The 286338-nt window shown below is 50.4% G+C and overlaps 2 protein-coding genes across 3 annotated transcripts; one reads left to right on the top strand and one right to left on the bottom strand.

Moving 5' to 3' along the window:
• The first annotated feature begins 48052 nt into the window (after window positions 1-48052).
• STARD13 (StAR related lipid transfer domain containing 13) lies at window positions 48053-225372 on the top strand. 2 transcript variants are annotated; one of them, XM_037057643.1, is made up of 14 exons: window positions 48053-48491; window positions 178873-178944; window positions 181470-181551; window positions 192724-192787; window positions 202866-204271; window positions 205411-205584; window positions 206662-206821; window positions 216448-216646; window positions 217693-217903; window positions 218552-218666; window positions 219498-219719; window positions 220290-220507; window positions 222423-222599; window positions 223266-225372. In XM_037057643.1, exons 1-14 carry the CDS (start codon window positions 48368-48370, stop codon window positions 223381-223383), a joined length of 3342 nt encoding a protein of 1113 aa, XP_036913538.1. In that variant the 5' UTR covers window positions 48053-48367; the 3' UTR covers window positions 223384-225372. The 2 variants fall into 2 exon arrangements, with proteins under 2 accessions (XP_036913538.1, XP_036913537.1); XM_037057642.1 differs by lacking the exon at window positions 48053-48491 and adding an exon at window positions 91194-91486.
• Window positions 225373-251077: 25705 nt separating this feature from the next.
• On the bottom strand, window positions 251078-286035 carry KL (klotho). The gene is made up of 5 exons (XM_037057641.1): window positions 285192-286035; window positions 259237-259747; window positions 258188-258456; window positions 252116-253217; window positions 251078-251600 (listed from the first exon to the last, which is right to left on the bottom strand). The coding sequence occupies exons 1-5, from the start codon at window positions 286005-286007 to the stop codon at window positions 251263-251265; spliced, it is 3036 nt and encodes a 1011-aa protein (XP_036913536.1). The 5' UTR covers window positions 286008-286035; the 3' UTR covers window positions 251078-251262.
• Window positions 286036-286338: the final 303 nt, after the last annotated feature.

Below are 286338 nucleotides of genomic sequence, written 5' to 3'. Positions count from 1 at the left end.
TCTCCCTCTCTCCTTCCCCTCTAAAAATAAATAAATAAATAAAATCTTTAAAAAAAACATTAATTACACTTATTTTGCAAGCCAGTTAATTCTGCATTGTAATAAGTTCTGCATTGAATTGTTTGGGGGTTCTTTTGTGTACACATGTCTTATCTCTCTTTGGAGAGATCTCCAAGATCATCAAATCTTGGAGGCTTTTACTTACTAGAAGATTATCTTAGGGTGGGCCGAGCCCCTTGTAAAGCTAGATGGAAGGCTAAGCGACTGGAAGCATTGCCTGCTGGGCCTGTGGGCTTGTGAGTGGGCTGGGACACGCACATTTGAAGTGGGAAACCCCAAACTATGGTAACTAAAGAAGTCTCAAGGTTTAAGGGAAAAAATGTTTTATTTTGAGCCAATTCATCCATGCTTGCATTTTTCCGTTTCTCAAAGATTACTACATTGGCTTTACTACATTCAGAGCTTTTGTTTGTCATTATCTGGAAAATGGCACCTATCCCTTGTCAATTAATTGTCAATTTCTAAAAAAATTTAATGAAAATCTCTATCATTCATGTTTCATAATATTGCAAGGATGCTCCCATAGGAGTAGTGACATTTTCTAGAGGAACGAGCCAGGGGCTGGCACGTTGGGGAGCCCAACGGCCAGGTTGGAGCAGGACACTTAGCACAGGAGTGGACAGCAGCAATACGGGAGTCTGAGCAAGCAGGACGATAAGACCATGGTTCGGATTCATGGTCCAGAGACGAGGAGAGCGTCTGCAGGCCTTCAGGTGCGCCCGGCTGTCTCAGAGATCAGCATCGAGATCAGCTGCTGCTTGCACACAGTCTCCTGGCACCACATGCCTGGGAGCCAACGGACTGGGCAGCGTTGCCTAGCGAGACTGTGGTTGCACAAAAGATGGAAATTGTTAGGTCCTTGTGGCTTTTCTCAGTTCTGGAAAACTTCAAATATTTATCCAGATGCAATATTCCTTGGATCATTGTTTTAGAATGGATTTTATTAACCAAACTGAATCCAGGAACGTTCCATAATTAGTTTTGTGATTAAGAAAGTCGATTTTTACTTGACACATTCCTTTCTTCCTTCATTTATTCGTTTCTGGGAGTTGGTCCAAATCTTATATAAAATATGCACAGAAGAAGAGAAAACAAGTGGCCTCTTTATGTAAACTAATCAAGGAGGAAATGAAGCCACCCAAAGGCAGTCCACGCCATCCGTGGTCTGGGACAACCAGCAAAACTGCAGTCATGCTTCTCCTTTAAACGTTAACTGTAAAATATAAAATTCTTTTCATTAGTACCAGATGTCAAGAATGCTTATTAAAATGCCATGGTTTATTAAATAACATCATTTCAGACTCACTGAGCTAATAAATACTTTTTTTCCATTTAGATTTGTCTGGAATTCTGTGTTACTATTTCTATTCAAATATGTGAATATATATGTATGTATATGTGTTATATATATGTATATATGTATGTATATATATACACATATATACGTATATATATATATATATACACACGTATACATATACCGACATTTAAATTTAGAAATAGATGTATACATAATTAAATGAACGGAAATATTTCTAATTCTGAGAAAGTAGGTTTTCATTTGATTCTTATGTTTAAATTTAATGCTATTTTTCTATAGCACTGAAAATGAGCAGTACTTTCCATATCTCAGCTCTGAAAGAAATCAGGAAGATAAAAATAAAAAGTAGATTTTTAAATTACATTATATATTTCCTCTATCTTTTTAGCAGCTTTTTTCTTTGGCTATCATAGCATAACTATTTGTGAATAAATCTGTTACCTTCCGTTTCCTGCACACCTCCGCCAACTAAGAATTACTCAATATCACAGTGTTTTCTCAACCTGAGTCAGAGAAGAGATAGCTTTGACCACTAGGTAGGAACCATTACATAAAATTTTTGCAGCAATAAAAATTTCTGGAAATTTCTCTGTGAGGTCATGCTTGGAATAGTTTGAATTCAGATTCGAAGTCAATAATGAAAATCAGCATGATAATTAAAGAATGTTGTATTTGAATTTTATTTTTTCAGAAGCAGATACTTTGGTTGAACTTGGTTTCTTAGCCAGGCTTCTGGAAGAAACTCTGGAACTGCAAATTATAATGCTTTTAAATATTTCCTTTTCCATTGTTACATATTGTTTATACATGATGTATCAGGTAGCTAACACGAAAGGGATTAAAACACTTTTATTGAGATATAAACCCACCTACATCGAAGCTGGTCAGCCTTAAATTGTCCGGGCCAAAGCCGGTGTGTGGCACTCGTGCCCCTCACCCTGACCGGGCTCCACAGTGGTCTGGGGAGCAACCTCATCTGGGCATTGCTTCTGAGACCTTATCCTGTAATGTTGAAATCTCGGCCACCACTGAGTATAATTTACTGAGTTTAAAACCAGCAGGTGTGTTCTGAGCAAAGTCAACAGCAAATAGGAACAGGGCTTCCATGTTTGCCTAAGAGTTTATTTACTTGGGGATTCCATCTGCTGCCTTGGTTTGGAAGGGTCGCTCTGGGGCCCTGGGAACAGACGGGCCCCTTGTGCGCCGCGCAGCAGGTGTGGACGCAGCCTCCCGGGCTCACTTGCACAGCAGTTGTTAATGTGCTCATTGACACGTGTGATCGCCACATGCTCTGAGGGCCACGGCCTCTCTGTAAAAAACCATCAGGACGTCTCCGTGTTTTCCCCATGCTGTTCTGCTCACCTGACGTCAGATTCGTGTACGGGGCACGGCATGCACGTCTGGGCACCTTTGTCCCGAAAAGCAATTGCGTTTACATCCAGCTCTATCGTGAGACAAACTCCTAAGATGTTCTCATTATTAGGCTGTGTGAATTTATAATTACTGTGGCCTTGAGAGATATTAAACATCTAACACTTTCCGGGCATCTCACCAAATGCGGCAGGTGACTCTTGAATGTACTTCAAAGGAATTGACCGCAATTTCTCCATGGGACAATTCTGGAGGTTCTAGAGTCCCTCGGTCTCCCGCTGGGTGAGTTGCCCGCCCACAGCCCTCTGTGCAGCAGAGAGAAAGGGTCAAGCCCCAGCGTGGGCTAGAAATGTGCAGTTCTGTGTATTGATTACGCACTCGACACATCTTTGTCGAATGAAATATCCAGAGAAATAACCCGTTGGTTGTCTGGAGACATTTATTTCGTCAGACGCCACTGGCACCAGTGAGCCGCAGGGTCCCACACTCTGCTCCCTAGCGCCCCTTTCCCTCCCTGAGTTTCTGGAGGGGACGACAACCTCCTGATAGCTCTAGGGTGGGACAAAAACCCATCCTCAGGTGAGCAGCAGTTTCCTCGTCATCTGCCCAAGTCGCATCGTGGATCTTAGAAATACGATATTGTCTAACAGTTTCTGCCCCGTTGTTCTGATTTTCAAACAGAGGGCTCTGAAGCCGAAGTGATGGAAAGCTAAACATGTAAAGCTGCAAGGCCAGATGTGCATTTGGCCATTCTGTGTGTCTTTCTTTCTCAGTTGTGGAAGAACATACATATCATAAAGTTTCTCGTCTTGGCCATTCTGAGCGCACAGTTAAACGGCATGAGTACATTCTCATTGTCCCTCCCCATCACCCACTGCCCCTCCGGAACTCTCCATTTGGCAAAACTGACATTCTGTGCCCATGAGACAGTAGCTCCCCATTTCCTGCCCCCTGCCCCGGGCATGAAATTACTATGCAAAAACATTTCTGTATAGCCCTAAGAAAAATACATTCACCAACCCAGTTAAGTATGTTTTAGGACTGATGTATTCTAGAAAGTACAAGTTACATATTTGGTTTTTGCTGCATCATTTTCCCTGAAAAGCGAGTGCACCAGGAGCTCAGCCAGAGGAGGAGCGGGAGAAGCTAGAACGGGAGAGCAGACAGCAGGGACATTGCGGGGGAGCCAAAGCCCAGAAGGCTGGAGTTCCCCATGCGGCTCACAGATCGGGCGAGGCAGTGGCCGGACTGAGCACCGAGGAGGCCGCCGGGGGTAGGAGGGCAGGCGGCAGAGACCCGACATTAGACTGCCGTCTTCTTGTAACGATTAAATGGACGCGTGATACAACACCAGTTTGTACGGAAGTCAGGGAAAAACAAACTTAATGCAGCTTCCTCATAAATGGGTATTTTAATTGCTTTTCAATTTCAAATGGCTTGTGCATCCTAAAACCATTTAGTCCTAATACCTTGGTGGCACTCTGTTTTCATTTCTGGAGGCCATTGGACTCCAATTTCACAATGTAATTTTTTTCAAAGTTGTTGATATCACTCTTGGTGAAAGACGTGTAATTTTGAGACATTAAGAAAGTTATACTTTTGTTTTACAGGTACCCCCTCACAAACAAAGCGAGGAGAGAACAGGTAAAATCTCCTTGATTATATTTTACTATGTGTTTATAAAAGTTGTTTGAAGAGTCCCGCCTGGCCCCATAAGTTTAAGCAGCCCTGCGGCGTCTTGCAGAATCATCAATGGTGTCGGTGTCAAATCAGCACCCGTCCGGCGTCCCAAAGGCCGGATCAGATCTCCCGGTGCTCCCCTGTTCCTCGCGCAGCCGGGGGGGTGGGGCTGCCTCCCCATTCTGAATGGCTGGTTTCTCACAGAGAGAAATTCCTGTGCATAACAAATCAGCATCCTGAGGTATATGCTGCAGCTTAGGTAAGAGCTTCATCACAAAAGGTCACGTCTTTGCCGACACAACTGCCTGGAGGACGAGTCCACTTGACGGAAGGAAGGGTAGCAATTTTGGTCTGTGTAGCTTCTACACCTGGCAATGTTCTGACTAAGTCAGAATGTTTTACCTCTTCGCTTATGGAGTTTGTCATTTCAATGACTACATAGAATATGAGGTAACTCCTGAACCGCCACTTCCTGCTGAACTTCACATCGCTGTTGCTTTACTCGAGCTGTTCTTTATTTGAACAGTGATTATGGATACACCTTTCTGGATTGTTCCGTCTGCCCTCACTGTGTGTGGTCGTCAGACTGCTCACACGCAGGGGAAAACTTCTTCAACATCTCGGTGACTCCCCTGTGCCGATTCTTCATGTCTTGTAGATTCTGTGATTCTGGAATAGTTCAATGCAGAACTAGAGCACTTTTATCTGAGTTTATATCTTCAAAGCCTGTTTTTGAAATAATCTTACTAAATAATGCCTCTAATGCTACTGTTACCTGTATTGGCGACCGCTGTTATTTTCATTTCAAATACACCTTTTTCTTTAACCTGTTGGAGAATCAGTTTTAGTTATTATTTAGTCATCATTCGAGAACCCAAGATCTCAGCTTAGGTTCAAATTAGTATCAACATTCGACCTCCCCGGTTTTCTATCTCTTGGGGAGATTCGCCATGACACCTTGACATTGGAACACCAGGCAAAGTGCTGGCTGGAACTGTGTTCTGAAAATGCCTTTAGGGCACGTGTAGGGCCCACTGGCTGGACCACTGGATCCACTTAACGGAACCCGCTCCTGCCGCTCTGTGAAATGTGTGTAGCACCAACTGTGTCTGGTGCCCTCCGTGCCCACTTTGATATTTAAGTCTTTAATAACATGTAACCGACCGAGGGCTCACTGCCTGATGCCCATAAAATCAACACTATGGACCTGGCTTTCGAGAAAAGAAGAAAGCTTCTATGGCAAGGTCAACCTGCGAGGAGACAGGAGGCAGGGCTCGAATGCGTGTCCCCGCCCAGGCTCTGCAGTGAGAGTTAAGGGGATCGTCCTGGACATTGGCTCCTTTGCGTCTGAGAGGGTCCTGCGTTCAGGTCCTGGTCCTTTGCTTTCTTAGGGGGCAGCAGTTAAGGGTTCCCAACTGTTACTTGTAAGGGGTGTGTCCAAAGTTTAAACTTCAGTTCTGAGTCTTATTAGAAAGAGGCAGGACCAGTTCGAGCTGGTCTGGGGCAGCAAACCCTCACTTCGTGTTGTCCATTCCCCGGTCTCAGGCCCTACGGGCAGCAACCACTGTTGCTACTGCGGCTGAAGAACGGACAGAGGAAGTCTTCCCGCAGGAAGCGGGCGAGCGAGAATAAGAAGGTGCCAAACCAGAAGTAGACAAGCAGTGATCACAACCAGAAAAAACAAACAAACAAACAAACAAACAAAACCACGCACCATTAAAACAAAACATCTTAACAGCCCAGTTAAGATGGTGAGCACCAGAAACAGAGGTGAAGCAGTTCTTTATTTGGGGGATCATCTCAGTAGGATGGCACATTACTCTCCCAATGATATCGAGCAGAAGCAAAAAGGGTGAGCGCACATGTACAAGTCCCCCAGGTTGGCTTGGGTCATCTGCATCTGGCTTGGGTAATCTGACTCATCTTAATGGGCATTGCCCAGCCTGGAGCAGAGTGGTCTCTGGACCAAACTGAGTGCGCCGGCCAATACAAGGATGGGGACCATTCCTTTCTGGCGATCTGGCTAGGAGGGGTTCAGGTTGGCCCTGGGAGCATTGCTGGTGGAAGGTCGGCACCACCGGGAGAAATCCCCACCTCACACAGCAGGAGAACCGTGGGAGTGTGGGAGGAGGAGTCAGATGTAGTCAATCGAGATCGGTGTTTGGAAGCCCTGGCTGGTGTAGCTCAGTGGATTGAGCGCAGGCCTGCGAACCACACGATCGCGGTTTGATTCCCAGTCAGGGCACATGCCTGGGTTGCAGGCCAGTTCCCAGCAGGGGACTCATGAGAGGCAACCACACATTGATATTTCTCTCCTTCTTCCCCTCTAAAGATAAATAAAATAAAAGAGATTGGCATTTGGCGCCAACTGCGCCAACTTGGCCACAGTTCCTGAGTGTCTTCCTTCTGCAGCGTGATTTTTCATCTCTTTTGCAAAATTTTATTTGAACTTGAATACATAAATGATTGTGTATCTCGGATTTCATACCATTCTTCTTTCCTTTGCAAAACAGCTCTAATTGAAAAAGAGTATGATAGTTTAAGGGCCTGTTGCTCCCCTGACCTCCTGTTCTTTGTTTTTCCTCTTGCAATTCCGACGTAAACTCGGGAAGCCGATACTGCGTTTACGTCAGCAGATGAAGGGTCTACACGAATGAGCAGCAACTGGAGGGTTTTCAGCCAGTGTTTCCCTGGAGACTTGATAACTGGCATGTTATCTATTATTTTATCATAAGCATATCCAACTTGTTATAGTTAAAGAATATTTTCCATCATGTAGAAGCTACAATCAGGAGAGTAAACAAGAAACAACTATAGTTACCTCCTGTCCAGAAACGACCAGTGCTTCTCAGACACACTCCCATGGATGTACAGTTTATTCACGAGCATCCAGGTGTCACACCGTGGGGATCAGTGGACCAGAGACTGAATCTTCAGCTGCCTGTGAACTTGGCTAGTTTTCATCTCAACAGACAACACTGAGTAGGCGAGCAGGCCAGCAGACACTAGAGAGAGTTAAATCCATCTTCATGTAAATATTTATGGAAAGCACTCGGGGAGTAGGGAACATTGGAAAATTGGTGAAGGACATGTGGGAACAATCTTTCTGCACATGGGAATCCAAGGAGAATTTTTTAAGCTGAATTCAAATTTCCGTGCAAATGTTCAACACCCCACAGGGTTAGGTTTTTTAAATTATAGTGATCCTCTTATTTTTAAATCTCATCTTTCCAACTAGATTGTATTTAGGATTTAATTGTTTAGTAGTTACTCCTTCCTGCTGTTTGTGAAATGTAAAGTTGGCACCTCACCATTGCTTCTTGATCAGAGTGTCCAAGAGCTTCTCCCTGTACATTTTGGCAAAGGTGTGATCAGACTGAGGGCCACCCAGTACACACAGATGGGAGGTGTCACGTGCATAGGGGAAGGATGTGGCCTTGACCCAGGCTTGCTGTTGCTCTTGTACGGTGATGCCTGGTGATTCTTCCATGTGTGAGGACCCTGCCTGATCTGCAGTACCTTCTGTTCTCAGCCATGAGAGAGACAGGAGTGCGGAGCCCAGTGTAGGTCATCATTGTTGTTTCACTGGTAGATCAAGGGGAGTGTCGGTAAAGAACCTGCTTTTTCCTAAGCAGTTTAAACTGTCCATCTGGACCAATAGGCCTCAGCTAGTGGCTGAAAAAACACCTGCTATGGCCACAGCAGGACAGATTCTCTGAGTCTGTACGTATCACGCCGCAGTTTTTGTTATGTAAAAAGTCAAAATAGAAATGAACAATATATATTACAATATGGCTTCCCTAATGAAACAAAAACTTATTTTTGAAAAGTGAATATAAATGTTCATAAATATACGTATACCAAAAAAATAACCCAAGTAGACATGGTTGACCTAACCTGCCTTTAAATTTGGTTCCTCGCCATCTGTGTTCTCCATTTCTTCACACTTGCGAGCAGGAGCCAGAAGGAAGACTTCAGCTCGATTCCCTGTCACGACTGAGCTGGGCACTAACACTGTCCATAGCATACGAGGTACGCTTCCTCCAAGACTGTCTAAATCCCTCTTCCATTCAGAAAACAGCTTGTAAAGGAAGGGCACATCTGAAGACTGGTTTTTTTGTTGTTATTGTTTTGTTTTTTGCTCAGTCGTCTCACTAGGGGCACAGGGTCAGCTCCTCTCAAAGCAGTTTCAAGAGAGGCGTCATGGCCACGCCGTTTGTTCCTGTGAGTTCTGTAATTACTCTCCGCCTCCGCAGCTTCATTGTACTGTCGTGTTTTGTTAGGCCCAGTTTCAAGAATATGAAGCCTCTGTCATAAACAGAATTCACGACAGTTAGAGATAGAGCATATGGGGGGAATCGAAAGGATGGCCAAGGCCCTGATCAAGAACAAGAGAACATACTATGGGATGTTCGTGTTCTTCTCCTTCGCTGGAATTTAATCGTGGTGACAGATGCCTGAGCCCTAGAGATGCTTGGTGCCCCTCATCCATCCCATCCGAAGTCACCACGACTTTGGTTCATCAAGTGTTTGTCCAACATCTACTATGTACGCTCTTAGCAACCCAAAGACAAATGTGATCGATGTATTTCTCCTTCAAGAAACTCGCCTAGCTTAAATCCTTCCTCTTAAGATATTCACAATGTATCCAGAACCTTTCAGGAAATGTGAGAATATTTAGTGAAATGTTCAGTAGTGGAACCAGACTTTTAAACTGGGATCTCCTGCAGCTTCGTGAACAGAGACAATTATCCGTCCACGGCAGTGCGCCCCCATGAGGCCCAAGGCGAGCATTGATCTCAATTAGTGTGAATCTCTACCTCCAAATGCACGAGCTTAAGAGTTATGTAAACCCAGTCAAGACACATTCTTTCCCTCCACATTTGAGTTGTACTGATTTCCTGTGAATACTTAGTTATAGCCCTTGCCAGTGGCCAACTAAAAATCAGATGGGGAAACAAGGGTGGGTTTTAGCCACTGTTCCTCTCTCTGGCTGTTGGTGCTTCAGGACTTCTGCCCAATGCTTCTCAAAAGTCTACCCAAGAGCCCTGAATGGCAGGGAGCCAGGAAAATCACCAGACCAGCAACCAGGGCATTCGTTTTATGTCAAGAATGTACACGTCCCTTGCATCGCTGACCCCTCTGCTTCAGAGGCCAATCCCCGACTCTTAGCAGCCGTCTGGTCACCCATCTGAAACGCCACCTGCTCTGAAAAGGCTCCTTGGCCCACTCGAATCTGAAGAGGCTGCCTCCCTCCTTCCCTCCACCAGTGTCTAGCTCTACAACCTCTCCATCTCTCTCACTGCATTGTCAGGGTTTGTCATCGGTCCCTGCTTCTCCTTCCTTCCTTCCTTCCTTCCTTCCTTCCTTCCTTCCTTCCTGTGAGACTAAAAGCTTCCTGTCTGGTTATTATTTTAGTCCTTGCTCCCAGCAACTGCTGCTACATGAAGGTACTCAACTCTTGGGGACTAAATGAATCCCTGAATAACTGAATTATTTTAATATAATTATATGCCACCCAGAAGAGTATAGGCAGCAGAAAGACCATTGTGTTTGTCCAGTGGCTTTGTGACCCTCTTGACAAATTGCAGGGAACGCACTCTGAAGAAGCCGAGTTTGTGTATTAGAGGGAGAGAGGAGACAAGGACTTACCAGGGGCCCGGTGAGCGTCCTGCCACATTCGTTATGGACATTCATTTACTCAGTCCTCAGAACGACCCTGGAATATAGAAGGGATTGCCCTCGTTTTATAAATGTCAAAGGGTAAGGGTCAAGGAGATTAAATTGCCCCAAGAGTGTCGGAGTTTGACTTTGAACCTGGTTCTGTCTGATTTTCAAGACCATGTGCTTTTCACTAACAAATACTTCCCACGGGGAGGGTTGCTAGTGACCATTCCTCGTCCAACCATCAACCTCAACTCCCGTGTTTTATGTCTTCACTAACTGGTTGAGTAGGCATGGCGATTCATTACAGGGAACACAGGAAGTACAAGGCAGTGGCTTCCCTCTCAGAGTGCACGATTGGTGGGGAAGAGAACAGACAGAATACAGGGAGGGGTCAAAACACATAGATATTTCACATTTCTCCTGTTATTTGGAATATAACTCTGTCAGGGACACAACCAGGATTCTTAAAATCATGGAAACATTAATTTTGCAAACATTGCTAATGAACCTTCACTTAAAAGTCCCCTGATAAATAGCAATCTTTTGTAAAAGACCGAGTTCTCGAGACCAAAACCAAAGGAAAGCAAGAGATTCGGTCTTGTTGATGCTGCCGCTGCTTTTAGAGAGCCTTCTGGGGAGCTAGACCCCGGCGCACTCTACCTGCCCGCTCGTGGTCCTCTGGGGGGCGAGGCAGGCTCTTCCAGAGCGTGAGCCGCGTGGACGGGGACGTCACGTGACCAGAAAGGGGGACAGCGGAAAACGATGACAATATTAGGTAGCTCATTTATTGGCAACAGAGGAAGAACATTATCTTGTTAAAGATTTCCTCTTTGATATAATAAATAATTTCTTCAGCCAGAAACACTGAAGTACCAGTTTGTTTTGTTGTTCTTTACCATTTATTGAAAATAATGAACCTTAGCCAAAAACCATCCTTTTAGACAAATACCACATGATTTCCCTCATATGTAGAATCTCATGAACAAAATAAGTGAACAAACAAAACAGAACCAGACTCATAGACACAGAGGACAGACTGATGGTTGCCAGAGGGGAGGGGGCTGGGGGGGACCAGGTGAGAAAGCTAAAAGGGTCAAGTACAAACCGGTAGCAAAAAATAGTCACAGGGATGTAAAGTACAGCACAGGGAATACGGTCAGTAATGCTGCGATGACTACATGTAGTGGAAGTATCGCGGGAACAGTTGGAGAAGCATCAATACATGACTGTCTAGCCACTAAGCTGTGCACCTGAAACTCATACAAAACAATATTAAATGTTAACTGTAATTGAAAAATAAAATTTAAGTGAAAAAACTCATCCTTTTAGCTTTACATCTCATTTGTTCCATGATCTGAAAGGAAAAAGACGGGAATTTTCTACTTGGTTAACAACACAATTTTACCTTCTTCTCTGTCATCTAAAAAAGGATCTTCCCACTTCCGTGTATAGCACATGTTTTCTGAAGTAACGTCAACCTAATGTGGAAAATAAAGTATTTCATTTCGAGTTCCTACAATATACTCACATCTTGTGAATAGATTTGAGATTCATCAATGTTTATTTTTGTTTTTGAAAAAGTGATTTCTGTGAAAAGTGTATTAAAAAAATACCAGAGTTAAAATGCAGCTATAATTTTTGCTTTTGAAATTTTCTTTATAAGTATGTTATACTCAAATATGCAATCTTGAAGGTGTCATTCATACACCATTATTTCATAGAAACTTTAATATAATATAGTTTCATGGAAAATTAAATCAGGTTGGATGCAGCAGTACTACAGATGAATACCTTTTGGTTTATATTAGTCTTTAGAAATTAATTCAGTCTTTGCCCTATGTGATTTTTTTGCAGAAATTAATTATTGAATTTTGTTTAATTAAGTCTCACTGATTTATATTTATACTCTGTTAACACCCTCCGCTGAGGAAGGAGCAAAGATTCCAAAATTACATTAGAAGAGGGACACCGTATCCCTAAGCAAGTGATTTTCCTTCCTCCTTCTCCCCCGCTCTGAGCGTCAGCACCTTCCGACCAGAGCCTTCCAACACAGAGACCCAGCACTGCTCCCTTATCTTCCAGCACCTTCACCCCATTTTCACTGAGCACATGCCGCTCGTCCGCACCTCAAAGTCATGAAGACGAGAGTCCTCGGCTTCTCCACCTGGAAAAGTACTTCTTGCCAGTCAGGGGGCAGAGCAGCAGCCGAGCCCTCCGCTGGACACTCCCCGAGGCCCCCCAGGAGAGCTGACCAGGCGCAGGACACTCTGATGCTCTCCAGAACTTTCTATAGCGTCTCCTCTGACTCCCTCAAGGGCAGGCACCTTGACTTGCTACTCTTTGTTCCTGCCGTTCCTGCCTGGCTCCTGCCACAGAGCGGACCCCAGATACATTTTTGTGAAGGGAATGGGCGAACAAAATAGTTACTCACTTTGTGTTTGTACCAACCCTGCGAGGCAAACAGGATAGTTGTTATCTTGACTTTATGGAAGCCGAGGTTAGTAGGCATGAAATCATCTGTCAAAGTTTATGCATCTATTAACCGGTAGACAAAACAGAGACTGAAATTTTATGAAATACATTTTCTGGCACAGTAAGCATTCACGGTTTTTAATTAAAACATAATTGGCGTACATGGGTGTATTAGTTGAAGGTGTACACCACGGTGATTGGCCGTTTACAGACTGTACAATGTGACCACACACCATGTTCAGTGACCACCTGTCAGGTGCGAAGTTACCCCCCTGCTACTGACTGCTTACCCCCTCGCCTTTTCACCCACATGCTGGGTTTAGTGCAGATTCTTCTTCCAATCAAAGCGCACCCAGAAAGGATGATCCTGGTGGCAAAAGCACACACACGTTGCGATGAACTTAACCTTGTCAGGATCCACTGCTGAGGGATGGACTGCCCTCTGGAGCCCAGCAGAAGAAACAGCTGTGTCGACCCCTGGCCGCATCCCCATTGTTACCCATTTCCATGGGCGACTCTCTGTGAAGACCTCCGAGTCCTTAGATAAGCTCCAATGAGAACTGTACTCGCAAACCGCACGCAGTCTGCTCCCACGTGGCTGACAGAGTTTTGCAGATAATCGAAGGATGGAGGCATGCCCCCGTTGTTCTCGTGAAATGTGAAGAGAGCCTGGAGCGAAGCCAACCACTCAGGGGGGTCCCCTCAGTCTTACGAGACCCTCAAACTGCCCTTAGCCATTTACCAATGGCTCCATGCGTCACCCAGAGCAACGCACTGTGCAAAATTGAGCCAGAGTTTCAAAGCCCAATGAGGCTGTCGGCTGTCTCTGATTTAAAGAATAAAGAGAATGATCAAAATGACAAGTCTTCCTCAGACACTCGTAAAGATAGTCCTTCTTTAGTTCGAGCCATTTTCGTGTCCCGTTGTGCACCGACCATGGTGGCTCCTGGCCACGGGACCGAGTGCTCTGCGTGACTCCAGAAAACCACGCGCTCCGGCAGCTGGTGGCTTCACGTCACTCACCACTCTGGGAGGACAGCTGGAAAGAGACAGCGGCAACCATGTCGTTGGAAGGGTCTAGAATCAGGGGTGTCCAACCTGCGGCCTGCGGGCTGCGTGCGGCCCAACACAAAATTGAAAATTGACTTGAAGGTTTTTTTGCTCGTCAGTTTTCATTAGTGTTTGTGTATTTAATGGGTAGCCCGAGACAAACTCTTCTCCCAATGTGGCCCAGAGACACCAAAAAGTGGGACACCGCTGGCAAGGCAGGCAGACAGTTCAACCTTCTCTCCCTAGGGGTTCCCTTCTGTCGTGGGGGGGGGCACTTTTCCCACTCCACGGGGCAGGAAGTCAGTCATTCCAAGTGGGTAGCAGATGGTGAGGCTGTGACAAGTCCGTCTTTGTTCCCAGTGATTTGGGGGTAGGAGATAAAGCCTGGTGGCTTTGGACGTTTCAACCTTGGCCTTCTGGGGGGAAATGCCCTGGGCGTTCTAACTCCCTCGGGATGTTACTCAGAGCGGGCAGGATGCTGCTTTGCTCCCTGCGGGCCTTTTCAGGAGCGGGGTGTGCAGGCCGCGCCCTCCCCACCTGCCCGCCCGCTGCTCGTCTTCCACTTACGTGACCATCGCCACCTCCCACGACACCCAGAAAGGGGGGGTGGTGGCTCGTCTCAGAAGATTTTCACCCCATCACCTGTCACATATCAGAAGCGTGTTCCCAGGAGGAAGAGGCACACAAAGTCATTGATTTTTATCAAGCATGCATTAAGCACTTAGCGGAAGACAGCAATAAATTAGTAATCACCTCAGTGTTTCTGGAGTTCAACTGAAGGGGCACATCAGAGGGATTCGGGGGTGCTACATCAAAAACGCACTGCACGGCGAAGGGCACGAAGCAGGAAAGAGAGGGGGAAGAGGATGCAAAACAAGAAAAATGGTAGAAATTAAACTGTGAGGAGAATGTGTTGGAACAACCCAGGGCTCTGCTGGTTGGCATTAGTGCGCAGCACAAAGGAAAGCTGAAAATTGGAGCGTATTCCTTTCTTGGTAAGGTATTTGCACTTCCAGTTAAGACTGCTAAGCAGAGATGACTAAGTCTTATTCCCAGAAAGATGTTAGCGTGTCCTGACCGACTGCGCTCTGAAACAAGTCAAATTTCTTTTCGTCGGGCAGGTACTCTGCTCGCTGGCAGTGCCCATAGCCAAGGGCCAGACAGGACACCTGGGGTGGAGAAAGCTGTAACTTCACGTGCCAGGGCTTCCCTTGGCCAGCTGAGGAGAAAAGACGAAGAAATCCACCCGTTCCGCCCTCTGCTCTGTGGAACCTATAATTTGCAGTGCCCGTGGTCACCGTGCAAGAACACAGCGCTGGGATCTCTTTCCTCCCATTTTGTGACTGAAGGGTCACTTTCCTGATTCCTACACTCACAGACCAGCGTTCAAGAGCGCAGCTCAGTCACCACACGGTCTCAGTTTGCACTGCGGACGCCTCTGTCACATACCAGCCAGGTGACCCTCGGTGACTTCCTTCACATCCCTGTGCCATCGTATTGCTGTGCGACCGATCTCTAGAGGTTTTTCCTGGACAACTGTACCCATTCAGTGACAGCTCGCCTTCTCCCTCTGCCCCAGCCCCCGACATCTGCCGCTCTGCTTTCTGTGTGCATGGGTTCGACTACACGGACTTCAGATGGGCAGAATCATTCAGTGTTTGTCCTTCTCAGGTCTGGTGTATTTCACTTTACGTAATATCCTCAGGGTTCACCCATGCTGTGGCATGTGTCATAGTTTCCTTTGTTTTTAAGGCTGAATGTATGTATCACGCTTCGTTCATGTATTCATCTGTTGATCGATACTTGGGTTGAGGGATACTAGGTTCCATCAACTTGGATTCTACCTAGTACTCCTTTATTTTCAAGTAGCTGAAAATACCCTGGGAACAAAGTCGATTTCATGCTCTCTTTAAATGTAACAATTAAGCCCATTTTCTAGAGACAAATGATCTCACCATGACTTATGTCTCCTCATCTCTCTCCTCAATCATATTAGTCAGTCAACAATGTGAATACACCTAACAGTACTGAACTGTACACTTAGAAATAAGATGAAAATTACATGTTATGTATAATTTACCACAATTACAATTTTAAAAGCAGAAGTAAAAATAGTAATGCAGACTCTGTGAGAACAGGGGAAGATCGGGGGCATCAACTTTGTGGCGGCTTTAATGGTATCCTAACAGTAGATTTTCTCTGGTGACCTGGCTTTGCCAGGAGAATTGCCTCCTGCCACCAGGCAATGAAGGCAACGTCCCAGCCTCCAGACGCAAGCCCTCCCAAGAAGCGGCTGGCAGCAACAGGAGCGCTAATGGAGAAAATAACACGGCTCATTTAAGCTCAGAGATAAGGATTTTAAAGCCCCTCAGGGGAGTGTGTGTAGGCTGTATGCTTTCAGAAGCACCTGCTGCAACAAAAAGCATCATGTCCGTCTGAAATGACTCTTTTTAAAAATATTTTACTTATTTACTTTTAGAGAGAGGGGACAGGAAGGAGAAAGAATGGGAAAGAAACATCACTGTGCGGTTGCCTCTCATGTGTCCCCCACTGGGGACCTGGCCTGCAACCCAGGCATGTGCCCTGACTGGGAATCAAACCAGCAACCCTTTGCTTCACAGGCCCACGCTCAATCCACTGAGCTACACCAGCCAGGGCTGAAATGACTCTCTTAATGGCATGTTTCCCATCGTGGTCAAGTGTTTTCTAACCACTGTCGCACTGGAAAATGCTGTCATGGTAGAAAGAAGTGACCAAATAAAAGCAAGAGCGTCAGAAGCCCAGGCTTGTCTGTGTGTGTATCACGTTTGGGCTGGCGACATGTCCTGGCGGAGCCGGGAGGCCCTGCTCCCTGACATGAGTCACATCTAGGCACCGACGGCATGCAAAGACTCTTGGGCTTTCCCGTGCTGGGGGAATAATGACCATGAACATGGCCTGGGCATAGCAGGGTGTGGTAGCCCGTCTTACTTGTGGACCTGAAGGAGGTCTGCGTGATGGAGAACACCCCACTTCTGACCATCACACAAGGTGTGCAGATTCGGAGAGGACGTGTCAGTAGTAAGAAACCGTTCCATTAGGCGTGCCGTTGGAGGGTGATGAGAGTGGGCTAATGCTCCAGTGGGACCCCTCGTCCTAGGCTGCTGCCCCAAAGAGTAAGACACTGCATTCCCTTCACTCAGCCCAACTGCCGTGGTTTCCTCCCGGGGATGCACATGCCCAGTCCATCCTCACCAGTTGCCAGTTCGTGATTTGTGAGTTTACCTATTTGTCACCATTTGTGTGGGACCTGAAGTCAACACTGGGCGCTTTGTGGCCATTCATGGCTGGGCACAGGGCAGTGGTGGGGTCCCCAGTGAACAAGGTAGTTTCTGCTGTCCTCTTTCATTTCTCATACCGTAGACAAGTGACCCCTTCACGGTTCACCGAGCACCACATGCTCACAGGTTTGTGCTTCAGTTGGTGCCCCACTGCTGAAAGTGGCCCCAGACATGGTGTGGAAACGCTGTCCAGTGTCCATAAGTGCGAGAAGGCTGGGATGTGCCTGGGAGAGACAGTGCATGGGGTGACGGGGCTCGTTCAGGCATGAGGGACAGAGCTATTGGCAATGAACTTGGGTTATGAATCAACAACGTAGATTGAATGAGCTGTCTTTAAACAGAAAAACACACACAAAAAGGTTATGTACCGATTTTTTGACAGCCAGAGGATGGCAGGAACCTAAGCCTGTATTTCCCCGGGGAGCCGTGGGTCAGTGCTCACTAATTCAGTGCAAACAGCACCTCGGTGGGACGGAGCTCCTGCGAGGAATGAGCTCTGACTCTACAGGGTGGGGCAAAGCTAGGAGTCCGGTTGTAAGTGAAAAGCACAGAGTTGGTCCTTGTATTACTATTTATTCACTATTGTATTATTTTCCATACAAACCACTGTGAGCCTACTTTGTCCCACCCCATATTTCAAAAACTCTTTCTGAACAAGACTAATCCTGAGGAGGCGGTGGGATTGTGTGCACTGGCGGTGGGGGTGGTGGGGAGCTGTCAGAATTTCTCCAAAGCCCATGTAGCTGGAATAAGTGCCCGAAGTGATCCCGGCGCCCCATCCGCTCATCGGGACGAGCACCTGCTCCTCGCACTGCCGTCTGATGAGAGAGGAGCAGGCACGGAGTGTGCAGTTCCAACTCCGTGCTCACAGGGGCTGTTCTCCTCGCCCTGACCTCACTCCAGTGCTTAGAGTGACTTGCTCTTAGTCATGCCTTTAGGTGGCTTAGGGACATAGCTTAGATTCTCTCTCTGGATCATTGCCCACTTCATGCGTCCACCCATGCATGAACGTCAGGATGCTCGCATACTCATTCCTGTGTGAAGCCTGGCGCCCTTTCTGTTCCAGACCCTGTTTCTTCCATCCATCTTGGCCTCTCTCTCTCCCTCCCTCCCTCTCTCCCTCTCTATCCCCCTCATCTTCCCCCCCCTCTCTCCCTCTCTCTCTCTCAACCAAAGAGAATTTTACTTTCATCTTCCTTGTTTGTGGGAAAACATACCCCTTTTGGACTCCTGCCTTAAAAAAATAGACTTTCAAAGGAAATAATACAGCTAAGAAAGATTTATGTCCTCAGCTATGCAGTTCCTTTTCTGTCCTCCAAATCTGCTCCTTATCAAAATGTCCTTTGTGGGGCTGTAGTTCCTTTATCTGTATTCTAGGGGCCCCTGAGGCATCTTCCATGCCCCACCACCCACGGAAAATGGCTCTCGTTCTCATCTGCTTCAGCTCTGCCAAACCAACGTGGATCAGCCTCTTTCGTGTAGTGCTGCTCATCCCTGGCGTGAGCTATTAAACTAATTAAAGATGGAAGTTTGCTTATGACTCAAGAGGTCCAAAGAGAAACATGTAATAGAACATTCCTATTAATAGCACTGAAAGAAATAGAAGAATCCAAGAGAGAAAAAGGGTAAAAGTTATAAGCACAATTTACATTAAAAATTGAACCCCTGAGCTGGTCTGATTTCCTCATCCATGCAAAGAGTGGAGGTTCATAGTGTCTCGGTTCCCTTAATGATGTATTTTCCATGCTGATGAGGGCTAAACGTGTAGAGCAGAAAACAGCACTTGTGTCCTGTGCTTTGGTACCCAGGTGGACCGGAGATTTATCGAGGGACAGCGACGTTGAGCAAGGCGATGATTTGTGCAACAGTATGCTCTGCAGTGATGTCACGCTGAGGCACACACTTGGAGTTGTAACTAGGTCCTGCTCCTTATTAATGACACAATTAATCATGAAATACTTGCATCTGGCCGGTTGCAGTTCTTTTTCCTAAAATCGATGAAATCTATGAGTTAATGAAAAATTAATCCTCTTAAGTATGTGGTATCAGAATTATTTTTAATATGAACACAGATACCCATGATGAAAAATGATTTTTAGAGTAATGTGTTCTCTTGCTTAATTGTCATTTATCCTCTTGGTCTCTACCCCAATTACCCTTCAAACCATTATTTTGGAAAACCTATAATTCCACGCAACCATCCCTACGTCCAAACACAAACAAAATTTGGCATTATTGTGAAAGAACTGAAAGCGTTTCTCTTGAACTATTACAACGCAGGATGAAGCAAACTACCAAGTCCTTATTTAAGAGAATCCAATTACAATGATTTTTAAAGTTATTTCATTTAGTAGGTAGCAATTACGGTTTTGAGAGCTGGAATTTTTATGCAATTCTCCTACCCTAGTATTATCAGAGCAGAAGACCTATGACTGGCTTCTACGGAGTCTAGAAAAAGACGGCTGGTTTCAAACACTCTTCTCTGCCTTTTTCTGGTGTCACGGCTGTCCCAGTGACAGAGACCTTAAACGCCTGTGCAGAATGCTGTAGGAAGGGGTGCACAGCTTAGTCATAAGGATACCATCTGCCTCCTAACTACGTACAACTTACTATTCTGAAAACTCTGTAACATTTATTTATTTTATGAAAACGCGACCTTCTTTGTACTGTTGGGCCTTTTGATTGACCAAAAAATGTGTCATTTCACATTGCAGTTGAGTATTTTTATTTACAACTTAAAGAGGTCACAACTACTCACCAGCTTTTACAAAGGTGGGAAGGACAATAGATATAAAAGACGAAGGAATCATGATTTACAAATTCTTTTGCAAGACAAAGAGCCTGTACTTTTAAACGATTGTTGGTACACCAAGTGATGTACCAACATGTAAGACATGTCACAAGTGCTTGAAGTCTACACCTAGAGATTTGGATTCAGAGTCCCAATCATTGTCTAACCTTAGCCAGAAAATACTGTTTTAAGACTGACTGGTGCTTTATACAGGTTACAAATAACTACCAACTACTTTTTCAGAGATAAAGCCCCTGACCTTCAAGAAAGCTTTACATGAAATAATAATAATACTATTCCCTTTCTTCCTTAAATAAATTGATTTTTCAACTACACCTAAGAAAAAAACTCTGTGCGTGTGGGCATTGCTTGAGCTAAAAGGCAGAGGAAAACAGACAGTGTGTAGCCATTAAATTTCTAAGGAATTTAAGCTAAAGAGATGAAATATTTGGATAAGTTCTAAGTCTGTACAAAGAAACTAGATGTGCTATTTTCCAAAAAGTAAAAGGACCTACTATGTAATATACAGAAAGAAGTTAATGCCTTTTCACAAGAGTGTAACTCAAGCTTTGTAATAGCGTCACATGCCACAGAGGCATCTACATGCAATTTCTATCAAGATACCAATGGTGTATTTCCCAGAACTAGAACAACTATTCCAAAAACTTATATGGAGCCACAAAAGACCCCAAACAGCTACAGCAATCTTGGGAAAGAAAAGCAAAGTTGGAGGAAAACTGATATCCTGATCCCTGATATCAAACTATGTTACAAGGCCATGGTAATCAAACTATACTACAGCATGGTACTGGTATAAAAACAGACATATCAATCAAAGGAACAGAACAGAGAGCCTAGAAATGAACCCATGCCTTCATTTTTAATTAATACTTGACGAAGAAGTCAGGAATACTTGGCAAGAATATACAATGGAGTAGAGACAATCTATTCAATAAACGGTGTTGGAAAATTGGACAGATTCATGCAAAAAATGAAACTAAACCACCTTCTTACACTACACACAAGAATAAACTCGAAATGGACTCAAATCTTAAATGTAAGACTCAAAACCATAAAAATCCTAGAAGAAAACATAGTTAGTAAAATCTGGGACATTTCTGGTAGCAATATTTTTCCTGATATATTCCCTCAGGCAGGGGAAACAAAAGAAAAACAAATGAGACCACATCAAACTAAAATGTATTTGCCCAGCAGAGGAAACCATCAACAAACTGAAAAGACAACCTACTGAAGAGGAGAACACATTTGCCAATGATACATCTGATAAGGGGTTACTATTCAAAATTTTTAAAGAACTCATATAACTCAACACTAAAAAAAACAAACAATCCAATTAAAAATTGGGCAAAGGGCCCGAATAGAAACATCTCCAAGGAAGACATACAGATGGACATACCTATGAAAAGATGCTCAGCATCAGTAGTCATCAGAGAAATGCACATTACAACCACAAAGAGATACCACCCCACACCTGTCAGAATGGCCACCACCAACACATCCACAACTAGTGTTAGTGAGGATGTGGGAAAAGGGGAACCTTCATGCACTGTGGGTGGGAACGCAGCTTGGTGTAGCCACTGTGGACAGCGGTATGGAGATACCTCAAAAAATTAAAATGGAGCCGCCTTATGACCCAGTTATTCTGTTTCTGTGAACATATGCAAAGAAACCCCAAACACTAATTTGGAAAAATATGCACCCCTACGTTCACTGCAGCATTATTTTCAATAGCCAAGATTTGGAAGCAGCCCAAGTGCCCATCGGTACGTGAGTGGATAAAAAAGCTGTGGTACATTTACACAGTGGAGTGCTACTGGGGCATAAAAAAGAAGGAAATGTTACTATTTGTCCATCCAATATGGATGGACCTAGAGAGTATTGCGTTAAGTGAAATAATCCATTCAGGGAGACAAATACTACATGGTTTCACTTACATCTGGAATCTCACGAACAAAATAAACTAACAGAACAGGAACAGACTCACACATACAGAGAACAGGCTGACAGCTGTCAGAGGGGAGGGGCTGGGAGACTGGACCGCAGGACCAGCTGCCCTCACCACAGCCAGCAGGTGGATGGAGGGTCATGAAGGGAAACTATAGAGGGGCCCAAGGGCTACTTCTTCCCTTCGGAAAGGTGACTCATCCAAACCTTTTGGGGAATGTCAGACTGGCATCTTTGGTGCTCCTACATACTCCACAGTAAATGTTTTAGGCCTGAAATACGAGCATCTCTTTCCTCCTTAGTAAGCCAGGGACTCCACGGTCTCATGGATCATGAACAGCAGTGGCTCACTCTGTCTAGTGATGGGACTGCAGTGCATCCAAGGCTGGACACGATGGTTCACGGCCCATGAATCAGGGTTCAGGCTGAGTTTGATTCAGGAGAAGGGTTTCCAGCACAGTCACCTCAGGACTGAATTTGCAGAGACTGAAGAATTAAGGAGAAAGTCTGTTACTCATTTTACCAAGTCATCTTCTAAAATGAACCGAACACCAGCCCGGCGAGGGTGCCCTGGCTCATTCCTCATCTCTGCTAACCTTTCATATTTCATCCATCTTCCCATTATATTTCTAGCCCGATAATTGCCCATTATTTTAACTCTTATCTCATAATCTTATAAAACCAGTTAATAGCATTATAAATATAAATACAGTGACCGAGAATAGACTTAAGCTGCTTTTCCAATCATTTTCACTTATTTCATAGATGACCGAATGTTTCGGGACATGCTAGTAATCCATGATACCAGTACATACTTAACAGAACGCTCATTTGTGCTTTTGGTGCCGTGACTGTCAAGAGATTAGTCAATGTCTGTAAAGTCATTCTCACTGTGAATTTGAGGTCTGATGATCGACGATCGGGCAATGGCAGTATCAGGGGAAAATCCAGGAGCCGTTTTTCAGCCCATGACTAAGACACCCTCCTCACCTCACCAGGACTGGCTTTCTGGGAAGAGGAAGCAATGCTAATCACTGCACAGCCCGAGGACCTGGGAAGGCTCCCAGCTGCCTCGAGGCTGATCGTGAAACATTTTCGGGAATGCAGGGCCATCACCATTCGACCCCGGCTTTCACCTTCCGCCCTGCGGTCTGCTACCGTCTCTCCCCTGTGATTCTGCCAGTCCATGGTCACTTTGCTCCCCCTCTGCTGCCTGCTGGTTTTCAGCTCCGTCAGGAGGCCCTTCCAGGTTCTCTGCCTTTGCCAGGACCATGTCACCTAAAAAGCCCCCTCTAAGCAAGTGATGTCTCTGGCCCGAGCTGTTGGCCACTCGTGTCCCCACCGTGCCTGTGAAATGCACCGGTGGGCACGTGGTTACTGAGTTCTGAGCTACACCCACCAGAGAGCATAAACGAGCTGGCTAAGGAAATTCTCCGGTCTCCACGTGTCATCTTCTATCTTACTGATCGGCAATGAGTCCCACCCCTTTCAAGAGTTTCCCCCCAAAATGTCCCTGAAACCTCCCGGCTGTGATTACACGTGGAGTTCGAAAGTCCTGTGGGCGCCCCCAGACCAAGGAAGTGGGAGAAAGGGCACTTCCTGGTTGTATGTTCTTGAGCCTCGGTGCCCAATACAACTTCATTACGGGGAGGGAAACTCACCGTCATTGTCCCACGTGACAGCCACTAGCCACATGTGGCAATCGAGTAGTTGACATGTGGGTACTGTGATGGAGGAACTGAATTTTAAAAATTCTATTTTATTCAATTTAAATGTAATGTAGATACAGTCACTAGTGGCCACTGTATTACACAGTACAATTCTAGAATCCTCATAGGCCTGGGTACCAACTCATAGGACCCTTATTCCAGAGATGAGGTTTTTCATAGTAGAAGAAGAGAATTTTAGAAAATGGATAAGTGGTCATAAAAATTAAGGCACTACTAGGGTCAGATGATAGTAAGAATTATTTTCTTTCTTCAGTTGTCAGGATTTAATTATATACAATTCGGCCTCTATAATTTGCACAGGTTTTCATATTTCTTTTTAAAATGTCCCACGGCCTTCCCTCTGGGTGCCAGCTCTGTCGCTCTAGAATAATCACCCTCACTTTACATTTTGTGAACCATTTCCTTGCCCCTTTATGCCTGTGATGCGCACAGGAAACATGTGTGGAACGGGGTTGAGCCGGCGGTTGGGCTGGTCAATACAGTCCTAGATGAGAAAGATCGCCTTCACGTAATATGTGCAAACACAGACATCGTTGCTCCGTGAATTCAGGTATCGACCCCAGTGTTTATGATAAGGAAGGCAGCTCAGAGAGAATGCCAAACAGGCATTTGCTGGGCCATCCACCTTGGTCTCGCCTCCGCGGTTTCCTATCGCAGAAAACGGGAGGAGACAGGAGGCCGCACCCGGCGCGGTGGCTCCCGGAAAGCCCTAGGTTCGTCTTAGCCTCTGGCACAGAGAGAGTGTGCTGGCTGACAGAGTTACTCTGATAGTGGTTACGTTATGATTTTCTTAGGATTCTAATTTGTGTGGAACTTCAAGGATGACACAGCCCTTTCAGAACATAAGGTTCACTTGACCTTCTAAAGAGGAGGTGGGGTAGGCAGACAGATATTCAAGGCAGGTAGACAGTCCACTTTATTTAAAAAACAAATGAGGGCGAGAGACCATAAGCCACTTGTCCAAGCACCAAAAGGCAGAGCCCACAGCCAGCCCACTCCACCGTGCTGCCTTTGTGGTTGGCAGACACCTGGCTGCCTTTTCAGAAATGCTAATTAATTCAAGTATTCATTTTCAAGTGCTTCCTCCAGTCTGGGTTTTAGCAAATATTCCTGCTTCAATGGAATACCCTCTCTCTGGGCTTGCGTTTTAAATGTGTTTCTTCTGTTTTGGGGGTAAGCAAATGTTTCATCATCTCAGCAGTGCCTTGCGTAAGCATTGGCAAATCAGTTTAAAAAGAAAAAAAAAACTCTTATCCATATCCAAGAGCAAACACTTACGATTTACCTCTGAAAGGCCGGGCCAGCACCTGAAGCTGAAGCTCAACAAATGGGCCTTTGTCCCGACTGATCTCAACATCAGTTAGAAAAGCTTCTAGACTTCTGCCAAGAGCCTTTGCCATATTGTACCTTACACGTCGGAGACAAAGGGCTTTGGAATAATTCAACAAAGCGCGGTTTCTACATTTTGTTTACTCAGGACTCGATCCTGTGTTTTTCATGCCAGCAAAGTTTAAGTGGAAGTGAGTTGAAAGGTAGCCCACGTGAGACCCAGAGGACTGGGCTCCCCATCTGTACTCCTAAGAGGGTTCCTGCCAATGCAGATACAGTGACAGGCTTGGCTTGGCTGGCTCATTCGGCAGAACACGGCGGTGCGGCTAAAGACACGCAAACTCACATCAGACCAAAGGTGATGGTGCGGCCAGGCGAGCGTGTCACCCTTCTTGTCCCAGAGCAGTCTGAGTCCCTTCCCTCTGGGGGGTGATGTCCTGCCCACACTTCCAGCCCGTTTGGCATGCGCTCGCTGGGCATGAAGGGAAAGCAAAGAACGCACATGGCCGAGCACCGCCGGGCTGCAGAACAAACACGGGTGGCGATGCAAAGCCTATCACAGGGTGCCAAGGGGCCCCGTGTGCACGGGACCCTTCCGATGACCCCCTGGGAATCAAGCCAGTGATCTCTGGGGATGGATGTCTACGTACTCTGAGCCTGTGTACTTTGCTTCTCAGTCTTCCCTCCACCTGGAATGCAAAGGAGTTGAAGGGAAAATTCCCACAGAAGTACCAAGTTCATCCCGTGCTTGTGGACTTGAGGGCAGAGCTGGCCCACCCTGGAAAACTGTATCCCAGACCAGTACTGCGTAGGCCCCGAAAGCACACTGTCCTAGGATATTTACTGCAAAGATTGTTCAGAAGATAGTCGTCGTGTGGTTGGCTGAGTTCTTCCTGGGCTATCATGAAAACTGGGGATTTTTAGAATTCTGCCACGAGATCCCTCCCACATGGTAGGTAGGCAGGGCCCTGAAAGGCCGTGGGGAGTCCCACAGCGGGGCTCCCACCACTTACAGCCCCATTCAGAACAGAGCTGTCAAGTGAGCATGTGATGGGTAAACAGTGATCCCAGACTGACAGCGTGTGACCTCTGCTCCGCGCTGATTTTCTGAGCTGGCCTGGACATCCTCATCAGATCTCTCCATCTTCCATCGTTTGTAGAGTCCAGCTAGGAGTCGTTTGTAACTGACTCGGTCACATCCAGAATAGGCTTCCCAGATGCGTTGTGTTCAGGCCGGGGGGCACACCTGGCCTGGGGATCAGTCCTGCAGGCAGGTGCTCATCTTACTCAAGGGGTGCCGCTCTGCCGCAGCTATCTGTGGTTACGTTCCGCTTGCTTGACAAAGCCAATCCTTGAACCCGATTCAGCAATGAACTGCACCCATTCCCATCAGTCAGGACTTTGGTGAATGCAGTGAATGTTGGAAGACGGAACTGGTGACTCCTGACCTGGCTATTTTGAAACATTTGTAACGATGGCTTTGCTGTGCCACTTGCGAATGCTGTCGGCTCAGACTGTCGTGACCTACAGCAAGCCAAAACCACGCTGAAATGACTCGTTTCCCGTTTCCTAAAATACAGTCGTTTGTTTTCAAATAAAAAAAAAAGAGTGCCTTGTTTTCTGGATTTTCTTAACCACAATTAATGAAGTTTTCTTGTTGTGGTTTTACTGCCACCCAGATTGTGATGTTTTTTGGTTACCAGGAAGGGTAAATTTCTGTTTTTCTGTAACACACACAGAAGCACATGCAAACTTGAAGAGACTTGCTTAACAAAGTCACATGGGCTTCCGGAGCGCAGTTCCACCACACACCCTCTATACGCGGTACCGTGTGCTCCCTGCCCCAAGTAAAGTCTCCACCCATCACCCCCAGTGGTCTCCCCCACCCCCTCTCCCACCCACTGCCCTGCAGTTGCCACACCGTCATCTGTGTCTGTCTAGTCATCCCAGTAAATTCAATAACAAGGGAAAATGCAAAAAAAATTATTTGAGAGAGAGAGAGAGACCTGCTGAGTGATTAAGAGATTGCAAGTGCATTGTGACAAAATCAGTGGCACCTGGAGAAGAGATGCAGAAGCGGGGACCGGTCTAAGAAACCTGACAGTCCCCCTTCCTGCGTGTCCCCCCGGGAGGCGGAAGCGGGCCCAGCTTCCCAGGACGGCGGTGGGGACTCCGCCGCCGCTGGTCCCCGTCCGTCCGCCATCCCGCTGGAAGCGCTGGGAGGCTCTTTGGTTCTGGTTTGGGAGATGAGTGTAAGTCCAGCAACCCTTCCAGCTGTTGCGGACTCTCAAGTGCAGGGATGGTGTCGTAGGTCGCATTTGTTGGTAAGAGTCTGTAACACGTTTTCTCTGAGGGTTTCTCTTTTTCGGCCCCCAGCGCTTGTTCTTCTCTTTCAGATTTTATAGGTTCCATTCATGGCACAAAATAGTTGCTGCTGACATTGACCTCCAGACCCGTTTTTATCCTCATACCAAGAAAGCCTGGGTCACTCTTGTTTCCTTTTATTAAGTTGCTCTTTTCAAATAAGACAAGACAATAAGATCTTTAATAGTGTAACTTTAAAGAATCCTTTTGAATGATTTCCAGACTTGTGAAGCTATTGAAATCTAAGTTAAAAGACCTTCTTGCTTCCCAAGCATTCATGCCAATTATTTCACAGTTGAACAACATAAATGAAGATAAGTAGAATGAAATTAATATAGGGAGTTGATGTTAATTGCCATGGGCATGATGATGAGGCCATGTAATATAAACTTAATGGAAATAAAATTTTAGTTTTTATTTATATATCTATAGGTAATCAAATGTGAAACTACCATTTAAATGTCAGAGAAGAATTGAGTTCTCAAGTGAAGGGGGAGTTTGTAGTGTTCTCCATTTTATAAGGGGTAAAGAGCTGCAAACCCGCTTCATTAAAGTACAACAGGATACAAAGAGCTCAAGGTGGTCGCTGATGGAGGGAACTTGGGCCAGCCTGGCTCAGCTCCTTCACCTGAAAGCTCCCGCCTTCCTCCGCCATGGCTTCTCCTACTGTAACCCCCTGAGGTGAGGGGGAAGTGCCCCTTTGCGTCCCAGGACTGTTTAACCTTGGGGTTATTTTTTCTAATGTGCCAGCTACAGGTACCTTATACAGGGCACACGACCTTCGCAGATTCTCTCCCCTCTGAATAGCTGGTATACGACGCAAAAATGGAAGGGCCAGCGAGGTCCTGGAAACTCGGGGCACCAACGTCTCTGGCAGCCCGGCTGACACCACGCGAGGGGTCCCCTGGGCGGAGATGGATCTGAGGGTCGAACTCAGCGGCGGTGATGGATCCCCGCCTGCCAGCAGGAGGAATGCTGGGGTAGCGGCCAGGCTGCGGCGCAGAGAGCGCCACGTGGTTGATCTGGTCCTTCTGCTTCAGCAAGCCAAAGGGCAGGGTGTGCCTGCCAGCTCCTGTAAGAGAGGAAATATCACGATGAGGCTACAGAGATGTGACTTACCTGAGCTCGGGAGAGAGGGTGGGATTGAAATGAACGAACCCGGGGTGGGGGCGGGGGGAGGGGGTAGGAATCTCACGGGTAGGACGGGAGCCTCTGCCTGTTCTTACACGGCTTCCCCACTGGGGGTGCTCAGCCTGCGCCTCACCCCTGCAGGCAGCGAGCATCAGCCCCTGGGCTCACGAGTTCCTCCCGACCTGCCAGGCTTCCTCCCACGAGACTCAGCTGGGTGGATACACCTGCCCCTCATCTCTGCCAGCCCACCCTGGCAACACGCCTCTGCGCGCCGGTTCGGGCAGGCCACGCGGCAGACCGTGGCCTCCTTGCCAGTTGCTCTCAATTTTTGCCCATTTGCTCTAAACGGAGGTATTTGTGCTCCATTTTCCTTTAGTTCTTGGAACTTTAGCCTCAATGTTTGTTTTCAGTTTCTATTGTTCTGCAGCCCAGTAGATTTCCTTTGGGGCTTCTTGGGCCCTGGCTTCCACTTTCCGCTGGCTGAAATATATATATACACATACATACATACATATATACATATATATGTGTGTGTATGTATATGTATATATATGTATATTTGAGCCTTTTTCTCGCCTGTCACCTTGGTTGCACCTGCCCTTTGCTACAGTTCACTGTTTGAAGTCTTCCCGTGGTGGCATGGGCTCACTCATTGAGCACCCCTTCCTTCTGGGCAGCGGACCCTTTGGGTCAGGGGATGGTTAGAAAGAGGCTGTGCGGTTTTGTTTGAGAAGTGAGACACGGACCACGTGCCATTTCCATGGGCTGTGGCCGGATTCCTGTTTGTGCTGTGGTGCTCACCACAGCACAGTCTCTGAGATCAGGTCTGCTACCCGCAAGGCACAATAGCAGGACGCCCAAGGGGAAGTAAGTGGGGAGAAATATCAAGTGTCTTGCGAAGGAATCAAAACACAGATTGAAAGTTCGGTTTCCTGGATTTTTTTTTTCATTCTTATCATGGAAGCTCCAACTAGATACCATTGCCCAGCAGCCCAGCCCAGCCCAGCCCAACCCCGTGGGTTCTGAACCTGCGCAACATGCTCTCGGCTTCCATGTCCACTGCCACAAAGGGACTGATACATTGGGAGAAGTTTGCATGCGCCACGGGAATGATAAAAGGGCTGGGGGAGAGTGACCCATGAAGCAAATTAGAGGCAGAAATCTTGTGTAATGTGGTTAAGGGGGAGTGAGTAGAAGACGTGAGCCCGAAAATGACTGAAGTGTGTAATGCCAACGTGAAGATCTCTCCCACTTACGGAGGAAGCGCTACTGAAAAGCTAGACGTCATGGAGGGCCATTAAAGGCAGGTGCGTTGCAGGTGTGTTGAAGTCGCTCACCCATTCTAGTAGCAACACCAATATCTAATACTTACTTGTAATCAGGAAAGTAAAACTGTTATGCATATATGTGAACTGTTATCAATGGAATACCATTTCTCCATGATTTCAAATAGAAAGTGGCCTAAATTCTAGAAATGACATCTAGGCTGTCGCCATTCAGGAAGGGCCTCGCTGCGTTGGCTCTCGCACGTGCTGGGTATGTGGTGTTCTCTGATCCGGCCGCTTTGGCAGCCGTGTGGCAGGCGCTGCGGTGGGACACTGAGCAGAAGCAGAGTGCCCGTGACCCTGGGGGAGCACACGGTCGGCTGAAAGGACCAACAGTGACCGCATGACCACGGAGATAACCTGAGAGTCAGAGCTGGTGTGGATGGGAAGTCTGTGACAACGAACAGGCCTCTGGCAGCTGGCGGAGGAGGCTGAAGTGACACCCCAGCCTGAGTGGCAGTCCCTTCCGGGAGCGAGGGGGAAGAGGGGGGCTCCTGTGGGGACAAGGGGGAGGGGGCTCCGTGAAGACCCCCAGGTGCTTCGGGCACAGTTGGTAGAACCAGATCCATTTACCTAGGGGCGTACTTTGCTCAAAAGAAATAAAAACTGAAATGCAGGGAGAAGGACCCGCCGTTCCCCGAGAGCCCCCCAAAGTTTGGATAACGGCACAAGTTGGCATGGTGTTCCCCATGTCCAGGTGCCCACAAATTCCGACACCCTCCGTTCTGAGTCTGCACACCGCTGGCCCCTGGGCTGCAGAGTTCAGTGTGACCACGGCTGTCCCCTGTGGCCATACACATGTCCGTTCTCTCGCTCTGGGACGCCTGAGAGGATGAGCCCTGGGGGGGACCACGGTGGAGAGTTGTGGGTGGCATTTTGACATTGAGGTATGTGAAACCATTTTGAGAAATGTCTTCTCTTCCACAAAAATAATACAGACAGCATTTGACATTGAAAAGAGGTCTTTAATATCATGTAATCAGGGAAGTAGAATTTCTAAAATCCCATGAGTGTTCTCTCGTGAATGCTTTTCGGAAGAAGCGATGGATAAGCCATCTGTGTACATCTGTGACCACTCCTGGGCCACACCCTTACTGTGTATTCACGTAGGTCAGCTGTTCTGTTGTGGCTGCCTTTCTGAAGAAACGGTGTATAAATCACATGTGTACAGCCACTTCTGGGTCACACCCTGACTGAGTAATTCACATAAGTCAACTGTGAGGTGTTTAGTAGGCGTTCTGTGTGAGGGGGAAACTTAGAAAGTTCAAGAGTGAGTTTCACAAAGTTGGGGTTAACCAAAGTTCAGTAGGCTTCCTCAGTGCCCAGCTGCTCAGTGCATGCAGACTGTAAGGGTCTTGTAATATATAGTATTTGGCATCTCCCAAACATTTATTTTATCAGAGGGCAATTTTTCCCCTTGAAATACATGTTCCTCAAACCCTCATATTCTCAATGTACTCATATCGGTGATGTAAATTTAGAAAAAAGCCATCACCATTTTTGGTTCTACAGTCAAGTGCAACCTCATCGCCTTTGTGATTGTGTCCACAGTTCGGAGCTGAGCCTCTGAGACCGTCCGCTCTCCGACCCAGTCCAATTCCTTTCTCCATCTTTCCCGCCCTGTCCATGGGCTTTACGGTCTGGCCACACCGACCTTGCCCCTTACCCTCCCTGTCCCCAGCCAGCCCGTACCCTGCAGGGTCCATGGACATGAAGCTCTCTTCCTGGAGAGCCCTTGGCCCCCCTCTCCACCCCCCTCTGCCCCTGGCACCGCTTGGCTTGTCAAGGCTCCATTCCTTCTTCGAGATCTAGTCCGAATGTCTGCGCTGGAGCTGCGTTCTTCCCTCTCTCACTGCACTTGCATCGTTACATCCCCACTCATCTGTTTATCAGACCCGTCGCTGCCTGCTGCCTCCCCCTGGCTGGATTTCATGCTTTGAGACACAGACAGCGCTCAAGTTTATCTTCCTAAAAGATCATTTAGCACACGTGGCACATGTCTGTGCTGACTGGGTGAACTTGAATTTGTGTGTGACAAGGCTATTCTCCACATTTTAAGTAAAACGAGGAAGTCAAACTAGAAAGCAGCTCTCTGTTGAGGATAGTCTGTCTTGCATGCCCTTATTACTGCTCTCATCGTAAAGTATTAGTTATGTGTTTCCATCAGTCATGTGACAATGGTCTCCTGGAGCATGGGGACTTCGGTACATTCCTTTTTCCTTCTTAGCATAGACCCTGGAATGTAGTAAATGCCCTGTTAGTGGTGCTTACATTAAATGGCATTGAATCTACTTGCTACTACCCCTGCCGATGTAAAGACTGTCACAGCAAAGGGACGGAATGTGTGAACTCTGGGATCAAAATGCCTGGTTCCAATGCCTGCTCTTCTTTACCAGCCGTGGCATCTTGGGCAAGTCGCCGAACCATCTTGACCTTCACTTTGCCATCCAGAAACACAGGACGCTGGTGCTGTCCGCCCTCTAGAGGTGTTGTTAAATCTCTATGTATCTATTGCTACGCCTACACTACCTACCCAATTACTAAGAGTGTCTTCCTTGCACTTTTCCAGGGTACGTCATTGGCGTGCCTTCTTTGGAGAAATGTTTATTCAAGTCCTTTACCGGTTTTTGTATTCAGGTCGTTTGCCCTCATGATGAATTGTAGGAGTTCTCTGTGTGTTTTGGATATCAGCCCCTTATGAGATAGATAGTTTCCGAATGTTTTCCTCGTTCTGTAGGTCGCCTTCCCCTCTGCCAGTAGTGTGCTTTGGTACGGGAACTCATGTCCCTCTGACAGTGCCTTCAAATGGTGTCTGGTCCAGAGTTATATTTTTCATTTAATTGAGTTCTTAAGTGGTGTTTAATTAGTGACTTATCACTGTGCTTGCATTTATGATAAGACCACAATGTAAATTGGCTTTGCTTTAACATTGTTCGGGGCAGCTCCAGTGAGCTTGAGGAACTTCCTGTTGTGAACACTTTCTGGATGGAGCTCCGGTACGCGGCTTGGAGGAAGCTTCTGTGAGACACGTCCTGAACCCCCCTGTCCCTGTCCTTAGGGTCTGAGCTTTGATGCTTCTGTAGAAAGGCTTTGAAAATTCCTTGCTGTTCCAGGATAAGAAAGAGACGAGAAAATTAGTGGTGGGACAAGCAGACAAAGGTTTAAATCCCCGTGTTTGACTAGAGTAGCCCCATGGTGGAAGGCAGACGGGAAACAGAAAGTACTTCTGAGAGAATAAATTTCCAGAAAACGAGGATGTTTATAAAAATTCGGAATGTTCTTGTTCTCACTCCATTCCAAGGCCACTGATGAGATGGGAGTGAATGAGAAGAGCCAATGAGTATTTGTGGGGTTGGTTAAAAAAAGGGGTAGTAAGTTCTCTAGTGTGTCTGAACTGAGTTCCTTGTTCCTAGGCCAAGAAAGCTAGTAATAATAGCTCTATTAACAACTCTGATTCTTTTACTTTCTTACATTCCGGCTTTTCTGTGCTGTGACTTATTTTCGGTTGAAGAACTTTCTACCACAAATTATCTTGAAGCCACAAAGTCGCGTTGGTTGGGCACCACCGTGTTTCTGTGCCCTCGTTAGCACAGCTGGATGGAAATTTGATTTTTCTGGTTGGTTTGCATGTGAAAGGATTACATAAAACTTTTCTGAGTAATTAGCAAAGCATCCCAACAAAGGGTCACTTGATTTTTTTTTTAACAATAAAATGTCAGACAAGAGAAAGTCATTTAGAAGGCACAAGAGCCGGCCTTCCTAGGGTCATTTTTATTCTGAATTGTGAACAACTTCAAAAACATGAGTAAAGCACTTAGTATTTCTGGTATTGCAGTTCAATGACAGCATCTCTACTGAATTAACATAAATGAGCACTAATAATGGTCCATTCGTGCACATTCGTGGGTGTGTTTAAAGGGTGTGTGCGGTAGTTAATCAGGTCACACTTAGCCTTTCATTATTCCTGTACTTACTGTTTACTCAGCCCTGACTTTACGATGAACAAGCCATTTGGAACAGACTTTCTGAGCCTTTTCAGCTATATAAAGGTTATATATTCCCCCCTGACTGCATACAGTTCATACTCCAATCATTTCTTCCCTGTCTAATAGGACTTGTTCACTAACCTGTGTTTTCAAGTGTTCTGATTGTTTACACTAAAAGAAATGGACAGCACACGGTGCAATAGAGGGTTAAAGCAGAGAGTCTGTGGACCTTTGTGATCCTGCTGGGCGGTAATAATAAATCCAAGGTGTGGCGGGTGTTTCTAACACAAGACCTCTCTGCGCATTAGTTGTGTCAACACAAGGTTGTTGCCACCAAGCCAATGCCCATAGGAGTCCCCAGTCCGGGGCGCAGCGGTGAAAAGTCTGCAAACCTGGGAAATAAGCCTCCAGAGGTCACCCAAAGCCCACTCCCCTGAGACTAAGGGGCAGCTCACTGGTTTAGAGAAAGTGCCCGCCCTGATTGGTTCATTTTTATGCAAATCAGAATCCACATTTGCAGTTTTATTGGTCCAGACAGCACTGTGCTGATGGACCAGAATCGCACGTTGGGATTGGTCAGTAAAGCGCCAAATGAGAATATATCTGATCGGAAGGGGCAGGATTCAGCCTATTGGTCAAAGCGTGATTCCGGGGACTCCCTTGTAACTGGCTCTGAGGACCAAGCCGCAGTGCAGGAGGCTTGGCAGCCGCATTTCTGCCAGGAATGCACCGGGCGTGCGCCAACCCCTGTGCGCAACGGCTGCGTGGCGCTCACTATAAACTTGCGCCCAGTGAACCAAAAGAAGGCCTTTCTGGGTGGCGTATTCCTTCTCGAGGTCAACAGTTGGGATTTAAACAGAAATCAACTTTGTTGTTACCTTTTCCCAGTCTCAGTTCTGGAATAAAAGCAGTACGGTTGTGTATAAAAAGCTGGGTATCCAACTCATACCTAAAATCGCACAATTTTAGAAAAGAGGCCCCAGAGGGTGTCCGCTGTGTTTCTCCGAATTTACAAACGAGGCACCAAGTGACAGCAGAGAGTCGAAGGGACTAACTGCGCAGCTCAGTGACCGCAGCACCAGGGGCAGGCTCTGGAACTGGGCCGCGTCCTCACCGCTGCGCGCCGTCTGTCTCCAGTTCCTCCTCCTGATAAGCGCTGTGCCCATCGGTTCCGGCTCTTTAAATGAGAGCACACCATGTGCGACGTTGGCCTCACCCTAACCTTCCGAAGGAAAGAAGCTGTTTCCTTTACTCTGAAATGGGGAATAGTTGGCGTCTGCGTCCACAGTTTCCAGGGCGCGCTTTTCTAACAGATTTGCAGTGAGGACCGAGTGCTCAGCCAATAGTTAGTCAAAGCAGCTCAGGAAAGAAAAGACACTCGGCCTTCTCTGGAGTATGCTTTCAGAGGCCAGAGCATGAACCCTGACAAAACTTAGCTTCACAAAATCTGTCTTTGCTCAGATGGCAGAGACACTGACCTTGAAGAAGGAAGGAGCTTATGAAGAAAGAGACTCTTTCCCCTACTGAGGAAGAGCCACTTCGAGTTTTCCTTCCGCACATGTCATACCTCTTTAGAGAGGTATTGAACTGATCCTACGCTGAGACAGATTTTAGATGAAACTACTATTTCTTTGGATTTATCATCATTATAGTTAAAGGAAACATACCAAAACAAAGCAGAGCAACATTCAAAAAGTAATTTCGTTCTGCATATGAATGCCACCGGAAAAAAAAAAACCTGGGAAATTTGTTAAATTGCAACTAAACACTAAAATAAATCCTAGTTCACGACAACATATGCTACTAACAGGGTTTTGCTGTATATTAATTTGTTATTGCCCTTGTGAAACTAACTGTAGCGTGAAATGTGCTGTTCCTTACCCAAACCCAGCAAAGAATCGGACAGGTCTGGTGACACTGAACTTCAGCCAAAGTGATGTTAGCAGCTTTTTGCCAAATACTACTTTCTTGCCATCTTCCTGAAATGAACAATGCTATGCAATCCATCCATGGTTCCCTGCTCCCCAAACCCGGCTAAGAATGAGATGTAAATTCAGCAAAGGGGGCTCATAAATACCACCAGTGACTTCCTTTTCTAGGAGGGCCTACGTGGTAAATACAGTTACTTACAATCAGCAGAAAAGAGCCCACGGGGATTGACATTTACACCCACCAGGCCTGGCTCTAGATGCTTTTTAATAAGCACAACCTTATCTGACCCCCACAACAGCCCCGTGAGGCAGAGAATGTCATTGTCCCCACTGACCAGTAAAAACGCAGAGACGCCGGGAACCTAGAACTTGTTCTAGCGAGTGGCAGAGCTAGACTGCCAAGGACAGAGGTCGGGATCTTGGATGAAGACCGTGAACCGGACACTTACGCGCTTTACCCTGAGTTTGTAGTCATTTCCAGTAATCTGAGTTATCGTGATAATTTGTCTCTTGAATATAAAGTCAGAAGTCTCTGCAGAAATTAAAAGATTACGAATCCACTGGTATTTCTTCATTTTTTAAACAGATATTTACTGAGGGGTGACTGTGTGCCCAGCCCCAGGAGTCTCTGTTCCATGAATGATAAGTGACTCCCCAAACCAGAGAGATTATTCTTCCACTGCCTCCAAAATGAGCTTCACGTACAACATGTAATATGTGTCTGTGCGTATGAACACAGGCTCACACTCTTTAAGTAAAGAGAAAGTGAACATTCGGATACCTCTTTGTTTCCAAGCCTAACAAAAGTGGCAGTTAACATGAAAACTATGTCCCCAGTGAAAATGGCCTCAAGTTGGTATGTTTGCCCGGAGCTCTCGTACCTGTTTCCAGACCCTCACCTTTGCTCAAGACAGGTCAGTGTCCACTAGAAAAGTTTCTTGACTTTCACAAAAGACTTTTAGGAGTGGGCATTATATATATTGGGGGGGGTTAACTAATATGAAGTACACTGCAATGGGATAAACATGGCCACTTTTCAAGGTATTTGGACGGAGAAAATCTCAGTAGGAGAAATACGCATTTTCCCTGCAAAAGATCAAACTCAATTTGGTTGTGAGGCTTAAGAAGTAGGTAGAGTTTCACCTGTCTCCCCACAAAACCAAAACAGCAGAAGCGCCTGCCGCCTGCCTCAGCACTGGAGGGCCAAGAATCTGGAGCGGGGGGAAGCGGTGCTGAACTGGTGTGTCGGGCGCTGAACAGAAACAGACAAGAGCCCACTTCCAGACTCGCCAGATAACGTTCGGAAGAGATGAACACAAATACTGAGCAGGGTATCTTCTCACCTCTAGCCAAATTGTATTTGTTGTGTATCTGAAATTCAAATGGGACCATTCAAAATGCACCCTGCATTTTTATTGGTAAATCTAGAAGCTTTACTCACTTCCCGAGTCTGGAGGGCACCTGTGCCCCAGCACCTGGTGGCTCACGTGATCTGGGGTAGATGCCCCAGGAGGCAATGGGTAGGGGCCGATGGTGATGGGGTCTCTGACGAACCATACTGGGAGGGCTTCCCTGAGGGCCTTCCGGGTGGGGCACTGGGAAGTCCTGCCTGTCTGAGCCAGGGGGAGATATCCCAAATGGTGGGCTGGCTGCCCCTAACACGCCCCGGGGCACAGGGCTCCACTGGCAGCCTCCACGTTCACTCATCCTCACTCCGAGCATCCCCAGTCCTAACCCTTGACTGGGAGCCTTCTCCGCATGGGGGCTCCTGCACTTCACTGTACTCTCTCCAGCACCAAACACGGAGACCAGGACAGAGGAAAGGCCAAGTCAGTGTTTACCAAACTGGAGGTTTTCAAAGGTTTTGTTGATGTTGTCTTCCTGCCAATAATAGTCAGGAGGAAGTGGTCAAAATTATTTCCTCCAAACCTTCATTATTCCCCTTTATTTTCAGAAGGCTACCGGGAAACACAGCACACAGCACCATCCTACTATGTGCCCAGCACGGCTTGCGGTATTGACGCACAGCATGCTGGCAACACTGGCTGAGTGAGTGAATGAATGCCACTGAAATATTCAGGTCCAAAAGGGGCGGGCATAGCGTTCATCCACATTTTGTAGACATACAAATTCATCGAACACACTTTTCTGTTTTATTGGAGCTGGGCCAGGACAGGGGAGGGATCTAGTTAAACATTACTGGGCTGGGGACACACTGAGAGAGGTGTTGGTGCAAGGGTGCCTTCAGGAAGTGGGGACAGGGACTGCCCCCAGGGCTTACCCCCTGAGATAAGAAATGTTTCAAGTGGAGGAAGAGACGGGGGACACAGGCAGCCCCAAACAGCAGGGCCGGAAGGAGGAAGGGGAAGGAAACCACAAACCCTGCTATCAGGCATGGGAGGAGAGTTCTCATTGCCACGGGGCACTTGGCCCACTTTTTTCAAGTGCTCATATATCTGAAAGTGACATATTTAACTTGATACGTACTCAGCAGGGGCTACCCAGAGTGTGAGGGAGAACCAAATCCTTAAAGCACGTAAAGCAACAAAGCTTCTTAAATGTGGTTCAACCTGAAATACTTACCACATTCTACTAAACATATATGATACGGGCAGGAAAAAAAATATTGTGAGTTACTACTGAGATTTCCCCCAAATCATCTCCACCTGGTGTGCATTATACGACAAGGTAAAAGCATTTTGGATAAGTGCCTGGCTGCCCTTGTATCTCGGGGTACATTTCCCTCTGAGGTGAACGCAAAAACAGAACAGGTTAAAGTAAATTTAGTGATGCGGCTCAAGACTTAAGAAAATGCATGTTCAACCACAAAGAATGGTTTTTAGTATTGAAAGCAAGTTTTATTGTTGTTTTTACTGTTCAGTTTTTTTTAGTCCTTCCTTTTCTTTTGAGAGCCTCTCGCCTTTGGGGGGTGATAGTTGTAATTTTCCCCTCTGTTGCAGTGACCAGAACCCCGATTTCTTACTTGGGCTGCATTTAATAGAAGCCAGCTTGCCCGTGGCATTGATTAACTGTTTCAGGCAGAGAACTGTCTCCAGGTTTTCAAACACAGCTTGAAATTGTTACCCGTATGTATGATTTATTAGAAATAAATTAAAAGAAGATCCAGAAACAGTCAGAAACATTCTTTTTCTGTGTCTAACATACATTTTATAGAAGAAAAATTGCAACAATTAAGTCATTTGTCCTACGATAGCACGCGTGTCTGGCTGACGGAAACCCTGCCCGCCCCCTTTTCCTGATGGATTATCTGCGTGGTAACGGGAGGGCGATGAGTGATCGTGCGGCTTTCGCTGTCATTAGTCATTCGGTCACACAGTTATTGGATGTATTTGTAAAGCAAACTTGGACTGCCAGGTGCTGACACAGTATTCTTTCACAGGACATGGGCGACTCCTGTCCTGACCTCTAAAAATCCTTCCAAGAAGATGAACGTTTAGCTGGAATCCAAAAAGCCCGGCCTTCCTAATAGTTCATCTTTGAACCCACAGCAGCAAGCTCCTTTCACTGCGGGCTCATATAATATCTGGGCTATGGAGTGAAATCAGTGTCTAATGCTTATGAAAGGCACAGAGCTGTGCAAATGTGCTGTTTGTAAGGCATTAATCCAGAGACCCAATAAGATGCATGGTGAAGTTCATCTTGACAGGTGAACCAGCTCGTTGCTGAGTAAAACAGCCAGACAATGCCACCCTTGTTGTTGAATTGCAGGTGTTTCAAAGCTGGGTGAACTAAGGAAAAAACTCAGTGTCGTGTGGCAGAAATGGATGTTGGGAAGGAAGCAAAGCTGCGTGAGGTGGTTAGGCGGGTGCTTAGGAAATTTAAGTGAGAAAATAGAAATCAAAAATCAAAAGCAGGTGCCTGGTTAGGGTTTCGTGGCCTTACCAGGACTAATAAGAGAACTAAAGTTAGGAGTCCCAACATCAAAACAGTTATATCTAAGAAATCTTGCTTTGGAAGGATGAAATACAACTTTTGAAGAAAAGTTCTGTTCTAAGGAATTCCTTTTGACGTTTGGATTAATTATGCATCTAAGAACAAACTTACTTGTTATCAGCCTCAGAAATATTTATTTAACATTCCAGCATCCGTGGCAGAGGCCTGCTCTCTGTCCGTCTTTCTTAGGCTCACTGAAATACGATGTTAGGAATATTATTTGCAAAGATTTCTAAAAGTTGTAGCCAAGTGATATACATACATATAAATTATATGCACATTTGGTTACAGAATACCCTTAAGCTATTCTTATCTATAATACTGTACATGGGGGGCACATATGGCTAGCTATATGACCAACTAATAGCAATCAGAAAACACTTGCTTAAAAATAAAAAACTGGTGGGTGAAGTTGATGGTATCCTAATAATATCATAATGAAGATGTTATTTAAAAACATGAAGGTGGAAATGATAAAATAAAGCCAATAAAGAGAACATAGAAATAGAACAGAATAGAACAGAAAGGATTTGTGACCAGGGATAATTCAGGTCTGACGTGAAAATCACGATGTTCATGATTACGCTAAGTGTAGCAAGTAGAGAGAAGACTGAGCGAAATGTTTCCCTGGTGAGACACCTGTGCTGCGGTGAACTGATGTCTCCTAGGTGAGGGGACCAGAGGGCCTGACACATTTATTCAGGTGTTGAATGCTGAGGGATTGCCCTTGGCATCCNTAGAACAGAATAGAACAGAAAGGATTTGTGACCAGGGATAATTCAGGTCTGACGTGAAAATCACGATGTTCATGATTACGCTAAGTGTAGCAAGTAGAGAGAAGACTGAGCGAAATGTTTCCCTGGTGAGACACCTGTGCTGCGGTGAACTGATGTCTCCTAGGTGAGGGAACCAGAGGGCCTGACGCATTTATTCAGGTGTTGAATGCTGAGGGATTGCCCTTGGCATCCAGTGCGCACCTGACTCGCCTACAAAGACCATTGGATGAAACACGAGACACGCCGCTTGCTAGCAGATCTTGTGGGCTACCTCGGGCTGCCACGCCCTCAGATCAAGGTCGGAGGGGTGTGCGTCTCAAGCCCTAACTTGCATGGAGGGGTGTGCGCCCCCGGCTCTGACCGCACAGCTGAGCCCTGCCACGGAGAAACGGAGCGGGGAGACGCGGGCTGGGGTTGCTGGTGTGCACGCAGGGGGCTGCGGCTCCATGCTGCTTGGCGCCCTCAGAGCCACCCGCGGGCCCTGAGCACGGCCCTCCCAGCACCTGCGCTTCCCGATTCCTGCCACTCTCTGGATCTCTCTATCAGAATCCACGTGGGCTTTGGTCCACGCCACCCCCCGCCACCACGGACCCTCTGTCCCTTCCACTCCGTCTGTCTCACTCTCCGGGAGCTGGGGGCCGTCCTGCTGGAGGCTCAGTGAGCCTCAGGCCACTTGTCCTGGGATCACCTCACCCTGTGCAGCAGGTGACCGACTGTTTCTCACTCGAGAGCTTTGACCTCTGGTAGGTGCCTCTCTCCAGAGTAAGCTCCAGTGGGCTCTGCACCTGCCCCTCGACTCCGGCGTGTGGTGTCGAAGTCCCCTCGGTTCCTTCTAGTTTCTTGCAGCTTCTACCCTCCTGATCCTAGCCAGCCCTATCGTTTTTCTCCTCTTCCTTTCCCCTAACCTTTGCTCTATTCTGCTTTCGAACCACACACACACTTTGCCCACAAGAAAGTTGTACCCGAGATGGTACGTTACAGATGTTTGCTTTAGCATTGTATTCCTATTCAGAAAACCATGGGTTTAGCTTGCGTGTTAAATTCACAGCACACGCTTACCTATTGAAGATAACCTTGTTTATTTTTGTCATGTATTTAAGATGCCAATGACCCTGCTTCCATATTTTAATAGGAAAGCTTTTAGACTCCAGGCCTGGTTTGGGTGGAGAGAGGGAGTTAATTTATGACCAGATCAGTTTTCTCAAGGGCAAAATGCAGATTTGGGAGAGGAAAGAAACTAAGTACTGTTTTCAATATCCTAAAACAGTTAATGTCACTCACCCATAACTTCTTCTTATATCATCTCCTGTTGTTCTCGCCTGTCCTGTCCCTGTGACTCAGTATCTGTGTGTCTGCCTGCGCACTCCCCAGTCTCTGCCTCGTCGGTGGAGCAGGGCCGAATCTTCCAGCACTTGAGTCGTAACCCACAGCATGCCTGCTTCTCTGGCCCAGGGCACAGCCCCAGTTTTTGATTCTAATTCATTCAGGAAGTACAGTGGAGCCCTTCCTGGGTCCTGGGGGCTGCGCTCCACTGTGCGGAGACAGACATTGAAAACACGCTACCTCCCTCTGCAGTGGTTCTGGAGGCTAAGCTGCACCTCCCAGGCCAGGGGAGCGAGGCTCCGGGGCAGGGAGCGCGTGGAGCCGCGGGGTCTGCCTTCCACGTGGAGCAGCAGGCGCACATCCGCGTGAGGGGCAGAGGGAGACGTGTGCGTGGTCTCCGAGACGTGCCTAGGAAACGGGCGGGCTCAGAGGGGCGGCCAGTCCAAGGGAACTAGCCAGGGGCCAGGGGCAGGAGGAAAGGGGGTTGCTGTTCACACCCACAGTGTTTTGGGGGACGAAGAGGAAGTGTTAGACGCGCTCAGGATGCTCATACAACGCTGTGAATGTGCTCAATGCTGATGAGTTGAATACTTAGGAATAGTTCAAATGACAAATACTGTATCTTGTGTATTTTACCACAAAGAATTGTTCTGATTGTGCATGGGCCTTAAGGAAAGGGGCAAAGTGGGGCAGACAGCCACTGTGGAGAGCAGGCACCAGCTTCAGACGTGGGAGGGCTTTGGCCAGCAGCTGTTCCCCCATCAGCATTGTGAAGTTCTGGGGTTCCCTGGTGCACGTGGTGGCCTGGGGTGGTAGCAGAGAGGGGTAGCAGAGCGGGGGTGGGGTTTTGCAGAACAAGCACAGAATAACTCGGGACTCAAATACCCGTGTGCACGCATCCTGAGAAAGGGGTTGGAGACTGGCTGGTGGGCTCAGCCCGAGGCTTGGAAGGGCGTGAGGCCGAGGAGAGGGCCTGATGAAGTTGAGGAGAAGCAAAAGCAAAGATGGACAGGCCAAGGCCACAAGGTCGCTGTTCAGATAACGGTTTGGGAAGCCCAGCTGTGTGGGTGGCGGCTCAGCCCAGGGTCCGCCCACGGGAGGTGGAGGCACATGCCAGTTGCAGCTGTGAGCTGAAGGCTTTGCGCTCTACGGGGCCCGGGCAGCACCCTGCAGAGTTTAGTGCCCGCAAAGAGGTACGCGTGTGCTTCCTTCGCACAGACATGCGGCTTATTCGTTCATCGAGTGCGCTCCCCAAGAGCTGGGGCTGCTGAGAACCGTCCAGCCCTAACGCACCTGCCCACGCTCCTGGCATTTACAATCCAGTGAAGGGCCCACGGGGCAGCAAAGAAAAATAAGCAAACACCACACCTCCCAGGGGCTCGTGTTCTGGACAGACTCCCTGAGGCTTGAAAAGGGAACGGAGGGGAGGAGAGGCTGACAGAGGCAGCAGCCAGGCTGAGACTGAAAAGTTAAGAAAATCAAATGCAACCCCCCCCTTTTTTGAGATCGTCATGTGCTAAACATAGTTCCGGGCACAAGGAATGTGCACACAGACAAAACACAGGTTTCAGTCGCACAATTCGAACAGACTTCAATAAAATTAGCTAAATCTAAAGTGATCTTCCAGGGCTCCAAAAAATAGATTTGGATGTGTCATTTTTTTAAGTTTAATATCAGGGGTTTTATTTTAAGTGACACCTGCAAAATATTTCATTAAAATATAAATTATACCAAAAGGATATTACTAGTCATGGGCCAGTGGGGCACAGTTGAAGTAATAGAGACAGCATACCATCCTCTCACGTGGAAGGGAAAAAACGCTCACCCGAGGCGGGGAGACAGAAGGAAAACGCCTATCAAATGAGAAAAGTGCTTTCCATGGCACCAGAAACTCAGTAAGAGTAAGTCTTACACACAGTAAGACTGTATTGTCCTAAAGCACAAACAGGAAAAAACTTAAAACTTGGACAAAAATTGCCTACTTTTGTACCGCTTCCATTGACAAGTGACACCCTCGGCTTTGCACGAAGCCACTGAAGTCTGGGAGAAACAGCGGTGCATGTGGTGGGAATAAGCGCAGAAGCCAGGGCTCGGCCCCGGGACAGCTGCAGCAGGAGCAGCTACTGCACTTCCCGGAACACTGGCTTCCTTATCAAGAGCAGAAAAGCACGTGTGTGCTACTCACCCCGATCGAAGTGAAACTGAGGTTCGCTGGTTGGGGGGGTGGAGCGGGCAGACACACCTGCCCTGCAGAGGAGGTGGCTGTCGGCTTCCGTGAGCTCAGCCACTGCCCCAAAGAGTGATTCACAGTGCCCGTTTCACTGTCCCCAGAATGTGCTGAGCCTTAAACTACTCTCTACATATGGGCGGTTATAGCAGGATGGAGGAGTCTTCACCAGCCAATTTGCACGTACCCCTGCAACAACGCAAGGCGGCCCCGAGGGTTCAATCGGCTCAGCCTATCCGGAACAGACAGGCTGAGGGGCCACACGGTGTGTGCAAGGGGGTGTGAAGACCATTCCAATCACTAGACACTTCCTCAGTCCAGTGCCCCAGGAGTGTGACGAGAGCCACATACCTGAGGTTCCTATGCGGTAACGATGGTCTCAAAGCACGCATGAAAAGTAGAAAAAAGAATCACAGTATTTGTAAAGCCAGTGAGATGCTGTGTCTGGGCATTTTCTGGACCATGTCAGGGAAACACTGAGCACAGTCCAAAAGGCATGGAGCTCAAAAATATTTCAATTAATCAGTGCCAAGCCGAAAAAGCCATCCCAACTGTTAAGCAATAGAAGGTTGGCAGATTCAGAGCACGGCTCGATGGACACTCAGACACACCTGCTGTGACAGGCGCAGACTGGGGACTATGACCAGAGGACCCAGCAGGAAGAGTCGGATTCTCCAGAAAGCTTGCAGCAGTTTCTGTGCAGAAGTCAGTGATATGGGACGTTAGCTCACGGCCTCTGGACCTGAGGGAGCGCGGGGGAGTGGCTGCTGGGTCACGTCTATGACCCCTGGAGACTGCATGGCCCAGTGAACTCTTCACCCTCTGTCATGCAGCACAAGGAAATGGGTCACGGCAAGCAAGGCGGCTCCCTATGGTAAAGCCGAAAACAATGTGGTGAGTTAACCAGAGGCTTCTGGCAAAGGGTTGGGTCTGGCACAGTTAAGAACTGGATTCTTTCCTTAAGCAGAGAAAACAGAAGGCTCAGCAAGTGCACAGGAGACTTCACCTCTCTGTTCTTGGTGTAGAGGGTGAGTAGAAATCATACAAAGTTGGTAGAACTTCAGAGTCTTTAGCATTCGGAGGTGGAGGTGGGCAGGTGGGCAGTACTGCTCATTGCTTGCTGTGACCGGTGGTGAGTGCCTGAAACGAATACAATACTGTGTGCCAACTATAATGGAAAATGAAAAATGATTTTAAAAACATAAGCTGGATTCTATGAGGTGGCATCATGTGCTCTCCTGGGAGTCGAAAAGGGCCCCTTGGAGGGGCTCCCGGAAGTTTGGGGTCGGACAGTAAGGTGATGATAATGTCATTGATGGCAGCGCCCACGGAACCCTTCCTTTGGCCAAGTGGCTAGTTTTGCTAAGCCCACAATCCAACCCTGTGAGCAGGTGGTGCTGAGGGGCAAAGGCGTGGCCCGTGGAGCTGGACTCTGCCTCAGGCCACGTTCTTACCAAGAGCACCAGTGTGTCTGTGCCAAGCTGGGCCTTGAGTGGTGAGGGCTGAGCTCCCAGGAAGGAGTGTCATCCCCTAGAGCTGCTGAAGCAGGAGGGAAAAGTTGGGGGGCGGGGTGGAGAATTGATATATGAACCCCAGGGAATGAATGCCACCATGCAAGGAGGGGTCAGGAGCTCAGAAGGCAAACACTGAGACCCAGGGAGGAGAGGGAAGGGCGGGAGGACAGGCAGGGTCAGGAGGACGGGGACGGTCGGCCGCATCTCGTCACCCACACGCTCCAGAAAGGAAAACAGCTGGGACACCCATCAGATTTAGCAATCGGACAGTTATGGGGGGGGGTGTCTTGGCAGGACGCGTTTCCGTGCTGGGGTGGGGGAGCCCGGCGTGCACTATCGATAGGGATGTGGTAGGGGCAGCACATTTGCTCTGGTTGTCTTTGCCTCGGTTTGGGGGTCTCATCTCCTTGTGAAGGAGGGTGAGACTGCAGGGTAGAGCCTGCCAGAGGGAGGGGCTGAGGCTGCAGGAGAGAGCGGAAGTGACTGATGTAGCCAAGTCCTGGTGGGCCGTGAGAAGGACCGGTGCGCTGGCCTTGGTCAAGGACTGGCTCCTGGATGAGAAGAGAGGCACCTCTTCCACCTTGATCGCCGTCGGAGGGAAGGGAAGAAGGCAGCAGGAGTCAGGAGTCCTGATTTCCTTCCTCCTAAGTCAGCAGAGACCTCAGGGCCCCAGGTAAAGACTGACACAGGGAGGGGGCTGCCGGAGGGGCCCGATATAACTTTTGGCTTTGACGTGGGGCTTGTGGCAAATGGGAGTGGATGCTGCCTGAAGAACTGTCCCCAAGACTCCAAGCAGCCTCCCCCCGCCCCACCCCTGGTTGCCACCAGTGGCATCTCATGCCTGTAGCGGCTGCCTCCGCACAGCTGCAAGGTTCTCTCCAGCAGGGCGCACAGCCAGATGGGGCACAGGCTGCTCAGGCAGCACCTGTCCCCAGCAGATCACTGCAGGCTCTCGTCTGGCTTCTCTCGGACAGGCCCGAAGGCACGCACTCCCCCACCGCCAGAAGGAAGCCAGCTGGCAGGCCAGAGTTCTAAGTCACCTTCAAATTTCCTTCATTCAAGGCAAACCCCTGATCTGCGACACCTGAATATAAAATACGTGTTAAAATAGAAAGCAGGAAGGGTCCTGGATCCTTAGAGCTCACCTATCGGGGAAGAGCTCGAATGTTCCTACACTGTTTTAGTCCTGTGTCCATGATGTGACAGCAATTGCCTCCCTTTGGTGCAGTTAGAGATCTTTGTTGTTGTTGTTGTTAAGCTTCCCCGGGAATGCACGTGTGACACGTCTTGTTGCTGGACTGTGCAGCAGTTGCTTCAGGATGACAGATCTTGCCCCTCGCAGAGGGGTCTGTTGTCCCCGCACACACGCAGCGCAGAGGACGTCACCCGAAAGGGTGCTTGGCGTGGGTCCAGGAAGCAGTCAGGTTGCTTTATAACCGGCTGCCATCGTTTCTAGTCCCTTTACGACCCATGACTCATTGCCTCATAACTGACAATTTCAAAGGTTTAGCAGGGGGCCACCAAAAAGCTCACTTTTTTCTTTCTAGCTCACTCTAAGATGTGTTTCCCTAGTGAACATTTTATAAAATTTAAAAGAACAAATTAAAAATAACAAAGTAAAATGAAAATATAACTGAAAAGGGGAAACTTCGGGTAGCCAGCTGTTAGTTTTTTTCTCCGTAAGTCAGTAGTAACTCATATAGCAGAGGAAGGATTGGATAATTTCCTTGAACTTTCAAAGTTCACACAGAGCCCCTGGAATTGAAAAAGCCAGCAAACAAACGACGCGCAAAAATGAGAAAACAGCTAACTAAACTTTGGTTCTTACTTGGAAGTCTGGTTCAAAGACAGTTAAGAAGTAATGAGATTTAAGCAAATTTACTGTTTAACTAATTCAGAAATCCCCTTGAAATATCCTGGCATCCCACTTAAGATGTAAATTAATCACATCAATGCCATCATCCCTTTGTCTGAGGTTCCCCAAGGGAAATGCGGGGCACCCCTCGGACCAAGCTGGTGCTGGCTGCACCCGTGTCCCTCCCAGGCTTTGGCGCCCAGGAAAGGGACAGGCACTCCTTGGTGACTTCTTAAAGGGCCAGCATCTTTCCTCCCTCTTTCCGGAAAGAATCAGTTAATTTTAAATGATAAGCCTGCTTCCTGGTATTGGCTAAAATACTTGAAAATTCTTTTATCATATTTGACTTTCTTATAATACCAACTTTTCAACCTGCGGAGGGTGGGGCGGGGGGGGCGTGAATGCTTTACCAGACTATGTAAATTTACTTTCTGTGGGTTCCCCATGGTTTGACCTTAATATTCCTTTCTGCAGAATGACCACACAGCAGTCAGATGTCCAGTTTCTGAACTGTCTAGATTTGATTGTAGGTTGCAGCCAGATAAGTATTTAATTGATGAAACCAGGAAAAATTAACCAATAACACAGGAGCACCAGTACTAAACCCCAAAAGTAAAAGCAAAAAAAAGAAAGAAAGAAAAGAAAAGAAAACTCCCTCCAAACTGGGTAGCTGATTCCAAGGGACTTGACTTTAGGGAGAACACGACGCGTTATCAGGGACGTGGTTTAACATTTTTGTGCGTTTGTGACGGCGGAGGTTTCCAAGACTGAAAAATAGAAACTGGAGCAGCCCCTGATCTCTGAATGAAATCGGAAAGGGGTGGAAACTCCCCGACTGGGGCGGGCGTCCGACCAGGCTGTCAAGTTTAGGCGGGGGCGGGAGGGAGGGACAGACAGAGGGAGACAGACGGAGCGCGGGGCAGGACGGGGGCGAGACCTCCCTGGAGAGCCCAGCCGGGAGGGCAGGGAGCGGAGAGCGCCGCGGGGGCAGGGGCGCTGGGACAGGCGCGCAGGAGTGGACGGAGCGCGGAGCGTGGCCACGGGCGCAGGGTGGTGGCGCGCCTCGGCCGGGCGCTGACAGCGCCCCCATGTCGCGCGGGCGGCGGGTCCCGCGCCCCCAGCCAGAGTTCTGCGGCCCGCGACCGGAGTCGCGGGGAGCCTGAGCCGCGGGCCACGCGGGAGCGGCGGGGACCAGCCCGCGGGTAGTTATGAAGACGGATCTAAAATGACCAGCAAAGGGAAACCTCTCCCCGCGCCGCTCAGGCGGTCCATCAGTGAGCAGCTGCGGGACTCCACGGCCAGAGCCTGGGATCTACTGTGGAGAAACGTCCGGGAGGGACGGCTGGCAGGTCGGTGTCGCGAGAATCCGGGGCCGGGGCGGGGCGGGGGGTGGGGGTGGTCTGGGAGGAGGCCCCCCCAGCCTCCGCTTCGGGCTCCCGCACGGGGTTCAGAGCCTGAGGTCTGGCCGAGCGCCCCGTGCCCCCCGGGAGGCGGGTGAGCTCCCCCGGGCGCTGGAGCTGACAACCTGGCCAGCGTGGCTCCGGGCTGGCAGCGGGGGCAGAGGTGCGCAGGCAGGTCTGCCCCCCAGCCGCCAGCAGCCTCAGCCCATTGAATGAGAATGCAACCGGTACCCAGACCCAGTGGCCTCTCAGAGGGCCGCCCCCCACCCCACTTGGCCCCTTCCACGCGGAACACGCCCGCTGTGTGTGTGGGAGGGAGAGGGCTGGCAGCACAACCCCGTGCTGGGAGACCAGCATTTGGGGGCAGGATTTGGGGGAAGACAGGTGGACGCTGTCGCTTGGAGCAGCTGCCCACAACCGCTGTCTGGCTGCGGATCAGGCTCTCGGCCCTCTCTCGGAGGTTACAAAAGAGGGCCCCCCTTTGGGAGTCCTTGCCCAGGGATCAGAGGAAGACAAGAAGCGATTGTTGGGAGCCAAGGGGCCCTTGAAAACTCTTGCTTAGGCCCAACGGCCAGCTGGGGCCTGGTGAGCCCTCCAGCCTGGTGTTGGTGGCTTCAGCTCTTGTCCTACGCTGAGGAACCATCATCTCCTTGTAGGGCCACAGGGAGTGGTCTGAGTCTGGTGGTTCCACAGGGGCTTGAGGGCTGGTTAGTGGCCACAGTGCACTGAGGAAAGTGGGCCCACCCCACAGTGGGGAGAATGCCTGGGCAGTGTGGGGCTTAGGGCCCGGCCCCCAGGGCTGGCTGCAGGGAAGATGTTTCAGGAACTGGGTTCCTGAATGTGGTTGGAAGGGGCCTGAGCTGACCAGAGTGCAGTCTCTCCAACAGAGCTGGTTAGCAACCACAGGGGTAGAAGAGAGTTCTAGAGAAGAAGGTGTGAACCTCGGACACAGGGAAGAGGTGTGGGGGTGGGGGGGTCGGGGCGGGGGGTGAGAATGGACGTGCTACCTGGCCTGGGCTCCACCCACTCTCCCTCAGTGCAGAACTGCCGGGCAGTTGGCTGGGTGCTGCGCCCTCCCACCCAGCAGCCCTGCCTCCCCATCAGCGCGGCAGAACCTGGCAGGAGGGGCCTGGAACCTGCACCTCTTTGGGCGTTGGGTCCTTATCCACCTCACTGGTTAAATCAGAAGTAGGGACCCCAGTCTGTGCCAGCCCTTGATGCAGCCAGTGTGAAGAGTTCGCTCCATACTTTCCCTCCAACACAGAGGCCCCATTCAGTGAGCACCCAAGAAACAGACAGATTTTGGATTTGGGCCCAGACATAAGTTGCGGTGACTGGGGAGTTTCGACTGTTGATTTTGAAAGACTTGGAGGTGCATCGCAGCCCCTGGTGAGTGGCAGGCAGCAGTATTCCCTGTCACCCTGCAGGAAGGCAGCGTCTGCTCGAGGGGTGGGGTGAGAGAAACTTCTGTGGTCCAGGAAACTTCGGTTGCGTCACACCTTCAGAAACCTTGCTGCCAAAGTCTCCTTCCTCGATTCTGTTCTCTAAGTTTGTTAGGTTTGCTCCACAGGCGCATCTTCCAGGAGGGTTGCCCAGGCTGTGCTGGGCTGTTACAGAAGCCAAGGTCAAAGACGGGGGTGGCCCATCTTTATCCAGAAGAGACTTGGGAAGGAAGAGGGTGTGATTCCCCAGGGAAGCCACTATCCACACCAGTCGTAGACACCGCAGTTTGGTTAGGGTGGTGGAGAGAAACAGCTGTGATTCTGGAAATAAAGTATAGGTAGAGGTGTTGAGATCATGAGTTATGGAAACCGAGGTTGGAAGTGGCCTCAGAATGGTGAGGATGCGAGTTCTCCCAAGGAAATGGCAGTATGAGGTTTCGAGATGTTTAATCAGAATAGTAATATCTGCCCACCACTCCGCTAACAGCAGATGCCAGCCAGTCGCTCAGCTGGGACCGAGCCACCCTCTGCTCTGTGGCCCGCAGCGAGCCGGGACACTAGCCACACAACCCAGCCAGCTCCCTGAAGGAGCTTTTTAGATGTAAATGGATTTTCTTGGGTTTTCTTGCTAAGGTAGCTGAAATATGGAACTTTGGCCACGAGACATCGAAATACTTAAGTTATTAATGTTGGCATCAATTTGAGGGGAAAGTATTCTTCATTTGTGAAAGTGTTCTTTATATGGTTCGCTTCACACTATCAGGATGACCGACTGGGCGCACGGACCCCAGAGAGCTCTGCTCTGCAAAGCGAGGCANTAGATGTAAATGGATTTTCTTGGGTTTTCTTGCTAAGGTAGCTGAAATATGGAACTTTGGCCACGAGACATCGAAATACTTAAGTTATTAATGTTGGCATCAATTTGAGGGGAAAGTATTCTTCATTTGTGAAAGTGTTCTTTATATGGTTCGCTTCACACTATCAGGATGACCGACTGGGCGCACGGACCCCAGAGAGCTCTGCTCCGCAAAGAGAGGCAAGGGGGCTATTGCCTTTTTGTTTTTTCACTTCTTTCAGGTCAAAGTTTTGTGCTGGGACTTTTTTATTTTCCTAAAAGTGTCTTCTTGTTGTCCTTAGTCAATAGAACAGTGTCCAACGTGACTTACAGCAAACTTGTGTTTGTTTTCTGAAGGGTTCTGCAGGTATTGGCTTCTTCCTTTCGCTTTTTCCCACCCCAAGGAGGGGAATCCTTGTCTGACTCACTCTTCCTTCTCTTTCACAAAAGGCGATCTGGTCAAAGACACAGGGAGATGTTTAAACGTATTGTCCCCTGTGGATTTGTGTGCTTTGGGGCCCTACTTAGGAAGGGGGGATTATACACAATCGGGAAAAAGCATTTCTTAACACATATCGCACCGACACAAACCCCAAAACCAAAGGAAGGATAAGCTCTGTGTGAGGCTCAAATGTGTTCGTTTCACCACAAAATCAGAAAAGGGAGTTATTGGGCTAAAAAGATGAACCATGGGAGCTCTTGGGTTTTCATCGGACTGCAGCCTTTGTGCCCATGCACACTTCTTCATTCCCCGAGACTCGACCCTCCTAAGGGTCTGTGAGAGTTTTTCTCACCTGTCCTCTCAGTACTGATTATTGCAACAATGGTGGCAATGATTGTGTGTCCCCTAGGTGACAAAGTTAGTTAGTGTTCAGAGCAAGATACTAATTCAAGTTGTCAGAGGCCAAAGGCCATCTGGACTCCTTTCCTGTCCCACCACACTGCCCCTCCACGGGGCCTCAAATCCTTTCCTAGGGCTCTCTGCCCTGTGCTACTTTAAAACTGCAGAACAATCTAACTGCGTTCACTGCCCTTTCCTTTCTCCTGGAGTGGCAGAGCTAACCCCAGCACCTAAAGCAGCTTGTCCCCTCGCCATCCTTTGGACTGGACAGTGCGTGGGCTTGCAGAGATTTGAGTCAGACAGTCCTGCCTCTAGCTTGTCGGGGCCCCGGTGTGGCAGACCCTGCCCGTGGCCACCGATACCAGGAGCCCAGGGCTGCAAGTGCGAGATGCTGTCATCCTCCAGGACAGTGAGTGACAGGTTCCTCTGGCTTCCCTAATCAGCCACCACTGGGGGCCAGTCTCAGCTTTATGGCATCATTAAATTCTAGGCAGAAACACGCCCTTTACAAACTCTGATGTTCGTTAGCAGTCGGAACTATTTTCGAATGTTAAGGTCTGAGAAAAGCCAAGTGAGTTTTCTAAAGCTTTCTGCTCCTTTCCGTTAAAATCCTGCTCTGTTCTAATGGAAATGTAATCCACACATTTGACTCCTCTGTACTCGTATGACAGTGTTTAGGTAGCTTGTGGACTAATTGATGTCCAAGTCTTTTGATCTCTTTTATAGCCGCATTCTAACTAATTTCTCTGAGACACCGGAACTTATATCGCTGCCAAGAATAAACTAACGCAGTGATTTTCAACCTTTTTTTTCTTCTCATGGCACACATACACTAATTACTAAAGTTCTGAGGTGCACCAAAAAATGTTGTAGTTTTTGCCAATCTGACAAAAAAAAGTAGGTATAATTTAGATTGATTTACACTGTATAGCTCTTGTTGTGTAGGCTGACGTCATTTTTTATTTGGCAATCTGAAGGAAAAGGGGACCATGCCCCTGACGAAACAGTCAGGCATTGCATGTTTTAAAAATTTACTTTGGCATAAGGGTTGAAAATCACTGAACTAACTTAAAACACTGAAAAGTTTGAGTTTTGTTAGAAACGCTAATTCCACCAAGTGTCGGTGGGTTCTTCTCGGATTCAGACGGGTTCGCTCACTCTGAGTCTCAGTGCATCCCTGAGGTGAGGCGGACGGGGACTGGGGCTTGGATGCAGAGCGGCGTCCAGAGCAGAACAAGGGTGCGCACACTGTCTTCTTGAAGACACTGTCCGAGACACACTTCTCAGACACACTGTCTGAGTGTGTGCCCTGATTTCCAAAGTGCAGGGCGACGCTGGCTGGTCCTTCCCATGTCGTCCCAGCNGAAAAGTTTGAGTTTTGTTAGAAACGCTAATTCCACTAAGTGTCGGTGGGTTCTTCTCGGATTCAGATGGGTTCGCTCACTCTGAGTCTCAGTGCATCCCTGAGGTGAGGCGGACGGGGACTGGGGCTTGGATGCAGAGCGGCGTCCAGAGCAGAACAAGGGTGCGCACACTGTCTTCTTGAAATCTGAGTGCGTGCCCTGATTTCCAAAGTGCAGGGCGGCGCTGGCTGGTCCTTCCCATGTCGTCCCAGCGCTGCCCTTCTGTCTCACGGTCACTTCACAGAACAGCCAGCCCACCCTGTCGGGGTTGTTCTCCCCTTCACATTTCTTGGAGTCCATTTAGATGTGATTTATGTGAGCAGAAACCAAAAATGCAAGTCAAGCACACAGGCAGCCAGAGTCGGAGAAGGGGAGCACACCACGTAGAGCTCTCAGCCGTAGCTCCGCATGGAATCATCCGGCCCCGTGCGGAGGTCCTGGCTGTGTCCCAGGGGCTCTGATTCGGTTTGGATGGGGCCTGAGGTTCAGTCCTTTAAGTCCTGCGGGTGTTTCCATGGGAAGGGCACATGGAGAGCCACTGACTCACGGTCGCTACCATATGATAATGCGCTGAGGTCTGTGTCGAGTGCAAGGTCATATTCGATGTCCCTGCAAAAAGTTTTTGTGTGGGTGAGGTTGGAGTGCACTAGTCATTTTACAGGAACAGAGGCCAATGCGTTTGGAGAATAATGGGGAGAGGTGGTATGAGCGGGTGGTGGGAGACGTGAGGAGTATACCCTTGGCCAGGTTTTAAGATTGGGTCGGGCCCATTGCAGGGGCAGCAAGTTCGGGTTCAGTTCTCCTGGTAAACAAGCAGGGGATTTGAAGCAGAGGGCTGGCGAGACCTGAGTAGGTTGCTAGTGGAGTGGTCTAGGGGACGGAGAAACGGTGGCGTGGACTCGGGTGGTAGTGATGGGACAGGGAGGAAGGGACAGAGTGGACACCTGTCTTGGGTGCAGAGACGATGGTGCTCACAGCTTGGTTGCTGGGCGTGAGGGAGAGGTGTCAGGGACCCCTGGTTTGCAGCACTGTGGCTGCCATGGGGACTGCTGGCAGGTGTGCGTGTTGCAATCGCAAATGAAATTTTGTTTTGTTTTGTTTTTTTGCGTATGACAGCTGAGGAGTGAGGTGTTCTCCTTTGGCCAAATGTATGGCATAGGTGCCTACCAGACATCTAAAACTGAAAGTCGGAGAGTTGTATTTTTCTTTGTGTAAGTTCTGGAGAAAAGTCCAAACCAGAGATGTAAGTCTGGGGTTAAGGGACCAGATGGGGTTACTTAGGAAAAGACTACAGAGAAGAGGAAGGCCTCAGGGACCAAGTCCAAGGGCATCCTTTATTTATAGCACAGTAGGTGGGAGTGAACTTTATCTACAAGATGTTTACAGTTGTGAGCCCGAGAAACAGACTTTATTCTCGTATTATTGTGTATTATTGTGTTACTTTCCATACAAACAACTGTAAACCGCTTCTCCCTACCCTGTACTGTGTACACAGTAAACTTCTGGGGAATTGGAAAAATAGCGACACTGTTCCTAAATTCAGCAGGAAGCAGAATGACGGTAGTGCTCTGTCGAATAATCTTTTGTGGCAGATTTAGTATTTATTTGGTCCTAGAGCTGTGGTGAGTAGAAAGTCTCACTAATAAAATGTCATTTTAATTTAGAAATTATATTACAGAGTAACAGTAAAAGTTCTTCAACAACATTTAAAGAAAAGACTTCTCAAGGTCACCCTCACACCTACAAAAAGTTAAAATATAGGTAATTCAGTAAAATGGCCTTAGCAGGAATACTTCTACGGTGACTATCACTCGTTGGCCCCACGTATAATGGGGTTCAAGTTTTATGCAGGGAAGTTGACTCATCCAGGGTCAGGAAATCTGGGACTAGACCAATCAGACAAATCCCAGCTTGTAAGAAAGGTTCTGTATGCTGAAATTTCCAGTATTGTGTCTGTTAATCGGTTATGGTTTATCCATAATAAAGTGGACTGAAGGGGAAATTTCTCAGAGAAAAAATAGATAGCATCTTAAATGGTTGTGTTTGTAAGGAGTGCAGCTTAAACTTTGCCTGAGCCGTGGGTTGGCCACGCCTAGGCAATAACACAATTTCCTCCTGGAACTAGGAGTAAAGAACGGTTGATGTTCATTTATTGCTGGTGGTTGGTTACCCTGGATAGAGACTCGAGCCCCATTAGTTGGCGAGAATTCCTGGAAAAGATATTTGATGCAATGCTTGCCAGTCATCGATTTGGCCATTCAGACACGGAGCACACGTGTGCCCAATCCACATGGACTCCTCTTTTGTGTCTTTATATCTTATGCTGAACAAAACAACTTAGGAAGAAGAACTTGCTTAGAGACCTTAGAGCTCTCTGGGGTTTCATCCAACAGTGTACTCCCATTCTTCCCCTTTGCAAGTCGAGTGACATTGCAAAAGAAAAACAAAAGTGTTTTGAAAGTGTTACAACATTCCTGGGCTTCTTTTCAGAGCCCTTGAATGTTTAGTTCTAAAACAGTCCAGTTAAAGGACAAACATTTTTGTCGTGTTTGTAGTTAGTCAATAAGTATCTATTGAGCCATGAAGTAGCATCGTTGTCAAACCCTGTTGGGACTGTGATGCAGGACATTAATTCAGGGCTGTGGTTTTATCCTGGCCCGGCACCCACATTTTATTATGCTGCTCAAATCGCGTAACTCATCCCTCGAACCAGAAACGGAGCCAGCTTCCAGAAATTGCAAAAGGCCACTCTAGACTGTGCCATGACTACATAATACTGTACTTGCCCATCCGCCGTCGAGCCATCTTACATTCTCAGACAGAATATGGCCATAGTAATGTTTTTATCTCAGAAAACACTTCAGAACACTGGTTCCACGGCTTGGTGTAGAGGAGGATGTTTGATGGATAGACCACCATGGGGTTCTGTGTGTAGTGAATACTTCGTTCTCCTGCCCAGATAGGAAATGAAATGAACTAGAGATAATGCTTCGGCAACCTCCCCAAAACTAACACACTTGCCAGCCCTGACATCAAATTGGAACGTTGTACCCTGTGCGCCTCATTCTCTCTCCAACTGGATGGGGTGGCAACATTACCGGTGCCTTGAAGGAGCATTAACAGTGCTTCCTGGTGAAATTCAATGTTTACCGTTAGAAGAGCATCCTAAAAGTACAAGTATTTGGCTGGATGTGTGGGGAGGGTAACAGTGTGAGTGATATCACTGTTCCAGCGCACAGAGATGTGGGGCTGCCAGATGACGTCACAGAGGTGGCAGGGTAGCGGGCCTCTCTCTGGCCTGGCCTGGGGCTCTGTGTGTCACAGAACTGTTTCCAGAACAATGATGGACGGCCCTTTTCCTGGCCATGGACTGCCAGTCTCATAAATACATTATGCATTTACTTTCCCTCCCCTCCCCCAAAAGGCCTCTTAACAATAGACACAGAAGAGGAGCCATTGTGAGCGTGGAAATGAACCCCACAGAGCTTTTACATATTTCAGTGATAGCTTTCCTGTATTCTTTCTGGAAAGGAAAAAAGACAAAGCTTACGCTAAGGGTTTGATTTCTAGCCCTTAAATCTAAGTCAAAGCCAGAATAACCAAAGAAACAGTGATTTTTCCAGCTCGTTTCATGTGGCGGCACACACAAACTAATTACTAAAGCTGGGTAGCACGCCCCCAAGTGTCTTTTTGGCCCGTCTGTCAAGAAGGAGTAGGCAGCGTTTTGATTCGTCCACCCCCGGTGGCGGTTGTGTTGGCTGTCGTCACCTTTTTTTGAACAGTCTAAGGGGAAAGAGGCCAGTGCCCCGACCCAGCGGTCAGCTATTGCCTGTGGTAAAGACTTGTGCAGCGCAGCGGTGAGCTGACCCACGCGGTTGGAAATCGCAGCTGTCCGGTAGCACCCTGACGGTGGAAAAGGGACGGAAGCTGTTCGAGATTGTGTCACATGTACATGATTCCAACGGTGCCGTGGTGATTCACGCCTGTGGAACTGGCATCCACTCAGTCCTAGGGTTGATGTAACCATGTGCCGCGCGGCTGCCTGCCAGGAGGGAGCATAGATCAAGCAGTGCGGTAGCTGCCCGTCGTGGAAGCTTCAGCCACACGGAGCTGGGTGCGATGGGAGGTGCTGGGCGGGCCTCACGACCCAGTGGTCAGAGCAGCTGCTGCAGCCCTGGTTGCCCGGTGTGAATCCCGCCCCCACTGCTGAGGCAGTGGGTCCTTGAGCGAGAGCATCCATCCTGTCCTTTCTTTTCCCTCATCTCTAAAAAGAAGGGTAAGCATAGGACTTATAGAGTTGTGATGAGAATTAAGTCAGTTAATATTTTTAAGGCATTTGGCCGAGTGTGTGGCTCCTAATAAACGCTGGAGAAGAGTTTATTTAACAACAACAACAACAAAAAGAAACAGTGGAGAATAAAGCAGAAAAGGCGTATTTTCTGGTAAAGTGATGCTTTTAGCTCCAGCTTTACATCACCACCCTTCAAACTGGGACTCTCCTGCCTTGTCCCCGTGTCTCAGAGGTCCCTCTAGAGCCCGTGTTCAGGCTGCAAAGATGTCAACCACACGCCCTTGGCCTGACTGGGATAAAAAATCAAACACGGTCCTACGCATGTCAGTAGCATTGTCGGCAGCATCTGTGTGAATCCATCCGTGTGGTGGCCTGAATCACTCCTCACGCTCACATGCTGTCTTTGCATCCATTGAAGCAAATATTTTATTTAGATTTTTTTAAGTAGTGCAGATGGCGACAAACTACACTCTTGGTGGGCTAGGTTTCCAGATCCATGTCTTGTTTTGAGCATTTAATTAAGCTGTTTCTTAATTAAAATTTTATTTGCAGTACCCACAATTTATTTATTGAACTGCTGCTATTAAGTTCATGGAGGCTATTTCCTGTGTGGGCTTCACCTAGAGCCACCTGCTCAGAAAAGGAAATTAGGAGAAGTAGTCATAAAGCCTGTCTCTCGCCACCAGGGATACGCAGCACGTAGCTGCCAACGTTTTATTTGTCATCGCATCCCTCTGTCTCGGTGCAGAACACCAGAGGTGACCAGGGTCTCGTCTCAGACAGAACAGAGATTAATCCCCCTTTGCTAATGGAAGTTCGATAACCTCATTTAATAACGTAAAAAAAGACATTTTCCTTTGTTTGAAACTTAGGTTCCCTATTTAACGTAAAGGATTTCCGAGCAATCAAATAAGATGAGTGCCTAAATTTGGGGTGGATTTTGCATGGTTCTGAATAGTAACACGGAAAAGTAGGCAGAGTCTATCCCTCGTCCGCAGATTCAGGCCACACTCTAAGAAAGTGGGCACGCGTTCCACAGGGAGGAGCCGGTGGCTCGAGAAGCCCTTTCCGTGGGGGCGTAGCTCTGAACCCACAGGAAGTGTCAGCCACGGAGACGGCGTGGTGGGAGAGCGCCGGGTTCCACCCTCCGGACAGGAGCTCTGCCGGAACCTGTGCAGCCTCCACGGCGCGGTCACCGGAATCCAGAAAACCGCACTGCAGGTGGCGCTCTGGACCGGCCTCCTGCAGCAACCCTGAAGCATCCACCCGGCATCCGTCTTTGTCCTGGGGCGCAACCTCCCACAGGGGAGGGGCCGTGCTGCCCTGGCACCGTCGCTGAGGCGCAGAAGGTGCGCGATGTGCGCTTGGTGGGCGAGCAGATCGATGGCAGTTGTGGTATGAACAGCTGCCCCTCGCTGGCCACTGTGGAGGGTGTGGTCACTGGGTGGGTCACTTGGGGTCACTGGGCCGCTGGGTGTGGTCACTAAGGCGTTTTCTCAGCGGATGGACAGGCTTCCGGGCGAGGACCCGCAGGGTCCCTGGTGGCACCCACAGCAGCTCACTTTGGTTTGGAAAAAGCCTTCCTCTCCAGGCTCTGGAACCAGAGCACAGTCAGAAAAAGGGTTCCACCCCTAAGAAAATGCAGCCCCTGGGCGTTCGCTGGGCCAGTGAACCCTGGGCTGAGTTCCCACCTCCAGGGACCCCCTCCCCGGGCTGCCTGCCATCATCCGCATGGCTCCTGTGGGAGGAAACCGAGGTGTGGACAGGTCCGCCACGGGTTCCAGGCGCGTCAGCTCTGAGAGCTGCAAGAGCTTGTGGGAGCAGCACCCTTCGCGGGGCCGTAAGATCTGGGAGAGCCTGACGACCCCGGGACCCACATCAAGATCCTGGTCTGGCTCTTAGAAAGGGGCGATGTTCTTGGTGTCACAGTGATGACGTGGCCTCCAGGTGACCACAGGGGACAATAGACGGGAGCCGCCCATGGCATCCTGGCCTTGCAGGGCCCCCATGAGGATAACAATGGTGATTGTGAGGATCCTGAACACCTGTGTCCAGTTCAATGTTTCCGACGACAGTGACGTCCCATCGGCCTCCAGTCCTCAGGTCCCCACAAAAGCCCTTTGAGGTGGGCAGCCGAGGAGCGATGGCCTCGACCGCGCTTATTTATGAGTCCAGGAGCACAAGGGAAGGGGTGTGGTGGCCCACGGTCCCTCGGGCAGCGAGGGCTGAGGGCTCTGAGCCCAGGCTCCTGCCCGGTGCTGCCCGGTGAGCTCGGCACTGTGGGATCGGTCAGGGGCTGTAGCCAGAGCTCTGGCTCCCAGACCCCGGTGACCATCAGAGCTGTCATCAGAGAAGCTTAGATTGTAACCTGCAGGCTCCTGGGTTCCTGGAGTGAAAATCCCCCTAGGAGCCCATGGGTGGGGGACAGTGGCGCGGAGGCCCTGCAGCAGGCATCCTTGATGAGCCTCCCAGGGGTCCGCTGTTGTTCACGCACAGCCTGCCGGGCCCTCTGCTCACTGGTGACCAGGGAAGGCTGCGAACTGCCCTGGTGGTTTCAGGCTCCTGCAGTGTCTTCCAGTCCTACTGCTCTGTCTCCCCCCACCAGCCTGGGTCCTCCTCATTTGCACAGACCTGCTCACGTCCATCACGATGTAGTTCCCAGTTTCCCGCTGTGTGGGTCTCCCTCTTGCATGTGGGTGCCCCTTGAGGTGGGGGCAGTGAGGGGTGTATATGCCAGGCCCCCGAGTCAGCGTTTTTGCACATGTCAGCCTGGGAACCGTCCCTGCAAGACTCCGAGGTCATTGGTGACGGTCCCCGTGTTGCCAATGGGGTGAGCGCAGAGCCTGGCCGAGGACAGTGCAGCCCGGCCAGGGTGGCGTCTCGCCCGGCTTCGGTCCGGCCTCTCCATTCATTCTATTCTGAGCTGCTTCCAGGCTCCCGGGCAAGACAGCTCTTGTGCTCTGATAGAGAAACTTCGTCTTACATTTAATAATAAATCCTTTTACCTCTTACTGCATAGTCCACTCCATGTGGTAAAAGAGACTAGTTTTCTTTTTTTTTAAGAATTAAAAAAACGAATGCCTTTCTTCATTTGGGAATCATTTCCTAGCAAGCTTCAAGGAGGCGAGTGGCCTTGATAGAGATATGACATTTATTTATTCGAGCTCTTTAATATTATAAGGAAACTCCAGCCAACCTCCTGCCCTCTTCTTATCTTAACCCCAGGAAGAAATGAAATATCAGAGCACATGGGAGCCTTATAGATTGTGTGGTTCGAGCCATTCACTTTACAAGAGATGACCGAAGCTCAGAGAGATTCAGCGAACCTGTCCCAGGTGACATGTCTCATGAGTGATGGATTAGGGACTAGAGTCCAGCTCCACGTCATATTAAGTGACTTCTAGGGTGACAGGTTAGATTTATTGTCGGCTACCCATTCATAAGCAAAATGTCCGTGTCTGAAATTAGACTCAGGTACAAACTTCTCAAGAGGGAGATGGTTCCTTACTTTCAGGAGCAAAACCTTCCCCGTGGGATGCGTTTGTAAATGTTGATCACCCGGATCGCTGTCTCGGGACATTCAAGGAATTGGATTCGTCCCTTCCGTGTGCTCCGTTCGCCTCCGTGGCCCAAACCCAGCCTGCCCTACTACGATCTCGCCTTTAGGTGCTTGGTACCCCTGTCAGCGTTTTGGGCTTGAGCAAGATAACCCTCCCCTGTCCTCTGCCTTCATCCAAGGGGCGATTTTGTAGCTAAAGGGGAACTACCAGCACCCCTGTTATCACAGGTCAGCTCGGGGAAAGAGGAGAATGCCCAGTTGTAATTTAAATATTAATTTTTCACCTATTTAAGGTGAAAATGTTCCTTTTGACCATTTTTTAAAGCTAGATAAAAATTTTTTAAAACTTTTCTAAACTATATTAGCTTTTTTTTCCTTACAGAGACTTCACATTCTCATTGACTTAACTTATTCAATGAATATCTATTCAGTGCCTGCAGTGGGAACACTGCCCCAGCATTGGGGGTTCTGTGGTATACAGCAGACAGAACCAGTGCCCACTCAGGACCCCATCGGAGTGGGGAGACAGATAATACTGAACAAACACGTATGGGTGCTATAAAGGACAGACGGACAGACACACTGTGAAGAAAAGCGAACAGTGTGAGAAGAAGCTGGAGGATGAACGGAAGGGCTATTTTGGACCCGATGGCCAGAGAAGGGCTCCCTGGGCGGAGGGATGGGGGCAGAGACCCTCCTCGCTCTGGGGCAGAAAGGGGGGGGACAGGATACGTGCGGGTAGGCCCTGAAGCAGGGGGCATGTGAGGGTGTCTTCGGAAAGTCAGGGTGCTGGGGGGCCTTGGAGCACAGCCACAGCGTGGGAGAGGGGTGGGAAGGGCAGTTCACTGGGTGTCGGGCTTCTACAGCCTTATGGCCTGGGAAGAAGCCCCCGTTATGACCTTGGTCCTGACTTGCTATGAACAATTATCTGGTGTGTGATGGAAAAGTTGGAGAGAAAAGGCAAGAAAGGTCAAGAGGGGAAGCATAAAGACTTTCTAGAGGCCTCCCCGAAGTACCAGATTTAGTTCATGTCACAGTTATAAAAAGATACACCACTTGCCACTCTTAATGAAAAGGAGGAGAAGAATGGCCTCTGGCCCTCAGCTTCTCTAAACAAAGGGGAGGAACTAGCTAGATTGATTCGTCTACGCAAAAACACTTATTAAGTGTACACCGTATTCCAGACACTGCGTTCTGCTGTGCCCTGAGAATAAAAAGATGGAAAGGACATCCTGCCTCACCCTCAAGGACCTGTGGTAGCAGAAAAATACCCAAGATGGGTAGGTCGATCAAGGACAGAGGCATGAAGCTGGACTAACTTCACAGAAGGGATAACCCCCGAGTTGGGTCTTACAGGAGCAGAAGTTCCCGCTCCTGTAAGGAGAGGCAGATCCAGTGTATCAAAGCCGCAGAGAGGCACCACGCAGCCGGGTAGTAATGGATGTTGCTGGAACCTCGGGTCAAGAAGGGGCGTAGGCGGAGGAAGGGATGGGCAGGTGTGCGGAGCCCAGACGATGGGCCAGTGGACTCCCCCCACCCCCAGGTCAGAGAATCGGCACCCATTTTCCTCATTTTAGGGCTTTAGCATCACTGGAAACATTTTTCCTTCTTTGTGTGTGGTCGGAATAAGCATCACAAGCCCCTGTTTATTTTTACAGCCACGTTTTCTAAGTTCCCTGGCTTCCACCGGGTTAAAGAATACCTGTTAAGAGATGCTTTTCATGCACGGGTGTTGCAAACACTCTGAGGTCTTCTGTGGCTTTTCAAGGTGACTTTTGTTGAGTTAGCAGAAGACCCTGTGAATTCCGGCTTCCAGCCTGGCTTCCCGGGGATTCTTCACTCCCGGTCTGGGTGTGGTCACTTGGGTTTGCATGTCTAAAGTGCCTGATGTGCGTGCGGCACCGTGACGGACCCCACGGCTTATCATTTCCACAGCTGGGCTCATGTGCATTCTTCCTCAGTTTTTTAAAAATCTTCAACCAAGGCTATTTTATACTATTGATTTGGAAGAGAGAAGAAGGGAGAGAGAGAACGAAAGAGAGGGAGAGAAACAGCGCTGTGAGAGAGAAGCACCGACTGGCTGCCTCTTGTATGTGCCCTGACTGGGGATGGAACCTGCTCCCTTCCTGGTGCACGGATGGTGCTCCAACTGAGTCTCTGATCAGGGTTGCTCAGTGGTTCAGAGGGCTTTTGGGCAATCATTCCTTAAAGGGACCCCCTTGAAATGCGATTTGGAATGGAGAGTTGTATCCACTCAGTCACCACGTCTGGGACTGGGGGCTCAGGTCAGGTGTATTCTCTCCTTCAGAAGCATTTATCGATGGCCTGCTTCAGGCAAGGTTGCCCATCAGGTGCTGGGGACACGGAAATGAGTGTGATACAATCCTTTCTTCTGAGCAACTTACAAGTATGGAGGACGTCTTATCATTCTGATAAGAAATGTTCTAATTCTCTGGCTTCAGTATACAGACTGAATGGTTTTAGGTCAATGGTTAAAAAGGTTTTACAAAATTTCATTAAAAATAGTTGCGTCCTTTGATTATGGATAAGCGCAGCCTCTCATGGGGGTGGGAAGCTGGATGCGTTTCTCCAACGAACGGATGGGGGGCGAGGGGAACAGGCAGAAGAAAAGTACCGATTCATGGTGGACAACTTGAGCCCCTGCACAGCTGCTGTGCAACACTCCCCCTTTTGTTCAAGCCGTGCTGCTCTCTGGATTCCTCAGCTCTCTGCGACCGCCTGGGGGCCCTTCAAATGTCACCAGGGCACCAACCAAGTGTCACACACGCAGCAGCCCCTGGGTGGCATTCCCTATGAAAAGCCTGGAATGAAGTCACTGCCCAACAAGCGTCTGCCTATGAAAGACAGTGAACTGGTGGGGAACCCACCGGAGACAATGCGAGACTTCATTCCTGCCTCCGCTGATAACTGACTGCCCCCCCCGTAAAATCTCCCCGTGACCCAAGTCCCCTGTGGGGAATCTGGGACGTGTCTGTCCTGCACTTCTGACCTCCAGGGGACTGAGAGCTAAATCCGGGAGATTGTGGAGAGGGTTAGACTTCCACGTCTTTCCCAGCCCTGTTTCCCTAACTCTCTCCTGGCCGTTTTTCACAAAGGCGAAGCGGCCTCCTGCTCTGGGGGGAACCGTTGGCCCTCACCACGGAGACTCTGGGGACACCAACAATGGCTGTGACCACTGAGTCCTCACTGCGTGCCAGCCGCTGCGCTGAGCACTTTACACGCGTTCATCTCACTTCCTCTCAATGACCCGCAGGCTGGGCAGCACGAGCACTCTTGTTTTATAGTGAAGACATTTAGACTCTAAAACGCACGTGGTTCTTGGCCTGGGTTCGCAACACTAGGGAGCGTTCCGAAAGCAGAGGTGGGAGCCGGGTCTCAGGGGCCTCAAACCTCTCTCTGTCTCCCTCTCTCTGTCTCTCTGTGTGTGTCTGTCTGTCTGTCTCTACATATAGATAGATATATACACACATACATTCATATATATGGGTGTAGAGGGAACTATATATCACAACACATTTGTGCTCCCCAACTCACGGACAGATACCTTCTCCGTAGGAAAAGTGCCTACCGACTGAGTGAAGCCCATCCCGGGAAGCCCATGGAGCGACTGCGTGTGAAAAGCAAACCACATGGGGTGTGTTAGGCACGAGTAAAGCAAAACGGGTGGATTTTGAAAAACGTACCAAGAGACTTTTGAACGATGCTGTCAGCAGCCACCCCTTCTTCCAGACAGTGTTCGAAGCTCCTCCCAGGAGGTACCACACAGGAGGGGGGGGGGCCACACAGGAGAGAAAGGGAGGCTCACTCCTTTTGGGCTGGATGTCAGTCTCCCCAAAGGAAAAAGTAACCTTGGCATCGTATTTGACCATGGAACACTTAGCTGTGCTGAAGAGCAAATCCATCCTCAAAGTGTGAAAAAGACGGCACCGCGGATATGCACCTGAACAGCCAGTTTTCCCCCATTAAAAATGTGTAAATAAGTATTTATTTACTCATAAACCAACCTGCTGATTATAAAGATAACATGATGATTACCAAAAAAGGACCCAGTGATAATCACCACATACTTCTAAAGTGTATTTGAAACAACATTTTGAAAATATTTCAAGCAGGCAAGCCAGTGTTTTTAAAAATAAATGCGGTCTTCCAAGAGAAATGTTTTCGTGGAGACGGCCCATATGCGGCTGTTACAGGCATTTCTAAATGGCAACGTTGCTTACTCATCACACATCTGGTGCAGCATTGGAAGACTGAAGCCCTATTTGTGGATAAATACACAATTATTTCATAGATATATTTCTTTCCAGGAAAATTATAATAACTACTACAACATTTTGAGCGCTAACCATGTTCCAGGCACACAAGTTTTGGATTTAACACTGAAAACAGGCCTCGCAAGCACAGTATCCCATTCACTTTTCTTTTAGATTTTATTTATTTATTTTTAGAGAGAGGGGAAGGGAGGAAGGAAAAGGGGGAGAGAAACATCCATGTGTGGTTTCCTCTCATGCACCCCCTACTGGGGACCTGGTCTGCAACCAGCCATGTGCCCTGACTGGGAATTGAACCCGCGACCCTTTGGTGCACCGGCCAGCGCTCAGTCCCCTGAGCTACCCCAGCCAGGGCCAAGTCTACTCGTTTTTCATGTGACACAACTGAAGCTTACAGAAGCTCGGCAACTCCGCAGAGTCTCCCGGTCAGGGCCATTGTCTCTTGAGGCTCCTTGGTGGGAGAGTAGCTTCGCCATTTCTGCTTAGGCAGAGAATGGGCACGCAGGCTAAATGGCGCACGGCTCCGCTGGAGTGTGGCTGGGCCAGAACCGAAGTGAGACATACAGGGGCTGGCAGGAGGGAGGCCTGCTTGAGTGTGGTCAGCAGGGTAATAATATGGGTGTCATGATTTAGAGTTTTAACGTGAGCATTCACCTAAAAATGTCATGTGGTGAGCTCGAGTGTGACACTGTTATGTTGCAGAATTGCAGGCTTATGATGTTGTAATAAAAGATTTTGTAATGAAAAGGGGGCGCTATTTGTGCCGGACACCCATCTCTCCTTAAATCACTCAGTAAGATAACCTATGTGAAAGCACTGAAGCCACATCATTTAATTAACCCTCAAGTTCCAGTGCAAAAGGACCACCTGGGTTGCTTTCTCAATACAGGTAATCTGGAGCCCACGGGTTAGAAGGTCAAGTTGGACAGAAGGGGGTTCGGGAGCCTCCAGAGAACGAGGAGGCTGTTGATCCGTGGGACCCACTCGGAAACCCCGCTGCCACACTGCAGATGCTCCCAGTGCGGCTTCCTCCCCTTCCCCTCCCCGCGTGTCTGAGGACAGGAAGAAAACCAGGGACGATGGTGTGAGGGCAGTTCCTGGGGGGTTGTGTCTGCTTTAGGTTGTTTTATTCACATTCCCTAAAATAAAATTTCATCTCAAATTCAGCCTCGTACCTCGAAGGCCTCTTTTCAAAGACTTCAGGGAACATAAGGTTGGGGTTTGGATGGATGAAGGAAGTTCTCCCAGAAGCTCCCCGGGGCCCTCCAGCCTCAGAGCAGCCCAAGGAGCGCCAGGTGGGGGGCGGGGTTTCCTGTTCATTCCCGTTACCCGTGTAACCCGGCTTTATGCATCCGGTGGCTCTCACAGTCGTTCTGAAGGGAAGCTTTCCTGCGCGTTCCCACTGAACTGTAATGCGTGTGTTTGGGGGACGGGAAGGTGAGGCTCAGTGTCCGTTGGCTTTTCCGTGAGTTAGTGGATTGTACTCTCCAGCTTTACCTTTTCTCTGGGGATGGAAGATGCTGTTAGATTTCTCAGGACTGGTGACGAAACTCTAAGGTTTATACGTTATGTGTCAGACAATTCAGAAGGCAGTGTATGCATTTTGGAGGGCTCTTTTATCCCCTCCTTTTTCTGTCTTCTGGGTGTGTAACGTTTGGAAAGTTTAATCCAATCTATGATGGATAGGCAAGAGAAAGGGATTAAAATTTAAACACTTTAAAGCACCTCACATCAAAAGGTTTTGTGAAGAAATGGATTCCAAATCCTAGGTTCTACGAGGATTTTGTATTCATGTCTTTACTCATTCAACGGGAGACCTGGGAAAGGCCTTCATCCTGGTTTCTTCTGAGCAGCTGCAGCCTGAGGTGTCGGCCATGTGTGTGCTGGGCGAAGGCTGAGGTCAGAGTCAAGGTGCCCCTTCACTGCTCAGCATCCATGGGGGGCAGCGTCAGCTGTGCTAAAGGCACAGTTGTGCCCTCGATGTGCTCAGAGACTGTGACGAGTGGCCTGTGATACTAACAACAGACTTGTCTGATGTGTAGGTTCAGCATCTGCTCAGTTTACTACTTAAAAAGAGAGAGAAGAAAAGATATATATGATATGCCCTATATGCTTTTGACATATAAGGAAGGAAGGAATTAGTGGCAGCAAAACAGACCCAGGGCTGGCAGGAACGACGCTGATGGCCTAGACGGAGTGGCAGCACCTGCCTTTGGGAGGGAAGGTTTCGGGGATGAACTTGACATAGATACAGAAGACCAATATATGACCGCCAATCTGCTGGCACCTATTACTATGTTCAATGTTCTTAGGAGACACATGGAATCTTTACAGAAGAGGAAAGTAGAGGGGTGTTTTTTCTAATTTCGATAATCTGTATATCTTACTCCCTTGAAAACACACACACACCCAGAAACCACATATAATGTCTGTGCATTCGCAGTGAGTGGTGGGAAGTAGGAATTGGTAAGGCCACAGGGGAGGGGGGTAGCGGAACACTAACCACCCCCTTCTTTAAGTACCTGGCGTGAGCATGCTCCAGACGCTTCTGTGAACAAGTTGTGGAGGATTTTCTTTTTAAAATAGAAAAATGGTCTGGAGGCCGACCCCGACTTGGAAACTCCGACTCTAATTCTCTCTTCAACCTCAGCTTCTGGTCTTGGCTTTGGTATAGCTGGGTCCTAAAGACACACGTACAAAGTCTATGCGGACCTTTTAATTCCGTATACAAGTCAGCCCCGTTTCTAAGTCAGGCCAAGCCGTCCGCCTTGGCAGAAGGTGCTCTTGGTGTGCAGGACCAGAGGGAGGGGTGCCTGGCTGCGGGGGCGGGGGGGGGGGAGGGCGTTCGTAGAATCACATGGATTTTGGTGAGAGCCTTCACTGTCCCCCCCGCCCCCTATTTAACAAATGTTTTCAAATATTCTCAAGTAACACACTTAACTTGAAAAAGAGTATGGATTTGCTTATTTTTGGGTCAATGGCCACTATAGCCATTAGTCGTGTGTAAAAATCTGTTTGTGCATCTTGGAGCGCTCGGCTCGTAGGTCACATCACAGTTTCAGCGCTTTACCTGCCTGGTCCATGCAGAGAAAGCCCGCTTTGAATCTAAAACAGGCTTTGGCAGAAAATTTTTTCAGCAGTTGTGAAATGTTGCATTTTTTTTTTAACCTTACTCAGTGAAGTTAGAGTGACTGTCAGCTGTGGAGACAGACACAACATCCCCTGGAGGAATATGGCGAGGTCCTGTGGTTCCCTCTTTCCCTCCGCAGAGACTGAAACGGGACCGGAGGCAGCAGCCTGAGTACAGAAATCAGGAGCCACTTCATGAAGCCACTTAGGGAGGTCTGAGCAGGAGCGGGGGTCCAGCTCTGGCGGTGCTTCTTCCCAAAGCCCACCCTTCCCTGGCACTCCTTTCTGTGAAGGCCAGAGCCTTGGGGCGACGTGTAGGGCAGTGGGAAAGCAGGAGACAGGTGCTAGCGCTCGAAAGGGTGAGTGTAACCGTCACTAACCTGCCTGCTCTTCTCCAGGACTCACTTTGCTGGGTGTGGCTCGGGTTCCAAAAAGCCTAAGAGATCTCATAAAGATAACCTAAAGACCCAGGTGTGGGTGTGGACTGACTGAGACAACACAGCACACCTCGAATCATTCCATTAGGGTTCTGGAGAGTGCCCGTGGCTGGAGGAAGGGGGCTGGGGAGTGTAGCTGGGGGACTGTCAGCACCTGGAAGGGTGGGGAATGCTTCCTGGGGGGGGGGGAGGTTTTGAGCTACCCGCCCCCAGGGCGGGGCGTTCATGTGGATTCCTTAGAAGGAAAGGTTAGGACAGGCATTTGAGGTAGTAGGAGCCGCACAGGCTAAAGCTCCAAGGCAGGAAGGCCCTTGCGTTGGAATGGGGAGAGCAGCCGGTGTGGTTGGAAGACTGGGGGCGAGCAGGCGACAGGGCTGCTGGGCATCGTCCATGCAGCGCGGCGCAGCCTGGGACCCTGGGTGCATTCGACAGGGTGGGCAAAAGTAGGTTTACAGTCGTTCCTGCGGAAAGAGGCACTGGCGTGATGATTTTCAGTGGCTTTCTTAATTCAACAGAACGCTGCAATGGTGCGGCGCACCTAGGCACGATCTCGTGAGTTCTACTGTGGCGTTCGTTTGAGTTAAAAGAAGAAAAAGCTACCTGATAATCATCAGCTGCATTTGTTTTTCATAGGAACCGCTGTAAACCTACTTTTGCCCGCCCTGCGTTCTGTGGCGTGTGCTCCGAGGCAGCTCTGGTTGGCACCGCTCACCTTTGGGCGAGAGTATCAGGACTTCAAATTCAGGCTCTTATTATGTTACGGTTCTTCCTTGGGTTTTTATTTCCATTCCTGTTTGTAAAAAAAGAAACAAAAAAAACCTTTTTTGTATCTCATAAGAAAATTATGCTTGTGCTTATTCATCATGTCATAGCAATTTTAACTAATTTACTATCTACAGTGGCCTTGTATACCTTCCAGAAACTGGCATATTAGTTCAAGTTAGTAGGGATCTGAAGTACCTTATGTTATCAATGCGTGTATTGATTTAGGTTATAAATACGGCTGTGTCTTCTTTCTTAACTTTTGGAAGGCCTGGCTTAGAAGGAGGGACGTAAATCAACTCTTGTGCACAGAAATAGAAGGCTTTTCAGGTCCCCGTTCTGAAGGGTTGCAGCTCCCGCCTCCGTCCACTTGGTCATTCTTGAACCTGCCTGTGTTCGTGTTGGAAGATCGTCAACATTTCTATGACTAGATACAGCTCTTCAAGTTTTATTTGAAGAAAACATGCCTTCTCAAAAGCAAAAAAAAAAAAAAGTAATTTCTGGTTCACTGGTTGGGTCAGGAAAACATGAGATATATTTGCTAACGAACTTCTGGCGGCTGAGTGTCTCAGCCAAACTCTGCTCTGAGGAGTGTAAACAGCAGAGCCGGCTCCTTGCACCGGTGAGACACGGTGCCAGGGGTCCCGTTGTTCTGTAGACTCCTGTCACCAAGACTTGGGATGCTTATTTGTACGTCGTGTACGTTAGGAAGAACTGTAAGCCATTCTTGTCGTTAGTCCTTCTCAGGCTCGAACAGTGATGCGGGGAAGACCGTAGGCCCGTTGGTGCGCAGTGACATAGCACCAGGAAACGGGGTCGGTTTCGAAGCGAGACGCAGCATTTGTTAGGCAGGTGCACCCACGCTCCGCTCAACATTGTGACTCACCTGGTGAACTAATAGTATCTGCCCAGCACCTGCTTTATCCAGAACTTTCTTTTGTTCACAGGTCATAGCAAAATAATAAAAAAAGGGAGAGAGAGAACATGGTCTCTATTTTATAATTCAATCAAAATTTTAAGTCATGCATAAAATAGGTAACTTGATACTTAAAACATACCAACATTTACAGAAATATTACAAATTCATGCTCTTCAAACTGAGTTTGTAGATGCTGAAGGAAACAACTGCCTATCGGCAAGGATCCCTTGAAGAAGGCCTGTGAGGAGAGACGGGTTTGGCGCAGCCGCAGTGAGAGAGCAGGGATGAAACCGAGAGGTGTGAATGGGAGCTCGTGGTCCAGAGAGCAGCAGAGCCCCGCGGCACTGTCTGCTGTGTCCCCCAGCTGTGTGGCGTCCGCACCCTGGGCACTACCAGGGACCAGGGTGATAAAAGACACACGGCTGGTCTCCAAAGCTGGATTCCTAGTCCACAGTGGCAACGGAAGTCGGTATTAGAGAAGGACACCAGCTCGGGTGCCCCGGCGGGACAGACCCGGGTCAGACCTCGCCACCTGCCAGCTGCCCTTGTGTGTGGCACTCTGCAGACTGTCACGACAAGCCAACAGACTAGACAAAGGTGGCAGCGTGGGCAAGAGGGTGTGGAAGGCTCTTCAGAGTAGATGATGAATTTTTATAAGTAATTAGGACTTCACCCAAGGATGGGGAGGAGGGCAGGGTGCGCTAGTGAGGGCCAGCGGCGGCACACGCGAAGACCTTGAACATGAAGCCAAATTTGAAGCGAAGAGTTTCAGATTACTGCCCCCGAATCAGGATGCATAAAGGACACAAAAGATGGACAGATTCAGAGAGTTGGTGGCTTCTGTTGACATGGTTCATGTGAACTTTTAATTGATAAAATAAGCATTCATGCACATTACATCACAATGAAATGTTCCACTGGGGTAGCAAATTGTTCGTTCTAAATATACTAGTTCGCTAAAAAGCAGATTTCTAGAGCAATGCACTTATTATACAGTTTTTTAAAAGTCTTCCCAGCAATAACATTTTATGTTGTACTTAACTTTTAGTGGACGCTTACACAGTTTTTACTTGTTTATGTTCGCCAATAATGTGCAGTGTTTTGAAAATGTCCAACAGCAAAGTCAGCCACTTTACTAGGAGACTAGAAGGCAGTTTTGTGTTGGGGCTCCCAGGCTCGGTTCTGCCAATGAGGAGCCGCATGTTCGGGACCTCACTGAGATTGGCTGAGACGGAACTGAGAACTATTTGTACCTAAGGGGAAGGGAAAAAACCTTCCAGTAGCCTTCTAGTAAACCTGGCCAAACAAATGAGTCATTTTCCACGGAAGTTTTATTGCTCATCACTACCAATTTCATTGTCACTTCGATCTGTGTGACAGGCTCCGCGACGCTGTTCTGCCTCTGAGGGCAGGCACTCCCGGACTCTCCCAGCAGGGCTGTCGTTTGCAGGAAAAGCCGCGTGGCCACAGGCCCACTCAGATAAACTCACAGCGCCATCCAAACCGACTGGTTTGCAAGGGGCAAGCCCATGTAATGCTTGGGTGTAACGCCCGTCAGATAGCACGCCTGCCAGAGACATTGAAATGGACGGGTTCCTCATCTCCTTCTTCTTCTTCTGACGATGGTGTCTCTAGACCTTCACCTGCACCCTGAGTCAAGTCCAAAGGCTGACCTTGAGAACCTTGGGAAATGAGAGGATAGGGAGCTGTGTCGGGGAGGGCTGGAAAGGAGGGAGGAGCGGTTAAGGCGTGGTGCAGTTTCTCAAGACAGGGATTTGGGAAACAGGCCGCTGACAAGGGAATTCCGACTTGAAAGACTGCCTTCCCCAGCTAGGTGGCATCTAGAACCTATGATTGCCATTTGGGAGGAAAGGAAGAAGGAAAAAAGGGAGCCTAGGGGTTTCTGCTTTGAGCAAAATGAGTTGTTTCTCTTTAATAAATGCACAGACTTAAGACGGAGCCTTTGACTTTGTAGTCCAAAGCCAAGAAAACCTGAAGATGAACAGTAAAAGACATTGAACTTTAGTTGATTACATGTTATTGGAGCTTTTATGTATATTTTATAAAGCAAAACATGGACATTCCATGCAGTATGTGAAGCACAACTTTCTAAAGAAACAGAATAACCTTTTGTTCTGATAGGAACTGCCTATTCAATCCTGGATACATCAGGGACACTTTTTTCTCCTGGCCATGGCACGAATGTCTTTCGGGGATTAAAAGGAGCATACCCATCTTCTTCCCTTTTGCACAGAACTTGACAAGATTATCCACATGCATTTGAAGCATAATATGAGTAATGTCTTATTTGTGAGGTTGCTTTCTGCCTCTGGCGAGGCCAGGCTTGTGCCCTCTTCGGCCTCCTCGCCCACCCCAGCGACCTGCTCTCTCTCAGCCTGCCTGTTCTCTTGAACCTCTGACCCTTTATAACTTAATGTTGTATTCCAGGGTCTGAAAAAAGCCCACTAGATGGATATAGTTTTTGCCAAATGAATAATGAAACGAATGATGTCAGGCTAGAAGTGATGGAACATAGCAATAACATTACAGTTGACAGTTACAGTTTCAGAGAACTTTCGTTATACGATTCAGTACTGAAAATGAAGGTAGGAGGGACATCTCTCCTACCCGTGTTTCACGGACAAGGAGACAGAGGGGCAGGCAGGGTGGGCAGGCCGCCCCAGAGTGCGGCCAGTGAAGTTGCTTGGCTCCCCAATTCTGCGTGCGTTCTAACACATCCTGCTGCTTCTGGAAGGAAGTTCCATATGCAGGGAGCAGAAGCTGCGACGATCATGTCTAGTGTCTTAAATTCTATTCTAGCTGAAACAAGACAGCACTCTATTTTTGAAAAGCTCGGATACTAATGTCATTTAATGAATGCTCACATCCACTTGGTGTGTCATTCCTTACAAATATGGAAGAAAAGAAAAAGAACAAACAATGCACGTTTGGTATCACTGGAGAATTTAGTACAACTCTCCCCTCCTGACCTGCTCTCCTCTGGCCGGCTGTTGGCCGAGCTGGCTCGGCACGGGCTGTGTACATGTCGACTCCGCACTCACCTCTGTGCTTTACAAACCGGCCCCGGTAGCTTGCCTGAAATGATGTCATGGCTGCTATTCCTCAGTCTATGCAGATGCACTGAATCGTGGCCGGGAGACCCAGAGCTTTCCCTTAGAGGGAAGAAGACTGGAAAGAAGGTGCAAAGCGTTCTGTCGTGATCTTAAAAATATAGTTTCTCTTTGCAACTCCATAATGATTCCCTTTCATGTAATCTTATCATGAACTGATTTGTACCTAGAAGCACCAACCCCACAGCCTCTCCCAGGAACGGAGTGAGCGCCGGCTGCCGGCCGCCAGCTGCCACGTGGACCTGCAGTAGAAAAGGGCAGAGGTGGCTGGACTCTGCCACTGTCCAGGGGTCCTCACTGTCCACAGGCCTGAACCGGAAGGGCCTTTACTAATCCGTGTTGCTTCCCCGTCTCCATCTTCTTCCTTTCCCGGGGGCAGCCTGACGTCAGCAGCCCCTGCACAACAGTTATAAAGGGAAAAATCCAGGGTGGCCCGTGTGCACTGCTTGTTTACCAGAATGTAACACTGTGTAGAGGAAAACGCCGACGTGGGAAGGGGCTGCTCGGGGCTTTGGAGCAGCCCCCTTCTTGGAAGGAAATCTTTTACCCAAAGGAAGTCGTCCTAGCCCACCCAGCCCCAGGGCAAAACATCGACATCTCCTGCCGGCTGTCACTTCTGCTATCGTCTGCACGCTCTGAAAACAACTGCAAATTATAAAGAGACTGCGACCAATGTCCTGAGTGGGACCAGGACACTGCAAACGCAGGACAGTGGTTTCAGATTGCCATTAACTACCTGCCAGTGCTGTTTGGGATGGCAGTTCAGTGAACGTGAAAGGAAGGACGGTTGAACATGACTCTCCCCGCCTGAGGTCCCCCCCCCCAGGGCGGCTGTTGGTCTTGCTGCCTCGGCCTGGGCTTTGCACACGTTGACTCTGCACCCACCTCTCTCCATGGCCTGTGTTTGTTTGGTCAGGTGTCTCCTTGCAGGGCTGACCCAGGACTCCAGCCATCATTGCACCCCTACTGTGAATTAGTCAATGTCCCCTCCTCCGGGGCAGACGCTTCCTCTAGGCTCCCCATCCATCGCCGGACCTCAACCCCCTAGTGTCCCTTCACACTCATTCAGAGTTCAGAGAAGCAAAAAATGAGGGTGGGGGTGGTACCCTCCCAGAAGGTGTCGTGGAGAGAGGCAGGGGCCTGACTCACTGTTATTCAGACTCTCCTGTATCAAAACTGCCGAGATAGAGCTTTTATACTGAGAACACTTATTACATCTTGGAACCCAACACTGCCGAGTGCATGCCCTGCGGTTCCCATTGCATTAAATCACTTGTCTAAGCTCAGTATTAAGTCCTCAGAGAGCTGTGCTTCTTGGAGGATCACAGACTGGAGTACGTGGTGCAGACCCCGGGAAGGGGCACAGCGGCCACTATGAGGCCCGCGGTGGTCTTGCACGCCCAGAGTCCAGGGAGGCTGGAGCATGCTCACCACGGGCCACATCAGGCACTGTGTGGGAGGAAATTGGTGACCCTACAAGACGAATCATGTTCTGCCAATTCAAGTGGTTGAGCATTAGAAGAGAAACAGATGAAGGATCGTTGATGGGGTCCGAGCTGAAGTCCTTGGAGAACGGCGGTCCCGAGCTCCTCAGTGGGAGGTGCGCACTGACTGGAGCAGCCCCTGGTGCCTCCCGGAGCGGCAAGCCTTTGTTCTGGAAGGTTCTTGGTGTCACATCCCCAGTCTCCCTACGTCCATGCGGCATGAAAACAGGCCTTTGTTCTGAGATGACCTTCAGGGAGCAAGACAAGTATTTTAGGGGCATCGTTGCTCGGGTGTTTGTTTCCGTTCTGTTCTATTTTGCACCCCAAGACTCTGAGCATCCGGATGGAATGGCAGTTATCCTTTCTAACAGTCTCGGAGTTGAGTAAAGCTTCCTCACTGAGGACTTGCCCCAGGTTCCTCTGACCCTGCGGGCAGGAGGTGGCCACAGGGCGGCCGGGTCGCCCCTCCCTGAGCTGCCGCGAAGTCCTTGAACTCAGATGTGGCTCACGTGCTCCAGACGCCCCCTCCCCCTGGAAAAACTAGCTTCCTAAATTACTAAAGCACAGCTGTCTCTATCCTTGCATTTCTGGATAATAAACGGTGTTTGTATTTTGAAAAAAAAAAGAAGTGCTGGGATGGAAGTAAAAGACAGAAAACTGTACTTGAACAACAATTAAATTAAAAATAAAATAAAATAATGTGATGGCAATTTAACTCAGAAATAAAAGTATCATGTATGAGAGTCCACCAAAAAAGTGCAGATATGCATGTTGACAGACACATTTTCAATGCTTTAGAAATGTGTACTGTACACTCTGTTGTTGAGTCTGTCCCTGGTGTGTCTGTCCCTCTCCCTTCTGTCCCTCTAAAATCAATGAACATATCCTCAGGTGAGAATTTTTTTAAAAAATACATGCATATCTCTGATGGAAAACACAAAATCAAAGAGAAATATGAAAAATATTTGAGGGGACTCACCTGTGGTTAGGATCATGGTCTGTTGTGGAGGTGATATAGTTTTGTAAATAAAATTTATAAAATTTTGATAACAGTTGGGATAGATCTTGGATATACAGGTGGAATTTCAACAGGCACAGATGTCCAAAAGGGCATTTACTTTTATTTCCTAAAAAATCTCATTCTTCAAAGTTACAGAATTCTTTGATTTGGAGATGTGGAGTTTAAACATCATAAAGAACACTTATCTTTATGTCTGCAGGGGAAATCAAATATTTTTAAGCTGTTTTTATCACGTGGAACATTAATAAAATATTTTTAAGACTTTAAAGGGAGAGATTTCAAAATTTCATTACACAAAATTAATGTTAAGCACTAAAACACATTGAAATATTGTGTACCAGTAACAGCCTTTCGCTGTTTTCTTAGAACTAAAGGCCATCTAAGTCAATAAAATCTTTAAGAAAAACAATTTTACTTTCAGTGATAAATTGTATTTAAATATGATGTAAGTAAGGTAGAAATAATCAAAACAGTGCCTAAAACATGGACCTAGTCACAGAAGATACCTGTGGCTCAGGAGCAAAATCAAAAACCCTGGAGTAGAAGGCTCGCAGCAGGGGCTGTGTCTGAAGGTGGCAGATTTCACAACCCGTGAAAGTCTGCAAACTCACCTTTCTTGGTGACGAAAAGACTGGGTTACATTAAAACAGCACCTCCAGAACTGTCCTATGCACCAATCCCTGCAGAGTTTGTGAAAATGCAGATTCCGATTGGGTGGGTCTGGGGGGTGACCTGGGACTCTGCGTTTCCAGCAAGCTTCCAGGCGACTGCCCGTGCTGTGGTTGCTGACCCCACTCTGGATAAGAAAGACCAGGAATCTTTTGAGGCTTCCTGCTACCCTGGGTCCTCGGTTTGGTTGACACCCTGTGGGGTGTCTAACCCACCACCCGCAGGCCACATGTGGCCGAGGATGGTTATGAACACGGCCCAACACAAAATCGTAAAGTTACTTCAACCTTTTTTATTGGCTCATCGGTTTTCATTAGTGTTTGTGTATTTAACGTGTGGCCTAAGACAACTCTTCTTCCAGAGTGGCCCAGAGACACCAAAAGGTTGGACGCCCCCAGGGCTTCTAATGTGAAAACTTTATCAGACAGAATGGTGGTTTAACTACAGATCTCTCTGTAAGTCCTCGCCATCGGATGTGCGCAGTGCTGACCGTGGCTTTATCGCGTCGACTTAAAGGAATACGGCCCATGGATCTCTGTGGTGCACGGAATACTCTTGCCCTCACTTCCCTCTGACTAGTATTGGAACGTAGTGGTGGGCAAATACCAGTGTAATAGAATGTGCCTTGTTGGAACTTAGACTCTTTGAGGACTTTGGCCAGCAGTTATTGTATCATCTGTCAGTCAAAAATACTAATAATTTATTGCATCCTACCCTGTGCCAGAGACCATCTAATGCAAGGCGTGCGTGACTGTCCTGTGTTTTACAGATAAGAAGGAAGTGTAGGGCCACTGAGTGAGGGAGTCGAGGTTTGAACCCGTGGCGTGCTGGTTCCCATGCTTGGCTCTCTCTTCTACCCTACACTGCTTCTCTGAGGGAGGGGAAGACTGCATCCGGAGGAAGATGCAAAGATGTGTGTGGCTTATCATGGGCCCCAAGAAGTTTTTAGTGAGAGCAGTGAGAAAGGACACAAAGCCACTCCCAGTGACGTGCCCCGCGGCTCCTCCAGAAATAAGTCTCAGAAGAATGGAGGGGGCGGGAGGCCATGTGTACGAGGGGCCTGGAAAGGCTGCCTCACCAGAAGGGGCCGCCGAGTCGGGTCTTGGGAACGAGTAGGAACTGAAGAAGCGGAGAAGGGAGCGTGTTCAGCAGTGGGAACAGGGGGAAGCGCCCTCATTCCAAACGTGAACGATGCCAAAGCTTTTCAAGGCAGCAGCAAGAGTCCGCCATCGCAAGCCTCTAACGCCAGACTGAAGAGTGTGGATTTCCGCCTTCTGCCCGCGGTGGGTGGGGCTCTCGGGGCGTGCAGAACCATGCCTTAGAGCTGTGGTCCCCAACCTTTTTGGCACCAGGGACCGACTTTGTGGAAGACAGTTTTTCCACGGACAGGTGGGGGGGTGGGGGTGGACAGGAGCTCAGGCAGTGTTGCCGGTGAAGCTTCACTTGCTCACCCCGGTGCTCACCTCCTGCCTCAGCCTGGGGGCTGCGGACCCCTGCTTTCGAGGATTACTCTGGCCACTAGATCCATGAGCAGCTGCAGCTGCAGTCAGGAGGCAGGAGTCTAGACGGCTGGTGTCCTCATCTGAAAACCGAGGGAAGAAGTCGGTACCTCCCTGGGCTGTTTTGACAATTGGAGGAGATACGCACGCAAAGCTCTTAGCTGGGTGTGCAGCTCAGAGCACCAGAAAGCATGTGCCGTCATCACTGCAGGGCCCTGGGCGTGGATGAGAGTGAGCCCACAGCCTGCACCGATTTCCACTTCCTGGGACTGAACACGGCCTCTCAGTGTGGCAGGCGTGTGGCAGGTCCCTGCTGTTGAGTGGTGTCACTATTCTCCCCTTCCACCCTGCGTCCTCTTCTCTCGAACCTGAATTGTCTGCAGGGCAGCACAAGGAGTGTCCTTTGGCTTACTGTTGCTCGGATCGGTCTGTCCTACCCCAGTCGTTACAGAAGTCTTCTGCCTCTGAGCACGGTGTCTGCTTGTAGGCAAGAGTACAGAAGAAGTGTTACAATTCTGAGAGCAATTTAGAAGTAAACGCACGAGTTCAGGTGTTTTAAGAAAAAGAGACTCAGGGCGGAAACACCCTGCAGAAGAGCATGACTGGGAGTGGCATTCGATACGTGTCAGCCACTTTGAGTTTTCCTGGGTTCCTCCTGTCCTGGGAACAGAGACGCGCCACCCGTGCCGGAGTCAGGGGCACATCACGCCCCTTCAGTCAGAGTGGGGTCCAGCCCGGAAGGAGAGAGAGAGAGGAGACGATGCTCCGGGGGACCCCACGCTTCATCTCACTGAGCAGTCGGGCCCCTGTGCAATGCACTTTGTTTTCTCACATGCAGAGTGAACATGCCATTCATCTCACCCACCTCTCACCCAGCGTTCCATTCTACCAACAAGTGTCACCCACTCCTGTGTGCCAGGCACCGGGCCAAGTGCCTCGCAGGAACAAGTGGGAACACACGTGGTCCCTGCCTTCACGGAATGCACTGACCATGGGGAACAGACAGATATTAACCACATATCCATCCCACCCCCAAATATCACAATGCAGGTCTGACCGGCTGCGAGGGACACACATACCTGGTGCTGCAGGGAAGGGCAGGTGTCCTTTCTGGAGGGAGACCTGAGCAGCAGTGGTCATGCCACTCTGCGGGTAGTGGGTGTCATGGCCCAAGAAGAGGGACCTGCCTGTCTCAAGGCCTCAAGAAATGGCCGGTGTCTCTGAGATGCAGAGAGAGAGAAGGAGGATGTGATTGCGGAGGTTGCCAGAGGAAGCTGGGGCGGAGCCAAACTGGGGCCTGTGGGCCCTTTAAAGGATTGCTTTAAAGGCTTGTTTTGATCTTTAAAAATGAGAAAATGCTGAATAAACGGGAGGTAATTTCATCAGCATCGTGAGTAGTGTCCTTTTGAGTTGTACTCAGAGAATGGTACCAAATGTCCTTATGTAGCTTAAAAATGAGCATTTATTCTTCTCAAGGAGTCAAACAGCAAAGTCTGGCTGTGCCCTGAGTCATAAAATATTCCCTGAAGAAAAGCCTAGGCGTCTGCCTCTTCGGGATGGAGTCTTGACCCCGTGGTCGGGAGGGGGCCTTCCTCGGGAGCTTTCTCTGACATGTCTGATGGGGTTCACTCACTGCGGTTGAAAGCTTCTGGGTGCAAGGACCCCCCAGCTGCTGAAGCCGTCTGCTCCGTCTTTGTGCTTGGAACGTGCTTCAAACCTCTCACTGCTATTTTGGGTCAGAGCCTGTGAGGTGCGGATGGGGCGGGGCCACTCTTCACCTTGCAGTGTGCTGGCTGCTTCGTGTACAAAACCCAGCAGAAGGTCACAGAGCTTGTTGAGGCCCGAGCTCCATGTCATAGGCGACAAAACTGAGGCGCAGAAAATGACACATTTTTACTCGTCCAAGCTCCCATAGTTCATAAGTAGCAGGGCCAGACTTCGAATACAAGTTGACTCGACTCCAAACCCACAAATGTTCTAGAACTGTACTTCAGAGACACTTAAAAATATTTTTAGAATTACAGTATCTTTCGAAAATCTGATGAAATCGAAGAAACCTGTGCCCTAGAGAAGTGAAAACATGTACAAATTTTACAAATGGTTCAGCGTCTGGGAGGCCGGCAGCTCCCAAGTTAGCACACCCAGGCCTGTAAGTTCACTGGTCAGAACATGAGCTTCCTCAGGACAGATTCATCTGCTTTATTCACCGACACCTTCCCAGCACCAAGAACATTGCCCAGCATCGAATGGGAGTGACAAAAATTGTCATTGAATAAACATGAGTCCAAATGCCAGGGTCACTCAGTGGGGTGATGAAAGTATGGTGTGGAGGGGCCGGCTCCAGACAAAGTTCAAGGGAACGACAGGATGACTTCCCAACTCTGGCCACAGGGCACTCGGGGACCCCTGGAGGGACCCGGTAGGTCCAGATTTGTGAAATTGTGAGCCGTGGGCTTTCTTTTGCTTTATAACTTTGAAGTCACTTTCTCCTCCTCAACTTTCAGAACAGGGTTATGTCTTTGATAGTTCCTAAGTTAGAATTTGAAGCACAGTAGCAAAAAATAGAACACCTGAGTAAATTTTCAGGAAGTATTTGGTGAAGAAAGTGGATAGACCCTCTGTCCACATACGTTTTGGCGTCACGGCTTTATTCTTTAAATGGATTTCACTCTTTGTTGGGAGGCTAGAAAACGCTTTAATACGTGTATCTGTATTTCTAAAATGAAAGCAAATAGTTCTTAGAAACTCATCCTAAGGATGTATTATCTCTCCTAGGTTTGAAAGTCAGGAGGAGCTGAAAAGGAGGTTTTCTAGACCCTGAGACTTCGTTTCTGCAGTTTACAGCTGCGTTCGGGAGGGGGCGTGGAATCCCTTTTCAACTAGCTTTTTTGTTTGGCTAGATTCTGATCGGGCTGACGCAGAGTGGGAAGGGAACCGATAATCACGTCCACCTGGTCTGCTTATACGTGTGGCTGATGTATCTCTGGTGATACATTTACCGTGTGGATACGAAAGGGGAGAATTGAAGACGCAGTAATTTACACAGTACGTGGCGGGCAGGGTGTGACTTGGTGTTTACCACGCCACGGAGGTGGCATCCGGAGTTGCTGGATGCTCTGTGCTCTTTAGGGTAGGTGGGTGGGACGGGAGTGGATGCGGAGACACAGTCTGGGCAGAGGGCTGGTCCCCTCCCCGTGCTGGGGGCAGGGACACAATATGAGGGGCATGGGAGAAAGGGAATCAATAGACTTGTATAGTTTCCTCCCTTTTCTGTCTGTCCTATGTTGCACATGGGGGTTTGGCCTGATTCCGCGCTAGGACGGCGATGCCATCCTGGAGAACGTCCATCATTTCTGTGCGGGTTTCTCCCTCTCCATCATCCCCCGTCAGTGAGACAAGAGGAAGTTTGAATCGAGCTGGGGTCGGTGGGGGGGGGGGGCAGGGGGGGGCTGCTCCTTCTACCTTATGATGGCAGCCGGTGGCCGGGCTCGATCCAGCGTCATGTAGGCCATGTGCTCAGTCGGGTGACAGGATGGGGGCAAGACGGAAATTAAAAGGCACCCCTCCTGAATCTACCATCCAAAAAAAGGCAATAATTACCTTCGGGGTATCTCATCTTCAATTATTTTGTTCTATGGCATTTTTAATATTTTTATAAAATCATAACTGTAGCATATATGCCACACACCATTTTGTGCCCTTTCGTTCGCAACAATCCACTGATGAAAAGATGGAATTTTCTAAGGTGATCCAGGCTGAGAAACAAGCAAAGGCCAAGGCCAAGGCCAGCCCTTGAGAACCCTGAGTCAGGGAAAGAAAGAGGGTATTTTAAGTTCAGGAAAGACCGGGAGGCAGCCTTGGCGTGCTGGGTCCCTCTGCACAGCAAACGCATTTTTGGTGCTCACTAAGTATGTCCCTGTGATTGATTGGCGCTGAGTCACCCTGGAGGGGCTGCCAGGAAGGGGGCCGCGCCCAGCTGTCTGTGCTGCCTTTGGTCTGTTGGGACAGGTCTGTGTCATAAGATACAGCAGGACTACGATGGTGTGCTTGGAGGTTGGCCAGAGGGCACTGCATACTTTGATAAAAATCAAGCTCTGGAGAAATAATAACAGGAGAATCCTCCAGACACTCTCTCCACATTTGTGCCCACCCATGTAGCTACAGAACAGAGAAGAGCCCCTCCAGAACGAACTCCCAGTAGAAAGGCTGTTCAAATGGGCCGAAGAGCCTATCGGGGGCACCGCGGCTTCAGGGGACGCTGCCGAGGGGACAGGGCTGGAAACCCGCCTCGGACGGGTGATCAGACATAGGGTGGCGGGGCTCAGGAAGCCACGGCGCCACGAGATTCGTGGCACGAGGATGCCACGCCGTGCTGGGGCTGTAATCCCGGCGGGACAGACTCTGCCTCCTCGCATTCAAGCCGAGAGCTCCCGAACTCAGTGTGCCCTCTTGGTCCTTCACGATTCTCAGCCCAGCCCTTCCTCTGAAGGATTACCTGCCGGGAAGCGTGGTGCCCGATGGGTAATGCCCCACCCAGCGCTCTGGTGGAGCAAAGGGAGAATGACTCCAGAGGACCACTGGGGGCGGGGTGCCCTCCTAGGTTGTGCTGCAGTCCTAGGTGCCTCTCCAGCGGGGCGGTTTGGAATCTGAAGTCGTCACGTTCGTTACAGGAGGAGGTACAGCATAGGGAAGCATCTAGGTGCGTTTTTCTTCACGGACACACTGCCTTCCCTCCTTCTCTCATCAGGCCTGCCTCCCTCCACACTCAACGCGCGCTTTCTCTGTGCAGAATAAGTCTGCTCTTGTCCTGTTGTCTTCTGGGTGCCCCGTGCACACCTCCGTGACAGGGCCTGTTCTGCAATCCTTTCACTAGACCTGTCCCCCACTCTTCCCACGCTCAGTCATGTTGTGGAGAAGAGGGACACCCGTGTACCGCACCCGGGCCTGGCATGCCCCTGGCATGGAGTGTGTACTAGAAAGGTCTGACCGTGAGAGGATGACAGAGAGAAGCTGTAACATGAGTTACTCAGTGGCTTTGTCTCTGTTGATGGCGAATGAGATGCCGGCCAAAACCATGTTTCATTACGCCATAACCCTTTGGCTAAATCATTTCTCCAAGCCCAGAAGAAACCCTGGAATTTGTCCTCCCCATCACCCCAAAGTCCCATTGGTACTGATATCCAGGGACTGGGGAGCTATGTTGCTGCCCCTTCAAGTTCTCTGCAAAGCCTTCTTTTTGTGGGAGGTGTCCTAACGCAGGCGCTCCTCCTTGCTCTGCTTCCCGTTCTTTGAAGTACAGGTTGACGGTCTTACATGAGGAGTAAGGAGGGAAACTATTCCACACGGTTCTTACTGCCCTAAGCTGAATTTATCTAAGAAGGTGTGCGTGGTTTTAACAGACAGGAAGTGCAATGGCGTCACAACGTCACATCCTCGCTCCTCCCCATTTCGTGGGCGTGGCTATTTCCAAGCTCCACTCAGTGCACAGCTGCTGCCTGACACCAGGTGGGAAGCAATTGTACCAAGTAAGGAGGACTGGACCCAGGGCAGCAGGGCGGCTGAGTGTCCTAATGACGGCGGGCCTTTCATTGGGTGGCCTCAGGCATTCACCCAGCAGACAATTCGCAGAATCAATAAAGGGCTTTCCAATTTCTGTTCCAAGCAAACTTCCCTTTTATATTCACATTATGATATGAATTAACTTTAAAAATATATACTCATTGTTGTACAAGATGGGGAAGGAGGTTATCATTCATTCTAAGCTGATGTAAGTGAGGATACATAGCTAAGCACAGACGAATTACCCTTGAGACTGAAAGATCCCTTCTAGTAATTAAGCAATCCATGGGTGGTGGGTGGGGGAGGGGAGAGAGAGAGAGAGAAAGAGGAAGGAAGGAAGGAAGGAAGGAAGGAAGGAAGGAAGGAAGGAAGGAAGGAAGGAAGGAAGGAACCCAAAATGAACAATCACCTTTATTTTCAATTAGGGCAAAAATGTATATGTTCTAGAAAATAGCAGACAGTAGATTCATTAAAATTCCCAGCGACATTATTAAAAGAATTCTTTAAAAACAGGTGTGAGCGTGAAGCAGCGGGAGTGAGTCCGTGCAGAACGGGCCCACGGAGAAGGACTCCTTAACTGAAGGCGCAGCTGGCGCCCTCGTGGAATTCCAGGCTGACTCACAGCTGAGGAAGATGGCTCATTTTGGGGGGTGCCTTTCAGCCTCTCTCCATGGAGCAAGTGTTTCTTATCCCCTCAGGCTCTTAAATTTCACAGGGGACCTTAAAGTGCCTCTGTTTAGTGGCCAGAGCATGTACTTTCCCACTAACCAACGGAGTGAGATTTGTGCATGTCAGCTCTCCCAGAGAATAAAACCCTGACTTCTCTGCTGTCCGGTCCTCACCCGGTCCCAGCTGTAGTATCAGCAACAACGTTTGTGACAATGCCTTAAAAGTGTGCTCCATTCTGATGGACCCTCTCAACTTTATCCGTGGGATAATTCAGATCATCTTTTATTCATTTGCTTACTCGACCGTTTTGTTCAGCCAGTTACTACTGATGTTGTATTGTGTGCGAGGTCTGGGGCAGGCGGCCCTGAGAGGCTGGGAATTAAATAGACGCAGTCTAGATACTACGGCCCACTGCAGGGAAAAGGCAGCACCATATAGATCAGTGGGAAAGCAAATGCGTGATTACACAGCTGGAAGGGTGCGCTAGAGACGGCCTGCAGGGCGCTGCTTCCCGTAAGGAAAGTAGGCGGGACGGGCTGCCCGAGGCTGCATTGGTGTAGCTGATATTTGAACGCCGCCAAGGAGCCGGGGATGGGCGGAACTCCACGAAGAGCTTCCAGGCTGAGGAGCAGCACCTGTGAAAAGGAGACCCCCAGGGGGCCGAGTGGAGGAGGCTGATGAGTGAGTGGGGCGTGGTAAGCAGAGGCAGACCGTGCAGACCCTCCTGCACCAAGCAGTGAGTTCGCACTTTGTTCCCGGTGCAACAGGAAACTTGAAACATCTTACGCAGGGAAGAAGAGTTCAGTACCTGGTACAAAGAGTCACCAGGAATGGTGCCCTCCACCCTGTGTTTCCGGGGGGCCTCAGAGAAATTAATACTTCTAATTGATACTTTTCCTAAACAGTGTTTTATTGTCCTACTTTTGTTGTCGCTGAAGCACAGTTTCAAAAAAAAAAAAAAAAAGCATGAACTAAGGTTTGCTACCGTACGCAATACCACTGAGGGCTGTGATTCTTTGTGAGGGCCCAGGAAAACGCTCCCTTCCATCTCCACGCCTGGCAGTCGGTGTTCATCCTGAATGACCAGTCTGTTTGTCTCACGGAGACACGGAACTGTTTGCCCGATCTTACTTCCATTTTCCTACGTCGCGTAGGAATCCGAAGCCGCATTTTCAGCCCCGCCCCAGATGTGCAGCATGGTTTGTGTGGCTGGTATACAGATAAACTGGTTATATCCGGGGTCTTTTTATCCAACCCTGCTTAATCTTCTTCCCAACTTGCTTAACTATTTATTTTATACTCTTACCATGCAGTTATTTTTACCAGTTACAGAATAAGGCAGAATTAAATAGCTGGAGGAGAACATCAGGAATTGAAAATATCGCCATAATTCCAGAAAGTTTGAAAGACCCGTTTTTAAGTTTGAAGGGCTGCTTCTTAAAGCGCAGGGTGGAGAACACCCCTTTAGCAGCGGAGTGTGGGAAGATGCATGAACACCACGTGGCTTAAGCACCGCAGGTGACCAGGAAACAGTCAAGTTCCTTTTTGGTGACCTCCCAGGCAGACTGGCGCTGCAGGGAGGACCACGCCCACTCCTTAGCGTCTCCCTTACTCACTGCGCCGCCGCAGAGGCACTCAGGCATGTTGGGTTAGTGACTGAGTACTCACAGATTACCCCACAATCTCAGACTGGACGCAGGCAGTACGCACACATTGCGTCACATGCCACTGCACTTGGCCATGACTACATCTCAAAGTTGAGGGTCGGAGCTGTATTTTTAAAGACATACTGACATATTGGAGCAGTTCCCAGAGACAGCAGTTAGCTTGCTGAATAGTTAGTTGTGTGGTGTGATGAAAAGGAATGTTTAACCTACTACCAAAGATTCTTACGAGGGACATGCTGGCTTTCTGCAAACATCTGAAGGACAGGCACAGGGGAGGAGAAGTGGGTTTGCCCTAATTCCAACTGGCAGCCTTGGAGCCAGAGGATAGGAATGATAGGGAACAACTTTCTTGAACAACTTGTGGTCTTCAGTAAAATACATTTGTGGGTAGAGTATTAACTGATTGAGCTGACAGCAGCTTGATGGTAGATGAGTATCTGGATTAGAAGGGAAATCCAAGATGTAAAAACTTGGTGCCCACAGTAGTTGCAGTAAACGAATGGATTCCATGTGAGCAGGTACAAACTAATCTGATTAATTTGCCGCAGGGCAATGAGTCACAGGTATTACTATGCCTGTTAATACTAAGGTTTTTGCATCAGCCGTTCAAATACCTCGGAAGGCGCTAGGTTTTGACAGGGTAGGAGGTTAGGAAATCACACCATTGCAGATGTTTGGAGCCACCTGGAAAAGCGAAAGAACTTCGGTCGGCTGGAGTGGGTGGGTGCAGCGTTGGGCCCGGGACAAGTCGCCCCAGCCGCTGGCAGAGGGCTGGGTTGGCAGGGGAGGGCAGCAGGGCACAGCCACACTCTCGGTGGCCCGTGGAGGTGAAACTCACCGAAGGCAGGGTAGTGAGGGCTGAGAGACAACACAAGGAAAACAGCTGCCACCCAAGAGTCTTCCCAGCAGGACTGGGCTCCTCTCGGGAGATGTGGGCTGAGGCTGGGAAGCTGAGTCAGAAGAGTGTCCACTCTGACACCCTTCACACAGGGACCTGGTCCTGGCTGCAAAGCTTGGTGTCACTGAGCTGCCTGCACTGGTGACCGGGCGGGTGGTGTATGAGTATGGGAAAGGCTGATCGGCTAGGGGCTGGGCACACAGCTCGCACACACACCCATTGGTGGGAATCCTCAAAGTGAGCTTCAGGGCCCACGGTTTCCAGAAGTTTCAAGAGCAGCCCTTCCCAGTCAGTTCTGCTTTCCTCCGCCTACCCCTCCAATCTCAGACATTTTCCTCCCTGGCAGCACCAGCCCGGCTCCCTCCAAACAGACTGAGGAGGAGGCTGGAATGTGCGCAGAGGAGAAGGAGGGGGAGGAGGAGGAGCAGGCGGGGGAGGCACAGCCAGCGCTGCCGGCTTCTGTGGGCGCGCCCCTTGCACTCCGCCACGTGGACTCAGGATTCCGCCAAGTGCTAACCTGCGGTCGTCTATCAAAAGGTTGGAAAATTCAAATACCAGGCGTCTCGGGTGGAGGTCACGTGTCAGAGTTTTGACTTTATTTGAAGTGTCTGTACTGAGAAGAAATGCCGTGGACAAGGCCCGGCAACAGGCAGGCAGCCTTGGGGATGAGCGGAGGGCGGAGACCCACCGCCCGCCCTGCAGGCCGGGGTGGGGTGCGGGGTCTTCAGTTCCCACCCAGGGAGCCCCTGGTTCTCAGTGGTTGGTGAGAGGCCCGGGGTTTTGGGTCTCTTGCCGTCCAGACACCCGGGTCTCAGCCGCACCAGGATTTCAGCCGTCCCATACCTGTGGTTCTAGTTAGAGGTCCCAGCACGACACCCAGTGGGAGGAAACTCCGACGGCCGTCAGTGCGGCCCCCCAGTTTCCCCAGCAGCCCTCAGTGCCACCCTCCCCTCTCACCTGTCCTTCGTGTGCCGTAGTTGAAAGAGTTAACCTATCAGGAGCCCAGAGGGAAGCGCTGGCCTCACCGGGACCCGGCTTAGTCTCTGGGAGGGCCTTCTCCATCACACGGGACCCCAGAGTATGGCTGGAGACTGTCATTAAAGACGTGAAATAGCGCGAAGCCTGCCACAGCGTAGGCCTTCAGCACTGTGGGCCCCCTCCGCCGCCACCCCGCTTCTCTTTCCTGCCCTCGCTGGTTCCCAACATTCCTCTGTGTGTCCTATCCCTGAGCGAGGTTCCTCTCGATGGCCACTGGAGGACAGAGGAAAGGAGGTGACCACTGAGTACAGGTGCGTCCACCTTCCTGCTGTTGGGAGGCACCGGACAGGAAGAAATCCAGCGTCAGTCGTGGGTGGCACGCCCACACTCGCCCCCTCTCCCTGATCTCTGCGGACCCCACTCTGCCACCAGTGAAGGGGAGAGCCCCCCCCCCCCCCCCGGGAGACGCCTGCCAGACGGCGAGGCCCCGGGGAGCTTATCAGTCGGGTGTTTACATTGATTGCAAATGCAACAGAACTGCGCATGCGTGGCGATGCTGGCGCTGGGACCACGTGGTGGGGGGAAAAGGTCACTCCAAGGGTTCAGGTTCCATAAAAATGTAAGACTAAAGGGAAAATGTTGTTCCTTCCCTGCTTTAAATCTGGTATTTGGGTTCCGTTGCACGGATTTGCAGATACTACGTGCCCCATAAAACTTGCAGCTGCCACGGGGAGGGCAGAGAGGTAGACACATCACCCCGCAGGCATCCCCCGAGGCTGGTTTTCAGAAAAACTAAGCTTTCTTCTAAGTTGTCTTTCAATCCGGGAGTAAACAGTTACGTTCACGTCTTGTTCTTCATTGCCAGTCGCCCACGAAATACTCTGTTTCCTGCTGTTACCCCTGTTTACGTGTCTTAAAGAGCAGGCATTTATGATCTCGAAGTTTTCAGAACAAAACACAGCATCAGGACTTCCATCAAGTTCGTATGTTCATTATTGTGCAAAAAGTAGGCACTGTGGTTTTTAAAAAGAACGATACACAGCAGTGCTTCTTAGGAAGAATGATTCACTTATTTTTCAGAATGCAACCGAGTTGGTAATGAACTACAAGGTTGGCGTTGGGAATAGCCCATTTTTCTTTGTGTCACTCACAACTACGAAACAACTGCATGTCACTTCCCGTCTTTTCCCTGCCCTTCGCCTGGTTTCTCAGAGCGTGGACTGCGTTCCTGAGCTCCACACTCCGCGTTGCTTTCTCTCCACTCTCTTCCATTCTCTCCCAATGAGGAGGAGGTAACCCCCGGTGTCCGGCAAGTGGCTGACAGCATTGAGCTGCAGGTGGAGGCATCTGCCAGCCCAGTGTAGTGCCAACCCAGTCCCCCATCACGGCCCGTGCTTCTGGTATGGCAGAGCCCCGAGTCCTTAGGTCCCTGTCACCTCCCACAAAGGACGCTGGGGAATAGAAAAACTCAGGTCAGATCCTGAATTAGGAGTGGAAAGAGAGCAGCAGAGAGCAGCAAGGGCTTGTCTTTTTCTACGGCGATGGTGGCTGGGAGACCTAAACTGGCCTGCGCCTGCACAGTTACAGGAAGAGGCTCGCAATTGCCGCAAGAGAGAGTGTGTTCCGCTGGAGGCCCTAGAGACCTCCAGCGGAACACAGAGACCTAGAGGCCTGTGCATTTACTACTAGGCAGTGGGAGAGTTGCCAGGCTCAAACGGCTTCTCAGAGTCGGGCCAGCGAATGTCACCTCGGAGAAAGGTGTTAGGGCCGACAGCCTGAAACAACTGCAGTACTGGGGACTGGGGTCCGCAGTGAGTCCTGTGAAACTGTTAATGGAGAGTTTCTCGTTATCAGGACTGTAAATCCCAGGCCAGGCAAGGTCTCGGTATGAGTCAGCCAAATGTAAGAGCAACTTGGCCATAGCATGTTTTTCAAAGAACTCGATTCATTCAGCCCCAGGCTTGGAATTCAATAACATGTTTTTCTTTTTTTTTTTTATGGACATTTTGTTTGTCTTCACATCAAACAATATTAAATAGGAAAAAATTTCGGGGGGGATTCGAATGGCTCCCATATGCATCCTCACATATGGCCGGGTTGAATGACTTGCGCTTAAACACAAACCCCCACTGCCGATCTCCCACGCGTGAGCACGCACCTGCCTGTAAAGTCCTGCGCAGTCTCTGCTTGTCAGAGCCCCACGGTTTGTAAAACCCACCCAGACATCTCCTGCTCTGGTGGTCTTCCCTCATCACCCTGTCAAAAATAATATTGCTCCTCTCCCACGGTGCCTGTGTCTTTTTTGAAGCACCTTTCCACACCAAGCGGAGGTCGGCAAGCTTCTGCGTGACCCCTCTCTGGTCCCCATGGCACCTTCACGCCAACCTCCGTCTTTACAATGGCTCTTGGCGGCGTCCTCCACGTAAAAGGTGCTCCTTAAGAATTTTTCTTCTTGGTGATTAGAAATTGGGGAAGCCCCACCCTCTTGTGCAAAGATGGGAACGAGGAGGAGGCAAAGCGGGCACAACTGCAGTGGTGTAAACAGTAGGGAAATATTGGGGAAGTAGAAGCCTTCGAGGGAAGGCGTTCCGCAGACGGGCTGGTGCCCTGGAAGGGCTCTCAGCTGCCCACTGCGGGGGGGTGGGGGGGTGGGGGGGTCACACCCTGGCGGCGTGCACGCGTGTGTTGGAGCACCTGAGGTCTGATTCCACTGGAAAAACTTCACTTTCTTCACCTCCTCGCCGTGAAGGGTGGTCATTTGCACGCAGCGGCTTGTGCTTATTCCAAGTACCTAGCTCTTCACTTGGGGCGTTTATCACTTGTGTCTTGGGTCTGGCGGCAGCCGCCTGCGAGAGAAGAAGGCGCTTACTCTAACTTGAACACAGTGAAGAATCCCTGGGCCTGGGGGTAACGTGGCCTTCTCCTGCCTTCTCCCTCCCGGCTCTTCCTCTCTCTTTGCCGGCCCTGGGCGCTTGCTCAGCCCCGAGGCTCGGCAGACGCTGGCGCGCGCTTCGAGCCCGCCGCGGGGTCCCCAGCGAGTCTCTCCCCGGTTGCAGGAGCGAGGTGTGGGTCCCGGCTCCTTCCTCCCCCGATTGGCTCTCCGCGGTCACGTGGAGGCGCGGGGGGGTGGGGGCTGGCATTCCAAGTTGTGGCTTTGGCACTCCTTTTCCTTTTTAAAAATCGCCTGGTCTGGGCGGCTCGGCGGAGCTGGGCTCCTGGCTCCTGCGCTGGAGGCGGACGCGCGCAGCCACGGGGCGGTCTGGGGCGGCAGCGGCGCCTCCGTCCTGGAGATGTCGGGTCCCGGAGCCAGGCCCCCGGTGGCCGGCTGCTACTATCTCCGTCCCGGGACCCCCGAGGGCCAGGACATGTACCTGCGGTTCGATCAGACTGCCAGGCGCTCTCCGTACAGGATGAGCCGGATTCTGGCGCGGCACCAGCTAGTGACCAAAATTCAGCAAGGTGAGTGGCCGGCCGCGGAAGGCTGGGGCGAACGCCGGTTTCTGTGGCTCTTGTCTCGCTAACCCAGCTTCGCAAACTATTGTTTTCCCGTTGTGATTTACGGATGCCTGTGCCACGTCGCAGAAGTAACTTGTAGAAGTGACTCGAGGCTTCAGTTTTCAGCAAACAGTGGCGGCACTTAGCTGCCACATAAACCTAAGGTCACAAGGGAAAAAAACAAACCACGGCACGTAGGACTGGGAATCATACATTTGCCAAAACTGACGTGCGTCCACAGCGTCCATCAGGCAGGTCTGCTCCGGGTGCGTTTTAGGAGCTTTCTTGCAGGTTCCTCACACTCGGTCCCCTTTGAAACTCGGATACCTGTTTATTTAGTTAGTAGGGGCGGGGTGGGGTGGGCACTCATTCCTCCCCACCTCCACAGGTTCTTAAGAAAAGTCTTAGTGGTTGGAGAGAGCGAGGATTCCAGTATGAAGGGCAGGAGACTGACAACCAGAGTCAGGTTCTCCTCCCGTGTGTGCGCGCCTGTCAGTGGTCCCCCTGCATTTGCTGGTCCTGTTCTTTGGTGGCAGAGGACAAATGACAAGTCTTGTGCCGGGTGCCCAGAAGCACAGCTTCCCGGGAGAAGGTACTGATTTCAAGCCGCTGGATGTCCCTTTTTATTCTCGAGAAAAGAGATCAGCAGCCTGAACCTCACTGAAATTCATCATTCTCCAAAAAATAGTTTAAAACATGCCCCCCGTAGAGGGTAGGTCCGCTGAAACCGCACAGATCAGCATTCCTAGGACGTCGCCAGTGGGTGCCCATTTGAAAGACACACCCCCGTACCCATATACACACTAAGTTTATGAAGTTATGACCACCCCCTCCCGGACTAAAAAAAAAATTAAACCAAGTAAATTATTTTTCTAGAGCCATTATGCAAACGCATTCCGCTGAAATAAATGTGTTGAAGAATATATTGAATTTTAGAGGGGCAGTTGAGGCTCATACTCATGAAAATTCTCATTGTAATGTTTCCAGAAGGAACAATATGAATCCCGGTGAGCAGCATTTGATGAGATAGTTTCCTTGGAAATAGGCGTTTGTTTGTAAAGGTTCAGGAACTGGCTGTGTGTGAAGGATGCTGGTCCTACATACCCCTCTGACTCAGGAAGGATATTATGTCATTCCATAAACTCTGTGTGCAGGTCTTGATTGAATGGAAACAAAAGTAACTGTTTCCCTGTGGCTTGATTTAAAAATACATTAGGCTGAGCCTAAAAACCAGCTCCGTTTTTGTCTTAGAGATTCCTGACGACGGTGTTGTACCAGAGACCATGGTCCTCGTGGGCATAGGGTCTTGAGAAATAACTATCTGTAACCCGTGTTCTGTAGCTATTCCTCAGCACGCGTATAAAGTGTATTATGTCAGAAACATTGCATAGAAATAGTTTGAAGTTGCTTTGCAAAGCTCTTCAACTGTCTTCACAACAATTAATGTCGCTAAAAATTATGTTCTATTTGGAATGAAGGTTATTTTTTTTGAAGGCTTAATGTTGTGAACACTGAATGTGTGCTCTGTGTTTCGTTTTTGCCAAATTAGAAAACTCGAGCATTCTCGCCTTTTTATACCGGGCAGCAGAATGTTTGAAGCCCATGAATGCCTAAAAATTAAAAGTGCAAATGGCGATCCCGGGAAAGCATACAAGGAGCCCAGCAGCCCAGTGCTGGGCTGAGCGCACAGTGGCAGAGTAAGCTACTGGGAAAGCAGACGCAGAACAAGTTTACGAGGTTTGCTTGACTAGTCAGCTGCTTTCTGTAGAAGGAGAGGATGTTGATTGAGCATTTATATCACGTCAAGGACTGCTGTGATATACGTTTGTTTTATCCTCAGCAAGATTCGTGTAGGCGTGTGCTGTTATGATGCCCATTTTAAAGCTGAGAAGACTGGAGGCCACAGAACCCGAGCACTTTCTCCGGGTCGCAGAGCTGGGGCCGGCGCTCGACTAGAGCCCCAGAGCCTGGCCCTGTGACGGACCAAACTGCTTCTCGTGTTTACAGTGTGAGAGTGCTCAGCCTGTGGCTGGTTTGGAGTTGTCTAATGTGCTGGAGACGTCTCAGCTTTTGTACTCAGGATGCCACCACGCACGTAGGGCAGAGTCAGAATTGGTCACTTGCTGTAAGATTTCCACACAGGTGTTATTTCTGTAGTGGAAGCAAAATGCTGTGTGTCCTACCTCCCTGGAAGTGTTAGCACCCAGTAGGGTATTCTGCCAAGTTATTTTACTAATGACCTGTGATCATTCAATTAAAGTTTACCAAGTGCATGTTAAGTTAACAGCACTGGGGGGTTGTTTGTTTGTTTGTTCCGTGGTGGTGTCTTGAAAGGACAGCCACGTCAGTGAAACTGTTGCATGACTCTGCTGCTACAGACCTTTCAAGGAAGACTCAGCATTACGTTAATATAATTGGGGGCATTGTTGCTTATAATCTCCCATGGCTGTCGGGAACAATGCAAACAAGAGTAAGTTGCTCCCCGCTGACCTCGTTAGGGTGAGGTCATCGTCGAGGGCCATGGGCATGATTCAACAGCAGATCCACTCTGAGGCAGGAAAAGCACAGAGGAGAAAGAAAGGAACCTTTGATGATGCATGGGATCAGAATTAGTTGCCCGAAGCCAGGATGAATCTAAACTTGCTCCCTGAGGTCGTGCTCCACAACCTAAGGCATCATTTCTCCAGGCTGCTTTTAACTTCTGGAGTTGTGAGTCCAGTGCGAAAGAGCAGAGATGTTTAAAATAGAGTGTTGTTTGAGGAGGGAGCGTTTCTCCGAAGTCACTCTGCTCAGAAGCCCCAGCCCACCACTTGTGGAATCAATGGGGAAATTGTTGTAGGGAGAGAGGATGGAAATAATAATGGCCCTCATTTCCCTCCCTGGAGACACTTGGGAATGAACAAGAGGGAGGACGCTGAGGCCGTGGCAGATGAGCGTGTCAGAGGCCACGGGAAGGGAGAATAGGGATCTTCTGTTGTTACCGGCTGTGACTGATTGGGCACCTGGGCACAGGTGGTTTACAGACACATCCATGTGCTGTTGGATGCATCCAAGTCTAAGTGGCTCTTTAAATGTGATTGCTTGCTTTGGGAAAGAATTCCTCATGCAACTAAACTTCCAAAAAATGATTTAAATACATAAAACAGCATGGTGTGGACCAGATGGCAGGCAAGTCTGCTGGAGCAGCCAGAAAGGAGCCAGCGGTGCAGGCTGCACCTAGACACCCCCTCACTCCTTCACCCTGGAGAGCCTTACCACTCCCCGGGGCCTTGGTTTCTTCACGAGAAAGTGAAAGGGCAGGGTTGTGATTGCTCAAGTTCATTCTGGGCCTCCAGTCCTCTGGAGCTGAGTCAGTAACTCCTTGAACAGTGTGTGCAAGGCAGAGAAACCTCAAGAAGTAGAAGCGGGAAAGGACGCGGAGCAGGTTTACAATGGGACGTGTCTTTTTAATATATTTTATTGATTATGCCATTACAGTTGTCCCATTCCCCCCTTCACTCCCCTCCACCCTGCACACCCCTCCCCCACCATTCCCCCCCTTTAGTTTATGTCCATGTGTCACAAGTTCTTTAGATTCTGTATTTCCCCTACTATTCTTGCCCTCCCCCTGTCTATTTTTTACCTACCATCTATGCTACTTATTCTCTGTACCTTCTCCCCACTTCTTCTGCTCCGACTCCCCTGTTGCTAACCCTCCATGTGTTCTTCATTTCTATGGTTCTGCTCCTGATCTAGCTGTCCTCTTAGTTTGCTTTTGTTTTAGGTGTGGTTGTTAATAACTGTGAGTTTGCTGTCCTTTCACTGTTCATATTTTTTATCTTCTTTTTCTTAGATAAGTCCCTTTAACATTTCATAGAATAAGGGCTTGGTGATGATGAACTCCTTGAATTTGATCTTATCCGAGAAGCACTTTATCTGCCCTTCCATTCTAAATGAAAGCTTTGCTGGATAGAGCAATCTTGGATGTAGGTCTTTGGATATCATGACTTGGAATACTTCTTTCCAGCCCCTTGTTGCCTGTAAGGTCTCTTTTGAGAAATCCGCTGACAGTCTGCCCGGCCCTTTCGAACACCTAAGGCTCCGCCCCTCAAGCATAACAGGTGCCATGGGGCGTGTCTCCATGGCGTACCCTTCCCCCAGCCTGGTCAGGGACAAGGTGGGGCAGAGGTCAGCCTGGAGATCCTCCTCTGCCGCCACCCCGCTGAGCGATCCCTCCGGGGCAGGTCCCAGCTTCTCTGGGCGTTCTCTCCCTTCTCCACGAAATGACACGTCTGGACTAAGTAAGTGCGAAGTCATCTGTAAAGTTCTGGGATTCCGTGACCCCCAATCCCTCGTGTTAACACCTAAAATTCAGGTATTCCTTTCCGAGAAAGACAGCTCCTATTTGTGGTGTGTTCATTATGCCACTCAGCGTGTATCTGGGTGTTGTTCTTTTGATACCTGTTTGATTCTCTCGCTCTCAGTTAATAGCAGCGTTAGGATGTCCAGTCTTGTGCACTAGGTAAACGTCAGTGTGGTCCACAGGGACTGAGAAACTTGTAGAAATCTGTGCTTCTCAGGAGCCCGGGACAGTGAGATGGGGCTGGGGGGGGGGGGAGCGGATCCCGAGAACTGTCCAGATCAGAGACTGTCCTGCACGCCCACCACCTTCTCACAGAAAGACCTCTTTTCCTGATAGAAATGCCGAATGTCGACAAAGTCACTTCAAAGGGCATTGTTGAAAGTGAAGCTGGCATTTCCGTGGACTTTCTATCGGAGACTATTTTTAGCTGAACTTACCTAGAGCAGAATAAACTGGCCTTTTGGCACTCCCAGGGACAGAGCGGGGCCTTCCCGACACGTCCTCTCTCACTGCCCTGTCATGGCCAACGGCATCTTTGGAATGTGCCTATGGGGTGGCCTGGCTCGTCCCTGGTGGACGAGACACCCACCAGCTGGGCAGTGACACCTGAAAGGAAACACTCACTCGTTCATCGGAAATCGACCTTTCTCCATCTCTAGGGCTCCCTCGCCCCCTACTTCCAGGAAGGGAGGCTGGCCGGGCTGGCAGAAACACCGAGGGCACGCAGAGGGCAGGGTGAGGGCGCACAGAGGGCAGGGTGAGGGCGCACAGAGGGCAGGGTGAGGGCGCGATCAGCTTTAAAACCAAAGTGGCGGCTGTCAGAGACTCACCGGCCCTGGGTCAGAGCCTCTTCCCATTCGGTGCTGGGTACTGACGCTGTTTGAGCAAAGTTAGAGGAAAACCTGTTCTGTGAACTAAGTGACAAAAGACTGTGGGTGACATTTTTAAAAATGATCACGTGGTACAAATGTGAACAGCCAAGAACCAAGCACTAGAATGTGATCATCGAGGAGCAGGAGGCTTGTACACACATAAAGGTTGCGTTTTATACTTGGGCCAGGTGTGACTTCCATGGTTGCCTGTCCCTGGGTTTATTAGCTCCAGTGTTATACACACATGTCTCGGATGCGGGTGGTGGCCAAGTTCAGGTTTGGGAACTTTGGTTTAAGCAAACGGTCGTCTTTTTCTCATTTTCTCCTCCCCTTTCTAGTCAGAGCTTTAATCTTGAGTAAATAGTGGACACTGGTCCAATCTCATCAACAAAGTTTTCTCATTTCCTTTGCACCATAATCTTGGACACATGGAAAAGCACTGGTTGGGGGGCAAATCGCCACACGTGGTCCGAGTAACATCCACCAACATTCGTTGGTGCCCTGAGCAAGTTCGGGGAGAAACAAGAGGACAGTGGACCTCTTCTAGGAAAGGAAGGGAATGGCTGGGGTTTAAGAGGGACAGTCCCTCACGGGGACGCCCTGCGTCTCTGCGTTTTATTGGCCACGAGAACATGGTACGAGACTAAGAAAGAAGGCACACAAAGAAGACAAGAGAACGCGACCACGAATCTCATGCCAGAGACGTGAGCAAAATAAGGATCATGTGAACACAGAGTTCTGTCTTCTTAGGGACAGTCTGAATATAATGTCATTGTAGGCAAAGACATTAAGTATTAATTCACATTCTGCCTTATTCCCTAAAGGATTTGAGGTAGTTTATAAAAGAATACACACACAATTCAGGTAAGAAAAAGTAAATGTGCCTAAAAGAAAAACGTAGGCTGATTAATAAGATGAAACTAGAAAGAGGTATTACATAAGTATATAAAACGTAAGGCCCTGAAGAGTTATGAAAAGCAGGCCGCAAACTGAGTTCGAACTTCCCTACTTTAAGCAAAGAGGAAAGAATGATCAGCCCAGCTTTTCCTGGGACTTGACGTTTGGGAGAATGTTCTCCCCAAAACTGGATAGAGGAGGACACTGTCTCGTGCAGATCTTGCAAAGTGACCACCCAGAGTGGACAGTGCTCTGAGACGTTCCTACGGTGGCACATGCAGCTGCAAGCCTGGCGTCTCATCCTGCGGTGGCTGTGGAAATCAGGAGCCACTTCATGAAGCCACTTAGGGAGGTCTGAGCAGGAGCGGGGGTCCAGCTCTGGCGGTGCTTCTCCCCAAAGCCCACCCTTCCCTGGCACTCCTTTCTGTGAAGGCCAGAGCCTTGGGGCGACGTGTAGGGCAGTGGGAAAGCAGGAGACAGGTGCTAGCGCTCGAAAGGGTGAGTGTACCCGTCACTAACCTGCGTGCTCTTCTCCAGGACTCACTTTGCTGGGTGTGGCTCGGGTTCCAAAAAGCCTAAGAGATCTCATAAAGATAACCTAAAGACCCAGGTGTGGGTGTGGACTGACTGAGACAACACAGCACACCTCGAATCATTCCATTAGGGTTCCGGAGAGTGCCACGTGGCTGGAGGAAGGGGGCTCGGGAGTGCAGCTGGGGGACTGTCAGCACCTGGAAGGGTGGGAACGCTTCCTGGGGGAAAAGCTTTTGAGCTACCTACCCCCAGGGCGGGGTGGTCATGCGGATTCCTTAGAAGGAAAGGTTAGGACATGCGTTCGAGGTAGCAGGAGCCGCACAGGCTAAAGCTCCAAGGCAGGAAGGCCCTTGCGTTGGAATGGGGAGAGCAGCCGGTGTGGTTGGAAGACTGGGGGCGAGCAGGGGACAGGGCTGCTGGGCATCGTCCACGCAGCGCGGTGCAGCCTGGGGCCCTGGGTGCATTCGACAGGGTGGGCAAAAGTAGGTTTACAGTTGTTCCTGCAGAAAGAGGCACTGGGGTGATGATTTTTAGTGGCTTTCTTAATTCAACAGAACGCTGCAATGGTGTGGGGCACCTAGGCACAACAAATTACAGTTCCATTCATGTATTTGGGGAAGGGGCGGGCAGGACAAAAGGAGGCAGTTGGGGATGCAACCCGGCTCCCTCCAGGCAAGCAGGGAGACTGCACACACACACAGTTTCCCGAGCCTCCTGCCCAGAGCAGGGGGCCGTCGGATGCTCAGGAGGAAATGTTTCAGCAGTGAAGTAATTTGGGGAAATGCCACCTCTTTTTCTGCGGCTTGGACATTCACACCGGGGCAGGCCCAGAGAAATCCCGCAGTGAGTACGTTAATGTTGTTCTACTCATGTGTCTCATCATGAAACCCTTGTCACTGGAGAGCAGGAAGTGACACCTTCTACATGCAATGTGCCCGGAGGAACATACTTCGGAAAGGCCGACTCGGGCAAGTGCGGAGCCTGCGGTGCATGCCGGCCTCTCCGAACGCATTTGCTGGCAGACCACACAGCAGAGAGTTGGAGGTGTTTTGGAGAGAACCATTGCAAGTATTCTGCCTTCGGCTCCCTATACTTTAAAAATCAACTGGTGAAGGCAGGACAGAGACTTTTCATGTACGTTGACAAGCAAAATAAGATTCTAACCCGATTGGGTGGGTGGACATTTGCCAAACAGGAAGGTGAAGGACTAGGTGTACAGGCAGAGTTAAAAATTGTAACAGGACCACAGCCAGTCTTCAAAAACTCTATGAGTGAGGTGCTGCTGGCGAGAAGACAGAAATTGTCTTCTGCTGGCGAGAAGACAGAATTGTCTTCTTGGATCTGAGTAACCCAAGCTAAAGCCGAAGTCCTAGCTGTGTTCTGAAGGGGTCTCACATTCTGGGGGCCAATTCAGGACAGCCCAGGACTGCTGGGAAGTGGAGCGACTGCCCCTCAGAAAAGCCCTCGGGTGTCTCCGGTCCCCACTGGCTCTCAGTGACTTGGGCTGTGTGCTCCCTGAGGCTCAGACATTTATCGGTGACTCACAGTCCACTTCTGACTTCATGGTCCACACATTCCCTCAGTACATAAAGTCTCTCTGTATAGCAAAATAAGGGGAACTGCTAGATAACAGTCATTTTAATTAATGAAATCTGTTTTGTTTAGTTGAATAAGCAACTACCAAGTTTCCAGGAAGACTGTAAATACGGTGTTGAGGCACTTTTCCTCCTGCTGGCAAAGAGAGCGGTGCATTTGCCTGTGTATTACAAATGATGCATTTTGAGAGAAATCCACAAAATATCGAGAAGCTACCAGAGAATGCGTGCAGAATTAGCTGCAGGGCCTAGTGCAAATGCCCGTGGTGTGAAGTCACACCGGAGCAGAGCCGTCGCCAGGGAACAGTCCCATCTAGGGCAGGCAGATACACAGGGTGCTGTGGCAGTTTACCCTTGTTAGTTGAAAAGACATAGGTTCTCTCCCCGCCCCTCTCTCTGTGAGAAACTGAGGAGCTACCAGAAAGAATTTAAATGAAGTGCTCAGAAAATAACTTAGAATCACAGAACACGTGAATGCTGCCAGAGAAAGGAAGTGGGCAGAAACAAATCCAAACTGTCTGGCGGCACCGCCAAATGGTTTCCCTCAGAAAACACAGGAGCCCTGACAGCCCCACGGGGCAGAGCGGACCCCAGGGCCAGCGGTCTGCACTGCCTGGCTTCTGCCACTCCGACAAAGCGCACAGGGGACAGGTGGAGAGGGGAGATGGCGGAGGCGGCAAAGGAGCTCGGCGTCTCCAAGTCGCCGACACGGGGGCGTGCTGCGCTCAGGGAGGTGCTGGCCTTCTGCCGGCCGACGCTCCTTTCTCTTCCTGGCCGATCTCGAGAGTCCCATGCACGGATGGCCGGAACCTTGGGTTAGTACTCACCTTCTGTAAGTGAACAGTAGCATCAGACATACAGCTGCAGCCACCAAATGACACCAGATGATAGTCGTAGGGTCATACGTCCCTCTGAATGTGTCTGTTCCCCAACATCATTGATAGTCCTTAAAAGTACTCTAAGAGACAAGACAGACTCCCCATTCCAACGATCACTCTATTCTAACCACCTCCCTCCCCCTCAAAGAAGAGTAGATCCGTAATGAAGAAGTGTAAATCTCCGCGGAGGAGGGGAAGGGCACGGGACATGCTCAGGAAATGCGCTTCTCAAACCAGAGAATGAGATGCGTCGCTAAGCCCTCACCGTCCGGGCTTCCATGACACCGCGTGTCATGTGTCACGGGGTTGCACTAGTTACACAGCACCTTCCTGTCCGTCGACGTGGACCTCCTTCCGTAGAAGAGCCACCCAACGCGGTCCCTGAACATCCCCTCACCGCTGGCGTTTCCTCTCACCTGCCCTGCTTGAGGGGGAGGTCTAAGGCAGACCAGGCTGCCCGAATATTTGTTTCACTGGCTTCCTAGAAGCAGGAGGGGGACATACTTGGCAAGAAAGAAGGGAAATCGGTCTTGCAGGTCATCTTGAAGAAGACTGGAAGAACTTCGGGGCCTGAGTTCATTGCTTGCGATTGGTTCCCGCACTGAGCGTGCGGTTGTAGCTGGGTACCTGTTGCTTATCTCTCTAATGGCTGGCTTTCCCTCCTGAGTTCTTATTTTCTACACTGATCGGTGAACTCTGAGGCTTTTGTTACTTTTGCAAAAACTGACCGGTATTTCACTGGTCTCTGCGTGGATGCGAAAGAAACGCTGTAAAACGCAACTTCCTAAAGCTAGGGCAGCGTGAAAACTAAGCTCTCCGTTTCTCAAACAAATTCAAACGGATCCTTTAAGCAAGTCCTACTGCCCCCCTTCCTCTAAGGATTTCATTTATTCCTCTTCACTGAGGAACATTCTTCGTAATTGTCCCATTCCCCAGCTAGGAGGGCGATCACGTGAATGTGATCGTGAGCACGTGCAGGCCTTTGCCCTCAGACTGGAACGGGTTAAGGGAACATGGACTCTGCGACTTCGAGATCTATGGGACATGCGTAACCTCAGGCCCCCCTTCATTTGGGAGGTCCCGCGCAAAGAATGGAATCGCCAGTCAGTACAGTCTCCATCCATCATAACCACAAGGCGAACGCTGAACTTCTTGGACTATTCAGTGTGTACATGTAACATCCCCGAGACCCCGAGAAGCTCTCTGAATAGTGACCCCTCTGCTGTGTAGGGGTGCAGGACGGCCTGGGGAGCAATGCCATGTGCTTCGTCTTAAAGGCATGGGCGAGGCCGCCCACCACCTCCGGAAGCTTCGTCGCCTCCTGCCGGTCTCTCGGAGACCTGGCTAACCTGAGCCAACTTTCCTGCTTTGAGACACTCTAACCTCATCTTCCTGAGTCGTTCCTTGGTGAACATCCCACTTGGAGCTGCCGGCACGGAAAAGCCCTCTCACCTGCATGGGCTGCGTCAGTAGGTAGAGACTCCCTGCATAGAATAAGGAAACTTACTTCTAAGCGGCAAGCAACGCTGTTGTAAAACATTAACTTAGCAGCAGAATAGAGATGGTTTCAGAGTCCAGTTTTTCCCTGTCTCCCCTCCATGGAGAGGAAAATTACTTCCTCCCCTCGTTTTACAACGTCATTTCTGACAAAACCATTGTGTTTCTGTCCATGCCGCCTGAGGTTTCTCCTGTCACTCTTGTCTCCTCCCACCTTCGGTTGCTCAAGCCAGGCTGGCCTGGCCACCGGGCCTCTGTTCCCGGAGTTTATTGCTTTGTTCCATAGCGAAGGGATGACGTGGCGCTGAGACACGGCCCTCAGCTCATTAGCGCTCAGTCGAGCTTTCTTCCGCCCTCGGAGTCGGAGCAGCTGGGCCCAGAGGTGCGGGGGAGACGGGCCTCCTGCGCCCCGGGCGGCACGTCCACGGGGTCCCCCGAGGGGAAAGAGCAGTGGAAACTGGGCTTTGTGGTGGAGAGGCAGGCTGCCAGCGTGACTTACTTTTACAGGCATTTAGGCAAAACATTTCAGGTTGGGGGTGGGCGGTTTGGCTTCCTATCAATTTCATGCCACCCAGTTTAGGTCTGGAAATGCTTTTCAAAAATTAAAAAAGGTGACCGTCTCCTTCTCGCTGCACTGACGGAAGGCCCCCTGTTGTGTATCAGGGACTGTTTTCAGTACTTCATTTTCATACAGATTTTTCTGCTCTTTTCCCTTCGGCAGAGTCCTGAGAGTTAAGTTCACTCATCTGGAAAGCAAACACAGTCAGGAAGGCCGAGCGTGGAGGCCGCGCCTTCCGCAGATGAGTGAAGGACGGCTGGCGGCGAGCACCGGGCAGGGCTGGGCTCTGACCCTGAGGCCCCGCGGCCCTGGAGGCGGCATCAGGCACACGTGCAGCCTCGTCACGCTGATAGTCACGGGAGGGCCTGTCCACCCGAAACCGAGGCCGGCTGCTTTCTTTCCTCCCCCACCAGCCCCTCCAGTTCTGGGGGGGCTTCACGTGTCTCTGACACCAGCAGCAACTGCGTGAGGCAGTCATGTACACTGACATCCCTCCCACCTCCCTCCGGAGGGCCCGCTGCTCTTCACCAGGGACTCTCGGTCCACAGTTCCTGTCCAGGTGGCAGCGCTGTGGCCTTTGGTGAGGAATCCAGTGAAACAGGCGTGACAGATCCCTCACCCCAGCCTTGTCTCCCAGCCTCTCGTACTGCCCTGCTCCCCGAACACGCTGGGGGGGATGCTTGTCCTCTACCAAGTTTCCCAGGGGCTCACAGGATGGGACAAGAGTAAGGTGGGAATCGGGTCACACCTGTGCCATTCTCTGGACTCGGGCTCTCAGGCTCCCCTGCTCCGTACCAAAGGGAGAGCATGTCTTCAGCCAGAGGCTCCATTTCTGCAGACAGGTCCTGGATGGGGTGGGTCTCTCCCCGTCCCCCAGATTTTGCAATTTTGACCTCTGCCACGGTGGGGGCCTGCAGCCCAGAACGGTCCCCGCCGTACCCGCTGTACTCTGCACTTGTAGCTGGAGAACAGTAGCCAGTCAGAAGAAAATGTCGATGTTCTGCCAACTTCGGCTGTGTGCAAGATTTTGCCAGAAGCAAAGCAGAATCAAAAATAATAAACAGACCTCCTCCCTTGCTGCATGACTCCTATTTCCAGAGAGAGCCTGGTGCACCGACTGTGTCTGTGTGAGGGCTTGGCGAAGGGGATGCTTAAGGGGGAAAAGTTAATTTGGGGGAGCCGGGTGCCTACGATTTGAGGTTTTCAGAAGTAGCCAGGTTTCCAGAGAGACGACCCAACACGTAGGGAGCGCTGTTTCCCCCATAACGAGTGGCCTCCGTGGAGGATGAAATACCAGACGCATGAGTTACCTGCGGCTGCGAAACTCCCGCAGGGAGAAGGGATCTTGGAACCGAGAAAACGAGGAGAAGCTTTAGTAGCACAGAGATGTTCCCGGCGGGAGGGAGACCTAGCCTCTCTGTAGGTGCAGGGAGCTAGGAGGCGGGGGCCCTGGGTCTGGGTCACCTTTGTCCATCGGATGGGAACATCAGCCTTTGCTCTTCAGTGACGTTGTAAAGTAAAAAGCAAGTCGATGTGAAGTCAGCTGACATGGAGGGCCTGGTGCTCAACTCTGGCGTGGCCAGGCGGTGCTTGGGGACGTGTGCAGGGTCCCCGGGCCGGCCCATGCAGGAGCCGTGCAGAGCAGTACCCAACACGTCTGTCCCCAGCACGACACAGAACATTGCCACAGTTCTCCCGTCTTCCTTGGGTGATCGTTTTCAAGACTCCTCAAGGGTATGGGAATGACGTGCCACTCTTGTTCTTAGTTGGTTTCCAGTGGGCAAGGCCTGCTCACTTTTAGCTTCATTTTATAGTTTCTTTCCATGTATTTGATGTGCTGTGAGTGAGTCTCTAGTTAGTTAGAGTCCTTTAAACACCTGTGTTGCCTCATGCTCTTCTCCCATTCTGAGGTGGCAAGAATTTTACTTTGTATTTTGACAGTTAGTACGTATTGTTTCACCCTTAATGAATAACTTCCCAAAATCATGGGCAGAATTAAACCTTGTAAAGCAAAAGATACTCTGTTACAGACTCAAGGGCTTTGACAAGTCCAAGTGTGGTGGATCTTAGCTCTTGGGCTTCCTGTCTCTGGCGGAGGGCAGTGTGGGCTATTCCTCCTTCAGTCAGGGCAGCCTGGTGTGACCGTCTAGTGGGGGGCTTTCAAGAATTTACAGTGCTCGTGACAGATTATCTGGGTCGGAGGGGACCGAAGGGACCTGACGTCGCCTTGCCGGAGTTTCCCGATGAATGTGGGATGTGCCCAGTACCACCCTGCTTCCTTGCCCGGCACCGTCTGGTCTGGGAAGTCTTAGGAAAGCAAAGTGAAACCCCTTTAAAGTGTTTGAATTTTGTTTGATAGTTTTGATACCAGTTTCATTTTTTTGTTTTATTTATGAGTGTGCCCATCGATGGCAGTGGATTCCGGGAAAAGGAGAGTCACTAAGCAGAGACTTGTGGGAAATTGTTGAACATCACTAAGCACTCTATGTATTCGGTGGGTATTTGGAAGGCCAGGGTATCTTGACTGACGTGGCCTTTGAGAGGGGACCGTGAATGAGGAGGGAAGGGGCCAGCGGGAGGAGGAGGATTCCGGTACCTGGAACAGGTTGCTGAAACCTCTGGCTCTGGCAAAAATAGAGCCTGAAGACTCAATTGGCCTCCTTCTTGCTCATGGGGGTGAGACTGACTTCTCTCAGCCCCCACACAGGTGTGTGACGCTCTGGGTTTCTCTGCAGCCTTTGACTTAGCAAATACAATTCTTCTTTGCAGCTGGCTCCACACGGCGATCAGCCGTTTAACCACGTAACCATGTTTTATGATCGATGTTAGTAATTTGACATGGGAGTTCTGAAGCCTTCACTTTAGATTTCAGACTGACCATGAAAGACTCTCTCAGACCTTTTGGCTTTGGCTCCGGGAGGCTGTGCCTTCTCCGGAGCTTGGAGCCTGTCGATGCAGCATGCATTGCTCAGCAGCACGGGCTTCCATGTTCTCTGGACCTGGGTTCAAGTCCTAGTTCCAGCCCTGATGCGCTGTGTGAACTTGACCGAGTTCTATGACCTCTGTAAGCCCGACATTTCATCTAAAGTGGAAATGAAAATAATAATAACGCCGTGGAGTGAAGGGCGGTCACACGTGCAAAGTGCGCAGCCCAGAAGGCAGCACGTCCTCAGGACTCCATGTCTGTCCTTCTAGCAGAAAGGACGTTGGCCGCCCGACCCATCACGCTGTGGGTGAAGCACCTGTGGGGAAGGTGACAAGTACCTGAGTTTGGCTGGTTTCTTAAAGTGGAGGCAAGGGAAGGGCCGCAGTCACGGTCCGTCGGAAGCAGAAAGTCGGAAGGTTCATTGGAGGGAAAAGGTCTGGCAAGGGCTGTGTAGACACTGTGCCACTTTAAACAAGGACTTTCTCAATCCTGTGGAACTTACCTCTGAAAGCAGACAGCTGTCCCACTCTGGGTGTACCAGAAAATATGTTTTGTATTTCGAAAGTCTGGAGTATTGGCTTCAACTCCCGTGGCATACGTTTGAAGGGAACAAATCTAGCTCCTAATCTTCCAACTCTAACTTCCCCCAGTGAAGTGTCATGGAAACACTTGCCTCCATTGGGAACTAAGACGAGAGTCCGCTCACTGCTCCTGTAAGATGGGGTGAGATCCATGCGGAGGAAGCCTGTGAGCCCACCTTCACCCTATGCCTGCAGCCTGCTCCGGAGCCCCAAACAGGAGACAGCCCGAGGAGCAGGACAAGACAGCTCCAAAGCCAAGAGTCCCCCTGGCTTCTTTTCAAAGACAGCCTTTGAAGTCTTCTCTTTTGGAGAAGTTTTGCTAAGCTCAAAACATTGCATCTGGACACTGCCGTCGCCCACTCAGCTGGCTCCCAGAGGGTGAAGTGCAGTTGGTCACTGCGTCCTGTTTTGCCTGGTGGAGCATGGTCGTTCACACACGCCCCAAATCACTGCCCCAAGTGCCCACTCTGGGCCAGCGCTGCTCAGCCCTTGGGTTGCAACAGTGCGTGAAAACACAGCCCACACCGCGTTTTGCTGGGCTGCATTTAGAACAGGTGCCATGGAGCATCTGAGGTGCGGGGGTGCGGGGGGCTCCTGCGTGGGGTCCAGTGGGGGCCTTAGCAGCTGCTTTGTTGTTGTTGTTTTGGGGTTCCCTCAAAAGCATCCATCCCGGCTACCACTGGCCCGAGACTCTCACTGAGCTGTCTGGGGAGTCCCGAGGCTGAGACGTCCCCAGCCTTTGCCCCATCGGTTTGCTGTGTGTCTTCAGCAGCTGAGTAACGACACTCCAGTCGCCTGAGAACATGCCCTCCCTCCCTCGGTGACACGTGCATTGCTGCTCCACTCTGTCCCGGTGAAGTCGGGGCCGCCACCTGCACGGCTTCCCTCCCGGCTAACACCACTACTCGGGTGCAGCGGCTTCCCTGGGGGATTAGGTGGTGCGGGGTCTCTCCTGAAATCAACTTCAGTAGCACAAACATTTCAGGGAGGCTGCATTTCAGAAACAAGCATCCCTTCTCCTGCCTGGGTGGTGCCAGTGGAGAACCAAACCTAGCCACTGTTCCAACAAGTGTTTGTTCAGATCCACAGCGTGCTGCAACTTTGCTGGTGTTGTGTGTGGCACAGAACGTCAAGTGTGATCGTGCCCTCGAAGACGCCAAAACCAAGGGAGATAGGACGTGTGAGCTGTTCCTAATATCCCGCCCCTCAAGGAAACCCGTGGCTCGGTGACTGATGGGCTGGGAGAACGTTGGCACACAGGAGAGGCGTGCAGAAGAGGCTGCCTTGTCAGCAGGCCAGGGAGTTAAGGAAGAAAGACCACAGGGCCTGAGCTATGAAAAGGCACTGCGTTTCCGCCGTACAGAAGTCAGAGGGAGTTATTTTAAGCACAGCCACAGGATTGAGAAGTAAGATTTGAATAATGAAGCATGCAGTTCAAAGCGGTGAAATGCTGGTGTTGGAGGAAGTGCCGACGGCTCGGCTGAAGAAGGAAGGAGTTGAGGCCACGCTGCCATGAGTGGGGCGTTCATTGGCGAGGTAATGGGGAGCTACTGAGAGCCTTTGAGCAGAAACGGGATGCAGACCGTAGTTTAGAAAGACCCATAGATGACATTGGCGTTGAGGCGGCCAGACTGAATGGAGAGAGGTGACAGTGGCCACCGAGCGTGTATTTTCTCGAGGACGACCTGGACGTGATAAAGAATTGTCTCGAGTCACCCTCGCAGTAGTTGGTGCCAGTGATGTTTCATCTCCAAGGTTAAGAAACCGAAGTCCAAAGAGGTTAAAGTAACTTGTCCGAGTTGGACCCCAGTTAACTACCCAAGCGAGTTTTTGAGCCCAGGGCTAACTATGGCTCCGTGGTCTTCCAGCTCAAGGCCTCCCCTTGTTGTTGCACTGTTACAGGGGCACCTCAAAATATCATGAGGGGTTGGGATTTTAACTATGACAGTAAAGAAATGGTAAATACAGGATTTAGCTCCATAACTTTGCAGAATGGCAAAAACACTTACATTTTAGTGTTTCTATTACCGACTTATTGTGTTTTGACATGTATTATGCCTGTCCATATTTTTGGCACTAACTTTTAGGAAAAAGATCTTTTGTTTTAATTTTTTAATGCAACTTTTTATTTATTTATATTTAGATACGTGTTTTGTGTTATAAAGGAATTTTAGCATTTATTTTTGAACATATTAGGGTACAAGAAATTTTATGTAACAAATGCATGGGCATAAAAAGAATCAAAAATATTTATAGATATTTATTTAGACACAGAATTAGCACTGTCCCTGTATAATGCACATCCTTTTTTTTCCCTAAAAAAATTTGGGCAAAAAACTGCCCATTATACATGGCAAAATATGGCACGTTTAGGCTTTTCTATTACTGGCTATGATAAGAATTCATTGATTTGTCTATATTACTGTACCTTTTAATACAGATTTTTATTCTATTTGGAAACACGTGTGTTGTGCTTTGCGTTACTGATAATTCTCGCCCAGTCCAGGCGGGGTTGTCTTAGAACCGAGATTTCACTGGACTGTAATCAAAGTGCCTGAGGCAACCATACGTGTTTGGCTTCTGCTTTAGGCACGATCTCCTAAAAATTCTATTTGTAAGAAATAAACAAAATCAAACGCTAATATTAAATGGATTTGATACGTATGGTAAGGATTTGAATTTTAGAGCCCTAGACATTACCAAGTAGCTTGAATGATTTCATAGCTTTTAAAAAGGCTTTTCTAGGAGTGTAATATCTCCCCAAACCCGTATGTATAATGTAGTCCCTGGTTTTAGAAATGTGAATAAACCGAAACACTAGTTAAACTGGGCCACGCGGCTGCAGGGATTAGAAAGCACAGTGTTACCTTGTGGAGAAACGCCATGAACAGAGGCCCCTAGAGCACACACGTGCTTCTCGCTTATTCTGAATTCTTAATCAGCCCATCATCATTCCATCTTGAAAGAGAATTTCAAATGTGAACTCTTCCAGAAGTAATTTAAAGATGCCTAAATATTTTGTGAAGTAAAAAGTCACACATACTTGCCTCAGGCAGGCATCTCACTAGTGCTGAATAAATAATACTCAGAGAGTATTATTATAAAATAGTAATGGTAATATAAATATAAATGATATTTAATGTATATCATTAATATAGAAATTAAAGTTATTAGTTTAAGGTGTTCTTCTCTGCTTGAACTGCACCTCCTACTCTGAATCCATTGAGTAGCTGCAGGTCGACTCCCAATGAAATGAGCCGACGGGAGAGCCCCCGGTCACAGAGTCTGTGGACGGGCACGCGGGGGAAAGGCCGGCTGGAGCACCAACGGTGGGGGTCACGTGCGGGTGTGGCAAGTCATCCGTGGTTCTTTAGGACACTGCACTCGTCACCATTTTCTCTGCACACACTGGCTTGGGGACTCCTGCCTACAAAGGGACTGTTCTCCACTTCCCCTGGTCGAGCCCGCTTGCATCTTTCCTCCCCAACACGGCTCTTCCTACAGGTCGAGATGGGCACAAGATCGTGGGGCGATCACTCTCCTCTGTGCAGCCACACTCGGTCCCACGACCCCTCCCCTTGGGCAAACTCGAGGTCACCACCCAACCTCTGGGTCAGTGCCACGTTGTCCTCTGGGACAGCCTGTTCCTGACCTGCTGACCCGAAGGCTCCTGAAGGGTCCCAGCTTCCTCGGGGAGTGTGTTCTCTGCAAAGCCCCCATAGGATGTTCGTGTGGGGTGTCCATCAGCAAGCGTGGCTTTCCCTTCCCTCCCGAGCAGGCTGCTCGGTCCACGGGTGGCACCAGGGGAATCACCCCTCTTTGTCTTTTCTATGAATCAAGAAGGACTTTTCGATAGCACTGGGGACATGGGGGACCCCACAGCAGACCTGTCCCCTGCGTGGGACGTAACCCACAGCCGGGCCAGGCACACAAGCCCCATGGCCCCAGGAGCACATAGTCTTTGAGCAGAATTGGTGGAACTTCGTGGAGGTGCATTTGGTTACTGTCACTGTGTAACAAGCCACCCCGAACTCAGTGGCATGAAACACCGGGTTATTGCGCTCGTGGGTCTTGGGGATCAGGAATTTGGAGAAGACACGGCAGAGCTGACTTGTCTCTGCTCCGCTGTGACAGCACCTCCAGCTGGAAGACCTTGAAGGCTGGGGTGACTCAGTGGCTTTGGAGCCCAGAACACTCCAAAGCCACGTTCCCTCCCAGCACTGACAGCTGATGCTGCCTGACAGTGGGCGCCTGCAGAGGCTGTCACCTGGAACACCCACGCGGGTCCCCTCCCCGCATGTGGCTGCGTAGGCTTCCTCACAGCCTGGAGACGCCCTTCGAAGAGTGGGCAGGGCGCAGTGCATGTCTCTTTGCGACCGGCCCGGGAAGGTGCACAGAGTCGCCTTTGCTTCATTCCACAGGTCCGCGTGGTCAGCCAAGTCTGCCCAGCTTCAAGGGAAGGGGCCGTGGACCGACCCCAGGGTGGGAGGAGGTTCACAGACGTCACAGATCGATTTCATGGCAGCAACGAGATGCGTTGGACACATTTGACGAGGATAAAACCGAGGAGGCGGGGCTCGGAAGGGCCAAACACCTTCCTCACGGTTTCACCGCCCGTAGCAGACGGAGCCAGAACTGAGACTTGAGGTCCTTGGTCTCCTCTTTGTACTTCCTTCCCATGCTTCAGCCCGCCCCGCCGCCACCTGCTATGGAGAGAGGACTTGGTGAGAAAGTGGTGTTTGCCCCTTTTCCCATGTCCCAGGGAAGTGTGAGGCGCACCGCACCTGTCGTCAGGAGCAGGAGTCACACCTTTTCTTCACCCTCAGGGGACAGGTTCAGGGCCCATGCCAGCCCATGCAAACTGTGGGTCAAGGTGAAGCTGGGAATTGGGCTCTGACCTCCCAGACCGAGGTTTACCGATGACACGTGGAAAAAGGGAGCTCGGGGTGTGCCTGGATGTGCGTTCCGGGTGCCGTGGGAGGGCATTAAGATCTTATCTTACAATGACAAGCAAACAGCTAATTACGTGTAATTTCGGAGATAATTGTTTTTTCATCTTGAGGACGTGCTGAACAGGAAATGAGTCTAAACCTGAGAAAGTCTGAATCATCTACAGAGTGTCAGGAAAGAAACTCTCATTATCCCTTAGATGCGCCCCCCCCCGGCCCCAATCCTGTCCGAGAAGCTGAAAGGTGCAGCTGCAGCTGGGTGCTCCCATCTGGTGGGGCATCTGCTTGCCGGTGACCAGAGAGGAAGCCGGCCAGGGAAGGCAGGCCCCGGGCGGATGGGCCAGCTCCCTGTGCACACCTGATTAATACCGCCCACGCAGGATGTCTGTCCTTTCTGGTAGGACCCATTCATTCATCACTTTGCATCTCGTGTCCGTGCAAGAGCTGGCTTCATTCCGCTTTGGACAAATGAGTCTTCAGCTACTAGATGGTATTGTGGTCAAAATGCCAGGCCAGTGTTACCCCCACTGAAGTACGTGGCCATCTCCGCTCAGCCCCCTTGGCTTCCTAGTGTGCGGCAGCCTCTCTCCATTTCCAAACTGGAGGATTATTCCCTTCGAGGAGGCGTCTCCCAGGCCTGTCCGATTACCGCCTAGGCAGCCAAGTTCAGCAGGGCGGTCCTTCCGGGGGCAGAAGAAAGCAAGGCCCACCCTGCCTGCCCAACACAGAGAGCCCGCGCACACAGGGTTTTAACTGTTCTAGAAAGAATGAGGCATTCAGGAGCCTCATTCCGTTTTCAAGAAAAAAATTTCCTGGGACGTTTTAATCCCCTTTTGTGCTGGAGCATTTTTAGGGCTTTCTCTTGCCAGGCCCCCTGAATGGCTCACATCTCTCCCTTTCAGCTCAGTTGCCTCTCATGCGCCATGAGCCACAACACAAGAAAACCCCACCCTGTCACTGAATGGCAGCCTTGTTCCCCGCGACTCTGAGCCACGGAGCCAGAGACCAGCGTGGACTCCCGAAGCCCGTGTCACCTCACCGAGCTCAGAGATGGTGGCGGCCACCTGTGGTCTCCCCCTTGGCTCGTGTTTCTGTGAAACACTTTCTGTGAGTGAGGTGACAGGTACCCAGGCATTTTCCCAGGATGAGATCGGGCTGCTCTCTGAGCTCCCGCGTCTGCTCACAGCGTTTCCACGCCTGCTGTGCATCTGAAATGCGGTTTCCTGACCTCAGCACTATTGACATTTCGGGGCCAGATCATTCTCTCTTGTGGTGGCTGCCCTGTGCACGGTAGGAGGTCGAGTCGCACCTGCGGTTTCTGCTGCTCAATGCCAGAAGTCCCCTCCGCTCCAGCTGATCACCGAAAGTACCTTCGGAGGTTGCCGCGTGTTCCCGGAGGAGCAAAGTCACCCTTGGTTGAGAACTGCCGACAGAGGTGACAGAAGATTTAGATGCAAATGAATTCATTCCTCCGTTCTCTCCTCTTACAGTTATCTCTTGAGGGCCTACTGTGTGCCAGAACCTTCTTTGGAGACTGCACATGGGGAGATGGAGATCATAGTTACTGCCCTACAGGGACTTGGTGGGCAGACAGGCAGATTGAATTTAGATAATCATTTCGCGGGGTGTGCACTCCAATCAGAACCTCCGACTGGGGTATTCAGAGGAGGAAGTTGTAACTCTGCTTCGTGTTGTCAGACTTCTTACAAATCATTGATTCTCTGCTTGTTCAGGCAGTGCCTGTATTTCCAGGGCGGGAAAAGGCTTGTTTTCCAAGGGGTCATACTACAGAGTGTCTCAAAACTAAAGCTGTGAATGGTATTATAAATGTGTTGATTAAGTGAATTGAGATTATCGAATGTGGAGAGAGAAATGCCTTGGTGTCGGGACATGAACTAATGAACGAGTGCAAGAGCGAGTAACGCCCGGGCACTTCAGCTGGGCCTCAGCGGTGCCGGGCTAAGCGAGCCCTGGGGCTCGGGCAGGCGCCGGCCGCGCTCTGAAGAGAGTGCGTGCCTACGGCTCTGGGCCTGAGGTTTGGTAACCTCCCCGTAGAATGTGTGGGACGGTGAGCTGAGACCGGAGTCCAGCTGTCCCCACGGTCGAAGCAGCCCCTGTGGGTGTGGTCACCCCCTGGGAGCTGCCCCCCGCCCCCCTCCCCCATAAGCTTCCCCGTCTCTTTCCTTGCAAACAAGTGTGAAAGCTGCTCCTGTAAGGGGTGGGGGGGTTGAAGTGTATGCAAATCTGTATTTCAGATCAGGTGTGTGTTTTAACTCCGGGAGGGGCATTGTGGCCCGATCAGCTGGAGCACTTCCTGGGGAGTTAGAAGGACTTGGCATGAAAGTCGGGCCCGGCAGGATGAGCCGTCTAGCCTTGGACAAGTTATCTTTATAGAAATGGAGGTGACAGCCCCTGCCTCCAAAGATTGCTGTAAGAATTACAGATGTTCAGAAACTGCGTCACGGACGTGCTTGGCGAGGGCCAGCCCTCACATCGGTGTGACCATGACCCTGTGGTTGAAACTGTTGTTTTAAAGATAGGAACGAAACCAGGAAACTATTGTAGGCCCACAGAGCAGCTGTGTTACCGAAAACCAAAGATCAGAAATAGTCGAGCTGGAGTCTGAGGCAGATGAGGTGTGGGTGCTGCTCCCGCAGAGTCGGGCCAGGCCTCTGACGTCGGGTGGGTTTGGCCTGGACCGAAGAGCTGATGCTGGTGGTGAAGCAGGAGCAGGAAGGTGCGGGGAGCTTGGGGAGGGCCTGCCTGGGTGCAGGTAAATCGGTCCCTGAAGGGCGCTTTCTGGTGGAGTGTCAGTGGCGGTTTTTAAACGCAAACAAAAGTGGTGTTACTTTTGGGTGATTTCTTGGGTCTGACCCAATCAGGGATAAAGAGAGAGGCATTTGCCCTTGACCCCTGTGACTTAATGAAAATGTGGCTGACAGCTACCTCGATGTGGTCAGGGGTAGTAACAGGAGGGTAAACAAAAGAAGTGTCCTCCACCAAAGCCAGGGTGACGTTCGTTAGTGGAGACATTGACGAGGGACCTATTTGGAACAGGTCCTTGGCTTTCTTGTGGACGTTCTTGCTGGAGCGTCCTCCTTAGTAATAATACATTTCTCTATTAATGTTTAATTTCTACCAAAACCTCAGAAGGAGGATATAGTCAATCCCTATGAAAATGAGGACAATATCAATTTTACCTAGTTTGTTCCTCAGAAGATAATTTTTCTTATCCATCCCCACGTTTTTCTTCACTCAGCATTTATTAAGCACCTTTTATGAACCGGGCAAGACAGGACAAGGGCAGTGCCCCCAAGGAGCTCCCACTGTGGTTGAGGTGGGTGGGGGGCGTGGTATAGAGGGTCGTCCCAGGACAGAGCAAAAACACCACAGTGGGGGGCGGTGTGGGATGCAGTGGGGGTGCATGCGGGGTACAGTGGGAGCCGCGACGTCCACACCAGATACTTAGGGAAGCAACCCAAGGTGAGGGGATGTTTCAGACGCTCCTGAAGGAAACGCACACACCAAGATAGAGAAGGAAGCTGTCGGCAGGGCCAAGGTCCTGGTGCTGCAGCCCAGCAGCATGGGGAAGGCTAGTCTGTTCATAGAGGAACCAGTTATGGAGACACCTGTGTTCTTCGTGGAAGGGGGCACTGGATCGTTAGTCCGCTGCGGCTTCGTCGTGACCATGCACGTGTGATGCCCGGTCAGTCAGCAGAGCCCTGGTCAGCTTCAGGCTGACCGTGCAAAAGTGCCTGGCCTTGTTCGGTCCTTGTGTAGAAAAACAACACATAAAATTGAATTGGAAATCGTTATTTGAAAACCCCGAGACTAGCACTCGGAAACGCTCTGTACTTTGCATTTAGAACCTGCCTGAGATGTTTTATAATCCACCCCTAACCCTTGCAGCCAGAGAGTCGAGTGGTGCGTCCTCCCGGGGTTGTCTCGGACTCCTTCCCCCGACACTCTTTTTCTTTTTCCTTCCTCCCTGGTCTCTAGAGTGGAGACCTGCATGGCTGGCTGTGACCAAGTGTCCCTGCACTGTTGACTTTCACTGCCCTTACACTGTTTCTGAGTTCACGGAAATCCAGTGGAGACTTGCCCTCTTTGGTGTCTCGTCAGATGAACACACAGAACAGCTGCCGTAGCCCAGTTTTTATTTGTTATGTTTTAGGAAGATGGTTAGACAGCATTTACTCCAGTGACACAATGCGGGTGGGCTTTTGCTTGCCTTAATTACACCAGATAAAGGATGAACCCAATCTCGACCCGAACCGTTGATGCCAGAACCAGGAGTCAAGGCTTTGAGCACGTTTTGTAGCTGGAAGGAGATTTGCGGAAGAGGGGCCATCACCTTGCAGCTTAACCCAAGGTGCTAGTAAAGAGGAGCTGTCCTTTTCAAATAAATCGGAGCCTCATCACACGCATCTAAAATAAAATTACCGAGTGAAGCAGCTGGGAGAGGCTAGTAAGTTTTAATTATCTTTTAATAGCCAAAGAGTTCTCACCAACACGGGCTAGTCATCTGTCAGCTGTTGTATGCCGTGCAGTCTCCATTTGTGAGCCTCAGCTGTTACAAATTGGAAAATATATTTACAGTGACGGTCTTTCCTTGTTAAATGCAAATTTCCAGAGATGTTCACGCTGGAACTCAGCCTCCCCACCCTGTTTCTGTTGGCCCCTCGAGCGGAACTGGAAGGCTGGCGGAATCTGGTCACGATTACTGTCGTCCTCCTTGTCGGAATTGAAGACTCTCATTATGAGTATAATAATCGCAGTCCACAAACTGTAAGGATAAAATTATTTCTGCAGCTCATGGATTGTATTCCTATAACTTGCCTACAGATTATTTTTAGTGGCAATTTACTTTTCCTATTCTCCAAACCCGCCTGCTGCCTTCTCCTCTCCTTGGGTTTGTCCATCTGCAATGTTCTCTGGGCCCCAGAGCGCCGAGGTGGCTGCCATGGTCCCGGTCAGGTGCCCCCCGATCCTCAGTGCTCGTTTAGTATGTGACCTTGGCATTTGGTCCATGGTAGACTGAATGAGGAAAAGGCTCTTCGGCCTCGGCCGAATTATTGAAATTCCTTTTGCCTTGACTTTGCTGGCACTGAGTTCCCGGCTTCTCTTGACTGATGTTACTGATGCCTGTGGTAGCAACTCTTACCCCTCCCCCAACTCTAGGTCCCCCAAGATCCCGTTTCCATTCACGGCTTTTAGTACAGGTGTCCAAGGGATGCTTCTCGAAACGACACCCGCAGGTCTGACCTTGCACCTCTCCCAGCCCCCTATTTCTGGTCACCTTGGTGAACATCTGTGATTGTATCGTCCTTGTCACTTCGAATCAACAAGCGTACTAATTGACTGTATTGATTTTCCGTCTGCAACCTTTTCCTGTTTCCGCCAGAGCCTCACCTTTTCTCCCCAACTTGTTGATCAGAAACTTGGTCATTTAAAAAATTTCTCTAACCTTCAGCTCTACAGTCTGTCTTAAGCACTATCATTTTTTTTCCTTCAAAATATCTTTAGGACTGGCAGGAGGATTGAATTATTCTTTATTTTCACTGTGAACATTCACTTACAGAAACTTCTCTATGTCTTCAAATTTAAAAGTGTAACATGTAAACCAGTTATACTTTATTGAAGCCCCCCTGGGCCTGCTCACCACTGAAAATAGGTGGGTCAGCGGCAGTCAGACATCATTTTTGCTTCTGCCGTCCCATTTGTGAATGTGCTGGTCACACTTCAGCTTCATTGGGAAAGGTTTTGCAATCATTTTGAACTGACTCCGACCTGATAAAATGCAAAAGTAGTCACAGTTCAAAGTTCAAAAGCCGTTCTCCGTTCCAGTAAGCTAAGTCCTGAGATTTCTATGGAAACAAGAGTAGATGTTTTAAGAAACTTGAAGGGGGCAAGAATGGGTCACATCTGGACGTGGAGGGGCTAGTGGGACAACTTTTAACTGTCCAAGTCCTAATGGCTCCGGAAGGAGTGGGAGTAAACCGTGGGGAGGTGGAGTGGGCAGAGCCCGCGTGACCGGCAGTGACCTGCACGTGGGCAGAGTGGAAACTGGAGCATGTGGTGGGAGGAGCCGCCTGGGGGCCTCGGGCGGCAGGAGTCGGCCGAGGAGGCTGGCCAGGCAGAGGTGCAGCCGACGAAACGCATGCCCTCGGCCTGTCAGCTCCGTAGGTCCCAGCCGTCCCCGCTCAGGGCCCGCAGCGGGCCGCAGGTGCATTCAAAACGCAGCCTCCCGTGAAACCAAGCTTGAAAAAAATTTTTTAAATGAATTCTTTTTTTTTTCACTGTTGAGGGTATGCTTAGCTCCTTTAGGATTTCAGTAACCAGCACAATTGGAAAATGGTTGGGTGAAGTCAATCAAACTTATACATCCATGTTTCTGCTTTATGCCTCTAAAAATCGGCCTGCATTCATGTAGTCCTTCCTTTGTGATTATGAAGGGTCTTTTTTATTTTTCATTTTTAATCCTCACTGAATTATATGTTTATTGATTTTAGAGACAGAGGAAAGGGGAGAGACAGAGAGGGAGGAGCCTTGATGCAAGGGAGAAACTGATTGGTCTCCCCCCCCACACACCCCAACAGGGATGAAACCCGCAGTCCAGGTCTGTGCCGTGATTGGGGATCAAACCCACCACCTTTTGTATACAAGGCACCACTCCCACCAACCGGGCCACCAGACCGGGGTTATGAAGGGTCTTATATCACTGGTAGACCATCGTTATGAATGTCAGTTTGGGGAACAACTCAGGATGGGCAGAGCCAGGAACCTGGTCCCTCCTCTGCAGAGTCACAGGTGAGCGGCTGTTGAGACCCCCTGGGCCAGCCCCTCCCTGCCCCGGAGCGTGGCCAAGGACAAGGACCGGGATCCTTCTGTATACAACTCTCTCTCTCATCGGTGAGGAAAGGGCACCTGGGGCTCATTCCGGCTCAGTCTGAATTTCTTCCATCTCCCGTGGGCTCAGAAGACATGGCCTTTGTGAGAAAGATTTGTCCCAATGCAGTAAATGTCCAGCAAGGCCCCTTAGACCACAAACATCCTCCCCCCATTCACCTGCTCATACAGACTTGGGAGGTGGGCGGGCGTGTGGCGGGGGCTGAAGTGCCGGGAAGCCGAGGAGGAAGGAATTGTCCCAGTGGTAAGTGGTGCTCCCTAGAGATTCGGACACTAGATGAATCTTCCTCCTTAGCTTGGATGACACGTGAAGTCACGGCGCGCTGCCCTACATACAAGGACTTCTCTGCGCTTGAGCTGAGAATGGAGTTACAGCACTTGAGTCTTTCCAGATGTGAATCATCCACGTACCCATGTGCACATCTCTGCGGGGTTTTCAGCTTCGTTGTGCTCACAGCGCATTTTCAAGCACTCAGATACAGGTGACTCCAAAGAAGGGACGGAGAGACCTGAGGTGACACTGAAGAAATCATCCATGATGACAGTGCCGCACAGCGATGTTTTGTGGTGTCCCCACAGGCACCCGCAATGTCAGAACCTGCTGTGCTGTGGTCACCGGTGGACCACTCCGTTCAGGTGTCCACCTGGCAGATCTCCAAGTTATCCTGTGTGCAGCTGGCTTGGTTCTGTACTGTGGCTCTGATCTTTGCTACCTCTCAGCCCTGTGTTCCACCTCCCAGGGGCCAGCCAGTGGGTTTGCCTGGGACCCCGGGGTGTCCTGGGACATGGAACTTTCAGTGCCAACACTGGGGCAGTCCCAGGCAAACCAGGCCGGTTGGTCACCCGGCCGGTACCACTCACCCTCTCACTAGTACATGTCACAGATCGATCACCGACAGGCAGCCCACCCGGAGACGGGCTGCAGTTCCCTCTCGGACTGGGGTAGGCCTGCTGAAAAGTGCCCCTAGATGTTCTGTTCATTGCTCAGCGACCTTATTTCCATCGCAGGGAGGCCTTTACCTCCTTCCTTCTAGTTGAAATCCGAGCATCATCTTTAGACGTTTACTGGTTTGGAAGACTAACTCCAGGTTTTGCTGACAAGAGCGAGACTGGGCGGAGATCAGCAGAACCGACCCCCTCTGTTGGGTGGGATCATAGTCGGGGACACAGGTGGCACATGACGCTGGGTGTCGGCAGAGCCGGCTGAGAAGACGCCCAACCACGTGGCATCCTCCTGACCCCCCAGCCCCGCCCTTACATGCAGACATCATGGCCAGGGTCACCATCGAGTCCTGGCCCTCGTTGTGGGCATTGCACTCATTCAGTGCTCAGCCTGTGTGTCCTTGGGAATCATTCTGTGTTTCCTGGATGAAACGTGTGGGCCTAGTTAGCTAGCACAGCTGGAAAGCAACCTGGCCTGTTTACGCTGTCCTTGGCTTAAAGTATTTCAAAAAATGGTTCTTGCGTGAAGGTCTAGCCTTCATCACAGGAAGCTGAAGAGCAGGGCCAGTGCAGTGAGCACCGTAAAACCACAACCGACGGCAGAATGTAGCTCGGAAGTCCCGTAGGAAGTCACGGCGGTCCACAGCCATCTGCTGAGGGCCACCCTCTCTGCGGGACGGCAGTGGCCTGGGCGGGCAGCAGAGAGCAAGCACGGTGCTCTGGAGGAAAAAAATACAGCGATTTGTATTTGTGCATGTAACATCTGACATTGGGATCCAGGTAGTACGGAAAAATTGCTTGATGGTGACCTTTCAAAGTGTCCCTAAAGTCATCTGAAAATGCGAGAGGGATGAGCCAGACCATCTGCTGTGAGCTGAGTGGGCACAGGTGGGGGGCGGGGGCACAGTCACTGTGCTGTAACTGGCAGCTCTCTGAGGCCCTCACACGAGGGGATGCCTGGCTCTCTCCCCTTCACAGTCCTCACCGAACCGAACGCTAGAAGGACTGGACGCGGCCATGACTTTCATGGACTCCACTGTTAACTGGAGATGTCCTTTCACGTGAAAATCTTGCTGAAGTATTTGATGTGGGGAATGTTAGAAAGTGTCTAAACAACTGCTCTTCTGGATGAGACCTTCAATTGCTTGATTCCAAACGACACACCTGTAATTCAGGTGAGACACAGAGGTGCCTGCCAGGTCAAGCCCGTCTGCGGTGATGAAATGGGGCTTCCTTGGGCAGCCTCAGCGTCGTCAGACCCCCTGTGTGTATGATCTTGAACCTGGGGGCTTATAAAGTGAGAACTAAACAAAGCTGAACGTGGCTGTCTAGTGCCTTTAAAACTGTTCGGAAGGGAGAGGGCCAAGTGCAGCCCGTCGGGTGAAAGCTCTCTTAGTCACCCGTGTGGTCGGACACAGATGGCAGTGGGCTGCGGGCGGCCGTTTGGCATTCTCAGTGGAATGTCTAGCACTTGGGCATTCGGCCTCAGGGCAGCCTCCTCTGCCCAAGGCTGCCCCAGCTGGCCCCTCCCAAGTCCTCCTCACCCCCCCAACCCCATGTCAAAAATAGGCACAGGGGCGTGGCCACACACAAGGGGCGAGAGGCCGAGAATTCCAAATAAAGGGCAGCTTCTGAGACAGAAAAGCTACTCCAGATCTCGGATAAATCATACGTTTACCCGGAATCAGCTGAATTAGAAGATAATGATGCTTCCTTTTCTTGGGACTAGAAGGTCATTTATTATAGGGACGTGCTGAGTACATAGAAACGCCTATTGAATAGGTGATGGCTTTTATATCTGTGGACTCTCCTCATGAACGAAACCCATTGTTTTGCTTTTTTAGGCTTTATTGGCGACCGGCAGAGATCTGTTTTGCAAAGGAAGGGGATTTACTTTTGAGATCGTGTCTAGGACGGGATGTCACTTCTTTCATTTAAGCAACAGCATTCCTCACAGGCTAAAGAGAGCGCCAGGCCTGGGGCTTGCAGAAATAGGCTTTCAAACTTCCCATCGAACCTTAACAGCGTATTTCGTTACAGCTCACCATCGAGGGAAGAAACACCCAATGCACAGATGTGCCTGCACTTTCTACAAACAGCCAGTGAGGCCTTTGGATGAAGGAAGCAATTTTGGCAGCGTAAACACAGCCGCCCACTAGAGTCTGCCAGCCTGCCCCCTGTTGCTGAGGTCACGCTGTCTTCTGCATTTCCTCTTTGAAGATACAAAAATAAGTGACGCAGAGCCACACCCTCCGCAAACTCGTGGTGGTTCGGGCTTCGGAACTGTGCTCACTGGCTCTGGGTTCTCCCGGGGCGACCACGGCCGGGCCCTGACTCACCCTAACCTGGTGCATGGTTTTAATAGCTTCCATTTTAATGACATGACTCATTTGGGGAGAGGCCCTGTGATGAGGACAAGGCCTGGGCACCTCAGGGTCTGAGAGCACTCCAAGCCACAGAGCCCTGTCACTGGGTCACGCTGACAGTGAAGCCTGTCAGCCGGCAGCGGGTCCTGCGTCCTGTACACTAGATGTTTGCCTGAACATCTTTAATTCTCAGGTGGTCCCCAAGGTCGATGTGATAATGCTTTACAAGTAAAAATACGAGGCTCGGAGACATGCGATAACTTGGCACTTAAGCATCTCAGGTTCCAAACTGTGCATCTTGCCGTCTCCTGAACTCAACTGTTCTCACTCCTCCCCCAATCTGGGATGTCTGCCTTCCCTGCCCTGCCCGCTTTTTCTTCCCCAGGCCGGTCCCCACCTCCCCCGTCCTCTTATTCATTCACTTATCCAAAACATATTGAACTTCTCCACCACGCCGGATCCTGTGCTCAATGCCAGGATTCGGCCGTGAGCAAGACGAGGACCTTGCCTTCGTGTAGTCGATGGTCTAGCCAATGAGAACAGAAGGGTCTTCAGACAGAGACCAAAGGGCACTGCGGGGCAGGGAGCAGGGGCCAGGCACCCAGAGAAGGAGGCGGAGCTAGTTAGTGGGCGGACTGAGAATTGTCAGGTTTCAACAGGGTGGAGTAACAGACCAAAGTCATTGGTTGAAATTAAGCAGGAATAACCATGAAGCCTCTCATTCAGGGTTATCTTTATATAAACACAGAATCCGAAAGACGTCGGGTTTCATGTGGGGTGGGGAACCTCACCCAAGTGGGTGGGTTTCCGTTCAGCAGGAAGAAAGGGTTTAGAAAGGATGCAGTCTTAGGCTCTGCCTGCACCAGTGTCGGTTCCAAAAGACAGTGCCAGCAGGTCCGTGTCACATTCTTAACCCTCTGTTGGGCTCCTCTGTTCTAATAGTGACACTGGTCACTAGGCAGTGCATAGGGACCTCTCAGCTTGAAGTAAGGGGAGGCAACGGGTACCCTAAAAGCTGATTTTCCTTAACAGAACCCACAACAGATCCTGCTGCTTAGGATATTCAGGATCCAGAAGACTTTTTTAACGACGTCAGTCTGATTGAGACAAACTGGGCATGTGCAGAGTTCCTGTAGAATAATAATAAAGTTACAGAAAGTCAGTGTAAGGTGGCCTTGGGGAGAACAGAGAAGGGAGTCAGTGTGGCACTGGCGTCAGCCATCGGGATTCCAGCACCCATGACGCTCAGGTCAAGGGTGAGGCAGGCGGGTCACTGAGCACCTTGGAGTCTCGGTTTCCTCCTTTGTAAACCGGTGCTACAAATGCCGGCCTCGCAAGGTTGTTGCGGCAATTAGAGATAATGTCTCCCCGAAGCGTCCGGCACATTGTTGGCAGCTAAGGAAACCATGAGAAAAATGAATCCCTGAAAGAAAACAAAAAAGTCAAGGCAAGGTTCTTGGAAGGGGCGCTTTTGAGAGTCCCCCTAAAGAAACGACTGGTACTGACCGACTCATCTGAAGAAACCCAGTGCAGCAGGGCAGAAATGCCAAAATGAAAAGGCGAGATCAGGAATGTGTATTGATGGTGCTGGGTTTCCTCCTTAGCCGACCCCAGTGTCGGTTGACGATGCATTTGGTTGAGACTGAAATTCACGGACAGGTACGTGTGGCCGGCGGTTGCCTCTGGGCGTGTGCTCGTCTTCCTGGTCCTCCGTCCTCCCAGCGTTTGGGGAGTGGTGTTGCTTTGCCATCAGCCTTTTTAACTGTTGGATGGAGGAGACCAGCAGGTGTGGAATGTCGGGCAGTTTCCATGAGAATTTGCACGAAACACGTGTCCTACCAACAGCGGCCCACCAAACACAGCGCTCACCTCTCCTCTATCATCAGTATGTAGAAGGGGGCGAGGAGTTTGTTCTGTCTTCTTTTCATGTCAGAAAACACTGCCCCCTTCATTAGTGAAGGGAAGCTTATTTAAAAAATTGTAATTTTGAAAGACAACGAGGTTGTATGTTCGACTTGCCACCCTAGAGCCTACGACTAAGGAACATCAAGCTCATTCGATAAATGCAACTAATAACATGCAGCTAGTAATTTAGCATGCGGGGTAATGCAGGTGTTTGGAGCTCGTAAGAGAAAGGGTATTGGGGGGAAGACCATGAGATGGGTGGAGAGATGAAGGACAGACGCCCAAGTGTGGGGCGGGGCGGGGGCAGAAACTGGGGAGGAATTAACGGAGGAGGAGGAGGAGGGGGAGGAAGGGGGAGAAACAAGGAAAAAGAATAAAGCAATGGGCAGGACCAGTGTGGGCTTGGGGTGACGACCTCCTGCCCACCCCGTGTGGGTCTCCACCCTCCCAGGAGCTAACCGTGGACCCCCAAGGCCACTGTCAGATGGTTCTGTCGTGTGAGGTACACACGTCCCTGATGCATCCTTACATGCCCAGGATTGGCGTAGGTTCCAGTTTAAAGTGTCCCCTAATATTTTCTTTGTCATTAACAATCTGTTGTTACATTCTCTTCTTTTGGACAATAAGACTGACTCCTTCAAAACTGAAGACTACAGTAGAAATCTAAGTTTAAAATGTCATATTTGTGTTTATTCATACATTTTATATATATATAGCGCAGTCGGGTCTTGAAGGGCAGTCATGTAGGGCCCCCTCAGAGGATAAAGCGCGTTGCGTGGGTGACAGGGGTTTGGCATCAGCGGTCCCTGACCTTGTTGGCACAGAACGCCTGGGGAGCCACGAAAGCCTTAGGTGGCATCCGGCCTGTCCCACTGGTTTAAGGTGGAGCTGCCTGTCATTCCAAGCGCCCGGGGTTACGTGAGGCAGCCAGCGTGAGGATCGTGCCTCTGGGGAGAGGGCCACAGAGAGTGAGAATCCTGCCTCCAGCACTAGCCAGCTGCGAGAAATAAATACACACCTCAGGGTGCGTGTGATTTTACAACTTGCACACGTGCATGATAGAGCCTTCAGGTTCCTTGGGAAACACTATAGAAAGACTAGCTCCCGAAAGGAGAAGGCACCCATCCTGTGGCACAGCCGTGGAAGAAATTGAGGTTGAATTGGCGCCTGTGCCCCACCCCCTGAGCCCAGTGCTCTTGGCCCGCAGCCATCACTGCCTACCGACTTAATCCCCGGCTCCCCCCCCTTCTCCTCCCCCCCTCCCTTCCTCCTCCTCCTCATTCCTGCCCTCTGACATTGAGGCTGCAGCCACACCCAGCCGCCAGGCACTTTCCCTTCTGGGCCTTCTCCCAGCCTTTCCTTTAAATTGGGTCAGTCTGTAACCTCCTTAACCACACCCCATCATTCCATCATTGTCTATTGAAACTTTATCCTTGGAGGCCCTTCCAAGAACCAACAGACAATCCTTGTCTTTAAAAAAGTCCCACTGCATGCAGTTTTGTTATCTCTCTCTCTCTCTGCTTATCTGCATTTATTTTTCGGTCATAAATATTTTCATCTGATTTGTCTAATAGGCTGAGTGGAGGTCGAGAACATCTAATATATCTTTGGATGCTCTATTGTGTCTACCTAGCCTGTTATTTTTCACAGAAGGTGCATAACAAGTATTTACTCAATAGAAATTATTCCAATGAAAAGGTGTGGATGCGGTATACAGCTGATGAAGATGTGAAACTCAGCGGAGCCTTAGGAAATGCATTTCTGCCCCCCCACCCCCCCACCCCCACCCCTCCCAGGACGGGGTGCTGGGCAGCTCCTTGCGCCTGACGCCTCCCGGCTGGGACGGAGGAGAAATTGGAGTCTGTGTCTTGGAATGACTGCCACACATCTCTCTGCTGGGCAACAAGGCAGCCACTTACTCGCCTTAAGTCACCTCCCCTTGGTTCACTTTGACACTCATGTCTTACACTGTGACGCTGGGATTTATGTCTTTTGGTTCAGAAGCCAGACAAAGCATTTAGGGCTGTGATTGCAGCACCGTTGCCTCTCCCCGCCACCCCACCCCCACCCCGACGCACAAAGGGAATTGTAATTTGTAATAATTTGCAGAGCTCAGGCTTGTTCTCTGTGACGTTTCCCTGGGGGATGGCCCTCTGCAGCACCTTCCGTACATACCCACTTGTGCCGCCAATGACAGTTCATTGCTGTCCGTGGGCCACGCCCCTCTGGGCCACAGCCTGCAGGCACCAGGGGTGTGCGTTTGGAAGCAGAGGCTGGCCTGGTGCATTGACAGGTTAACTTAATCCGTTCTTCAGATTCCCGTCCGGGAAGGAGGACTCTAGGAAAGGCAGTCTGTGTTAGAAACAAAATTGCTTCTGTGCAGCCCTCTGGTCACGTGGCCAAAGCCTCTTTCCAGCAGGACCCGGTGACGGTTCCACTTATCTCGGCTACTCGGAAATTAGATCAGTGACGTGTCTTCCGTGGGAGAAGTGGCTGAACCTCAGAATCCGTCCTCGGAATTTCAGTCCTGCCCCCTCTCCCCAGCGTGAGGGAGCCGCGTGCAATTTGTACGTTTCAATTCGGCGGCCGTGAGAAATGCGTCACTCGGGGGGCATTAGCTTACTATTGGCGTCCAGCCACATTTCCTTGGGTAAATGATGTTCCAAAAGCCTCCGTTCGGAGCGTAATCACCTTAGGGCGCCCGCAGCGTGTGGCCCCGCGGATTCAACTAGGCCAAAAGGCTTTCTCTTCCCAGAACAGGAGGCTCTGGAAGCTCGTCTGCCGTCTTCTGCATTCGCGGGGTATTTTTTTCCCTTCACAAACACCCCTGACGGGATGTAAATGTCCACGATGGTTAAATCTGTTCCACTTCTCTCTGTTCGCTCTTCTCTTCTGTGTGACCTGCTTTCATGAAGCATGAGTGTCTGGTCGTAGGGTAAACCATCCTCAGTTCACCAACAGTGAGTTCCTGCATATGTGTATTTACGCAAGGACCGGTTCGGTGCAGAATCAGCAGTAACTGAGGCTGTTTCCTGCTGGCCCACAATAACCTATTTAGCTCACAGTGGAACCCAATTATACGATATTAACAGTCCCCTATCATTTCTTGGGGGAAAGGAGCTACTGTTTCAGATAACTTGAAACGTCCGGAGCTGCGTCTGACATGTGGTGATGTCCCCCATTCTGTCTGTCCCCGGTTCTGTCCCACACTTCTTGGGAGATTTTTCCTCTTTCTGATCAGAGACAGCTTGCTGCCGTGTGTTTGAGTGGAGGGATATATCGGTCATCTGTTGCTGTGTGATAAGCCACTCTGAACTTACTGAAATGAACCACCCTCTATTCGTTCTCAACTTTGTGTGTTGACCATTTGGGCAGGGCTCAGCTGGTAGGTTTTCCTGCCCGCCTCTCCTGGGTTGAGCTATATGTGTCAGGAGCTGTCTGGCAGCTGGTAGAGTCTGGTGGCCGTGTTGCCTCTCCCTCATGACCAGTGGTTGCTTTGGGTTGTTGGCTGGGCTCCCCTGTCCACGTGGCCCCTCCTCCTCAGGGAAGCGAGCCCGGGCTCTCTTGCCCCAGAGCCCCAAGAGACATCTGCAACCTTGGCCCCAAAGTTGCTCAATATCACTTCTGCTCCCTGTGTTGGTGCAAGTAACTCACGCGGCCCATCCCAGATTCAAGGGCTCTTCTTGAAGGGGGCAGGGGTAGGGCAGCAAGGTCACATTGCAAAGGGACATGCTGGGCTGGGAGTGCCGACTGCAGCCGTCTTTGGGGTGAGTCTGGTCTGTGAGCGATGGCGTGGAGTGATGAGGGGGGCAGAGCGGCGACAGCAGGCGTGAAGGGGACTGAGGACTTTGAGGTGTGGAGGACCTAGATTCGAATTCCACATTCCCGTGTCTCAGTAGTGTGATCTTAGGGAAATTATTAACCCACTTCAGCTTACGTTTCTCCCGCTCTTGAGACTGATGCCTGCCTGTCCTGACTGGTGTGAGAGTCAGAAAGTTAATGCTTGCCAACACACTAGCAAAGGGCCGGTTGCATAGGAGTTGTCACTAAGTGGTCACATCAGCACCTCCCGTTGCCCCAGCTCACCTCACAAGGGCACGGACTTCAGCAGGTTCGCCTGCATGCTCCCCAGACATCCGGAACCAGCTCGTTCACAGGGAGCTCAGTACCTCTCCTCCCCGTCCCTGCCCCCAGTCCCCGATCGCATCTCTCATGGTGCCCCTTTCCCCAGATGAAGGCATTACCAAGCAAATAATTGCCCGGGTAGGGGCTGGGCCCTCCCATTCTGTCACCCAGGTCTACCTGTGTGTTCCTACCTCCTTCCTTTATCAGACACCTGAGATATACCAGCCTTCACATCAGGCTTGGGTCTGTCAGGTAAATGAGGCCAACGGGGTTGCTGTCCCCAAAGAACTGTAATCCAGCTATAAACGACAAGATGAAAATCTCCAGGAAATGAGATGTTGTAAGAATAAGGAAGGGCACTGGGGAACCAGATTTCTGTTTGTGTTTATTTTTTTGCTGGATCAGGGCTGCCACAGTTCCTGGCTTAGCCATGGCTGACCCAGCAGCACGTTTAATTCCCTGCTCAAAAATGCCTGTGCCCTGTGCCCACAGGATTGACATCCAAGCCCAGAAAGCCCTTCACTCTTGGCCCGAGTCTGGCCACTTCCCCGCCCAGGGACCCTCGGCCTCACACCTGCTGTCCCCGCCACTCTCTGAACTGCTCAGAGTCAGTCTTCCCTGCGTCTGTGACTCCACGTGGGAGAAGTTCTTCGCTCTGAGCTCCAGCCCCTCGATGCCCATCTCTCCCCCAACCCCACACCCCGAGTTTCTAGCAGGTTTTGTCCTTCGGAGCTTGAGAACATACTACGCACCCAGTACTCGTCCGTCGGTCGGATGAATGCTGAGGAGACAGTCAGAGGTGGAGTGTGGCTCCGTGAGGGGCAGCTGGTTGTGCCGAGTGTCCCGTGGAGACCGGTGTGAGGAGGGAGAGGAGGCATTGGCACTGGAGGGATGGGGCTGGGGGATGGGACAGTAGGGACGCCATGCCATCACCTCTGTTGGCTAAACAGCTGTAGAGAGGAAACAGGAATTCCGGTGACAAGGCCGGTCGGAAGGCAGGGTTGTGGGGGAGTGGCGGTCGTGAGGCTGGGTCTGTGCTTCCAGAACCGGTGGTTCAGAGGAGACGGCGCTGCTCTCGTTCTTCAGTGAGCCGTGCGGTGCACCTGCTGACTTAGTCCAGCAGGTCTTGCAAGAACAGGAAACCAGGCCGACGCTCCCCTAAATCTCTGTGCAGAGCAGGGCCAACATGTAGTAAGGAAAAGGTGTTTTTAGCATAGTTTCAGCCATTAAACTATTAGTAATTCCATATTATTTAATTTTATTTTCCATTTTTAAATATAGTCAGACTGAAGTCACCTAGAATGTGTATCCGGAGCAGAACCTAATGTTTATCATAAGCCAAAGCTTTTGTTTTAGTCTGACACGAATGCAGTTTAATCTGCAGCTTTGTTCTGTTACTCAACTGTGACTCTGAAGGCCCAAGTTGTTTCTTAGCGAGACTTTAAACACCCAGTAGGTTCGTTCTACTCATCCTTTCGTTTCTGCCTTTATAAGCCCCTGTCAGCACCAAGAAATAACTTAGTCTGTTTATCATGAGTGGAGGTCTGTTTTGACATCTTATTGATTGTGGAAATCAATATCCTGAAAATAGTTCATAAAACAATTTCACACCCATAAGCTCATGAAGTCCTCAAGCAACTTCATAAAAATGACAGAACACCAATTCATCGCTGAATATGATGTTAATAATAGCACCCTACCAAGGCATCCAAATTGGAAGGAAGGAAGGAAAATTCTCTTTGTGCCCAGAAGACATGATCTTATAGGTGGACCCTAACTACTCCATAAAAAAATGTATAACTAAGAAATGGATTCAGCAAAGTAACAGATTACAAAGTCAACATACAAAAATTGGTTGTGTTTCTATATACTAACAATGAATAATCCAAACAGGAAATTAAGGAACAATTTCATTTGCAATAACATCAAGAAGAATTAAATACTTAAGTGAAAGATTTTGTGTGCCAAAAACAACAAAACATTCTGAACAAAATTAAGGAAAATAAAAGAGTCCAAGGGAGCTGGGGTTGACTGAGTCTGCCACGTTTGCGTCGACTTCCCAGGGCTTTGCGTGGTGCACTGAATGAAGGAGAGCGGAATGCTGTGTGAAGCAGAAGCTTAGAATAGCCAAGCTGGAAGTAATCCAAGAGAGCTCACCACTCGTCAGAATTCACTGCTGCTGTCTACTGCGTTGTTCATAAATCATATTGATCGCTTCCTCCACGTGGTTCCTCTTAGATGTTTCCCAAAAGACACAATTTTGTCAATCTCTCTGTGTCACAGTGCTGTTGATGTGACTGAAACCGTTCTCTGAATCTGGCATGTTCTGATTTTATTGTCAGATAGGATGACTCTAAGCCACAAAGATTTTTTCCACCCAGTGGGTTCATTTTGAAGGCAGTCGCTTTAGGAAGAGCTGCGGGGTCTCCAGAATATCAGCAGAGATAGTGGCAGGCGTTTTCTTAGGGAACTTGGACAGGGCAGTCCGGTGGGTCTCGTGGGAAGAGGAAGGCCAGGGGACGTTGGAAGGTTTTAATCCAGGGAGCAGACTGATGGGTGGTGTGATGTGGGGAGGGTTACTGCCAAGGAATAGGGTTACCTGGAGAAGCAAGATGCTGGAGGCAAGCGGACCAGAAAAAGCATCAGGTATAATAGCCCAGGTGGGCAGCGAGGCTACTCCCAAACTTGCCAGGGGTTGACACAGGACAGGGGAATAAGGTTTTACCGAAGGAGGCTTGTTGACCTGTGGAAGGCGAGGACCAAGCCTTAGGTGCCCAGAGCTGTGACCCGGTGTCTTCCCCGGGCAGGCGCTCAATCCGGATATTTTGTGCGCTTATGCACTGGTTGAAAGTGAGGGCCACGGAAAACCAAGAGTCACAGGCTGGCTTCCTGATATATTTGGCTCTTTTCATCAAGTTCACTAAGAACAGTGGTTTCATGAAGAATATTGAGCGGGTGTGTCACAGGGACAGATCTGACTCCTGGGCAAGCTGAGGAGCTCAGGCTGGGCCGCCATGACTTGATAGTCAGCGAGTAGTTGGGAATCTGAGACGGGCACGAGGGTGGAGTTTCAGGGGCCCCAACACGCAGAGAGGGCTGAGGATGTTACTAGTAAGTGGAGAAAGTCGACTCCTTGGTGTGGATGAGATTGTAGGAGGCCAGTGCAGATAAGAGGTTACTCCTCAGGGGAAACATAAACATGTGATGAGGGGAAGGAAGAAAACCAAGCAGAGGAAAAAAATGTCATTTAATGAGTCTATCCAAGGGAAGGAAGCATTGAACTAGGGGAGAGCGGTCAAAACGTAGTGAACTTTGAAGAGAAGACTGAAGTTTCCAGAAGTGAATGAACTTGTGCCGACCTCAGAAGGTGACCACAAATTAATGTCTAAAAGGGGACCTGTTCAGTAAGGCCATTGGAGCAAAGTCCTTGAGGAGCTCAGGCCCAGCTGATCCATGGTGCGGTCTCATATTTCCATCCCCTCCAAGCCAAGCATGAGAATCACTCCAGTATTTGAGGATTCAGGTTGAGAAAGACCCTCTTCCCCTGTGCTTTAATGAACGTGCGTTCCTGATGACTTTCTTACTATGCTCAGCATTCTGCTGGTGTAGTGGGGAGGAAAGGGGGGTGGTGGTGGAGGGGGCGTTTCCCAAGAAAGGTGGTTGCTGGAAGCTTCTGATTTCATCCTCAAAAGTTTGGAAACCTGCCCTGGCTGGTGTAGCTCAGTGGATTGAGCACGGGCCTGCGAACCAGAGGATCGCGGTTCGATTCCCAGTCAGGGCACATGCCTGAGTTGCAGGCCAGTTCCCGGCAGGGGACACACCAGAGGCAACCATACATTGATATTTCTCTCTCTCTCTCTCTCTCCTTCCTTTCCCCTCTAAAGATAAATAAATAAAATTAAAAAAAAATTGGAAACCTCTGCATAGGGCAAAGGCTTAGTGGGATTAACTGAAATGAAATACTGAGATCTGCTACTTAGAAAAGATTCTACTCGCAATCTCTAACACTGAAACCACTGTGTGTTTTCGCCACGCCCAGTGGTCCCCTTGGCCCTTCGCCTTCCTTCCTCTTTTCCACAGAAGTACTCCAACCTGTGGGAGGGGTGTGCTGCTTGGTATTGAGGCAGAGGAGAAGGTGAGATTTCTGTCGAGGGCTTTGGACCCTGGCTGTAAGGCCGGCCTTAAACTTTGCTTTCTGAAAGAAATGACATGCTTCATTCTCGACAATCTAAAACACTCAACCACAGAATTGTTCGTGGGGAGAAATGGCACCAGGTGGGGTGAGGCCAGACCTCCATTTGGCAACCTGGGTACTTGCGTCCTGGCTACAAAAGAATTCAGAGCCGAGACTCAAACTGTAAGAGAGGAGACCTACGGTTACCAAGTGAGGGATTGCTCCTTATGTCTGTCCTGGAGCCTGAGAGTTCATGTACTTACTCATCAGGGATCTAGGTGGTTGATCAGGTCCGCTCACTGAGGTCACCCTGAATATGAGGCTGTTAAAGCTCACTCACACGGACAAGCAAGAAAGAAATGCTGCTGGCCCTGCCGTCAGAAGGCGCCATCTGCGATCCGAGTCCCGGCTTTGCTCCGTCTGGCCTGTGCCCAAGGCCAGCCTTCGAACCTCCAGTTTCTCGCCTTATGGGTCTCCGTAGTGAGCACATGCCCTAACTTTTGTATTACGCTCCCTTCAACTCAGTACGATGCTCGGCGTCCACTGCCCAGACCTGCTCCTCTCCCAATTCCTTACTCATATGCAGGGCTCTCAAACGCCCATGCTCACAGGGCAGTGAGCTGACCACGTGGGCATGAGTGCAGCCTCAGGCTGCAGGGCTGTGGGTGTAGCCAATGGTCCAGGGCCTGGCCCACCCACTCATTACCACTTCCAACCCACTGCCATTGGGATGATGCCTCATTATGTCTCACCCTTGAGATAAACTATTCTTTACAGTTTGGGTGTCCAGTGGGAGGAGTTCAGGGGACCCCAGACTTCCAGAAGTCTTGGAAACCGGCATGATGAATCACCCCATACGGGGCCAACTTCAACTGTATCTCCGTAAGTTTCAGTCTCCTATTAGGAATTAATTATTGTCTCCCTTCCTTATCTGCCATGGCATTCGGGTTCCACCTCTACCATAGCCCTTCACAGGTGGAGGAGCTCTTCCCAGGTGTTTGTGTTTCCCTCCCCTGATTTTTGGCCCTCTTCTAGCTGTGGTCCTTGTCCCCTCCAGTGTCTGCCTGGGGCTTTACACGTCCAGGCACTTCAGTGACCTCGCTTGACCCGAAGGAGTTCGTCCTTCAGATGCAGGATGAGTAACACTGACCCTCGGCGTCAGAGGCGGCTAGGTGAACAGTGTTTCAGAAGAGGCGATGCGTTTCTCGTATGAATCAACATGAGGATGACAGGATGTAGGCTGTGAGTTCAGTGAGAGAGAATGCCGTGGGCCTAAAAGCAGCCTTTGACCGGAAGGATGGGGTTGGGGGTGGGAGTGGGTGCAGCTTGCAAAAGGAGATTGTGAAGTCTCCACTCAGCATCCTTCGACATTGTCCCACCATCTCGTGTCTCAGTGTAAGATGAAGATTTCCGGACGGAAGGGCCGGACGCGGGGATGTTCAGACGGGCATCTCCCTGAAGTGTGACAACTGCTATTCTAGACCGTGACAACCCCTGCATGCACAGGCTTATTCTTGTCCCAGTCGTGATTGGTGAGGTTTCAAAGTCCAGGGTGTGACAGCAGGCTCGCTAGCAGCAGGTGACACCGCATGATTGCCGAATCCTTGCCCCGAGAAGGACTTGCTCGGGGACCCTAAGACTTGGCCAGCAGAAACTGCAGATGCACTTGCAAGAGTCCTGAAGCCTCTGGAAGTTCCTGCTCACCTCGGAAATGCCTCCAGCCACTGCCACCACCCCCTCCCCGCACCCCCCACCCCGCAGCTGCAGCCTGAGGCCCCACAGCAGCCACAGATGCACTGGCCTTGTCGGGGCCCATTGCTGGCAGCAGGCGATGACCACTGCCCTACCGCCCCACCGCCCTCCACAGAAAGCCCACATGGTGTCAGGGTCGCCCGTGGAGACGTGACTGATAGGGCAGGACGGAGGGAGCCGCCTTTGACTCTGAGCTCTGTGTGGGGCCGTGGCAGCCTCTGGCACCTGGGCCTGTCCTCGGGCCAGGTGACCTGCAGGGAAAGTTACAAGCTGCTTCGGGAATGTGTTCACAGGCCTCCCGAACAAAGAGTTCTTTCTTCCAACCCCACACTGCGGTCTTCTGATCGCTGATTAACCACACCGAGGGGAAAACAGGCCGTTTCTGTCACTAGAGGCGTGCATGTGTGTGCGTGGTGGGTGTGCGTTCTAATGCTTTTTGTTCATGATGTTTGAGAAGGCCCTGTTTTCGGTCTGAGAAGTCGGCCCGGGGCACCACTGCCCCGTCACTGCCCCGTGCACACACCCTCTCGCCCCCAAAGCTGAGAGCGATTCTGTCCCGGCTTAGGCCCCGTTTCAGTCTGCAGATGCCCCCTTCCTCCCTGTTTTCTCCCCGGAGCACCGTTAGGAAGTTTCTTCCTGGTGCGGGTGTCCTAGATCAGCGCTGTGAGCTGCCCCCGCTCAAAGCCTTCCCTCTCTCTGCGGGGGCGCAAGCTTTCGGGTTGGGTGTGTGCATTCTCGCGTCAAAGCCGCCAGGGCCCAAAACTCCTGCAGGCTGCTGGCACCCCGCAGCCAGAGCCTGGTGGCCCAAAGCCCTGGAAACCCCACCTGTTTTAACACGTTCCTGTTACTTATTACCAGTTTTCTAAGTTTCTCAATTCCATATCCCAGGGTTTTGAGACTGTTGCGTTTCATTTGTGTTATTCACAGTTACGGTATGTACTGTGAGGTGACCTGTGGCCTCCATCTTCGCCATTCTGATATTCGATCAATACTTCTTTGTGTTGATTCGGCCTGTTTGGTGATGAGGCGGTGTGATGGGGCAGGAAAGCTCTTCACAGGCCTCTAGTGGACACGTGGTGGAACTGCAGGAACCCTGTATTCTTACACGTGGGGCCAGGGTGTGACCCATGGGAATGAGGCCATCGCGGACCTCCACCTTCGTTAGCTTTCTAACTTAATAGTATGAAAGCGTGTCTGAAGGCACGGGATTAAGACCAACGGTGCAGTCAAGTTCTAGGATGACTTGCACCACCGACTAGCACCACGTTTTGGCTTGTTGTCAAGGAAACAGTTTCCTTTAAGTCAACTGCACTGTAACGTCCTTTGTACCAGGCCTTACCAATACTAAGAAAGTCTAAAATATGGCGTTTGAACAGTTCGTGCCCAGAGAGCTGGGACCAGCAGGGCTCTGTGAGCGAACCCAGGGAAGGAGTGCTGTGGCCCGAAGGCAGCCCAGCCCCACCCCCCAGGCCGGACCCCCAGGGTCTCCGCAGCCCCCCGGGATTTCCCTCGAGCGCCCCGAGTCCCCTTCATGCCTGGGTGCCCTGCTCTCCTCTTCTCTTCTCCTGAAACGGGTCCTCCCTCTCCACTGGTGAAATTCTTCATCCCCTCACAAACCAAGTCAAATTCTATCGTCCATTGGCCACCCCCCACCCCGCCTGCAGCCCTCCTAACCAGTTAGAAACTCCGTGTCCCGGTCCACTCCACCGTCTGCCCTGCGGTGGACTGCACGTTCAGTTGCCGACCTCGGTTACCTTGTGGAGGACCTGTGTCCGGGGCTGCCCTGTGAGCCGCTCCGGGGCCGGCATGGGCTTGTGTGCACCGTGGTCCCGTCACGGTGCTGTCTGCAGTCCCGGGCCCAGCTCCTGGCCCTCAGGCAGCTGCCCCTGCGGCCCTCGCTGAGTAAAACTGGGGGATCTCCCCTCACTGCCTCGCTTTGCTCCCAGCACCCTACCGCCTTTCTCCATCTCTGCAGAAACTTTCAACTTGAAGCAATTTAAAGGCCCCAATTACCTTTTTAAGGGTATTCGAAATGGAAACGTTGCCTTTGAATTCGAAGCGACATGCCGCCCTGGTGTTAAGTAAGAACAGAGATGTCGAGTAACTGTGCTGTCACGCCAGAAAGTCTCGGGCGGGGGGGAGGGGATACTGGCTCCAAAGACACGGGGACATCTGTCCCTTTCCTCACCGCATACACTCCCATGTGGGTTGAACTCGAAAAGTAGTTTCAAGGCATTGGCATGGAAAGTTCTGGAACAAATTAGCCCTGTGTTTAAATCTGCGTGGAGTTGAACCACCTGGGATCTTATGTCGAGCTGTACACGAGGCCAAGTGAGACTCTAATGACCGTGAGACAGACCTTGAACTAGGAGAGAAAGGACTGGCGATGGAGCTGTACAGAGGGTGACGCTGTGAATAGCTACGGGCTTGGGACGCCTTGAGACGTCGCCTCAGAAGGCCCAGCCAGGCTCCCAGGTGGTCGGCCGGGCTGAGACAGGCACCTGGCCACCAAGCCGTTACAGTGGTGGCCCTTCGAGACTCGTGAAGTGGAACCAAGTTTGTTCTGCAGAGTCTGTTTAGTTTGTTTTTGTTTAACTTTCTTTGGGGCCCAGGTTCTTGATCTGGTGACCCCTTGCCTCTTTAAAACTTTAGAAGTTATACAAAAAAAATGTGTACACATACACCGTGTGGTTGAAGGGGAGAGCTTTAGGAAGAGTTTTGAAAACCTAAAAAAGGTTGAGAATTACTGCTTTAAGAGGTGGTGGAGGCATGTTTTACAGGACGGGTCAGACTAATAGACTTTGCCTCTAACCTTTGTCTGGGCTAGGCCGAATAGAACCTTCACACGGATTGTTCGATTGGTTTTTACTGACTTTTCTTCACTGAGTAATGGAATTCAGTTCGAAAACTAGCGTCCAAATATTTTTGGCCATAGCCTGGCAGTAAGTAGCCTTTTACTAGACTTTCTGTACTTTTATGGGCAGAAGTGAAGGGATCGGGGTGATTAGCTGTGCTGAAAGAGTGATTCACTTTCAAAAGCATGAAGGCACAAGTAAAATTGATCTCTGAGAATATGTTGCTTGAAGCTTGAACGAGCCATTTGCTACAAGTGCTCCTTCCATGGTGTGGTCTTCTAAATTTGTCGTTGGCCACTAGGATCAGTCACCACGCAAAGGTGAAAGGAAAGATAAGAGCAAACAGCAGCTGTAAACATTCGCAAGTATCAGCGATCTGGGCGAATGAGGCCAGAGGGAAGACACAGGCTAGTAAGAAAGGTTTTTTTATGTTGGTCAAAGAAAAGATTTAGAGAAGAACACAGGCCGCACGTTACAGAACAATAACGGTATCAGAGAGAACGCCACGTGAGGAAAGTTTGGAGCTCGGTACCTGTCACCCCTGAGCTCACGGTGCAGGGAAACCACATTCACCCAGGTGCCACCTGTGTGGCAGGGCCCGCTGCGGGGAGGAGGCCCGGGACGAGGCGTCATGTGGGTCACGCACCAGGGCTGCTGGGCTCGCTCCACCAGACAGCACCTGAGACCCGTCCCACTTGGCTTATTTACTCTCACCTGGCAAATGAGTCTGATGGGTTTAGTTTCCAGGCTGCAGACAAGGATTAAAAGCTAGAAACCAGAGGAAAGAGAGGCCCTACCCATAGAGAGCAGGTGGAAGTGATGGCGGACATGGTGATAGCAGTGGAGATGAGAAAACAACTGTGAGAAGCTCATCTGGCTCAGAAATTGCACGGAACTCTGAGGGATGGGCCTTCTGGCCACTCATGTGTTGCCAGAATATGACATATAGAGTTAATGTATGTTTGTATATGGTGGCTAGTATGCATTTGTTTAATACATATTGTCAAATGAATTAATATTCTATTTGATACCAAGGACATCACAATATTATATCTAATATTTATAAGGTTGCTCTTCCCCACGATTAAGTAAATATTAAATTACATATGTATTTTGTTTTAAAATTACATATTTTGTTTAAAAAGAAAGAAAAATATATAACTATTTTTAAGCTGCTGATATTTGGGGAGCTACTTGTTACAGACGCATGACTTAGCCTCACCTGACTAATACAGAGTTGGGTGTAAAGACTCAGAGCTGTTCCCCAGTTCTACGACCAGGAAGTAAGTGGAGCCAGGGTTCATGGGAACTGAAATGAAAGCCTAGAACCGTGGGATCTGTTGTCTTCGTGCCAGGGCTGTGTGGCACTTCCTGTCTTCGCTTTTCTCCACAAGGGGTGCTTCCTCATGATCAAGTGCAACTGTTACCTTCACTCTCTACCGTGGAGTCACCTTGCACTCGGGTCACCCAGCTCAGTTTCCCAGGTTAGGAATCTGATTGATGCAATGAAGCCTCGGTTACGACCTCCTGGGTTGTCTGTGACCACCACGTAGCAAGCCTGTGGCTTGCAAAATTTAGGAAATTCCTCAACTTAGAAAAAGTAGTGGTTAACGTTAGTGACTGTTTTATGTGTACTAGGTCCTATTCTGAGGGATCGCACGTGTGAACTGGCTCCTACAACCACCGTGTGACATGGTATTACTGTCCTCCTCATTTTACAGATGGGTAAACTGAGGCACAGAGTTGCTGAGCAGCTTGCTTGGGGCACGTTGCCAGGTGTGGTAGAGGGGAGATATGGACATAGGCTGTGTGACCCCAGAACCCCCAATTCTAACTCCCACGTGGAGCACTGGTTTTGTTTCAAGTGTACTTGTCGGGCACAGACAGAAATGTACTGCATGGAGATTTAAAATGTGCCCAGGCTGTTCTGAACCTTGTTTCATGACAGCGATGCAAGGACCCTGCCCTTGAAGAGCCAAGGTCAATGCTGTACATTAACCTCGAAGCCTTGGTTACAACCACCTGGGTCAGCTGTGACCACGCGGTGCGTGGTCTAGACTGCTGTCCTCAGGTAACCCTTCCGATGTCTCTCTCCAGATTCTCAGAATCGCCAATAAATTCTGGGTAATTCAGGACGAGCTGGAGAGCATCCATCAGAGTCTTTTTAGCTGGCTATCAGATCTTAACTAAATTAATCTGTGCTCTGGTTTCAGAAATGAGATTCTGTAGTAATCCCCAAGTGAAAAATAGATTCCTAACCCCTCTCTCCCTTTGAACGCCATTGTGTCTAGCAATCATTTAATTTATCAGCCCTTCACAGACCAGTGATCAACACGAAATTATCTCGGTCTTGGGAAGACTCGGCCCTCGAACAAGTCAGAATTGTAACAAGTAGACTTGGGCGCTGCCGCTTCATGTTACCGCTGTGTTCGCTCCACGGCATTACGCGTTACCAGGGGGGATTTCAAGCATACATGTTATCTGGGTAGCTCCTATAGGTAGCTTCTTCCTTCTTTATGCCTAACACAGGGAACTGTGGAGACAAAGAAAAGTCAAAGCCCGACGGAAATGGACATTAGTATGCTGTGGGGGCAGACAGCAGAAGGTGCTTCCAGAAACTTCCTGTGGGACGTTTCTGCTACAGGACGTTTATATGCTGTAGAGTAGCCTCATTTACAAAGGCCTGTGTGTTTTCTAAAAACCGAACGTGATTTGTCATTGATGTAATGTTTAGCAGGAATTAAATAAAAGCGTTATATCGAATACCTTTTAGCATCGAACACAGTGCGATGATGCAAGAGAACACTGAGTGCGACCTTGTGCTGGTTGGAGTTCGCAGGTTGGTTAGTGGGAGGACGTCCCCACGTGGGTGGAGGTCAAGAGCGTTGAGTCTCTAGAACGTGGTCAGGTGAAGCCCTCGAGGATGTAGAGGCAGGGCCAGCTCCCTGGGCGTGCGACTCTGCCCTCCCGCGACAGGGCCCCACGCTGCCGAGGGCCTGGGGCTCGGTTTAATGTCCTTCTGTTGCCGTCTTGAGATGATCCATACTATTTTGTTGTAAAGCACACGTAACACTGGCCATCTCAACTGCTTTTAGGTGTGCGGTTCGTTCCCGTTCGGTGCGTTCACATTGCTCTTCAGCCGTCACCCTCATCCACCTCCAGGACTCCCCTCTTCTTGCAAAACTGAAACTGTGCACCCCAAACAAGTCTCCCTTTTCCTGCTCCCCCTGAGTGCCTGGCAGCCAACCTGCCCATTTCTGCCTCTGTGAATGTGACTGCTCTGGGGACCTCCTACAGATGGGACCACCCACTGTTTGTGCTTTTTGTGCCTGGCTTATTCCACTCAGCGTCCAGTCTGCAAACATGCGTGGTAGTCCGTGTCAGAACGTCTTTTCCCTTTGAGGCCCTATGCTATTCCATGCATGTATAGTGCAACATACAAATGCTGTTATTTCACCGGTGGTGTTCATTGCAGAGAACATTAATGACAGGGCAATGTATTGGAACCAGAACCTGGATAGCCGTCTGCTTTTGACAGCTATTTGTATCAAATCCATGAATTTGTGTGAGGCATCTTAACCCTGACAGCCAGCACTCACAGTGTACAGCCAGCTCCTACTCCTCATCTAGAACCAGCTAGTGCTGCTGGTCCAGGGAGTGAACTATCTAGAAATAACCATCTGAAAGAATAATCACAGATTTTGTCCCTGAACTTCAGATGGGCATGTTTCACGGCCCAGAGGAAACTCGCCCCTTTGCCTTTTTAAATGTCTGCGGCCCTTCAGTGTGTCCATCCCGTGGTCCTCATGCGTGTGGTTGGTCCCATCACTCGTTCATGTGCTGCCTGCACTTAGATGCCGAATAAGTACGAGACACAGTTCTGGCCACTGAAGGTAAATAAGCTTCTAGACGGAAGCGTGACTCCAGCACAGCCGAAACCTAGATGTGGAGCAAGGACACGATCTTCTTAAGGAGGAGTCCTTTCAGGGAGAGAAGATTCCACCAATCAGAGACGGGCCAGTTCAGGTCCAGGGCCTCCCCCGACCCCCGCCTTTTCCCCAGAGTGCTCATTCTGTTCCTGGATTCTTTGTTACACCCACTGCTGGCTGGACGAAGCGTGTCCTCGCTCTCCAAACAAATACATTCTTTCCAGGCAGCACTGGTTTGTGGGACTTGGGGGAAAAAGCTACAGTGAGACTCTAACGCTTTCAGAGGATTTAAACAAGGTTTCGTTTCCCCGGAAACCAGCCTGTGTCCTGACGGTTTTGGGAGGAGGTCATGTGTTGTAGGGGCCAGTAGCATCTGCATCTCCTGGCAGTAAAGGCCCCCTGGAAACTTAAAACAGGTGTGGTGTTTTAAAGGCCCTCCCGGTTCTAAAACACCCGCAGTGCCCGAGTGTTGGGTCTTGGCTGCCCCAGCGGGAGAAGAAAGGGCGTGTGTGCACGTGTGTGTGAGCCTGTGGTGATGGAAAGTACAATCTTGGACTTAGTGAATGCTGAGGTTTTTCATGTGTCCTGACGTGGTGGAAGGCTGGAGCAGGCTCGGGCGGCTGTCACTGTGTGCTGCCACTGGGGTTCGGGTTACAGGGCGCGTTCTGGGAGAGGAGCTAATCTTTGGCGGCCAATGCTGCTGGCCCCCGTCAATAAGCGTGAGTCCCGATTTTCAAAGTCAAATACGTTAGCAGATGGCTTACAACACCAGGAAAGCTCATGGCCTCCCATGTTTCACTGCAAAATGAGAAGCAAGTTCAGGAGCCTAGGGTTCCTGAACCGGTTAGATCAGTCTGCCTCCAAGTTCGGTTCTCGAGCTGGTCGCCGTCGAGTCACCCGGCGCTCTTGTCGGGAAGCCGTGAGATAGGAAGAGGAAAACGAGGAGCAAGCCTTTGGTTCACAAGGTTGTGAATAAACAGTGTTCCCTGTACTCTCAAAGTCTACTTGAGGTCTGTTTTTATTTTCTGAAAAAATTCCAAATGGGCTTTTAAAGAGATACCGCATTTTTAAAAGAAATTTCATTGCATGGGCCACTTTTTTTGTGGTGACCCCGAATGAAAGTCAGAACTCGAGGCCGCATACAAACTGGGGTAGGCAGGGATGGGTGGCCTGATCTTCCAGGCAGCGGAAGGAACCCGGTTTAGAAGGAGATCGTCCGTCCTGCCTGGGGCCAGGGCCTTCGTTTCCCCAAACAGCAGCTTCCCTGTGGACCGCCATTAGCATCATAATGAAAGCAGCACATCTCTGCCCAGAAATCAAGACAACACCATTAAAAAATTTAAGCCAGGGTAGATTTGATCTTTACAGGCCCCCCGCTTAGTAGAGAGGAGGGGTGGAAGGAAAATACCAGCGTAGAAGGAAGACAGACAAGCCCGAAGCCTCAGCGGGCCAGTTTCCAAGGGGCGAATCCGTGCTTGTAGGACGCGAGGAACACAACACGTGACGTTGGCACCTCCCCAGCAGGTCGTTTGGGCTTCTCCCTCAGTGTTGACGCTTTGGGTCTGTGGCTACTGGATGCCAGAACTTCACATACCGTCTCTGCTCGGACAGCCAGCGGAGGCTCCGTTCCCTGGCAACAGAACCGCAGCCAGCTCTCCAAAGCGCCAGATTAAACACAGTTATTCTTGTACCACGTGATTCTGTTTTCTCTGTTTTTAGGATGCCTTCCCCATGCACGGTTGGCTTGCTGGCAGGACGCACCCCCCACCCCATTTCCTTCTCTCTCTGTCCACCCCACCCTCTCTCGGGTAATGCAATCCAGAAGTTATAAACGGGGGGATTTGTAAAACAGCGAAGTCGCGGTCCTGTCGCACAGCGGGGCACCCACACAGAGAAGGGAGGGGTGACATTTTCAAACTGCGCCTGACGTGGACTCGCGTTCTCATCGTTCGATGCCCACTGAGGGCTGTCCTCACACCCCTGGTCGTTTTCGGAGCCCTTGGTGGCAGACATGTCACACTTCTTGGGTCATCTTTTTGGATGAAGGAAGTTGAAAACAACCAGGGTCAGTCATGCAAGAAGCCAAGCTTTGATTTGCTTCATAATTTGAAGGTATCAGAGCAATAGGGGGGTAGGTTGCCTCGATCTAGACACATAAATGGCTTCCCATAACTTCACTTACTGAAAGCAAAGTGAGCATTTGTAACTTTGTGATGAAGGGTACGCTTTCTCCCCAGAAGAAAGGGGGTTAAAGGTAGCAGAAAGGGCACGACCAACTATTACACTTCTTCAGGAGTGTTCAACACTAGAAAAGGGACTTGTGGAGGGCTCTTTCCCAGGGCACAGTGAGAACACAGGTTGGTCTGGTTTTCCACACTGCCCGTAATGTTCGCTGCTGAAATCGTGCTGAATGCAAACATAGTATCTGAGAACCTGGAAACCACAGGCTGCCGCCTGGACACAGGTTCTGGGACACCGGAGGCGGTCTCAGAGCCCTCCTCGTGTGCACCCGCACCTGCCTGGACCTGCCTGCGGGGCCCCTGCCAATGAGCACCTGTCTCCACTCACTGGTGCTCGGGGTACCTGGGTGACATTTTCGTGGCCGTGAGCGAGAGTTACTCACCAGGAGAAGGTGGTACTCACCTTCTGCTGGAAGCAGCGCAGGAGACCAGCAGGCCTACTCCAGGGACCCGTGGGCATGCCAGAGTGGCCATCTGTCACCCGCAGCAAACATGCGAATTGAATTCGACTCAGTTAGCTTTTTCGTCTGTGAGTTTGTGTAGCTGCTCATTGATGTACCTATTCTACCACCCTTCCCAGGACGCGTAAGCCGCTGGAGAGGACTAGCTGGGGACAGATGTCTTGACTCCCTCTCTAGAACCCCAGTGACGCTGGCTAAGGTGGCGAATGCTCAGGTGCGGGCAGCATGTGGCTTATAGCTCAACCCGAGTGACACACACACACACGCTGCTGCATCATGTGTGCACAGGAGTTTCAAAGTAAATTACGGATGAGCTACTGCAGTCAGCTACTCACGCAGAGGATTATTCGTTGAATTGCGATTAATTGGATCAAAAGTTCAGTCGCAATCACCGATACTTTAAACTTCTAACTGTGGAATGATAAATAGCATGTACGGACTAGTCCCGGCATTTTGCATAAACGGACCCACTTAATTTTCACAATGCGATTATCCTTCGAGCAGTGAGGAGTTGCCAGTAACTGGTCCCAGTGCGGGCGGCTTGCACGGGCTGAGTCAAGTTCAGAACCCAGGCACTTGGGATGTGAAGTCACTTTCTCACTGTGTTAGAGAGAGGACGTACTCTTCTCCACAAAGCCATGAGGCCGTGTAACGCGCTCTTCACCTGCCCTGGGGCAGATTCTGCGCAGGAGGCAGGTCGTCGGCACGTTGTCGAGTCCGGTGCACAGTGCTCCTCTGCAGAGTCCCAGTGTGCTCGGCTTGTCTCCTCTCTGCAGAGCTGATGGGGCACCGTGCATAGCCAGGCCTTGTCCTCTGCAAAAAATAAAACAGAACCACCAAGGAGCCAAACCCATCGTCTCTAGGACCCTCCCTGTGGTGCCCAGGGCTTGCTGTTGACCCTTCTCACCCACCCCATGAGGCTGGCCTCAACCTCCTGCAAGTGGTCACTAGAGAGACGGTCTGTGCTTCCAAAGGGACAGCTGACTGAATGAGTGTCCGTCTCTAGCTAAGGAGTATAGGACTGAGCACCCGGACGTTGGTCCTAGTTGTCATTGCTGCTCTTGGTTTGTTAACTCACACTGTACTTGCCCCTGAACTTTGATGTTGCCTGCAGTGCTTCCCTGACCTGCTGTGCCCAGAGTCTGGTGAACATGGAGCTTCAGACGCCACGCTGTTTGCTTTGTCATCTGCTACAGTCCTTAAAAGCACTTTTGCTCCCAAAAGGCATGGCGTTCCTTTTCCAGGCCTAATTTGACCAGAGACACGGCGATTAGGCCTTTGACCACGAAACGCGTGAGGCCTGTGAAGCAGCTCTCTGGTGCCCTCGAGTCGGTGGTGCCCGTGGGCAGACCTTCCACACGCTCGGGTGGGCTGCACCCTGCTCAACCCTCGGCTGGCCTGGTTCTGGAGCGGGCAGGTGCCGACTGGAGAGCAGGTTCCAAACCCCGAGGTCCCTACCGTGCTCTCAGTCCCCTGCTCAGGATGTTCCTTTCTTTGCCGTGAAGTCACTGCCTACCCACAACTTGTCATCTACACGTGGTCCTAAACCACCAGCGGTCTGGTACCTGTCACCAATACCGTCCAACAGCCTCCTCGTGGTTGTGTGTGCATTGCCAAGGGCAGCACAGCATTTCATTGGCCGACTATGCCATCGTTTATGGGTCAACCCCCTGCCGGTGGCACGTGTGCGGTTTGTAGGCTTTCTCCGTCAGGAATGTCATAATAGAAACTTGCATGTGTCTGTGCATCTGACAGCCAGCACCTCTGGGAAAATTCCCCCAGGGAGGACTCTCTCCGACTCAAGTCCCCTGCCTCCCCCACCTGTGCAGCTGCCGCTGGTACCCTTCCTCCCCAAATCCCCTTCCTCCCACGGGCCTCTCGCTCCCATGACTGCAGTGGCCTCCTGAGTGGATCCTCCGGCTGCTCTGTCCTTCCTAACGCATATGAATGTGGTTGCTACGTCTCCCTGCTCAGGCTGTGTCACCCCTGTGCTCCAACCACCCGGAGCCAATGCTAACTCCCCACATTCAAGGCCGTACCACAGTGTGGTTCCACCCGACACGTTCTCTGAGCTTCGGCAGCAGGGACTGCTCCCTGGACCACATGCCTGCTCCCTTCTGTCTGCGTCTCAGAGCTTGTCCTGTCCTCTAGGAAGGTCCTCTTCCCAGAGTCCTGCTCTCGCCCTGCCTGTGCAGATTGCTCCCACACTGGAGCGTTACCCTCTGATGGTCCACTGCGCCCCCCAAACTAGATGTGGTCTTTCCCTCCAGAACCCCAGCCGCACTCACAGTGCCCTGCTGTTCACATCTTCTGTTTCCGACTGTGACGGCTGAGCCCCTGTAAATCGGCCGCCCCGGAGGGCAGAGCACACAGCCTCCCAGGCTCCAGCTGGAGGCCTGCACCTGATAGGAGGGAAAGCATTTTTGAGACTAGGTGCTCCCGGGGGTGCATGCTCTTCCCCCCGCCGGGCAGACTCTTCCACGTGGAAGGGAGGGGTCACAGACCTGAAGCCACTGAGAAACCAGGTCACCTTTCCGGTGTGTTTAGTCAAGAACACGGGCGTGCACTGGCCGTGGGGTGGTGGCACAGGCGGGGGCAGGGGTCCAGGCCCTCCGCCCCTCCTCAGCCGCAGTGCGGGGTCCCGCTGAATTTGGAACTCTTGCTCCTGCCCAGCCACGGCCAGCAGGGCTCTGCCCTGCCATCCCCACACGGCTATTCACAGATGGTTCCAAACATCCTGTTGCTTGAGTCACCCTCTTTGGCAGCGTGAGGACATTCTCAAGGGAGGAAGCAGGGGAGGGAGGCGCTGGGACAAGCGTCGAAACCGGATCAGCTCAGGGGTTCCTGAACAGAATCTCCTCTCTTCTCAGTGACCCAGAAAACCTCTTTCCCCACAAACCCCGCCTCACCCTCCAGGAGACAGGAAGGTCGCACGGGTCGCCTCCACCTTGAAGTATCTCGTTTTCCAGTTGGAGGCTTCTCACAGTGACCCACACTCCTTCCTTTACGGCGGCGGCGCTGGTCTGGTTCAATGTCTCATTCATTCGCTCACTCAACAAATGACAATTGTGTCTGTCCCACCCCCCACCCCCGGGCTCACAGACTAGGCAGGTGACAGCTGCTGGATTCTGTGGTGGAAGGAGAGCTGAAGTGTCCGGCCTTCCGTCCCCACCCACTCTGCCGTGTGCTCCCTGCGTTTCTTCCCACTGCAAGTTCACGCACACACGGTCAGAGTTGGCCTCTGCCTGCACTTCCCGCCCGGCCCGCTGTTCCCAGAACCCTTTCATCTTTAGCTCACCACAGTGCCTGTGGTGCCGAGCTGGGTGTCATCCGTTGCCAGATTAAATATTTATCTGTCTTTCCTATTCTCTCTAGTTGCAAAAAACAATGCAAATGTTGACTAATGAGAACTCGGTACTTTATCATCTTAGTCTAATCTCGAGATCACCTGGGAGGTCTCCAAAGCTTATCTCATGCCCTTCGGGTTCAAGGACGCTGTCCAAGAAACAAAACTCGAATCTAGACCTTCTGGCTGTGGCTCCGGCTGCAGTCTCGGAGTCATCTGCCTTGTTTTAGGAACACTCATGCCCAGTGTCTACTCTGAACACGCAGTCCTTCTACTGGGTAAGGCTTGGGGATGTTGACCACACAGAATAGGTAAGTTCAAGGATATGCTCTCTGTCCCACTGGGCTACAGAGCAGACCAGTGCCACACGCTCAGCTGTTTGGCTCTGCTTGGTAGAAAAGGCTGCTCTGTGACCACAACCTGAAATGCATCCACGTGCTCTCTCGATTCGCCAAATCCACCAGAGGCTCAGTACCAGCAGACTGGATATCAGGAGGTGCAGTGCTCTCTGGATACGAGCGATGACTTGTGTTTCGGGACAGAAAATCACAAGTGCATGATTTTCTCAGGCGCTATTTTGTCATGTGCGCCTTTCCATTTTCTCCTTGAAATCAGTTTTCAGTTTTGCCATGTTAAAAGTGACTCAATCATGCGTGTGTGTGTGTGTGAGTGTTGTGGGCATGGACGTCTTTTATTTCATGTTAGGCAAAGAAAAGCCCGAGCCTGGTTCCGAGCCCGGTTCCGAGCCCATCCTCCCATCCTGTGAAGTTTCAGACGGACGTAAAACAGGACTTGTTATATAACATGCAGCCTTGGCCCCGTGTGGGGGGCCCTCGGGGAGGCCCGCCCCTCCTGGTTGGTGACAGCCTGGCAGCTTCTCCCTCTCGTGTGTGCCCTAGCTGCAGAGCCAGGTTTCGAATAGAGGGTTTATAGCCAAGCCAGCTGTGAGTTTTCATTTCGTTTTCTCTCTTAGAGCTGGAGGCGGGGCCACGGCCAACCTCAAACCAGCTCACCATTGATCAGGCTGCCGCGAGCACCCAGCCCCGCAGGCAGTGGGCGAGCGCCGAGGAGGCAGTAGCTGGCAGGATAGTGCCGGGGAGACGGGCGTGGCAGGCGCGCCGTCTGCCAGATTCGGAGGGGCGATTTTCAAGGCAGCAGAAAATGACATGAAGAAGAGGGTGGTTTGTTTCAAAGGCGCAGCGCAGCCTAAGGACGTTTTTTTCTACAAAGTAAGTTTGTGTTCCATAGAAAAAGAGGTCCTGGGGGGGCAGGGGGGCGGCGGAAGGTAACTGTGCCTTCTGTTGGCCGTGTGAGTCCTGGTACTGATCTGGAAAGTTCCGTGGTGGTGTATTGGATATTTAGGACAGTCTTTGAACAAGAACTAGATTCAGAATTTAAAGCCTCTTATTTTGGTTGTTCACTTTAGAACCATTCGACAGATATAGGAAGGTTTATTATACTTTCATTTAACTTCAGAACTGTTCTTCTCAATTAGACCATAGATACTGGTACAGGTCTCTCTCTCTCTCTCTCTCTCTCTGACTATGGGCACAATTATCAGTATCTTTCCTCAAAGGAGATGCAGTAGAAAGTGTCCATCTCTGAGACTTAAGAGGCTGGCAGTAAACGCTGTTCTCTGGATGTGAATTCCCTCAGGTCTGTTCTGGGTAAATGGCTATGGATCTGACCTAGCTGTCAGCATGGCTCCCGAATAATGTCACTATGGGGACATAGTTTTAGAAGGAAGCTGCTTCTGAAACTTCTTGTAGTTTATCTTTCTCAAAAAGCCTTTTACCCCTTTCCAGAGCCTCAGCTCCCAGATGCAACGCCCCCGCTGTTGATGTTTAAGATGCGTTTTAAAAACAAAGTCGGACTTGGGCTGTTTGCTGCCTCATGTCACATCTAGGAGGTTTGCGTTGGATGTCACGTGTTGTGTGTTTATTAGGCCGGGACTCGTCTCGTTCCGAGGAACTGAGGCAGCGACTTGGAAAGCTAAGCTTCTACGAACGATAGCAAGGAGCCCCTTTCACAGGAAAGAGCGATGCTCCTCCAGTTTGCACAGGCAGAAGGGGTGTAGCTTTGCCTCGGCATCAGCAGGCTGTCTGTCTGTCCGAGACGGCAGTGGAAGCGGTGGCTGGAAATTCCCCGCAGCAGAGCGCGCTCGGGGTTGTGGCCCAATATGGGTGTCAGAGCAGCCTGTGTGGGAAAATGGCCACGGTCCAAGGTCTGGAATCATTTGTCTTCCACCAGGGTCCAGGAGACAACTGTGCCTGTTACAGGAACCCTCGCTGATTGATTTCATTGACACAGAGCTGCGCGGCGACTGGTGGCGGGGGCAAGGGGGGGCGGGGGGGGGCATCCTGGTTGATTTCTGCCCTCCTGACATCCTGCTCTGGTTAGGGTTCTTGGCGCCTCCGAACGAGATGGCACTGTTATGACAACCAGATGGCTCCTGCTGGGCCCTGGCCACCCGGGCCCTAATGAGAGCTGTCTGTGCTCCCTTCTGTCGGGGGAGTCAGAAACTGAAAGCTGTGCACTTGGTCTCACCGCCGATTCGGAGGCCGACCCGACCCCTCTAGTGTAGATGTGAGGATGGAGAAAACAGCAGTAGACCGAGTTCTCCACGACTCCGTGAAACTCCTGTGGCAGTTCAGCGATGTGCGTGGGAAACTCTTTGTGAACTTCTGGAAGGCGCACTCCTCGATGTGTAGACTGGTGTCGGTGCCTGAGGGTATCAGGTATGGCCGCCGGTCAGTTCTGCCCGAGCTGACCTCACCTGGGCTGGCGTGGGACAGGGCAGCCTCCAGACCTGTTTTGCTAACGTGCGAAAGAGCGTTTGCCCAGGTCAGACCTCATGGGGACACTTTGAATGTTCTGTGAGGGCAAGGACACCCAAAGCCCTGGACGCCAGCCCCTGCTTGTACACTGCCCCCCCCCCATGATGCTGAGGGTGACAGCTGGCCTTTGGGTAAATCTGTGTCCCTGCTTGCAAACAGAGCGACCAATTCTACCTGTCTCTTTGCTTTCTAGGGCATTGCCGATATCAGTACGACAGGTGTGTGCTGCCTTGTGCTGTTAGCTTTTGGTGTCGGCGTGACAGACAAGGGGGTCCCCTTCCCTTGGACAGAAAAAACGCGAAGCTCTAGCCCCCTGGGGCAAACCCTGCACTCTCCCGTCTCACGCACTCGTGAAGGCGTTGGCGCCCTTGGTTCTTCTCTGTGTGAGACGACCCTTTGGTCTTTCTCATCCCAGCTCACGCCATGTCCTCAAACAGGTTTGAATGGGGGCAGTGCTGCCTTGATGCAGTCTGCTTACATATATGTCATTTTAAACATTTCTCACACAAGGAAAATGGATGACAGTGCAAATTCAGGTCCTTAATTTTTTACTTTTCATATATACATGAATACTATGTTTAAGTAAATATATGCTTATATATATGCTTAGCTTCGTGTAAGATATATGCATAAAACCTTTACAAGATATTCTAATAACAGCAACAGTATATAAAATATCACAAGTAGGAGATCAGGACGGTTAGCCTGTTTTCGTTCTCAGTGTCGTGCAAAGGGCGCCAGAAGCCAGACCTGCCCATCTCCGCCGCCGACCCCACCACGTGCCCAGCCACACTGTCCCCAAGGGTGCAGTGCACTGACTTGTGAAGCGTGGCAGCTCCGAGAGCCACCCCGATCATCCGTGTCTGTGTCTGCCTGGGCACGCCACCCCTCCCCGCCCCACCGGCGCCTAGTGCCCCGGCTGTGGTGCGGGCGTAAGAACGAGTCCCTGGCCGTGGGAGGTCATGCTGCAGGCCAAGAGGCACACCGGGATGCACTCTGAGAACTTGCCAGGCACCGACTGCTCTCCGGAACCTTCCTTCTTCCCTTTCCTAACAAACCCTGTGCCTCAGCCAACTGGCTCCTCTTATCTCTTTCCGGATCTCAAAGCCCAGTTTTCTCCTCCTTTCGGAGCCACAGCGCTTTTCCTGGGAAGAACTAACCAGTTTGCCAGCTGTCCCCCCAAACGCCCCAGGCGAGCCCAGTGCTCCGAGTGCCGTCACGCCTCCATGCTCTGCCCGCTCTGCCCGCTCTGCTCCCCGGGCTCCACTGAACACGCCGTCTCCCACGTCTTAGCATCCTCTTCCTCCCCCAGAGCGTGCTTACACGTCTGCGGGCTTTGCGCCTTCCCCAGCACTCCGCCCCCTGGGTCCGCAGCTTCCTCCTTCACAGCTCCCGGTACCCACGAACAGAGCTCTGCCCTCGTCCGCTCTGTTCTCCGGTCGCCGTCTTCCTCCCCCTGCAGGCTCCGCAAAGGCAGGACGGCACGTGCCTCTGTGGCTCCCCGGTGCCGCGGTTTCTCCTCACCGACTGCCGTTCCCGTCGTGTTCGTGGCATGAACCGACGAGTCAGTCCTTCCGTGTAGCTTTCGGAAACGTTCCCCTTGTTCGTGATAGACTACGGCCGCACACTTGTGGCAACAGAATCCGGGCACCCATTTCCATGTCTGGAATAGTCCGACCGTCACCATGCGCTAGCCTGGCGTCCCTCTGAAGCTGGGAAGGTGCAGTGTGCAATCCCCAGACGGCGACCAGCTCGCCCACCGGCCCTGTCCGAGGCCCAGAGCTCTCGCCTAGCTAACCAGACATCATTAACACAACCCATCGCCTGGGTCTGCTGGGAGATGGCTGTCTTTCTGAAGAGAAGTTTGGCAGGATCCACGAGTACCCCCTGGTCTAGTAACTCCCCTCGGAGGAAAGTATCCCAAGGACGTGGTTAAAAATATGCACACGGCGCTTCCTGAACAAAGATATTTAACATGACTTTCATCATAAACAATATGAAAAACGGCAAGTCCAGTGACCAACGTCACTTTCATACTCAGAATAAGTTCTTAATAATCTAAAGGCCACACGATCAGTTCTGTACTATAATCGCATTGACTTGTGGGCTGCCATCTTTTCTTTTGGACACTTCACACAGAATCAGGGATGTATACACCTGAAGAAATCAGGTCAAGGATGTCTTCCACGGTTTCTAATGTACTACTGTCCCTGTTTTAATTTAGCAAATATTGCAAATAAGATCACCCCTGAGCCAGAGTTCGGAAGCTCTTTGCAGGGGTGGTGACCTTGGCATCCGTGGGAGTCTAGAGGCCCAGCCTCCCCCACTTTCGTGACAAATACACCGTCGCCATCACCGGGAGACGGGACTCGGACTGGCTCAGCTTTTCCCTTGAACCGAGGTGAAGAGCAGTTGAGGGGAAACGTGAGTGTACTTGTCAAATGAGTGGGAAGAAAACTAGGTACGGAGGGGAGGCTTCCCGTAATCCCCGCTTTAATCTCCGTTTACGTGGAGTAGCTGTCACGGGTAAAGCTGTTTCCTCGTAACAGTTTCTGCAGGTTTTGTCAGGATAAACCACAGGAATACTGGAAATAGCCTGTCGAGTGAGGGGAGCACTGGGCTGAGCTAGAGGCTCCGCCCTCCTTTACCCCCTCACTGACGCTCAGGGTCTCGCCAACTATGGATATACTACCCATCGCCTACCTTTCTGTTCAAGAGGGGACATTTTCTGTCTTCAGTTCCTGGAAAAACACCCAGAATTCATCCCCACTGACAGCGCCACTCCCTGAAGCCGCGAGTGAGGAGGCCAGGGCACAGGACGTCTGGGCAGGGACACGTCAGGAGCAGGACCGTCCGCCTTGTCGCAAAAGGGCAGAGCAGCCTGAGTCTCCTTAAAAGATGTTTCTCCATGGTCTGGACCTGCATGTGGCAGAATAAGTCGGGCGGAGTCCCTTGCTTCAAAGAATTCACTGTTTACGTGGTGAAGGAATGCCGTCTTTAAAACTTAACACAAACCCAGTAAAAAATAAACAAAGAAGCCCCCCGAAGGGCTGCTCCCCAGCCAACATGCAATGTGAGCGTGTCTGGGTGGAACGGAGGGGGACGTGGGGTCCTGAGGGACTCACGCCACAGGAACCTCAGTCCTGATGACCAAGAGAGACTCTGGCCGTGGCCTTGGTGGCCTTGGTGTCCGTGGTACAAAGGAACCCGAGGGGCAGCACCATCGCCAGCTGCGTGGAAACTCACCCCTCGCTGCCTTCCTGAAATAGCAGGGGCAGCACAAAGGCAGAGCTGGTGGGCTGAGCAGCTGGAGTTGGGCCGGCCTGGCGGTCTGAGAGGCGCAGGGGGAGAGAGCAAGCTGCCAGCCGAGAAGGACGCGGACCTCTCCAGCTCAGGTGGCCCTGACAGGGTGCCCGGGACAGGGGCGAGCTGTGTCAGGAAGGCAGGGGGGAGCAGTTCCGGGGGGTGGGGCCCTCACCCTTCAACCTCCAAAGGGGGGCCTCGTGGGGGGGCCCTGTTTATTCCAAAGGCAACAAAGGGCAAGAGGTCCCTGCCTGAAATTGTTGCCCCGGGTTCTCAAATTGAAACTCACTCTACCGTCTCAACAAGGATTAGGCCGTAAAAGCCTCTTGGAACGATGGGTTCTCAACTCCCCACAAGAAAACAATGATTTGGGACAATTTCCCCGAGAATGGCTGTTCTTTCTGTAAATGCTTATTATCCTTCCCTCCAGCCCGTCTGGGCCGGGCCTGGCCACAGGCCAGCCCTGTGTGTCCCGGGGACGGGCCTGGGGAGGGGACACCTGCACACAGGTAAGACACAGTTTCTTGAATTACCTTGAAATTACTCAGTGAAAAGAACGCTTATGCAATGCAGACGCATCCTGACTGGTATTTTTGGAGCCTCACAAGAATTGAAATAAAACCACAGAATGGTTCACCAACCATAGGGAGCCTCGGTTTAAATAAAAGCAGTTTATTTTTAGCTGAGGATCAGACTCCAAATTAAGTGACCTCTCTGTGCCAGAGTCCAGCGGAGAGAAATGAGATACCCACATCTTTAGAGTTTATGAGGAAAAGCTCTTACTCCACATTGTTTACGCTACGAGTTTGTGTTTCCGTTTGGTCTTGCCAATGCTCACCTCTTTGATGCCGGCAGATCACTCCTGCAAGGAATCGAAATGTGTGTCTTGTACACGTCTCTCGTGTCACCGTGCACAGCCAGTGACACTGTGCCATTCACTTCGACAAACATCTATGGATCTCCTACTACGTGCAAGGGACTGTGGAAAGGAGACAGAGCTATTCGGGCTTCTCGAGGGTGTTATGGCCCCATTGTGGGGGCAGACGGGAACACAGTTCAAGAGGAAATGACTTTCATCCCAATTGGGGGGAGGGCAGTGCCCCGTGGAGCAGCGCTGAAGTCAGAAGAGTGGGGAAGCTCTGTGGACTGGCCTGGAAACGTCGATTTCGGGAGAGGGCCAAGGAGCGAGCAGGTGTGCGAAAGGACGAGTGTCAGAAACACAAAGTCTGGAAAACGGTGAATGTGCTCCAGATAAACACGTGGTCCTCCAGTGTGACCGGCCTCAGGAGGTGTGGAGAGATGGCTGCACTGGGAGACCGGGCCGTACAGGGAGTCGGGGACAGATTCCCGAAGGCTTTCAGACGTTCTTTCCTAAACTGCGCATAGCCATTGACAGTTGGTGCGGAGAGTAGTGATGTCTGAACTCGTAATTTAGGAAGGATGTTTTGGTAGAAGGGTGGGTTGACAAGGAAGCCGTGATGCCATTTATACACCCACTGCGGTAACCCATCCATCCGCCCACTCCCTCCTTTCACTCAGCAAATACTAATGGGGTACCTATGATGCACCAGGCCCTGTGTAGGCTATAGCTAGAGAGATCTGTAGATAGAGAGACATCCACAGGCAAAACGAAAAGACAAAGTTTTTCGAGTCCATGATATTAGTGTTTGAGCGGGAAGATGGACAATGAGCAACGCAAGTAGGCAAATGCTGTTTATTACGGTGATCATTGGTACACAGAATAAGGGAGGCAGGGAAAGGCGGTGTGAATGTGAGGGAGAGGGGTGGAAGTTTTTGAAAAGGTGGTTAGGGCAGGGCTCTTGGAGAAGCAACTGGTGAAGACTCGGGGGGAGGGGCACGCAAGGGAGGACTGTGGGTGCTGAAGGCCAGAGCACGTCGGCGGAAGGGGCAGAGCCTGTGGCTGGAGGGTTGACTGTCAGCTGAGACAGTGCTGGGCAGTGGGAGGAGAAGGAGAAGGAAGAGCTGTCTCAATGGCAGCGCGCCTCCATGACTAGCAAGTCTGGTGTAGAGGGGTTAAGTCAAGGACGACTCGAGGGGGTGGGTTTCCACTGAATGATGTGACTTGATACATTCGGTGTTAAGACACNGTGGTCCTCCAGTGTGACCGGCCTCAGGAGGTGTGGAGAGATGGCTGCACTGGGAGACCGGGCCGTACAGGGAGTCGGGGACAGATTCCCGAAGGCTTTCAGACGTTCTTTCCTAAACTGCGCATAGCCATTGACAGTTGGTGCGGAGAGTAGTGATGTCTGAACTCGTAATTTAGGAAGGATGTTTTGGTAGAAGGGTGGGTTGACAAGGAAGCCGTGATGCCATTTATACACCCACTGCAGTAACCCATCCATCCGCCCACTCCCTCCTTTCACTCAGCAAATACTAATGGGGTACCTATGATGCACCAGGCCCTGTGTAGGCTATAGCTAGAGAGATCTGTAGATAGAGAGACATCCACAGGCAAAACGAAAAGACAAAGTTTTTTGAGTCCATGATATTAGTGTTTGAGCGGGAAGATGGGCAATGAGCAACGCAAGTAGGCAAATGCTGTTTATTACGGTGATCATTGATACACAGAATAAGGGAGGCAGGGAAAGGCGGTGTGAATGTGAGGGAGAGGGGTGGAAGTTTTTGAAAAGGTGGTTAGGGCAGGGCTCTTGGAGAAGCAAATGGTGAAGACTCGGGGGGAGGGGCACGCAAGGGAGGACTGTGGGTGCTGAAGGCCAGAGCACGTCGGCGGAAGGGGCAGAGCCTGTGGCTGGAGGGTTGACTGTCAGCTGAGACAGTGCTGGGCAGTGGGAGGAGAAGGAGAAGGAAGAGCTGTCTCAATGGCAGCGCACCTCCATGACTAGCAAGTCTGGTGTAGAGGGGTTAAGTCAAGGACGACTCGAGGGGGTGGGTTTCCGCTGAATGATGTGACTTGATACATTCGGTGTTAAGACACTGGGTAGGATGGCCTTGACCTCATCGAAGGAGGAGGTGAAGTCAGCTGAGAGGAAGTGAGGAGCATGGGGTCAGGGCTGGGAATCGGACACCTGTGGCAAAGTTCTAAGGCTGGCAGTAAACGCTGTTCTCTGGATACGAATTCCCTCAGGTCTGTTCTGGGTAAATGGCTGTGGATCTGACCTAGATGTCAGCGTGGCTCCCGAATAATGTCACTATGGGGACATAGTTTTAGAAGGAAGCTGCCTCCCAGCTGGTGGGGAAACGGGAGCAGGACCTTAGTGGACGTGAGAGCGAGGATGGATGAACAGTGATTTTAGCTTAGGCTTGGCTAGTTTATCTGCGGGGCCAATGTTCGTTAGTACTTAGTGTGTGGGTAGTGCCGTGCTAAAAGCTGACCGCACCGCGGGAGAATGTACTCGGACGGAGAGCAGAGAGAGTATTTGTAAATCTATTCCATGTGCTCTTCTATCTGATTGGAGATAATGAGGTAGCATAAATACTTGACTTCTCACAACAGAACCCACTGGAGATACAAACAAATTGCATCGGGCTGATTCTTAAGAGATCCGTTTCTTCAACAACTCTCCTCTCCCCTTTTCTGTAGAGAGGACGCAGTTACACCCAAACAGCTGTATCCTTGTAATTGGCTCCATCCACATCTGCCTGTAGGACTGAGTTTTCCACCAGTTCGCTTCAAGGTGCCTCAAGGGAGGCATGGGTGTGCTCTGGGGGTCTGCGGAAGACACTAGTCCCCCCAGGATTCATTGGGCCAAGCAGGAGCCAGGGTAGTCAAAGGCCCTGTCTCTTAACCTGGGGCTTCCGGCAGCCTGGCTGTGTGTTCCAGCATGCAGTGCGGTTGCACGGGTATTGTGAGAAAGGCTGAGAGGTGTGCTACAGGACATGCTTCTAAAACGTGCCCACTGCATCCTCACGCTCCCGGGCACCGCGGTCCCACCCTTTTTTTGAGCAGTACTACCAATGTATCTGTCTGTGTTCTCTAAGTCATAGACGGGTTCCACTATCATAAACTATGTCATCGTAAAGGCCAAAGTTCATCAACAGTTGCCTAAAGCCTCCTTTCAAATCATCTTCCAGACCATTTCCAGTTATCCCACTGGACTTCTTGTCTGGCCTAAATATATTCTCATCGTCCTTACCTCATGGATGTGACTGTCACGGGGGAGCAGTAGTGACATGTCAGCTTTGTCCCTTTCTTGTTGGCTCATGCTAGTCATTAACATCATCTTCTCCTCTTTGTGGCTTTTCTGCAGGAATCTTAAGCCACTTCTCTGTTTTGTGAGGGCTGGTATGGTTAAAAGTAAGCAATGGCGCTCTGGCTGGTGTGACTCGGTTGGTGGTAGCATGTCCCAAAGGTTGCAGGTTTGATTCCCAGTCAGGTCACATTCCTAGGTGGTGGGTTGGATCCCCAGTTCAGGCATGGGAGGGGGGCAACTGATTGATGTTTCTCTCTCTCCCCCTAAAAAGAAAAAAAAGCAATTAAAAAATGTCCTCTGGTGAGGATAAAAACTAAAAAGGAAGCGACTTTATCCAGACCCGTGCTGGTGCCCCCGCCCCTTGCCCAGCTCCCGTGTGCCCCTGGAAACCACCAGTAGGCGGGCGCTCCGTGAGGGCACAGCGCAGATAATCCTGAGACTGAATGCTGCAGCCCAGTTGGTTTCTTAGAGATATAAAATATAGGTCAATAAAATACTGCAAGTGAAGAGAAAACAGAAATTTCTGACATATGCACGTGTACCCCATTTGAGAGACCTTCGTGCTTGTGTCCAGGAAATCCCCACCCCACCCCAGTTTTCCCCAGTGATGACAAGAGCTATTAGTTCCTATCTGCTTCTCCCCCACCAACCACACTATGGGTCCCGTCCCATGTCACCCTCCCTATGCCCCTTGAGGCAGGATTATCACCTCCATTTTACAGATGAGAAAACTGAGGCTCCAGGAGGTTCATTCATGACCTTGCCCAAGGTGACATAGCTTTCGTAAGAAACAGACAGATTTGAAATGTAAGGTCTTTCTCATCTAAATTACTGCCTGCCATCTCTTAGGGTCGGGGGCAACTTCCATTCTTATGTCTAAAGAACTCAGTCCTAAAAAACAAAAACAAAAACAAAGAGAAACAATGAATTTTGAGTTCTCGAGACACTCTTTATGATAACCCTGTCGTGGGTGCTGCGCCTCTGCTTCCCGCCTCCAATTGCAGCATCCTCATGCCTGGCTTCTGTCCAGGCCACAGATCTGGTTGCTATGACATCCCTCATATTAGGAAAATACGTGTCCGCCCCAGGTGGCTGCAACAGCAGACAGGCTGACGGATGGCTCAGAGAATGTGAGCCGTGAGCTCGCGCGCGCTGGGGCAGGGCGCTGTGAGAGGGGCCCGCCGTCTGCGGGGACTCCGTGGAGTGGCCAGGGACCGGCGCACTGCAGGTCTCCTGCTGCGGAACTTGTAGCTACGCGGTGACTGCAGTGACGGTGGGCGCGTCTGCACAGATGAAGTAGGAGGCTCCTGGAAGGGCGTTTCGTCCTGTGCAGAGCATGCGGCGTTCGGGCAAAGAGCGTGTCGACCCGGGAAGGTACGGTTGTGCTGCACCCGGCGTGGGAGCAGGGTGGGCCTTTTCACTGTCGGCCCGAGATGGGAATCATCTCCTCGGCCGGGGTTTACTGTCCTTGAACATGATTACATCCAGATAACAGACTCTTCCGGGAAGAAGGGAAGAACTTTCTCAGAAAAATAAATAAAACACAGTTTACTTGACTCTCTCTCATAAGAGTTCTTGCACAAGAAGTGAAGAAGCATGGGAAAATGCGAGTTCTTTTATGAAAACAAGTTTTTCCTTGAACTTACGACAAGAACTGCGGTTCACACGACATACCGGTGCGTGTGGGTGTTTGTACAACGGGGGCACGTGGCCAGAAAAATGTGTGTCAGAGTCTCTACGGCAGCGACGCTCTTTTTATTTTTAATGACTAATAGCATACATAATTTCCTTTTCAGAAAATGGTTTATCATTCATTATTCATTTTTTAAAAATCTGTCTTTTGCCTGTCCTGGCTGGTGTGGCTCCGTGGATTGAGTGCTGGCCTACTGGGACCTGGCCTGCAACCCAGGCGTGGGAATCAAACTGGCCACTCGATCCATTGAGCCAGGATCCTAGATTGCTTTTTTAAAAGTCTTTTTAAAAGAAAGGGGTTTACTGGGGCCAAAGGGACCAGCAGCCGAAGGACTGGGTGGAGAGGGGCCGTGCCCCGTCCCGGCCTTGCTGGGCCTTTTATATAGAGGAAGCAGGAAAGAGAGCTGTCATCTGTTTTGAGAGACCTCACCTGGGCCCCAGGGGAGCAGGCCGGGGGAGATGAAGCGCAGCAGTTCTGTGATAGGTGGGAGTCTGTGAGGAAGAAGTGTGTGTTGACTACTTGTGACTGGTCACAGGCCACAGTCCTGGAGTCGTGCACATGCAGGTGCAATGGGCCACCTTCGGGTCAGGCTCAGGGTCTCCTGCAGCTCGGGTCTGAGTTTCCTCGTGCCCTCGGGACTGGGAGCCGTCCTGTGTCCGCGGCCCCCCTCCCCCCGCTGTCAGCCCCCTCCCTGCTCCGTCTCCGTCTCCGATCCTCCCTCCCACTGTCCTCACACTTAGGACACCTCAGGGTTTTGTTGCTGTCACACCTGCCTTCTTGCAAGAGGGTGTGGAAGGGCTTTGCCGTTTTCACCCACCACCTACCCATCCCATTTGGTTAGGCGTGAGGACTGGGACTGGAGCCAAAGCCCCCGGTTCTATAGGTCGCAGCCCCATCGCGTGGCCCTGCACCCCACTCAGCCTCTCGGAGCCCTACCTTCCTCCTGCATAAGGTGGGCTAATACTACCTTTTTAGAGGTTGTCGTGAGGATGAAGTGAGCCATGCAGATAAAAGCACAAAGCATTGAGCATCGTGCCTGGCACGTGATTTCAACCACTGCCATGCAGGTATCTCCTAGCAGCATATTTGAACGGCGTCAGAGAGAGTGAAAGCAAGAGTCCCATGGGTTTTGTGAGCCACGCGAACCCACCATGTACTATTTACATCAGGGAGAACATCGTGAGTGCGCATTTAAAAACCACAATATGCTAGTGATGACACATCCTTTTAAGAAAACAAATTCTACCAGCAAGTGTGCATAGCTGATTAACAAATTAAGGAATGCTGGAAGCCACGCTACCAATAAGCTGTTTTCGCCTCTACGTAGCTTTTTCCCTGTTTAGTAAATAGTCCAATTATGGAAAATGTGTATCCCCGGTCAAACTACAAAATGCCCAAAGCCTTCCCATGCTCTAGAACTTTTGCTTTTTGCCTTTTCAGTAATAGCCATTTAGTTATTGCCAACACGTTTTACCACGCCACCGCGTGCCCGGCCCAGTGTCAGGTGCTGGGGAACTGCGGTGGCCCGGAGTGCCTCCAGGGCCCAGACTCCCGGCCCTCGGGTTCCGAGCACGAGGCCCATGGCCAGGTGTGCCAAGAGCCAGAATGGCCAGCTGGTTTGCAGGCCAAGTGCAGGGTGAGGCCATGTACCCAGACATGTTCATGGCTGTCTTACAGCTGACTGCCTAAAACAATGCACTTTATTCATGCCCCCACAGTCCGAATCCCGACTGTCCTCTCGTCTTTATCAGAAGTGGGTCACGGAACAGAGGGGGGTCAGCAGTGCTACATTTAAGAGTAAAACGGGAAGATGGGCCGGCTCGGGTTGCGCGTCCCAGACAGACAGACAGACAGTGCAGCTGAAGCTGTGGTTTTTCCGGACATCTCTCTGGCTGTGTTGGTGACCACAGTGTGAAATCCGACCCACGTGGGGTTGGGGCTCGTTAGCCACGGTATCCCGCAGCAAAGTGTCAGGCGGACCGGGGCCTTCCCGTGACCTTTCTGTGGGCGTTCTCGGGTTCACGGGGCATGGTGCGGCTGGTGTCTAGACGCGCGTTGTGCGCAAAGGTGCAGCTTGTCTTCTCTGGTGTCCCGTCACATGGCTCCCAAGCAGCACCGGCCTCCGGATTTCGGATGCGGCCAGCACCACATGTCCTCTTACAAAGCAGAGGGCTTTGGGGAGGGCTCTTTCCAGTGCTGTGCCCAAGTCCCACAGCTGGCTGGCCGCTCCGTCCCTTTGTTCCCCGCGGCATCTGCCCTCTCCCCTGGAGCAGCAGCCTGTGCGTACAAGTCTCTGTTCTCCACGGGCTCGTGTTAGTTCCAATTTCCTGTATGTATACATTTCATCAAAAACATGAAAAAGAGAGCTTCATAAAACTCTTGGTAATGACACTAGGTGGACAATGAGCAAGCAGATGGTTCTGTAAAATACAATGAAAACCATTCAGAAATTACTTACTTACTAACTCATACATCACAGTGGGCCAATCACCAAAGCTTCCTGAATGAAAATACACTTTACAAGTTGAAAATTATGGCCCTGGCCAGGTGGCTCAGTGGGTTGGACCGTTGTCCCGAAAACCAAGAGGTTGTGGGTTTGATCCTGGTCAGGACACCTGCCTGGGTTATGGGTTCGGTCCCCGGTCAGGGTGTGTACAAGAGTCAGTCAATCAATGCTTCTCTCTCTCTCTCTCTTCCTTCCCTCCCTTCCTCTCTCTCTCTGAAAAATCAAAAAAACATGTCCTCAGGTGAGAACTTTTTTAAAAACTTGAAAACTATGTATACAGTTTTTTACATGTCATAACTTATTAAGAAGAATACACCTTGTAAATTGTTTACAAAATTCCGGAGTCTCTCTGGAAACTTGAACATAATACTGCATTACACTGAGTGAACTGGTGTCGTTTGCTTGTTTTCAATGCTCGCACCTTTGAAGAGAACGTCATTTCTATTCGCACATTGAGAAACGGGGTGTATTCCACTGCACCCCTTCTTCCTGTCCTGTTGGGGGGCTGCGGTGCTAAGAGCCACAGGCTCAACAGTGGGTGGTGTTTTGCTGTCACGTCTGTCTCAGTAAATCCTTAAAATATTCTTAAAATAAACCAGGTGCAGAGCAAAATAAAGCTCAAATAGGAATTCATGAGCCACAATGACCTTTAGCTAAATATTGATTCCCAGGTGCATGTGAACTTAGTGGGCGCCCAGAAAACACCCAGTACAGTGAGAAGGTTGTTTTGTCCCAGAAAGGGTTGAGAAGCCAAGTTTTAAACTGACATAAACCTAAAGTCAGGCCGGGGATCCTTCTTTGTACAATAGGACTCAAAGTGATCAAGATGGGCTGAAGGTGAAAGCGAAGTGAGCCTTAGGGGTTGCATCTCGGTAGGTGACTGTTCTGAACTCCTGCTAGGACCCGGGAGGAGCTTGGGCAGCGAGGGGCGGGGGCGAGGGTGCAGGGGGCCATCCTGCCTGTGCCAGAGTAACGGAGACAGGACCGAAGTCGCACGTAGGAAGATGACGTTGGAGAAGGTGCCAACGTTTTGAGAACAGCAGCTGTGAACTGAGCACTGCCCTTAACTGGGGCTCCCATATACAGCGGGGAAGGTGAACGGCGGGCTCTTTCTTCATTAGGGGGAGGTTCATAGACAGCAGCCTGATCATCAGATTGAAGTGGCTGGGGTTGGGGGAGGGGCTAGTGCCAGACTAACTGTCCAGGGCCAGCCAGGGCCAGCCTTTGTTTAAGTAATTTGAAAGATGACATATTGGTGTATCCTTCCTTCTGTCCTTCCTTTTTTCCCTCCTTCTTTCTTCCCCCCTTTCTTTCTCCCTCCCTCCATTTCTTCCTTCTTCCCTACCTCCCATCCCTCCTAACTTCCTCCCCTGCTTCTGTCTGAGAGCTAAAAATGGGTGCCCTCCAGTCCTTAAACACCAGTGTTAAAAGATTCAGCCACTTTGGAGATCACAACCAAGTTATAAAGGTGTCCGCAATCACCTCTTGCAGATATCCTAAAAGAACTGCGAAAATTTTGATCTCCAATGCTTCCTTGTGATTTTTTGAGGCATCAAGCTATTGAAAGAAACATTTTTAAATGGCAAAAAGAGAAGCATACCCCTGACAGACAGGGAGCATCTGTCCCAATGTCTAGTCACACTTAGTTTGAAAAGGAAACACCAAGTGTCACGTCATAGTCTGAAGTCTAGAAATCAAGTTAGCCTGCAATGCAATGTAATTTAAGGGATTTGTGGGCTTTGTTACTAAAGCAAAGCACCTTACCAGTTGTCATGTTCAAGGACTCACAGACTAGTCTGGTGGGCAGGAAGTTTATGAAGGGACTGTCCCTTTATTTATGAAGAGAATATGGAGCAGGCAAACCTACCCCCATCCAGATTGCCTCGACAGTCCTGGCTGGTGTGGCTCAGCGGGTTGCACGCAGGCCTGTGAACCAAAGCGTCTCTCCGGTTCCATTCCCAGTCAGGGCACGTGCCTGGGTTGCGGGCCAGGTTCCCAGTAGGGAGTGCGTGAGAGGCAACCGCATATTGATGTTTCTCTCCTTCTCTTTCTCTCTTCCTTCCCCTCTGTCTAAAATAAATAAACAGAATCTTTAAAATATATATATATTGCCTTGACAGACCTACATTTAAGCCTGGATCACTCTAATCTGTTTTTTAAATGCATTTGAGTCTCTAGACGGAGGAACAGTAAAACAGCCCTGTTCATTCAGCTGAGATCGGGTTTGTTTTGGGGGTGGGGTGGGGGAGAGAAATCGAACCCTTAAAGAAAAACAGTCTCACAGTCTGCCTTAGTGTGGTGCATATTGAAAGCTGGGTGCTTTCCGTGAAAACAAAAATGGACATAAAAGTCAAGGGTTGTTAAATAGTATTGAGAGGGAAGCTGACTGTGCATGAGTGTGTCAGAGCGTCCCCAGAACTGCTCCTCAGCGTTAACTCTCTGTGCGCATTTCAATTTTTTCACATGCCTACTGTCGCGACTCATGAGACATTCATCTTCCATAAACACTGGCCACAGACCTACTCTTGTCCGGGCACCGGGTGGCCACTGGGGAGCCAACATGGAATGAGTAGAGGTCCCTGTCCCTTCTCAGAGTCCCGACCAACCAAAAGGCCACTTTCTGTGCTCGCATGGGGACAAGACGCTCTGCTCCAGATCTGGGCCCAGGAAACTACCCACTGGGCCCTGGGCCCTGGGCCGGCCACTGGTGGGCAGAGGAGACGGGGCGCTAGACCACAGGGCAGATTACCCACGTGCCTTTGCGCAGGGCCCTGTCTCATGGCCTCCCTACAGCGGGCTGCCGGTCAGAGTCTCCCACAAGCATGTGAAATGCTAAGCTTGTCTCTGCTACAATATTATTTTTAAATTGGTAATTTAAAAAGTTACCAGAGTAAAATTATTTTATTAAAAACTAACCTAGAGCCCTGGCCAGGTACCTTAGTTAAAGCATTGTCCTGTGCATCCAAAAATTGTGGGTTCAATTCCCGGTCAGGGCACATGCCTGGGTTGCAGGTTCAATCCCCGGTGGGGGAGTGTGCAGGAGGCAACCGATCCATGCTTCACGCTCACGTTGATGTTTCTCTTTCTTTCTCTCGTTTTCACCCTCTCCCTTCTTACCCCTCTCTAAAATCAATGAACATATCCTTGGGTGAAAATTAAAAAAGAAAAAATAATTTTCTGGAAAGTTAAGACTTGTGTGCTATGTCCAGTGTATTATTCGCATTAATGATGACAAAGACTGCAAGTCCCAGTGAAGTGGAAGCACATTCAACCACAATTTTTAATTAGGTCTCAGGTGTGCTCCACAGACTTCTCATAAACAGAAGACTGAAGAATTTGCTTTTTATGTCTTTGACTTTCCATTCTTTGTGAAGTTGCAGTCAGTCAGGGTCCGGGAGACAAATCAAGTATTAAATAAAGCACAAAGCAGACCGGAGTTGCGGTGGGGATGTAACGGTCCCCTGCGTAATGGGCAGTTGGAGCCATGCCAAACCTCGCGTCCCACAGCAAGTGGAGTGGGACACCCCTGCTGCCCTCTGCAGGCCTCCTAGGCAGCCTCTCACCCTCAGTTCTTCCCATCAGAGCCCCCCCCCCCCAGGCTCTCCCAGAAGGGCAAGTTCAGACACAAGTTTAATGGCAGGAAGTGACTTGAGGTTCCCCCAGGGGGCAGAGAGTGGGCGGGGAGAGAAGGCGGGGAGAGAGAATTCCAGATTGGAAGAGTCACCCAGAGGGGAGAGTGACCTGGGGCTGGAATTTCTGAAATGACAATGACATCAGCATTCATGGGACACTTCCCCACAGTCCCAGACAAGCGTCACAAAGCCCTGCTGTGAACAGCCCCCCTCCATTTTCACAGTGTGATTGGAAACAAGCCCTGTGAGTGGAAGCCGGGGGAGGATGGCTGTAAATCCTTGAAGCTCTTTCATAGGAAGTTTCTGGAACAATCTGTTGGTAGTTCAGTGCTCGCTGGGTTTTCCTAAGAGAGCCAGGGAGTCAAAGACAATTTTAAAACCTAGAATTTGGTAAACCAAAAGAGCTCTGAAGTTTTTGTTGTTGTTGCTGTTTTGGAATTATTAGCTTCAAATCCTATACATGTGCTTATCCAATGATTGTGTCATGAAATACGTGAGGCTGTGGACTATGTAATTAATAACACGCTGTTTGGACAGTAAGGAGAAACCTGACAGAGAAGAGAGGCGTAAAATCTAAGAGAGGCTACGGACACGGCTTCACCGGTACCTGCATGCTTCTTGGAGGGTGCTTTATGTACCTAGAAGGAAGTCTCTTAGAAACATCATGTTTGTTTTCAATATATAGTTATGAATTAAAGGGCATGTATGAGAAGATTCAGAGATTTCAAATAAAAGTTTAAGCACTGGAATGATAAAGAACTCTTGCCTTGGCTGGTGTGGCTCAGTGGATTGAATGTTAGCCTGTGAACCAAAGGGTCACCAGTTTGACTACCAGTCAGGGCACATGCCTGGGTTGCGGGCCAGGTCTCCAGTAGGGGGCGAGCAAGAGGCAGCCACACATTGATATTTCTCTCCCTCTCTTTCTCCTTCCTTTCCCCTCTGTCTACAAATAAATCAATAAAATCTTTTTAAAAAGAATATTTTAAAAAAACTCTTGAGCGTTTTCTCTATGCAGAGAGAGTTCTCTGCTACACACCAGCCCTGTGATTACGTGAAGTAGACACACCCCACCTTGCATTTTAGTGATGTTTAGGGGTTTGGTGCATTAGAAAGCCTGTGGTTCTTTCTGTCCCAAAGCCACCCTTTCTCCCTGTGACTTCATTTTGAGACCGATGCCAATCTGTGGCGTTCCTTCGTGATGTGAAAGAAAACAGTGAGCAGAGCGAGTGTGGAGGCTTGGCCCCTTCACCGATGCCCCACAGGTCCCCAGGGACCCGGACAGACAGAAGGGGTCTGTGCCTTCTGTCCACACTCCTCACTTGAAATGTCTTTGAAGAGCCTGTGTGCTGGCAGCTCCCCAGTTTGCTACACACACGCTGGCTGAGCCCCTGCGGGGTGCTATGCCCTGCGCTGGGGCCGGGTGGGCAAACACAGTGCCCGTGGAAGGAACCGGGAAGGCAGAGTCAACCAAAAATTCCAAGGTCAGGGTAAATGCTGAGCAAGAGATGCCCAGAAGGTGCGAGGAGGGATGAGCAGGAGAAGGGTGGTCAGGAAGGACTCCACCCACCAAGAAGGTAGGGCTGCAGCTGAGAATTAAAGAAATAGAGAGGGAAGGAAGAATAAGAATCCGCGTGTCCGAAGAAGTGGGAGAAAGCACCTACAGGGAGCAGAGGATGGGTGCGGGGAGGCGGTGGCTGGTTTAGCGAGTTAACTCAGCTGGCGTCCAGGGCCCGTGGGCAGTCGGGGAGAGGCAGGGGCACTCATCAAGGACCCCTGGGCTGAGACCAGGACATGCAGAGGTGCAGTCTGCTTTCCAACCTGGTGAGGTGCACCTGCAAAGTCGTGGTTTAAGGGGACCCCTGTGATGTGTTTATAGAACGGGTGTTCGCCTGTATACACGTGTGTGGGGGTGTGTTTGTGAGGGAGAGACAGAGAATGAAATCCTTAACCTCTGCAAGTTCCAAACTCAGAAGTCAATTTCTCACAGGGAACAACGCAGGGGTAGGCTGGGCCCTTTTGGAAGCCGACAGGTGCGTGAAGCTTCCTCCTTCTTGGGCTGAATGTGAGTGCCTTACGGGAAGAACGAGCAAATCGGGGAGTTCAGTGCAGCCCTGCATCCTCAGCACCTGGGGCATCTCCGGAACAACATGTGCAGGCAAAGCCTTTCGGGGCTTCTGAGTTTTGCCCCCAAAAAACCTCAGGTCAAGAACCACTGGTTCGTCATAAAAAGTGTGTGTGTGTGTGTGTGTGTGTGTTGATGTGTATTTGTTGTTCTTTATTTGGGGGGCAAAAGACTCAAAGAGGACCGCTTTCTAAATTTTCTGTCCAGCGTCAGGTAAAATTTGAGCCGTCATGACATGTTCGTTGCAGTCGTTTTAAGCGCACGTATTTAAACTTCTTCCCCTTCGCCTCCTCACGGAGATGATCCCTGAATTCACACCTGGTGGGGGTGGCCTGGCAGGGGGTCCGTCTGGGAGACTATGACCCCTTGAGGTCACTGAACTTGGGCTCAGCATGAGGCTCAGCTTCTCCCAGTCATTACTCCGCAGGGAGTCTGTATTCCTTGCTCACAATGTATTTATTTGTTCAGGGTTTTTTTTCTCATAACATGGAAAAATAATCGTCTGGGGGCTTCTCCCTTGGTGAAGCTTGCGTGTCTGATACAGGCTCCCTTCCCAGGGCTCCGATGGGTTTGCTGCTGTGGAGACACATCTGCCCTTGAGACTCCCGCCAACCGTGCACGCGGCCGCTGATACCTGCCCCGTGCACTGGCAGCCCGTTACTCACTGGCATCACAGGGCTGTCGCCACCGACCTGGAGTTCAGACCCTATGAGTCACGCCTGCGGAGGCCCAGTGCCGTTTTCTGGAGCCTCCTCAGGGGTCACGGCGGACTCTCATTATATCGCGTTCAACAGCATCGCATTGTGTGAGGTGTGCTTCCTGCGGTGCGATGTTTGACAGAAAGAGTGCAATGGAAGCTTCCAGAGCAGGGGTGTCCAACCTTCTGCTGTCTCGGAGCCACACGTTAAATACACAAACACTAACAAAAACCAATGAGCTAAAAAAGAAGGTCTGTGCATAATTTTCGTGAGATCCGCCACCACAGATAAGCAACAAAGTCCTCACATAATAACCCCAATTATGCAGCCACCCTTTTGATAATTTTCTAAAGTCATCCAGCAGGTCCCAAGTTTGTGATCACTAATACAGAAAATGTACGCATCTAAGTAATAAAACTTATAGAAAACTTAGTAATAAAACTAAGTAGTGTTTTCAGTAAATTTACAGTGTTGTGTTGGGCTGCATTCATAGCCATCCGGGCCACGTATGGCCCATAGGCCATAGGTTGGACACCCCTGTGAATGGATCTAACTGGATCTCCTGTTAGATTCCTATGGTAAGGAGAATTGGGGTACAGGGGCCCAGGGGCACTTGGCTCCACAGTGCCCCCGCAGGCACAAGTGGGGAAGTGTGAGCACGCACATGTGCTTACAAGGATGCCCGACTCAGGGCTGGGGGTGCTGCAGGAAGGACCGGTTCGCTCGCCATCTTCCGGCTCCAACCTCATCTCACCTTCCAAGTTTGTCTTGCTCTGACCGCTGGGGGATTTTGCTTTCTTGGATTGTAGGGCCGCCTGGGAATGTCTTTGCCTTTCCTGGTTGACTCAGAGGCCTTCGGGGCTGGACCTAGCCGCCCACAGCCATGCACCTCCCACGGTGCTCAACAACAGGTTTGCACATCATGGGCACTCAGCAGGTGTCCATGGGACAAATCAGTAGACAAGCGCCTCTGTTTCTGAAGGCCAGCTGAAGGGGAGCTGAGTGGAGAGAATCAGAGCCCATTGGGACCACCCCCTTCTAGTATGGGGAGGAACAACGCGTCTCTTCCCCTCATTGTGGTAATAGCAACAAACACCACACCATGGGTGCACTCCGCTGATCACTTCACAGGTGATCACTAATCTGAGCCTCACAGCAACACTCGGAATTAGGCACTGTTGTCTGTTCCCGTGTCAGAGGTAAGGAGACCAAGGTGTGCTGAGGTTCACTTAGGCAAGGTTATGGAGGGAATGCAGGCAAAGCCAGGACTGGCTCTCTGTCCTGGCTTCTGTCAGCTTCGTGGAGTGTTGCCTATCCCATGCGGCCCACTGATACCCTCAAATATAGGAACATCTTCCAACCAAATCAACTCTTATTTAAAAGTTAATTCATAAAACGAAGTATCAGTATTCAACAAGAGAAGAAAGTTGAGTTTTTTTAAGTAATTGATATGCCATCACTTAAGATCAAAATTAAATTAGACTGTAATAATATCTTCATTGTAGACTCTATTTTAAAGCAAAAACATTAACTCCACACAAAAATAAAGCTGTTCTGTTCTAAAGAGATGCATTCTCGATGAATTTGCTAGTTGTATAAATTTGGTCACATTTTGCATTTGGTTATTTAAAGAATTTGAGGAGTCACCTAGACTCCAAATAGCCACCTAGTTATTAAAACAAGATGAGGAGTTTTTCTGTACTTGGACTAGTTTATTTGTTTTGTTTTGTTTTTTAAGAATAACTTTGAAACTCTGGCAACGCCCTTCAGAAAATACCAGTTTCTTACATGAAGTTTTGAAACACATCTTTGAAATTATCTACATGCAAGTGCAGGAGGCCAAAGACAAGCCAAGCAGCTGCTACGTAAAATCTCCACTTTCCAAACACCAGGGAGGGGGAAGAGGTGGGAACATGGTCCAGGATCTACCCTTGACTTTGAACTTCCTGACTTGTGTTAGTTTAAGACATCCCTGTAGCTTCATTTAAACATAGTTCTGCTGTAAGAATAAACTTCCACTTGGAATTTCCTTTTTGAAGTCTGCTGAGAATACAAATTAGAACCATATGAGATGCGTCTTAATCCAGAATGTAAAAGAACGTGAGAAATGCCAACCCAGAAGCACTCCCGGAAACACATGCACCAGCACACACGCTCTGGAGAAATGCTTTATTTGGAATGAAAACCTCTAGAGGCTGTATTTGTTATTTTTAGCCCACCACTATGGAAGCCTGAATCTACTTTTTTTTTAAAGATGGTTTTTCAAGTGATAGCAATAAGAATGTCGTTCAGCCATCTAGAAAGTTTGAAAAGAACATCTTTGGGCATGGCAAGAGGTTCAAAAGGCACTGTCCAGTGAAAACCAGATGCAATTTTATTCAAAGATTACATGAAATAGACGGTATACTTTGCCCAGATACAGACACATCTTCACAGAAAAGGAATTAGAGACTCTGCCGACAAAGAGTCAATTGCTGGGCGGCTGAACGACTGCGGATTTTTCTTTCTTTGTCCTTTTCTCTCTTTCTTCCTTTCTATGTAGTATCAGGTCACTGGAATTACTTTTTTTGATTTTTAAAAAATAAGTAAGTGTGTCTTCACTGGAGTCTTCTCCAGCCTGCCCTGCAGTTGGTTCTCCCACACACGCTGGCCGATAGAGCGCGCCAAGGTCCGTGTTGTCTGTAACTCGCATCCCTGGTGACCTTCCACGGTGCCAGTTTGCTGGTGCTTCAGTCCTGAAAGGGTCCTTGGTAACACAGCTCTACCTTGGCCCAGCTGGCTTATGCTCTTTCCTTTTCATAGCACCCTTCAGCCTTGGTTTGTGTGTGCCTGTGTGGGCTTTTCATATCCTAGGTTTACGTTTCATTTCAGAGGACATGTTGTCACTTTTATCTCTTAAGTCTGTTCTTAGTGGACATGATTCTTTTATACTCGAACTCAGTGAGAATTTGGGCAAGCGCAGTGGTCAAGACGTCCGTATGGACTTCATGAGTAAGAATGGGCACGTGTCCAAAGCTGGTCGGGGGATTGATTACGTTCATGCTGTATCCGGCAGAGTGGTCTAAACTGCCCGCCCGGAGCTGCTAGGGGTTCACGTGCTGTGTCCTGCTGTGGCTCCCACTCAAAGTTTCAAGAGATCCATCTGAGGTTTTTCGGGCAATAATTATCATGACCTAAAGAATTCTTTAAAATTAGAAGCGACTGCTATGTAAATCCAACTCTCCAGAGATTTTAAAACTTCTCTGTTTTCAGTGTTTAAAGTTTTGTTGTAGTTCCTATAGCTTTTGAACACCTATTTGAGTGCATTTGGGGTGCGTTTATGGGAAACTCAACGGACTGTGTCATCCATGTGCCATGGGGTTAGACCACGGCCCAAAACAAATCACTGGTGTGTCGGTGGGTCCGATGAGGGAGACGGCACCAACGTGCCAGTGGGGTTTCTCACCTCTGCAGTGGGGAGCTTAACATCTCCCCGCCCCAAATCGGGTGAAGCCATTTCAACTCCCTGGGCTGGTTGTCAGTTGTTTTCTAAGAGGGATTTGTATCACTTCTCAGCCTTTCGGCTAAGTTCAAGTGTAGAACGGGTATGTAACGCCGTTGGCTGTTAATGGACTACAAAATAACAGTCTCAGCATTTAGAGAGTGAACCTCTAGGCCCAGCAGCCTGTGGCCTGGAAGAATGTGGAGAAAAACAGGACAATAACTAAACACCTAATAGAAAAGCTTAGTTCCTTGGATCTGGCTCGCATTTTCTGGGATGACTGGTGTGTGTGTCGGCAATCATTCCCAGAAGCAGCGTCATGGTGGGCAGGTAGAAGGCATCCAGAAAACCGGCAAAGACACATTGAAGAATTCCTGAGAAATATTTGCTCCTGGTAAATATTTAAAGAGACTAAGCGCACACACACGTAACAGCCACTATCAAGTTTTGACAGATAGATGACGAATTCCAGCTGAGTTGGCTCATCTCTCCTTGGGACGGAGGTAAACAAACGCTAGTTCTGATTGATTTGGGGAAGACAGCTCCTGAGAAGTTAAACGCACCCAGCCCTGGAGTGGGAGCCGGAAGCCTGGGCACGGTATCTCGTCAGGCTTCCCCCAAAGAAGGGAGAGACTGGAAGAGGATTCTTGGAGTCATTTCATGCTGACCGATTCCAAGCTTCTTTAGAAGCCTGCTGAGTCCATTTCTGGAAACTTCTTGTGTTACTGGAGTACCCAGGGCCGTCCAAGAGTTGGGCTAAGCAACCAAAATAGCAGATAAGCCTTCACAAGTACAGACGTTCCGACGTGGCTAGAAGTGTATATAGAAGGGGTTTGATTCTTTAAAGATGCGCATCATTTTAACACTTAAAAACATAGAGGTCTTAAAGCGATACAGGATGGAGAGCACCTGTCCTCGGCGAAGAAAGCACCTGTCCGAAGCGAAGAAAGCTGACTCCCTCGAGGTGGTGGGACTGGTCCAGAGCAGCTGTCTCCCTTGGGCAAGGAGTCGCGGGCATGACAGGGAGGGGACAGGCGAGGACCCTTCTGATCCCAGCAGGCTGGCCGACCTGTGGGAGTTGGGGCTTGGCGGAGAAGCCACGTGGAAGTCGGTTCTCATGAGCTGTTATTCTCCGGCTTTCCGCGAGGAGCCGAGAAGCTGGGTTAGAGAAAGACCATTTCCAGGAGCTCGCACTCCTGTCCCAAGAAAGGGAAGGCAAGACTCCACGGTCCTGGCGCCTCGCCCTGCCGGCAGTTTGCTCAACGCCCGCGTGGCCTGGCCCTCTCTCTGGTTGTCCGAGTCCGCTCTTTGTCCCCCTGTTTTGAATTTTGGTTGCTCACCTGACTCCACCCGTTGGCTCTCTTGGGACTGGGTGGCCAGGAGTGGCTCCACGCCCTCACCACGTGGGGCGTCCCTGTGTCTGCGTAGGCGTGAGGCCTCCCGGAGAAACCCAACAAGCCCTGGGGACCCTCTGCACCAAGAGGAAGAGGCGGCTGGAGGCTGCTCGGCCTCCCAGTGAACCGGCCGCAGAATGGCCTGGGCAGAAACCATTCCAGCTGGTAGAACGAGGATTTCCTGCTTTCTTCGCCTCTGAGATTGATTGGGGGGGGGTTGATTTTTTGTAGTATTAGGAATATGGGCATGAAGGATAGATAGTATGTGTATAAGTGAAGAACGTTCTTGCTCAGTTGCAGCTGAGCACTTGACTTTCTGTGGGCGGTGTGTGTGCGTGTGTTAGTGAGTGTGTGTGTGTTGGTGAGTGTGCATGCACCCCCTCACACATGGGGGTGCATGGGAGCAGTGAGCAGGGACAGGGCTTTGCCCTTCCCACATCCACATGGGCCACGTGGGGAGGCAGACTTCCCAGCAGATGTGATTACAGAGAGGGCCTGCGTCCGTGTCTGTGACATGCTGATGGCAATTTGACAACAGTGTCACTGGGGAGCCTGGCTCCAGAGTCCCCTGTGCGTGCTTCATCCGTGAGCACCTGGTGCCGGATCCTGCCACTGTCACAGACTGTCTGTCCTCCAAGTGGCAGTGGCACAAAACCTTGTCACCTCCTGTGTCAGCGGCAGCTCTGCCATGACTTCAGGGGGTCGGGCAGAGGGGACAGCCTCTGTCTGAAACGCACTGACCTCGTGGGAAGGCAACGAGAGCAGGAGAGGGGGCAGGACCAGCGACGGCCCCTCCTGAGCTATGCTTGACACCAGCCGTCGTTGCTGCTGCTCCTGCTGCGTGGGCCAACGCCGGGCGTCCAGCCAGACGGCGCGTCCATGGGATGGGAGGGGCGCATGTGCCTCCCAGCTGGCGGAGAACCGCAGCTCACGTGGCCACTGGGAAGGGCAGGGACTCGCTGGGAACATGGAAGGAGAGAAACGTGTGTACACCGATTATTATGATCAATTTAATAAACAAATTAATAATAAATAACAAACGTATGTGTTGTATATGTTACATAACATAAAAAGGACTTTTTAATATTTATATAGTTAATACATTTTACATGAATTGTCTCTTTAGTGCGGTTGGGAAAATTACTTTTTAATATGTAAACACTCTTTATCATCTTTATGTATGATTTCTTTTGAACCACACAGCAAAGAGTGATTTAAAACAACCCCGAGTGACTAGGAACAGACCTACTACTTGGGCGGAGAATTGGCATGGCCCTCTTTTGCAAAAACAGAAATGATCTCTAAGTGGCTGAGTTTGCTATGGGTCCGGCTCCAGAAGACACCGCAAGTCCTGGGAAACACAGGCAGTGTGCAGAACCAGCGATGGAGCAGCGTGTCTCCTCACGTCTGTGGTTCGTGTTTCCCAGAAAGAAACACACACACGCAGCTGTGAGTCTGTAAATGGGGTACAGGAATGCATCCGTCTCCCAGGTTTCTTTCTTCTGTAGTTAAGTATCAGTCGGCAGCAAGATATTCCACTGCATGTCCAGGAAAAAGTTGCCTTAAGTTCTAGGGATCTGAAATGAGCATATATTAGTTTTCCACTGATGGATATTTAGTGGTGAATAATTTTAAATTTGTTCTAAACAACCTCTATTTGGACTCCTATCCGTAACTTAAAATGTCATGGAAGGAAAATGGTATGCGCCTTAGGAAAAATGTGTATGTATTTGGTAGACATTGAAGGCTTGTCCAGACCTTCTTACATGGCAATGAACCTTTTGTGTAACTCAGAGAGTGCAAAGGTGGGGAGCCTGCCACCACGCCCCACACTTGTGCTCACGGGTGTAAAGCCCTCCTGGAAGGTGGGCTGGGGGTCTACTTCACGTCCGTCGTTCACATCCACACACGGACAGGGTGATACTCTGGCACTGGCTGTAACAAAGCTGGCCTGTGTGCGGCCCAGTCCGTACATCTTCGGTACCTGGGCCTTCACTGGAGAAATTCCACCTGAAGATAGAGAGGCGTCGTCGGTCCTGAGTAGCGACATGACTAATGAAGTGACCCCAGCCACAGGAGTCACCCTGCGCCGGCCGCAGTGAGGCTGACGACACATGATGTGCTTTGAGAGCGGTAATTGCACCCACTGCAGACGGCTCGTGGGGGCGGAGTCACCCACTGTCTTTCAGAAACAGGGTGCCTGCCTCCTCAGCCAGTTCCAGTGAAAACACAACACACTGTTCTCAAGCCTGTTTGTCTCGATCTCCAGTAGATCCGAGGTGTTTTTCTTCCCCACTCTTCTCGAGTCCTTCCAATGAGCACTTAAGGAAAAAGACCTACCTCCCTTGGAACCAGCATGTCCTTTGAAATTCCAGATTTGTAAGAACAACATGAATGGACAGGCCTGGATGTGATCACTTTATAAACGGTCCATGGGAGCCCAGGTTTCTTTAAGCCAGCTAGTTTTCTGATGAGGATAGAGTCATGTGGGCCCAAATTTAAAAGTTTGGTCATTTGGAAAGAAGAGTGTTCCTTTGGGTTAGCTCTGAAGAGAGCAGCATCGGCTGTGCTAAGATGCATGTAAACCAAAATGTACTCAAAGCGTTGGCTGGGAGAACGCGCCGTTCCCGAGCATTCTAGAAACACCCCTCTAACGACTCCGCGAGCCTGGAACACGAGCCGAGCGGCCAGCCCGGGCAGCACACTCGCTGGGCTCCAGGTAACTCCTCGCCTCCCTGAGCCCGCTCCACCTGCCTGCAGCCAGACCTCGCCAGACGACCCTCCTGTCAGGAAAGAGCTTGCCGACCCGGTCCAAGTCGCACCGGCCCCCAGCCCTCCCCACCATCCGCCTTTGTCGGCGTGGCCCTCCCGAGCTGTCGTCTCCGGCTTGGATGGCATAACCTCCCGGGGCCGAAATACCATGGGCCACAGTCGAAAATCAAGTATTTAAAAAATTGGCATCCATCTCAACACAGAGTAAAGTCCCACTTTGCCAACAGTATTATTATACGGAGAAATATTCACGGTGTATTATTATGTGAAAAAAATTCGTGGACCAAAGATGTTACCATTTCAATAAGGGCCACATCAATAATATTAGGTGTTAGTAATGGCACAGGAGCCGACTTTTTTCTTTCCTTGTGCCCTTCTGTACGTTTTAGGTTTTTAGCCCTGAGCGTGTATAATTAAGGAACATGATGGTACTTTCTGAGACCGGCATGCAGGCCCTGGTGTCTCCGTTCTCATTCCCGTGGATGCACCGCTTGCTGGGCAGCTGGTGAGACGCCCCACCCCCCCGCCCCCGCACCGCGTCCGTCTCTCCAGACGGGGGTCACACTGTGTGCTAAGCACGGGCACCGGAGGCAAAGCAAGTAACTACCCCTGGGGTAGAATCAGAGACGCGGCAAAAGAGGGTGCCGAGCACCCAGCCGTCTTCGGGATTTATAGGGTGAACAGTGTGTTTGGGTTCGGGCAACGATCAAGCAACCGATTGAAAAAACGTGACATCCACCTTTCCGGCCATTGGATTTTAGCCCCCGAACAGCTATTGATTAAAGATGCCAGCGCTCTTTGGTCTTTTTAGACCAAGGGGAGTGGGGTGCTCTTCAGGAGCACGTGATCCCGGTGGGGGTGGCAGTGATGGCCACGGACTGTGGCCGGGGCAAAGGGGTGCCAGCTCCCCTAAACCACGTGAGAGAGGTTCTTCACGTCGAGACTTCTGTTATCTGAAGAAGTGGAGGAGGATGTTGGGCAAGCAAAAATAGACACCCACTGGAGTGAAGCAGAAATGGTTTTTACATGTAGTGGTTGCAACAATTGTATGGAAATTCAGTCATGGTTATAAACCAAATAGGTTGGAGTTTCTCCAGGAATGCACTTCAGTGACCTCTGTGGACGCGCTCTGGCTCCACCCCATCCTTCGGTCGCCATGGGAGACGGGCAGCGGGTTCGTGTCCTTGCAGGCAGGGGTGCAGATGGAGAACAGATGGAACTGTGGGCGTGGGATTGTGATGCTCCGTCACATTTCACCGGGTGGCAGACGCACACTCCAATAGGGACGTTCATACCCTCCTCGAATGTCACGCACCTCTTCCTAGGCCGATACTTGTGAAACGATGGCACTGGCAACAGTGAGTTGTTTTTCAGTCCTTTTGGCAGCTGCAAGGGGGAACTTGAGCATCCGGCTGGTAGGTTGTAACAGGGGCTGTGTCCTCAGGAGACTTGAAAGGCTTTTATTTTTCTCCACCTCAACTCGATAGGCAAAGTCAAATTTGGTAGTGGTTCCTTATGCCAGGTTGTTTGGTTCGCGTGCGTTGTCCCTGGGTGGTAGACGAGAGTTCGTGTGGCCCGTAAGTGGAAAGATCAAGGTGTGTGGCCTATCGCGAGAGCGGAGGTTGGGTCTCAGAGGTGGTTCAGGAGTAGAACAGTGAGCCATGCAGCAGGGAGTGGGATTGGGGGGTCGGGACGAGGGGGGCGGCTGATGGTGAGGAGTCAGCACCATGGTGGGGGGTGTGGCTCCTTTTCATTTATTTTCTACTAACTGCGGTTTTTGTTGTCCTCTGACTCTGAGACTGGACAGCAGAATGCCTAATCCATTCAAAATAACAGCTTGTTTGAGGATGTGATTTAGTTGGGTTCTGGCTGAGATTTGATTATTCATGTTTCTGTACGCATAGGGTTTCAGTTTAGTGTCTGTGTTGCTCTCATAAGATAACATAGGATGAAGTGATTTTGAGGGCCTTTCTATGACATCTCCCAGGCCAGCCTGAGCCCTGTTCCACGGCCCAACTGGAGCCTTCAGTTCCGAAAGACGTTTCTCTGTGAGGACCCCTGCTGCCCACCCTGGACCCCAGCTCACACCCTGTCCTTGCTTCCCCCGTATCTGGGCCACACCCCGCCTGCACCCCTTTCCTAGGCGGGTGGAGTCCACGCTGTTTCGTACGCTCACCCTCCATCTCCTCTGAGCTCGCTATGTTAGGAGCCCCTGCCTCCCAGGTCTCCTCCCTCCATCCCTCTGTGGTCTGTCTCTCTGGGCCTCTCTGGCTTCACACCGTATGTCCATGGCGGCAAAAGGAACCCTAAGACAGGAAAAGGCACAGTCTTCGTGTAGCTCTAATAGGAAACACAGAACTCGGTGCTCCTCCGAGACCCGCTAAAATGAGATATTTCTTCATTACGAACCACTGTGTTGTAGTGAACGAAAAAGCAAATTTGAGGCTTGAACGTTTCGAGGGCGAAATGTTGGAAATGTTCATCAGTGACTCAGCCATGGTCTACGTACGTATTGCAGTGAGAACACACCTCTGCGCCTACCCCTGCAATTCCTGTGTGACTGTCTGAGTGACCGCTTTCACTCTCACGTGAGTGCCACATAGCACTTTGGAGGCACCCAGGAATTGCCACCCAGTCATCCAGCTCAGTACAGTACCACGGACGCACTTGAACTTGTGGGTCTCAGAGACGCCGGATACAGGTGCCCCACAGTGTTTGCCCCCCGCTGGGTGCCCCAGGCATTTCTCAGCAGCACAGACGAGGGAATGAGCACTCGCTGTGTCGGGGAGAGCACTCAAGGTTTAGAGACTGTCCACCACCGCAGTGACAGTGGCTCGAGGGCGCCCAACGAAGCAGGCCCTCTGGGACAGAGGCCACCAACAGGCTGCGTTTCCCTGCATTGACTGGCAAACCTCAGTCCACGCCCAACCAGAGCAGTGGGCCAGGAATGTGGGTGTTTGCTCTTCCCCTTGGGGCCCGTTCCGGATCTGGCCGTCGGCTTATTTTCTAACATGCAGCGGTTAGCTCTGTCATAGGACACGCGGTGCTGTGCAGACAATGAGCTTTCCCGTGGACACTCAGGCTCGGCCCCACAGCTGACGGTCAGCCGTGGCAGTGACCCCAGTCCCAGTCCCTGCACACTTTGGCTGTGGGGACAAAGGAACAACAGAGTAAACACCAACACAGGGCCCGGCCAAGCTCCTGACCAGCAGGAGAGGAAGGGGTCTGTCGTAATTAGCTGTTTAATCTCTCTGGGAGAAAGCGAACTTGGACAGATACTCCTTCCATTTGTATCTATCTAATGTGGTGGCTGGGACATGATCCAGGACTCAGGAGGTCAATACCATACAGCCCTTCTCATCTCCTGGTGGTCCCGTGTGCTGAGGAGATGTCCTCAGGGAAAATGGTCCCCAAGGGGACTCACCAGCCCCCTGGGTTTGGCCCCCAGAGGTTCTAGCAGCCCCTCAAACTCGTGTCTCGGTTCCGGATGAGCAGCTTCTCTTCACGGAGAAGCCATCCCAATGTGCCCAGTGAGGGGACGTGTTGTTACACGGTGTCGGGAATTATAAGCCATTTGAAGGTTAGAGAAATAATAATACATTGGATTTCTGTAGTACCTTTCTTCTTTAGGAAATGCATTTTCCTAGAGTGCCCAGTTGTGTTCTTCCTTTCACTATCCCAAGAGTAAGAGAATAAAGGGATGTTCATAAATATTCTTAGCCTCATCTTTGAAAGTCAAAACAACTGTTTTAAGAAAAGGACCCAAGGGAATGATTTCTCCCTCCCTAGTCCCCTGCTTCCTGACGTGGAAATAAAGACCCCTTTCCCCGCCCGACACGCCGCACCGGTGTTCTCTAGTCCGTGGTTCCGCCTGATCTGCGTGCGCATGGACTGGCTGTGCCAACCATCTTCTCAGACACCCCCCGAGTGCCGCCCGACGGGCCCTCATTTTACACCGTTTCTGGAAGGCCCACGCCGACGCAGCTGCCCGGAACAGCGCTGCTTTGTAGCACCTTGCACCGCGCTCCCGGTGCCTCCTGGTGAAGAAGGTGGAGTGCCAGCGTGCGGCCCGGGGACTCACCCTCTTCCCTTCTTGTGTTTTCCAGAAATCGAGGCCAAGGAAGCATGTGACTGGCTCCGGGCTGCCGGGTTCCCGCAGTACGCCCAGCTGTACGAGGGTAGGCCTGCCTCCCCTCGCCCTTACAAAGAGGACGAGTGAAAAATACGGCTGCTGACGCTGCACTGTGTTCTGGTGTCGAAGCCTTCTCTCACCGTTATTTTTTGTTCACTTCTGTCTCTTTCCCTGGGCTTTGCAATGACCAGGCTCCTCCTTTTTTCTTCCCTTCCCTCCCCCTCCCCTCCTCTGTCCTCCCCTTCCCTCCCCTCCCTACCCTGATGCCCATTCAGAAATTAGCCTTGGCCAGGCTCTGCCCTCTCTGGTCTCGGCTCCTGGCCCCCTGACTCTGTCCCTCCCCTCATCGTTCTGCCATCAGCAACCCCCTGCACGAACTTCCTCCCCTCCCTCCTCCTCCCTCTCCCCCTCCTCTTCCTCCTCCTCCTCCCTTTTCCTCTCCCTCTCCTTCATCTTATTCACCACTTTCAGTTTTCTTGCAAGTGCACTTAATTAGGTGTTGATAAATCTCCTACAAATGACAAAACCAGTTGTCATCTTGAGACTTACCTTCAGGGCTGCTTGCTTTATATGAACATGTTTAAGATACAGTTCTGGTCTGATGTGTTGGGGGGCTAAGTAAGGTGCTTTTATCGCTGGTGTAACGCTGGCTGCCGTTGATGTTTTTGCTGATGGCTAATGAAATTACTCCCTATATCTTACTTATCCCTTAAGTATAACCAGGGCTTCCCACGATGTCTCCAGTAGTCCGTGGTCAGAGTCCCAGCAGTATGCCATTCAGAATGATCAGAGCAGGACTGGTTTCTCAAAGTGTTCATTCAACAGTTCACTGCAGGCTAGTGGGGACGATAGCAACTTCTCTTCCTGGTGGCAAAACACTTAAGTGAGGTAGAAAAAAATCAACAAATTAATCTGAACTCATGGTGAGTCTCATTCACTCATCTGGAAGCTCTGATTTTTAGTTTAAAAAGCAAAGCAAAACAAACAAAAATCACCTATTCGGCTTCTCTTGCTTAAACTCTGTGAAGATAAAGGAGAGCATACCTCTGCATGTGCTTTGAAGTCCAGAACCTCTGATAAAAGTTTTCATAGAATCATAGCCTTTTAGGCAAGAAAGGGTCTTATCACTTGGCAAAGCAGCCCTCACTCCCCCACCCCTCCCCTGCAACTCCCAATTCTGATTATGAACCGGAGCCCCAGAAAGGGTGAGTGACATTTCCAAGGTTAAAAGGTAGAAGAATCAAATTAAAAATACAGTTTCTTGAGCTTTTGCTGCAGTATATTTTCTACTATAATGCACATTCTCTTTGTAAACCCAAAACACTATGGGATTTAAACGCCAAGTGTCTGTAAATGGCTAAAAAGTAAAAAATGCCTCGCAAGGTCACGGTGCCCACGAGGTTGTGTTTAAGCCGTATCCGTGGAATAAATGTAATATGGGTAATAGACGCCACGTAGAGCTTACCGTGGGCCAGGTTCTGTCCAAAGCACTTTCCATCACTATTCACAAATATGCACAACACGTAGGGTATGACAGTCATCATCACCCCATGTCACAGATGAAGAAGCAGGACCAGAGGAGGGTCAGCGCTGTGAGCCCAGAGCCAGGGCGGAAGCTGGGGCTGGCCTGGCCTGGGAGTCTCTGTCCCTCCTCCCAGCACAGCATCCCGCCTGGCCGTGCAAGGCAGTCTTCACCCTGGCACCACCTAGAATTCAGTCACACCGCTCTTGTCACCAGAGGAGGACATCTTTCTGGTCCCCACTCACACGAGGACTTAGACACCCTTGGAGTACAACTAATTGAGGTGCAAACAGAGCAAAGTATGATGTGGGAGCGAGAAAGGATAGCAGGGCAATGGCATTGTCCGTGAGAGGTGGCCGTGGCCTCTGTTCCAACCACCTCCCAGGTCTCCCCTCCGAACAAGAGGCGTCCTAAGTGTTGCCTGTGACCTCCAGCGCCAGCATAAATGGACAGTGGGGAAGAGTCACAATGATGGAATTTCTTTTTCGCTTTGGATATAATCAGCTATTTGAGTATTTTTCTTACACTCTAAAGAGACTCAGGATCTTTGCTACAAAAGAAAAATTGGAGGCCATTGAGCTTTGGGGTATTTGGGGACATTTGTTTTTTCTAAAGGACAGAAAGAAAAAAACCCACAGAAAACATCTGCCAAATTAAATGTTTCATGAGCTGGTCAGAGCAGCGCTGAGAAGCCTCAGGTGAATAGACAAGGTGGAAAAGCGCTTCTCTGTGCCAGCAAACGTCTTGATAATTACGAGCTATAAAAATGCAGGCATTTAGTATACTGTCCTTTCCAAGGCCACGGTTATTCTCCCATTTCATTCTTCCTTTGCACCCTGAAAAGCATTTATTGTGATAAAAATGAAACTGCTTTCCATCTTGAACAGCACAGACACACTCCCCTGCCTTGGGCGGGGGGAGCGGGAGGGGGGGACTGCAGTAAAGATCACCCATGTGCACAAATACAGGGCAGCCCGGAGACGGGTGCCTGTCAGATTAAACAAGTCACGAGACGTGAACCCCTGTGTCTCCCTCTCTATCTCTTCCAGATTCACAATTTCCCATCAACATTTTGGCTGTGAAGAACGATCATGATTTTCTTGAAAAGGACCTTGTAGAACCTCTTTACAGGTAAACCAGATGGAGTGCTTTGTTTATTTCTGTCGTCTCCAATGGGGATGACAGTGGGGGAGGGGGTGAGTTCTGTGGTTCAATAGATACCCGACGGGGGCCTGCGGTGTGCAAAGCACGGGCCCAGGTTCTGGGCATACACCCCAGTGAGCACGACCAGACCCAACTTCCCGGAGCTCAAGCCTTCACAGGGGCTTCAGAGAACAGACTGGACAGCAGAGAGAGCGAGAGTTGTGGTAACTGGAGTGATTCCTGTGGCAGCTCTGTCTCCAAAGATATCGGGAAGTAGGGCATTTATTTGGCTGGAGGTGTGCGAGCTAGGATTCTCGAAGTGTTGGAGCAGCAGGTGAGGCAGAGGCCAGCGGGACGGACCGCAGGAGGCAGGCAGGGGACAGGTGCAGACAGAGGGAGCTGGGCTGAACAGAACCCGTGTGTGGTTCTTCCCCTGTGTGCAAGTTCCACCAAGACACAGATTCCCCTCATCACAGAGTGGAAAGGGGGCAGAAGGAAGACCCGCAGGTGTTTTTCAGCTTAGAGACCGATGAACAGTGAGTCAGACACTTGACAGGCAGAGCAGCCAGGGCCTGAGATTTCCTTCACCTTCTCCCTCGAGGACACAGTGACAGGGCCGGTCTCAGTTTGTCACCTTTAAGGCAAATTGCAGCAAATCAGAGGTCCCGAATGAGATTCTTAAGGAGAAGCAATTATGTTCCGTCCGCATTTTGACGGTCGGTGGTCACTCAGATCGTTAACACAGCGCTGGACGCCCAAGGCGGTCTCCGGACTTCTCATTTCGTGTCGGCCTATGAGCCACCTGCACGCTCACGCTTTTAGGAAACACTAGGGTGTGTATGGAACAGGGGCGTTCGCTCTGTTCAGCTCTGGCTAGTGGAGGTATGGGGTTGAATAGGATTGTCCCATGCATCCCCCAGTGCCCGTCACATTTGGGAGGGTCATTAATGACCGAGAGTTCATTGCCAAGACGATAATTGAAAACAATCAACATTCTACCACGTGGGAGATAACCGACATACTCAAAATATCCAAATCAGTAAAGTTACTGGTGAAAGTGAAAAACATGTCTCATTTTTATGGAAAAAACTGTACCGACTCTTTGGCCAGCCTAGTACAAAAGTCCTGAGCATGAGTGAGGTCACCGGGGGACAGCAGTGACAGCCAAGCCAGTGAAAGAGAAGGGGACCACGAGGAACATCTGGGTACCCATACCCAGGGGGCAGACAGGTGAGGGAGCCCACGGTGCCAGGGAGTGAACGCACCCGACCCTCAGTGACCTCTGGGCTATTTTGGTTTTCCTCCCCGATTTTGAACTTCTCTCAGCAATATCTGGTTGTGACCCCTGTTTCCACTTGGCCTTGTTCTGGCAGATCATCTGCATGAGGTGCAGTTGCTGCCAAGAGTGCAGAAGCTCAGAGTTTAAAAGCTAAGGGCGCCTCATCTGGCTGTTCCAGTACAGGCCTCTGTGGATTTAAAATGGGTCTGAAACCACGCAGTGCGAGGGGCCCAGGCAACCTGCACATTTTTTTACTCTTGGGCCGCCGTGGCCGTCCTCCTCCATGGGTTTGTCCGAGAAGCTCACACTCTCGCCTGACCCCTGGGCCATTGACGTTGAACATTATTTTCCGGACGAGTGCTGCACAGCGTGGTGGCCGTAGCTAACAATACTGCATCGTGCATTTGAAAGGTGCTGAGAGAGACCTTCAAAGTTCCCGTCGTATGCAAGTAATTGTGATGATGTGGCAGTGGAGATGAACTAAACCTAGTGTGGTAATCGCTTTGCCGTATCCACAGCTGTCCAATGATTGTGCTGCGCACCTGAAACTTACACAACGTTGTACGTCACCTATATCCCAATTTAAGATGTGTTTTCTTCCGTGAATCACACAGTTCCACACACACATCCTCCCCCCGCCAACACCACTCACACCCTTCCTTTCCTTTGCATAACTAGCTCTTTCCACGCTTCTTCGCTTTCTCCCTCACTTGGATGGGCACCCAGGGACAGCTGTGTGTGGGGGCTGGAGGAGAGGTCAAGTGCAGAGCAGAGCTGGGGCGTGGCCTCTGCTGGTGGCAGAGTGACTGCCACTTGTGGACTCTGACGACATTCTTTTTCCCCTCCTGCTGTCTGGCTGTCTGGCCGGCCTCTCGTCCTGCCCTGCAGGCTCTGATTTTTCTGTTTTGTGAACTCCTGGGTGTGGGGACACCTTTCCCAGGCCCTGAGCCCCGCCTGCCCGCCTGCCCAGGAGGCCCGGACGCTCCCAGGTAGTGGATTGGATCCTGGCTTCACAACACTTGTCAGTCCTCGTGACTTTGATTCTGAGTTTCTCAGGGCTACACCCGGAGCGCCCCTGAGCAGACAGGGCCCTGGCTCGGCTGGGGGCAGGGCAAGCAGTGAAGACTGCGGCCTGAAACAGAACAGCAGGCTCCAAACAATGCAGAAGCCCTGCCTGACATTCCTCTCGGGCCTCTGGCCGGAGCACTAGAGCCATCACAGCAAACTGGCCAGTTTGGGAGGCCTCCGAGCAACCCAAAATCTGGCCCCTGGAAAGTGCAGTGGGAATCTAAAGTGCGGGGAGCAAAGGGTTCCATGGCCTTCCTGTCCATCTGCAGGACGGGGCCTTGCCAGGGCTCGGGTGTCTGTGACAGCCGGGGTGCAGACCACCGTACGGTCACCCTGACTTTTCCATCTTAACAAATCATCTACTGCTTCTTCTTTTCCGCTTTGACAAGGTACAGTTGACAAATAAAATTGTGAGATACTTAAAGTGCACCGCATGGTGGTTTGATACAGGTGTGTGTTGCGAAAGGAAGAGTCCAATGCTTGGGTGTGTATTGGAGAGGGTACCTAGGATTTGTAAGATGTTTTCATTGAGGACAATTGTGGAGATAGGGTTGAGGATGAAAGAGCAGGTAGGTGGGAAGCAAAGGAAACGCAGATCACCTTACATCTGCATTTCAACGTCTAAGAAAAAAATGTTAAATGAATAAAACAAAGACTACATCTTTAAAAAATAGACTGTATTTTTAGAGTCATTTTAGATTCACAGCAAATTTGAGCATAAAATCCAGACAGTTCCTGTACACCCTGGACCCACCCATACACAGCACCCCCCCATCAACTGACGAGCCTACACCGAACCTACATGTTGTCACCCAAAGTCCATAGTTGACACTAATTGGGATTCACTGTTGGTCTCACACATGCACTCCATGACAGATGTCTAACAGCGTGTTTCTACCAGCATAGCATCACACACTGTGGATTCCCTGCCCTGAGAATGGAAGCCACAGACCTTTTTGGTGTCTCCATCGTTGCCTCTTCCAGAGTGTCAGAAAGCTGGCATCATGCAGTACGTGGCCTTGTCACACTGGTCCTTTCACTTAGTGATGTGCACTGAAGTTTCCTCCGTGTCTTTTTGTGCCTGCGTGGCTCACTTTTTTACCACTGAACCATAGTCCACTGTCTGGGTGTACCAGAGTGTATTTATTCATTCCATTGCTGAATAACATCATGGTTACTTCCAGGTTGTCGTGATGGCGAATAAAACTGCCATGAACATTCCTGTGCAGGTTTTTACACGGACCTAAATTTCCACCTTCTGTGTGGGCACATACCAAGGAGTACAACTGCTCACCCCTACGGTTGGGGTGTGTTTGGTGGTAAGAAACTGCCCGACTGCCTTCCGCTGCGGAGATTTGCCAGCAGTTACGGCCAGTCCCATCCTCGCCAGCATCTGGTGTTGTCGGTGTTTTAGAATTTGGTCGTTCTAATATCTCATTTGTCTTGTTTAATTTAATTTATTTATTTGTAGACAGAGGAGAGGGACGGAGAAAGAGAGGGAGAGAAACATCAGGGTGTGGTTGCCTCTCGTGCATCCCCTACCAGGGACCTGGCCCACAACCCAGTCATGTGCCCTGACTGGGAATTGAACCCTCGACCCTTTGGTTCACAGGCCGGAGCTCAATCCACTGAGCTACACCAGCCAGGGCTATATCTCATCGATTTTAATTTGCTGTTCTCTAATGATATATGATGCGGGGCAGCTTTCCACATGCTTATTTGTCATCTGTGTCTCTTCTTCAGTGAGGGGTCTGTTCAGTGCTTTTGCCCAGTTTTTAAGTGAGTCATGTAGTTTCTCATTGTTTGGTTTTAAGAGTTCTCTGTGTATTTTAGTTAAGAGTTCTTTATCAGATAGGCTTTCAGCAAATATTTTCCCAAGCCTGTGGGTTATCTCTTCGTACAGTTGACAATGTCTTCCACAGAAGAGAAGATTCGATGTTCATAAAGTCCAGTTGATCAATTCTTGTTTACAGAGTGTGCCTTTGATGTTGTATCTAAAAAGTCATCACCAAAACGAAGGTTGTCAGGGTTTTCTCCTGTGTTGTCCTCTGCAAGTTTCATTATTTTGTGTCTACAGCCAGGTTTACGATCCGTTTCCAGTTAAGTCTGTGAGCGGTAGGAGCTCTCTGTCCAGGTGGGTGGGGTGGGGGAGGCACGGGGAGATGTTGGATTGTTTTTTGCAAGCCTGACTGTTCTCTACTATGTTATACTCGTTCCTTTGTCGCAGATCAGCTGACTGTGGTTGCCTGGGTCTATTTCTGGGCTCTCTGCTCCGTTCCATTGATCTATTTCTCTGTGCTTTTGTCAGCAGGACACTGTCTTCATTGCTGTAGCTGTAAAGTAAGTCTTGAGGTTGGGTAACGTAACTCCTCCTCCTTTGTTCTCTTGAAGCTGATGTTGGCTATTCTGGGCTTTTCGCCTCTCCGTGTAAACTGTAGCATCTGTGTGTTGTTTTATAACATGTTTTTTTTAAACTGGACACTTTAAACATCATAATGTGCCAACTGTCTAATCACATCCCCCTCCCCAAGGCTTCTTATTGCTGCTGTGCGTTTGGTGACTTTTCGCCACTAATCCTCTGCAGTCTGCGTCATCCGTCGTCTCTACTTGGTTACCGGTGAGCAGCAAGTGGCTGGACAGAGGTTTCCGTAAGTGCCTTGAAGCGGTGCGTTGCCCAGCCTTTTTCAAGGGGCTCTGCACACACTGGGCTGTGGCTTCACGCTCCAGCAGGACACTGGTTGTTCTGCCTTGGCATTTGCTTCCTGCTTGTGCAGATCACCAGGGTCAACAGAGGTGATCAATTAGGACTTTCTCAAGTCTCTCCCAGGCCTGCACACAGTCCTTCATATGTACTTGGCCTTCTAGATGTCTAAGGACATGTCAGAGCTTTCCCAAGTCCCCTGTGGACCTCTCATTCCCACTCCTATTCCTTTTCTTCCCCCGGCTCACGTCTTGGTCGGCCCAACCAACTGTTCCCACCACTTTAGGCAGCTGTGATGTTGAGTCTTTGCCACCAGCTGATTTTGGCAACCTCCCCCCGCCCTAGGAAGAAGCTGTTCTCAGTGCTGAGCTCAGAATCAGGTTAAACAACGACAACCCCGGTGAATAGGGGCTTTCAGGGGATTGCGACGGCTCCAATAATAATGGCAGTGCAGTAGCAATGGAGCTTCGTGGGACATGAGACCCATTCCGCCCTCTCCGGGGGCTGCTGGGCGCAGACTTGCACCGCTGCTCTGTCTGTGACTCTGTTGTTTTTCAGAACGCCTGTGGCTCCGGGACAAGGAACATGGGAACAGGGCAAAGTCTGATGCCACAAAGCGCACTGTTCTTACATAGGTTCAACTGTTTTCCAGTAGCACTTAAATTGTTACACATCTTTATTGATTTTCAGAGCTCTTAAAAAGCTTATTTTGGTACCTTGCCTTTCACCGGCTGACTTATCTTACTTAGCATGACACCCCTAGGTCCGTCCGTGCTGTCACAAATGGTAGGATTCCATTTGTTTTTACAGCTGTGTCACATGCTGTTGTCCAATATGTATGCGCCACAGCTTTTTTGCCCACTCACCTATTAGTGGCACTTTGGCTGCTTCCATGACGCTGCAATGAACATGGGGGTGCGTACATTCTTTCGAACTAGTGTTTTGGTTTCTTCGGATGTATTCCCAGAAGTGGAATCCCTGGGTCATAAAGCAGATCCATTTTTAATTCTCTGAGAACCCTCCACGCTGTTGTCCACAGTGGCTGCAGCAGTCTGCACCCCCACCAGGAGTGTGACATCTATAGAGCAGAATAAACAAACAAAACTGAAACAGACTCACAGCCACAGAGAATAGGCTGGTGGTTGGCGGAGGAGACCGAGGTTGGAGGGTTGGTTGAGAGAGATGAAGGGACTGGGCAGTACGGACTGGTAGTTACAGACAGGCGTGGGGGTGTAAAGTACAGCACAGGGAACACAGTCAGTATCATAATCACTGTGTGGGGTGCCAGGTGGGTGTTTGAAATATTGGGGAGAAAACTTTATAGAGTATATGACTGTCTAACCACTAAGGATGTACACCCGAAACTAATACAAAATAGTATTGAACATAAACTGTGATGGAAAAATAAAATGGGAAGTTTTTTTAGGCTTATTTTGACAGTATTCTTGCTGCTTTTATGGAGCAGCAGAGTTTTGGAGATCCTGACATCACCATTTCCACTCATACCACCCACTTGCATTACTATTTCTTCGGCTTTATTGAAGTATAATTCCCCTTCAAATGAAATCACCAACTCCAAGTATACAGGTGGATGAGCTTTATCAAATGCATAGTTAGGTAACTATCACCACGATCGTGATATAGACCCTTCCATTACCTCGGAAAGTCCTCTGTCGTCGTTTCGTTCTGCCTGCCCCTCTGTTTTCTGTCCCCGCAGTTGTGCCTTTTCTGAAGTTCTGTATAAACACAACCACAGCTTGTAGGCCTGCTCTTTGTGCTCTGGCTTCCTTCGCTTTGTGTGATGCCTTGGAGATTCACCCGTGTTGCCGCACAGGTCAGTGGTTGGAGTGACTTCCTATTGTCGAGTGTTTCACGGCACGGATGCACTACCACTTTCACGTCCGCGTGCCAGCTGATGGGCAGTTGGCTAATTTCCCCTGTTGTCTATTTCATAAATAACACTGCCGGGAAACTCAAGTACGAGTCTTAGGACTCTTTATTTTATCTTGTGCAAATAACTACGAGCAGAAGTGCTTGGTCAGGGGCTAAGGGTGTGTTTAATGGTAGAGGAAGTTACCAAGCCATACCCTTTTGACATTTCGGTGGTGTGGCGACCTTGCTAAAACTCAGAAGAACAAGTCTGTTAGACGCGTACGTTTTGTAAGTGATAGCCATTGCTTCCCTAAACAAACCCACGGCAGAGCGTCCCGGTGAGAACACACATACGGTCTACTGCCACACCACAGCTGGCCACACCGCCCGTCAACTCGGGCAGTGAGGTCGGCTCATGTGGAGCTGGCCAAACGGGGACTGCCAGTTACAGGCGCAAAGGCCAAGGGCCAACCACGGCTTCAGGTTAAACGGCCTTCTTCTCATGCAGTCGGTTATTATTTCCGACACTAACGAATGTGCAGTCTGTGGGCAAATTGGCAAAGGCTAAAAGTGAGGGGTGTCATCAAGTATGTTTAAGTCAATGGGCGGCAGGATAAGGAGTCAAGAAATAGAACGGGTTTTAATGGGAAGCATTGCAGGTGGTGGTAGAACCGCCTACGAGACTGTTACTGACTCCAGGTGGGAGACAAGGGACTGAATTAGGACCAAAGAAGAAGCAGACTCCAAAGATACTCCGCAGGTGTGACTGACAGGACTGGAGTAGCTCATAAGGAAGGGCCTTAAGACGGTTCTGGTTTTCCATGTGGGTGGCCTACTTGGTAATACTTGCCATCAAGATGAGACGTTTTAAGTAGGAGAAAGGCTTTCAAGAGAGTTAAGTTCAGTTTTGATGGTTGAGTCTGAGGGGCCAGCCAGACCCCACGCGTGGGTGAGACCAGTGATCAACTAGAAATGTGACCCGGGGGCTCAGGGGAGGGGTCTGGGCTAGAGACGGAGGGCGGGGCATCATTAGAGTCTAATCTGTTCACAGAGGACATGAGGCGTTTCAGCGTGCCCATGAATTCTAAAAAATAACTAAGTTAGGGGGCAGGTGCCGCCTGGCGACAGGAAGGGGGTGGTGAGAGCTGAGAGATTTTACCGCCAAAGCCGAGGAGAGGTTCAGGAACAGTGGAGAGTAGTGAGTGTCCACTGCTACAAATCTGTCTTTGCTGAAAAGAAGCTTTAGAATTTGGTGACTGAACAATCATTGGTTAAAACTGGAGACCGCCCAAAACGCCCATCAGCAAGGGAACAGGTAAGCCAGGGGTCTCTCTCTGCACCGTGGAGCACTTCTTAGCAATTAGAAGGGAGGGTTACTGCTATACTCACAACATGATCGATCTCGAAAACTTTGTTGAGTGAAAAAAATTAAAAAGCCAGAAACTGCGAGAGCGTACTGTACAATCTCATTTATATGGTGACCAGTCCATGGAGGACAGAAATCAGAAACCACATGTCCCCGGGACTGGGAGGGGATGAAGAGCGGGGGCAGGGGAGGAACTGACAGGAAAGGGGTGTTTTCTGATGTGAAGAAATAGTCTCACCTCCTTTGAGGGGAGCTGCCATTGCCAAACATACTGAGTAGAAAACCCAGAACACCAAAAAAATATCATTTGTCCAAGGTGGGAGCTAGAACACCTAAATTAGCTGGCTTCCAAATTCCCACTGATTTCCAGAGACGTTCCTTAACAGAAGCAGGTGACCACAGAGAGATCGCAACCACAGAGTTTCCAAAGCAGAAAGCCAGAAACAGGGAATGGAGAACTAGCAAGCCCAAGAAATAAAATCTGAGTGGTCGGTGGAGGAAGTCATAAACTGGACCCGTCTGCACTCTAGAATCCTAAAAAGCTCAAAAATGGGAAGTGAGGTTGAGGCTGGCTAACAAGAAGAGGGCTGTTTAAAACTGTATTCGAAGTAGATGTATTGCCCCAGTCTACAGGTAGGTGACTCTTCCCCCACCTCCAGCGCACGGCTGCATGTTTATTCCCCGGAGAGGCTGAAATGGAAGTTCTGGAGGCCAGGGAGCGGCATCAGACAGTGGAAGGGGATACTCTTTCCAAACCAAGGCCTTACGCATCAGTCTACCCACATTCGGAATATTGAAATCTCCGGGCCTTTTGTGACTCAGCTCCAGAGTTCTGGAAAATAGGCGTGAGTCTCAGAAATGTGAGAAGTGGGTTCTGGGAAATCTGATTAGCCCATGTTAAAACAAAAACCAAACCTGCAAATCCCAGCTAGAACAGGTCAGAAGGCTCTCAGAGAGACATCTCCAAGGGAATTAAATTAATAGACATCTGATATGCTTTAACACTCTTAGGGAGCTAGATAATTGGGGAAATTTGAGTTTGAATTTAGGGGTAAGTACATCAAACACTATGGAAACAATAAGTAAATTTATTACCTCCTGGGATAATGAAATTTGAGAATGAAAGAAAAAGTAACCAGAGTATGGTGATAAGTGTATGAAAAGCATTTATATGGCCATAATAAACACTGAACATAGATTTATCAAAAAATCACGAAATCGTGACATAACTATAGTTATAAGAGGTAGAGGGTGTGGTGTGTAGGAAGTGGGGGGGAATAGCTGGTAGAAAAAGTAGAGCCTCATCTTTCATAGAACAGCATGAATAGATTATGGCTTATTCGAGAAAAATCGAGAAGTAACGGTGGAAACGTGTTGTTAGAGGCAAACACCAAAAGAAACAGTGAAACGAGCCGCCCCCAAAGAGTGGTGACATGGCAGAGGACACGAAGGGTCATGTTTGACTCTTTCAACCACAGGGATTCGATAGCTTCGATTTTCAAAAAATAACCCAATAAAACAAAATTATAAAGGTGTTTGCAAAGAGAAATTGCATGACATTAAATCGCTGTGGATTGAATGACAATTGTTCTCAGCAAACTGAGTACGCTAAGGAAGAGCAGTGCGTGGAGCTGCTTGGTGGAATTAAAGGAAAGGCAGGATTTAGGAAAATCAATAGTCCCTTTGCTTTTGGTTAGTTAGGTGGCTAATTGGTTAGTCAATTGCTCAAGACAGGGAGGAGCTGAGGGAGAAGAAGGGCCGAGGGGAGGGGCCTTGGCCAAGGGGAGGAGCCTTGGCCGAGGGGAGGAGCCTTTGCCGAGGGGAGGAGGGAACACTGGCTGTGTTGGAGAACCTCAGGAAGTGCTGGGTGTTGCACTCTGACCCAAGGTGAGAGGATCAGCTCCGAAAAAAGAATAGGAACCTCTTTTTTCATGATGGAGGTAAGGATTAGTAAATGAACTTATATCAGATAGTTCCCAGTAAGCCCTAGTTTTCTCATCGGGGTGGTGGCTAAGTCATCTGTTGAGAAACTGGCACCTTTTCACAGTCTGACGTTGGGTGCCAACCGGAGGAAAAAATAAAGGGAACACAGGTAGCAATTTTGGGAACCCGGCTGAGGACGAAAATCAAAGTGCGTCTGTTAGTCCCCAGGGGCTGCCCGAACAAAAGGCCACAGACCGGGTGTCATCAACAGTACACATTCATTTTCTCAGTGTCGTGGAGGCCGGAAAACCCGAGGCTGGGGGCGGCAGGGCGTGGTGTTCTGCTCTTCCAGGCACTGTGCCTCCTCCCTGTGCGCTCACATGGTGGATGGAGAGAGAGCAGGCGAGGACAGTTCTAGTGGGTCAGGGTTCACCCTATGACCTCCCCTGACTGCAGTCACTTCTTCCTGCAAATCGGGTCGCCCTAAGGGTCAGGCCTTCAGTGTGACTTTGAGGGGACACCACTCAGTCCACAGCATGTACAGCTTGGCACTGTCATGTGAGTTCTTTCTCCGTCTGCACCCCACAGCCAAGAGCAAGGGAGAAGGCAGGTGGTGGATTGACGCAAATGTGGGACTCCCCCTGCAGACAGCAGATGGTGGCCGGGGAGGGCGTGGCTCCGTGATGGAGTCGGGGCTCAGAGGGCAGTGCAAGGAGGAGCAGGCCGAGGGCGGGCTGAGATCAGGGAAGGGCCCCATCCTCTGGGAGTGGACGCCACAGACCAAGCAGGGGCTCCCCTGCAGCCTCGACCCCGTGACTGCAGCACACGCTTGGCACCTCGCGGATGGTTCTGCACTTCCGGCTTCGCTGGCAATGAGGGAACGTTAGCAAAATGAAGAGAAAATGTAGGGTCACTAGTGGTAGCAATCATCGCATTTTTCTTTCTTTTTAGACGGCTAAATACATTGAACAAGTGTGCCTCCATGAAACTTGATGTGAACTTCCAAAGGAAAAAGGTAGGTGTGTGTGCCCTGACAGCCCTGGCCGTCCCAGCAGAAGGGGCGCACATCCAAGATGCAAAACAACACGCACCTGAGCAAAGTGACGCGGGGCGTGGCCATCTGTGCTTGGTCTCCAATGTCTCACCTCATCGTAACCAACCGTTAAGGGTTAACTAAGTCCACTATAAGCCCAGGCTGAGGTCTGTGTGACCACCTCCTTTTGCTTTAGTTTCCGTCAGAGGCTTTGCGTGAAGATGTAACATGTCTTACTTCTTTACGGCAACCTTTCAGAAGTTTTTCCAGTTGCAAATAATGCACCCCATGGTCGAGACGAGTACCCCACAGATGTTAGCGGGTGAGGGGAACGCAGGAAACAGCCTGGGTCTGTGCCAGAAGGACCTCTGCTTCGTTCCTTCCAACAACGGTTTTTTTTTAAAGTTTTATTTATCTTTAGAGGGGAAGGGAAGGAGAGAGGGAGAGAAATATCAATGTATGGTTGTCACTTGTGCATCCCTTGCCGGGAACTGGCCTGCAACCCAGGCATGTGCCCTGACTGGGAATCGAACCGCGATCCTCTGGTTCGCAGGCCCATGCTCAATCCACTGAGCTACACCAGCCAGGGCCCAACAGTGTTTTAATTCAAGTGCCCTCACAGAGCCATGTGCTCCCTGGGCGGGTTCGCCGAACACGGTCCCATTTAATCACTGCAGGAGGGATTCTCTATTTCCTAGAGAGAGAGAGACGTACACAGGTTAAGCCACTCGCCCGAGATCTTCTTCGAACCAGTGGTGGGAGCCGGGTCTCAGCCTTGGGCAGGTCTAGGGCAGGTCTGCGTCCAACCCAAGACTCCCAACCGCCCTGCCGAAAGTGCTCTCTCTCTCACTGAATCGATTCGTTTAGGAAACACGGAGTTCACACCATTCTCCACTTTTTTCTCATTTTTCATCTCTAACACATAACAAGTCAAGCCTCTGTGTGCTTTGAAGAAGCAGAGAAAACATCTTTGAGTCCAAAGAAAGTGTTCCTTATCCAGGTCTTCACAGAGAAATCATTAAACCACATGGCTTTTAAGTCACTCCTGAGTAACCTGATCTTTAAAAATAACTTCAGCCTGAATTTCTGCTCTAAAATAGCACCCAAAGGAGGGAAGGGGAAAAGAAGAAGAAGGAGTGAATGAATTTTGGTTGACCCCACCTTAAAAACAATTTGGGATTTGAGCTAGAAACCAAAGATTTAAGCGAAGGAGGTAAAATGGTGAAAAAATATGCAGAGAAATATGAAAACATGAGCGACCTGTCCAGGGCAAAGACAGGGTAAAAACATGGGGTTGAATAGAGCCCTTGAGAGGCACACAACACCCAAAGCACGGGGTCAGCTCTCACTCTGCCTGTGACACACGGTCCCCATTGATGGAACACAGCCACGTCTGCAGCGCGGCTGGCCCCCACGGCGCCCACGCAGACCTCTGGCTGTGGTGCGTGACAAAAGAAAACGCCCTGAATGAATGACATGATTTGTTTACAGCCAAGTGGGGTGATGACACTCCCACCCTATCCCCAGCCTTTCCAAACCCGCCCTTGAGGCGACCTTGAGTAACCTTTGTTAGCCCATTGAGGCCACCTTCACAAAGCCCCTCCAGAAATCTGTCACTCGGTGCTCTGACCTTTGTGGTTTTCCCCTCGTGCTGGGCTGGGTGGCACACTCCTTCCTCCCCTGCTTAGCGGGAGGCCTCACCCACGCATGCACTCAAGTAGAACAGGGTAAACTGGGGAGTCAGAGCCGGAATTTTCAAATGAAGAATTCCAACATGTGGCCTTCACCGGCTCGTGTGCTCAGGGGTGACCAGCCACTGGGGCTGTGGTGGTCTCAGCTCCTGCGTGGTGGCCCCTTACACACATCATAGGTGGGTCCTTCCTTTTACTGCAAAAAAATTTTTTCAAAATACTGGTAGGAATAGGCCAGATGACCAAAAATAGAAAGTGAGACTTCAGGCCTGAGCACCATGTGAAGTTTCAACCCACTTCGGGGTTTGTTTCTTTGGAGGGAAACTAAGCAGTGGTTCCCCCAGTGACGTCCCCATGTTAAACAACCCGAAAAATAAAAACACAGTCCTCATCTCTAACCTGCGCAGGCCCAGGTGTGCAGAACGACTTTCTGCGGAGCGTCCCCCCATATGGCCTGTCTGGGACCCTATTCGCCTTCTCCCTTTGGGGCAGCTGGGGCAAGGAAGGCTCTGTGTGCTTGCTTGGCGTTTTCTGTGGGGCACAAACACTCACATGCACCTGCTGTGTGCCAGCCATGGCCCCTGTCCCTGATCCCAGGTGACAGGTGCAGAAATTAAAGGGCAAGAAGGCAGCAACTTGCCCAAAGCCACGCACCATTAGCAGAGGCAGGATTTGAACCCCTGTCTGCTTGTCCAAGATATTCAGAAACCTGCTGGAGCCCAAGTGAGTGGTCCTTGGCCAGAGACCTGGACATGTTGCCTCCGCAAAATACAGTTGGTTTTAGGAGAGGGTCGTTTCTTGCCATCTGTACTCAGGTCCACGAGTGATGTGATGTCTTCAGGGACGTTCACCTCTGGGTGTCTCGCAGGGAACAGGTCTCAAATTTTACCACTCCACTTGCGTTTTCCCCGCATGCGATTGTGTCTGAAGAGTTTGATGGGTCGGCCCAGGCACAGAAAGTGGCCTAGACAAGGAGCGTGATGCCTCACTCGTGCTTCCCTGCATTGAACGCCACTTGGGAAGTGTGGGGAAGAGGAATCAGAGCTGCCTGCACATGAGAGCCTCTCCTTGCATAAGGGCGTTGTAGTCTCTCGAAGACTCGGGGTTCCCTTCTCGTCTCTGGGAGGGTTCGGGGGAGACTTGTGGTCTCCAGCTGGGCCACAAACCTCCCTGAACAACTTGTCCAGCCCACCCAGGGGCCCTTCCGGGGCCTTGGGACACCACAGGGCCCCAGCCTGCAGCTCCATTCTCTCGAATGGAGGAGAACGAACGTCTAAATGTCCTAGTGGACATTGTGGTCAGCGCCACTGGAAACTGTGGGTTGTATGAGCTCCTTCCCAGTAGGAAAGTGTGGCCACATTCCACTTCACAAAATTTTTTTTTAAACCTCCCCTTTGCCATGTCTGGTTGGCCATCATCTCTGAGGAATATATCATTTCACTAAGAACGTTCTCATCTTCTATAAAACAATAAACATCCAAGCTCCTCCTAAATGAAAAGCAAGGCACATGCAAATGCCACCCGTTCTCTGAAAAGTGTTTCTTCTTCATGATAACCCACAAAATCTCCATGTGCTGTGTGACAACATTAACCCTAACCCAGTTATGGTTCATGTTTCCACGGCATGACGTCTGGTCCGAGGTCATGCCAGAGACCGGAGGCTCCAAGGGGCTGTGTGGCCCGAGTGAGACCGGAGCAGGGCACACATGCACCCAGAACTCTTCCTTAAGATTTCCTATGAGAGGAAGTGGCTTCTGAAGAAGTTTGTAGCTAAAATCATAGTTTCCATAAAGCTCTCCGACCTCATGGCCAAGGTGAACAGCACACAGAACCCATGGCTAATGGGCACCCCTCAGTTGCTCCTCCTGGCCAGTACTGTCAGCATCGCCATCGCCATCCCCACACTGCGCTGCACCCCCAGGACCTCCCGGCACCTAGGACACCTCCCGGCCACTCCCCAGCAGAGGCAAGTGAGAGACAAGCTGCACTTACTCCCGCATCTGTGTGGCTGGAGAGTTACCGTCTGCAACGGAAGGACACTGTGTGTGGGTCTCCTAAACCACCAGGCTCTCTGAGTTGGACCACCTTCCATCATCACTCTGAGCCTCCCACTCACTGCAGGTCGACTTCGTAGGGCGCCCCTCATAGGGCGGTGCAGCCCGTGCTTGAAGCATCTAGACAGGACGCGCTCGCTGCGCGGCAAGGCCATGTGTCATTCTGATGACCCTGGGTCTTCCGCAGAGTAAGCCGAAAGCTGATTCAGTGCCAACTTGCCCTTCTGATCCCAGCGCTTTCATCTAGGGAAGCACAGCTCCCTGATTTCCCCTCCCGCTCCGTCCTCTGGACCAAGGCCAGCCCACCTGGGCCCCTGTCTTTGTGCAGAACTCCGCATTGCGATGGAGTCACCCCCAGGGTGCCAGCTACAACGGCAAAGCCAAATAGCCCCCCCGCCATAGTCACTATCTGACCCTTAACAGGAAGTTCCCTGACTCCTGCTCGGTCCAGCGTGAGCTTTCTCGGACGGCCTGTGGGGGTGCTGTTTCTGCTTTGCTGTGCTTTGTTTTGCACTCCCAGTGTGCTTCCGACCAAGGCACTTCCATAAAATCCAACATGAATGACTTCGAAACAGGAAGTGAGACAAAGGGAGTTACAGAACATACAAGCCCAGTGTCTTCTTAGACTCGGTGGACACAAAATGACATTCCAGTATGTACAATCAAAACAAACAGTGAGAAAAAGAAAAGGATTACAGAGTTCAAGACTTAAGTGTACATAGGGCAATTAATGTGAAGAATTCTGATTGTACTTCCAACTCTGTGGTTGTTCAGCTCTCATAACGAAACAAAGGGTTTATTTTGAGATAGCGATTCGCTGTGTTAAATGCCTGCACTCAGACTTCAGCCAAACGCCTTGACTATGAGTATCCATGACCTTGAGTTTCTTGTTTATCATCTAGTTTAGGTTGGATTGGCAACACTACTCACAGAAAGAAATGTATGTCTAAAATGTTTTTTATTCTTTGTTTTAATGTTAATCATTATAAAGAAACCAGTGTCACCAGTCACGTGTTGACTGGGATCACAAAAGAGGTTTGGAAGTAAATTTCGAAAAGCCTCAGGCACTCCTCTTTACCTTTTTTCAAAATGAAATGTGTTGCTGTGTTTTCAAAATTCATCGTTAAGCCTCCCTGACTAGCCAGTTCCAACAGTTCTCTTTCCATAAAACGACAAATCCTGTGCCTTGCACCCCTGAGTTATGGTAGGTCAATTCGTCTTGAAATGTACATGCTTTAATGTGGACCTACTATGCACAACACCCAAAATGGGCTCTGCCCTGCTCAGTGACACTAGTCCGCTGATCATGACCTTGGAGAACACGGCCTGGCCAGATGGTAGCAGACCTTGTAACACCGATTCTCAATGTCTGTACGTATCGAAGACTGGTAAGCCTGGGCACTGACAGGCCCTTGATCGCACTTTGAGTGACATCACTCCAAAGTTCGTCATTTCTAAGCCAAAACTATTAGTTCTTTCCATCACCCTTCACAGGAGGTCGTGGTCCTCCGATGCTCGGCCGTTCCCTAGAAATACACCCTTTCCCTCGTGCCCCTTCAAAGGTGGCACTTAGAACAAGAGCTTGCTGCTCCTGACATGCGTGAGCTGCAGGGGACACGGTGGGCTGAGTCTCTGGAGTCTAGAGACCCATGCGTTCTAAAGTTGGGGACCAGCTTTGGGGGCCACGGGACATGACTCACTCACATAAACATAAATCCGCTCCAGTGCTCAAAACTGCACGTAGTAACTGCCGTCCAACCAAGTCCGGCCACCCTGCACGCCCTCGACTTGACTTTTAAAGGTGGGGTCTTTCTATTTGACTTTATACCATGAAAGGTCATCTGCTTAACAGGCCACCCTTCCATGCTGTTAGGATGGTTAGCCAGCCCCGTATCCCCGGTCTCAGACAGGGAGAACGGCTTCTATCCTGCCCTTTAAGGCTCATGCGGCATTTTCATATCTCATCTCATTTGGCTCTGGTGACACACCGCGCTGCGAGTGCATGATGACACACTATTTCACAGCTGAAAACACGGAGTCTCAAAAGGAGTGCCTTGCTCGAGACCACTCGGTGAAGCCCCCTGGGCCATCTTCACGCTGTGAAACCACGAGTTCTCCGGCTCCTCCCAGTTACTTTTCAAATGGACAGAACTTTGAGGCACCGCCCGGTGACCCCTCCTTCGCCGTCTCCTGCTCCTGCTTTGCAGTCTCCTGCTCACACTCTTGGTGGATTCGCTTGACCAGTGACTAGCAAGGCTCTGTAGCGCCCAGCACAATCAGCCGTGTCGGGCACAGCCGTGTCAAGAGAGCCTGCGGTAGCTTGTCCCTCGGGCGGACCATGTCCATAGTATACATTTGCATGGTCCACCACACGATTAAGTTGGTTCAGTGTTTCTTCTTCTCATAAACACATCTGTCTCCTATCATTCCTAAATAATCAAAGTATTTGTTTTTAGCCTGAAAAAAAAGTATTGCATGGATGAAATCTGATCCCCTCTTAACCAATAAATACACTTCCACAGTTATGGCTGGGGATTCTGCCGTGTGCCTGCTGGTCTCCTTGGCCCTGAGCGTATAAAGGTGATAGTCTAGTGCAGTGTGTTTTTCCTACTGTGGACCATGGCCCAGTCATGGGTTGTTAAATAAATGCGATGGGTCACAAACAACATTTTTCTAAAAAGGAAACAGGCTGAATTAGATTATCAAATATTAGAGTACAACTCAGTGAAATAAGTCAAAGACAGATAATACCACATGATTTCACTTCTATGTGGAATTTAAACAAAACAAACAAATAAAATAGAAACAGACTCAAAGATGTGGAGAACAAACTGTTGCTAGACAGGAGTAGAATAAGAAATCCAAACTTCCAGCTAGAAATAAGCCGGTCATGGGAAAGCAATGCATAGCGCGGGGAAAGAAGTCAACAACGAACAGCATCGTAACTGTGCATGGCGACAGGGGGTTACTGAGCTTATGGTGATCGGACTGCAAAGTGTGTAAATTCTGAATCACTGTGTTGTACACTTGAAACTGATACAATATTGTCTGTCAACTATACTGTAACCAAATTGTCAGAGTATAAGCAAGGACAATTCTAGCAATAACTGTTTCTGTAGTACACTTTCTATGTGCGCCTTGAGACGTGGTGGGAAATGTATTTCCTGTTGCATTCCACCCTCCGTAGTTTGAAAGATCCTGTAGTTGAGGAAAACAAAGACAGAGTCATGGGACTGCCCTCAGGGACATACATACTCTGATGAAGAAGAAGGTGCTAAAGGAGAATGAGTTTCTTTCCCCATTTGCTTTGGTTTTGTTATTATTGGTTTGCGTTTTTGTTTGTTTGGGTTCAAACAATTTCAATACTGACAAAAGTTTCTTGGCCGGTTTGCCCTTTTCCCCAGCGGCTCACCACTTTTCACGGGCCTGTGTCGGGTTGTGAACCTTCCTGCTGCCCAGAGCTCTGCTAGTAAGCTCTCAGAGCCTGGCGGACGGGGCGGGTGCCCGTTCCCAGTCCTGGGTGCCCAGCTCGGCCTCTCTTCTCAACCCAAATACAGGCGTCCTTATCCGACCAGCATGTGCTTTCCCAGCGTCAGTCACCGAGCTGGGGCCAGCTTGAGGGAGCCCACGCTACATATTGTGGTTTCTATTTTAAAATATATATAATTTCTTTAAAAGCATGTTCTTCTCTTGCTTTCCCAAAAACTATTTGCTAAAAGGGCTTTTTCGGGAAGCCCATCTAATATGAACTTCCCCTCACGAGTTTCCGGATACGTGGTATGAAAACCCAGAACGCGAACTCGCACCTACCGCGGTGCTGCCTGATGCGAGGTGGCCGCGGATGTCGGTGGTTCTGTGCCAATCGGAGGGCAAAGGGTGGCAGAAAATGCTGCAAAGAAGGCATAGTTTTGAGTCATCATCCTAGAGTCTGCCTTTTTTCCCACGTGTACAACGTTTTAAACTCCTTTGCCAAAGCCTTAAACAACTTTTTTATTTTAAACTCACAGCTAATTTTTCCACTGAGACCCCAGAGCTGCGGAATTCTTTGCCGGTACCTTGCTTTTGCACTTGCGTCCACCTCATACCTGAATGTCCGAATTTGTCACTGAATCCAGCCCAAATTAATCGAGATTTTCAAGCAATAAATTAAGAATGGGGAATTCTCAAGTTTTATGGGCTGGGCTACTCTTCGCTTTTCCTTGAACGTAGAATTAAGTGCAAAGTTAGGGAGGGTCGGGGTGGGCGTTGGCTGTGTCCACAGACAGGCAGGTCCCTGTTGGACAGGCGGTCGGCAAGCAGCAGCACACACGCTGGAAAACAACAAGTGAACAAACACTCCTCGGTGAGCGACCACGGAGCGCCCGCCCTGTGGCAGCCCCTCGGCACCCCGGGGGCAGGCCCTGCTTCCAGTCCAACTTCACAGGTGACAGACATCTCAGAAACAGTAGCCACCTCGGTACAATCACAAAAGCTCTTAGCTGACACCCCTAGCCCTTGCGTCTCAGAACCAGATGATGGAATGAAATAAAATAAATTCAATGAACGAAAGTGCACTGAGCAGTGAGGGAGTCTGGGGTTGGCTTTGGGGGGAAGCACACACAGAACCCCGGCCCCGCTCTCGGAGCTCCCCTGGAGTGGCTGAGAATGGTGTATGTGACCGGGCTTGGGCCATCCTCAGAGCAAATGCTGAATACAGGTCTCGTCCAAATGCCGCAGGAGCCCAGAGGACAGTGTCGTCATTGTCTGGGGCAGTCAGCGAAGGACCTTCTCGGCAGTGGGCCACATACTATCCTTCGACGCTCAAAACCACGAACAGAGCTGGGTGTTGGGGGCCAGAGTGGATGGGAATTGGGAAGAACGACTGAAATGATGTCGTCCCGGGGGAGGGGAGTTGGGGCCACACTGTGGACTGTCAGGAGGGCCATGGGACCATGAAGGCTCCTGAGCTGGGACATTACATGGTCATGTTCGATGGCACCGTGGGAAGCCGCTCTGACGGGAAGGCACTGGAGGTTCTGACTGTGGCAGACCCAGAGAGAGGTGCTGAGGGCTGAATGCAAATGAGGGAACAGATTTGCAGATCCTCGGAGCTGGGCCCTGATAATATGCACAGTTGAGGAGGAGGAAGGAACTGATGATTCATCTTGGAAGGAAGTTACTATTTAGGTGCTTTAGGCCAAGGTCTGGAATGGGCTGGAGGGGTTTGCAAAGATAAAGGAGGCCACCTCTGGCCTCGGGGAGCCAGCCTCTCATCCTTCAGGGGCTGAGAATTCAGACCGAGCCCAGACGGGTGAGATGGGTGAGGAGCAGAGCGTGAGACGGCACAGCGGTGGGGACAGGGCAGCCTGGAGAGGCGTGTCCTGCCAGAGGCCCTCAGATTCAGAACTGCCCGGAAAGGGGAAGGCCGGCCCAGCGGGACCCTCCTCGACCAGTGATCTCGGGATTCCGCTATAGGAATCGCATAGGGAGTCCTGCCCTGCATTTACACAGGGAAAATAAGGAGCCTTCGCTTCGAGAAGCAGGGACCTGGAGGTTCAGAAGAGGGAAGCTGGAAATGGGAATCCGGGGCTCCGGGAGGCAGTTTCAGGAAAAAAAATAAGTGCCTTTTATGGTGGGATTAAGTTTCTGTGTGAAAACGAGACTGCAGATGTTTCAGATTTAGACTGTCTAGTCAGACGGTAATTACACCTTCTTGGTAATCAGTCAAGGAAAGCTCCTTAGGACGGCAGCAGGACACAGAAACTATGATGATCGACAGGAAGGGAGCTTGGCAGGTTGGGGAGAGATCCTCCAGCCACCAGCGGGGAGCAGGCGGGCGGGACAGTGCGGGGTGGTGGGAGGAGCCAGTGACGGCGCCCCCCAAACCCNAAGAGGGAAGCTGGAAATGGGAATCCGGGGCTCCGGGAGGCAGTTTCAGGAAAAAAAATAAGTGCCTTTTATGGCGGGATTAAGTTTCTGTGTGAAAACGAGACTGCAGATGTTTCAGATTTAGACTGTCTAGTCAGACGGTAATTACACCTTCTTGGTAATCAGTCAAGGAAAGCTCCTTAAGACGGCAGCAGGACACAGAAACTATGATGATGGACAGGAAGGGAGCTTGGCAGGTTGGGGAGAGATCCTCCAGCCACCAGCGGGGAGCAGGCGGGCAGGACAGTGCGGGGTGGTGGGAGGAGCCAGTGACGGCGCCCCCCAAACCCCCTAGGGTGCGTATGAAATGGAGGGAAGGGAGGGGGGTGGGACAGCCATGCCCCTGCCCACAAATGTCCCGTGTCTTCCGTATCACCGCCAATGTGCGCTGTCCTTGATGTCTTCCAGGGTGACGATTCGGATGAGGAAGACCTCTGTATCAGCAACAAATGGACCTTCCAGAGAACCAGCAGGCGCTGGTCTCGGGTGGACGACCCGCACACTCTGTTTCCAGGGGGAGACCGCAGTGGGTCCTCGGGGGACATGAGGATGCGAAACACCACCAGCAGTGAGAGCGTCCTCACGGACCTGAGTGAGCCCGAGGTCTGCTCCGTCCACAGCGAGAGCAGTGGGGGCAGCGAGGGCCGCGGCCCGCCCAGCAGCCAGGGCGCCGGCCGGGAGGCCTTCCCCTGCGCTGGCCAGTGCTGCTCCGAGGGCCCAGCCATGCTGGATGCCGCAGTCATCAGCCCCAGCCTCCCGCAGCCCCCCAAAGACATACCCAGCTACCCCTTCCACGCGAAGAATGGGAAACCCGGCCGGACGAGGGCCAAGTCATTTCTGAAACGTGTGGAGACGCTCCGAGGGAAAGGAGCCCAGGGGAGGCACAAGGGGTCAGGGCGGACGGGGGGCTTGGTGATCAGTGGGCCCGTGCTGCAGCAGGAGCCCGAGTCCTTCAAGGCCATGCAGTGTGTCCAGATACCAAACGGGGACCTCCAGAGCCCAGCCCTGGCCGGCTGGCCCGGAGGGGGCCCAGGCTCCAGCCCACGGAGCAGGGAGAGCAGCCCCTCCGAGCAGGGCAGCAGCGGTGGGCTGAGTGCGCCCAGCCTGAAGGAGCGCAAGTGCCAGGAGGCGCACAAGCGCGGGGGCATGTACTTGGAGGACCTGGACGTGCTGGCTGGCACCGCGCTGCTGCGGGGCGCCGCGGACCAGAACCACACGCACGAGTTCCATTCCCAGGAGAACTTGGTCGTTCACATCCCGAAGGATCACAAACCGGGCACGTTCCCGAAGGCGCTGTCCATCGAGAGCCTCTCGCCCACGGACAACAGCAGTGGGGTGAACTGGAGGACTGGCAGCATCTCCCTGGGCGGGCAGCAGGGCCCGGAGGCCCGGGAGCCAGGGCTCATGGCCTCCTGCCACAGGGCCAGCCGCGTCAGTATCTATGACAACGTCCCCGGCTCCCATTTGTACGCCAGCACAGGAGACCTGCTGGACCTGGGGAGAGAGGACCTCTTCCCTCACTTGGACGACATCCTGCTGCAGGTCAACGGGCTGCAAGAGGTGGTGGATGACTGGTCCAAGGATGTGCTGCCTGAACTGCACGGGAGGGGGGCCGTGCTGGGAAAGCCGGGCCTATGCCCCTTCCCGCCGCCTCACCAGATCGCCCTGGACTTCGAAGGCAGCTCGGTCTCCGAGGGCCAGACGACACCCAGCGATGCGGAGAGGGACGGCACTTCTCTGAACGGGTCGGAGGCCCCTGGGGCCCGGGAGAGGAGGGATTCTGGGGTCGGGGCCTCTCTGACCAGGCCCAACAGGTTGGTGGCATGATGTCATGAAATGATTCCTAATCCACTTCGTAACAATCATGGGCTGTGCAGGTATTCACCACACGTGCATAGAGCCCGTGCTAAATGCCGGACACGGCTGGGAGTGATCTGTGCAGGCAGGAATCCTTGGGTCGGAAATGTGCCTTCTGTCCAGTTAAGCGGTGATCGAATCTATGTCGCCTCACATCTCTGTCTCGAGTGTTTGCCCTCCGGGTCCTCATGTGCGAAGGCCTGTGCTTGGCACATGGGTGGTCGCTGATGACAGGCACCCGGTGCCAGCACCCAAGTGCTTCCGGTGACCTTTACCGGTTCCACCCCACAGGTTACACAGATTTAATGTAATTGTAAGAGAAAATTCTGAGGTCTAAAGTGGGTGCTTTGTACATTTATTTTGCCTTTAAAACGCTGACTGCAAACTGCTGTACAGAGACTGTTGCCGAAGCACCCTAGGAAGTGGCCCTGGATGGGCGTCACTGGTAGAAAGTAGTGACGTTGTGCACCTCTCGGGGATGCCCTGGCATCTCTGGGGACTCCCAGATGTGTCACCACCTGGGGATGCCACTTCTGTGCTCCCTCTCATCAGTGAACGAGAGTTCTGATGCAGAGACAGGGTGGGGACATGAAAATGCAGGGTCCGGCACAAACAGCGCCCCTGGTGTGTGAGCTGGTAAATCAGTACCAACTCCCCTGTTACAAAGCCCTGCCAGCCACACTGAAGGGCCCTGTATTTTCACGAACCCCACCAGTCACTTCTGCTGGGCCAGCTATTCTGGGCTTCCCTAACCCTTATGTATCTCCTTCTCTCTCTCTCTCTCATACACACACACACACACACACACACACACACACACACTTTCAGCACTTTGGGAACACATTAGCAATGCGAAGAAAATGTATTACATACCTTATTTAAACCTCCTAATGCCACAGAGAACAACTTCTCTTCCTGATGTGTCAGGCTTGGAGAAAGCCATTTCTTGGGTGTCTTCTATACATCTCTGTCTCCCGTCCCCTTTGCTTGGCGACTTTCTTGCCCCAAAAGCTCTCCCGATTAGCCACTTGACAATCAGTACGGTCCTGGGTGTCGGAGGACACGTCCCCACAGCGACGTCTTCTCCCCGGCACAGGCGACTCCAGTGGGACAGTTTCCAGCTCTCGCACCGGCCGCAGCCCTCCACGGCCTCGCCGCACATCAGCCACCTGAGCGCCGGGCAGCTGAGCCTGCTACAGCGCGTGTCCCTGCTGCGCCTGACGGCCATCATGGAGAAGCACTCCATGTCCAGCAGGCACGGCTGGACCTGGTGCGTAGCGCCCTCCCTGGGGCGGGGGCGGGGCCGCCCGGGTGCTACAGCTAAGCACGCAATGGCGGAAGCTTTGGGGTTTGCTGGATGACTTCTGAAGCCCCCCTCCATGTGGCCTTCCCTGCCTGACCTCCTGAATGTGACACCCCCACAAGCTCTGCCTCGAGGTCTGCCTCAGCTGGACCGATGTCACCTGCAGACACAGGGCTTGTGCGCAGCTCCCTGCTGGGGTCCAGGGAGGGTGGTCCAACTCCAAGGAGGACAAAAGACAAGGGGAAGGGTGATTAACGGGGAACAGAACAATGAGAAAGAAACTTGCCGTACAGTCATTCAGGCAGTTTCTTCCAGGAAAACGTCTGTCCTTTGCACCTTCGGGCCCGGGCAGAGCTCAACACAGAAAAAGCATGTCATTCTTCACGGTCACATCTGCTTTGATTCCCTGGCCAGTCAAAGCAAGAGTAGGCGGGAAACGCTTCCCAACGGGGAATGGACCGAATGGGCGTTGGAGCTTGGATGTGGGCCCACTTTAGACGATCTGGCGGGTTTGAAAACAGATAAAATGCGTCCCTGACTCTCCTGCGGTGTCTATTACATACATAGAAGAATTGGCAGTGCTTCTATGAGACTAATTTAGAAAGTTGTGCTAACATTTCCTTCCAAAAGTGCAATGGGTTGTAGAAAAATCGCAGCCAAGAAATGCTTTGTATCTTTTCTGCCCTCGAGTCTCCCCAGACCAACCAAGTTACTTCTTCTTCCTCCTGTAATTTTTAAATGTGTTTCATTTGGTCTTGTTGGGACTTTTAAGTGCCTATGCCTTGAGAGGTGTGTCAGTGACGATTAAATTAGAACATTGAACCCTTGACTTGGGTCCCAAGCCCATCGGCTGACTCAACTCCTGCTGTGTAATAGGTCGAGTTCTGAACAGGCCAGGGCCTCGTAGTCCTTCCTCGTCCTGGGATTAATTAAGGGAGAAACGGTGAATCTCCCCGGCCTGTCCGGTATTGCAACCAAAGCTTCTCCCCATCTGCGTGCCTCCCCAACCCCCAGGCTTGATGACCTGTTGTCTGTGAATTCTAGGTCAGTCCCAAAGTTCATGAAGAGGATGAAAGTGCCGGATTACAAAGACAGGACTGTCTTTGGCGTCCCCCTGATCGTCCACGTGCAGCGAACGGGGCAGCCACTGCCGCAGAGCATCCAGCAAGCGCTGAGGTATCTGCGCAGCAACTGTCTGGACCAGGTACGGGCGGAACCCCGAAGGCAGGCTCGGCGTTAGGGAAGGGCGGCCGGAGTCCGGGCCCTCCGGGGTCTCGCAAGGCAGGCTCCTCCCAAAGGGGAAGGCCCTGGAGCCCCTGTTCTTCAGGGTTTCGTCGGGCCGGGCCTTGCCCTTGTCAGGCTGTAGGAGGGCATTTCCTCCTGGGCACCTGGAATGATGCCCCAGGGTGACTGCACCGCGTTCCCGTGACCGTTTCACAGCCGTAATGCCTGCTTCCCAATCCCTGGACACGGTGCGCTGCGTTTCCTTCTCAACTGTTGTCTCCACGCGGTCATTGACTTCACTGCGTTCCTTTTAGCCCCGGTTCATTTTCTTTTTAAAGAGTTGGTTTTTATCTGTCCCTGTATTAACTCTATTATTTTTGAAGCAGCACCATGACCAAGAAAAGGTAACGCAAAGACAAGTTTATTTGCTACTTTTTTAAGTGTGCGAGTAAACTGTGAAAACCACATCAGCTAAATCCCATACCCCTGCGTCTTGCAGAGTCGATGAAAAGGCTCAAGCGACACGAAATGTTTGGAGGTCGTTTTCTGTCTCCAGGACTGTTTGGGGACCACCACGACGGTGGACTGTGGCTGGGCCCGGTGCACTCCACCCTGTGGCTTACAGGCCAAGCCTTTGCTCCTCCCAGTCAACACCTGTTAGCTTCTCAGACATTTTTTTCCAAAACAAGAGTCATGTTGCCACTTGATAAATTGCGGCCTTGAGCAGTTCACTGTACTCTTTTTCCCCCTCTAATATTTTATTTATTTATTTTTAGAGGGGGGGAAGGAGAGGAGAAAGAGTGGGAGAGAAATATCAATGTGTGGTTTCCTCTCATGTGTCCCCTACTGGGGACCCAGCCTGCAACCCAGGCTTGTGCCCTGACTGGGAATCGAACTGGCGACCCCTTGTTTCACGGGCCCGTGTTCAATCCACGGAGCTACGCCAGCCAGGGCTATTCACTGTACTCTTTAATTCCTGGGAAGAACCCTAAGGTGATTCGCAGGTTTTATGGATTTCCCCTTGACCTTGAGCTCAGTGGACAGGACTGAGCCGAGCTGCCAGACCTCAAAGATGCTAGCTGCTGCCGCTCACATCAGCCGGGACCCTGAGCTCGCGTGTAGAATGAGCGCGTCCTCTGGAGGAATCAGAGATGAGTTTCCAGGAGGCGGGGGAGGAGTGACTTCTCCGTGGGTTGCCAGAGAAGGGACAAGGACCCGCGTTTCCACATTTATCAGGTGGCCTCGTGGAGAACGGGAGCCACGGCTGTCTCTGCTGTGGTGGGGACGGCTGTTGCTTCCGAGAAAGAAGGGTGGCAGACCGCTTGTCCAGGACCGGGCACTCACCTTTGGCAGCGCCCCAGCGTGGACGTGTAACAAACATCCCGACAGGGCAAACCACTGAGTCTGCTTGCCTGACCTTTTTATTTTGCCTTTTTAACTTTTACAGCTTTTAACCCAAAGCACACGCTCATCAAAAGTAGGTGGCCTGTGGGTAGTTTCCCGAAGGATCTCCCCAGAGAGGTGGGCACGGGTGAGTTTCGGGGAGGCCCACGCACTGTCCACTCACGGTCCTGAAAGTGTCGCCCTGTGCCCAGTGGCTGAGGACTTTGTGGTCTTGCTGGTACTTCTGGTGGTTTGTGAGGACACGGTCAAGGGTGTGCTTTGTGGAGGGAGAAGCTTGCCAAGCGCCTTAATTTTTATAAGGACACATTGAGACTCATCCTCCCTCCTGGCTGCTGCTCTCAGAGCCTTTGGCTCAGCATTTTACCGAGCGCAGAAAATACTCTGTTCCGTACATTCTAATGAATGGTCAGCTAATGCTCCTCGGCCGAAGCGCTCTCAGGGAAAACAGTGCTTGTTCGGGAATGCCCGAAGGGAATTCAGGGTGTCTGTGCCTGTTGTTCAATACGGACTTCCCTGGAGTGCCCAGCGTGCTCCAGGGACCTTACTAAGTGTTTCACGTGCCTTGTCTCCGTGAACCCCGCCACCCCCTGGGGGCGTTAGCTCCCAGGAAGCAGCAGCGGTGGAGCCTGGGCGGCCTGGAAATCTGCCAGGCTTCGCTTCGGAGTCCGAGTTTTTAAACCCTGCCCTCTCCTGCCCGCCATTGGAATTGCTGGTTCCGGTGGACTTGGGGGCGGGGGCGCCGTGTGTGGAACTGGGGGGCACTCGGAGAGGGGGACCTCCACCACTCGTCGACAAATTCACTGCCGGGACGTTGTGGGTGACGCTGGCCATGACATCACGTCCTGTCCCTGGCCAGGACGAAAGAGCCTCTCTGGTGTCAGCCAGCGTGAGCACCGCGCTGATTTGGGACCCTGGGCTGCCGTTTGCACTGAGTGCGCCAGACTCTTTCCACTGCGCACGCGCCTCTCCCCAGGGGCCGCCGGCGTGGGCTGCTCGTGGGAAACGTGATTGGGGGCGGGGTGTTGTGTATTGACTTCACCCCTAGTTTCAGCTACTCTTTTCAGTCTTGATCTTCCTTTTGCTCTAATTGTCTCATCTGTCTTCCTCAGTTTGATGGCATCTTACTGTATTTATAGATCACTGTCCAGTAAGTCACCTTGAATCAATTCTTTCTTGAGCAACGTGGGGTGGGAACAGGTGACTATCGATGCTGCTGCTCTCTGCTCCACACCGTCCCTGTGCTGACTGGGACCCGGCTTTGCCCCCCGTGGGTTCTGAACGACACGCAGCACCAGTCTCCCCACTGCTGTTGGGTCCAGTCTCCTGTTCAACGCAAGAGGCCTGTGAGTAGCGGGGAGGACAGTGGGCACCGAAACCCCCCAGTCCCTCCTCACAGTCTATTCCCGGGCTCCATGCCAAGCCTACAGCTGCTGCTTAAACCCAGACGAATGCCAGCAAACTTTGGTAGGAAAGACTCATAAATACTGATCTGTGATGTAAATACTGATTTTAAATGCACCTAACATGAGTAAGGCCACCCTCTCTCGTGTCAGTCAAAAGGAAGAGAAACCTGTGAGCTGTCCAAGGGCTGTCACCATCACCACCTGTGCCACGGGAGGCTCTCAGCCCTGGCCGAGGCTTCCGCACACGCGTCCCTCCCCTTTGCACTGTGGAGGTGGAGAGCAGACACCCACCAGGTCCCTGGGCAGAAGGAGATGGTAGCAGGAAGGGACCCGGGGAGAACCAGAGAAACGGACCGAAGAATCAGAGGGAACCATGGCCAGGAGGAAGGCTGGCCCAGAGACTTCGGAGCAAGCACGAGCAAATAAAAGCGAAGGCATCAGAAACGAAAGAGACGGCCAGAGTCGCAAGGAAGGAGTGGACGTAGCCCTGGATGCACGTTCTTTGGTCACCGGCAGCACCTCCTTTGAACTGAGAAGACTCGGGTCAGCCCAGGGTCTTGGCTTCTCAGCCCCAGGGTCGTAGCGGAGCGGGACGTCTCAGAATAGTGTGCTTCCTCTAAATCACGGGTGGCCGGTCACCAGGCTGCCTCCCAGTTTCGTCTTCCCCTTGCACCACCGTCTGGGACTCTCCTGAAAATTCACCTTTAACCACAGGGTGGGAGGCTTCCCCCGTGAGCTGGGCCCTGCGCCTAATGCTGAGCACCCATCCCAGGGCAGACGGTGGAAGGACAGCAGTCCCAAACCCTGGCCCACGTCTCACCTCCCACTCTCCCGAGTGCAGAGCAGCGGGTATGTGGCCAAGCACAGTGTTATCTGTCTTCGCCCTTGCAGCTGACTGCTGATGAAATGAGGGCATTTAACCTTCAGTGATGAACCATTTGTCTGCAGACAGATCAGAGTGTGCGAGCAGCCTTGCGTGGTTGGCCGAGCTTCCATTCCTGCCCCAATCAGCTGTGCCCAGGAAGACGAGTCCCTCCCGCTGCTGAGAAACTCCAGCTCCCTGCGGGGAGGGGGAGGCTTGCCCTGCAGGGCTCCACCTGAGAACCGCTGCACCTGTCCTCAGGACCCTCTCTCTCTCTCTGAACAAAACCAGCCTTTCTTTGGTAGCGGAGTGCATGTCTGCAGAAGAGGAAATGGAACTCCTGATAACCAGCATTCGTTACCAAAAGGATTAACCCAAACAGGAGCTGGGACACCACTGGGGTGGGGGTGGGGTGGGATCTGAATTCTCACGCTGTGCTCACGCCCGACCTCGCCCAGTGGAGCGGCGAGCTTTACAAGCCCACGGACTCGGGGAAGACCCTTCGTAAGTGTCCTCTGCCCCTGCCTGTGCGTCACCCTCCCCGTTGCTACCCTGGATGAATGGGTGCCACCCGTCTGTTTCGTTTTACCTGAGTGCTGCCTTTTCATAGCTGAGTTGTTGGGCGGAGGACAAAAGAGAGAAGAATGGCAGCCCAGACCCAAAAAGCACTCATCCCCCCCCCTCCTTCCACCTCTGAAATGACAGCCCACGTGCAAAGGAGGGGCTTACAAAGTGAATTTCCTTTGCTGACCCCCACTCTTCCCATTGGAGGGAGGGTTTAAAGGTCGGCGGGAGCAGGACACCCTGACAGTCAGTGCTGATCCATTAAGAATTTCAAAACAGGGACCGCAGAGCAGTAACCAAGTGCGGGGCCTGGGCGTCTATCTGCCCTGGACCAATGGGGGCCCATGAAAATCACTGCGTGCTGCTTGGGTCTTCCCGGAAGAAGCCGAGGGGTCCCGGGCAGCCCCCTCCAGGGGGTTCCAGGGCACTCGTGGAGGCAACGGATTTTAAATGTGTTTCTCCAGGCCTCTGTTTTTTTTCTTGGAAAAAAATTTTAGCCCAAATGCTAATTGTATCACTGCTCTGGAGATTTTTCTAAGAAGAGACGCTTATGGGCCCTTGGTCATGCCACCGCTGGGGGCTGCACTGTGGTCTAAGGACCTCCCCACCATCATAAGAAACTTGGACAACCTGTGTGCAGGGGGCTTTCCACTGCAAGTTGCTGAAGCTCCCCCCCAAAGGAACGGAAACAGTGGGAAACGCATGGGCTCCCATGAGAAGTCGGAAAGTGGGAAGCTTCTGGGCTTAGTTCTTCCATCAGCTCAGAGACATTGTGGGGGGCTGGGGTTCTTCCCACCTTTCCCTTCTGTCGCCCTCAGCTGCGACATCAGGCCCCCCGTTTGATTTCGGACCCCCGCTTCTTTATCAGGGCTAGGGGAGAGACTCCCCTCCGCGCTTCCAACAAAAACCCACGGAACCCACAGACGCCTGCCATGCCCTCTGAACGGTGACGGTGGGATGGGACGGCGGTGGTCAGCATTTGATGCAGAACAAATAAAAATATCTGAGAATTCACCGGATCTCCTGTGAGAGGGGAGTCAGAGCAAGCAGCTCCAGACACGTCTAAAAGAACTAAAATAATAGTCTTTGCCGAAATGAGAAACAAAGTTGGAAACAGAACCACACAAAGGGAACATCCCTGGGGTGTGTGCGCATGCACACTTCCATACACACCGCCAACCGAGCCGGCAGGACGGGGCGGACAAAGGAACCGCACGCAGCAGATTTCACTCAAGCGCGTGCCTGCTTTATTCTCTTCGTGGGTCCCCATCAGTATTGATTGCTCTGCTGTTAGAAATAACAGACAGGAGTTCTCCCACTGAGTACACACCCACTCACACGGAGATAAATGTGAGTCATGTCAAGAATTCACGTTTGGGGCACCTAGATTCTAGAACTCCGGCTCGGCGCAGCCCTGGGCCTCCCTCCAGAATTACAAGAGTTGAGGTGTAACCAAATTCCGGCTGGACTCCCTTCAGTAAGCACTCAACTGACATTTTTAAAATGTAATTTTATTGAGCGTACGGGGTGCCGTTGGTTAATAAAGGGATACAGGTTTCGGGCACACAATTCTGTCACACGCCACCTGCATGGTGTAGCATGTGTTCACCACACTGGGTCCCCCTCCATCACCGTCTATCGCCCTTCACCCTCTTCTTCCTCCCACTCCCTCCGGTCATCACCATGCTATTGTCTGCGTCTGAGGGGCTGGGGGTGCTTTTTTTGCTTAATCCCTTCACCTTTCTCACCCAGCCCCACCACCCCTCCCCTCTGACAGCTGCCAGCCTGTTCTCTGTGTCTATGAGTCTGTTTCTGTTTTGTTTCTTTATTGTGTCTCCTAGGTTCCACGTACAAGTAAAGTCATACTGTATTTGTCTCTCTCTGACATTTCACTTAGCATAATACCTTCTGGGTCTATCCACATGGTCACAAAAGGGAGGGTTTTGTTCTCTTTTTGGCCAGTTAACACCCCGTTGTGTACATGGGCCACGGCTCTTTCCTCCACTCGTCTACTAATGGCGCTCGGGCTGCTTCCAAATCTTGGCTGTTGTAAAAAACGCTGCAGTGAACATAGGGGTGTGTATATGCCTTCAAATCAGTGTTTCAGTTTTCTTTGGATATATTTCCAGAAGTAGAATTGCTGGCTATAAGGCAGTCCCATTTTAAATTTTTTTGAGAAAACTCCATACTGTTTTCCACAGTGGCTGCCCCAGTCTGCGTTCCCACCAACGGTGCACGAGGGCCCCCTCTTCTCCACGTCCTCTCCAGCACCTGTTGTTTGTTGATTTATTGATGATGGCCATTCTGACAGGTAGGAGGTGGTACCTCATTGTGGTTTTAATTTGCATTTCTCTGATAATTAGTGACGTTGAACATTCTTTTATGTATCTATTGGCCATCTGTATGACCTCTTGGAGAACTGCCCATTCAAGTCCTCTGCCCATTTCTTAATTAGGTAGTTTGTTTGTTTGTCTGTTTTGTGAGTTTTATAAACTTCGGATGTTAAGCCCTTATCAGATGTATCTTGGGTGAATATGTTCTTTCATTCACTCAGCTGTCTTTTCATTTTGTTGATGGTTTTCTTTGCTGTGCAAAACCTTTTTAGTTTAATGTAGTCTCATTTGTTTATTTTTTTGTTTCCCTCACCCAGAGTGATATATCAGAAAAAATATTTCTATGACAAACATCCAAGATTTTACTGCCTGTGTGTGTTTCCTTCTAAATTTTTGTGGCTTTGAGTCTTACATCTAAGTCTTTAGTCCATTTTGAGTTTATTCATGTGTATGGTATAAGCAGGTGGTCTAGTTTAATTTTTTCTACACATGTTCAATTTTCTGAACACCATTTATTGAATAGACTATCTTTATCCCTTGGTATGTTTTTGCCCTCCTTGTCAAATGTTAATTGACTATAAAGGCATAGGTTTATTTCTAGGCTCTGTATTCTGTTCCAGTGATCCATATGTCTGTTTTTTATGCCAGTACCATGCTGTTTTGATTACTATAGCCTTGTAGCATAGTTTAATATCAGGCAGCATGGTTCCTCCAACTTTGTTCTTCTTTCTCAAGATTGCTGTGGCTGTTCTGGGTCCTTTGTGGTTCCATATGAACTTTGGAATATTTGTTCTACTCTGTATTTTGGCTGCTTCTTTGTGTTTATTTCTGCATACTAGATAGACCTGCCATGACTCCAGGCTTCATGGCGTGGCCTTATGCAGTAGGTGTCCTGTGGGACCCAGTGGCACCATGTCCTTGATCACCTGAGCTGGGCACTCTAGGACTGTCCCTTGTGTGGGTTATATAAGCCCTCCTGTCCCCACTGAACCTTGAATGCTATTGGCCCATGCCTGCACGGGCTGGCTGACTGAGAATCAGCCTCGACCACAGCGTGTGAAATGTCATGCAGATGCTGAGCACTCCAAGCAGAGTTCGCCTCGGCAGGGTCTGGTGCCTGCAGAGATCTCCCTTTGGAGATGCTGCTGGTGAAGCTAACGGAAATGGACCCGGCTCTGATGTTGCCTGAAGCCGGCCACTGGGTGTGTTGGTTCTGGGGCCTCCTGGGAGAAGCTGTGATGCAGGCCAGTGTCAGAGGCTGTCTATGCCTGGCCCTTGGCAACTAATTTGGAGAGTCTCGATGTGGCCTCCTCTGTAAACCTGTGGCTATAAGACGCCCCTTCGGCTGGTTCAGCTGGTTATTCAGGGTGACTGTTCTTCATCAGTTGGCATCTTGAAGTTTCCTTTGGACAGTATATGCTTTCTTCTCATGCACTTGGATGAAATTTGGAGTAGTTGCCAGCAGGTGCTCTTATATTCTTCTTGGAGAGTCACCTGTGTACGACCACGTGTTGCATTTTCTAGACATGCCAGACTCTAAGCACATAAATGGAGGCAGCTGACATTTTCAGCGACATGCCTGACTGAACAGGCTGATCTGTGGAATTAGGGGGATGAGCCTTGGAATGCGGAGACGTGGTCCTGAGAACTGTTTGTGTTGCCACAGAAAGTAGCAGGGTGTAATTTCCCCTCCTATCCATTCAGCTGACATACACAAAAACCTTAGTATTCTCTAATTGCTTGGAATTCTCCCCTTGCTGTTATTGCAATTTAAAAGAATTAGCAGCAACCACAAGAGCTCTCCACCAACAATTGAACTTGGGTAGAGGCCTGCCTGGCACGCAGAGCAGCTGTGAGAGGACCTGGCACACTCCTCCAGGTCTACAGAGGTGGGGCCTCGCTTACCTCTTGGGAATGTTCCCCCCTTGCTTTCAAAAGCGGCCCAACCTCTAAGCACTTAGGGAATGAGAAAAGTGGAGGTTGAGGTTTGAAAGGCTGAGTATTGAGCAACTTGATGTCCTACAGGCATTTAAAAATAGCAAGTGCACTAGTTCACTGTAAACTGGGGGTCCCTGGAGGTCCAGGTGCATCCAGAGTATGCAGATCCTGCAAGGCCTGGGGCGCAACCTGCAGGGATCTGCCTTCTGCCAGGGCTCCCTCCCTCCCCCCTATCAGGGCCTTATCTCTCTGGTGCCTTATTGCTGCACGTATCTGTTAAGTGGGAAAAGAGTCTAAGCCGGAGGGATGAAAGAGCCATGAGACAATGTCTGGACTTGATGTGGGAAGAAAAGCCACCCAGGGAGCCTTCTCACCAGATCCAGAGCTAGGCACACAGCAACCCACCGGGCAGCACGGGGGGTGCCAGGCATCGCGCGAGAAACACCCATGGCGGGTGTTAGAGGAATTTGGAAAAGCGAAAAGCAAATGAGACTCTTAAATCAGAATACATGCTTAGGGTATTGTTTTGCTCCCTAAGCGTATTCCCTATAAATCTCACCCCCAAAGGGACGCCGGGTCTGGTTTCTTCCCTGGGACCCACCGGACCTTCTACTGACAGAACTCTCTCCGACATGACACCCTCTGACGTGTCCCTGCTGAGGGTGGACAGGAGCAGGCAGGGATTCTGTCTGTTCTGCTCCCTCTCGACTCCAGGAACTGGAAGCACGCCTGGCACATAAGGGATATGGGATCACTACTGCTGAATAAATGAATAAAAGAATAACATCCACTGTGTTCTAGGACTTTACAGGTGACAAAGCAGTCACACGTACGTTCTCACTGAGCCTCCACTGAGCCCTCTGAGGTGGGCTGGCACTCTGTCCTCGTTTTATCCGAGAGGAGTCAGTGCTCAGCCGCCCCCCCCCTGCACCCCTCCCCCACGTCCCTGAACTCGTCATTCACAGTCGACTGGTTTGCATGCAGTTGCTGCTCCTCCAGTCCTGGCCCCATGTCTCCCCGTCACCCCCGAGGTGACCGTCTCGGGAAGAGAATGTCTGGGGCAAAGGGGGCCTTGCTAACACATCCCTTCGACCTGTTTCAGGTGGGACTTTTTCGAAAATCGGGCGTGAAGTCTAGGATCCAGGCCTTACGCCAGATGAACGAGAACTTCCCCGAGAACGTCAGCTACGAGGACCAGTCTGCCTACGACGTGGCGGACATGGTGAAGCAGTTTTTCCGGGACCTCCCCGAGCCCCTGTTTACCAACAAGCTCAGCGAGACCTTTCTCCACATCTATCAGTGTGAGTGCGAGGAATGCAGACCCGCGTTCCCACGTGCGCCTGTCCACCTGCAGACTGTGCTTTAACTATGCGAGTAACACACGGACTCATGATCTGCCCTCCTCCCCAGAAGGAACTTTGCTCACAGTTAGAGAGGGACGTCTCCAGGCCATGTTGCAGGCATTGGAAAACACCTTTTTGACCTCAAGAATTTGACTCTTGATAGGGATTGGCCTAACCTCTAAAATTAACTTGCAACATCCTTTTAATAAATTTAAAACGAAAAGGGCACACGATAGAATTTATTCTGTCTATAGGTGTTTTAAAAACCCATTTAATTTTCTAAAATTAAGCGTGTCCTTGGGATACATGAAATTCAAAGCCAAACATGTTAAAATGCCTGGAAATAAAAGGCAAAAGTATTTTAATAACAGTGTATTTTAGGTGGCGAAAGTAAGCAAACTGAATCAAGCTTCACACTAAATTCAACCTACTTTATATTTTCCCTTGAAATTAAGGGATGTTAAATTGATCATTTTCAGCCAAGCCTCTATAATTAAAATAATCACAAAAGTAACAAATTTTTATTAAAAGGCATAGCCTGTTAAAAGTTCATTGCCAAGGGGGATGTTAGTAATGAACATGGACTCTTTCTACCTATGATAATGTTGTCATTATAAATTATTTTGAAGATCCAGTCCCAATTCTTTAGGAAAAAAAGCATTTGGCCCATGGACTTTGAGTTTTTGGCAAAATCTGCCTGAAGTAGACCTCACCGTGGGATGGGTCCAATTTGAAGACTGTAGAGAAATCAGTACTAAAAACCTTTGAGTCTACAAATGTTGCAAATTCAAAAAGAACTATGATAGGCACCACTGACAGAATCAAGTGGCAATCCACTAAATAAATACTATTTTGTCAAAGCGAGTAGGTTGAATGAGTGACATGGGAGCCGCTGTCCTTCGTGATGTCCCTGAGCGTGTCTTCCCATCTGGGCAGGGTTGCGGGGACACACCCACTGCCTCCCAGCGGGCCCCTCTGAAGGTCTGGCTCCCCCCCTTCCCCAGACGTCCCCAAGGAGCAGCGGCTGCAGGCAGCACAGGCGGCCACCCTGCTGCTGGCGGACGAGAGCCGGGACGTCCTGCACACACTGCTGTGCTTCCTGCACGACGTGGTCAGCCTGGTGGAGGAGAACCAGATGACGCCCATGAACCTGGCCGTGTGCCTGGCCCCCTCGCTCTTCCACCTCAACCTCCTGAAGAAGGAAAGCTCCCCCAGGTGGGTTCTCCTCTGTACCAACCAGCACCCAAAACCGACGACGGCCTCCCCAGCCCATTAACAAAAACCTCCTTGTGTTGCGTTTTGACTCAAGAATTCGTCAGCTCTTCATTTATAATCAGAAAAAGTCTCCAGGCGACCTAACTCGGGTGCCCAGAATCAGAGAATGGTCCAAAGGGCATTGAGGAATGTCCTGGTGGTCCAGGAAACCTGAGGAATTTGTTTTGTTTTGCATGTGTGAGTGGGAAGGAAAGTAAAGTGTGTGAAGTAGTATTTTATGATCTTTAACTTTAAAAAACAAAAGAGAGAAAGGCTAGATTCCAGGTCCAAGCACAGCAGCTTGGGGTGAAGTGGTTTCAGACTTGGGGAAAAAAATAGACTTGTACCCCTGCCCCCACCAGTTATTCCTGCCCTTGGGTTCTTCCACGCTGTGGTGTTATGAGCCACCGGACCCTCAGCCTGCCCCCAATGGGAGGTGTGCTGATGGCAGTTAAGTGGCCATGAGAGAGGCTGGGGTCCCGCCCCCGCGCCCCCTCCCCCCGCCCCGCCGCCATCCCCAGGCAGGAGCCAGAAGCACAAAGGGAAAGCTTGCTTCCTGAAGGACCCCGGGGTTTGGGGCCTGCTCAGGACCGCCCCCTGCACTTGCAGAGGCATCCAGAGGAAGTACGCCACCGGGAAGCCAGACCAAAAGGACCTCAGTGAGAGCCTGGCCGCCGCTCAGGGCCTCGCCCACATGATCGCCGAGGGTGACCGGCTGTTTGAGGTGAGTGAGGGCTGGCCCCGACGTCCCCGCGGCTCCTGGAACCGGAGCAATGCTCAGACAGTCAGCCCCGGGTTAGTTCCTGAGTTTACAATGACAGGAGTTTCCATGGAGCTCTGGTCTTGGCCGCCAAGAAGTGGGAGGGGCTACCTCCGTCTCCCACGGAGGCGTGGTGGGTAAAGACGTCTGGGTTGGCTGCGACAATTGTCCTGAGAGTGGTTGCATCACCTTCGCCTGCACAGGTCCAGGCAAGCCAGCCAGTCACATCCTTTTGGATTTTACCACAGGGTTTGACTGGGTTCAACATCTATGTGTGTGCCTCTGGGGGGTGTGCGAGACAGTGACCGTTCCTGTTCATGGAGAATCAATAGGGACTCATGAGTGCAGCGCCCAGAGAGGTTAAAGAAGGGGGCCGGACTTCCAGCTGCTTTTGTGGCAAATTTGGCGTCTGTGATCGGGAAAAGTGTGCTAAAAAGATACAGCTATCTCTAAGTCATGCTAGATGTTTCTCTGAAGTCTACATGCTTTGAGTTTCCTGAGCCCACATTTTTGCCAAACAGAATAAAGACACATTAAAGGGAAAGTTCAAGGGAAATGGGAAGGCCACTGCAGTGTCTGGGGTGATAAATGTAGCCTCAGAAACAGACTTGGGTTTCCTGACTTTAGGAAGCCCCACCCCCCACCACCAGCCTCACATCTGATCTCAGGACAATGTCTCCTGGCCCGTGGCACTTGGCCAGGGCTGATGCAGAGAGCCTTTGATGAGATGACATTGCTTTCTTTATCGGTCCTGACATTCTTTACTGCAGCGTGTCGCTCCGCCCTGCCCTGCAGGTCCCGCACGAGATGGTCGCCCAGTTTCATGACGCGTATGTGGAGGCTGAGATCCATGCCCCGACTCTGGAAGACCTGGGGACCCAGCTGGAGGACAGCGGGGCCACTTTCCACACCTACCTGGACCAGCTCCTCCAGGGCCTGCAGAAGGAGGCCAAGGAGAAGTTCAAGGGGTGGGTGACATGTTCCAGCACAGACAACACAGACCTGGCTTTCAAAAAGGTAATCTCGGGGCTCCCAAAATGTACCCGAAAGAGCTGCATCCGACAACCAGGGATTTGTTTTGTTTAAAAAAAATAGGCTGCTACCCATGGGCTTGGCACGCAAGCAACCAGGCCGAAGTCCCTTTCTGGGGAGGGCCGAGGAGCCGGGTTGCACGTACTCAGAGCGCCGGCCATGGAGCCAGCCTGCTGGGTCCCAGTCCAGTGTCTGTCCCCTGGCTGTGTCACACCGGGCAGGTCACATGCCTCTCTCTGCCTTGGTTCCCTCGGTTGCAGGACGGACATAATAAAAATGCCCCGGCCAGGGGAGGGCTGTTTGAACACCCAGTGGGCTGGGAGAGCACCTGGCCAGCAGCAGAACCAGTGTGTGTGTTGATGGAAATTGCTTTATAATCATCGTCGTTATTATTTTAACCCTAAGGACTACCGTTATAAAATGGTAAACCTATAAAATAGGCAGACTCACTCTTTCAAGACGCATGGTCAGGGATTTGGTGGAACACCCCAGGGAAGCAGGAGGGCTTTTGCTTGCCCGACTGACCTCTCAGCATCCGTGGGTGTCTTTCCCGAGGTGGGCGACGGGAACCCCCTGAAGCTGTGGAAGGCCTCGGCGGAGGTGGAGGCCCCACCGTCGGTGGTGCTGAACCGCGTGCTGAGGGAGCGCCACCTCTGGGACGAGGACTTCGTGCAGTGGAAGGTGGTGGAAACCCTGGACAAGCAGACAGAAGTCTATCAGTATGTGCTGAACAGCATGGCCCCCCACCCCTCCCGGGACTTCGTGGTCCTCAGGTAAGCCGGACCGGCGGTTAAATGCCTTCCGCTCCTAAGCAGGCTGGGAGCTGCGGGGGGGCACAGTTCAGAGCCCTTGCGCCCAGATCCAGCCCGCGCTGGGGACACCAAGCCAGCCTCGCCCCCCTGAGCAGAACCTATGGGGGACACCTGTGCCCTGCTGCATCTGTGCCCAACTTCCTGCTCCTTCGCCCACTTTGCGGCTCTGTGGGTCTCTCCTGAGGCCCCTCCGAGATGCGGCATATAGTTTATTGGGCCGTAAATATGGTTCATTTCCTCAGCACAGAGTCCCGAAAATAGCTGCTGTTTGGCCCATTGGGCTTCCTGCCAAGTCATGCAAATCAAATGACGTTTCTCGCCTTGAGCCCTGTGGGAGGCGAGCCCTTGGTCCGTGTCGCCCTCAGGACCGGAGTGTGTGCGACTTCGGCCCCCACCACTGCGCACAGGAACCAGGGCGCAGCCCTGCAGGTCCCCTGTGCCGTGTCACTGGGTGTCCAGCGGGGCATCAGGGCCAGAGCAGGCTCGCAGGACTGTCTCCCCTGCTGACCCAGGGCCCCGAGAGGTCTGGGCGCGGAGAGGGCTGTGGGCCAGGGACAGGCAGTTTGCTCGGTGGAGCCGTGGGTGCGTGGGGGCTGGTGAGTCAGCACCGCATCCGACAGAGGGGGGAGTCAGGACACACCCAAGACAGTGTAATGAGATCTGTATATCGTTTTTATTGATAACGGATGGCAGGCGCCAGCCCTTCCCTCGGATTCAAGGTGTGAAAGGAATCCCTAGTGTACGTTTGAACCAGTTTCTTTATGAAAGTTAGTCTTGACGGCGAACTAAAGGTTACTTTTCACATAGGACGTTTACGCCTGTGCAGTGGGTCCTCGGGACCTTGGACTTTAAGGGTCACTGTTCCCTAAATATATGTGTTTATCTTAGCGACTGGTGGAGAACAAGGGCAGTTCTGCGGGTGGCTCAGGACCACAGTTATGGGGACATTAGTCATCTGGGGGAGGCTAAGCTTCACGCCTTCACTCTCACAAGCAGCAAGCAAATTGCTCTGCTAGGGGGGCGGCCATGGGGATGGGGCCGGCCATGTGTCCCCTCCGCCCCCGGAGATGTGGCTGAGGGCCAGAGGCCAGCACAGGGCTTCCGTCCATCCGTCCGTCTACCAACTGCTGTTTTTTAGCACATCCTTCCATCACCGTGGTGCCGGGCACCGCCGGGGGCTTCAGCAGGACAGTGGGCCCCAGTCTTGCTCTCTCGGGATCTCTATTTTACTAGGGAGAAAGAGTCTGCCCATAATAAGTAAGCGGGCGAGGGTTACTTAGGCCAGGGGCACGGGTAAGAGATGGGGAGAGCAAGGGATGGAGTTTTATTTTTTAAAATATATTTGATCCATTATGCTATTGTAGTATTACAGTATATGCAGTTGTAGTATTACAGTTCTCTCCCCTTTATTCCCCTCCACCCTGCACCCTCCTCCCACCGACATTCTCCCCCGCTTAGTTCATGTCCATGGGCCGTGCATCTAAGTTGTTAGGCATCTCCACTTCCTATACTATTCTTACCCGCCCCCTGTCTATTTTGTACCCACCATCATGAGAGGCTGAGGTTTTCAATGGAGTGGACAGAGCGGGGCTCTGAGTGGAACGAGCGAGTCCCAACTCCAACACTGTGTGACCGCCACCTCAGCCGAAGTCTGGTCCCCAAGGCAGATCTCAGCGCTGGCTGCGAGGCCATTTCTGGGCTCAGAGCCCGGCTTTGCCCCGCACTGTGTCGGCGTCACCCACACTTACAGAAACCACAGGACTAGTCCAAGTAACTGGGCCTGGAGTGGGGGCAGGAAAACCCGTGTGGCCCTCAGCAGCGCATTCACGCCTTCCTCTCCACGCCGCCACTGTGACGGGCGGTGGTTGCCCCACAGGACCTGGAGGACCGACCTGCCCAAAGGAATGTGCGCCCTGGTGGCCCTCTCCGTGGAGCACGAGGAAGCCCAGCTGATGGGCGGCGTGCGAGCCCTGGTGATGGACTCACAGTACTTGATAGAACCATGCGGCTCCGGCAAGTCGAGGCTGACCCACGTCTGCAGGGCGGACCTGAAGTAAGTGGGGGCTCCCGGGTGGCAGGCACGCTGCCATTGCTGGCCAGGGCCCTGTCTGCTGTCCTGATTTCCTATTTCACTGTACTTTCCCCTCGTAGCCATGGACGGGCTTGTGTAGATGTTGGGCATGTCCCCCACCCTGCTTCCTCTTCCCCAGCTTTCCTGAGATGCAGACCTTTGACTGGAGCCTGTGCTCTTTTCCCTGCTTCCCATTTTGCCCCCACTTTTCTGTCTGTGCATCTCGCACGGAGCAAACACAGACATGGGAGCTCCAGCAGGAGTCCCCTCCCTGGGGTCCCCTCACCCCGGCCCCCTGCCACCCCTGCAGCTGCCCTCCGTGGAGAAGAAACTAGCTCCAGTCCGGCCTCTCCCTGGTGTTCGTGGTGCGGAGCCATGTCCTCAGTCTGGGGAGATGGGTGCTGGGTTTTCTTGGGCGGTTCTAGAACTCAGTCTGAATCCTCCCAGCGGAGGAGGTGGGTTAGAGCAGCCAGTGAGCCCTGAGACGATGGACTGATATTTGGGTTCTCTGAGCCCCGAGGGGCAGCCCAGGGGCTGTAGGCCTGTGTCCGGGTGGCACAAAGACGTCCCCCTCCGACGTGGTGGTAGATCGCTGTGCTGTGTCCGGAAGGGGACTTCCCCACTTCCCCCTGGTTTCTGTCCCCACAGAGGCCACTCCCCAGAATGGTACAATAAAGGCTTCGGACACCTGTGTGCGGCGGAAGTGGCCAGGATTAGAAACTCTTTCCAGCCCCTCATTGCGGAGGGTCCAGAAACGAAGATCTGAGTCTTCCCCCGAGTGACCTGCAACTCAGGGAAGAGGAAGCGACAGCAGACCCCCGTGGGAGGGCGTGTGCTCCTGAGAAAGCAGGAGAGAGAACGGGTCACCGCCTAACCCAGAGATGCCGAGAGGGCGGAGTGTGGATGTCGCAGGAGCCTGTGAGCACCTGCCCAGCCTTCCTGGAGGCAGCTATATCATTACTAATATAATTTTCTTAAAAACTAAAGCATTTATCTGTGTTCCTTAAAATTAAGTAGATTTTCTCCTTGTGCATTGCCTAATTTGCTATTTATAAGCTTCTAAGAAGCATATTCTTAACTGTAAATAAATGTATGTATAGCCCATGTACATGTGTGTATATCTCTCAGCTACTGTGTATATATGTAAAGTACCCATTTTATATATAATTGCATATTTTGAAACGCATCTGACTTGGTGAGTCCCTTCCTTACCTGGTTCTTTCCAAGTGGCCCGACCCCCGCACCCCCCCTTCCCGTCCTGTAAAGGGAGCAGGAGCTGCTGCTAAGGCCAAGGTGTGACCCTGTGTCCCCTGTCATCTGCCCTGATGTTCAACCAAAGATGAGCCAACCAAAGGAAAACAAAAGAAAAAGGTTCTCCTGTGTCCGCAGGTTGTTTCCGTTATTCAAAACCTGAGCGTCAAGGGGTGGGTAAAGCCGGGAAAAGAACAGTTACTTCTGTGAAGGCAAAGAAGTGGGATGGGCGGGAGAGTCCCAATCAGTCTAAAGCCGGATTCTCAGGGGCTCCTGGTCCCCACCAGGTGCGGGTTCAGTAAAGTCCCAGCAAGCCCTGGGGTCAGTGGGAGAGAGGACCCAGTGCCTCCCCCTCCCCCGCCCCACCCCACACCTGTGCCCAGTCTCAGCCAAAGGGAGGCTCTGTGCTTTGTCCCGTTTCCACAGATACACTTTGTGATGATCTTAGACGTCCTTCTGTTTGACCAGTGGCCTATTTGGCCGCAGTTAATCAGCATTTTCTTACCAGTGCATTGCACTGAGTTTAACTCGGCACCAGAGGAAGGGGGCTGATGGTCGTTTAAGAGTCCTGAGCATTCCAGCTTCAGAGGACTCTTATTTTGTTATGTGTGATGCCCTAAAGATGGAATTTGTTCAACTTTGCCACCTGAAAGACAGGGTTTGAAACTTACGTAAGACCAAAACTATGATCCTCTATTAGCTTTAGAAAATGTAGCCAAGTTTGCTAAATCCACGTTCCTTCATCAGCCAGTCCAGCCACCTGGGCAGCAACCCAACATTATTTATTAAGCTATAGACTAAGCAAATCGAGGCTCCTTAACTGATTGTTAATGGATTTAAATTGCTTTTTATTGTAATTCAGTAGTTATACAGACCAAGATAATTTATTGTATTTGATTTCAGGGAGATAGATTTCTAAATAGAGATTGGTATCATAATTTAGCAACTGGGGTGGGAGGGGGGGAAAAACTTAAATGTTTTCCCTTTTTTTATATTGTATGCATTTCTGTAATGTTTTCTCTTATCAGCATTGTGCAATTATTTTATTGAGAGGAATAAAAATGCTATATGTGAGTTCCGTGTGGTGCAAGGAAAACCAGACTGTTTGAATTGTGACCCAAGAACATTTCGTTTCCCTGCCCTTTTGAGAAAGTGGCAACCAAGCCATAATGTTCCCTTTGGGCAATGCTCCATGGGCAAAACCAAGTCACTTCTGCCACCATCTGAAATCCATACGTGCTGGGCGACTTGAATGGGCAAGGCCATGGGGGAAGTTTAACGAAGGCCCTACTCCAGAGACGAGGCCCTGCCTGTTTGGAAACTGCGCTGGGCACCCAGGGATAGAAGATACGGTGTCACCAAACTTAGCATGCACGCAGGTCCCCTGGGGAGGTTCTTCGAAGGCAGACTCTGGTCCAGGCAGTGCGGGGTGGGCCTGAGGGTTTGCATTTCTCATAGGCCCAAGGACCTAGGAGGAGCAAGGACCTAGAGCATTCTTAAACCAGAATGAAAACAGGTATGATTATATTCCTGGCCCCCCTTCTCTTCAAACTACATGAATTTTTAACATTTTTATTCACATGTTAGTGACACCACTTCTGCCTGACATCTCTGTGCCTCTAAAAATAAAAGGAAAAGGAGGGGAAAGCTGTGTCAAGCTTGCTGATCAAATACCACAGTATTTTTTTATTCATTGCTACTTTTCCAATGGAAATAAAATATGATCTTGCATTTAAATATTCTATCTATACCTCATGTGTATTTTTACCTCAATTGTTGCTATCAATCAGCAATTGTAAATAAAGAATTGCCGAGGCAAATAAATTTATATACATTAAATATTTCCTATTTTATATAAAATAAACCCTGCTTTTTATGTTTCACCCTGTAAGTGGACCACCCGCTGCATGAGGAAGATTTCTGTTTGAGTCCAGGACCCCTTGTCCTGTACTTGACATCTGTCCCAACTTCAAGTGCGTTGTTAGCAGCAGACACCCACTCACAGTCTGGCTGCCTCGACCTACGTCTAAGGCATTCAGGTCATGGGGAGGGATTTGTTTTGCCTTTTGTTGTGCTTGAGTCTGGTTACACAGACACGTGTGTAGTATTTTCATGGAAGGGTCAGTGAATTACAGCTACGTTTCACTGCCATTGAGTGGACGTGAAACTGGGAGTAGACGGAGTGACGTGTGGCTGCCGCTCTTGACCCGGAAGAGGAGCCAGTGTGGCCTCTGAGCCTCTTGCCTCCCACGGCACGTGTCCTGGGCCTCAGTCCTAATAGGGAACGCAAGGGGGCCCCTCGCTGAGCAAGGAGGAGCTCCCGCATCTCAGCTGCCGGCTGCAAAGGGACGTCAGGCGCAAGGGTCCTCTGTCCTGCCCATGCAGAAACTGTCCGCACTCGCTCTCTGCTCACCGCCCCTCCCCTTCTCCCACTACCTGCAAGTTTTGATCTCCTAGGCACAGGAGAAATGTCAGCGGCCACTTTGCCACTTCCATGGGAGAGAAGACATGTGGAAGGTCATTCTAGGGGGTCACAGGCTTCAAATGTGGTCCCAGGACCCTCAATCCTAGGAATTCAAGCTTGATCGTGCGTGTACCCCATGAAACTCTCCGCAGGGAGCTGCTCTGCATCCATTGATATTTGGCCACAGAAAAACTGACATAGGCCTTTTTCTCAGGGAGGCAACATAACATCAATTAGACCGCAGCCAAGACGACAACCTGCTGACACAAAAGCCAAGCGAATGTGTGCAGGCTGCACAGGAGTTCATACATGAACACCAGGAGTTAAAGCATGTTAACGTTGCAAAGCCATGGAGTTCAAACAGCCGACGGTGTGTGATGTTGGGTGTGGCGTGTCCCATGCACACGGTTTAAAGACAATTTACTTCCACTCTAATAGTCCCTCCCATGAGGCCCCCTGGGTGTGTCCAACCTGCACGAGCACTGTGTGGAGTTGAGGCCCTGTATCCCCATAGACAGAAACGAACAGCCCTGGCTGGTGTAGCTCAGTGGATTGAGTGTGGGCCTGCAAACCAAAGGATTGTGGTTCGATTCCCAGTCAGGGCACATGCCTGGGTTGCAGGCCGGTTCCCAGGAGTGAATGCATGAAAGGCAACCATACATTGATATTTCTCTCCCTCTCTCCTTCCCTTCCCACTCTAAAGATAAATAAATAAAATCTTAAAAAAAAAACACCACTACTGCCCTTCTGAGGGCAGTCTTTTAAAGACACTTCTGAGCTAGAATTATTAAAATGTGTGTATTAGCTGATAATGGGAGACTGGAGAAACGGAATTAGCTCATGATGACTCTGAGTTTTCTAGCGTGAAAAAAAATGTGTGTGTGCGGCGAGTCCTGTAACTGATAGAGGGGAAAAGAAGGAGGGAGAGCAGGCTTCCGGTGGGCAGCAGGGCAGGGGGGAACCGGGGGGGGGGGGGGACAGGGATCACGTGAACTCGATTGTGTACCAGCCGTGACCCAGCAGCTGGTGATGCCTGGCAGCCGGTGGGACACACAGGGCTGGAACTCAAGAGAGCGACCAGCGACTGCAGCCAGAAGTAAGTGCCTTAGTTTGCTTCACCGGAGTCCTTCCTGCCTCTTCTGACCTTACATGTTCCAATGACACCAAACTGCTGTCACAGCTCTGTGGCTTTGCATTGACTGAGTCTCCTGCTCTTTGGTCACGTGATCACCTATTTCTCCCTCGGAGCCCTCTGGGGCACCATTTCCTCTGTGGACTTTCCTGACCACACCTCTCCAATGCACCTGTTTCTTTACATAGTTCTCCCGTTGCGTGACTCAGCTTCCGCTCTAGGAGTGAGTGAGTATCTTCAGGGGCAGAGGGGCGAGGCAGGAGGCAGAACCGGAGACACTGCAGCTGTGATCAGGCAGAACCCTGATTGCCCAGCCGTGACACCTGCTGATGTTACCACTGCGGTTCCCTCTCCCCCGCCCCCCACCGAGTGGGCGACCAGGGGAGATTGTGACAAATGGCGGGTGTAGAAGCTCCAGTGAAAACCCTATAAAGCCTGCCACCATTCAACAGAAGGGAGCCATTCCCTGGTCAGACGAAGCCCACTCCATATCTGGGGATGATGGAGCTGAGAGACCAAGGCTGAAGCTGCTAACCCTTTGGTTCCTGGAAGAAGTGAGGGTTTTATGAGTAGAGATGATTTTCACTTTCAAATTTTTAAGATATGTGTTCGCTTTGGGATTAAGTAGTTTAGTGTAACTTTGGTGATGCCTGCATTTTGGCACCTAGTTCTTACTTGCTAAAATGCAACCCCTGACACTTTCTGTGTGATGAGAGTCCCTGTCCCTTTTTTTCTTTCACCTCCTGATGGTTAGGCCAAGGGCTGGGAGCAGAGAAGGGATTAGCTACTAGGAGCAGAGAAAGAACTGACTTGGAACTTTTGAGATGATCCCTGACCTACCACAAGGATGAGCTTTTTCCTCGACAACTAGACTGGTTTTTTCTCTTTTTGCCTGACCCCCTCAGCTGCAGGAAGGTATGGGGCCATTTCAGGATTCGGCCTCTCTCCTTCAGTGGGTGCTTACTTCCCTGGATGTTTGGGTGGTCAGCACTGACTGGCTCAGGTGGGTGCTCCGGGCTTTAGGCTTCCTCCTGCTTCTCAGAGGATTTGTCCATGAGGATGCCTATCTCTGTGTGGTCCTTTCAGTGCCCCATGAATGACCCCCAGGATCCTGGACCCCGTCTCCGTCTGCAACAAAAGCGCCTGACGACTCCAAGCCCGCCTCACTCCCAGGCCCAAGTCGCCAGTCTTCGTAACTGACAGGCACCGGCTCTGGGGGGGCAAAGGAATTCACCTGGGCAGGAGAGCCACCTGCGTCTGCGCACTGAGGGCGTGGCTCGACCCAGTGACCCAGGAGATAATCACACAAAGGACACGCACCCATTCCTTCCCTAAATCTGGTCTACGCTGCGTGGTTTCCTATGAGCAAAGCTGGAAGGCCAGCTGGCAGCCAGCCCTGTGAGGAAGCCCCTCGCCTGACCTTCCTGTGGCTCTGCTGGCCTCCAGGCCGGGCAGGTCTCTAGCTAGTACCACTGCTGCTAGACCAGTTTCCGTCTCCATGGAGATCAGCCGTCCCACCTGGGGAAAAGCTGAGTGATTGCATTTTAATATGAATGAGTTTCAGCCAGAGCTAAAGCACCATAGATTTGCATAAGTGAGCCTTTTGTCTCTTTCTTTAGAATCAAGCTTTGTCTCAGATGAGGAGGATTTCAGGCCTCAGCAGGTAGGTGGGAGCATTTGGGGACTAAGGAAGAGCCTGAAATCACACCTCCACCCGGCGAAGCCTACCCCTGAGTGAATCCTGTGCTAGTGTGACTGGGTGGCAACAGGGCCACCCCCTGCCCGGCCCTGGCAGCCCCTCCCCCCGACCCTCTCATCACCCCTTTCCGCCTCTTCAAAGCAGGCGAAACCTCACCTTGTCATCTGAGAATCTCCGGGGCATTTGGGCTCCCATCCAGCGTTTTCTGAAGGTCTCCTGGAGATGGTTTGGTCAGGAAATTTTGCCTGAGGAACCGTCCCCGCCCGTGTAGAAGTGACAGCCGAGGGGAAACGGGTCCGTGGGAGTCCTGCCTTTCCCGGCTCTGGTGGGACAGCAGGAGGCCGGGTTCCCACGCACCCCACGTGGACAAGAGTTGACGTCAAGTGAGGGGGCACCAAACTGGGGAGCACTGGGGAAAAATGAGAGCAGACTGTGGAAGTATTGACTGGGATTTCTCATGGTCCTTCCGTTTCTCTCTTGCTCCTTTGTCTATAGTGGAAAATACTTGTTGAAAATGCATGACTGTCCATCCCATTTGAGCCACGGATAACGTGTACGGCCTTCCACAAGGACGGACAGTTCAAATATTTTGGAGCCGTAAAGCCGTCCAGCCTTCTAAAATTAAACATGCTCTCTGAGGAGCAGTCTGGGGCGGAGCAGGGTGGGGAGCTTAGGCCAACTGTCTCTGGGGCCCGTCGCCCTCTGGGGCCCTGCAGAAAGAACACGCGCCCTGGACCTGTTGTCTCCTAGAACCTCAGGAAACGCAGTGGTCAACCCAGAAGAGACAAGTGGCAAAGGAGAGCGAACTCATCCTTTGTGTTCTGTCCGTTTGCAGGGGTTCCACTGCAAACCCCACGGCGTGTGCACAAAGCAGGACGCCCATCGGCTGCCTCTGTGCCAACAAGAAGCCAGCGAGGCAGCGTTTGCCGCAAAGTGCACCTTCTTTGGCTGCACTGCTGACTTTGCAGGAGGCTGCGGGGCTGCCCTAACCTCCCCACCACCAGTACGTCCCAGTGTCGGCGTCTAACAGAGCCCCGCTCCCCTGGGGCCCCGGTGACCTCGAGGTTGGTCAGGGCTCAGAGCACAGTGCAGCAGGAGCCTCTGGTGTGAACTTAGGGACTGTAAACAATTGTACACACAGCCCCCCAGCCCCATGTCCCTTCACGGGACTGAATAATGAGAGGGGGACAGCCTTTGTCTAAGAAGACAGAAGGTTGCTTTGCCATTGTCCAAAGATGGGGGGGGTGACACAAACGGCCCCTTGTGTTCTCACACTCCAGCGTCAGGATGAGAGACTGGAGGTGAGATTGCTCCCGGTGATGTGGTTGAGCCAGGCAAACCAAGAAGGGGCTCTCTCAGTGGCTGTCATTCCCTGGGACCTGGGAAGGCCACCGAACCATCGGAGGCCAGAGAGACCAGGAACAAAAAGAAAATTGCACCAAGCAGCAAGCAGGCAAAACCATTTGCCAGAAGAGTCCCCCAGGCGAAATTTTAAAGCCTAATGAGGAGGGACCACAGCGAACCAGAACTTCAGACCCAGAAGTGTAAGCACCAGGGCAGGTTTCCAGGGCCCCGTGTGGTCTTCCTGCACCAGCTCATCGCTGCCCATTCATGTAATAAACTCCTCAATGGAATAAGAAGAAGTGAAAAGGCACCGAGGTCTTCTGCAACAAGGAATTCCACACACTTGAGCATGTGTGTCTGCGTGGACACGAGGCAGGAAAGGAAGAAGCTGGGAAAATTCCTTGGCAAGTGGAACGTGGAAAATTAGACAGACTGATGAACACAACAGCCTAGCAGTTCATAGCCAGATGCAAAGGGCCACCTCTCCAGAGATGACATCTAGGCCTGGGGTTGGATTTCAGCTCCAGGCCCAGAAAAGCTGCAAAACCAGATGGGCGACCCCAGGACCAGCAGCACCGACTAAGAACCCCGTGCACTGTCACTGACCTATCAGTGGGGACCGTGACCCCAAAAGGGCGCTCCTGGAGACCTGGTGAATGCCTTGCTAAAACCCTCCCCAGAGATCCCCCTAAGATTCCCGCCTGCAAAAGAAGTATAAAAGCCTCGTGACAGACGATCCGGCAAGGCTTTCCCTCCGGGAAGCAGCCCACACCTCTTCCACCCCCTCTTCTTTCCACACAGGCCTGCATCTCCTAAACGCTAAGGGACGCCTTGAGACTTGCAACCAGGGGGACAGTGCATGGGGAGTGGCAGCTTGGCCCAGGCTAATCCTCGAAACCTGTCCCCAAGGGTTCCTTTTCTCTGACTTCCCAGTGATAGAAATAACAGAGTGATTCTACGGCTGGGTTTCCACTTTCCTTGGATAGCTACTAGAAGTGGAATGGCTAGGCCACACGACACAGTTATGTTTAACTTCTGAAGGAACTACCAAACTGATTTCCAGAGAGACTGCCCCGTTTTACCCTCCCAACAGCAAGGCACAGGGATTCTAGTTTCTGCAAGTTCTTGCCAACACTTATAATTGTCCTCCTTTTGGGTTGTAGCCATCTTTTCAAGGGTGAAGTCATCACAGTTTTCACATTGTTCACTGTTTCAAACTTTAAGCAAAAATAGAAACGGCAGGTGGTCACGTGAGATGATGTAATTCCGTTAACTCAAGTTCTGGATCCTCCTCTTACTCTCTTCTCCTTATTTCAAACCTACAGTTTAAACACTCACAAGGATGGGAAACAGGCCCTGAATTATACCCAAAATGAGGCAGAACAATTTGGAGCTCTTGCTTGCTCTCGCTCTCTGAGAGCACGTTTCTGTACGTGCTCCCAATCAGGATGGGCGGGGTAGGACAAGATGGCGGCTGAACTACAACCCGGAAAAGATGGCTGACGTCCAATCAGAGGGCCAGGAGGGCGGGACACCCGCATAGCAACCTGAGTCCTAGGAAGAAACCACCAATGCTGTATTGCTGCTTTGTTCAGTGAGGACCAATCCCCAGCTCCCACGAAGAGAGCCAACCAAAATAACCCCCCACATTCCCTGCTTGGGCCTGACTTCCCCGGCCCCACGCTGTGGACCCGGGCAACCTCGCCTGGGCACGCAAACCCCAATAAAGCTCTGTACTGCCCAGCTTTGTGGCCTATTGGCATTTCTTCCTTCTCGGAGCCTAAGAAAACCTTTCACTCCCCAGATCCTCGTGGGAAGTCCCTCCAGCTGTGCCTTAGACTTCCTGCTGTCCTCTCTCTTCCTTTCTTCAGTTCCGCCCCAGGAGTGAGTAAGAGAAGAATGCTGACTGAATGGAGCTTCGATGGGACTGCCTTATCACCCTGGGGGGCAGGAGGAGAGGAAATCAAGTGCCTTCCTTTCCAGCTGCACGCACTGGGCAGTGCTGAGCAACCTTCTGAGGATGATTTTGCCCCCAAACGGGGAGGCTCAAAGGGTGATGATGCATCTGCAGGGTTGAAAGCTGGTGACGGTCCTCCGAGCAGAGCAACAGATCTAGGCGGAGGGAGGAGGGATGGGGAGAAGGATGCGTCAGCAAAGCCACAGAGGGGCTGCTAGGTTACAGAGAGCATCAATCGGCCCCCACGCCTCTCCACCTGTCCCTCCCTGAGCCCTGAGCAAATGCCCTGAGTCATCAGGCAGTGCCGTTGGAGGTCGAAAAGAGTTTTAAAGAATTACTCCTTCCAGCCATATGGGGCTCTCTCAAAAATGAGAGCTCATAAATTACGCCACAGTCCCCAAGAGTGGACATCTGAGAACTATGAGGGACTAAATTCCCACAGCCTGGAAATCCAGCTGTTTCAACCTTATGCTCAGAGCAACCTTATGCAAATCAAAATCGTGTTAGCCTTTCTTCTTATTGGTTTAACATCTCTGAAATTTAGATCAAGGAGAGTGTCACCCAATGTCCCAAAGTTCACCAGGGAGATTTTTGTCCTTGTTTGATGTCACTGCCCCAGAAACTTCTTTCCCATAACTGCCTGTCTCTCCAGGAGCAGAGCGGCTCTGAGAGCATGTCAAGCATAATTTTTGAGAAACCTGAAACTCCCCGAAGGCTGTCTTTTTAGGGTTTTTTAGGATAAGCCAGAAAGATTTGTTCTTTGCACTCCATCTTCAGCCTCCACCTCTCAGATTGGTGTGAGTGCCAAAGTAATCCAATTGATACAGGGTGCAGCCAAGGGGGGACCAGAAAAGATTTGGAATGGTGTCCAGAACTCAAAGTGTACAGGAATATTGGAGGAAATATTAAGATGTCCTCACCCCACCCAGGTGTCAGTTGGGGGAAGGGACAAATGGAGCAGGGCCCTTGAGAGCTGTTTTGCATAGCAACAGTTTTGCAGCTAGCCTCTGGAATGGTCATTTAACATATCTATAAACTTTAACTGGTTTCATAGATATGTTAAATAGCTGTGGCCAAGTTTTGGGCCAGGGAGAAGTGAGTGGCTGCGACCCCGGATGGAACTGGGGCTGCTTCTCAGAGAGAGTGCCTGTAGGAGAGGCATGTGGCTTTAGCAGAGTGAGGACCCCCTCTTGGCCAGGTGAGGGGGAGAGCCATGCTGTTTTTGGAAAGATGTAGACCCCTGTAGCCATTAGGAGGGAGAGCCACTCGGTTTCAGTAGAGTGCAGACCCCCTCTTGGCCAGGTGAAAGGGAAGACCACGCAGCTTTGCCAGAATGGAAATCCCTGCGGCCAGGTGAAGAAGAAAGATGCGCTTTTGGTGGAGTGCGGCTTTGGGGTGCTCCTTTTGGCCGAGTGGCCTGGAAAACAGGAGAAACTTTGACTGGAACTTGGTACAAAGAACTCTTGCCAGTGGCAGATGCCGCATGACTTTGGATTAATTGGAGATCCTGCCTAGACAGGCAGGCGACACAGCTCACATGCCAGCTACCTGAAAAACGGACGTGTGCTCTTTCCCTGATTTACGGTACCCGGAGTTGGGACAGTGGGAGAAGGGAGCGCTGTGTGTGTGTGTGTAGGTGTATACCCTTAAAGACTTTAATATTTTAAGGAAGGCATTAGGCCTGAATAGCATTAAATAAACATTTTGTTTCCTTTTCACAAATCTCTGGCATTGAGAGATGTCTTTTCAATTGGTGGCGGACAGAAGAGCCTAATAGATATTAGTATACCGTCCTTGGGAGGGGCCCCTGTTTTCTGAAGCAGTTTTTGGCATCCCTGGGTGGGCCAAGTATTGCCCCCCACCTCGGACCCTTGTTCAGTAACACAATGACTTTTTTTCTACGTCTAATAAAAAAATTGCTCAAAATAGCCAGATTGCTCTACTGGACAGGTCAGAGCGGGTGCAATATGGGTTTGAGATGAGAGCGCCGGGCCCATGCCCTATGCAGAGAAAGGAGTGAAGCCGCAGCATGGGCTAGGTCTGGCCCATCGTCCATTCAGCTTTGAGAAAGCCCTGTATCAAGGGTCATGGAAACACACATTTGCTTTGAAGGTTAGTTGACCTAACAGCAGAGAAATGATAAGTCTTCAATGAGCTCATAGGACAAACCTCAAGAAAAGCAGGCCAGTGTCAGCCTCGGAGAGGATGGAGTAACCCAACAGGAAGGACAAAGTCGGGGGAGGAGGGGACCCTTCCATGGGACTGCTTTTGAAGGATCTGGGGACATCAGGAACACCCCCCGCAGCCCACTTGGAGTTCACAGGCTGGCAGATTTGGTCCCAGGCTTTTACTGGTGCCCGCTGTATCAAGGGCAACCACAGGAAGCCTTCGACGAGAGCGGAGGATTTCCTGCTTCTTCTCCTCCTGGTGTGACTGGGAATTCCGAGACGTGTGACGATTCCGACATTCCCTTCTACAGATGGCTTTGTTTAATTAAAATATTTAAAGTAGAGATCGGGCACAACGATTGGCAACTGCATTCAACTGCCAAGCACCCCCAAATGGCTGTGTCACATTCTCTTTGTCTGTGGAGGGAACACACCCCGACAAGCGGAGCAGTAATGGAACACGGGGCACCTGCTCATTTAACTTACGGGGACAAAAGGAGCTCTTCCCAGTGAACCGAGGGCGAGCAGCTGCCCATGGAACAGTGGCTGCAGGAGCAATGAGGGGAGCGAGTCGGGTCTTAAGAAGCGACAGAAAACTTGCTCACTGGGAGCCCAGCAGTCCCCTACCTTTTGTTACTCCACAAAGAGAACCTATGGTGGGGATCGCGCTGGCTTTCTAAACGGTTCCTGTCCCTCTCTCTCTGCTTCCCTCGTTTACTTAGTTCCTCCCTCCTCCCTTTCTTCTTCAGCCACAGGGAGGACCTGAGTTAGCGCCCTAGCGCTGTGGACAGACACACATTCACCGACACGTGCTACATGCGGATAACACGCCTTTGCCATTGTTTGTTGGGATTACCGGCAGGGACGCACTGTGACCTTTCTGCAGCTAGGCTTCCTCGCTCCATAATACTTCACAGAAATCCTCTCCAAGTCAGCTGGTTTTCCTATAATTCCTCCTTTCTAATGGTGCATAATGTTTTGTAAAATTTTTTAGATTTTATTTTAAAGATTTAGGGGAATTCACCTTGTTTTGGAATTTTAACTGTAAAAATAATGCCGTAATAAACATCATGGTTCACACACACACACATATATATATACACACATATACATATACATATACATATATATTCTTACGAAATTATACTATATACTTTTAGTTTTTTGTAAAAGCTCCCCGAAGTTCTTTTCATTATATTTTTCCTTTGTTAACACTGCTGTTCTGTGATGTTCTGTTCTATAAATGTTTGCCTTCTCTATCTAAGGAATACATGTATTTCAGTAGTATTTTTAAAAAGGTGTAATTTATTTCCCTCACCAAGACACTCCACACTGACAAGGCCAGTCCTGAACAGTATTTTCACTCGTGTCCCTCCCGATTCTCCACCTCACGCAGACTGCGATAACACCTCTGAAACGCACGGCCCCCTAACTTCTCTCCCTCCTCACCCCCAACCTCGAGGTTGCTCTCCGATCGTCAGTACGTTTCCTTCCAGATTCCTTTTAGAATTGCCCTCTGTCCATCCCCTCCACCTTAAGAATTCTTCCTGGAGATCTCTAGTGTGCCTTCCTGGTCTACTGTTGTCTGGCCTGCTGTGTATCTGCCTCACCGACCATGGCCTCCGTCCCTCGTCGCTGGCGGTGGCTGCAGGTGCACTGGCCACGGCGCATGGTCATTCTGTTCTGTGGTCCTCTCTCCAGGAGCTTCTTCTGGTGTCCCAGAAACAGGGGCAGCATATGCCCCGGGCCACAGCGCCTCCCCCTGTCCTCCATCCTGAGTGGGGAATGGGCCCTGGAAGTGGGCGAGGACCCCAAGGGGCCGTCCTTTACTCTCCGTAGTCAGCTGCCCACCGGCTTCTGCTTCGGGCTGCGTGGGGAACGTTGAACAAGTCTTTCGGTCATTTCTGTCTGGACGCTCGTCATGGTTTCTCCTCACTCTTGGGGTTTAAGAATTTTCCAGACTAACGTCGGTGACCTTTTATTTTCTCTTCCCTTCTGTTCGGAATGGGGTGAATAATTTCAATTCGCACATTCAGGTCTGCCTCCATCTCAGGGACATTTCATTGTTCAGTCATCGCCCTCCTCCATCGGTTTCTTTTCTCCCTTCTGGGTCTTCTTTTATTCACAGGTGAGTCCTTGCAGATATTCCTTTAAACATCCGTCTCCTCTGTCTCCCCCGCTTTCCCCTCCTGTGACCTTGCGCTGAGTGTGGAGCTCTTACCCCCCGTTGAACATCCAGGCTGCTCATGCCAGTCTCACCGGTGACCGCTGTGAGCCTTCAATTAATTCACTCACATTTTTGCCTCCAAAATCATGCAGGAAATCTTTTTAAAATGACCGACGACTCTTCCCTGTTTCTATATTTCGGGCAAGTTGCAGTCCTTTCCTTTCAGACCTTGCCCTGTGTTTTTCCAGGCCCCTCTGAACTCCGGGGCACAGGTCAGACTGTCGAAGTTTTTCCACGGCAGTGGGGCTCCATGGGGCCCGCAGAGCCCTGGGGCCCCCAGGCTCCCGGAGAAGGTCCGAGGTATCAAACCCATTCGTGATGGTCCCAACGTCACCTTTCGCTTTTCCCTGTCACATAAGAGAGAAGGAAGAAGTAAAGACCTGAGTGCTTTGCAGAGGTCTCCTGGCCAAAGAGAGCGAAGCTGGGCTTCCCTGCGCACCTCCAGCCAGCCCAGCGTGGCAGGCATGGGGCCCTTCTGCAGTGACCCTCTTGCTAATAAACCAGCGCTCGTTCCAGAGAAGAGTTGAGAGGGTGGAAATTAAAATAGACATAACACCTGCAGTGCTTTTTATAGGAGGAGTGACTCAGGAAAAAAACAGTCTGTTCTCCTTAGGTTTTCTTCCGCTTGAATGTCTTCCAACACCTTCTGTGCTGCCCTAGCAACCAGGAGAAAGCCCACCGCGCCCAACTCCGGGCTCCCCCTGGCCAGGCAACTGAGGGAGACCGGCACCCTGAGCCATGACCCACTGTAGCCCCGTCGCTGAGCCAGTCACTTCCTCTGCCTCAAGCATGTATTTTCCGATCAGGATGAAAGGGAGACTCGGCCTCTTCACACAGGACCTTACCCTTCCCGTTCTTTTCTATGGTATTTCCTCCTCCTGAGAGCACTACTGAACACCCAGTGTGGAGGACCCAGTGTAAAATGACAATAAAACCCCTGGTTTTTGAGGCAAGAAAAAGTGCTGTGAAAGGCACAAAAGTACAAAAATTTGCAAAATAATATTGTGGTGTCACGATTTTATATACTGTGATAAATGATAATACTTTATTAAATGTGCTAGCTTGAGTCAGCATAGGATCTCCTGGCTTGCTTTCCTGCAGATTTATTAAATCATTAAAACTGGTACTTTCAGCAACTTTATTTTTCATAATGTAAAGCCATATTGGCCACTCTCGCACATACAAGATTATAAAGAAGCTGTTGATAACTTTTAATTTTGAGAAAGATTTTTCTGCATCTGCAACTGTAATTGGAGCTTTTATGAGTGTTTTATAGGCAGTGACAACATTGTTGGGGTTTTGAGGCTTTTGGGGATAAATTTCTGATAAACTGTATCAAAATACACATTTTATTTCATCTAAAACTCCCGACTGGCACAAAATGATTTTGCTAAACGATTTAGCTCTCTGTACAAATGGGTTCCATGGAAGTCTGAAATTAATTCAAAGTATAAATTTATAAAACATTATTTGCCACCCAAGCTCCCCGTGACCACCTGCTCAGGGACTCTGGGAGGCCCTGAGGCTGCCGTGAGGCCTGGCCAACCACAGCGCACCAGAGGGCCACCGCTGGACCGCCGCCACTACCCCCTGGTGCCACTACCGCCTGGAGGACCCCCGCTAACCCACGTGCTTGCTAGGTTGGCCCATCAGCATCATCACAAAACAGTGTCAGAAATAAAATCACGTTAAAAATTTTAAGACAATCACAGGAGAACACGAAACCAATTCAGGGCCCTTCTCAACCCGGGCCCTGGGCACCCAGGAACATCGGTAGCAGTGGTAACTTATGGTTTTCCACCCAAGACTAGTTTGCATTAGAGTGTTTAATGTACTTCTTTAGTGCCAACCTGGTAAATAATTTGCCTTATAAATCTGCCTTTTACCATCTCTCCCTCTGGAGGTTTCACGCAGTGCCTTCAGCCATCAACCACCTCTCTCCTCCTCGTAACTCAGTTGGCTGCCTTCCTAGAAAACCCATGTGGACCGAACTCTAAACCGTCACTAATGACTTACATTAGTGGCTGGGTTTTCTGGGCCCCTCATTTTCCCAGGACCAACTAGCTCAGGCACAGAGGAGCGCTGGTGTCACCCGGCCACTGAAAACGCGGCAGACACACACCCGACTGGCAACCTCATCCAGTCTGCACATCTGGATGGAGCAATCCTGCCTGTTCAGGTCCCAGCTCTACCTCCACATTCCCCCTGTGAGTCTCCACAGGCCTCAGTTTTCTCATCTGTAAAGTGGGAATAGCAGCATCCTCTTGAAGGTAGTTTTACAAACACTTATTGTTATGCAAATCTGCCTAATAGGGTTCACTCTCTTAGCTTACAGCCATGCTGTTCCTAAGACACAAATGCCAGCTGTGACCCACAATTTTTTGTGTGTAAAATGTGGAGGATGCTCCCTAGTGCTTTCTGAAGGTGCCTGTAGGGGAGCAGAAACAGAATCCAAGTCCGGGAGGCCATTCGGAAAGCACACTCCGGCAAAGGCTGCTGCAGGATCTGTGGAGGGTGCGGCATGTGTGCACGAGTGTGTGAGTGAGTGTGTGAGTGCAAAGAAAAGGCTCTGGGTGTGTGTGTGACCAGTCTGGAACGTCCTTGAAAGCAGGCCTGAGAGGCTGTATGGACAGTCGACAGGCACACTTGGCTTTCACTGGATGCTGGGGCTGCTTCCCCTGTTTGCGTGGCCGCCCATAGCAGAGCGCCACGGGGCTTGACCCCGGTGAGTGACAGAGAACAGAGCGCCCCCTCCTCCACACCCGAGACAAAGAACAGGCCTCTCTGAGGCTGATTTATTTGTTTAACTGGGATGAGGCCAGTTTGGTAAAAAAAAAAATTCCAAATTTTAACACGAACTCCCATTTAGCTTTCTTTGCCTTGAGTCATGTGGACTAAGAGGTGAGTCGAGGGGAATTAATCAGACCTATCCAGGGGTGTCCATCCCGAGGCCCACGGGCCACATCGGCTCAGGATGGCTATGAATGCAGCCTAGCACAAAATTATAAATTTACTTAAAAGGTTACAAGATTTTTTTTGTGATTACATGTTGCAACACAGTTAATGTGTTGGCTGAAGACAACTCTTTTTCTTCCAGTGTGACCCAGAGACGCCAAAAAGTCAGACACCCCTGCCAACACATAGAAATCACGTAAAAAAATTGATTTCTTCCCTGACAAACTTTATAAAATGTGTGACCTATTAGAAAAAAGTTAAATCATGCAAAAAATTACTAAGCCCATTTTACTAAAATCTCAGGGGACATCTGTGTTGAAGAACACACACAGGTATCTCTGGTGCCACCAGGCGGTCCCTGAAAATGGTCACCCACCTTATGTCCTTCCCACCCTGCCTTGTGTGTCCCTCCCCAATCCCGTGTGTCCCTCCCACCCCCATTTCCACTTGTACGAGTCACGGGAGGCTCTCCCCGCCAGGGCAGGGGCGGCTGTTCGAGGACGCCGCACACGGTGCTGAGTTCGCACCTCACTTTCGTCACTGCCGATGTCCAAGTCAAGGTCCCGCAAGCACCGAGTGAGGACAGGGGAACTTGGGGACTTTTCAGCAGAGGGAATGTGACACCGAGAGCTGCTTACAGGGGCGATAGAGGAGCTGCAAACCCAGCAGGGCGCGGTGAGGAGACTGAGCAGCTGAATCAGGAAACCACAGCTCCCTCTGGGCTGCAGGATGAAGGAGGTATAGCTGGACCCCAGGGGCCAGGGCCTCCAGGGAGAGGCTGGCAGGCCCCCCGGGGGGCAATGACAGAGGTGCAGCGGCATCCTAGGCCAGTGTAAGCCAGACTCTCTGCAAACGGGACCAGGCCTCTGTGTTTGGAAAACCACCCGGCGGTTCCAGGGGGGCAAACAGGCCGGAGAACCAAGACTTAAAGCTTCCGGTCAGAGTCGACATTTCTCAGATGGCATCGACCCTGGACTGAAAAATACACTATTTTCCAGAACCATATTTTGCTCATTGTTTTTGAAAAAGATGATTAAATATCACTGTATGTCAATTACAACAAACCATTTTCTAGCACAATGGATGCACAAGGCATTTCAAATATATACAAACTGACTAGAATAGAATGTCCCACTTAATAATTCTATTAACTTGCACATATTAAGTGTGTGCTAATTATTTGTCAAGTGAACTAATCATCAAATGATTTTTAGTGTGTTTCAGTTCTTTTAAGATGAATAATCCATGATGATGCATATAATGAATCCATTAACCAGAAACAAATATCTTAATATGATCTTCTTTTTAATGCCTAAGAAGGCAGTTAAAGATTTTGTAGCCCTGGGGTAATCACTATCAACACCAATTATCATCATAAATATTATTACACAGAACTCCGGCTGGCAAAATTCCAGGTAATAAGGGTTCAGCGGAGCTTCTGTAATTGGAAAAACTGTGAACTCTCCTCTAAGAACCACCAGTACTAGTTTCTGCCCCTTTTCATTAAGCACTTATTTATATTGTTTATTGAGCAATTCACAGACACTGGGGGGAGTTACAAGGCAAACGAGGTCCCTAAGTTAGAGCACATTATAATCTAACGGGCAAGATGAGACAATCACGTGAGTTGCGGTGGGCGGTAGCAGGCGGATTCGAATGCTGAGCGACCCAGGGGACGACCTGATCAGGGGGCATGAGCAGGAGGATTTGAGACCAAATGCCAGCTGACTGTGGGAAGCAAGGGGCACCCATTAGAAGCACTTGATAAGAAAAGTGCACTGAATCAAAATGGCATTTGAGGGACATCTCAGCCTATTTCCAGGACATGAAAAGGACAATAAAGTAATACTACGCTCACAAATTTGATCACTTAGATAAAATCAGACAATGTCCTGAAAGACATAATTTGCCCAAACTCACACAAGAAGAAATAGACAATCTAAATAGGTGTATCATCTACTAAAGAAATTGAATAGGTAATCAATTATATTCTGAAACAGAAGGCACCAGGCCCTTGTGGGTTTACTGGTGACTTTGACCAGACATTTAAGGAAGAAATTACATCAGTTCTCTGAAGGTAATAGGGATGAATTCATTGTGATGGAGAGCCAGACAGTAGCAACCTGATCTGGGAAATGCTCTGACATAAGTACTTTCCTGTATGACATGAACACGGTGAAACTAAATACTAACCCTGGGAAGTGATGTCAGTAATCACTTTACAGATGAATGCACCACATGCCAAAGAGAAGTGGCAAATGATGAAACCCAGGACTCAGGGCGCCTCCAGGTGGAGAAGGCTGGTCTCTGACAGGCTCCGAGAAGTTCTTTCCAGAACAATGTTGCTTTTTCAGACTTCAAGCTGCCCGACCCAGCAATCCTCCTTCAGGCTGGAGTCATTTGCTCTTCGTTTCATGTATATTCTTGGACACATTATTAATGATAGAGAAAGTTTCAGTAAACTCTCATACCTCACCATGGATATCTGTATCATCAGGGGATATATCCGTAACCTTGTGTAGCTATAACTAATGTGACACCCTTCTTGTCACTTTGTATTAGACCAATACCACTACAAGGTGTGTGGGCTTAAAGGGCGTTTGTACCCCGAGGCTCCTGATGACCAGGATACAGCCTTACTCTCCTAAAAATGGTAAGAAGATGGAGGAGAAAATGTGTCCTGTTTTTCTCGTAACTTTGATTTTATCCTTATCGGAGGAACTGCTCACTGATTTTAGAGAAAGGAGAAAAAGGGTGGGGGGAGGGGAGAGAGAGAGAGAGAGACATCCATTCGGGAGAGAAGCATCGGTCAGTTGCCTCCTGTACTCACCCCAACTGGGGACCAAACCCGCAACCCAGGCATGTGCCCTGATTGGAACCAAACCCATGACCTTTTGGTCTAGGACACAGGTGGCGAGCAGAAGGCCCCCCGCCGAATCCGGCCCTCTGCCTTGTTTTTATCAGACCTGGCACCTGGTTTCTACCCGGCAGCAGCACCGAGCTCTCCCTTAACTGTTAAGGAGTAGTTACGTTTACACAGTCCTAAATTACATTCAGCCCTTAGAAGGCAACCACAAGGCTGACGTGGCCCCCGGTGAAAATGAGTGTGACACCCCTGGTCTAAGAGATGACACCACACTGGCCAGGGCGCTCATAAGTCTTCGTGTTGAATTATTTTTACTTTAAAAAGTGTAGTTATTTAGACCTCGAAGTGCTCTTTTGAGAAGTGATTATGCATTTAAGGTGAGGACTTGTCGTTAAAAATTGCGTCTTCACGTTACGATCAGGACAGCCCTACACTGGCACCTGTTTACCATGAGTGACCGCCCTCTGGTTTATTCAGGCTTTTGGCACCTCCCAGTAGAAGTGGCTGGCCCTTCTTCTCTACCTCTGGGCACCCCTGTTGGACAAACTGCACCCACCCTGCAGGCAAACCCGGAGGAAGGACCCTGGGCCCGCTGCTATACAGAGTGCGGTCTGCAGAGGGCAGCATCCCGGGCACCCCAGGGAGTTAGAAATGCAAGCCATCAGGCCCAGCCGGATCGACAGACTCTGAGCAGCATCGCTCCAAGCTCCACAGCTGGGTGGGGCAGAGGAAAGCTGGAGAGGCGCCGGTTTCGATCACCGGGTCTCCTTTAGCCACGTACTGTGATCCCTGGGAGCTTTACAAAGTACCAGTGCCTGGAAGTCACTCCCAGAGACCTGACCTAACCGGTCTGAAAAGTATTAAAAGCTCCCACGTGATTCTGATGTGAAATCAAGGTGGAAACCCACTGGTCTGACAAACTTCCCCTCTACAGACCAGAACACTGAGGCTCATGGCTTTGGCTTCAGGGTGTAGAGTGAATCTGAAAGGAGTGGAGATGAGGAGGCCCCAGTCTGGCTTGGGGCTAGTTCCTTCCAGCACCTGCCCAAGCTCAGGTGTGGGCTCCCTCCTGGCTCCCCAGAGCCGTTCAGTGCACCTGCTCTCGCCCCTCATTTTAAGAAGGTTCTCGCTTTCTGAACACGCTCTGATACCTCTATCGGTTTCCATCCAAGGGCTTTGCTTACTTCCTCTTCTCCCCTGGGCCACTGTTGGCCTTTCCAGCCCCTTTGTAAATGCCCCTCCCAGCGCCCTGGTCCGACACCCTGGAAGCACGGCCTCCCCCGCCCCCCCCAGCACTGCAGCACCCTCAGCCTAGCCCTCCTGCTGCGATCCCAAAGCACTTCCCCCACAAGCTCTTGAACCCTGCCCTTCTCAGTTCTGGCTCAGGGCCCTCCGACCTCCGCTCCCGCCCACCCTCCCACAGTTGTAGAACCGGCCCTGGTCTCTGTCTTCCACCTCACCCTCAGTTCCTCAGCCAACACTCTGTTGGCGTCACTCAGGACAGGCTCTGGCCACACCAGGTGCTGCTGCCTTCTCCCCGAGGACACTTCAGAGAGGGGCTGTGAGGAAGGTCTGCTCATCTGCATCTGCCGAGCGTACCCCAGGACCCCCAGATCCAGGGGCCCTGCTCCGCACATAGCGCCCCTCGCCCAGCTCTGCAAGCCCTGCCCATCCTTTCTGGCTAGCCTGCTGTCCAGAGGGCCCTGGCAGCCTCGCCCCCAGCAGGCTAGACCCTCCTGGCTTGAGGGCTGTCGCTCGGATGGACCAGCAGGCCACTGGGTTTGTGTTGGTGGCTCGTTTTTCCCTTAGTCTTTTACTCATGGAATATTTTCACCTGGCCTGCCCATCTGCTCCCGTTATCTCAGTTCTGTGACTTCCCGCTCCCTCCCCTGTCGACGAGAATGGTTGGTTGTGAAGCCGCAGGGCTACTTTCAGTGCCTCTGGATGCCTGTGTGGAGAGAGGAAAAGGATTGCTATAAAGCCTCCCATTATCCTACGTGAAACAGCGTGGCCTTGAAAGACACAGAACCTGCAGTCTAGTAACTGGGAACCGCATTGGCCGAAGCTCTGCCTCGCGTGCAGCTGGAGAGCGAGCGAAACAGGCTGAGATGCCCGCTGGGCTCAAAGGCCGAAATTAGACAGCAACTGCCACAGCAGTGGGGGCGGGGAGTTTCACAGCTGGTCCATTGAGAGTCAGAAGAGAAGAGTTGTCGGCCTACCCTAGCAACCNTCCTACGTGAAACAGCGTGGCCTTGAAAGACACAGAACCTGCAGTCTAGTAACTGGGAACCGCATTGGCCGAAGCTCTGCCTCGCGTGCAGCTGGAGAGCGAGCGAAACAGGCTGAGATGCCCGCTGGGCTCAAAGGCCGAAATTAGACAGCAACTGCCACAGCAGTGGGGGCGGGGAGTTTCACAGCTGGTCCATTGAGAGTCAGAAGAGAAGAGTTGTCGGTCTACCTTAGCAACCGTTAAGGGGCAATGTTTCATTTACGAGTAACTTATAGAGAATAAAATCACTTAAAATTGATTAGTTGTACTATAAAATAAGCATATTGAAGGATGATAACCCAAAGCCAAAACTCTACCAGAGATTTCCGAGTCTCATAAAAATTTAGTGAATGGGCCCTGGCTGGTGCAGCTCAGTGGATTGAGCAGCTGCCTGAGAACCAAAGGGTCGCCAGTTCGATTCCCAGTCAGGGCACGTGACTGGGTTGCGGGCCAGGTCCCCAGTAGGGGGCACACGAGAGACAACCACACATTGATGTTTCCCTCTCTGTCTCCCTCCCTTCCCCTCTGCCTATAAAATAAAATAAATACAATCTTTAAAAATAAATAAATAAAAATTTAGTTAATGGGCCTTCAAACATTTACCAACTGAATAACAAATATGCACCCTTGCGTTTCATGTGCTGTTAGATGTTTTCAGAAGAGCAGATGGCCCAGCAGATGTAGACACATCTGACAGAGACACCGCGTCTGCCAAGTCAACGCGGGATTCCATCGATCCAACGTTTGTGAAGTTCAGGTCCAAGGAAATCAGCTAGTGTTATTAAGTGACAGTGGGGATTGATTTTCTTCCAGGTTAGTGTCACCGAGGGCACTCTAGGAAGATGTGTATATAAAGTCACAAGGAAAATAACTAACGGCTCAGGGTGACTCTGTGACAGTCCTTGGTTTTATTGTCACCAACTCCATCTGGTTAACAACAACAACCAAAAAGCACACGTGTTAAGAACAGGTGGAATTCGTCCAGGAAAGCAACGTCTAGGGCAGGTGTTTTGTTTATTGACCACTTTCTGTGTCCAGCGCTGTGCTGTGACAGGCATTCGGCCTGTTCCAAAGGTGAGGAAATCGGCGCTCGGTGACCTTTCGAGTGTAGCAGGTCTTGCTGACTCTCACCCTATGCTTTTCTGACTCGATTAGAATGTGGGATGAAGTTTTTTCATCTCTAACCTACTGCGTTAAAAAGGGGGGCTGGCAGGTCAGTCGCCACGTGTTTTCCCGTGTGAACTCGCAGTATCTGAGGCGTCCTATCACGGCCTCAGTGGCGAGTCCATTCTTCACTGAGGGCTCCCGGGGGTTCTTCTTCACCTCTTTCTGCTTGATTTCAAACAATGGGTATTTACCGCAAATGGGAGAAACAAAAATATTTCAGAAAATGCACTGCAACAAACAAAACTCCAACAATATTTAATAGTTATAGAAATAAAAAGACAAACAAGCAAACAAAACAAACCATGCCCTGGCCGGGTGGCTAAGTTGGTTGGGGTGCTGTCCTGTACCCCAAAGGTTGTGGGTTCAGTCCCAGGTCAGAACGCCCACTGGAGGCAAAGGACAGATGTTTCTCTCTCACATCAGTGTCCCTCCCTTCCCTCTCCCTCCCTCTCTCTCTCAGATCAATAAGCTTAAATTCTTGGGTCAGGATTTCAAAAAATGGAAAAACATAACGGTCTGAGCAAAAATAAGTGGTTAAGAGGTTAAATAAGTGTTCTAAGAAATTATAGGTATCTAGAGATGATGTAAAGGGATTCCTTCTATTTTTCCTGGACAACGAGTTTCCTGTTTACACTTTCAGATAAAGCAGGGAACCCAACAACAAGCCTTGCAAACACAAGCTCGGACCAGCTGAGGGGCACTGTCAGTGATGGAGGGGGAAAAAAATAAAACCTGTCAGTGACAGGTTTCTCAGCGATCAGAGTAGAGGTGACGACTTAGGACAGCCGTTTTACTGCCTTGCCACCTAAAAAAAAGGGGGAAAAAGGTCGTTAAAGGTTGCCCCACACAAGTGGACCAGTCCACCCTCCAAGCCCATGGAGTTGAGGCGTGTGGTGCCTTCCACACGGCAGTTTCTGATGCCTGGCAGCTGGTCCCTATTAACGGTCTCTGGGCACAGGTGAATTCAGTGAGCTAATTCTGCTCACTGACTTATGTGAGCAGAATTCCATCACTCCTTCCCGCTTTTGTCCGCTAATCAGCACTCTCGAACACTGTCTATTAACAGACACGGAGCTCATTACAGCAACAAATAAAACGACGAGCACGGGGCCTCTGCCTCCCCTCCCGACCCAGGGCCCTCCGGTCAAGGCCGGCCCGTGGCATCCGAACCAACGTTCTCCTTCCCAGGCAGGCATTTTCGAGCAGCGCCATTCATGTTAAACACTGAGTCGCGATGCTATAGAACAATACAGTTGCTGTAGCAATTTGGAAAGGGGCGATGTGAATTAGAGAAAAGGCAGAACAGCAGACTGTGGGAAAAGAAAAGCAATTTAATCCTGAATTGACATTCGGGATTGCAAAATTCTTCTCTCCATGTAGATGTCTTTGAAACATTTGTTTTAGTCCACAGTTGAGCTCCATACCAACTTACATACCAATGATTTGTATGGGTTAGAGTTTAGAAGATTCTTTTATTTTTAAAGATTTTATTTATTTTTAGAGAAGAGGGAAGGGAAGGAGAAAGAGAGGGAGAGAAACATCAGTTGGTTGCCTCTTGCATGTCCCCAACTTGGGACCTTGCCCATAACCCAGGCATGTGTCCTGACTGGGAATTGAACTGGTGACCTTTCAATTCACAGGCCGGCACTCAATCCATGAGCCACCCCAGCAAGGGTGCTGAGAAGACACAAGAGAAAAGTTCAGTCTTCTAAGTTGTTAAGTGTGTTGGATACATTAGTCGTGCTGCTGACTCTGCAGAGTAAGGCTCTGCTCACGGGCCTGCGTGCCCCACAGAGTCACCACCAGGCCCTCCCGGTGCCGCCGACCCATGCCGAGCTCCGGCGTCCACACTTGCCAAACACACCCGGATTTCTAAGGCTTAGCACCAAAAGGAAGGATGTGAAAATGTTAATCATTTGTATATTGATTGCCTGTTGAAATTATAATATTTTGGATGTGTAGGAAAAATACAATGTAGTCTAAACTTCATTTCTCCTGTGCTTTTTAAAGATCTTATTCATTTATCTTTAGAGGGGAAGGGAAGGAGAGAAGGAGAGAAATATCAACGTATGGTTGCCTCTTGTGAGTCCCCTGCTGGGAACTGGCCTGCAACCCAGGCATGTGCCCTGACTGGGAATCGAACCGCGATCGTCTGGTTCACAGGCCCACACTCAACCCACTGAGCCACACCAAGCCAGGGCTCTCCTGTGCTTTCTTATTTCTTTGACTACCAGAAAGTCTGTGACTTTCTAGAAAGTTTAAAATGTGTGGCTTGCACTGTAGCTCTGTCAGAGAGAGACATTATGAATAATGTAAAGGAAAGCTTCCAAAACATTAGTAGATTCTAATACTGTCTGTGGACAAGAAAAAAGAGGAATGAAAAATGTTCTTAATGAATCTGAATACCAGGCCTTCAAAACCCAGGCAAAATGAACCACAGCTCACCACTCGGTGCCCCTGTAGAGGTGGCCCCCAAGTGCTAAGAGATCTAGGCGTTCCAGGGGAATGGTCTCCAGGGCTGGTACACACACACACACGTATGTGAGTATACATATACATTTGTACATACAAGTATGGGGCGGGCAAAAGCTGGTTCACAGCTGTTTGTATGGAAAGAGACATGCAGGTTCTGATCATTACAAGCTTTACGGACTCGGAAGAACGTCGCTCACAACCACAAACCCCCCCCCCTCTGCCACCCCATCCGTGATGAGGGAGAAGCCCAGCCTCCCCGAGGGCAGAGCAGCAGTGGGAGGGGTGGTGCTCTGAGACGCCCTCACCGAGGAGCTGGACGGGGTGGGGGGGACAGATCCTAGAGGGCCCTGTTTCCTTCAGGCCGGTGGGGGCCCCCGACCTCCCCTTGGGGTTCATGGGACTCAGAGTTAGCACGCTGCCCTCCCTGTAACTCAGCACCATGACTTTGAAATGCAGTTTCCCCTCCACACTTTGGCATCTGCTAGGTCCCCCCGGCCCCTCCCCTATTTCGCTCTCTCGGTGTCTGAAGTGATCTCTCAGCCGACCCCTCAGCTCCGCCGCCCAGACCAGCCTGGGGCGCCCTCCCCGACCGGACGGCCCGGCAGGTTGCTCCCCCTTGCTGTCAGGCCTGTTTCCTCACCACTCTGATCCTTGTGGTTCAGACGACTCAAAAAAACTGTTTCAGTAAGTTTATCTAGCAACAAGTCACATAATTACAAAAAAAGGCAAAGTCGTAGGCGGATTTATTGTAATTCTTTATCAAGGAACAGAATTGCTTCTCTACACACTCAAAGAAATGATCATAGCGAAAAAATCATTTTAAAGTATCATTCATTTTAACAGCAATTAACAACAATAAGAAACTAGTCCAACAAATAGGAATGGCTGAGGTTAAATAAGTTGACAAATTCATATAGTAGAATTACTGTACGGCTACTAAAAATAGTATGCTTCTAAGATAGATGACAAAGGAAATGCACATGATAAAAGTAAATAAAGATACATCACAATTCACAATATGATCTCACTCCAATTATGTAAAATAAAATACACAGCCCATGATAATATTGGCTACTTCAAGGTGGTGAAGTCACAGGTTAATTTCTTTACCTACAACTTCTGTGTTTTAAAACTTTTTACAGTGAATATATATTACTCTTAGAATCAGAAAAATATATACATAAAATAAACTCTGCTTCTCTAGTTTCCAATTTTAATAAGTTCCGTTCTTAAAAGAGTACCACCGAAAGCTTATCTTTCTTGGAAAAAAATCATGCCACCTCTGAAGATGATTCATAATACAGTACAGTGTTTCTTATCCATCATAACGCTGTCAGCGAGATTAGCTGCGCCTGGCACAGTGGTGGTCCATCTGACTTGACACGACGCTGGTTCATCTAAAAAGCGCCGAGATCACCCACAGCTCCAGAGTCACAGATTTCCCTGTCTGCGTATCAGCAAGACTGACGTCAGGGCCACTGGAGGACACCAGGACATCAGCAGCCTGTCCCAGTGTCGAAATCCAAAGCAAAACTGGTTCCACGGTAGGTCCACCGTAGCAGCAGCAGCAAGAACGGGAATGGGCCTCAGCATGCATGGACGCCAACTTTCCAGTGTGAGCAGACCGGGTGCCTTGGAACCCGGGAGGCATTTCAAAAACTCCACTCACAGAAATGATGGCGCATTCTAAAGAGCAGAGAGCCGAGCCATTCTTCACAGGATGAGTTACGGCTTTTCTGACTCTCTCCAAAAGGGCACCTCATTCATTCCAAAGGCTTTTTCTACCGGGAAAGGGCTTACAGCCCAATGAGTCATCCTGTTGCTCAGAACACGTACCTTTCACGCCTTCCCTCCTCCCGGAGCCCGGCAGTACGGCGCGTTCGGCATCGGCGTGTGCCTCCTGAGGTGCCCAGCCACTCCTGAGTCACGTTTACTTTGTGCAGGCATGGAAAGTGCCCGGTGATCAGGCCGGCCCTCCGCAAGGGCCCGCGACACAAAGCTTTCAAGGACTCGGGGGTCCTGAGGGGCCTTAAAAGTCACCTAAAAGTATCAGGTTCTACAACTCGCTCCACCACGCGTGTCCTGGACCACATACGGATTAACGTCAGCAGCATTTCGCAGAAACGCTGTACCTGAAAGGGCTGCTCCCGCCCAGGGCCCCCTGTCATCCCTCCTGTATTCTGTCACCTGCCTTTTCAAGGGACACTCGGTCCCACAGAGACCATCAGGCCTCTCGGGGAGGCTGGGAGACAGTTGCTTGGGACTTAGCTTTTCAAACCCTTGCAATTATTACTTTAAGTAAAATACATTATTGGGGAATGGGCACAGATAAAAATATCCCAACCTTGTTCCTAAATTTCTGTGAAAATGTTACAGACTGGTTCCTGTTTCTCGGTGTTTTGTTACAGAAGGTGCTGTAGGAATGGTGGCCCTGGGGTTGTTGACCACTGCCCCCACCCCCCCCAAAAAAAACCCAGGTACAATTCACATTATTCAAGATTTTACAATCACCTATGCTTACTTCAAAACCTCTGTCACACATCGCAGATAGGTTTCGTAGAGATCAGATGTATGAAATCTACAGTGTCACAATACCGACAAGTGCAAATGGCGAATAGCTAATTCGTATGCATAATTTTGTCAAAATAAATAAATAGGACAGTGTTCAGGACTATTTGTAACTTCTCCTGCCTTTCTTGGAGTAGTAAAACATAAGGGAAAGCGAAACAATGACGGCGAAGAGCAGAAACGCTACAAAGGCCAGCAAACTCCTCTGGGTGTGGGAAAGGCTGCGCTCGGTGCACAGCGCAAGTTCCTCCGGACAGAGTCCGCCCAGCGTCTCCGGGCCCGGGAAGCCGTTGCTGTCGATAATTTTTCTGTAATGTTGCATGGACGGTTTGGGCTCAAACTGATCAGCAGCGTAACGATAGAGGCCAAACCTGGGCGCCGTGCGGTCACTGAACGAATAGGCGAAGTAGCCACAGAGGTTGACCCCGTCCAGTACGTAGGCTACAAGGACAAAAGGACAGAGGACAAGTTAGTGAAATGCTCTGCACACAACCCATGAGGCACCCATGGCCTTGGTACGGCCGGGAAGTGTTAATACCCTTTAATAAAACTTTAGGGTAAATCGGATTTCATCAGAAAAGGCTTCTTGTCTGGGAAGACAAATGTGGAGCTACATTTAACATGGTAGGTTTTACATAATGCAGCCTACCATGAATTGGGTTAATCTTCACGCCCAAGAAGCAGGTGGGACTGCCATGGGCCGGGGGAGGGCGGAGGGCAGGACAGTCCGAGTCTCCAAGGCCCAGAGCAGGTGGCAGGGATTTTTGGTCTCCGGCTTGTAGCTACACCCCTTTATCTCTGGGGGAAACCCCAACTCCCTGCAGGGCTTTTTCAGTGTGGCAAACACGGACAGCCCTTCACTCCGAAGGTGGCTGCGTGCATGTGTTTGAGAGTTTCTGACAGGTGGCATGCCCTGGGTAACATCACCTTCAAGAGACAGTTGTCAGGGGCCTTACCTTTCAGAGCTTCGTTCACGTAATTCTGCATGTAGTACACCCTCAGCCTGTCTTGGCCTGCCTGCAGGTCGTCGTCGATGCCGTTGGAGATGACGTAGGTGGGCAGGTCTCCGTACTTGGACTTCAGCCAGCCCAGGACTCTCCGCAAGCCCCAGGGCACCACGGCCACCTGGCTGGGCGAGTTGAGCCACGTGATGTCCGTCATCTCTTGAACCTCCAGGTAGTCGTTGTACTTGCTCGGATCTTCCTTCTCCCAGTCCACGAGGATGGTGGTGTAGTGGCTTACCGCCAGGAAGTCGAAGGAGCCCCGGACCAGCCTCTTTTCCTCCTCGGTGAAGTAGGGCAGAAGGAAGTTGTTCCTCTGGTTCAGCCAGTCCCGCATCACCCGCGGGTAATCCCCAGAGCCGAACACAGGCTCGGCCAGCCAGCCGATGTCAAACTCCAGCACCCTCTCCGCCCCTTCTTGGTCCTTGGGCGAGGAAGGGCAGGCCGGCTCGATCCAGTCGGCCTGCAGGGCCAGGGACATTCTCCCGTTCTGGGAGCGCCTGAACTGCCCGTCGTAGGCGCGCCACGCCAGCGCGTGGGCCTTCAGCAGGTTGTGCCCAGCGCCGTAGGTCATGTTCCGCGTGGGGGGCTCCTGCATCGTGATCCAGAACTTGACGTGTGGGCCGAGCTCCTGGAAGCACAGGCGGGCGTACTCGGCGAAGGCCAGGGCGGTGCGGGGGTTCTCCCAGGCGCCCTGCCGGGCCAGCGGCTCGGGCAGGCCTTGGTGCGGGGTGGCCGGGCGCCACAGGGCCACCACAGGTGTGATGTTGGCGCTCACAAGCTCACTGGCCATGCAGCGGTAGAAGTGCAGGGCCGTGAGGTTCACCTGGGACCGGTCACCCCGGGGCAGGACCAGGGCCCAGTCCAGTGAGAAGTGGAAATGCGTGGCGTGCGTTTCCTGCAGGAGGGCCACCTGGGTGTGGATGGCCGCGAAGTCCGCGCAGGAGGGCGGCCTCTTCCTGGCCACGAGGCCGTCCACCTTCAGGAGCCCCTTGCTGCGGTGCACATCCCACAGGTAGACATGCGGGTCAGTGAACTGGGACAGAGTGGTGTCCACCTAGGGGGACAGAGGAGCGTAAATGTGGCTTACCTGGATGGCCAGGAAGAGGAGTTCCGTGTGGTTCTTTCAGTGAAACTAGCCAGCAGTGTGAGCGAACACAGGAGCCTTTCTGGCAGGACACTCGAGTGACTTTTCATGAAAACCGAGCTCCTGAACAAGAAAGCAGTCCATTTTGTCAACGTGCATTTGTCTCACCCCTGGTTCTCTTTGCAATTCTAACCCTGCTTTAAAAACCCGAGTTTTTCTCTCACTTCAGATGACAAACATTAGCCACAATTCTCACGCATCTCGAGTCTGTGTTAAGCAGCGGAGAATTTGGGGGCGCTTTTCTTTTGATACAAGAAATGACTGATGAGACAAGACTTTGAAATTATTTTTAAATGGCAAAGATAAAGGTTAACACCCGAGTGAGTGAGAGTCAAAAAATGAAATGGCATTTGAAATTAAATTGCGCTTCTTAAAAATCACGCTCTGCACTGAGCACTGCTCTCAGGAAAGGATACTAAATAAGCAGAACCGGAGCCTTCTATTAGCTTTGCAGCTGATGGCAGAATTTAACAAATTCAATCTGACAGTAGGAAGCGGTAAAGAATGTGGACATAGGAAATGAAATTGTCATCCACCCATAATGGAATTTTTAACATAGTTAAAAATTTTTTAAGTTTTTATTTATTTATTTTTAGAGAGAGCGGAAAGGAAGGAGAAAGAGAGGGAGAGAAATATCAATGTGTGGTTGCCTCTTGCATGCCCCCTACTGGGGATGCAGCCCACAACCCAGGCCTGTGCCCTGACTGGGAATCGAACCAGTGACCCTTAGGCTTGCAGGCCAGCACTCAATCCACTGAGCCACGCCAGCCAGGGCTAAATTTTTTTCCTAATTGTTTTCCTATGACGATCAACATCTGACATTGAAGCCTCCAGAATGAAACCAGGCCTTCAGGAGAGTGGACCCATTGTAAACTCAGAATGACAAAATGCTCCTTCCTCGTGCCCACCGGGAGGGGGGGGAGGGTGCACACTGAACGTGCTCCCTAGCCCGATGCCCCTGCCCGGGGTCTCCTTAGAGAGGGTTACTTTGGCGTGACCCTCTGTATAAAAGCCGGGGTCAGATGAACCCCAGTTTGGGATCTCTAGGACAGGTTTCCTGGGGCCTGCTGCAAACGAGCCGCCGTGTGCCTCTCTGTAGGAGTTGGTGCTGTGTGCATGAAGGAAAGTCTTTATAAAATCAGCGTGTCGGAGGGCAATTGCCTTCGCTGGAGGAGGGCGCCTTGCAGCTCGCCCCGGAGTGCATCTCCCCAGTGTTACAGGGATGCTGCAAGAAGTTATCTCCTCACCGCAACGCATCCGCAAACCACGCCTCCTCTGCTCTGCAGGAGAAAAGACTTGCATGCTCTTCCGAAAGGAAAGTGTCCACGGCTTCAAGGAATTTTTGGATTATTTTTACGGAACTCCAAGTCGACTAAATTGGTATCTTTTCTACCATAATCGTCCCTAAAACACCAGCTTTTATTCAGTCCACTTGAAAACAAACATGAGGAACTAAAGTATAAGTTTTGGGGGGGGTATCTATTTCTTAAAACTACCGGACATCTAGAAATGATAGACTTAAGGCAAAACTTTATCTAAACTCCATTGGTTAGTTGACGTATTTCTGAATAAAGAAAAACGAGCTAATAAGCTGAACCTGCAGAAGGAGTGGGCGTGAAGCATGTATTTCACACCTTACGGAAGAACCTCGCTCCCCACTTGGCTGGTGTTAGTGGAGCCCCGGGCTCCGGCGTGCAGCGGGGTCTGTACCAAGTTCATGAGGGGAGTCAGTAGCTGGGGACAAACACTGTGAGCTGGGAAATGGGTCCCTCACAGTGACGATCCGTGCGAGTACGCCTGAGGTCAGACTTCAGACAGGTTGTGTCCCACAGGTTTGTCATTTTTACAGTTTTCCAAGGGAAATAAATGCCTCACTAATGTGAGGATTTTTTAATGCTGGGCCAGAGGGAAAAGGTACATTTCAATGGTTTAAAAGTCACTTCTCGGGACTTTAATGTAATATTTTAGAAGTATAGAGTGCTGCCTGTAAATTAAAGCATTCGCCCACATTCCTAGAAACTGCCCCCCCAAAAAACTTGTCTGCACGTTGTCAGTTAGGAAGCTGGCTGGGGAAGGCCACTGCCAGAAGAATACAGAGCTCAACGGTGAAAAGCAGAAAAAACAAAACTGTAGTTGCAGCCTTCGCCCACTAAGATCTCTCGGAGAAGTTCAAGCCCACCCCAAGGTGGAGAGAGACCTGCCCAACCCTGGGTTTGGCTGGTTCTGCACAGAAGAGCCCTGGGAATCCTCTGGGTGAAGGAGCAGAGCCCCCGGGCTATGACGTAAATGGGGGGGCAGCCTGACTTTGGATCGAGTTCTAGAACGAGTGCTTCTAAGGGGTAGGAAAAGGGTTCTTGCCCCATCCCCCCTTCTGCCCCCCTGCCATACTTGCTGCACCTGAGCACAGTCTCTTCTCTTCCGAGGAAATAGGATACATTCTTCAGACTTTCTCACTCATTACCTGTCTCTAAGGCAAACCTTTCTGCCCTTGGGTGGGGACCGAGCAGAGAGAAAAGGGGCTCCCTCCAGCCCCTCCGAGCTCACACACGTCCGCACAGCCCCTCCGAGCTCACACACGTCCGCACGGCCCCTCCGAGCTCACACACGTCCGCACGGCCCCTCCGAGCTCACACACGTCCGCACGGCCCCTCCGAGCTCACACACGTCCGCACGGGCTCTCCGAGCTCACACACGTGTGCACAGAGATGCTGGCGGATGGCTCCGCATGAAGCACTGAATGGGGTTTACCCGCCCAGGCTCAGGCCACCATCGGGGAGATGGGGGAAGAGCCTGCGCCCTCGGTGACAAGTGGGTACTAGAGCCCCACTGGGTGCCCCCCCTGCAGGACAGCAGCTTGGACAGGGAGGCTGCAGAGAGCAGTGGGCTGAGGGAGGGGCGAGGGGGCAGCCTGGAAACCCCCACTGAGAGGGCAGAGCTGCCAGGACTGGGGTTGCCTCAGACGTCCTTGCTCACCTGCAAGGAAGGGCTTCACTCCTGAGACCACCCCTAAAGCTCACTGGGGGTCTGAAAGAGACTCAAGAGTAATACAGACCCACGAAACACATAGCAAGCGTGGTGTTGGTATACTGACCTTTAACTAAAAGATGGCAATTCGATATTTACAAGGAAAAAAGCAACCTGTTTCAACTAGAAGGCCTTTCCTCACATCCAAACATTCTCCCCAATACTTCTGAGCTGAAGGGTTACAGGACAGCCAGCCGGAGCGGGCGCCTCTGGTATGTCCGGGCGCTGGGCTGCGGGTGCTCACACTGGGTGCGGGGTGGGGGGGATGAGGGAGACTTTCCCTGCTCTCTCCTTGGCTGCCTGAAGATGCACCCCCTCCGGAGTTTCAGCAGCCGGGGAAGACTGGCCCTTGGCACAGAAGAGGAGACTAGGAGTCAGCTCCGCGCCCAGATGACCTTGGTCCCAAACTGCCATAGTTCCCACCTGTTCTCACAAGGGCCCGTTTATGTTTCCTGAAGGTCATTAGCTCTCCTTTAAGAGACCTATATCCCCCTCTCCCCTTCCCCTCTTAGCACGGTGTTTAAGCTTGGATTTTAATCCACTTTGGGGGTTGCTCATTTCTCTCTGAGCATCTCCCACGTGTACCGGAGGTATCCATGTTAATAAACTTCGGTGTTTTTCTCTTGTTAACCTGACTTTTACCACAGGGGTCTCAGCTAAGAACTCAGAAGGGTGGAGGGGGTGTTATGCTTCCTCCCCTACAGAACCAGTGAACTGGCTAGAAGCACTGGACATGACGTGACAAACGCCCCTGCTTGTGCGCTGATAGTGAACTTGGTCTGTTTCCACGCTCTGCTCAGCAACAGCACCGCCACCACCCTGCTCACTTACCACGTGCTCGGTTCACTGTGTTCTCTGGTTTGTGTAGCCGTCGTTTTCTCTCCAGACTCTTTGCAAGGCAGGGGCCAGGCTCACTCACCTCCTCGCACACCGCCCCCAACCGAGCACCCCCAGCCACCAGCACGGGGCTGGGCACACGCTCACTGCCCAGCAAGTACCTACTATTTGATCAAATTCTAGAAAACACATTTTTAATTAAAAAAATCAAAGTTTGAATTTTTAAGTTAAATCATTAAATTAAAACAACACTGAGAACGAACTACAGAGAAGGTGCTGGGTAAGCGCATTGGCTGGCCGTTGTGAAGCGCTTCCCCTCCCCCAGCTCAGTGACTGGCGCTCCAATGAGTTCCAGCAAGGGTTTTCCTCCTCTCTGTCCTTCAGCAAGACTGGGGACCCTCAGGGACGTCCCTGAGGAGGGGCTCTGCCCAGAGTGCCTGCTCCACTATCTCAGACGAGGTGGAGCTCCATGCCACATCAGTGTATGGCACTCAACCACTCTGAACATTTTGAAAACCACTGCATTAAAANCCGTTGTGAAGCGCTTCCCCTCCCCCAGCTCAGTGACTGGCGCTCCAATGAGTTCCAGCAAGGGTTTTCCTCCTCTCTGTCCTTCAGCAAGACTGGGGACCCTCAGGGACGTCCCTGAGGAGGGGCTCTGCCCAGAGTGCCTGCTCCACTATCTCAGACGAGGCGGAGCTCCATGCCACATCAGTGTATGGCACTCAACCACTCTGAACACTTTGAAAACCACTGCGTTAAAAAAAAGAGTATATCTTATCAGATCTTAAATATTAATACATGTTTTGTTCCCCTTTGGGGGCTGATCTGAAGTGCAAGGGGGAGAAGCCAGGAAGAGTTTTGGAGAGAAGGATGCATCTCGTTCCAAAGGACGCCCTTCAGGGACCCCGTGCACTCGGGGCAGGACGCACACGCGGCCGTGACCACCTGAGAAGGAAGCTCTACTTACTAGCAAGGGGGCCTGGTGACACCGCTCATTGGTTTCTCAGCTGACTTACTTGAATGTAGTTGTCCGCGATTCCCCAAGCAAAGTCACAGGGAAAGGTCCCCTCTAGGGGTTGATTTTCAGGTGAAGGAGGGAAGCCATTCTTCTCTATCAGCTGCTGGTAGAACAAGGCTGAAGACTTGGGCCACAACTTCTTATCCCGGCTCAGGAAGTCCACGTAGAAGAGCCCACGCCGGATGCTGTAGCCTCGGTGCCACTCGAAGCCATCCAGGAGGGACCACGCCGTGTACCCGATGACGTCCACCCCGTCCAGCCGGATGGCTGCAAAGGGAAGAGAGGACAGGAGTGAGTGACCCTTCGCCGGACGCTCGCCCGCGATGGAAGAGCCCCGGGGGCCTTCCCAGGTAAGAGGATCGATTCCGCAGGGAGCTTACTGTTGGGTGAACCGATGGCCTACAAAAGGCACCGATGCAGCCTGGATAACTCTAGAAATAGGCTCTTCACAAACAGACTTATCTCCAATATGTGTTCATTTGGATTCCTCTTATCTCTGGTGGTGGCTGGTTGGGCCTGGTCAGTATCCCCTTTCTATCCCGGCACCGAACGTGCCTGATGCAAGAAACTAATAAAGCCTTTGAAAGCATGAAGTACTGACTGTTTTCTCCAGATGCTGACATTCCTTTTTTTTTTTATTTTTAAAGTTGCTTCATTCGAAGACTCCCTGGTGGTCTAGTGACTAGGAAAGTTGCTTCATTCGGTACAAACTGTAAGAACCCAAAATACGTAAGCAGAGCTAGGTACCCTGGGATTTCCTGAATCCTTAGTGTAATCTAAAAATCTAAAGTAGTCATTCTGAAAGTCAACTAATTTCACACATTGTAATCTAACTTCTCATTTACAAAATGAGCTTAAAAATTAATGTACGTTCCTCAAGTCCCCAAATGAGAAAGGTGTGATGAGAATCCATTCCTATTATAGCCAAAATCAATTTCTCCATTATGATCAAAAACTATAAATTCACATAGTTTATTACAGATCATCTTAGAGATTGTTTTAGCTGTGGATTTGGGCAGGAAATTGGAATTTCATCCCCAATCCTACCTTTTAAAGTTTCCATGATAAACTTTTTGAGGTAATACATGTATTTGGCATCATCTTGCTTGGTGGTCCCTGAGACGAACCAGCCGTTCTCCACAATAAATATCTGCGGGTGGTTGTACTCGAGGTCGACCCAGGAGAGCAGCTGCCTCAGGCTGGGAGATTCGACTTGGCGGAACTTCATGGCAGGGTCCAAGAGCTGAAAACTCAAGGTCGGTCCAAAGGAAAGAGCAAAAAAGTCAGCTGTTCCTTTGATGAACTTTTTCTCAGGTTCCGTGAAGGCCGGCAGCAGGGATGAGAGGTTGTTCTTCATGCTGTCTGGGTAGTCGCCATCAACAAATACGGGTTTGGCGAACCAGCCGAGAACAAAGTCTAGAGATTTCTGGCATTCTTGGACGCCGCGGTCCGCCCTTCTCTGGGGGCTGATCCAGTGGGAGCTGAGGGCGATGGACACCTGGCCCCCCTGAGTCGGGCGGAAGGAGGTGTTGTAGAGGTGCCAGATTTTGGCGTGAGCCTAAACAAAATAAAATAAAAAGCCTATGGTAAATTGACTTTTGATTGCGAGGAGAAGTGTGATGCATATTTGGATTCCCAACCCTATTTCTATCTGTTTCTCATCAAACCTAACCTAATGACTAACCCCGCAAGGGAAATGTCGCCCGGCAGCGATAAATCATCTCAGAGGTAGGTCAGCCCACGGCCAGCTGCTACCCGGCCTGGAATCGTTTCCACTGTCCTCAGCCACCGGTGGAAAATGTGAATTTTGGGGGGTGTTGATCATGTAGTTATTATTCATGCTTTGAAAAATTAATGAAATCAGAATCTGTTATAATACCGTACTGCTTAATTGGCTTTGGATTACATACTGTTTAATTAATAGGCTTCGTGGAAAGGACCAAACCCAACTCTGTGATCGCACCAGGAATTTCTAAATAGGATTATATGTACTTCTTTTTTTATCCTAAGAGACTGGGAGTTTTCAAGTTGGCTCAGATTGTTGGAGCCAATTTAATATTTTGTAGTCTTCTCTCAGAGATAAAATTCTAACACATGTTCTCACCATCTTTGTTCTTCCCTAAGGGGACTCAGTGGAATAAATTAAAGGACCAGCTCCAATATGGAAACTTAACCCTAACCCTCGGGAGCCCGGGGACAATGGCGGCTTCCCGCAGGCCTCAGCATCCACCGTAGCAGCAAAGAACAGAAAATCACCTTCATACCACCCAGTGCCTGTAGCCAGTCAGCCCCCAGCCTGGACCCTCCTACAGCGATGAGACAGGCTTCCCTCCCATAACACCAGGATCACGTTCCTGCAGCACCTCACTGGCCCCTGCTGCCTTGTGGTCACTGCTTCCTTGTTCTTGGTAAAGAAGAGGGAGCATAATAGGGTTCCTCCCACCTTGCTCGAACAATGTTTCTCTTTACTTTTCAATTCCTCAGTTTACTCTATTTTGCTAAAAATACGAGTGCCGTTCGTCAGCCTTTGACTCCACTGATAAATAGACCATCTTCAAAAACTCATTCAACTCTGTTTGACTCTCACTCTCCAAAACGGCCGTGCCAATTTCCATCCCACTCCCTGGGCCCACAGAGGCTCGCTCACACGGAGCGCCTAACACCCTCTTCATTTTTGTCTAAAGGTCATTCTCGCGGTTCATGTCAGGGCGTGTGTCCAAGAGTGGCCTCACCACTATTCTCTGGAGTTCAGCCATGCATTTTGGTGGAGGGGTGGAGTTTATGTTGAATTTTCATTGGTAGTTTCTTACTAAATATGTTTCATTTCACTGAACATATTCTTTTTTTTTCAGGACCTGAAGCAGCTCTCTGTATGCTAAGGAGGAAATGCAGAATCAAATGTGGACCTGAAGAGTAGTGACTTCTGCCCACGTGATTCAAAAACTGTTGGCTTGGTGACACCTCCACTTTTCTCTATCACCCTCTCCTTTGGTCTCCCGTCCCTCCTTTTCCAACTGACAAGAAACCTCAGCCTGACCTTGAACGGTGAAACGGAAAAGAAAGGGACCCTGTCCTGCTCATCCTCAGGATGCCAGACCCAAGCACGTGATTAAGGGGGCCCAGCTGGAGGCCTAACGGGCCCTTAATGTCTCAGGGGCTCCCCTCTGCAGAGCAAGTGCCACAGGGTGTAGAGCCAGGGTTGGGGGGAAGTGAGAGCAACCCAAGGACTTCCTAACTGGGTGTGTTCTGCAGGCAGCTGAAGTCGGAGCCAGGCAATGGAACTGTTCGCTGCCCTGGAGTGCTGGCTCTTCTCACCACAGGGACTTTGACACGGCTCAGAGGGCGATGGGCAAGGAAACCGACGACTGAGGCCTTGCAGAAGCGCGCGCATGGTTTTCAACGTCAGATAACCCCCCTGCTCCACCGCGGTTAGTTGTGTGCCTTTCCCTGACCTTCGAGGGAAGGCCCGCTGTCCTGTGTCTCTCACCGGCTATTAGGAGGGGGAGATGAGAGGCTTCAGGTAAAACACCCAACGCAAAGCTTGCGTGCGGGAGGGTCTCCATGGATGTTCATTCCTTCTGTCCCTAAGGGCCACGCAGACCAAACAGGACGGCAGTGCAGCTAAGGACACACACCTGCTGAGGAGGGAACGCAGTCCACAGCAGCTCGGGGACAGGAGGTCACGATGACACCTGGGGTCTGGGTTGGAAGAGGCAGGGTTGCATCCCCCATCCTCTCTCCATTACCAGTGGGAGCCTTAGATCTTTCTCTGCACCAATGGGAACAGCGTCTCTTCTTCTTCAGGGACCGTGTGGGGATTAGAGGACATGAGGCAAGTGAGAGGTCCTAGCAAAGCCGTTGATTATTAAGAGAAAGGCAAAGCTGCAGCACCGGACGGCCAGGCAGTCCATTCTACGTGCCACTCTGACCGGGCTGAGGGACCCCAGACGGCGGGTGAGACGCTGGGTGAGAGTCCAGCTCAGCAGCTGCGTGCTTCTGCTGGGTCCATTCTGTTTAACCCAGCACACGGGGGATCTGCACTGACCCCGGCCCCACACGCAGGCACAGGCCCCAGAGAGCAGCCTGCAGGGCCATCAGCCATTGCGAGTTCCCGAGGGGACCGCCCCACAGCAAGAGTTTGGGATCTACCTCTCCCTCGCCTCCCACGGCTTCTGTGCTTTTTGGATAAGACCCTCGTGGGGCCGACCTAAACCCATCTTTTGGTTTGGATCGACCAATTTGGCCCTGGCCTGGAAACCCCAAAGCATGCCACCCACAGGCTCTAATAAAGGCACGTGTCCCTGGTCCTGTCTCTCTCTCTCTCTCTGCGCTCTGCCTTGCCATCCCCATGTATTGCCAGGAACTTGCCCCAGCACGTCCATTCCAGTCTTGCCTGTGCTCTGTTGTTACACAGAGGCCCCCACGCAGCACCCTCTGCTCCATGGAGCACACATGAATTAAAACCGTAGCGACACCATTTCTGGGTCTGCCTGTGAGGGTCTTGCAGGAAGAGATTAGCTTTGGTGGTAGACTGAGAGCAGATGGTCACCCTCACCCAGGAGGGCGGCATCAGTCCCATCGAGGCCAGAGCAGAACGAAAAGGGAGCTGAGGACGGGCCTGCGCCCTGACTGAACCAGACTTCTACCCACTGCCATCTGGGCCACTGGCTCCTGCGTCTCAGGCCTCTGGGTAGGGACAGAAACGACCCCTCGGGCTTTCCCGATGTGAGACTTCTCTGGCTCCACACACATGAGCCAATCCCTCGAAATACACCTCTGTCTATATTAGTCCTGCGGGCCCGGGGCCCTGGGGAGCCCTGACTAACACAGAAAGCATCTTAGGTGTCGCTTAGCAACCCCCGACCCCATTCCAACCACCCCCCAGATCTGATATCTGACTGCTCTCTAGGGCAGCCCAAACTGGGGGCCGCTCCAGGCGGGGCCCCTTCTCCCGGAAGCCCCCCACCCCCACTCCTCTCCTGACTCCCCACAAGGAGCTACATGGCCAGCCTCTGGTGGCCCCTGTTTCTTCCGCCTCTCACCCGCCTCCTCAGCTGGGCCCCCAGAGGCTGCCTTGCCCCTTTCCCGGCACACGGAGGCCCAGTGTGTCCGTCACACTTCACCAAACGCCGCGTCCCCTCCTCCTGAGCTCATTTCACTTCCAGATGGTAGGTTTGCGCAACCGAAGGCTATGAGGCGAGGGGTATAGCAAGGTCACCGTTTGCCGCATGGTAACAAGTAAGGATGCTTAATAGGGAAAGGTTATGCGTGCTTTTGCATTGCTTTCTAATTATTCTGGGTATGGTAATCTTATAATCTTGTTAAGATTAAAATTTAATAAAGCTACTGACAAGGACTCAGGGATATAATTTAGGGTATGAGCAAGAATGTTTACCTAAATACTTTTTCTAATGGCAAAATACTGAAACCAATCAAAATGTCCAGTATTCAAATACATTCACACCATCCTACGCACGTTTCAATACATTGTGGTATGACTAAAGCCACACTACTATTCGGATATTACAAATACAGAAGAATGGAATGTCTATTAACAACTTATTTTACATGTTTAAAATATTTTACTATTTTACTAATGTTTTACTCCGTTTTACTATTTTAGCAACCTATTTTACATGTTTAATGGAATGGCTATTAACATGTAAAATAGTTTGCTAAAATACTCACTAAACAAAAAAAGCAGGTTACAAAGTCATATGTTGGTTTTAATAGCACTTGAAAGAAAATATTTAGATTATGGAAGAAAAATATGTACGTAAAGGTCTGGAAGGATTTATAACTTGTTGAGGAAAGTTCAGGACTGCGGCGGCAGAGCTGCCTTCATTTCACCTGCCTCTCTGGTTTCCGTTCCCTACCACACACACGTATCGCTTCAGAAGTAAGACGGACACTTCAAATTCCCAACAGGAAAGGAGCCCCTAGGAGTCGAACGGCAGGACCTGCTGGAACCGCCTGTGGCGGTTATTTGAACGCGGAGAGGTCACTGGAGGCTAACTGTTCTCTGACCTGCCCCCAGCCTCTGCCCCAGGCCTCACTCCCAGGCACACTGAGGCTTCCATGGATTTCTGAGACCCCCGAGGCTTCCGTGTGTCTACAGGTTCAGCTCATACGTGTTTTACCTACTCCCAGACTCTCCGACCTCACCCTCCTCATAACTCAGCTCAGACATCACCACCTCCAGGAAGCCTCCCCTGACCTCTTCCCTCTCCCTGCCCTTAAATGTCTTTTCCATGTGTCTCCACAGCCGGCCTCCCCCAGGAACCCCAACCACGTGATGCTGCATTTATTCAACGGTCCAGGTTGGAGGCGTTTCAAAGGCGTCATGTGGGACTTTTCTCCCTCAGTCTTGGACTCCAGCGAAGCATCTGAGGCGGAGTAAGTATTCACTAAACAGACATGGGGGAATGGGGGCTGGCGTTAGGAACCAGACCAAGAAGTCTGGGACAAAAGCAAGCAATTTTCTGAGCCAGAGCAGCTGAACTCTTTCATAAGATATCCTGGTTGTATTTACTTCTAAGACCTTAAGAGAGAACTTTCAGGCAGACGTCATTAAAAAGTAAATTATAAGGAACCTGGCATGGTAGCTCTCTAAGAATAACACTGGGTTGCCTCAAAACGCACTAATGGTACATGTTAGTGTAAAAGACACTGTGGTGTATGCTATCCCCCTCACTTTCTTTTTAAATTATATTTTGTTGACTATGCTGTTACAGTTGTCCCAATTTTTCTCCCTATGCCCCCCTCCACCCAGTCCTCCTCACTTTCTTACCAGCCACAATGTAGATTTTGAAATGCAGAGTACGAAACATCTAGAATAAATGGATCTCGTATTTCTTTGCCAATTAGCCAGTATCACCAAATTTTGGAAGTCAAGTAAAATACTCTGAATTTCATAGCATGTTTTCTTGGCTGTCTAAATTGTAAGCACCTTATCCTTTACCTGTTTATATCCTTCCTACAACCCAACACAAACTTTCCCACGAATAAGGCATTTAAAAACACGGGCAAAGGGCCACCTGGTGGGTGCGTTCCGTGCCAGCCCAGCCTTCTGCCTGAGCTCAGACCGGGCTGAGGAGGTGCCTCCCAGGCAAAGCGAAGCAGGCGGTGGGGCTGAGAGGTAGAAGGCGGGGACTGGAGCTGCTGAGGCAGGCCAGCAATGGGAGACGGAGAACGCTCTGCCAAGGAAGCGCCCAGCACTCTGCCCGGGACTTCCTGAGGGTCCTTGGCCCCGGATGCACAAGCTGAGACTCGCTCTGAGAGGCGGAAGAAAGAGCAGGTGCTCCGGGTCTGAGAGCTGGATGTCAAAGGTCATGCACCTCAGGGAAGCCACGGCAGGGAAACAGGGCTGAGCAGCCAGACCTTCGGGGGCAGCCCAGGAAGGCTGTGCCTGAGCACAGAGGCCAAAGCTGACACAGACCAGCTCAACGAAGACCAACTTCAGGTCTGGCACGTGGGGGAAAAATCCCCCGCTAATTTAACTGTCTGGCAGAGCAAAGTAGCACACCCTTCAAAGGAATACAACATAAGCCAGACTCGCTACGGTGCAGCCTTTATATTGTCCAGAGTATAACAAAAATCATGAAACATTGAAAAAGAAGGAAAATTAAAACCTTCAATCTTAAAAAAAGCATTCAAAGGAAACAGAAACCAAAGCCAAATAGATCTAGGATTTAAACACAGCTTTTAGAAATACGTCCAAGGATGGCGAAGAAAAGATAGATATAAAAAACAAACAAATGGGGAATAAAGACAGAGAAATGGGGAAAAGACATGAAAATTATAGAACTGAAAAGTAAAATATCTAAAATAGAAATTTTATTGAATGGGTTTAACATTGCTAATTCTATACAGACTTTATGATAAAGATAAATAATGTGATAAAATATATTAAAAGTTATATCTAAAAAGCCAAAAAATATATAAAAAGAAAATACTAAGAAATATTTGATTCACTGAGCAGTATGCATAAAGAAAGAAATAAAAACTGATAGGACAATTAGAAATCTCATAACAAGATGGTAAACGTATACCCAAATATATCAATAATTATGTAAATAAAAGCATACTAAATGCTCCAAGTAAAAGACAGATACTATCAAACTAGATTTTGAAATAGTAACTTCCAACTACATTCTGTGTTCAAGAAATACACTTTAAATGTAACATTTCAGCTAAATTGAAAGAAAAATGATGGAAAGAGATGTCTCCAGTATGTAGTAAGCCTAAAAAATCTGGCAAGTATATTAATGACAAAGTAGATTTCAAGACAAGAACTGTTACCAGAGATAAAGATGGATATTTCTTAATGGTAAGAGGATCAACTCATTAAGAAGATACAATTCTAAATGTAACAATATCAGAGCTTTAAAATATATAAAGCAAAAATTCATAGCTTTTCTTAAAGTAGACAACTTGACAATGGGTTGAAGATTTTAACTTCTCTCTCAATAACTGACTGCAGAAATAGCAAAAAAATTAGTACATATATAAGCTATCTAAACAACACTATAAGCCAAATTGAGCTAATTGACATTTAGGGTTTAGGTCAATACTACCCTTAACAATACTTTCAAGTTGTACATGAAATGTTTATAGATATAAGCCACATCCTGGGGATGTAAAATAAACTTCAAGAAATTGAATCAGAATCAAAAACCTGCCAGCCCTGGCCAAGAGGCTCATCTGGTTCGAGCATCATCCTGACATGTCAAGGTTGCAGGTTCGATCCCTGGTGAGGGCACATACAGGAATCAATCAATGAATGTAAAAATAAGTGGATCGACAAATCAATGTTTCTTTCTCTGTCTCTTATACTTCCTCTCTTCCTCTAAAAATCAATCAATACATTTTCTTAAAAACAAACCTTCCAACTAAGAAAAATTGAGGGTGAGTGGCCTTAATGGTAAATAATACCAAACATTTAAAGAAGAATTAACATCAATACTTCTCACACAGAGCCACAGACCAATATCCTTTATTACATAGATACAAAAAACCTTGAAAATACTAGCAAAACAATTTCAGCAGCATATTAAAAGGATTATATACCCAAATCAAGTAGGATTTATCCCAGGAATGCAAGGATAGTTCAACACACGAAAATCAATCAATGTAATAAATCACCATATAAGGAAAACTTCTGTTTTTTTCCTAGAGTATAAAAAAACCCCACAGTTCTCTACTGTGTATTTCTTCCCCCTGAAATTTCTTCAATTTATAATAGATTCAAAAAGAATACAATACTTAGGAGTAAATTTAACCGCTCTCAGAACTTTTATTTACATTATACTGGGTCCCAGCCAGAATAGCAAGACCAAGCAGAGAAAGGAAGGACAAGGTGGGTGGAAAGGAAGACAAATAACTCTATTATTCAGAGAAAACACAACTTTCTATATAAAAATCCTAAGGGATCTAAAAATAAAGTATTAGAACTAATAAATGAACTTAGTGAGTTAACAGAATATGTCAATATGCAAAAGTCTATTGTATTTTTATATACACACAATAGACATTTCGAAAATAAATTTTAAATACAGTAGCACTTAACACCAAAACCATAGAATACTTAAGAATGATTTAACAAAAGTAACAAAAGATGTGCAAGACTGTTACTGTGACATGTACTAGACATTCCTAAGATCTAAATAAATGGGGAGAAATGCCACTTTTTTATGAGTTGGAAGACTCAGTATTGTCCCTCTCCTCAAACTGATCTATAGCTTCAATGCCACCCCACCTAATATCTCAACAAATTTTTTGTAGAAACTGGAAGTCGATTCTAACATGAATATGATAATTTGAAAGACATAGAACAGTTCAAATAAATTTTAAAAAGAACAAAGTTGAAGCATTCAAACTGCCTTATTTAAAGACTTCCTATAAAACTATAATGATCAACAAAGTGAGTTACTGTCATAAGGACAGACAAATAGATTAAAGAAAACAACATAGAATTTGAAACTAAACCCATGGCCAAGTGATTTTTGACCAATGCACCAAAGTGCTTACGAGGTGACAGGAGAGTTTTTTAATAAATGGTCCTGCATTTGGGAAATGTATAGGGAAAAACAACCCAACCTTGCTCCTTGCATAAAAATTCAGTCGAGACATATCATAGATGCAAATGTAAAAGATTAAACTGTAATAGCATAGATGCAAATGTAAAAGATAAAACTATTAAGTTTGTAGATCAAACGACCTTTTGATCATGGGATAGGAAAACTACTTCTCAGGACACAGAAAGCACAAGTCACAAAAGAAAAAATAATAAATTGGACTTCATCAAAATTAAAATCTGCTCTTTAAAAGTTGACAATATGAAAAGGTAAACCACTGAAGGGAAATGCTAAAAATCCATCTGACAAAAAATTCTATTCAGAATAAATACAATAATCCTAACAGTCAATAATAAATAAGGAACAATGCCCCACCCCACCATAAATGAAAGTTCTAAGCAGACTTTTCACAAGAGGATCAACGCCAATGCTCAACATCAGCTTTTCAAGGAGATGAAAATAAAACCACAGTTAGAAATCACATGCACTGGAATGCCTACAATAAGACTGATGACAAAATTTTGGTGTGTCTGAAACGCAATGGATGACTTCCAGCCAAGATGGAAGTGTAGGTAGATATACCTGTGCCTCCTCTCACAACCCAGAGGACAACAACAAATTTGAAAACAATAAAAAACTGAAACTCAGGTTGCCAGAAAATCAAACTGTACGGAAGTCTGGTGGAGTTAAAGGAGTTAAGGAGTTAAAGAAGAAACATTCATCCAGACCCACAGGAGACGCAGAGAGACAGGTAGAGAGGACTCTCAGCAAGGCTGTGCCTGGAGGACCAGGTGGGTGAGGTGGGCTGGAGGACTGGATGGGCAAGGTGGCAGCTGGTGGAGTGGGTGGTCGCACATTTGCATTCAGATAAGCCAGGAGGAACAACTGGGGAGCGAGACAAACTGCACAACCCAGGCTTCCAGTGTGGGGAAATAAAGCCTCAAAACCTCTGTCTGAAAACACCTGTGGGGGTTAAGGCAGTGGGAGAAACTCCCAGCCTAACAGGAGAGTTCATTGGAGAGACCTGTAGGGTCCTAGAAAATACACAAACCCACCCACCCGGGACTCAGCACCAAAAGGGCCCAATTTGTTTGTGGGTATGGAGGAAAGTGACTGAAAGTGGGCAGAGAGCAGAGCAAGTGGCACTGCTCCCTCTGGGACCCCTCCCCCCCCCCCACAGCCCCACAATGCAGTGATGTAAGTTGCCCCACCCTGGTGAATACTTAAGGCTCCACCCCTTCTACTGATACAAGAGAATGGCCCAAATGGAAGAACAGATCAAAGCTCCAGAAAAAAATACAACTAAGTAATGAAGAGACAGCCAACCTAACAGATGTGCAGTTCAAAACAATGGTAATCAGGTTGCTCACAGAATTGGTTGAGTATGGTCGCAAAATAGAGGAAAAAGTGAAGGTTTTGAAAAGTGAAATTAAGGAAAATGTACAGGGAACCAACAGTGAAGGGAAGGAAATCAGGACTCAAATCATGGTTTGGAGCAGAAATAAGAAATAAACATTGAACCAGAACACAAAGAAAAAAATAAGAACTCAAAAAAATGAGGAGAGGCTTAGGGACCTCCAGGGGCAATTTTAAATGTTCCAACATCTGAATCATGGGGGTGCCAGAGGAGAAGAGGAAGAGCAAGAAATGGAAAGCTTATTTGAAAACATAGTGAAGGAGAACTTCTCTGATCTGGCAAAGGAAATAGACTTCCAGGAAATCCAGGAAGCTCAGAGAGTCCCAAAGAAGTTGGACCCAAGAAGGAACACACCAAGGCACATCATAATTACATTAGCCAAGATTAAAATGAAGGAGAGAATTCTAGAAGCAGCAAGAGATAAGAGGACAGTCACCTACAAAGGAGTACCCATCAGACTGTCAGCGGATTTCTCAAAAGAGACCTTGCAGGCAAGAAGGGGCTGGAAAGAAGTGTTCCAAGTCATGAAAAGCAAGGACCTACATCCAAGATTGCTCTATCCAGCAAAGCTTTTATTTAGAATGGAAGGGCAGATAAAGTGCTTCCCAGATAAGGTCAAGTTAAAGGACTTTATCATCAAATGCCCTTATTATATGAAATGTTAAAGGCACTTATCTAAGAAAAAGAAGATAAAAAATTATGAACAGTAAAATGACAACAAACTCACAATGATCAACAACCGAACCTAAAAAAACAAAAACAAACTAAGCAAATGACTAGAACAGGAACAGAATCACGAAATGGAGATCACATGGAGGGTTATCAGTGGGGTGGGGGAGGAGGGAGAATGGGGGAACAGGTACAGGGAATAAGAAGCATAAATAGTAGGTCAAAGCAGACAGGTGGAGATTAAGGATAATATGGGAAATGGAGAAGCCAAAGAACTTATATGTATGACCCATGGACATGAACTACATGGGGGAATGCTGGTGGAAAGGGGGTGCAGGGTGGAAGGGAATAAAGGGGAGAAAAGAGGAAAATTGTAATAGCATAATCAATAAAATGTATTTTTAAAATAAATAAAAATAAAAACTTAGAAAAATGACTTGTTTAATGATGCTTATAGAAGCTTTACTCACAATAGCAACAAACTGAAGACAACTCCAATGTCCATCAACTCCCCCAAGAGGAGTTACATATAAACACTGTGGTCTGTGTTCATGTTCATGGTCACATTAACATTCACGGTCAAATTAAATAAGGAGAATTTCTTGTGTGTATATTGCAATATGACTCAGCAATAAAAGGAATAAACTAGTGTTTCACATCACAAAACAGATTAACCTCTAAAATATTATGTAGAGCAAAGACAACAAGACACAAATGCATCCTATCGTTGCATGATTGCATTTTTACATAAAGTTATAAGAATTAGTGCCTGGTGATAGACTTGTAAAGGGGGAAAGACTCAAAGACGATGGGGAAAGCAGAAAAGAAGGGACTGGGGAGGGAGAGGGACCCAGTTCCGTGGAGGTCACAGGCAGGGAGCTTCCGTGAAGATGCCTGGCCTGCAGGTGGGTGGAGAATTCCAACGTGGGAGATGGCGTGGAATTGCTAATGCCTGAAATAAACTTCAGAGGTAATACTAAGTGGGCCACGTTTTGCTATCATTCCTTAGCTTTTTAAAAAAGCTGAAATGGAATAATTCTTAAAGGATTAACTTAATCCTACCAATAATCTTAAGTAAACTGACTGAGACCAATAATTCGAAAAGTTCATTTGTGTCTACTTGCCCAAGAAGAGCCGCCAAGGTACTGTTTTAGTTCTAAACTAAGGGTGCGTTATTTAGAGAAAGGTCAAAGGACTAGATGCATTTCGGAGAGCACTGGAGATTTTTTTTCCCTTTTGGCATCCTCTTAGAAGTTGAAGAACAGTATCATGGTTGCACATCTAAGGGCTCTCTGAAAAGTCACGGCACACAAGTGTTCCAAGTGGCCTCATGTTCACGTTCAAATACCAAATGACTCCTCTCCTGCCTGTGAGCACAGCTTCATGGATTATAAACTGCAGTTCCTTCGGAGAGAATTTCAAACAACCCCCCACAAAATAACTGCCCGACAGAGCTCACAGACAAGTTCCTCAGAAGAGCCATCTTTCCTTTTATCCACGAAAATAACCGGATGCAGTTCCTTAATCTTGCCCAGGACCCGCCTCTCTCACCCCCCCCCCACCCTGTGTCTTCCTGGGCACCGGGTCCACACCCCCCCCCACCCTGTGCCTTCCTGGGCACCGGGTCCCGTGTATGGAAATAGGCAGCAGCCCAGACTACTTGCCTTTCCTTTGGTCTCCTTAGCAAATTAATTAAGGAAAATTTCTTTTTAGCTCCAGCACCAAACAGCCTCCCACAAATTAACAGGGATCAGTGCTGTTTTCACGTTGATGGGGGTCTAACTCCCCTCCCCTCCCTGGCCCCTCAGTTAGAGCTGGTCCGTTACTCACTGCCCCTCAGCCAGGACTGGGCCCATCGATGTGGAAGGAACATTCCATTCCACCTCTGTTAGCTAAACCCCTCTCTGCCTGGCGTGGGACCCTGGCCTCTTCCAAGAAGCAGCCCCTCGCCAACCCCGCTTGTGCATGTGTTATTTGCTCCAGTTCATCAAAGAGAAATTCTCACTCCTTCCAAACTGAGTCCAATCCTCACCGCCCCGCCCCCAGGACACTCCGTCACCCCTCTCCCTCTGTGCTCTGCACACCTGAAGTCCGAGCAGGTATCAGGCCTCTTCTCGGTCCTTCCTCAGAGGGTGGCTCTTCCCCAAGACCTTTCATTCTGCCCCAACCCCAGAGGTGAACGGGAGCAGCCTGAGCATTCAGCAACACGAGCTCATTCGTGTGTCGATTCTCTTAGGCAAACGGTGCCCCGGTAGCTGGTGTGTGTCAGCCATAGTCCTAGATTAGTGGAAACAATCTCCTTACTGAGCACCTACTGTGTGCTGGATACAGAAGTACTGGGAATACAGAAACGAACAAAATCCCGGGTTTAGTTAGATGTATGCCATTATTACTGCCTGCGTAACACGGAGAGAGAAACTGACCCCCCACGTTCACCAAATCGCACATGTCCTGATAGTAAGACCTCTGCACCCAGCCGTAGTAGGTCGGTAGGTCTCATATCATAAAATTGTGATTTAAAACCTCCGTTAAGATTTCAAAGTGAAACAGATGACCGAGTCGGGTTGTGCAAACTGTGTACTCTTCTGTCAAAAGAAAGTTTGAGACAGAGCTCTTCTTGGAGACCACAAGAAATTATGCACATGCTAATTTTGAGAATCAGACAGAACAGCAGGTAGTGGATTTATTTCACTTTTTTACTGTGGTAAATACACACAACATAAAACACACTCTCCGGTCATTCCCAAGGGTGCAGTCTGATAACGTGTATTAAACCCCTGCTGTGTCCTAGCACGAGGTTCTGCAGGCGTGGGCCACGGATAAGGTCCAGCACCTGCTCTCGAGGTATGTTTACTGTTGCTCGCTGGCCTGGCAGGAAAGCTGCAAGACTGAAAGGACACAGATTCTCTTCTCCCGGTTCAGCTGAGCGTCCCAAGCCAGGCCAGCAGACATCTCCCTCGAGGCCATCCTGCTGGGGTGGAGGCTGGGGCGGAAGAAGCGCCTCTGGCGTGTCTGGTGTGGGAGGAGCCCTTCAGCAGTGAAGAAGCCACACTGACCCTGGCTCGCATGCATGGGCCCGTTAGCCGTGGGGGGGAGAGACTGCCCTCCTCAACAGTAAGGGTGGCGGGCAAGTCCAATTCCCGAAATCCCTAGTGTTCTTCCCGTGTCCTTCTACTGGAGTCCCTATCTCCCTTGACCAAGGTTGGGTTAGAATTGGTCACTTGCATATATAGAGGTCCTGGACACACATGTACTTACCACATTTGAGATTCTAGAAGAACTCAGTTAGTTGAAGGCACGCTTTCACAACTAGGCAAACTAAAGGCCAGGGTAGATTTTTTAAATTGTGATGTAGTTTTGGAGTTTTGTTACTTATGATCATTTCCTCAGGATTTTCTAAAAGTAGGTTACATAAAAAGTCTTATTCACTTTTTTAAAAATTCATTGATTTTAGAGAGATTTGTTGTTCCACTTATTCATGTACTCACTTTTTATATGTGCCCTGACCATGGATCGAACCTGCGACCTTGGTGCATCAGGATGCTGCTCTAACCAACTGAGCTACCTGGCCAGGGCCTTTATTTATTTTTTTTAAAGAAAAACTTCCTTCAAAGAAAGTAAAACTGATTTTATGGGTAAAACTGACTCATTTTGGGTAAATACATCAATAAATCAGAGATCAAGTTTCTTGACTCATTTGTCTATCTGTACAGAACTAATCGTTAAATTATCCTGCTCAATATTAAATCACGCTGCTACAAACATCTTTCCAAATGATCGCTGCTAGGCTGTTAACAAACTGCCTGGCCTGCGACCAGAATCCGCCTCGTCCGTTAATCACAACATTACCAGGGACACAGGGGCCTTTCAGTGCCTGGTTTTCACGTCTGACAGCGACACAGGGAGAAGCACGAAGGGGCCGGCGGGGAGACCTCGGGCCGGATGAGAAGCAGATGCAAGAAGATGAAGGACCGAGGTCCAGCACGTGCTGCCGAGGCCCCAGTGGTTCACCGGTCAGCTGGGAGCCCTTCGGTACCCAGCCCTCACTGCCACCACCGAGCAGGTGCTCCCCACTCGCCGCACTCTGGGGAGATGTGTGTGTCTTCCACACTAGCCCCCTTTACTTTCCTGCCTGCCCTCCGCCTGCTCCCCCAATTCTCCTGCTCTGAACGACCAACAGCAGATGCCAACCTGCGGACTCTGAGACCTCAGCGCATCTGGAGCTCATTGCTCTTGAAATAACTCAATTCCGCGGGCAGGACAGAACACCTTTCCCCCAAAGAAAAGGGGACGATGAGCTTACAGGAATAGGAAATAGGAATCAAGGAGCAGCTCAGAGCGGAAAGTAACCAACCGGCCCTGTTTTCCATGGCCTTTTCGTGGTGATAGCGTCTACGTGGTCTTAAATCCGTTTTCCCATTGTGAGTAAGGCTATGTGTAGCCACAGCCGTTCTGAAAACTGTAATCGAACAGAACTAATTAGCAAATAATGGTAAGCATTGCTTCATGACACTTTGGTATCCGCCGTGTGTGTGTGTGTCAAACGTGTAAAATGTTTTTTTTTACTGTGGGTCAAGGTCGAAAACTTTGAAAGTCACTGATTTGAGAGATATTTTCATTCCACAAGTGTTTACAAAACACTAATCCTTTACAGCAATCCTTCCGCCCCATTGCCAAGTCTAGGAAAATTTTTCCGAACAGCCTCCTTCTGTGATCGTAAGTAACGTCCCAGGATTAGGTCGGACTCCTGGACAAACCTCCATCCAGGGGTGTTATTTAACACGCATAAGCCTCTTGGCCCCGACGGCCCTGAGGGCCGGCGACTAAATCCAAGGACCTGGCCTCTGTCCAGGGACCCTCAGGGAAGGAATCGAGGACTGTTTTCAGCAGCCAGTGTCACGCCAGAGGGCTTTTGGTTGTTTGTTGTTATTCTTTGTACTGGGATTGCCCTTCAGGCCAAGAAGTTAGAGACCAAAGCCAAGAAATTCATCTTGACAGGTTTCATCTGCAGAACCCATACATTTGGGGAGCTCCTCATATCCCCGCCACCAGGGAGCACCTCTTGGGCAGGAAGTGGTCCTCTCTGCCCCCCACTCCCCTGAGGCCGGCTCCCTGGGAGGGGCAATGAGAAACACGGTGCAGGGGGTGCCTCACTGAGAAGGCGCAGGCCTGGAGGAGGTGGGAGCCAGCGGGGGAACCAGCCAGCCTGAGCGAAGAGTCAGAGAAAAAAGACTCAAGGCCCCACGGTGAGACCCGCTCTGTGGCCACAAGGCCACTAGTGAATGAGGGGCAGGAGTCTGAATGGAGGCCAAATATGTCCAAGAAACCTGCCCGGAGCATGCAGGAGCCGGGGCTACTTGGCCCGCCTTCGTCGGCGCTGTAGGGAAACCGGAGAGCTGCGGGGCTCCAACGTGAGAGCCAGAGGAAGAAGGAGGCTTTTTCATCGAATGGTCGACGACTCGATTTTCCTCTCCTCTCCCCTCCGCTTTACTTCTCAGGACGCAGCTGTCCACTCGAGGGGCCCACCACACACAGCATCCTTTCTGTGACATAGTTTTGTGTCTTTCGTTTTCCAGAAACGGGAATCAAGAGGGGGAAAGAACACCAAAGGTCTGAATTCAAATGTGCTTTCTCATGACCATTATGTGAGTTATCATATGATCATTTCACTCAGCAAATACTTACTCAATGGGTGAATTATTATGCAGGGCACAGCGGGCTGAAAGTGAAGTGCCACACCAAGAACCTTTAAAAATACGTGTTGCAGTCAGGGCACATGCCTGGGTCGTAGGCCAGTTCCCGGCAGGGGACTCACAAGAAGCAACCATACATTGATGTTTCTTTCCTTCCCTTCCCCTCTAAAGATATATAAATAAAATCTTTAAAAAAAAATGCGTGTTGCCTCCGCATCTCAGGCCTTCCTGCTCACAAGGGCTGCCGTGGGGTCCAGAGAGGAAAGGGAAGTCCCTTCCTGCTGAGGGGGACCTTGTGGCAAGGCATTTCTGGACCCTGCACCAGAAGAGGCAGAGGTCCTGGGGAGATGGGAAAAGGCATTCCGGCAGCCCCTGTGAGCAGGAAGGCCTGAGATGCGGAGGCAACACGTGTTTTCCACAAACGGCCCGGCCCTGCCCACGGTCCGACTCTGTAGTGTGACCTGGCCACTGCCCCGCGAAGGACTCAGGGGCTGTGGCTGCCCTGGCGGAAGCGAAACTGCAGGTATGGAGGCCAAGTCGGCCGTCTACACCCCTCTTTCCTGGTGCTCCCTGGGTGCCCGCTGGGGGTGGGCAGCCAGCTTCCACAAGGGAAGGCTGAGCAGCCCGAGACCACTGGATGGGAGACTGGCCACCCAGCCGCCGGCACCACCTGCCAATCATGCATGCTGGGCTGGGCGCCCCGGGGAGAAGAAAACGGCTTTTAGATTTTTGCTGTTTCTTCTAGTAATTTCCATTATACTCCTAAGTACTATGTTCATTCCAAAATTGAATTCTTTTTTGTGATAGTGAAGTGTTATTTCTTTTGTGGCCCTCCAGGTTTCTTCGCTTATTCTCCCAAATGTCTGTTCTTATTTAAATCATTCATCAGTCTTTCCATCAAGGCCCTCATATAAATTGTGCTCACTAAAGAGCCAAATAACATTTCCCACCCACCCCCCTTTGGGGGACAGCTGTTTATTTTCCCTTCGATAAAATAGTCACCTCATTACCAAAGCCGCACCATGTTCCGCCTGCATTTCAATGCTGTCGTGAGTTTCCATCATATCCCGAGCCCCCCACCTGTGTCACTCCGTCTACGTTCCCTGCTTCTGCTGGAACCTTCCACCCCCTGGTTCCAGCTGGCCCCACTGCCAGCCCGAGCTGCTCTCATCCCAGGATTCTGCTTCCTTTCCGATGGATCAGAGCCAGGCTTTTCTAGCCTCCGCTTCTTCCCATTTGCTTACCCTCGTGGCTTTGCTGGCTCGAACCTTCCATCAGCTTCTGGGAAAGGTCACGTCGAAGGAAACAGCTTTCTAGAGCTCTGCATTTGTTGCGCGGGGAACGCAGGAGAGTCCTCAAAGCCGAACGCTGGTGTTCCTCAGTTCTGAGCCAAGTTCTTACATTATTTCTTTCATAACTGTCTGCTCTCCATCCCTATTCTCTTTCTAGAACTCATTAGTCCGATGCTGGACTTCTGTGCTTGATGTTTTAAACGTTTCCCCCTTTTCTTTAATATTTTCTTTTCTTTGTCATTTTATACTATGGTGGGGGGGCGTTTCTTTTATTTTTAATCTTTTTTACCAAACATTTTACTTCAACAATCCTATTGTTGATGTTCAAGAATTTTTAAATATTCTGATTGTTCTCCCTTTGGTTTGTATGCAGTTAATATCCTGCATAACGTTTTCCTGGTTTGCTTTTCTGTTGGTTATTTTCACTGTTTCCCACTGAGCTGTTTCCTCAAATATCTCTTGAAGTCTGGCTACCCATTCATCCTTAAAAGCACCCAAAATCAGAGTCTCGGAGACACCGTTCGGAGAACAAGCTGCAGCTGCGTGGGTTCGCCAGGGAACCAGTCGTCTCACTAGGAAACCCGTCTCCGAAGGCCTCTAGGCCCCTGCTTTCGGAGCCTCGCAGTGTCTTCAGAGAGAAACAATCTCCCCCTTTCCTGCCAGGGACAGACTCCATCTGCTCCTGGAGGGACGGGGAGGTGGAGAAGTGACGGGAATGGGGTGGCTACCCTCCCAGCTGGGTCCCTGGGATCCTCCCGAGTCTCATCCGCAGCCCCTGCTCCATGCGGTGCCCCAGGGACCCACCTCCCTCAGTTTTGGCTCCTCCTGAAAGTAAACCACAGGCCCAGGCCCAGGAGCAGGGACAGAGGGTGAGCATTCCCAGGGGTGACGTAAAGCGTATCCTGATTTGACAAAGACCTAATTGTCTCATTGAATAAAACAGTTTAAATGAATATCATGATGTATTTAATATTACAGGACCCACATATTACAGAGCTGTGTGCTCAAAAATCCGCCATTCCACCATACTCGCCGTTCGCTTTGGGGAAGGTCCGCAGTCCCAGAGCCCCGTCCACAGGGGGTGACACCTGTGGGGAGGAGGGCCCAGCCCTGGTGCCCAGCCTGGGGCACAGAAGGAGGCCCAGGTCCCTGGGGGGTTCGGCATCTGGACCCTGCCCCAGCAGCCCAAGGCTACAGGTCAGGGATTACAAACTCAACATCCACTGTGCTTTGTTTGGCTTTCGTCAGATTTAAAATGTTTTTGGCACAGTCTTCAAAAATGAGACAATGTCACACAAAATTCTGAATGTCTGGCTTCTTCTGAAATCAGAGAGGCGCACCTCAGCCTTCCTGACATGGACTTAGTTGAGTCAAATGCTCATTAGAGGCCACACCTGGTCCTCCCCTGGCCCACGTCACTCAGTGCAAACCCCACGCCTGCCGCCGAAGGGCATCGCACCTCATGGAGGTCACCCCGCAGGGCATGAGCAGATCAACACGCTGACCCACGGGGCACTCTGTGCAGCTTCAGCACTGCGGGGTCCACATGAAATGAAACCCGACATCACAAACTGAATATAATACAGAGTCCTGCAGACGTAAGGCCTGCGTGAGTGTGGCTGGTAGGGTTGTAATACGGGTGTGGTAATTTATAGCTTTAATTTGAACAGTTCACCTAAAATGTCCTATGGTGTGCTTGAGTGTGGTCTTCTTATGTTACAAAACAACACGCTTATGATTTTGTAATAAAAAGTTTTGTGATAAAAAGGAGGGGCGTTATTTGTGCCAGACCCTGTCTGTTAGTATAATAGATGGAGGCAATCAATACTGTTTGATTGATTGAACTTGTATAGGAGAGACACGCTTCTAAAATCAGTATAAATGGAAGAGGTGGTCTGGCCTCCAGATCAGACACCTTCTGCCCCTTCCCCCCTGCCCCACCCGCCGTCCCTGTGTGCTGGAGGAAATGAAGACGCTATTTGCCCTGGAAATGAGAAAGGTCATACAGCTACCCAGGCAGGAATTTTTCCCCCCGCCCCTGTCTTCTAGGTCTTTCTCAGGTTGTCTTTACCCATCTTGGGACATCATTTTAACGACTGTCACCAACATTTTTGACTCTGTTTACTTCCTCGTTCTAAAACTCCCTCCCAGATACTGTGTGAGAGAGCAGACTGTGACTATCCAATTTACAAGAAAGAACAGGGGCATACTGAAACAAGTGGAAATTATTTTACATCTACATTTATTCATTTGTTAAAATTTGTATTAAATATTTCTTCTGTTCCCAGGACTAAGATAAGCACTAAAAATTGAAAACTAAATGCGACACACAGTCTCTGACCTCAGGAAATCACACACGAGTACACGCATCTACGCCGCCTGTTGTCATCACATAAGGAGAGTATTTGCGTCAACTTTCTGGAATAAGGGTTTATCCTTGGGAGTGGGGGGGGAGGTGAAGTGTTTCTTCGGATTAACTTTGTACTCAGAATATATCAAGACAGAGTATACAAAAGGTAGATTATGCTTATCTGTTTAAATGGAGATTGCAAATATAACTTCGGAGTTTCCTGAGAAGACTTAATCTTGGAAGATTCCATTACAGTGTGTATTTTTATACACTCTTTATTTCTAGTCTTCCCAATAGATATGCCTTCTATTCTCCTCCTACAGCTAAAATTTCCTTTATGCCTTTAAAAGATAGAATTCACTGAAAAAGAAACATACCTTTTGTACGAATTATTTATACTAAAATTCTAGCTTAGAGCAATAGTATCATTTGGAAAATGAAGATAACGTAGAAGATGCCTCTGTGCAAAAGCTGTGACTAACTGCACCTCCAGGTAGTGCGGCTATGCATGCATTTAGTTTGTGAGAAGCGCACACTGACATCTGAATGCTTAGTGGTCTGTATTCTCCCTCTTTCCTTCAACTCAAAACAATGGACATTGTTCAACACTGCTACGATTTTAAACTAGTTTTATTAGTTCTCTTTCTATTCTTAATTTTGTTTCTTGAAACTTGACTGTGACCTTCGGAAACGACTATATCCAATCAGATACTCAAAGAGAGGTGAGTCGGGCTCTTTGGGAGATATTTTAACTATTTCTGACTAAACTCACTATTGAATTTAGTACTATTCCAAAAGAACACGTTGTTTCAACCCAGTTGCGTGTTCTATCCATGTACCACGGGCATTTTAATGAGAGGGAAATGGGTACAGGGCTCCCCACAAGCACATAGCATACCTCATTTCAGCACATGCACCTCACAGATAAACTGCCTCTCCCATTCCTGAGGGAGGGAAAATTCAACCTGACAACAAAGCCACTTCCCACACACGCTCCAAACGCCAGCCAGGGGCCTGCCCCTCCCTCCCACTCTGAAAACTCCTTCACAGTGTCCCGTGGTGATTATAGATGGTTCTTAATGGTTTGAAAATCTTCACAATAGAGCCCTAAATTGGAGGATGAACCTTATATTTTTACTAAAAATGTCAAACTCTGCCCCATTATGTTTCCTGGCCTTCCTGTCTGGTTCGGACTCGGCACTTCCCACTGGAAAGCAGGTAGCAAGGCCGACAGGCAGAGTAAGCCCTAGAAGCATCATTTGTAAAGGAGAGTCGGGCTCGTAAATAGCTAGAGGTCATGAGCACCTACCTAGGGCAAGACGGCATTCTAAGATAGAGGATGAGGACACGGTGTCCTCCCTTAAGGAACCGCTGGGCAGGCGGAGTGGTGAGGGCAGGCGAGGGGCTCAGTGCAGGGAATCACGCGGTGGAAGGCGCCGGAAGGGGGCGCTGCGGGAGGCCACGGAAGGAAGAGCTAGCATCCAGGGCGGCCCAATCAGCTGGCTCTGGAAGGTGGGATTTTCACAGATAAGGGACTTCGTCTGGTTCACATATAACAGTATCCTGGAGGCTCTCTGTCATGGGACACGGGGCAGTGTGAAGGGGGCGGGTGGGGGCACGGTGCAGTGAGGGTGGAAACAAGAACATCCCCAAGGAGCCGTTCCGAAGATCCAGGTCTGGGGGGAAAGGGTGCTGCTCACACTGCAGCCTCAGGTGCGGACAAAAGTGGTGGGATTCTGAATACGTTGTCGAGGCAGTTGGCGCTGTCGGGTCTCCTTGATGGATTGAAAGGAAGACATGAGAAAAAGAAGGAGTAAAGATTTGGGGNGAAGGGGGTGCTGCGGGAGGCCACGGAAGGAAGAGCTAGCATCCAGGGCGGCCCAATCAGCTGGCTCTGGAAGGTGGGATTTTCACAGATAAGGGACTTCGTCTGGTTCACATATAACAGTATCCTGGAGGCTCTCTGTCATGGGACACGGGGCAGTGTGAAGGGGGCAGGTGGGGGCACGGTGCAGTGAGGGTGGAAACAAGGACATCCCCCAAGGAGCCGTTCCGAAGATCCAGGTCGGGTGGAAAGGGTGCTGCTCACACTGCAGCCTCAGGTGCGGACAAAAGTGGTGGGATTCTGAATACGTTGTTGAGGCAGTTGGCGCTGTCGGGTCTCCTTGATGGATTGAGAGGGAGACATGAGAAAAAGAAGGAGTAAAGATTTGGGGGCTCGACCAACTGCAAGAGCAAAGTTGGCATAGCAGAGGTGGGGGGAAACGGGAGTTTGCATTTGGCTGTGTCCCAGGGGACAGGCCTAGGGGACATCTGAGTGGAGCAGACAGCTGTCTGTCCGTGTCCAGAGCGCAGGGCAGAAGTGACAGCTGGGGACTCCCAGTGTGCCATCACCAGAGAGTAGACAGAATTCTGAGATCGGCTGGGGTGAATCCAGAGAGGAGGCCCCAGCATGAAGTCCTGGAGAGGAGGTCGGGCGAAGAGGCCTCAGCGAAGGGGACTGGGACGCACTCTCCAATGAACTGAGGAGGGGAAGCAAGAGAGAATGGCTCTGCATGCCGAGCTGAGAAGGTGTGTCAAGGAAGAGAGAGGAGCGCCGGACACACGCAGCCCACAGGTCAGCTGAGATGGGACCATGGGTGTCCACGTGGATGTCAGCGCTCAGTACCAGTCCTGTTTGTCCCAGACACCCACGCCCAAAGTGGTATCTCCTGGCCCCACCTCCTCCAGTGCACGGAGTTGTCTTCAACTCCACCGGGGCCCTCTCAGAAACCCAGGGGCAGGGCAAACACTCGGAGGCCCCTCGGGGGCTGGGCTCCCAACAACAGGCCTCTACACTGGTTGTTCCAGGGACTTCAGGAACTGTCTTTCGATAGCTGGGGAGGCACACGGTCCCTCTTCAAGTCAGACAGAAAGGCTGTGTTCTCTCCCTGGGTCCGACTCAGGTGAGCAAGCAGCCCAGCCCCCTGAGCTCCGCAGGGAAAGGCCTTCAGCTCTGAGTTCTGCGTTTTCCTTCACCTCTCCCTCTCTCTCTCCCTCCCCCTCCCTCTCTCTTTTCCTCAAGGCTTTCCCCAGTGCCAGGAACCCACCAAACAGCACAGAGACCCCCATTCTGAGCAGAGCGCCCAAGACCCATCCCACAGTTCCTCTGACCAGCCCCCTGGCCTCCTGGCCACCAGACAAAGGCGCTTAAATCTCTGAGGGGACAGGGGAGGTGTCAGATTTCTAGGGTCCCCAGGGGTCTGCTCAGCCAGAAGCGCAGAAAAGACCCTCAGGGGAGGGGTGCGGGCCACGTTTGTCCCTCCAGCATCAGGTCCCAGATGCACCAGACTGTGCAAGGAGTTTAGTGGCCCTTCACAGAACATCAAAGCCCCGTCTGAAATGTCCTGTGAACAAAACCCGCAGAATATGTTTCATCTCTTCCCATACGGCCAACGCTTCCCTACACCCCTCCCCCCAACACTGCACCCAGAGAGAACATTAAACGCACAATGAAAATATCTCATGAAAAAAAATGAATTTAAGATATTCTTTGATAGTGACCACTCACTTTATAAGATGCCCAAACGACTCACCTCCAAGCGAAAGAAATCTGAACGCAGAATTAATGTTTCACAGCAGCCAGCATTCATTTGCGGCGTCAGCAAAAGCCGTGTCCACCTGTCACTGATTTCTTACAAATTCAAAGTCCACAGCATTTCTGGGAAGGGTGGTTAGTGCTTGGCAAGGTTTTGTGTGTGCATGCATGCATGTGTGTGTGTGTGTGTGTGTAAGGATCCAAAAATATAGCTGCAAATTTCATCAAAGGGCTGAGGGTGGGCACAGGAACCAAAAGCATGTGGACAGTGTACAACACCGGGGTCCCAGGAAGCTCCCGCCATCCCAGGTTCCTTATTTCCTCAACGAAATAATCGTGAAAATCACTGAAACAGCAACTGATGACTTGCAAACCTACAGAGTTTACCCCACGCACTCTGAAAATGTCACTCGTGTGATTTGAACCTGAAGGAGTGATTTTGCAGAAGTGGTCTACTTGGCCCTCGAGCTGCCTTTGAACCTCTTACTTATTTTTCTGGTGTGGACTGAAATCTGCTCCTGTTTTCCTCAAAAGAGTGGCCGTTTCCCCCCGTGGCTGCTCTGGCCCCATCCATCAGCAGTTGGTGCCTGGCTAGGGTTCCTGATCCCTGAAAAGGATGGCCAGACTGAAAAAGTTGATTAGTGTTGCGCTGGAATATGTTAATGAAAAGATGTAAATCAACTGGAAATCACCAACATCTCAATTTTTTTCCAAAACAGACCCAGCATTATTTTATGATCCGTGGGAGCAGATTTTGGGGAGCTGCCACGCAATTTATTTAAGCCATCATCACAACATTCGTGGCAGCTGGGGGCACTGAGTCAGCTCAGTAACCCACTATGTTCTGCCCCCAATGGGCTGCAGCTTCCAGGAAAAGTATGCAGAGGTGGCCCGTCTTGGATTTGTTCAAAATACGTGGCTTCATTCTAAATTTAAAAAACAGGTCTCTGGGAGGCCCACAAGTCACCAAAAGCCAGGACCAAAAGTTATATACATTTAAACACGTGCATTAAAATGTTTGTACATAACACATGAAATAGTCTCTGGCAATAACTGTGCCAAGTGTACCAACAACTGACATCCTCACCAAGGAACCTCAGATCACTGGGTCCTGACCTTGAACACTAAGTGAAGGGGAAAAAGGAGGAAGAGTTGTTTGGGAGGCAGCTTTCTCGGGCATGGCAACAGTTTCCACTGTCCAACTGTATGAAAGCTTCTCGCACAGGGGGTTACCCTGGATTTGCTCAGGTTAGGACCCTCCTCCGGAAGGATGCTCCCATTTGGGGTGAGCATCGCGGGGATGGGCTTTGTGGGAAGGCGCAGTCTCCCTCACTCGCGGTTACGTGTTGGTGTTGTCGTAGGGGCCTTCACACCCCGTACAGTTAAGCAAGGACGGACGGAAGGAATGCCCAAAGACCCTTAAACCCCGCTCTCCGGGAGGTGCGGGGCGAACTGAGCCGCAGGCTCAGGGATGGACACTGGACCCAGGAGGTACCCACCAACCCGGGCGGAGAGCGATGCTGTCTGCGCAGCTTCCCGACACACCTGCGTCTTTCGCCCAGCTCCTTCCCCCACCCCAGCTTCTGCTAGGAAACCCTCCTCGCCCGACCTCTGGGGATTCCTTTACACCCAGAGAAAGGGGCTTCCTCACCGGAGACACCGATTCCCATTTCTTCCTGACCAGTGGCTGCAAAGCGCGCCCGCTGCGGGATTTTCCTCCCATCCCCGACTCCACAGGCCCCAGAGGAAAAGCTTCCACTGCTTGGCCCCCGCTCCCCAGCCCCCGACACCGTGTGACCCCTAAGTGACCTCAAAAATGTGTTCAAATGGAGCCTCGTCGGAGCTGGAGGCTCAGGCGCCCCTCCTGCCCGCGGCCTCTCCCGAGGCCCTGTCCCCTGCGTGTCCCACCGCCTGGCCCTCGAACTCACCAGGAGGAGGTTGTGCGCCACCAGGTACCCGAGCCGCGCGCCGCCCCGGACGCCGGGGGCCAGGCGCCCGGTGGCGTAGCCGTGCCAGGCCACCACGTAGGGGTTGTCGATGGTGATCCAGTGCTTGACCTGGCCGCCGAAGTGGCGGAAGCAGAGCTCTGCATAATCCCTGAAGTGGTCGGCCACCGCACGGTTGGCCCAGCCTCCGTACGCGTCCTGCAGGCGCTGGGGCAGGTCCCAGTGGTACAGGGTGACCACGGGCTGCACGCCCAGCTCCCGCAGCCGCTCCAGCAGGCGTCGGTAGTAGCGCAGCCCCTCGCGGTTCGGGGCGCCCGCGCTGCCGTTGGGGAGCACCCGCGCCCACGAGATAGAGAAGCGGTAGTGGGTGACCCCGAGCTCCCGCAGCCCCTCCGTGTCGCGGAAGACGTTGTTGTAGCTGTCACTGGCCACGTCCCCGGTGGCGGGCGGGGACGGCGACGGGGCGCCCGTGGGCAGGCCGGCTGCCTGGGGGTCACCCGGGAGCGCCAGGGCGCGGTGGGTGAACGTGTCCCAGATGGACGCGCCCTTGCCCTGCTGCTGCCAGCCGCCCTCCGTCTGGTAGGCAGCGGTGCCCACCGCCCAGAAGAAGCCGTCGGGGAAGGTGTCGTGGAGGAGGCCCGCGGCCTCGGGGGCCGGAGGGCGCGCGAAGCGGCTCCAGACCTGCGCGCCGTCTCCGGGCTCCGCGCGCAGGCGGCGGCCGCCCAGCGCCAACAGCAGCAGCAGCCGCGGCAGCAGCCACTGCGACCGCGGGCTGCGCGGCGGGGCCCGGGCCGGCATGCTGCGCGGATCCGGGCGCCGGGGCCCCGCGCCGCCCCTTTATGCCCGCGCCCCGCCGCGCCGCCCGCCCCCCGCCGGCGCGCCCACCCCCGCTTTCCCCCCGCGGGCCCGGCTGGCAATAATTACCTGCGAGCTGGCGCCCGCCCCGCCCTGCCATGGGGGCACCAGGGCGCGAGAGGCGAGCGGGTGCCCGGGGAGCGGGCGCGACAGGCTGCACCGGGTGGCAGGCGCCGCTCCCGGACGTCGGAGAAGAGGCACCTGTTCCTCGCTGCGCCCGGGAGCCGCGGAGGATGTTCGGGCGACGCGAGCTGTCTGCCCGCCGCCTTCCCTT

This window comes from Sturnira hondurensis, unplaced genomic scaffold (assembly GCF_014824575.4).
Source record: "Sturnira hondurensis isolate 20B ecotype Veracruz unplaced genomic scaffold, ASM1482457v3 Scaffold0009719, whole genome shotgun sequence".
Classification (NCBI taxonomy): Eukaryota; Metazoa; Chordata; class Mammalia; order Chiroptera; family Phyllostomidae; genus Sturnira; species Sturnira hondurensis.
Note: the sequence above shows the minus strand (reverse complement) of the source record. Positions and strands in the feature narration are given on the sequence as shown.

Bases quoted from the DNA above. Each gene is read 5' to 3' on its own strand.
- KL (XM_037057641.1), bottom strand. From the start codon at position 286,007: ATGCCGGCCCGGGCCCCGCCGCGCAGCCCGCGGTCGCAGTGGCTGCTG. The intron at 253,218-258,187 runs GTAAGTCAGCTG...CTGTCCCCCTAG, and splicing joins TCGCGGACAACTACATTCAA to GTGGACACCACTCTGTCCCA. The intron at 251,601-252,115 runs GTAAGGCCCCTG...TTGTCCTTGTAG, and splicing joins CGTGAACGAAGCTCTGAAAG to CCTACGTACTGGACGGGGTC.
- STARD13 (XM_037057642.1), top strand. From the start codon at position 91,318: ATGTCGGGTCCCGGAGCCAGGCCCCCGGTGGCCGGCTGCTACTATCTC. The intron at 192,788-202,865 runs GTAGGTGTGTGT...GATGTCTTCCAG, and splicing joins TGAACTTCCAAAGGAAAAAG to GGTGACGATTCGGATGAGGA. The intron at 219,720-220,289 runs GTAATCTCGGGG...GTCTTTCCCGAG, and splicing joins CAGACCTGGCTTTCAAAAAG to GTGGGCGACGGGAACCCCCT.